Source organism: Calypte anna, chromosome 2, assembly GCF_003957555.1.
Source record: "Calypte anna isolate BGI_N300 chromosome 2, bCalAnn1_v1.p, whole genome shotgun sequence".
NCBI lineage: Eukaryota > Metazoa > Chordata > Aves > Apodiformes > Trochilidae > Calypte > Calypte anna.
Window position 1 is genome coordinate 19,922,526 of NC_044245.1, and position 237,543 is coordinate 20,160,068.

The 237,543-nt window shown below is 35.5% G+C and overlaps 1 protein-coding gene across 1 annotated transcript; it reads right to left on the reverse strand.

The window, feature by feature from the left end:
- Window positions 1–12,948: 12,948 nt before the first annotated feature.
- Window positions 12,949–237,213, reverse strand: MALRD1 (MAM and LDL receptor class A domain containing 1). The gene is made up of 41 exons (XM_008492748.2): window positions 237,193–237,213; window positions 236,345–236,450; window positions 232,297–232,437; window positions 228,147–228,241; window positions 227,907–228,068; window positions 223,864–223,957; window positions 219,575–219,718; window positions 214,647–214,804; window positions 209,037–209,129; window positions 207,530–207,737; window positions 199,059–199,205; window positions 196,053–196,162; window positions 191,958–192,125; window positions 190,851–190,971; window positions 183,363–183,515; window positions 183,107–183,212; window positions 181,531–181,898; window positions 179,721–180,133; window positions 169,282–169,369; window positions 166,367–166,543; window positions 163,796–163,973; window positions 148,411–148,567; window positions 145,457–145,567; window positions 144,374–144,587; window positions 139,605–139,852; window positions 135,975–136,278; window positions 120,637–120,882; window positions 117,630–117,787; window positions 101,247–101,427; window positions 88,203–88,331; window positions 85,211–85,372; window positions 80,825–80,982; window positions 74,249–74,450; window positions 60,275–60,547; window positions 57,858–57,983; window positions 55,179–55,245; window positions 25,239–25,321; window positions 25,056–25,146; window positions 15,561–15,636; window positions 13,777–13,833; window positions 12,949–13,077 (listed from the first exon to the last, which is right to left on the reverse strand). Exons 1-41 carry the CDS (start codon window positions 237,211–237,213, stop codon window positions 12,949–12,951), a joined length of 6,423 nt encoding a protein of 2,140 aa, XP_008490970.2.
- Between the last annotated feature and the right edge of the window lie 330 nt (window positions 237,214–237,543).

Below are 237,543 nucleotides of genomic sequence, written 5' to 3' on the forward strand. Positions count from 1 at the left end.
AGACAATGTAGGAAGGATGGAAGAAATTTACAGGTAATGCGATTCAGAACTATATTAACTGTTTTCCTCTTTTGCAATTAAGAACCTAAACCTTTTGCTTTTGATAGAATTTAGCTTCTGATTTTCTTAATTTGTTGTGGTGTTTAACATGAGCTTAAGGACTGATACATCAGAAGTTATTCTTCCTCTAGGAACCCAAACAAATTGCTATTGCTCACAAACCCTCTGGGTCCTTGACTTTGGGAATCTCAGAAGATTTACCTCATTCCATGTCAAATTGTGTCTGGATATTCCCTCCAGGAGCCAATTTTAAAAATAAAGCTCTGGGTGAATGTAAACTATTCTTACCTTGGGCAAAGGTGAGCAGCTGACATCTTGAGGAAAACCTGTATTATGGTATGTTTCTTTATTGTTGTTCCGTAGTGAATTTTCCAGGTTACAGTCTGCAAAAAAAATGAGGTTACTGTTGTCAAAATGTTGTCTTTGGTTTGATTCAGGAATGTTCTCTGGATGTGTCAACTTCTCTTTCTCCTATCATTATTTTGAACACTCTTAGATCAATATGCTGGTTAAAAACAATTTCAAAGTGGTAATTGTATGATGCCACCAAGTGACATCTCATTAAATCGGTGGGAGTTCTCATTTTTCAGGGAAAAAGTACAAAACTTCTGGATGTTTTTTAATGCTTCGTTACAGTTTCAGTTTGTTGCATTTATTTCATTCACAGAAGGCTGAAGTAGAGCTGAACAAAGTTGCCACTATGGTCGTGTCACCAATTCAAATTTGATTTCTAAAATAAAAAGGTAGTAAAAGCATACGAGTCATTTATATACACACAGTAAGCATAGGAATTGTTTGAGGTTATGGTCTCTCAGTTTTATGCTTCACTATACAGTCTATTTTGAGTTGCCCCACTGCAACCAAAGTTTCCCCACTAACATAAAGAAGAATTAGGACAAAGCATATGCATAAAAAAAAAATATAAAAAATTGAAAATTTAAAATCTTAAACTGGCAGTGTTCAAATCCTAGCAAACAAAAGGAAAAAGAAGGTGAGCCCTATCAATATGGAAGCACTTTGTGAATTTTTAGGGATGGAGGATGCATGAAAATGTTAACTGAAGTCTTTACATCCTGAAGCTATAATTCGCAGTTTCTCCTCAACCCAGGCTGTTGTGTTGGCAACAAGTAGCTGCTTAATAATATAAATGAAACAAGTTATGCAAAAGAAACTGGACTTCCCAACCCTTCTCCAGAACACCCCTCAGACGACTTACAGACTTGCCTGCAGCCTTTCTGCAGATGTAGGGCAGGCTATGCAGGTAAAAATTAGAAAGCAGCCATTCTCTGCTCTCCAGCCTTCACAAATGCATCATTTGTGTTTTCACAAAAGTATCTGAGCTAAGTCTAATATGTTGCATTACCTCTTCTTTCTTGGTAACAATCAGATGAAATGAAATGTAATTATGAGGTAGCACAAGTGCAACTTGGAGATTTTTGCAGAACTGACTTGGGAGGGAGAAGGCGAGGTTGGGAGCTATGAGGGGTGGGTGTACAGATGGTCACCTCTCCTGCTGGGACAGGTGAGACCAAGCTTCTCTGGTGATGAGAGAATTGTGAGTTAAATCTTTCTGCTTTGAACCTGGGACAAATTTTATTTAGCATATGATTATGTGATATTCCAAAGGGTCATTACATTATCACTGTTCCTTTTGATTTATTTCTTTCTTTTAAAATGTTATGAGGTAGCCACTGTGAAACTGTAAGCTCTTGGCAAGATCTTAAAGGCAGGTTATTCTCTTGGTTATGGGGAAATAAAACACTTCTTGTTTATAACCTTCTCTCTTCCTTTTTTGAAGTTTGCCAAATGGTTATTCCTGTCGGTAACTGACCGGTTATTGACCCTCTTGAGTGAAGTTCACTGTCTATGTGGGCAGACTTACATGAGTTGAACTCTTATTTCAGGAGTCACATGATAGAAGGTTAAAGAATGAAAAGCAGTTTCTAGAAATCACACATGGTAGCATGGATGTGATGTTTCTAAGTCCCTTTCCTGTGTTTTGACAACTGCTGTTTGTGGACATGTATCGATTTTCAAAGAGGAAGCTGTTCTAACATGCTGCCTTTCCTTCTTTTACCATCTGCTAAACTGCATTTTCAAGACATTAAATCTGCTTGAATCTTTCAAATTACAAAATATGAAAAAAATTGTTGAAATTTCATTATTCTTTCCAAAATGGCAGCTATTTTCCAAGCTTCAAAGTTTGATTTAAAAAAGTTTTAGTGTATAATAGTCACATTTTCCAGTTCAGTATATAAATTTCCTTTGTCTTACTTTTATCCAGAAAGATGTTTTCCCAATACAAACATTCACAGCTTCTCTAGTGCCTGAAAAATATGATGTACTTGTAATTGAAAGACAGCATATCTCATATGTGGGAAGATAAGACTATGTTCCCTAAGATTAATGGAAAGAGAAATAGTTAAAAGTGGTCTCTTTAGCCTGATTTATGAAAGTTCTCAAGCAGATATGAATTCTAAGTAAGAGAGAAAAAATAGAGACCTAGAAATTACAGCATGAGCTGGGCTCAGATCCTGCTTTATCACCGGGTTTTTACAAGCCAGCAGGAAGGCTGATCCCTAAATTAAGAAAATTTCATGCCCTTACCTTAGAAAGCTGTTGGGATGACCACACAGGAGAGGCTTGAGGTCTATCTCCACATTGGCAAGAGCAGCCATGCTATTCCCACACCGCAGAACCTGGAAGACCTGGTGTTGGTCAAGCTGCAGCTCATGCACCAAGGATGTCTTGCTTCTTTTACTATTTTTTTCCTCCATGACGTTCACGCAATGAGCAGGGTTATGAAACATTTCCCCCACCTTCCTTAAGTAATATTCAGCTTCCCTGCTTTGGTTTTATTTGTTCCCATAATATTGTAGTAAATCAGGTCATTATTCATCTCACTTTCCATACATTGCCCTTTCTCCCCAGAGCAAATAGAAGAGGCTCATTCATTCCATTCAAGAATGGAAAAAACATTTTCAAAATGCAAGTCCTTGCTGCTGTTTCTTGGAATCAGCTTAATAATTTGAATCAAATCCTTTGTTCAGAAGACAAAAGAACCAGCAAAGAGGATAATGGATTATCCACTGTCATGTCTCATCTAGAAGTTATCTAAAGGCTGCTTTGATAAGTAGAGTGAGAATGGGTGGTGTGACTAATGTGGCACCACTATATTGCTGTAACCTATAAAACACAGAGATACCAGGATCATAAGCAGCACTGTTACAGAGCATCCAAACTACTTAACAACAGCAAAGGAAGATATGGCATTTCATCCACTATAGATATATATTGCACTGATATAGAAAATGTTTTTTCTAGTAAGAGTGAGGTATTAGAAGTCTTACACAAAACAGCTATTTGTTGATGAGGAGAGTTACATGGGTTTTAGCATGGCATAAGAGAGTAATTAGGTAAATATAGACATACATATATTCAGACAAATGCTATTACTCACTTGTGGTAAATATAATAATATGTATATCTGTCAACAAATCTAGATACAGGCTTTTAACAATAGAGATAAGCAAGCTAATGTTCAGTCCTCAGCTCTGCTGATGACTACCTGTAAGGAAGCAATTCCTCTGGCCAGACATTTCCTGGGCAGTTACAACCTGAATCCTGGTTTGTCTCTAATGCTACTCTCCAATACACTTGCAATACTTTTAAGTAGCTCTTAAGGACCTCCCTGTACTTAAAAAGTTTTAATATTTCCAAGAATTTGTCAAAGAGTTTGCCAAAAGCTTAACAAGGGCTTTCGGCATTGTCCTACTGTTTCTCCTCCTGGTTGAAGAAGCCATGATATACAATAGCAGGTATTTCACTCAGAATTGCCCTCAGGACAAAATAATATTTGTTAATGTGTCCTCTCCTCACTAATGCACTGCATGTTTTCTTATCCCTTTGTACAGTGCTCCATCTGAAACATCCACATCTCTCACACCCCTCTCAAAATCTTTGCATTACAAAAAAGAGAATGTGGGTATTCATGAGAAACTTCTCACAGATTTTGTGTTCCTGCATATGGTAAGTTGTATTTGTCCTAAAATTACTGAATTACTGTTCTTGAAGACTCTGATAATGGTTACTTAAGAACAAGAAACGTTAGTTTATGTGTAAAAAACCAAAACAAAGCAATCAAGGAAATAGATTGTAGTAATAAACTCCAGGAAATATACATGGGCAAGAGGGTCAACAGAAGTTAAGCAGTGACCCTGAAGTAATAGTACATTACGGTTTTCAACTCCAATATACTGAGTACAAAGAAACAAATTGATTTTTTTTAAAGCTTAGAAAATTAAACCAACTGCAGTAAAAGTGTTTTATTACTCATCAGCAAAAAAAACGTAAACCCTGCTATAAAAGCTATTCAAGTAAAAGCAAATGTCACCACTGACACAGCAGGCAAGATTCTGGTCGTCTTACCTCAGGTGATGTCTCCCTAGAGCTTTCATTCCCTAATGGCTTCATTGCTATGACTGACAGTAGAATTTGGCCTTGCCCTGGGAACCAGTGCAGTGTGACAGGAAGGAATTGGCTTTTTTTTTAGTAAAGGAGTTGAGAAAGGATTCTGAGATGAAATTGAGGAAAAATTAACTGAACAATTGAACAGTTAAAACTTAAAAGCCCTATTTCAATCGAATCACACTTTTTTCTTCAGTCTCTGTATAGACTGCCAAAACCCAACATCCATGTCTAAGGTGTGCCCCATACTGTCTGCACAGCAGCCCCACACTACCTCTACATACAGCACAAATCACCCACCTCTGAGTAACAAATGAGAATTAATTAGTCCAGTACCATCAGTTTCCTCTTTTGCAGAGAAAAACAGACTCAAGCTCAGCCTCTTGCAGGCTGCAACCTGTGTTAGCTTTCTAGTGCCTCCTGCTATGGGCAAGGTCCCTCTCCCCACCAGGCTTCTCCAGCCACTCCAGAGGCACCTGCAATAACTTCATCCATCACTTTTACACGAGCTGGTTTGCAGTCTTTTATAGCAGCTGCCTCTCATTAGCTGCTTGGTGAAGGAGTAAGGGGGAAAAAGGGAGGAGAGCAGATTTGGGTTTTATTAACCCTTCCCAGGTGACCACTGTGATGTGAATTGTAAATTCTTAATCACAGTCTTTGGTACTTCCAGCTGGTGTGAGTGGGGAAAGGAGTTGCCAGTTGTCAAATAAAAACAGGCTGAAAAGTTATACCATCTCAATTATAATCTGTATAAAGACCTACCTGTGTCTGAAGTCATTAAGGAAGCAGGAATGGAGATTTTAAAGTGACACACTAGACCTACATTGGTAATAGTCTCAGTAACTATTTCTTGAAATCAGGTGTAACCATCTTCCTACATTTGCAGCTCACAAAGAAATGCTTGACTTCCAGAGAGAATGGTGTGGTAAAGATATTTTTTGAAGAAAATCTCAACTATATATTTTTTTTTTATTATTACTCAGAAACATCAATGCTAAAAGATCGAATCCTAGTTTTTGATTGACTGCTGTGATTATGGAAGCAAAAAAATTTCTTCAGATCTCAGATCTAAATTGATAATGTATTGAAAAAGCTGTCAGGAAAACAATTGCATTTTAAAATGTATAAAGCACATACAAATTTGTGTTCATCTGTATGGGTTCTTATGTGTGTGTATTCTAAGCTTAAAAACAGAATAAGAAAATACCTGCCAATGAGACAAAATCTTTATCCTGGGTAAATGGAGATGTATTTTGATTTGAGTAAAGACCCAAGATGTTCTCCATTTAGGGAGAACTACGTAATAGCAAAGATGTTTCTGAGGCCAGGAAGGGTGCGAAAGGAGTGGTTTAGAAGCTGGAGAGCAGCATTTCTTTTGTTAGATTTCACAAGGCATACTTAGGACACAGCTATCGTAGTCCCTGCTGACACCCATATGCAAGGAGCACATGGAGTGCACAGCAAGTGATAAGAGAGGCTGAAGGGAGGAGGCTTAGGTGTGTGAGACATGTGAAGGTAATTGCTATGAAAAAGGAAAAAAATCCTACTCAGTCTTTAAACATTAAAGCACTGCTACTTCTCCTGATCAGACCTTTAGTGCTTAAGGCACGGAAGAAGTAAATCACTGCAATGAAATTTAAAGATGTAAAGCTTAAGCAAGTACTTTCAGCAGATGCTTAAAAGTGAAATGCATGCTTAAAAACTTCACTGAAATTTCTCCTTGACTAAAACTCCCTCAGTTCATAACTACAGCTTAACTTATGCTTCCCACCATTTTATGAATAATAAGGAGAAGCTGATAGGTGCTCAAACTTCTAGGTGATTTAATTAGACTAGCCAGTATTTATCCATTAGTGTTAAGAAGAAGGTATTTTCATATAAGAATAATTCAGAATTTTGTATTTCTGAGACTATGTATTAATAATTTGGGAGGTTCACTACATTACACATTCTGATATAAAACTAGTGCCACCTAGGATTATCCATGATCATTTATATAATGTAATCATCAAATAGTATGTGATGTATTTTCTAAAGAGAGGCTTGACAGCTTATGATGACTATATTCACACAAAAAGCTATGTCCATGCTTGTCTCAAACCAGGTGTATAACTGTGATTTTGATGGGACTGCTCTGGGATTACTGATGTGTTTAAAATGAAGGGCAAACTATATACTTTGTTAGAATGTGATTGAGGGAAGTTTTGATAAGATAATTCATTAGTGTCTCCGTGTTAGCTCCAGAAATTGTATACCTCTACTGTTTTAATCAATCAGAAATGCATTTTGAAGAAGTACAGCACAAACTGTCTCACTGAATGTCTACTTATACATTGCACATAAATTCAGGACCTGTTTCTACCATTTGTTTTTTATTTTTTTAAGGGTATCATCAGTGTTTGTAAGCAACAATATGAAGTGTTAGTTTCCACTGAAAAGTTATATAGAAAATGTTTTGTCTTAATAAAAAGATTATAAGAACACAGCTCTAAATAAATATTAGTAGAAATTAATCTTTTTTGATTAGGCTACCATTTAAAATTAAACATATACCCCTAAATATAGTGTAAAGTACATATTTTATAAAACATGTCTATATAATATATAAAATGCATGAGTATGAACAGAAACAGAAGATCATAATATGCTATGCTTGTATGAGAATTAAAATCATTCTTTTTTATGATTTCGATTCTGAGGACATTGTTAAAGGAATTAATTTCACAGGGAACTGTGAAACATATTATAAACATATAAAGGTAGGATATATCCTATAAAGCATCACTGCCTAAATTTCCCTTCTGAAGAATTATCTTTAACAGCAGTGATGTGGTTTTTTCTCCTTTTTAAATTTAATAATGATTGATAAGGTTAAAAGTTCCCAATGTGCAATACACTGTCCTTCAGCATAACTCAGATGAAATATTTTTGGCATTTACTTTGGGCAGTTTGCCATTGTTCTATTGGGTTGGAAGTTACAGCAATTTGATTGGTATGTCTATTAATCTGTTTTTTCCCTTAGCTATTGAAAGCAAGTATTGTGTCTGTACTGCAGCTGAAGTGGTTTTGCAATTGAAAACTTGCACATTTGCTTTCCGCTTACCCAATAATCTATTTTGATACAGAGTTCTGTTGACTGCTGCATAAAGTAGCAAGTGCTGTCACCAAAAAGAAAAGGACAGCTTTGAGGGCATAGTAATATTTCTTTGTTAAATAGAAAAGGCTTTCTGTGGGATTTGCACTGCTGGCAGTGTATTAAATGTGTCACATGGGGTGTCAGAAAAAGACAAAATATCTTCTGATATACAGGCTCCTCATCTAAGTCCATTCTTGAGTCCTGCAGAACATGTTTATTATTTTAGCACAGAACTACTTTTTGGTAGAAAAGTTAAAGAGAAGTACAAAGGGATACAAATAGGACAATAAAAGCAGAGTAAATCTAAGAGTATTAATGCAGTCTCAAAATGTCATCTGTGAGAAATAGGTCTTCAAGAGGAGATTCATGAATCTAGTAAAATAGGCAGATTTTAGAGTGGCTTAAAGTAGCAGTAAGTGTTGCTAAAATGCAGCAACAGCAGTCCTTTAAAAGTTGTCTTGATGCTTAACAAACACAAAGTTATATCAGTTATCAGAACTTTTAAACTGAGCATCCTTTGGCCTCTGAATTTGCTCAAGGTTGTCCAGAGAAACCACCTGCAGAGTAAGACAATGAAACTGCAGAGTAATTTAATACTTTTTATCTTCCAGATATTCTAAATGGGTATAGGAATATATATCTAGGAGTATTCCTAGGTGTATACTTCTTTATCCTTTTGCTTTGCATCAGTAGCAATTTTGCTTATAAGCTCAGGGCATTGGCCTGAGAGCCCTACATACCTCCTTGAGTAATTACCTAATTAATCATCTTGTTACAATGATTACAGCCCCTTTTTACAAAAAGAAGCAAATCACTATTACCCCCCAGACAACACTATGCATGAATGATGTTCAACACTTTAACTACTAAGGTGTCTACAATGGACATGTTGGAATGGAGTCCAACTGTAATGTAGTGCTTATTGATGTCCACCTGCTGGCTACCATGTCCGTGTAAACATGAAACAGATTCCCAACGTTCATGCTTTTGACATTACATGTTTCTAACAACTATTTGTTAGTGCTCAGTCAATTGTATTCCAAGGCTTAGATATCAAAACCATGGTAATATTGACTTAAACTCCACAAACTCACATAATGTATGTATTATAAAATAAATTATATTGGTTTATGACTTGCACTAAGTGGCTGAAAAAAATAGAAAAAATGAGTGACTTGGAAAAGTAGGACAGAAAATTTAAGACTAAAATAAAGAACAAAATAAAAACAGCTTTATTTTGAGAAAAAAAATGATTAGTTAAAATTACCTTTAAATTATTTAGACTTAGCTTCCCAAACTTTCAAAATATGCAGAAAATATTAAAGCACTAGATTATCACTTCTTTTTTGTTGTTGTTGTTGTTCTCCACAGCTGTATGCTAATCATTGTGCTGAGTGCAAACTGACTTGTTCCTCCTGTTATGATCAATCAAAGTCTTTGTTCTGGGAATGATCACATAATTACACAGAAGATTAAAGAATTCCCATGAATAATTTGTGCTCATTTCTCCCTGTTAAACTCATTTAACCCAGCTGAGTGTGCCTTGCTGACTTGCCTCAGAGAGAGGCATTTTCACTGGAAAAGTAGAATACCTTCTCTCTTCTCCAGTTGTTAACTTTTAGTGGCTTCATCCTGTTGCCTAAACATTTCCCTGAACTTGCCCAACTTTTCTCCAAAGCATAATCATTTGACATTTTTCATAAATAAAAGGAAAAAATAACTCCTTTTATGAAGAAGGGGTCAAAAATCCATTGAACTATCAGAATGGGAAATACTTTCTAATAGTTGGAACCAATGTTGGTAGAAATAGTTTAGGTTGTGATCCACGGAGGGCCAGAGGACTACGAGAAATTCATTGTCACATCACAAGCAACTCCAGTTTAACTACTACACCCCATTCTCACTGCTTGAACATTCCTGGTGTGATTAAGTTTTCATGGATTAATAGAATCAATGGAAAAGACCCTTAAGATCACTGAGTCCAATCATAAGCCTAACACTTCCAAGTCCACCACTAAACCATGCCCCTGAGCACTGCATCTACACATCTTTTAAATACCTCTGGGAATGGTGACTCAACCACTTCCCTGGACAGCCTCTTTCAGGCTTGAAAAGCCTTTCAGTTAATAAATTTCTCCTAACATCCTTTCCTTACACATTTAATTTTGATTATTCTCATAAAAGTAAAATCCAAACCCAACAAGAGTAATATACTCTACCATTTACCATATCTTAGTTGTTACATATTAAGTATTCTGTGGAAAAGCACAATTTGGTTTTTTTTTTGATTTTTGATTATGGAATATGTCCCTACGAATGGTTATAGCTGCAGATGGTGAATTAAATCCAAATGAGAACATTAACTTGATTGGTGTTGTTGAAGATCTGTGGTTGGCTGTTGCAGGAATATGAAAGTTACTGCCATCCTTCCGGTCAGCTGCATCCTGCTTTTAAACAAAAAGGGTTTATGACACAAGAGCTACAGGCAATAAAGTGGTAATGGTGTAAGAACAGTTTGTAATAATGGGAATGATGTTAGTATACATGTTCTTACTAGTCTTTTCATTCCTTTGCTGCATTTTTTACTTTTTCATCCCCACAGAGTGGAGAACAATTTCCTACTAGCAAGTGAGAGTAACTGAATGGTACCTTGGAAAATAAATGACTGTTTTTAAATACTTAGAAGAATGCTGTTGCATGTCAAATGCCTGACTTTTCACATGCTGTAATCTACCTAGAGCAATACAATCAGCAGTTTTCTATCTAGGGGTCTATAAACTTCCATTTCTGTTAACTTATATATGAATTCTCACCACCTACTTCTCCCTCTCTTCCCACACACAAACTGAAAATGAAAGACACAAGATGTCAGGTTTCAACAGATACATTACATCATGTTATATGTACACATCAAGCTCTTTTTTGTCTGATTTGTATAGATAGAGGTCTGGAAAATGTGTGTCTAGGAGAGATCATTTGTCTGTACACTTGTAAGGAGGGTTATCCACTGAGACTCTCTGTATTGCATACATACATTAATGATTTTTTGAGTTAATAAGACAGTATGAATGGGATTCATATTATTAAAAAATGACATCTCCATTGCAAGCATCATGTCTAAACTGTCTTTACAGTCAACTGTAAGACTTAGAAGCTTCTAGAATTCTAGATACTACACTCCAGGGTAGGCATCTACTAGAGGACAAGATTAATTGAACTCTTGCTAACTTGATGGATGCTAAGAGTGGGCATTTTTAGGAGACTCTGGTGTTCATAGACCAATTAAGATGTAGCAGATCAGATCAAAGCCCTAACTAGTCCAAGAACCTATCTCTGACTGTGTCATATAGAGAAACAGGTTATGAAAAAAGTAAAAAGCTGTGTCTGAGGACTCAGAAACAGCTGAGCAAATAGTGAAGAAGCTTTAAGGGGGAACCGAGGGTACCTTTGGCTTCAGAATGATCTCAGCAAGCATAGCACAAGCTGGAGACAGAAATGAATGAAGACAATGTTGTCAAGGAAGAATTAGGTTAATCTGAATCATAGAGCTGTAAGATTACAATGTTTAGGTGAAAAGGACTTCTGGATGTCCTCTAACCCATCCTCCAGCTCAAAGCAGAGTAACTTCAAAATTAGATCATCTGATTGATAATTTTTAGTGTCTTCATGCTGTGAATTTTTTACCTGTGCTGCCAACCAGCCAAATGTACAGCAGCTGATCAGCCCGTGTGTAGCACTGGGCCAGACAACGACTGATGCTTCTTTTTTTCAGTTTTTAGTTAAGACACATAAGGGAAACAAGATCAAGATATAGTTTTTGGGTGGGCTGTGGCGTTTGGTAAACAAAACCAACTGAGGATAATTACAGGGGATTACAGAGGAGAGGGGAAAGAGAAATAAGTGGTTTTACAATGCAGCAGAGGTGCTGATGAGAATGTTGGCAAGAAATTGTGGAGAGAATGATGGACAAACACCAATGAGAGTCACGTCTTTTTAATTCTTCTACCCATGAAACAACATGCCTGTCAGATAAGAAAACCAAAGTCAAAAAGTATTGCTGTGGCCCCAGGTAGAGATATACAGACTACCGTTATGCTATTAAAAAAACAAGCAAACAAACAAACCCCACAAAAAAACAAACAAAAAAAAAACCAAACCAAAATTAAGCCCAAACCAATCAGTCTCGTGCATGATGAGGTGAAGCCAGACTTCAATGTGCATTTCTGACTGAAGTCTCCAAAACATATTTCAGCGTTCTCTGAATGAAGATATTAAAAGATATGCTGTCTACCATCCAGATGTCTGTTTTAATGAAATCTGAAGCAGCTTAGTATGTCTGAAACTTGCCAATGAGTTAAAAATTAAGTAGGCCGTAGAAATACAGTAAAGGAGGAAAACTCAAGCACCCCAGGAACACTTAAGCCTTCAAGCTAAAAGTAACCACCATATAATTCAAGTAGGCATATTGTCAGGTTATGGTATCACAGAGGATGACACTCAAAATTGGGAGGCAATCCAGAAATCCCCCTTCAGTATCTTTCTCACATAGGCATGCAAAGACATAAATTGCAGCTGTGTGGGAGGCCAACCTATTTGGCAGAAACATGGCTTCCTGAACATGCTAGTTTCCACTCTCTGTCAGCTGCTAAACTAAATATATCAGTAATTCTGTGGTTAGCACTGTAGAACTGACCAGAAATAAAATTGGTCAGGTTTGGCTAGCAAGCTTAATAACAAACATTTTTATTAAAAATAATTATACTTGCCAGTATGTCATGTTGATAAATAACATGCTGAGCTGATATGCAAATTTATGATTCATGACCATCTTTGATTTAGCTCGATATGTTTCTAATTACATGAAGACTTTTCTTTTTCTTCTGTCCCTTGGAACAGTAAAACAGCCATTTAAAATCCCTTTAAAATGCAAAATTGTAGAAATATTTAATTGATCAGTTATCAAATGATAGACATAAAACTACAATTCCCAAACCTCAAGAATCCAGATTTGATTACACATTTTAATAACATGCTGGAATTTGAACTGTACAAATGTAAAATGAATTCCTACTTACAGTTACCAATCTCTTTCTGCACCAACAGAAATAACAGAAGACTGTATATATGTTTTCCTTATATATAGATTCAATTTTAAGTAGAAATCTACTTTCTGAATATAATTATTTTTATAAATGTGTTATTATATGAAGTTATCGATTCATATTGTAAAGACTACAGTATCATGACATACTTTCATATTTTGTATCAAATCTTTAAGCAAAGAGTTACAAACAATATTCATTCTGTTTTATGTCTATTTTCAAGGAACTGCATAATTTCTCTATATCTTCTGAAGCTTCACCATAGACAGGATTTGGAAAAGAAGTAGCATTCACTTCTTCAATAAATGGATACTAAAAGAAAAACATAAAATGAAGTTTAAAACCTAAATCATTCAATTCATTTGCTAGAATGAACATATGAATGGCTGTAGACTCATTATGGAAGTAACATATGATGTGAAGTTGAAAGAAAATTATAACATCTCTAAACTTTCTAGACCAGGTTTTCAGCTGATGAAAATTGAAATATCAAAACTATTATTGGTCACATACACCAAATCAAGTAATTTAAACTTCTGAATCTGTCCCCAACTTTCTTTTACTTGTCTCCAAAGCTCTTGCTCTAACACACATATAGGATTCTTTTAGGAGAATCTGTGTACAAGAGTGTGACTGCAGTGGGTTACTATTTTTGGTACATGGTAATATAATTTAAATGACTAAGGAATCTTTGAGGAAAGAGAACTACAGAAGTCCTTCCCTGAAGATTTCATATTATCTAAATATTTTCTTCAGCATCTGGCAAGTGTTGAACTTCTGTATGATGTAACAAGTAGCTATAATAAGCCACAGTAATGGAATTGCTGTTATAAGGTCCTTGTCAGCCAATCCACTCCTGGTCATCTTTCTCAGATTTTTCAGAACTGCTTACACTGTGAGTAACAATATATCATTGACTTAAAATGATTTTTTCCCTCTCTGCTGCAAATAAATTTTATTTAATAACTCATCATAAATCTTGCTTTAGAAGAAAAACATGTTATTACATACCTCGTGCCATGGAGAAACACTGATTTGAACAGCAGGAGAGGTGGCATTCTCAGTAGACTATAAAAAATTTTTAAAAAATCCTTCAGAATATTTTTAGTGAGCTGTAAATAATATTTCAAACATATCCTTCCATGTGGCTGTCTGAATAATGCACTCTAAGGAGCTAAAACTACGAGGCAATATGATAAGCAAATGTTTGGCAACACTAGGCCCACATAGTTACAGTGTTCAGACAGGTCTGCAGAAAACTCTTCTTTCTTTATGGAACTTATGTAAACCCCCAAGTGTGTAATTTGTGGGTATTCAGCTGGAGATAAGAGCTATTGCTGGTGTTTTACCATATCTTTTGATTGGTGATACACCATTCAGATTCTCAGACTCAGAGAAAACTCGTTACTCTTGTTTTCCCTTTTAAAGGAAGAATTAATGAAAATATGCATCTTTCAGTCTTAAAGAAAATAGAAGAAAAGCTGGTACAGCACTGGACTTCAATCATAGTGCCTGGGGCTGTCTTCTATGGAAATGTCTCTCCTGACACTGTGCTTCTGTTTTTCAACTTGCTATTAAATGAAGCCTGTCAGGAATCTATCTTAACTAAAATAAAAATGTCCTGATAAATTGGACATGATTGTGATAGGAATGTTTCCAACTTGGAGTTCTCACAAACCCCAACCTGTAAGTGAATTAATCTGATCTAATGTCTTTAAAATCAGGTGTAAGGAACCTTTTATAGAAAGTAAATGGTGTGTCATAGTTAATCCTACTCAAAGCTGCAGTGGAATGTTATACTACTGACTGGAAAGTACAAGGAAATTTTCTATTTCAAACCAAGCCAGGTTCTTTCAATGCTAATAAGGGTAATATCAAAGTAAGGGCAGGAAGGATGTTTTAAACATTTTTTTTCTCTTTTTATTTCCAAGGTACTTCTGTAATATTTTCAATGAAAAATAGCAGAGAATTGCTTTTTCAGTCAAACATAATGCTCTTGTTAAATGTAAAACAGAATTTTAGCTATTATTTAAATGCCATAATTAAATCTTGCCTTGAAATCGTTTGTTGCAGTATGTTCACTTTCAGATGTATATTTTATTCACAAACATCTTTGTTACTCTAGCAGTCTCTCATTTATGATCATCTAATGGTAATTAGGGAAATGTGTGACCAAGTGTTTGCTTAGTGTCAAGGTGAATTTTGCAGTGCTGGGAATAGTAATGCATATTTAAGGTACTGGGAAGTGTATGAAGGATTTTATTAAAGTTAAGCGAGTCTGCAAAGGCAGCTTGTGTGCATTTTGTAGTTTTGCTGTAGTTTTGTTTTTTCAGTTTTTGGGTGTTTGCCTTGTAGTTCTGGGGGTTTGGTTGGGGGTTTTGGTTTTGATTTTTTTTGTCTGTTTTTTTGTTGTTGTTGTTGTTGTTGATTGGTTGGTTGGTTTTTTTGTTTGGTTTGTTTTTTCCCCCTAGGAAGTGAAAAGAGACAAGTTGAGGGACCTTTTACTTCTCTATGTCTGGCTAAATATTTTCCCCAAAATTCTTTTTATCAGATTCAGCAGTCCAGAGTCAGGACATCAAGATGTTCTCAAAACTCAGCTGATTGCAAATCTTCCTGTGTTTTGAAAGTGCACTGGAACTGATCTGAGTGATGCAGCAATTTTCAGTTCTTACTTCTTTTATTAAGCAGCATTCAGTGAGGGATTACACTGTCTTGGAGATTTACGGAAAACTTATTTGCTGAGGAGAGCAGCCCCATATTTTTCTGAATTTAGAGAAACAGCTGTTGTTACTTACCTTTACTTTCCCAGCTGAACTAAGGTCTTCATACAATGGGTTGGTAAATGAAGCAATAGCAGTTTCCTTCAGTTTCCTGGAAAAGACAAGAAAACTTAAACCACTCACATCATCACACAGGTTATCAAAAAAACAAAGTTTCAGGTTGAAGACTCCTGTCAAAAATATGGATGGATAAATATATTTCTGACTGAACTTTATTGAAATGAATGAAATTAAACCAATTTTCTGTGAAAATCATGAAGGTTAAAATAATTTTTCATTTGTTGCTTCTAATAATATATATTTTTCGAATAAGCTATTTGGTATTCATAAAATGCAGGTGCATTGCTATATTCAATAAAACGTAAGATTAGCTGAAATTTCATTACTATAATGTGTTTGCATGTGATGAGGTCATGTTCTTTTTGTGTTTTGCTACTATCATACAAGCAAATCAGTAATTAACATGGTCTTAGGCTCTGCATTCAAGGACACTTTATTTATTTGGCTGCTATAATTCTTTTCCCAAAGAATTAAGAAAAAGCTTGCATTTTAGTTCAAAATAATCAGAAGTAGTTTTAAAGTTGCAGAGGCTTCCCATACCTTTTGCTACCAAGTCAGAAATATTTAAAGCATCACTCCAGTTACTGGAATTCAAAGGGTTTACGAAAGAACACAAGAAGCAATTTATAAGAACACCTTAAGCAATTTATAATAGATAGATATGATAAATTGTATTAATTATGAGCCTTATATCTAGTACCTCAGCTAGAAGTCTAAAGACATGGTTTTCTGACAGAGGCATTCAAAAATTCTGGTTTTTGGAGGCACTTATGACCTGTGTAGTTAATCCTGTTAATTCTGTAAAAACAAAGGATATTTGGGGATGGAAATTTCTGACTACATGTAGGTTTTTATTTTTGTATGTAGATGACTGGATGTGAATACTTAACAGTACTAGAAATAATCAAAACTGTTTCAATGCCATATAAAAAGCAACAGCTGCATTAGTTAGAATGACTGAATAAGGAAGCAGGAGCAAACTTGCTTTTTTCTAATCTTTGCTTTTGAAGAGGTGGATTAAGTTAGGGAGCTTGGGGTTTTTTTGTTTTTTTTTTTTTTTCTTTTTTTGTTTTGTTTTATTTTTATTTGGTTTTGTTCAGAAATACTTTTATGAATAAGAGCAATCACATGCTTTTGTGTACATAGAAATCTGTATTTGTACAGTATTCTAAAATGAAAAGTTCTGTAAAGAAACTACTCGATCTCAATGATTGAGGGATGGATTTTCTCATTTTAAAAAGCGTTTATATTCCAAAGCTGCTCCTACAAGTGGTTTAAGCAATGTCTCCCTAGGAAATGAAAGACAGGCTCTTTGTTACCATGGCAGACAAGAATTAGGGGACAAGAGCAGTCGTGGAGACTTAGCCAATAGAGGTGTTGGGAAGGGAAGCTGTTGCTCCTTAGCAAGAGCCACAGGGAAGGCACACCATATGATTTATTTTGCAAAGAACTAACATTAGAATCGGTGCATGGGGGAAGGCATAGGTAGACTACAGGAATATATCACATTATAAATTAAATCAGTGGAAGAACCCAAGTCTGGATTTTAGTTAGTTCAGTGAAACTCTAATATATTCACTTATTTATAGGCCTCCAAAATGTATATTTGCACAATAATCCTCCTGAAAAGAAGTCCACAAAATGTACGAAGAATTGAATTTTTATGCTTAAAATCACACCATGGCTCACAAAATCTGAGGCTCAAAGCAAACTCATATAAGAAGTTTTCAAGGAACTTGACTCTGCTTCTAAACTAGTGCCTGAGGGTTCAGCTTTGCATGCCTTAATTTTCATGTCTTATTTAGATCTCCCAGACCAACTGTGTGGTCTAACAGTGTGGTATGGGATTAAGCACACTGATTCTGCTTAAAGTTGATGGAGACACTTCCAAAGCACAATGCAAGTCACACAATTCACTGAGGGAGCCACTTTTAATGTGCCAATAGGAGATGACAAAGTGAGGGATGAGTCTAATGCTTTTTCACTCCCTGCTCCCTGACTAAACTTATGCAATTTGTGTAAGACGTGTATTGCTTATTTGGGCAAAAACACACTAAAAACTTAGATCTTTCCTAAGAGCAGGATGGGCACTGAACACAGATCTCCAGCTTCCTCTACAAGGAGGATAACTAACCAGCAGGATACTCTGCCAAACTGTGAGCAGCAGAGAGTGCTGGCTGAGTCCTTCAAAAGCATTTCTGTGGTTTCTGTGTTAGTGCTAAAATTGGTTCTATGTGTGTAAAGTTTTCTCAAGCATAAAAATTAAGTCTTGCTCAGCTTGCCCAGCAGATTTCAGGTATTTCTCCACATTAGGTCTAAATCATGAAAGATCATAGGTAGCTGGGCACTTAATTTTAGGGATCATGGGAATTTTATAGCCCAAAATATGGGCACTGGTTGAATTTATGCACTACAGTTTCAGGTGAAACGGAGAATAAGGTTTCTTAAGTTCTCTCCTGCCTTTAGAAACCTTCTGCCAAAGCAGGGTTTTGGAATTTACTGTGAATATATTACCTTATGTATAGAATATGTTACACATATATGCCCACAGATGCATGTTTCTTATTTATAAATAAATTTATAAAAATGTATATGATTACACCCTGTTTGTGAATGTAGTGAACAATGTTTTCTAAAATTAATTACCCTTAAAAATTCTGAAATATTTTAAAATTACTTAGAAGACCTTAAAGAATATACAAGTGAAAATTTAATCACATGTTTACACAAGTTCTATAATTCATCAGATGGATGAGATGGTAACTGCCTGGAAAAATCTGTGCTTGGGAACTGAGATGACTAATTCACATTACTTTACATGTTGTGTATACATCCCTAGGAGTAAACACAACACATTAGATATCAGTTAAATAGAAATATGAAGCTTTCCTTATTAGAGGACAGCAATGGTATGCCCACTGCAGTACTCTGGCACCAATATAGATACTGCACAGGAGTGCAGTAATAGTCAGTGGGGTGATTGTTGCTATCCATTCATCAGTTTATTCTAATTTTGAACTGCCTGATTGGGCAGCTTAATTAAACATATTGCAGTGGCTTGAGTTATGTGCTTTCTTGAAGTGCTTGCTGTGGCTTGACATGTGTGAAACATTGCCCAAGTGGCAAGTAGTAGCATGAGACCCATGTAAGGTCTCATGATGGGAAGAAAGTTATTTATATGTTACCATTGTACAGTAAGGGCAAGGGTAATTCATCTCTCACAGAACTTATGATCCAGAATAATAAATCAATGTGAAATGTTTATAAATCTAATTTATGAGAAAACCCATACATTCCAAGTTCAGAAGATTGTACCAAGCAGGGCATAAATAGGTTTAAAGATGCCAAGCACAGGATGGTTTTGGATGAAAAAAAAGAGTAGACTCAAACTTGTGGGTAAGGCAGCTCAGAGAGAACTGGGTTTCCTAACATAACCAGAAATACCACAGTAGAAAATGAGAGGATTAATCATCTTGGGATGAGGTCACATGGGGCATATCTTTGCTAAGCTCATCTGCATTCTTTAGTAGCAAAATGTAGGTAGTAGCCCTGTCACACCTTTCTTCACAACTTCACAGAGATGGGAGAAGTTTGTATGCTCCATTAAATACCTCTCAGTATGTAAAAGTATTGCTGAGAAATATCAAAGTTTTAATGGAAAACTGAAGTATCTAAATTTTATTTGTTCAGATACCATGACTCAGAGTTTTGTACTTTTCAACGCACCTTTTAATGAAAAAATAAACTATTTCTTTTAGACAGTGGACAAATCTGTAGGAAACACAGTGCTAGAAGAATGTTTATCATGAGGTCTAAAACATAATGACAAAATCCTAGTGAGCCAAGGATTCAATTATAATTCAATTATTCATATAATAATTGCTTATTAAAATAAGCGCTTACAAGAATTTTTATGAATGTTCTAGAGCTTCTGTTTTAAACATAAACTATAACTCAATACCTCAGTTTCCATAGTATGCGTAAAACCTTTTATCTAAATTTAGATTTGCAAAAGGAGATTGTATTCTGCACATCCTGCAGAAGAAACAGGAGGCATGATCTGAGAAGGGTTTAGAATCATCTACAAGTAACTTGGATGCTCAATTAGGCTGTTAATATCTGGCCTAGGGTTCCTAGATCTTCACTTTGTACCTCTTAAGTCACTTTAGAGAATGTAATTTCTTAATTTTTTAAAAAACAGCCCTTTGCAACTTTCATGTTCACGATCTTAAAGACTGTACACCAAGACCTCTGCTCTGTTCTTTCAGCATATCACCTCTTGTTTCTTTGCTACCTTTTCTATGCATGATTGTTGTGAGATAGACTTTTCAGAAATAGTGAAGACTTCTGACTATAGCGCTGGGTTTCATCCTCGAGAGAAAAAAATATTCTGCAGAGGAAGGAAATAGATTTGAATAGCAGCATTAGAGTAATAAAATTATTCACAAACAGTAGTTTTGGTTGCTGCATCCCCGTTTTGTTTTTCTTTTTGTCATAAACCTGCACCTTTGTCTCTTATTCTACATGAACAGTTATCTGTCTCCATTTCAGTTCACAAGCTGGAACCAGTTAATAAATGTCATTTTATTGACATTCTGTTTATCACTTTGGGATATAGGAACAAAGGCATAGCCAACAATGACCTCTAGCAGTCCTTCAGATGCACTTGGAGATCCTTCCTTGGAGTACTCTGTATGTACCCCATGCCAGACATCCAAAGTCTGGTCTGACTGGAGAACATCATGACAAGAGCAACTGGGAATCACCAAAGTTGTAAAAAACTTTAGCAATGAAGAAAGGCACTGAGCTTGCTTAGCCTAGAGAAAGCAGCCTGGAAGGAGGCATGACAACTGCCTACGAGTACATAAAAAAGCTTTTTGCAAGGAATGATCTCTTCTTGTCCATGGTGAATAGGAATGAACTTAAATTGTGAACAGATATATTAGCAGTTAAAAAAAATCCAACAACTTTCTATCAGTAAACTTTTTTTCCACCTAGGGAACCAAGATTGCCTGAGGATACCATCAAATTCATGTTGCTAGAGGTCTTGAAGTGCAAACCCAGTAGTAATAAAATTGAATCTGTGGCAAGGTGAAAAATGGCCTCAACGGGTGCTGTTTTCATGGTCTTCTATAATTTTAAAATATTTTGTCAGGGCACTTCAGTTTTTCACTGTTGCCTGTGTGGTAAGATGCATTATTGATAACCTTTGGAAAATTTAATGCTCTGTGTTACTAATGGCTGACAGGACTGATAACAGCTGTGGTACATTAACGTGGCAGCTGATGGCACAGATCAAGAATAGAAAACAAAGAAGCTGAAAGAATCCAGGGACATTGACTACTTTGGAGGCAACAGCAAAGCAGCATAACTTAGCTGGGTGGAAAGTGTTTGATTCTCATTTTTTTGAAGTAAAATTAAACATGAGAATGCAGCTGCAATAATATGGAAGATAAAATGAAGCTCTGCTTTTCTTTGGTCAGTAAGGACAGATGTCACTGACAGAGTGGAGTAACTGGCAGCCTTCCCTTCTGGACTAGAAAATGTCATCTCTGGAGCATGAACAGGAATGTGAGAAACTTATAAGCTTCCTCTGCTTTGGAGTTTCTATACAAAAGTTTCACATACCCCCAGCTGGGAATTGGGAAGTAGTTTGCAGATTGGAATGCCATTGTGGTAATGAAGAACACTTCTGCCAAGCCATGTGGCAGGCTGCTTTTGTCCATTAAGAAATAAACATATATGATGCCTTCTGCTGAAGTTTTAACTCCTTCTGAAGAGTTTAAAGCCTGCAGATCAGAGATTCACAGATGGAATTCTTGCTGAGGAAGGAGGAGGAGAGAGCAAAGGGAAAGGTATTCTTTCGAAGGGGGAAGGAAGGGTTAAGGCACTATCAGTCTTTCCAGTGAAGAAAAAGAGGAGTAATGTTGGATTCTTACCAGTGTTAGTGACAACTTCTTACCCAGTAACTGTCTAAGGGGTCTTCAGCCTACTGTTACCTGGTTTGGGTTTGTTTTTTCTTTTTTCTGGAAAAAAAATACTTCTGTTGGACTCTAAAACTTCTCCTCCAGCTCCTGTGAATATTCTTGTGCTGTTTCCATTGAGGCATAGATGAAGTTGCACTCCTTTTTAAAATTTTAAAATCTCTGGGGAGCTGGCACCTACAACTGTGAATGTGCCTCCAGAGGACCATCTGCCAATGCCTTCACATGGGTTTCTATACCAGTGAGGAAAAAGGAGACACTAATAGAAATCATTAACAAGTAGCTAGCAAAATGATTTATGAAAAGGCAGTAAATATGTGCTCAAGCATGTGACAGCTTCCCTGTGAAAGAATGGGAAAGTAGAAATTTCTAAAGTGCCTCTACAGCCTCAAGATGTTTTGAAAAAAACAAGACGCAGGAAGGTTGAAAGTGGACACAAGCTTTGAAATGAAAATTAATTGTAGGGAAGTATCATTTATATGCACAGTTGAATTCCTCTAGTTCATCAAATACTCTTGAAAAAAAAATCAGGAGTAAAATCTCATGCCTCTGAGTGGTGCTGTCACATTGTACATATTACAGACTTTATGTAAACACAAGTCACTTATTCTAAAGCTTTATCTTAAAGATACAAACTTCAGTATGATAACTTTGTCTGCATTTTGTCTAGTCACTTCTGATTACTGGTTAAACAACTAAGGAATAACTTGCCTTCCTTTACTGTTATGTTTCCAGCTCTGATTTTTTATATCACTTACTGTTACGCACTAGGTGGCTGAAAAGAGATAGACAAACTGCCCAGATGGGCTTATTCTCTTAAATTAAGTTTCAGATTTCATTGTTCTCACAATTTCAGAATTTCAATCAAATTACTATTTAATAGGTAGATTATTTATTTATAAGGTTCCTACAAAATCAGTTTTAACTTATATGACAAATGTGACTAAAACAATGAAAATTTTATTTTTTAATTTATTTATTCTGTACCACTGGCAAAATGCTTTGAAAGTCTTAGTTAGCTCCTAAAGGACAACACTTGGAACTAAAAAAATTTACATCATCATAACTTACTTTTTTTCTGGCAGTTCCACTGAAAACAATAAAGACTAGAACAATCTTTGCTTTGTAAACTATCTAGTCCTCTGTTTCAACCATCTCTGATTCTCTTCATGTCAGGGTTATGGTAGTTTCTCAGTACACGGAAGATCATAATCTATCCCTATTTCTTTACATGCCTAATATGATATTCTTTGACATTATATAGCAGCAGGGTACCTTTACATGTATAAAAAAGACATTTTTTTAAAACATGTAATTAAAAGAAAGGGAAAAAAATTCTTGAATATAAAAATGTGGGCAGAAGAGAAGTAGATGGCTGTGAAGTTACCCTTAAGGAGACATTTGTGAAAGAAAAAGCTAAAAGGGAGGGTGCAGAGCACAAGAGAAATAGTGCTAAGTAAAATAATAAGTTTTTTGATTAAAACACTATCAAACACATTTTGGAAAAAAAACATTTAATTTTTTTCACAAAAATATTACTTAGAATTACAAAAAAAAAAAAAAAAATCAAGCAGCTCTTACAACTTATCTGCACTTTTGATGTGCCTTTCCTTATGTGTACCTAAGCAGGTGGCATAAATGTGAATGAATTAAGTATTAAAGGCCCTGTGAAGTTAGATAAGGAAACACTGTTATTCCTCCTTTACAGTAGAGGATGGACATAAAGAAAGTAGGTGAAGCTATGCACTCAGTTATCAGCAGCACAATCATTAAACATTCCTGCTTCTGTGTCCATAGACAACTCTACCTGTCAAGGGTAGCATGCAGTGTTTGGAGTTGTGTCAGCAGCAATAACATCAAGACAGGAGTCTGCACAGTTTAGTAAATAGTTTGGGAGAAAACAACATCCCCAAAGAGGGAAAAGTCTATAGCAGATGATAAGTTTTAAGGAAAAGAGACAGCTTTGAAGATTACTTCTGGAAAAGAAAACAAGGAAGATCTAACAATATGAAAATGTAGAGGTAATGCACAATAGGAATTGCTGAAAGGCAGGAAGGGACAGTGGCAGGTACTTGCTGACAAAGAGGGATTGAGCAGAGTAAGTCAACAGATAGAGAAGGAAAACAAGTGTTAGAGGAAAACAAAGAACAGCAAAATATCTTTTAAAAACATATTTGGGAGGAGAGAAAAAGCAGATATTATCAGAGGAATGACAGGAAGGGCTGGGAAACTTATCTGTGAAATAATGAAATGTCAGTTTAGGGCATATCTTAAAAAAACCTCTGAAATCAAGTGGTTAGATAAAGAGGTATCTCTAGGTACTACAGTTTAGGGCATATCTTAAAAAAACCTCTAAAATCAAGTGGTTAGATAAAGAGATATCTCTAGGTACTACTATTACAGTTATTCAAAGTATTTGTAATAAGTTTTTAAACAAACAACCAATATGTTTGCTTTAAATAATGCTTTAAATTTAAAATATCCTTTACTGAGGATGTACTTCATGGTGTAGGATGTCAAATGGTAACTTAGTTGCTTTTTGCACAGTGCTAATATCAAGCATACTATTGGGTGGAATAAATAAAGATTTTGAAAAGCATGATCTTGAGCACTCATTCATCATGAGTAAGACAGGTACCACAAGCCAAGAGGTGTGTACCGGGGTGATCCTAGTGCAAAATGGCAGTGTTGTATAATGGGTGTGAGAGCAAGTGGCAGGGGAAAAGGGTGAAAGGAACAGACAAGCTGACATTGGTGAGACATCTCCAAAGAATCACTTATTATGTGACTAATAAAACCTTACAACAGAAAGTCAGACTTTGAGTGTGTCTGCAGGAACTGAAAGAGAGGGGGCAAATACTGTGATCTGTAATAAAGTCACATAATTCTACAGTCTCACATCTTGCATTTTCTCCAACCTATTAAAGACTTTTATGAAAAAGTATTTTCAAGTAGAAAACTGCTACTTTCATTCTACCAAGTTATCACAGGGGAAGTTCTCAGATATGTGTAAAAACTGAAATATTTAGGGAAAAAAACGTCCCACCACAGGTGCCTGTGGTAGACAGTAGTTTCAAGGAGATCTGTGAATCTGCCTGTAAGAAACACATTTGGCCTCAGAAGTTTTGAGAAACCACAAATACCTTCTATTTTCACATTTATACTATCAGATACAGAAATTAGGGTTACTACTGTTAAGGTGGATAAATGGTGAATGTTATAATTTAGGAATCATAGAATATTGCAATAAAAACTTTCTGAGCAGTCAAGCTGTAACTTTCTGTTTTCAGCTGAGGACTGCTAAGCTGAGTTCCTGTAGCAAAGTTAGGGTTTGGGCTGAGTGCTGCATGTGAAGGCAAACAGACTGTAGGGAGATTTAAAAGTTGAAACCAAAGAGGCTGGGCAGTTAGCCATTGCTTTGTGCCACATTTGTGTCTGCTTTACACAAAATAAAAGTTTCACTTACGTTCCTGGCACTTTCTTCTTTGGAAGGAAATACAAGGCAGCAGCTGTAATTTTAATCAGCAAGAAGGCAATACCCAATCCAATCCAAATATCTGCAAAATCAGAGCAATCAAAGACTGAAATAAGTGACAAGAAACACTCAAAGAATAATTTGAAAGATATTTCTTTCTTTCTACAGTCCCACCATTTTGAAGGAGACTTGAAGTTGGAGGCTGAAGAGGCTTAGCACTTATGTGGCAACGGTTTCCTTTCCATTCTTTTCCACATCTGTGAATAAAAAAAAAAAATCACTGAAAAAGAGAGAAGCAAACAGTGACAAGCACACAAGAAATTAAAATTTTTTTAAACACTTTTGCCAGTGACTAAAGCTCACACATGAATCACAAAGAGCAGCATCAGTGTAAATGGAATGAAATGAAAGGGAGAAGTACACAAAACAAATCAAAGACCTAATAGTATTTTTTATCCCACTGCAACAGAAATTTGAATAATTTCCCTGTTACTCCCCATGGAAGGGTTAAATAAGTTTCTGAGCCAAGGATGTTGGACTCTAATATAGAGAAAGACACATGATGAGAGTTGAGTAGGATGTTTTTCTCCCCCCATCTAATCTATCTCTCTTTTGTTTTACCATTTTCTTGTAAAAATGATACCCCTTCAACAGATGTCTCTTCAGAACTGAAGCACTTCATTTGAGCTAACAACTGTAGCCATGTCAAATTATTCTTTTCTGTGTGGTTCAAATCCATTCTGATTGGAAACAATCTGACACAAGCTTTGCTGTTTTATTTTACACTTGACAGTTAACAGCTAATCACAGGCACACAAACACCCACAAAAGCGTGTATAATTTCTCACTTTAATTTGCCTGAGTTTAGGTCTTGGCTACCTGTTTTCATTGCAGCCTTCTCCATCAGAATGAAGGGACCTTTGAGAGCCAGATGAGGCTCAGCTGCCTCTGGTGAGACAGTCAGCAATTAGGACCACAATGCTGGATACAGCAGGGAGCCTCAAGATGTCTGTGGGCACCTTCATTTACAAACCCTAAATGAATGACTAGTATAAAGGGTTGGCTACATATTGACATGTAAGTTTCAGGAACCCCACTTGATGAGCTCAACCCTATCCTAAGTTCCCCACTGGAATGACTTTTACTGACCTTTCAATTCCCTGGATGGCTGTTGGTTTAAGACTGGTTGAAGGATTACCTTGCTTAAGGCTAGTAATTTGTATACTGATGACTTGTAATTTTAGAGACTGGATCCAATAGCATATTCTGACATGTTCCTTTTAAAGAAAGTACTGATCTACCTTGGCTTCTGCTCATCTACCTGGACCTGAGCAAAGCACTTGACACTGCCCCACATGACATTCTGATCTCTAAACTGGAACGATACAGATTTGATGGATGGACCACTCATTAGATAAGGACCTGGCTGGCTGGTTGCACCCAAAGGGTTGTGATCAGAGGCTCAGAGTCCAAATGAAGATGTGTGAGGAATGGTGTTCCTCAAGGGTTGGTACTCAGGCTGGTGCTGTTTAACATCTTTGGTGATATGGACAGTGGTACCAAGTGCACCTTCAGCAAGTCTGCAGATGACACCAAATTGTATGGTGAAGTCGACATGCTGGATGGAAGGGATGCCATCCAGAGGGACCTTGACAGGCTTGAAAAGTGGACTTGTGCAAAATGCCTGAAGTTCAACAAGGCCAAGTGCAAGGTTCTGCACCTGGATCGAGTTAATCTCATGCATGAATACAGACTGGAAGGAGAAAGGGTTTCAGACAGCCCAGAAGGACTTGGGTGTGGTGGTGGACCAGAAGCTCAACATGAGCCATCAGTGTTTGCTTGCAGCTCAGAAAGCCAGCTGGGTCCTGGGCTGCATCAAACGGAGCAGCATCAAATTCTCCCCCCCTCTGCTCTTTCAAGACCCCACCTGGAGTAGTGTGTCCAGTTCTGGAGTCCCCAACATAAGAAGGACACAGAGTTCCTGGAATGTGTCCAAAGGTGAGCCACGAAACTGATTAGAGGGATGGAACACCTCCCCTGTGAAGACCAGGCTAAAGAAGTTGGGATTGTTCAAACTGGAGGAAAGGAGTCTCTGAGGTGACCTTATAGCAACCTTCTAAATAGCTGAAGGGGGCCTACAGGAAAGCTGGGGTAGGGCTTTCTACACAGGTGTGTAGTGAGAGGAGAAGGGTTAATGGTTTCAAATTTGAAGAGGGGAGACTGAGCTTAGATATTAGGAAGAAATTCTTTAATTTGAGGGTGGTAAGACACTGAAACAGGTTGCCCAAGGAAGTTGTGGCTGCCCCCTCCCTGGAAGTGTTCAAGGCCAAGCTGGACGCAGCCTTGAGAAACCTGATCTAGTGGAAGGTGTCTCTGGCCATCCAGGGAGGTTGGAACCAAGATCTTTAAGGTTCCTTCCAACCCAAGCCATTCTGTGATTCTGTGATTCTATGAAAAATAGGCACAATTTGAGCTGACAGCTCTGTCTGAGCCGGAAAACCTTGTATTTGCTGACTGAAAATACCTGGTCCCTTCAGTCATCCTTCGTCAGTGCCCTACCAAAAATGATATAATTTCATAAGCTGTTCTTTTATATGGACTGCTGATTTTATACAAATGTCAAATTGCAACTGGGCTCATACCATGTGGAGCCATGCAGAAACATTGCAATCTGATGCTAATCACCCGTCAAAATAATTTTCTGATTGCTCTCAATCGTATAATTGCTTTTCTCCCTATTTTCCAGATTTTATGTTTCGCAAGATCTGCTTTTAACCAAAATTGCCCTCTTTCTTGTCACTGCAGAACCTACTTGGCTGTGAAAGACAAGATGAAGAAATAGATTTGCAGCTGCAGACAAGCACTAGTTAGGCATGGCAAGAGAAGTGCCATCTGCTGCTCTGGAGCCAGTGAGGGATGGGTCACCTCAGGGCTGGGAAGAGGTTGTTCCCATGAAGCAAGTGTGTGTGTTGGCAAAAGTATGGGAAAATCCTACAACCCAGTAATGAGGAAATACAGCTTCTTATGTTATGCCTCCATATATTGGTGACATTTTCCATGTAGTCATGTTGTGTTTGAATTATTGATAAAAAAGTGAAACAACTCTTAGTCTTGCAGATAACTAGTTTGTCTTCTTATACATACATACAGGTTTTATAATCCATGACTAATTACTTTGGGTTTGCCATTTAATCCCCTGCATATCTCTGAAGCACAACAGTATTGTCATATGTTGCATGATATATATGTGTTAGGAATCTGAAGTCAGACTATCAACATGAGATGATTTTCCACCGAGTGGAACTAGCTTGCTACCAGAAGTTTCACCTTATAATACTACTATTGCTTGTATATGTGTATAAAATATAAAAAGTGGATTAAAGTGAGTCAGAGCATCTCTGGAACTTGGTAACTAACTTAAGTGCTTAACTTGGTAACTTAAGAACAAATATGGATGAAAACTATTGGAAAATGTGAAACATGGGGACTGTTTCTAGGGAAAGGGAGGAGAAGGGCAAAAAAGACAAAGACATGAAAGACAGAATAGCTAACCCCCAAAGACTGGTTTAGAAAAGGAGTGCTAACCAATAAAAAACTTGGAGAGTGAGTGTATAAGCTGGATAAGAATTATGGCTTATAATCAGAAAATTCATTTAACCATTCCTAAAGTTTATCTATTACTTACATAATGCCAAAATGCCATCTTTTCAAGTAAAAAAAAAAAAATTAAGTAAAAGAACCCTGAAATAAACAAAAACCCAACCAACAAACAAAATAAAAACCAGACAAACAAATAAAAACAAACAAAAAGAAAATTACAAAACCAAGATTAAGAAGAGTTACAAGAAGCTGAAAAGCCTGCAACTTTCAGTGAGATCACAGGAAAAAATTTGGAAAATAGTTCAGTAATTGGCTCCCAGCTGATATAACCACTTCCTCTGGCTTTAACTGAAGCCAAGCATTTCTGTGCCCATACCAGAGGAGAACTTGTCTTAAATACCCTCAAAAAAAATCTTGTTTTATATAGGTTTTACAAGATTTCAATCCTCTGTAGAAACTTGACTACAGTGATAGCTGCGGTGGAGAAATTGCTCTCCAACTTCAGAGAATAGAATGAGAACTTTAGTGGCACCAATATCTTCCAATAACTCAGGTTAGAGAAGGTAAAAGTTCTAGACCATGAATTTAAGACAAAATGAAAATAATTCTAAACAAGCACTCCATTAGAAAGCTGAGGAATATTCTAAAGTAAAAAAGATTAGAGGCTCTTATTGCTGATAGGGGGTTTTGATAAGAAAAAAAGGATTGAGTCTGGTTTACTGATCAGAAAATAATATTCCTCTCTATATAAATTTATATTAACTAAAACCCAGAAACCATTTCAGGCTCTAACCAACCAATCAAACTACTTTGGAAGTTAACCAAAACTTATACATCAAAACATAGAATCTATTGGCTGGAATGAAATACAGAGATTCATAGAATGGTCCAGGCAGGAAGTGACCAGGTTGCTCAAAGCCCCATCCAAGCGGTCCCTGAACACTGCTAGGGAGGGGACATCCACAGCTTTCCCTGAGGAAAGAATTTTGTCCTAATATCTTATCTATATCTACCCTCTTCCAGTCTGAAACTGTTCCCCTGCATACTATCACTACATACATTTGCAAAAAGTACCTTTCTAGCTTTCTAGTAGTCCCCTTCAGGTACATTTACCCACTTCTCTGAGTCTGACTCTTTGCAGACCTCTCTGTAGCTGTGTGAGGTGGGTAATGCAACGGTGTTGTTCTCATCTGGTGCCTTTACATTCTGTAGCATTTACATTCTGCCCAGTGCATGCAAGACTGTGTGGTTGATAAAAGAACGGGTCTCCCTCTTTATATCAAGAAATAAAATTTTTAAAAAATCAGGAAAAAGGCAGAAAGGCAAGTTCCAAATGAAGTGTGGTATCAGGTCGTAGTGTTTTTGAGGATATGGAAGAGATTTCCTTAGCTGTTTGTACTGAAGGTACAGAATACATGTTCCTTTGTTTTTGCAACCACAAAAATACATTCTCATCCCTCAACCCCCCGACTTTGTCCTTTAGCTGTTACTGCAAAACTGTATCAGTTAATAAGAGTAATAATATCAGGCAGATGTATAGGGAATGAAGTCAAACTTCAACTTTCTACTGTGCAGTCCTTGACATGCAATTCTGAAGTGAACTTTAATGACTTTAATAGCTCCAGGCAGGTCAGAGTATCCTGTAGTATGCACCCAAGAGATGGCCCACTTGAAGTCCAGTTAATGAAGGAGAACACTCTTAATTACCTCCCCATTGCTGTTCATGGGCTGCACTTAGCAGCTCTTTCAGCTGGGAGGCAGATAAGTTGCTTCTTCAAAGTCACCATTAGCTTCCTCTCTGATGAGAGGAGTTGGGCATGTGCAAATGCTGATGTAGTGGAAGGACCTTGCAAAGTGCAGATCAACCATCTCTTCTGGCAACGTGTTAAATCTTCATTAAGAGGGTAGTAGAAATTGTGAAGGGCTTCCTTAATAATCCCTTTCTGCTATTTTGTTTTTAATACAGACAACTCTGAAAAGGCTATGAATTTATCTCTTGAGTCATGAAGCTGAAATTCCACATTATTTATGTACAATTAATTTCCTTGGACTAATTATATCTTGACTAATTAGCAGCAGCATATTTTACATGAGTCTTAAGCTTATCTGAAATACAAAGTTAGCCACTGCGATCTATTCAGACAGGAATCTCCTCATAGTTGAAACAGGAGGAGCAAGGGAGAAAGACAGATGAAATAGCACTTGAGTACTTCCATCCCAGTGCACATCCTAATCTATCCTGCCTGACAAAATGTCTTTTGCTATTAGCAAGTTCTTACGGGAAAGTCACCCTGGAGGGAAGAATGTTAACCCTCTAAATTTGCTTCTAAGATTTCTAACTCATTTCCTGATATAGATATTGGTTATGCAGAGGAATGACTTTAGCAATGCCTGTGTTGCTGCATCCTGTGCCTGAGGTTATGGATCATCTCACTCAGAATGAAAAATAAAAAGCAGACAAGATTTTTGTTGTTTTTGATATTCGTTCAGTGCAGGTTTAATTTACATGAATGTGCCTGACTGATACCCTGCTGCATCTCAGAATATGAAACTTCATGCTATAATAAAGGTAGCATATGCAAAACTCTAAATAAGTACAGATGTGTACTTGATTGCTCATTTTCCTTCTGGCATCTCATTCCTTGCTTGGGCAATTATTTTCTTCATTCTGGGACAGATAAATGCTATCAATATAATGCGTATGGTTATATTATTATGTATGGTTCTTGGGTAGGGGCAAATGACAAGAGCTTTGCAGTAGGGAATCAAGCCCGTGACTTCCAAGAATAAGCATGAAGATAACTCTATATTAACTTGGAAAGAGAAATTCCAACAAGCTCTATATTCAAGCAAGACTTTGATGCATATGGAAAACTGAGTGCTAAAGTTTGTTTGGTTTGTTTCTTTGTTGGGGGTTATTTTTTGTTTGGTTTTTTTTTTCTTCCTCAGCAACAGTAATTACTGATAGTTCAAAATTACTGATGTTCAGTATAAAGCAGTGTTCTGCATTTTACTTTTTGAAAGTTGTTAACTTTACTCAAAACACAGTATTGGTTTCCCTTTTTTAATAAGTCCTCTTGTTTTATGTTGTACCTGATTAAAAGCTAAAAATATTAAATCATAAATGGTGGTCTGTCCTGCGAGAGCCCTCTCCTGATCTCTCTGGCTGGGGTGCTGTCTGGGTTGGGGGTCTATTTGTTTGTCATCTCTCCCTCTGCTGCTACTGCTGGTGCTCCTGAATCCTGTTTTCTTTATAGATAAAACTTCCTTCATTTAGGCAGGTTGCCTTCTCATGTCTGAGCTGGGACCCTGAACTTGGGCACCTCCATGTGCTGCTGAGCCCAGCTTGGGACCATTCTCATTGGGAAGCAATCACCAATTAAGGAGCATGGGTTCCATATTTACATAGTTCTATATAAGTCACCATCATTATATTGTTATTTATTATTTCATTAAAACCACTCTAGGTTTTTTTTTTCCCAACCTTATTTCCCTTATTATTCCCAACTTATATTTCCCTTATTTTCCTTTTTATCTTCCACTGGGAGTGCAGTGGGGGAAAAACAGAGAGCATCTGTCACCTGGTTATTTGCTAAAATTATGACGATGGAAATGCCCACAGTATTTTTATTTCTACTAAATTGCTTAAATCTACCCAAGGTAAAATGAACTACTCAAATAATGGAGATAAAACAAAAAAAATAATTACTAGACAAATGACAGTGACTGCAGCTTCCTCTGCACACAGAAATTTCATAGGTAGATACGTGCAAAACCAGCACTAATTTCTATTTTTGTCTGCAACTGTCCATAACACAGATCACTCAGTCACTGGCAAAACAATTAACAAAAGATAAGTAGAGAGCTAGGTACCCCTATATGCAACAGCTCTCTTGTCATTCTCTCTGCCAAAGTGCACCTCTTCTCTGCTCAGAGACATATCTGCTTTCTTATTTTTCTCCAAAACATTTGTCACACAGAAAAACCTAGTATCCTCTGCCATTTTTACATTAAGAATAGCCAACAGTTAGCCATTTAGAGTGCATGGTATCATCAGTATGTAAATGAAGGTTGTGGTATGTATCAACGTATACAAACATCCAGGTAGTAAATTTGGTGTTAATGGGCTCAGAAGATATACTTATGATGAAGGTAAATTGTTGCCTGCTAACTTTAGCTGGAATTGGGAGTCTCATTATTTCATTTGTGATTAAGTACAGAGGAGAAACAAGGAGAAACCTCTCTTGGAACAGACAAGTGAAGAGGATGGTAAAATTGAATGTCAAGTGCTTCAGATCAAACATTCAAACATCACAGCTAGCAAGACATCCAGAGAATAATTAACTCAGGAATGAAAAGATGTAAAAACTTTGGTATTCTGCTTCTTAAAATCATGGAACCATCGGGTGAAGATGGCAGAGAAAGTAAAATACCTGGATACATCACCAGATGACTATGAGTTAGCAATGCTATGTAACCTTAGGGGGAAAAAGAGGAAACCTGAAGAGTGCAAGAAGCCGTAGCATGTAGATAAGGGCACATTAACCCACTGGGAGACAGATGTTTTCTGAAACACTGTACACTTATGGTCATACCTGTTCAAAAATATGAACTTGAAGATAAGGCAGAGACATCATACTATTAGGGTGAGCTGAAAAATACAGTCTGTCTTACAAGAGGGTTTCTAAAGAGTTCAGCTTGTTTAGTTTTCTGAAAGAAGAGCAAAAAGATATATCTCTAGAAACACTTAGAAGGATGAACATAGAGAGGTACTGAGGGTTTTTTGAGGTTATAGAGTGATACTGGCACAATTACAAATGGGTGTAAACTGTCTATGAATAAATTTATGAGAATATTATTTGAAAGTACCTAAAAAGAAGAGCAAGGCTCTTATCTTTCCTGTATTTCTCGTGATAAATTGCTTTAGAAGAGTCAGCTCTTACCTGTTGTACCTGGTACCATGGACTCCAAAGAACCTTAGACACTGGAAACTCCCATCAGTGCATCAAAGTAGAGAGCAATATGTAAGCCAAGAATTCCCCATAATAAAAGAAAGCTAACTAAACTCTGAATAGAATTGTATAATGTGACTGGATGTGATAACAAGGGCCTTGATTTGAGATAGAAACAGATATGCTTCTATATGGTTCTATTCTAGAAACTGCTAAAATTCATAACTGGCAAATACAAGAGTCAACATGAGGCAGAGTAATATGAGCTATAAACAGATTCTAAATGAAATGTAATCCTCATAGATTATTCAATTGCTCACTTTGTATCATAAAAAGCATGCACTATGCATAACAGGTAAGACAGAAGACATTAGAGATTATAGTGATTAAAATCATATGGCAGAGATTGAGAAGATCAGATTTAATTTACACAGAAGACGACTGGGAGAAGATATGATGAAGAAAAACTAAATGATATATGCTAAATGGAGGAAAAGTTGTTTGTTGCTGTCTATCCTCCAGAACATTCAATCAAACTGAAAGGAAATTCATCTTAAACTAATAATAAAGAAGCTATTTGTCAGATACTGCTTAACTGACCTGGGGGAGTCCCTGCCAGGATACATCTTAGAAGCCAAGAACTTAATGATACGTACTGGAAAGAGTTCCTTAAAAGAGTGAATGAAACTCTTTAGAGAATGCAGAGCTTAAAGTGCTAACAGATGGCAATTTGGAAGAAAATTCATATTGGCATCATAATTTTCTACATGCATTTTCTCATTTCTTTGCTCCCAGGGTGTGCTATCAGTTACTCCCAGGTCCCCACTGTGACACACTGTGATTACTCATTGCTCTTACAGCCACAAAGAGAGGTTCTAATTACAGCCTGTGTTGAAAAAGGAAAGGTAACTGTTAGAAAGACTCAGCTAGTGAATATAACTGCTTTTTGCACAGATACACAATGAAATTCTGGTGATCAGTTGTAAAGTTTACAGTGGGACATTAACCACCCAAAACAGGACACACCTACACACAATCCAGACTAGATTATACTATGTAAAATAGAGTATAGAGAGAATAAAGAATAATAGAGAATATTAATAGAGAATATTATTTTCACAATAACTAGTTCAAATTAGACAGGTGCATCTTGGTGTTGCACAGCTAAGTAGGAGGAACAACACCTTAATACTTTCTCTTAAATGTTTAAACAGAAAATAAGCAATGTCTGATGTTGAAATAAGAACACGAGGTTGAGCATTTTCTCACAGACAACTTGTGACGAGCCATTGGGTCCAGGCAAACCTTTTACTAAAGGGGGAAGGGTAAAGACCATCTCCAGCTTCAGTCACTTTAAATAGAGATGATTGGAACATTTGTCCAAAACAAGAGCAAATATTTTTTCACTGAAATTAGTTGACACATAAAATACCTCATGTTTCACAGAAAAATTGAAATTAAGTTTTAAAGAAATTCTGTCAGTGTCTGAAAATTGCCTGATCTCCTAGCTGATTTTTTTTGTCTGGATACTACTCTAAAAACTTCAGAACAAAAAGTTGCTTTGCCGAAAATTACACTGATTTGAAAAACAAGTCACTTTATAGCATCACTAATTTTTTTCCTGACTCAAACTCATATGATATTCTTCTACATGACTTTTTTTTTTGTTCCAAGTGTACTTTATTCTATCAAAAGGAATCACGGATCTATATGAAAAATATTTCCTGTTCATTTGCTTTTTTTCAATGAAACAGGCCCCAGATGAATTCACCAAGTGTTGGTATGTGGCGTGCACTCTATTTTATGGCACAGGTTCATTCAGCAGTAAAGTAGAAATATGTGCTCACAGCAGACAGACAGACCTCAAATTCAGTTTTTCAAACAATTATATGCTTTTTAATGCTACCTTTTTCCACCTTCTTAAAGAATAGCTTTCTGGTAACAGATTTTCCACAATCATAAAATAACATTGACAGATAAAAGCCCCAGTGGGACAAATGGGGAAGGTGCTCCTGGCACTGAAGAAAGGATTTGGTGCTAGATTGTAGACTATCAGGAAATAGCTATCCTGTTAGCGAGCCATTTTACAAAATGAAAGGCTTAAGATTTCTTCCATTAAAAAAAATAATTAATTTAAAAATAGAATTTTCTTTAGGACAAATTCCACTTTATTTGAAGAGCAACCCACCAGAAAGGCATATTGATTAATTCTAACTGATGCTTACACAAGATATTCACACAACAGAAAAGAAATAGCTCAAACCTATGTAGTGAATTTGATCACTGACCACATGGAGATCAGAACTCAAACTATGACTGAATCCTGAGTTTCAGCCCACTGCTTTTGAGCCTGGAGCTGTGCTTTGTAAAACATTACAGCCAGAAAAAATAACATGGTCCATAAAAAAACCTCTTGCTATTTTAGACTTGAATAAAGCAGTGAAAATTTGTAATATGGTGAACTAGAATTAAAAGACAGGATACTGTGAGTGCAGGGCTGGCAACTCAGAGGATTTGGGTGCAGGTGCTTCAAGTGATATGCCGAGTACAGAGATCATTGCACTAGTGAAAAAAGGGTCTTATCTATTTTCTCTTAAACCTAGGAGATTGAACTAATACAAATTACCACTTAAAAAATGAAGTGAACCTACTCAAAAGTCTGTATCAGTACAGCAGTATCTGAACTGCTGAAGCAAAGTAAAAAAAGCTCACTGAAGAGATACGCCTTGGTTTATATCAGCTTACAGTTAAGAACAAGTCCTTCATGCCAGTCTGTCTCTCCATCTTGGTTTCAATTCTTGTTTCCCACTTATTTTTTACTATTTTAAAATTTGCTCCAAACTTACATGCCTTTCTTTTTTTGCCTTGTGTTTCTCCTGTTCTTTTCCTCCTTCCCTTGTGCTGCTTGTGGAACATGAAGTTGAACCTCATATTTGATTTGCTCTTGAAGAAGATTACAAGGAGAAGAGCATAAAGAGAAAGGAGAGAAGGAGACAGAGAAAACATAAATCTCAAGAAACCACTTTTTGTGTGTTTCTGTCTCAGAGACAGCCCCTGGCTGCAACTTCTGAAAGAATGAATAAAGATTAAGGAATGACCTAACAGAAAGCCTGACTATGCAGCTGCATTGACAGCTGGTAGCAAAACTATTTTGCTTTCAGAAATGGTGCTGATTTCATATTCTTGACCAATGGCAGTGTTTTGTCTGTATTAAACTAGACATTTGGCACTAGTGATTAAAACTGTGTGATAAAAGTATTTTCTTTCCTTTGCCCTTGCCCCTTTTCAGCATTGGTCTAGTGTTTTATCAGCTGAAAGGGTCTGCTTTAACCAGAGTCTGCCAGCATAGGGGGTTGCTCCTGGCAGGTAGATTGCAGTATATGTTGGAGATCATAAATCATATTGTCATTGTCAGACAGTCATAAATTTACCTGCTTACATGGGAGACAACACTGGGCAATAACACCTAATGCTGCTTCCTCTCAACACTGTACAAGCTGGGTGCACAAATACAGGCTAAGATTACATCAAGAAAAACATATTCTGTCAAGCTTTTTGCTTGTACTTTAAAGGTCTGTCTATAGGAAACAAACAACTAAGCAAAAAGCCACAAAATTTCTCTTTTGCTTACTTTCCATGTACTAGAGACAGTGGGTTACACTTCATCTGAATTACCCATCTCTCAGCAAATGCAGTTAAGTTCAACATGTGCCAATGTGGTCCATGGAAAAGAATAATGCTGGGTTGTTTTCTCTGCATGAATTGTACAGTCATTTTCTGATCTTAGAGATGAATTTCACAGAAGTCTGGCAAATTTACTCTCTAGTTTCTTGCTAACAAGTTAAATTTATGAAACCTTCAGAGAAATGACCTTTAAACAATTTATGAGAACCTAAGACACTTCAAATGCAATAAAAATAATGTCATCACAACCTTTCTCCTAGCTCCAGATTCTGTTAGTGTTGTTATGGTTACAGAGTCAAGACTTCAGAATTTAAGAAAAAGTAGAATTAAGGATTCCCAGGCAATTTCAATTCAAACTCTCATATATGTGTGTTCAGGCACTGTAATTGGAAGACCACAAACTCCCCCTGCACCTCCCTCACAAATAAAAACCTTCAGTTCTGGTATTCAGTGTTTGACTTTCCAAGAAAATTATTATCATTGCATACAACAGAGGTAATTTACTATACCTAACACAAAACAGAAATCCCCCATTTTTGTTACGAGTAGCTAAATTGTCTCTTCTGTCATCAGTGTTCAGACCTTCTAACTTCAGCATTAATGCTGCCCTATTAGCTAGCAGGAAGAGAACCTTGAAATGTAAGTATTTTCTTGAATTTTTTTGAGAAGAATAGGTAACTCTAAACCTGGCTTGTGTGCCTAAATTTAAAAAAAAAAACAAAACAAAAAAGCAACAAAAAAACCCCAATGGTTTATTTCAACTGTTATGCTTGGCACTTTGCTAAAGTAAAATATTTTCCATGGTCTTTAGTATGCCATATATTGTTAATAACACATGGTGAGCTAAGGCTAATGATGGCAGAATTTCTAAAAGCATCCCAGCATCCATTCAACCTTTTTTCCTTTGTTGCAGCAAGGAATATGTGATACAGATGAAGAATGGCAAAATATTTCCCTGATTCTAATGCTGCTGTGCAATGAATCCCTGTACTTGTACAATTCAGAGCATCCCTCATGCTGCTTAACATGCACCACCAGGCAGAAAAAACCCCTAGTTAACCTGTGTTGTTCATCAACAGCACTAACAGACAGGTAGCATCCAAAAATCTCTGAGGTCAAAGAATCCTTGCTATGTTCTGTTTTTCTTATGATGATCTTATGTCAACTGTTGGGATAAAGTGGCAGGGAGCCACGACAAATATTCTGTATTAATAAGGAACAGATTTACATTTTGTAAAGGCACAGTGTCGGGAGAGAAAGGCACAGGACCAAGACTTCTGTATAAGCTGAAGTCAGCTTTTATATAGCTCAAAACCTGATTTCATTAACCGACTACTGTAAATGCAAGGACAAAGCAATTTTTCATCTGCCTGGGAAAAAAAAGTGTAAATTATTTCTTCATGGTTCCTTGCAGATGATTCTTTGACTATTCCAGTCTGTTACAAAGATCGTACAATGCTCTGTGTTTATTCTTCCACACCCAGTAACTTAAAATCAAGAAAATATATCTTAATTTCACAAATCTTTTCAAAGACTGAGTAATAAATGTATCATATTACAGCATATCAACTATTTTTTGTATTATAGTAAATAAATGTATGGTATATCAAAACATGACATATTCTGAAATGTGTTGACAATGTGGCCTGAGTTAGCCAGCTCTGTAATGTGTAAAATCATTAAAAGCAGACTTATTATTATTATTAATAATATTAAATAATATATATATATTAAATATATATATATTAAATATATATATATTAAAGCAGCTTATTATTATTTGCATATTACAGTTTTTCACCTTTTGAGATTACACATTGATAAGATGATTTCAAAAATTTTCCTTTTCTTTTTCCCAGAGCAGATCTTTTCAATGTTAATGTAAAAAAAAACCAGCCTACTATTTCACCCTTCTTTTCATTAGGTGCCTCATGAATACGTGATGACCTGCTTTACAGAGCTGCCCATTTTTTCATAAAAAAGTTTTCTGCCAGTTTTTTCTGTCCTTTTTCTTGTCTTGGGAAGTGCTCTTAATTTTAGAGCTTGGTAGTCCATAGCACCTTTCTTCTCTCTCCAATACTTGTACCATGGAAATTTCTTAGCTATATTGTGATTTTAAACAAAACTCACCATCAGAACTTATATCTGAATCTGGAACACTAAACCCCAGAAGTGGGCACCAAATATACCCACAAAACCACAAAAATAGTGACAATCATAATGCAAGGACTACACAATGGCAGTTTTTGCCATTTTATAAGAGAACAAGTGATGCTTGCTTTTCACATCGCATATTTGAGAATCTCTGTTTATTTACAAATGGAAACACACAGAAAGACTGCATGTTTGTTTTCAACTTTATGTTATATTTCTTTAATCACTGTCATTATCTTTCATTGAACCCTCTGATGCAGGAAGAAGATTCCTCTTTACCTGGGAAACTACTGAGCAGCTTTACAAAAGGAAGGGAGGAGAAAAGAGATCACAGAGCAAATGAGGCTGAGCAGGACAGGGAGACACAGCACAGAAAAACATGAAAAACACTGAGAAATGACAGGAAAGAGAGAGACAGTCCTACTGAGCCAAGGAGATGCTTCCTCAGGACCAGAGGAGGAGTAGAGCTTGAGGCCACTCAGAAAGTGTCTGAGTTAACTGCTAACTAGGTAAGGGGACAACTGTGAGTTAATCCTTTTAATTCTCTTCTAATGTTCCTACTCATACTGAAGTTACTGAATTTGAAAAGCATTCTAATTCAGATCCCAATAAAAGCTGGCTTTTAGTTTAAAAGCCTTTTTGTGTTTGATCTAAGCACACCTACTTTTAAGATAGAGCATGTTGCAGGTACACCTTAAGGGATCAAAATATAACACATCAATATTACTAGGGAAAAAAGAAGCCAAATGTTTTTCTCTTGGCATGGGCTTGACCTTAGGGCAGGTCAGAAAACATTGCAACCTTGGCAGCCACAGAACTAGAGCCTTCATTTAGGGTCCTCATTTTTGGAGGGTGATGATGTGGAAAAAGTTAAAACCACTGGCCAAGGTGGTAGCTGTGTCTGTAGGTGTTTTCCCCTGCACAAGCACAATAGAAGACTCAGCTGCTGGGAATTGGCAGGAGTTTGAGCCTGCCTCTGCATGGCTGAAAATTGTGCAGGCTGTATGAAAACATTCTTTACAATGGGTTTTGCCTTCCAGCCAATGGTTGGGACTTACTTTTGTAACTATTTGAAAAAAAATACATAGACACTCTTATGCTACAAACTACAGTACAAATGACACAAATTTGCATGTTCCTTATTCTCTCAGTTATCTCATTATTGAAGATTTTAATATAATGAAATATTAGATTGTGTAAGTGCTGACTCATAGCAATTTTAATAAAAATATGTCCTGCTAACAGTGGATTTAATAATGCCTAGTTTTCTATGTGTTCATGTCCATTCATACTCTCAATAACAACACTTTTCTCATGTCCTCATGATTTCTTCCATCTTTAGCCTCTTTCAGTTCTTCTCCAAATACTCTCAACTCTCTCATGAGCACATAGTTCTCGACAAGTTTCATGGTGCCATGAGACAAGTGTGTGTTGATTTGTTGGTTACCACATGCAGGTCAAGGAGAATAGATAACTATTGGGCTCAAACTGCCATTTTGTCCTTTTGTTTTTAGATATTAGTGGACTACGAATTAGGTTTTCATGTCTTTCTTTAGTAGATGTTTTTCAAAAAAATTCTAGGGCTATCACAGCTTGGACAACTCTGTCTCTCTTGTCAAGACTGGTAAAAAATGACTGACCACATAAATGTGAATTTGGGTAGAGACTGACAAATAGAGCAGCAATACAGTCATGCTAACTTTGTTTTCTTGGAATATCAGGATAAAAAGAAGTTTAAAAATAAAGAATTTCTCTGTTCTGTTTGCAACTGGATCCAAATTTCATGTCCCAATAACAATCTCTGTAAATCACTGTGCATGAGTAGACTAAGGGAAAGCTTACCAGTTATTTACGATAAATCTCAGAGAGCAGCTTAGTGCTACATCTGTGTCTAGATGAATGGCACAAGAGGAAATCTTGATGAATGGAGGCACTTCTAGTGTAGGCAGTAACAAGTATACACTGTGCTATGGACAAACAGTGCCCAGAATGAGAGAAACCAATATTTTCCCAGTATTTACACCTCTGTCAGCTTGTTGTCCTTACTGTGCTATCTTCAACTTGATATTTAACTCTTCAGAAGTTCTACCTCCTCCTCCATCATTGATGTTGTCCTATTTCAGCTCATAGCCAAACACATCCCTCTCTGAATTAAAGGCCTTAAAACTATTTTCAGTTAACTCAGAGCTCCACCAGTTTAGAAATACATCTATGTATCCCCAAAAGAGAGATTTCACTCCTACACCAACTGATTCTTGCATCTCCTTCAGATTCCTCATCTTAACTAAGCTTACCTGAGCAAGATGGGTACAGAGGACGTAGCTCTCTGCTCAAGCTCACCCGATGAAAGTTTAAACAGCCTGAATAATTCCAGTTTGACTGTGAAGGTTATTTGGAATTGATCAGAGAACAAATTCAGGTTCAGGCAACAAGTATACACATGGCTGATACACATACCCTTGCCACACCCTTCAACCCTCCAGCTTTTAATGAACTTGAAAATGACTTGACAGAACAGAAAGAAAAAAAAGCTCCAATTTAAAAAACACTAAAAGAAATTTAATTGAATTTTTGTTTCTCACCCTCTTAAATAAGTAAGAATTTTTAATGGCAGTACTTAAGAAACCACATTTTTGAGTGCTGTACACCCCATTCTCAAAATTTGATTCATAAATATGTTCGTAATACTTTATGGACATCTATTTTTTCAACTTTAAGCAGTGAAAGCAATGGCAGAGTTCTCTTACAAGAAATTCAATTCAGGATCTTTTGCTCAAATATCCAGGAGAGAAAGGAATGTTTATAATCCTCTTTCATGTTCAAAGACTTCCTTTGAAGGTCAGCAGTTAGCTGGGGATATAATCACAAACATTGCACCATTTCTGAATACGGAAGAATAATACTTCTGTCCACTTATAACAGGCTGAAGATTATAATCTCTTTCTGAGCCTCTTTGCTAGAATTCCAACAAAAAAAAGTATTTTTTCTGATATTTAAGATTTTGGACAGGTGGTAAATAGCACTCAACTAGTTTGTAAGATACTTCTACAGAATATCTTAATAAGAAAAAGAAGTGAGGAAGCAAAGCAAACTTAACAACCAAAACCAAAAAATAATTTGTTCTAAATAAAAATGAAAAATTGTATCTGTGTCACTGATTTCACATAAGCCACTTGGCTGGTATTACTTTAGAAAAAAAGACATTTTGTGCCAGATCTGAGAGCTAGATATCAGTTAAAGAAATTAAGATTATAACAAAGTAAGACTATAATAAAGAATAAAACCATATCAGTTATGTTAGGAGCAATGAGAAAAACCCTGGCATTTTAAATTTGGGAAATCCTTTCAAAAGATTCTAAGAGCTATTCTTTGAATACTGAAAAATGACAATTGCCAAACAAACCTGGAATGTGAACTTGAAGGATTGGGCTTTGTCACAAACTTGAAATCAGAGGATGAAAATAATCAAGGTCAAGTCTTGTCTTTTAGTAGTTTATATAGTTCAATACTGATGAAATTGTTTCATTGTACAGCATACCAGCTGTTAAGCGCTGACACGAGATCAATATTTTGTACTTTGTTCATGTACTTGGTGTTCTTGTGAAGAATCCTTTATATGAATTTATCTACCCTTAAGGTTAAAAATTTTTTCCTGGTCATTTAATGCTGCTTTCGTGTTTGTCTCTATGCAGTTCTCTTCTAGCTTTTCTTTTATTTCTTCCTCAAGAAAGAAACTCTGAGAACTTACTTTCCATGAAGATTCAATAAAAGTTGCCTTCCTGTTGCTCTGGTCACCCACACAGCAAAAAGGAAGTTAAACTGTTTGCTGACATATCTCTCATGGTTTGGGTCTGTGCCTTTGCTTGAGACTGCTGCCAGAAGTTTGTCTTGCACAGACAATACTTTGTGGTTGGTGACTTCACTGGGAAGAACGAGCCAGGAATTGGAGAAATGTCCTGTGTGCCATATCTGTGGTGATTAGGAAAGCATTACTGGATCCACACTTTTTAAACTACAGCAGATGTGCTTATTTTGTGGTAACCTTTCAGTGGAAGAAAGCCATTCCCTGGCCCCTAAACCCCATCTTAGCTAATCATAAGGGAGGATAGCAAATGCAGTATTTTTCTCATGACATTTCATAAACACAGGGTTTCAAGATGAAATGTGAATGGAAAGGCCAATAATCCTTCCATCCCTTGTGATCTGCACAGAATTGCGGTTTGCCTGGACTGGCTGGAAGCTCAGGGTAATTATTTGGAAAGATTGACACTGTTTAGAGAGCCAGCATATCTGGATCAATTCCTATCTTACTCCTGAATTATTTGGAAAATAGAGATGAATCTTGATACACTCATTGCTAGCAGATATATAAAGTCTATGCTACCACACTGAGATGTAGAATTTCTATTAATATAACCAATATTGTCCTACAAGGAAGTTAGCTCACAGTCAGCCCTAAGGAAGCAGAAATGTCTACATAAACCAATATTTACATAAAAGTGAGTAGAAATTAAAGATGTAGAGATATTGTTTGTTTAGTCTAAGGATATCCGATTTACTCCTGCATGTACTATGTGACATCATGAATACAAAGCTAAAAGCTCCAGTGACAGCTGACCAGAGCAGAATAAGCAGTTCCAGTTTTGCTTTGAGTACATTACTGAAAATAATCTTTACTGATTATTCTTAACTAGTCTGGTATTTCAGTACTAAAGTCGGGTAGGTATGATTAATCTGTTATGCACATCTATCATTGCTTTATTCTGACACTATCTTCCAAAAGCCTCAGCAACATTAAAAAAATAAATAGAAAAAGTGTACTTTTTATAAATTTTATTTTCAACTTTTTGAAATAAGCACACAATAAAATCCAAGTGTTCTGTGAGAACCTGCATTGTGCTTCCTCTTTTTTACAGCAGAACTTTCAGGAACTGCTTTTCTGGTTTCTCAGGGTACGTGGAAGTCTCAGAGAGCACATAGAACCTTAACATCTGTTTATGTACTTAGAATTTGCAATTGCAGTTCCTGTGTTTGTTATTATATCTGGGTCCCATTTCATCAAGGCAAACAAAACTCCAAAGAGTCCCTCTTATGATGAGCATGAAATAAACACACCCAAAGGGCTGGAGGAGAAGGAGCACTACTATAAACTCATTACTCACGACGTAGTTAAGTCAAAGAGAGGTAAAGAGTAAATTTTATTAAGCACTACTCAAGCACTATTGCATCAGAAAGCCTCTTGAAAGCAGACAGATATGGAATTGCTTGTGGGCTTTGGAAGACCTTATATTAGGGTAGCTGCACATGCAAAACTCAACAATCCTCAATTCCAGATTTGTAGTTTATTCTCAGGACTAGTTTTATACTAGTTTGTTGGTTCGTTTTTTTTTTTCCTTCAAAAATAATTTTTTTAAAGGTCCAGCCATCTTTCTACCTGACTCCATAAATCTGTGCCTGAAACAGCACAAAAATTTCTTTGTTGAAGAGTGAAATTAGTCAGGAGGAATGCTCACACTGGCACTGCTCTGAATACATATGTACAATAACTTTTTAAACCACTAAAAAATTGTGTCTTATCGTTTTCTTGTGCTTCCTGTTTCACTGATGATGCACTATAATATGAACCACAGATAGAAGAGTCCTCTGACAACTTTCTTATTTTGGTAACATTGGAAGAGAGACTGTTCTGGGTTCCAGAGTGGAAATACTTCATAATGAGGACATAGTTAATTCACAAGAAGCCTTGAACATTTCCAGGAATGGGGCATCCACAACTTCCCTGAGCAACCTGTTGCAGTGTCTCCTCACGCTCACAATAAAGAATTTCTTCCTAATATCTAATCTAAATCTACTCTCCTTCAGTTTAAAACCATTACCCCTGTCATACCACTACACATCATTGCAAAGTCCCTCCCCAGCTTTCCTGTAGCCCCTTCAGTTACTGGAAGCCCACCATAAGCTTTCCTTAGAACGTTCTCTTCTTTGAGGAGCCCCATTCCATTGTGTAATATTTAGTAAAGTCTACGAAAATTTGAATTTACAGAATTAGGGTAAAATCTCCCTGACTAATTAGGGAATAATATATCCCTTGTATCTTATAAATTGCATGAATTTGTATTGTCCTCGTTCCAGGTAAAAAGGAAGAAATTAATGTGGTTTGATTGTGGTTTTTTTAAGTTTTGCTGAGTTTGTTTGTTTGCTATTTTGTTTTGTTTTGCTTTTCCAAAGACCTTATGAACTCTAAATTACCTTCTTGAGCAAGTCTGAAAAAGGGGGAAGGTTTAATTTTGATCACTATTGCAGCACATGTGTGCTTCTGAAATGTCATCATCAGAGCTTTGACAGTAGTGGTCTAGCCTGTCTTTACCAAAGAATTTTACAGTTCACTCCTTTGCTTGTTTTGGGAATGCTTGTACATTCTTTGTAGTTATAAGGAAAAATATTCAAATAAAGATGGCCTTGAAAATTTACCAAAGTATTTGCTTCAGCTTTAGTATGCCAATATCAGCTGTGAGGATTTCATACTACTGGAACAAAATAGGTTATTAAAAAAGAGGGCTCAAGACTGAGTTTGAAAAAGTTGTAAAAGAAGCTCGAATGTCAAAGGCAAGATTATTTTTGTACTGTGCTTTGATTCTCTCAATTTATAGGGAAAGCATATGCCTCATTCCTTCCTGAGCTCAGTCCTTGTTTCATGCACATTTAGACTGAAGTTATTTTGAACGAGATACTTGCTTTCTGTTCAGTAAGTATAAAAGGTTTTACCAAATTGTGCTCTAAACTTTGACAAGAGTGCAGTAACCTGTTAAAATACAAAAAAATCTATTGCTACCCTTGTGTGCTGGGTAGGGAACAGGTCTGTATTAGACCCTGGATTAGCATCCAGGATTTTAAATGTATCTTGCTGTCTGTAGTAATAGCATGCTGAAACGTATGCTAAGGCATAGAATATTAGACAGATAGCTGTATAAGCATTATCTACATATCCATATCTATGCATAGATGTAAAAATGAAATTAAGTATATTTATTACACTGGTATAATCTAGTTTATTTTATTGGTTATACAGCTGCATGCACATTTTTAGCTTTCCTCTACTAGTTTACAGTCCATAAAAATATTCCCAGCTACTTATGCTAAGCAAAACATTCTCAATCTGTTTTTTTGCTCATCTTATTACAAAAAGCATACTGATAGCCTTTACTGATAGCATAAGGGAAGCCCTGACAACTGGAGAAAAATTTGGTCAAAAAACTATTAAAAATCTAGAACTATAATAATGAATAACCACTCTATAGCCTCAAAATGCATTCTGCCAATCACCTCACCTTCCCCTCCAGAAGCAAATATTATGGGAAGATAATCTGTGTGGCTTTATATGACTATGTGGCTTTCTATGACTACAATATTTCCCAAACACTAAAATATTTAACATGTTTTTGGGGATCTTTCTTCCATTTTCTCAAGTCTCAAACAATTCTCAAGTTTATAAAGTATTAATTTATAGAAGAGATAAAGAAAATAAATAAAAGCTTTTTTCCACCTATTGAAGTCTTTTAATAAAGGGTGGTTAAAAACCACCTGCTATCATAGTTTTAAATTTTTTATTAATACTTTAAATATTTGCATTATTATTGTATTAATTTGTATATATTTTATTTATTTGTATTACAATACAAATTAAACCATGTATTTTAATTTACCTGACAAAACCCAGTGGTTTGCAAACAGTACCAGACAAACAGTGGTTTGCAGTTTCCAGAGGAGAAATCACTATTTATAAGCTATAATTCTGTCTCATGAAAAAAAACATTAAAAAATTCAGCTTTATGTGGCAATGCTTAAAAATGATGAGTTCTGAGTCATGCAAAGCTGCATTATCAGTAACTTCTGTAGGAAACTCAAGCATGCAAGGACTGCATAATACAGGCTCCATTTAACTGTAGGTAGTCATCTTGTTAGCCTCATTTTACAACCCTAAGCAAAATTTTCTATTTGCACAACTTTTGCCACCAAACTCAGTTGAGCAGGCATTTCATCAGTGGAAAATACAATATCTGATAAGGATGAATGGCAAAAGGATTAAAATACATAATTGAAAAACTAAGTAGAAGCAAGGAAATGCATGAAGCAATAATTTTCTAATATACTAGGTTAATGACCCAGAGCTTAAGCTCATTTTATGTTAGAATTTAGACAATTCTTAGTGTGGAATCTCACCTAGCAGTTGCATTAAAGAAACCATCATCACATATTATTGGCTCCAATACTGTTTTCTTTTCTAACAAAGACACTTGTTGAGGGTTAGCCAGATGCAATACACATGTTTAGACACTTGACACCTGAAATCCACCCAAGGAATTTATACAGCTCAAAGTATGTACAGAACTAGAGATAAAAATGGAGAAGCCAGTTTGGGCTTGTTGACAGTCCTTTCTCACTGACTACAGAGATCATCACAGTTTTGTCTTCCATGTGGCTGCACAGAGGGTGAGTTAGGGCATGGTTTAGTTTATCTAGGGAGTTAAGAGCTAGGAAGCCATATGATTTGTCTGTTGATACAAAAGCACATGTCCTGCAAATAAATAAAGACTAGGATTAAATATCATACAACCTGGCAAGTTAGTTTTCTCATCCACAGGGAAATAATTCACTTTAATCCAAACCTTTCTCATCTTCACCATAAAAAAAACCCAAACCCAAACCAAAAAACAAACAAAAAAAACCCCAAACAAGTAAAACCTTAGCCTCCTGCAGTATACTGAATTCTGAATCCTAGCTGGCTGATATTTAGTCTTCCTGTAACTCTGGTGTTGACACTCATACAGTAAATCATGCATAAAACTACATTAACTTGACAGACTTTAAAAGATATTGCAAAGTTCACATATATCATACAATGCAATATATATATATTTAGGAGAAAACCCTTTCTGTACATTGAGAACATGACTTGCAGACCAGATGCACCTTAAGTGTATATGTGCTTTTTCCCTAAAGGACATATAAAAATATGTGTGGCAATAGTACATAGTTACTGCTTCCCTTTTAGAGATGTAGCCTAGTAGCTCATTAGAGCAATAGCAAACATAAAAAGATCCTTCAATGTGTTGAGAAAAATCCCCTATGCTTGCATGCGTGCTTAAAATTAAAACACATAGAGCTTCCAGATCAGCCAATACTGCAAAAGCTGTCCAGAAAGGTTCAAAAGTTCTTAATTTAGTAGAATTTCCTGCTTTTAGATCCCTTAGCCACCTAGCAACAGCACAAAAGGTAAAATTCTTGGAGACATAGTCACACTGGATGAACAAAAGGGAAAACTGAAAATGTGCAAGATAGCTTGAGGACACTGTGACACCATCTGTCCAGTGGGTCAGACTGAGTGGGCCACATATCAGTATATATCAGTATAGAGTTAATACAGAATAGGAGCTGTCTGCCTTTCCTACACAGCTTACACACTAACACATTCTCAGATGCAGATCACCACCATCCCCATCTTTCCTGATGTCTTCTGCACAGACCTGTCTGCATCACAGTCATCCTCACTTGTAGTGAAAGTCCAAAACATGCTGGATGGCATATATGTTTTCTAGAAGTCTCCCTTACAACTGCTATGATACATTTTGTATTGTATTAGATACACCCAACCAGTAGCCTCCAGGTAGCTCTTACAGAGAGGGCTCTAGTAGTGGGGTGATTCTAGGCAATGATGTTTTGCAATGCAAACAAGCAGAGGAGAATACAGGTTTTCACACCAAGAACCTCCTGCTTTCTGCTAAGCCAGGAAGAAGGAGTCTAAAAGAGACTGTTACTCAAGCTAAGTAGGACAATCTGAACCCAGAGTGAGTTAATTATTGTTGGATTTTTTATGCAATCCAAAAACTTATGTGCCTATAAATAGACATACTCAAAGATGTTTTAAAATTTCTGTGGACAAAAGGTAGCCACATAAATGTGAAGGAAAGGGGGTTTTAGGAGAAGAACTTATTTACAAATTCATTTTACAGTGATTCTTCCTGGTTTTGAACAAAGCAAATTGTGATTTAAAGCTTTTAATTTATATTTCCTAACCTCCAGCATTTGGAGTTTGTAGGAATACCCATCAGGGAACCCTCCATACTTTGGCAAGCATCCAGTATCCAATATTAATTAACATTTTCCCATATAAAAATATCTCATATCATTACTCAACATGCATAGTCTCTTTACAGATACACTTTCCAGATCCCAAGCCTGTCCCTACCATAGACAGATGTATATATTTCCTGATTTTTAAATGTAATAATGCTTGTAGGTCTGAGATATAAGTCATTCTGACCTAAAAGTGCACTATATTTAGTAAGTGTCCCTGTGGTTTCCTACACCTTGTAGCTACCTCATTTCACTTTGACCCTTTTTAAATAGTGAACTGAAGTTCAAAATATACATATAGGGTTATTATCAGGGAGGCTGAGTTTTAGCTTCTTAAACACTACTGATACTAAATTTTGTGAGGAGAGGAAATCCAGCTGAGGAGAAATATTTTCCCATAAGCACTCTTAACAGCCAAAGAAATTTTCACTGTATCTGCTAAATTATATTTATTTGCCTATACATTCCTCAGTAAGATTATAGCATCTTCATTTTTTATCAGACAAATACCATTCTCACTGATGTTGAAAGCTGCAGTGAGGTCGATGAGGTACTAGATTCATTTTCCAAAAAGAAACACACAGTTACTATTATTGCAAAAGGTAGGTGTTATCTCCTGTCAGCTACAAAATCTTGCAAGAAAAATACATGAATAATGTTCACCAGGCTCTTTGCTTTAGAAATTGTCCCAGAAATTCCCTGCTGATATTTTATACAGCTAAAAATCTCCCCACTCAGCGAAGATACCATAAAGACACCACTGGAAAACCACAGTTTGCTTTCCATCATGACCAATGGGGTTTATCTAAACTACCCCCTTCCTTTACTGGTGCTATTCAGATTTTCTAGCACTGCATCATTCAAGAGGGACTTTGTCCACTTGTCAGAGTAAATGACCTTAAGCTATATTGCTTGTTTAAAGTTTTACACACACCTTGAACTTTAGTTTTCCTTTAAAAAAAAAAAGGGTAAAACTCAAGAGTTAAATGACAAAGTCTAATTAACATTTGAGCCAGGTGCTAGAGCTATCTCAGCACCTGAGCAGAATGATGATCAGAAACCTTTGTTGTAAAACCAAGCTTTGGGTCTGTTCAGTCATCCATTTAATTGAGCAAAACTTCAAATTACATGGAAATAAACTTTAAGTTCCATAGAGACAACCTTGGTTTAGTTTTAGAATAAAGAAACTGAAAAAGATAAATTACTTCCAAAATCATTGGATTCAGCAATCATCTGGTTCAGACCACTCACAAGTGAACTTCACAAGATGTTCCTGGAGATGGTGGCAAAACTGCCCTATACATATGATAGCTTTGACTGAAATCAATGTTTGGGGGAGCTTTTTTTGGTTTGTGGGTTTTTTTGTTTTAGTTTGTTTTTTTTTGTCATTTCTTGAAGCTGCAAACTGCATGAAGCAGATTATTCCAATATAAGGAGCTGACCTCAGGATTATACTATTGTCTGCAAGGAGGAGGAAAAGAAGCAAAGGTTGAACTGCTTCTAAATAGAAAAAGCCAGTGTGTGTCCATTTGTAAAGAAATAATTGATATTTTGCTCGATGGAAAGATTCTTAATAAGTAAAGCCTACTTGAACAAATTAATTTACTTCTAAGTCTTTTAGTTCAAGAGGGAAAAATATAAAAAATTACAAAATTTTTTAAAAATTCTGGCTGATTTTTTCCTTTTTTCTTTTTGGTATTCATGTTTTTATCTGTTGTAATTTTTATTTTAATGTTTACTTATTATTTTTCTAATGTTCATCCTTTTATTACATTTTGCTTATTTATTTTTATTGCTATATCAGCAGTCCTCCTTGTAACTGAGGTGGGAATCTCTGAGAGCACCAGGATAAATATCTCAAATGGAATTTTTATCTTCTATTGTAAACTCCCTTTACTCATGAATTGGATGTGTCTATATTTCCAGTCTCTAGGCTTTGCATTTTCATCTTCTCACATGCTGTGTTCTTCCAACAACTTCATTTTCTTAGGTGGGAATACTAACATCACTCCATTTTCATGACAGATTATGGGATATTAAGACAATACCCTCACTTTGATTTTTTAGAGATCAATACCACCATCATTCCTCAAAAATCCAATGATGTACATGTAAGAGTACAACAAAGGCAAACATGTTCAGAAGAAATCCCCTTCACTCCTCATTGAAAGACATTACTCAGAGAGGATGTGGAATTTCCATCCTTTGGCACATAAGACACTTGGGTGGAAAAGGTACTGAGCTCGTCTTCTGTGGCATTATTTACAGCTGCATGCCACGTTACAGGGTTTCTCTTCAAAAACATACTGTGCTTACCAGAAGTTAATCTTTTGAAGACAAAATCAGATTTTGAGAAAATGGCTCAACTATGAAAAATGTAATTTTTTTCCCCTTTTTAATTTTTGTGGAATACTACTTGTTATTTTATCACTGTGAAGAAAATATTCTGCACATGAAAGAGAATATTTGTGGTTATAATGAGCTGATTTTAAAATGAGAAGTGGTACAAACCAGAGGACCAAATAGCCTGGAAGTTTTCTAAGCAGAGTAAGTAAAAATCTCCTCCTCTGAATAACTTACAACCCTGGAAAATTAATTATTTTCTAAAAGATAAAGGAGCAAGTAATATTTTTCACTTTCATTACATAAAGGAAGCAAATAAAATAACCCAGCTTCTATACTTTGGGCCAAATTATCATTTATATATACAGCTACAAAGATAACCTAAATTAGTTATCTATGTATAATGACTCATTGAACTTCTCATCTCCACAGCTCAGTAACCTATATGGTACAAATTCAATGTAATTTAAATAACTGCTTAATGAAGATGTATTGCTAATATATAATATGATTGTTTAATTACAGTCCAGTGAATGTAATTACATTTTCTGATTAAGGAGAGAGACTTCTTACAGCTCAGACAATAATAAAATCTCTCTCATTATGTTGCTTAGTATTTGCCAGTGTAACTGGTCTGAAATTCACTATGTTACACACAGATTGTATGTGTATTTATATAAAATAAAAGATAAGTACTGGATTATAGTTTGTTTTTTTCTCAAAATGTGATTTTAGGGCATTTAAAATGTGATTGTATTGTATTAATATTGTCTAGAGGGTATGAGAGTTAAAATTATATATTATCAGTCCAGTAAAATACTTTCTTTCCTTTTGTCAGGGTTGCCTTTTGGTCTGGGTTTTTTTTTTGGTTTTTTTTGCTTTTTTTCAGTACTAATACTGTCTTTGAAGCCTCACTCAAACACACACTTTGCAGCCTGCTTCTTTTCATCATTTCTTTCCTGTGTTTCCAGAGGTCTGTGGTCTTACTTAAAACCAAAACCTAAACAAAAGCAAGAAACAAAAACAACAACAAAAAAACCCAAACAATAAGCCCAAACAAAAAAAACCACAAAAAACCCCACTTGATGAACAACTGGGGAAAGTACACATATAATTTAAAGAGTAGTTTTGAAATCAGAATATTGAAATTGCAAGAATTTGAACCATTATCACTCAACTCATCATGATTTGCATGTGCAGCCACTGTAGCTGATCTCCAGCACAGACCACTTGGCTGCACATCTACTGGAGGAGAGAACCCAGTAAGGACAAACAGGAGCAGCATCCTGGGAAATGAGAGTGACTGGAGCATTTCAGACTCAAGTTCCACCTAGTCTGGCTAATAAAGAGGACAGCCAAGTAGTAAGAACATGATAATCATGCCTCAAGTACTCTTCTGACAAAATAGGAGAAGCAAGTGCAAGTGGCTTTTAAACCTAACTCAAGAGTCAAATACTAGAAAGGATCAGGGCAGGCATTAAGCTGTATTTCACTCAAGTAGGATGCTAACCACCACTCCCAGACACTGTTGCTCTGCATCTACTAACACTTGGTTTAGGATGAATGTTTTTGGAGAACATTCACCACCATATCATTAGTCACATTTTCAAATTCTGTGGCTCTCGCTGTTGTTACTACAATCACTATGCAACAACTAAGAAAAGCTCTTCTCAGTAGCATGAACAGTAACTATACCAACCTTATACACAAACCCTGTTACTTACTCTTATATATACTGAAACTTTATCTAGATTTCTAGCCACTTTTGTCTTTTCCATGTGTTGTACAGATATCTCTTCACAGTGGGATGTCAGAGCTCACCTTCTACCTCCTCAAAAGAAGGTATCTCCATTTAAGTCTATCATTTGTTTTGCAGGAAATTTACTTTTTTGAAAACAAGAAAGCATTGTCTTTTCCGTGATAATTTCTACAGTTTTAATTTTTTTTGCCCCTAGGAAATGTCAATTGGGATATTTGTACTTTCTTAACCCTTATGGTACATTTTTAATCTTTTCTTTCCTCTCATGATGTTGACTTGTGGGATTTGCAAATATCATGCAGAATCTTATCTCAGAATTTGTTAATTTCCCTGTTATTATTTGTACGAGCAATTCCTTCAATTCCTTATAAAGCCTTGGATGGTACTGATATCAGACTGTTCATCTGGCTATTCTTTTTCTTTTCTGTTTGCTATTCACCAGTCAAGTCCTTTACTGGCAGAGCTTTCAGAAAGCCTTCTAGTCTTGTAACATGCACAACTTTCCTAATTTTCTTGAACAGAAATTACTTATTTCCCTAACACAAACAGATACAGATCTTGCAGTTGTTAGTCCATCACTTAGGTCATTTTCATATCTGCCTTTGCTCTTATTACCTATATTTTGCATTAGAATTCACATCGCGTCCCTTGCTGAATGGTGAGGGAAAATATCCTATTTACTATTTTATTATTCCAACTATCTTTTATTTCTGTGGATAATGAACATTTACAAATTTGGTTTATTTTCATTTGCAAGTCCTAACATAAATTGAATTTTTATAATTCTCTTGTATCCTTAAAATCTCAGTTAATCCCCCCACGCCTTATGCCTACAAGTAATTTTCTTGTTGATTAATGGTTTAATCTACCACTCGTAAACTCCTGGCTATTCCCAATCCTTTTGTTTTCTGCTCACGATGCATTCCATTTCAATTGAACTGTTCCCCTATGTTTTTTGTTCCCTTTCTCTTTTTCTGTGTCTTGAGAAATTGTGAATCAGACAGCTTAATGAATCTCAAAGCTTCTTGCAGAGACCGTCTTCTATTCTACAACAGGAGAGATTTTTTGGCGAATGTACAGCTCATTAGCAGTGTTTTCTGAGACCTAAATCACAGTGTTCTATATGAAAGTACATATATTTTCTGAGTATGTTATTTATCACATTACTTCAACACCTGCTGCACATAAGGCATAATTTTTCATAGAAGCATGCATTGTTAAATATTGATTTGAAACACAAGATACAGAAAACTTAAGGTGTCATGCCAACAGGTTGTGTCATGTAATGACAGATTAAAGTTGGAGGAAATTTTGAGAAATAATATTCTTCTCAAAGTGTGGTTTAATTCAACAACTGTAAATAAAAGTAATGTAGACATGCAGAGACTTTTAAAAAATACACTTCTATTAAATGTCACTTTAGTCCCTGGAGGAAAAAACCATCTCTTTCCCAAATTCAAGCACAATGACATTCCCAGTGAAACTTACTGGCACAATGGAATATTGTCCTTGATTATGCATCGTCCTCCATTTTTGCAGTATTCTTCGGGACAAACTGCAAACATATAGGTAAAAATTATAATTTAAATTCCCCCCTTCTGCCTGCCTCCCATTATTATATTTATCACTGTCTGATTTTCAAAATGGCAGGATATTCAGAACAGTAATTTTGGGTGCTTAGCACTTCCAAAAGCTCTTCCTTTTGACTCGATATTTGGTGATACAAGTGTCAAGTCATAAATACATTGTAGTTAGTGTGCTCCTCTTGACCCTATAGAAATCCTGATGCTTCACTTGAACAGGCTTCTAATCTTTCTCAAGTCAGATTTTCAACTGACCCCAGAATTGAGCTTTTGCCACTTACTTGATATTCAAATAGGAATGGATAAAATAAGAGCTGAAGGACTTATATTTAATAAAGTACTTAAGTCAACTTCATTAATAATAGCTTTTATATAGGGGTGATGAATAGACACTTCTGTGTCACCAACCTTTATATTAAATATGTCCAGAGTTTTAACACTTAGAGTCATATTCTCATGAAGGCTAGATAAATCAGTCAAAAAGAGTAAAGGTATTTAAATAGAGTGGGACGTCAGTGATATATTACTATCACCTTTTGACATCCATTGACATGGATTTCCACATCATCAGATTTAATTTTACTGAAAGTTACTTTAACATCCTGAGAAAAACAAAAACTCAAACCCCAAACCAAATCCCCTCAGTCTTCTCTAGTAAGAAAATAATTGTTTGTCCTGGTTTGAGAGGGCCAGGATAAAAATTGCTTAAGGCTAAACTGACCCAAGACCTTCTACCCACCTTCAGGTGCTGCTGAACCAGGGCTATGGATATGGATATGGATATGGATATGGATGGGGATGGGGATGGGGATGTGAGGGAACAGCAGCACCTGTGGGGAGGAGAGGGTGGGTCAGGTGACCCACAGTGACCAATCACATTGCTCCTGCCTGTGGGGCTCAGTATAAAATGGCTCCCAAGAGAGCTCCTGGCCTCTTGGGCTGGGCTGAGGTCTATCTGTCTGTCATTTCTCCCTTTGTTGTCCCTGTATCCTGTTCTCTCAGTGGGGAAGAACACTGGTCACTGAGACAAGTCACCCTCCCCTTCCTCACTGAGCAGAACCAGCTTGGCCCCTCCAAGGCTGTTGCAGACTGGGCTTGGGCACCTCCGTCTGCTTCCAAGTCCAGTTTGAGACTTTTCTGAGCAGGAAGTAATTACCATGTGAGGAGTGTGGATTCTGTATTTACATCTTTGCATATATTTGTATGTTATCCATTATTCTTATTTCATATAAATCTATTCTAGAGGGTTTTTTCCCAGCTTTAAATTCTCTCTTCCTTATTCCTCTTTTTATTTTCCCCTGGGAGTGTAGTAGGGGAGTAACAGTCAGCTGGCTATTGCCTAAAACTGTACCTTTGGTCAAAGGCAAATCAGACCTAAAAAATTCTGGATGTATGACACAAAATTATTTGCTGAGGCAAATCAACAAGGTTATTTAGTGTGGACACATCTATTTTTAAGAAGAAATTCTGTGAATTGCTTACTTCAAATATCTGCTTTCTGACAGAATACTGGAAGACCTGTAATTTACTGTCATACAAGTCTACTAATTGATGTTCCATATTGAACTAATTTTTGAGTATATTCCTTTCCATTCAAAATAATTCTTACCAAATTTACCATCCTCTCTGTATTGTAGAACTGGTATTTTCTGATGCTCTCACATTAAAATAAGAAATAGAACAAACGAACATAATACACAAAGTATTTGTGAGAAAGTTTCACTCCCAGAGAAACCAGTGGGTACCTCCTACCAAGAAGTGAATGTAAAACTTTTTCTTTGTGAAAAAAAAAAACCTTTAAAATGAGTTTTATTATTACAATACATACTATATATTGTGAACATTATTACGTAACTCAAAATAAATATTTAAAACTGAGTTAAACTCTCAGTTAATGCAACTTCACTAAAGTCAGGAGATTAATGCAGAACTGGATGAGACCTTGTAACTGCCTTGGGGAAGAACTGCAGTAGCTTTTGTGTCACTGAATGGGATGCTTTGAATCTAAATTTAATTATTCATATATACTATTTTTTGTTTTATTTTTAAAAAAATCAGATTCAAACTGGATGTGCACTACTGGACTGGTATTACCTTAGCCCATCTTTTCCCTATTGCAAAACAAACTGAATATTGTGGGGAATGCACTCTGCTAAGAGAAATGCCATACAGTTTGTTTCATTTTCCAACCTGGATTGCTCTTACACTTTAAAAAAAAGAAAAAAAAAAAAAAAGAAAAGAAGAAAATCCCTTAACTCAGAAATATAGGTTAACTTGAGCAATTCAGTTAGCTAAAATCAAGAGAATGAGTTAATAGGATACTACAGAGGCTTTTTGAATGTTGTGTTTATATCTTACAAAACAACCCTAGTGAATATGTCAACTAAGCATATTATTTATATTCTTTTCCATCACTTTCTCACAGTTTTATCTGTGTCACTTTCATCAGAAAAATTCATGCCTGCTGGAATTCATTTAAGTTTTAGCACAGGAAAATCAGCCAGCTTTGAGGGCTGCCTAAAAATGTAGTGGGAAATGACTATACTTTTTGTTTCAAATGATATTTTTATGCAAAACTAAATACCTGAACAGCTGGACTCATCAAGGCTGAAATCAATGCAGTCTGCAATGCTGTCACAACGCTGGGAGGTTGCTATACATTGATTAGTTGGTGCACATAACAAAGAACCATCAAAACAGTCTTTAATGGCTGAAACAAAAGGTAACAGGGCAGTTACTACAGTGTATTTGTTTTTCTCAATGTTAAAAAACTACCGGAAAACTTGATTCATTCTACAGTATATCAACCTGCATCTGTGTGACTCCTACAACCTTTCATCTTCAAAGGCTTTCAACTTTATTACTGAGTAGATAAATAAATAAACAAACAAACACAGAGTACAGATGTTACAGAAGTTGAATTTTCCCATGTTGTCTTTGTGAAGAAGCAGAGGGCATATTTACTTGAAACACTGACAGAGTAAGCTGCAAAATTCCAATGAAAAATCCATAAAAAATATATCCAGCTACAAATTAAATCTGTAGAAACTATGAAAATATCACAGCTCCACTGAAAGCATACCATTTGTTCTGTTTACTAGGTATTTTAATCTTACCAGAACTACAACAGATTCATTTTGGCACACTACAGACAACTGAGTAATCATTTTTTATTCATTGCTATAAGCCTTTCACTCAGATGGTGCTGGGGTCTGTGGAAAAGTAACGTATACATCCCAGTGGTGTTAATGTTTCCTTTACACCCTCACTATTATAATCAAGAATTAAAAAATTAAATTAAAAACATTAGACTAAATATGTATGATAATGTGCCCATCACTAAAACTGAGAGCAAGAAGACGGATACCAAAGTACAACATCTGTAACTAGAAAGCAGTTCCAGTATTTTCTTGTAAAAAGGAGCAAGTAATAAAATCCACCACATTAGTAGGCATAAAACAATATTAACATAATACTGGACAACATAACTGCTGAGTGAACTCTACGGGAAATTCTGTCTGTGTAAATCTGAGTCATGAGGAAAAGCATTTCTGTGGTAGAAGTTGTGGTTTTAGTTGGGATCTGACTATTGCATTTTGTTTTGTTTTGTTTTGTTTTTTGTCCTGGCCTTCTTTTGGACTTCATACTTAATCTCCACAAGATGCATTTTTTTACAAATGGCCTTTATCCCAGAAGAATATTTTCTCTGATGATTTCTTGAATTCAAAAGCCAGTACATTTTTTGACTGTCTATTGTTCTACTTAAATAAACAAAATTGCTAAGGGAAAAGGCACACACAGAATGGAAGGTAATTGGAAGTAATTCCTAAACTGAATTCTTCTAAAACCAGCAGGAAGATTTGATCTGCACCAAACAAACAAACAAACAAAAAAAAACCAAAACACTTTGCTACTTAAATCTTACTCAGTTTTCATAACTGCTTAGGAAAAAAAAACAGTTAATATACTAGGATATAGCAGGGAAGTCTTTAGTAGCAAACAGATTGAGGAGTAAAAAGGGCTGAATGAAGATTAATGAGAAGCAGTTCATTTGGGACGCATGAAATTTCTACATTTCAATGGGCATATGGAATTTAAGATAAATACATCCAAAATTATGGATTTTGCCAACCAAGAGCCCAATTCTACACAAAAGTGCCTTGAAAGGCATGCACAGTTAGTCTGTAAAATCCATGCTAGTTTTGTAATTTGTTAAAATAAATGGCATGTAGAGTGGCCTACATGCATATTCAGTAATTTTGATGTCAAAATATTAAAGAACTTGAATTTCTAGCCCCCTCAAAACTGGTAATTTACTAATTGTTTTGATTTTTATGAGGATGGAAATAAAATGTTAAAAAACTTTTGCTGAATTAGAAGTTTAAGAAGAAATGTTTATATATATGAAAAACTTTTTTTTCTACATAGCTAATTATGAACTGTGGAATGAAATATTTGGCTTCAGTTAATCTACCAATAATAATATATTTTGAAATAGGCAGAAACTCACTTTTGTGTCTCTAAAACTTCATGATACCTCACAGAGGTTACAGTTCAAAGCCTGTTGTCTTTATGTTTTGCTGTGAGCCCTTTTCCTTGGTCAGGGTACAGATTGCTGCTTACTGCATGGACTTTTGACTTGATTTCAAAATCCTTGAAAGGTCAGGACTGCCATTAATGCTACTGAATTACAGAACTGTGAAATCTACTGTCATATTGTAGTCAGAGATGAGGCAATGCAAATGCAGGTGACTGATCTATGGAAAAAAATGGAAATGCTTCCAATTATTAACAGCAGTACAATATAAGAGATTTTAAGCATTTATCACAGTTAACAGCCAGAGAATAAGAAGGCATAAGCAAAATTATTTCTAAATGCATATTGTCTCTCCAGATAACATATTATATGTGATACAAATAATATTTCACTTCATTCTTTTTATCACTGCTTCCAGAAAGTAATTAGACATTGCCTTAACTATAGTAATGAAAAGAACTTACGGCACCCAACTTCATCTTCGTTAAGGTGGCAGTCAGGTACACCATCACATTTCAGGAGGGATGGGATGCAGCCTTTGGAAGGACACAGGAACTCAGTCAGCTTGCAGGAGTCCAGAGGCGTGGTGATGGTGGTGGTGGGACAGTTCATTTCATCACTTCCATCCATGCATTCCTCAGTCCCATTGCATTTTGCAGTGAGAGACAAACACTGCTGCACATATGAGCATGTGAACTGGTCACCACTGCATGCTGGAGGGTGTAGATCAGCTGATCCTACAAGAAAAGAAATAGTATTTATTGATCCTTTTCCTTCAGTAGTCATTTACACTTAGGAATTAATGGGAAAGAAGCTGACTGATTACAAAACTCTTAAAAAACCCCAAACAGCTTATATAAAAACAAGTTGTTGTTGGAGTACTTTGCTTCTAAAGTTCAAGTTTAGCTTTTTCTTTGATCCTATTACTGCTTGTGCCATGTCATATAGGCGGGTTAATGCCAAAGTATCAGTAAAACTTATCTTTTCCCTGTATTAAAAAAAGGGTTAAAATTCTTGCAAATGCAATGAGGAAAAATTAGAAGAGAAAAAAATTTGAGGCCAGGTGAGACACATAGTCAGTGATAATATGTCTGATTTTATTCATCAGCAGATCCTCTTTTATAGTGTACAGTAAACATGGCATCAGGATAAAGTGGATGGTTTCAAAAGCAAGATACAACAAAGACCATGCTAGCTACAGACATTGCTTACCAGACACCACACTTTCCCACAATGGAACATCCTGTGTAAAGCCAAAAGTTGAAAGAATACTTCATCCCTTTTTTCAGAGCAGGTGTCCTCCAAATTCTTTACTATCTTACCTGGCTATAAGCCTTGCCTCATCTTTATTTTTCTGGCAGCAGGCCTTCCCTCATTGCTATCTTTGGTCAGTGTTGCTTTGCAGCCTGGGACCCTGCCTTTTTGCTAGCTCTAAGGTCTCCCAAATCATTGAAGAGGCCCTCCACATAAAATAGCCCTGATGTTACAATCATCCTCTATTTTTATATTGAATAAGAGAACAAAAATCGAAGTCTATATGTAAAGCTGGATCAACAAGGAACTAGTTTTATAGAAGGCTATTAAACATAATAAGATCTGTACCTTCATAAGAGTAAGAAAAACATTTTCATAAAGTAATAAAAAAGATGTAATGACATAATTTATTAACACTTTTGATTCTGTAGTTTAGTTTGATGTCATAGAGAACTGAATCAAAGAAAATAAAATATCTAGGGTATAACTGAAAAAAATATTTATTAATTTCAGACTTTAATTCAGACAGCTGACAAAAGAAGAAATATCCCATGCTTACTTGCATTGCTGGAAAAAATACTGAAAAAGTTTCTTTAATCACTTATACAAATAAATGAGTCTCATATACTTAAGTTCCTCTTTCTTCCTACAAAAATCATTGCAACTGAATTTTACAGCAGAAACATCAGATCAATTTGTGGAAACGAAATTCAAAGAAGTTGGCTATGCTAACTGTGTTCTTACACCAAGAGTGCCTCTCATGGGAGCAATGTGATGGAATCCTGTCGTCTTTGTTTTATGTGCAGGGAAAAGAGAAATATCTCCAGAACTTTATGCATTTAATCTTTTCTAGGTCAATTTGCAGCAGGGGAGTAAAGCAAATAATATTATGATTCCTAGAGGAAACAAAAGACAAATTAATGTCTCCACCTCTGTAAAAGACAGGAGGGCTAAAGCAGAGCAGATCAAGTGCAAAAGTTCATGGGAGGGTTTTAATTTGTGTTTTGAAATGGTGCAAGCATTGGTCTCTGACCTCATAAGTTGACTGTTACTGCAATAAGACAAGAAATGATGTAAGAGACTATATGGATTTTGGCATTATTTTATTACTTTTAATCCACTGGGCATAGAAATATGTTTGTGTGTTCTCTGATATCAGACTGGGGATTTACAGTAGAACTTTGCTGAAACACTTTTCTAAAATAATGAGCAGCAATAGCATTTTATACAAAAAATGACCAGCTAATGCATTCAGATAAACATAATAATATTATTATTTAACCATGTGGTTGCTTGTGAAACACCTACAAGGAAAAAGATCTCAAACTTCTGAACTAACACTGACCCTTGCTAGCTTAGCAATTTTGGATTTTCATGTTGATTTTATTTCAGAAAATCATAATTGAAAAGCTTCATAAAATAGAAATTCCCTGACATCATTTATTACCTTGTTTTGTTAAATTCTATCATATTACTAGAAATGTATAATTTATGCACTGGGCATAATCAAAACATAAAAAAGTAATAGTGCATTTTGGCACAGTGAAAATAATAACCTTCTGAACTTATGCCTTGTTTGTAATCAGAATTTAATCATAAACCCCTGAGAGATATATACTTTTAAATGGGATTGGAAAGACTGCATTTTCACAATGTGTTTTATAGATGTGTTAGTCTTAAATACATTTTTGTTTATGCTACTTCAAAAGGCTTATGAAAGTTTTCTTTAGTTAGTTCATTATGGACTTTTAAACTTCAGTGCATTTGTTTTAACAAACTAAAATTGGTTTAGACTTTGCATTTTTTTCCACTTTGTTCCCTATTTTACCAGCTAATTAGTAACAGTAGCACATGAAGATGTTGCAATTGTGTCCATCTTGAAGAATTTGTATATAATGCCATGATTCTGCCAAGAAACCAATAAAATAGATGGAAAATCATGTTGGAGAACATACTTGTCTCTTTATTGGTATAAAATTGGCACTGCTAGAGTTAATCATATGCAAGGGATACTTAAAATATGAATTATTTTATATTTTTAGTTTGTACTTGCTCTGGAGAAAAAAAATAAGGTATCTTAGATAGATTTTTTTCCTCATGTTACTTCTGACCCTTTACCTAGAGGGTATTTTGGCAGTAAAAATTACTTAACCTGCAGACAGCTCTGCTTAGGCATAAACTTTTGTCATTGTGTAGTCCAGTTGTTTGTTTTGGTTTGTTTGGGGTTTTTTTGTTTTTCTATTACAGTGGAAACTAGTCCCACAGTTCAATATGTTTGACTTTCCTATTGTCACTTGTTTATGTTGCAGGAAAGATTGCTTTTATAGTACAAATGTAAGATTTTGGACCCAGTTCAATTCCCTGTGTCTGTCCTGTTCATGGGATGCTTATTAATAGGCTTCTACTATACTCTGTTTTGAAAATTGAAGCCCCCTATTAAACTCAATGATGCTTGAAAGCATTGCCTGTTATGTCTCTGGAATAGAATGTATCTTTAGGCTGTATTAGTACTGGTTCTTTTTAGCCTTATGGTCACAATCATATAAACCACTTATGCACATAAATGATCTCAGTTTAGTAGTTAAGCAAATGCTTGAACATTTATTTTTTAAATTTTATTTTAAATTTTTAAAATTTTTTTTATTTTTAATTTTTTTTTTCAAATCTTGATTTCATATTGTTGCTGAAAATACTATGGAGAAAGAAGTTCTTCCTTACTTGTGTACCAGTTATTTTAAAGTGTGCAGGATTTATTGAGAACAGTGAAGATGTCTCCAGTTTATACTACTGGTTGCATTAGGAGTAAGATTAACCAGGGGTCTTCTTGAGGTCTGTTTTATGTTTTCAGCACAATAATAAAAATCCAAAGGGATACTCTGGAATCATCAAAATAATTTTAGATCAGAAAAATAAATAAGATGAGAATATACCTCAAAGGCTGTAAGAATATCACCTTGCATATTAACTCACATTAGGTACTAATTAGTTCACATCTGTTTAGTTTCAGATGCAATAGGAAAATTGTGCACTGGATGACATTCTGTAAAACATCATGATTACTGGGATCTGCCACAACTCCCAGGTTCAATCTATTTATTTACATACAGTAGATTATAAATGCTTTTCTTAATTATAAATTAAATGTGCCTGGTAAAAAATTGGAAAATATATGAAACATCAATTCGTATATAGCTAACATTTAAAACTGACTAATTAGGAATATGCAAATCCAGAAAATCATTAACTAATTCCAACAGAAAAGAAGTCTCAAGCAACATATTAATGCAAAACTAATTACTTGCATTCAAAGCTAATATCTATGTAATTATTTATATTAAGCTCATCATTGCAGTATCTGCTACTGGCATGTCTCATTCAAAAGACAGGAAATATCCATTCTGTTTATTTGCCACTGGGAAAAAAAATGAACTAAAATGTTAACACTGCAATGTGGTTTGCAATAAAAAATGAGCTGGTGCTAATGAGACTCTTCACAAATACTCTCCATTGTGCTGAGTTATGTAGAGTTATAATCACCTGATTCAGCCATGGGAAGCTAACTTTAAACTCATGCATATGCATGAGTATGACATCCACTCTTGTATTTATACTTAATGGTTATTTAACCAGCAGAAGTGTGGTTTTTCAATGCAAATTGGACCATATGTTCATGGCCCACAGGCCATTTCAGTCACTTAAAATCATTAAATTCAACAATTGCCTAACACTGGCATCCCAAAAAAATATTTCCCTCACCTTTTGCCTAATGCAGAAAAGATGTTTTCTATCCAGCACTCACCTCTGGAGAGTTGTGTTGCTCTCATTTTCAGAGCACACTCAGAAGTGAGGGAAATATTGTACAGGTTGTGTTTACAAAAAGAAGTACCAATTTGAAGCTTTTTAAAGCTTTTGAGATAAACCCAATGAAAATTATGTTTTCTAAGGAACACAGAATAAAAGCTTAGCTTTCTGTATCCAAGTTACATGATCACTGGAAAGTGGGACTGGAGATACTCAGGAATACATTTAGTATTTGAACACAGATGAAAAGCAAGCTCATCAAAAACTATTTCAGAGCAAACCTCTGCCCTAGATTTAGACATGCCTGAAAAGCAGCAGCAACCTGTTGATGTTTTATTTCAACTACAGGAATAGTGATTTTTTTAAAGTAGCAGGGTGATGAAATGTCCTTATTTATTTTAGTTTGCACTCAGTGTTGCTTTTTACATTGATTTTTATCTTGTGTATGGCAAACAACCAAAAGTAAAGAAAGGGATTACAAAGTGGATAAAACATCTACTTATACATCACACAAAGACATTTTAATTAGGTCCTAAAAATAACATTTTAATTTAGTCCTAATGCTTTGTGAAATTTACCCATGAAGCTATGCAGTTATGACCTAAAGCCTCTACAAGCATCCTCATACTTTGAAGAGAAATTGGGTAGCTGACTTAGAAACAAACAAGCAAAAATCAAGCCAGCATGTCAAGAAAACTGAATTTTGTATGTATTGCTTCATGAACTGCAATAACTGCAGCTGAATATAGCTGTATTCCATTTCTGTCAGATAAAATGCATTATTTAAGATACTTCTTTTTTTCAATGGGCTATTACACAGACATCATTGTGTGTTGAACTAAACCGACCTCAGGAGCTTATGATTTGGGAGTAAGAAGCCTTTGGAGCATGAAAAGCGTAATGTAGATAAGTGCTCATCATCGAGGACATAATTACATATTTGTGGGATAGGGATTTATAAGATGCTTATGCCTGTTTGATGAACATTTTCTAAGCATGTATGCTTTGTTGTACTACTGCCTTTCTCATCCATGGAATGCACTGATCTTGTTTCCTGACTGTCGGCCAAACTTCCCAGGTTGGCACCGTAAGCCTTTTGCCCATCAGTCACAGGGATTCAGTTACAGCAAACCCTACAACTGTAGTTACCCAAATGCTAATGTAAAATAAATGTTTGTATTACACAGTCCTTAGCTCAGCCAGGAACAGGCTTAATTTGAATGAAACAACACCCCTGTGCTATCTGTATCTTTTCTGCCTTTCTTGTTCAGATATCTACATCTGCACAGCACAGATTTCAAGCACAGACCCTGTGAGGAGAGGCTGAGGGAGCTGGGGCTGTTCAGCCTAAAGAAGAGGCGGCTCAGAGGAGATCTCATTGCTCTCTACAACTACCTGAAAGGAGGCTGTAGCCGGGTGGGGATTGGCCTCTTTTCCCAGAAGACTTTCAACAAGACAAGAGGGCACGGTCTTAAGTTGTGCCAGGGGAAGTTTAGGTTAGATATTAGAAAGAATTTCTTTACGGAGAGGGTGATCAAGCATTGGAATGGGCTGCCCAGGGAAGTAGTGGATTCTCCATCCCTGGAGATATTTAAAAAGAGACTGGATGTGGCACTCAGTGCCATGGTCTAGCAACTGCAACGGTGGCTCAAGGGTTGGACTTGATGATCTCTGAGATCCCTTCCAACCCAGCCAATTTTATGATTCTATTATCTCTGTTGCACAGTAGTTTTCCATTTATATTTACATATTACCTGTAGTGGTGTATTCTAATTAAGACTAGTAGATGTTGGCATTAAAGTCAACACTAGGAAGCATGAAATAAAGTTACCACATACTATTATGCAGCATCAGCTCAGTTGTATCAGAGTTTGCCCTAAAGCCCATTTAGGTAAAGGGGAAGACTCATTGATTTTAGTGGGCCTTACATCAGACCCTGGAAAACTAACAATCTCTCTGATATATTTGCATAAGTAATTTGCCTACTAAATCTAATAAAAACACTGGACCTATTAACTGTGGCTAAAAGAGGCCAAAAATAACCCCATCCAACAGTTTTCATTAGAAAAGAGTATAAATTAAATAAAGGTCCAAAGCAGTGCATTAATTAAGTTGAAATAAGTGGCACTCCTTACTTTCACTTCAGTAAACACATGATCAGGGTATGAAATCAGCTAATTCAAAGTGGTTGCAAGGAAATAACCTTGTTAAAAAAATTAACCATACTAATGTTGTTGAAATACTTTAGCACTCTGTCTATGAGTCCTCATTGCTGGCAATAAAGCTTCTGCTAGAAAATAAAATGTTAATTTCAACACTTGTAAAAAAAGACCAAAAAAAGATAAATCGTGATTTGCCAGCTGAATTCTTAAATCAGTGGAAACACTGAAGTAAGGGACAGGGTAATCAAAATGATCCCAGAGGCACTGTTAAAATATCAGAACTAATGAAAACAGAACTTATTGGGTGAGTTCAGAGTTAGATCTATCTATGCAGAATTATGCAGAATTCATTTTAAATGATCAGCATTTGCTATAAACAAACATAATGGAAAACAGACAGGTTTACTGCCAGTAAAATCAAGCTATGATTTATAGTTTCTACTTGGAGAACTGCTGCTTCTGCCTGGAGCACACTACCTGTGGCAGAAATAGTTGCTGTATTTCTGCTACGGAGAGTGCAGGAATTGCTAGTTATGCCCATTACTGTGGTGGATTTACTTATTTGTTTATTAGGGGTAATGAAAAACTGAAGAAGATGTGAAGCTTTAGTTTTATAGTGGAGAAAAAACCAGCTTGTAATCCGCACATTTTTACAGATGGGGTGGGAAAAAAAAAATCTCTTATTTCTCAACTTCAAAAGGTAGCTTCTATAGGTACAGATTTTTCGTCTACTGAGAAAAGGTCAGAGGAAAATTATCTAAAATTCCATATAATTTCTGACATAAATCTGAGTTTGTGATATATTGTTCTTGAGAAGACAGGTAAGTTTTGCATAATGAACAGTACAAGAATTTTCTTCTCCTCAAGATGCTATCATGAAACTATTTAATTCAAAAAATTATTTCTCTCTGTCCCTTCAAGGAAATATGTTGATTTTTATGAACAAATTTAGCAAGGCTGAATATCACCTCTGTGATGGGAGGTTTGCTTAGGGTTTTTTTGATGCAAACAGATGGGGTTTTGTGGTTCAATATTACTGATACTATTTTAATATTTTTTAATAGATCAAAAGTATTTAATTTCCCAAAAAGTATTCAGCTTGAATCAGAAGATATCAGCATTCTGTACAGGTATAAGAAGGCAGAGATAAATAGAAAGACTTAGACTGATTATTATATTCACTGAAACATACATTACATCATTGCACTCAGGACTTGTCACTAATTATGCTAGTTTATTAAGTCTAACTATCTTATCCTAAAATTATTCCCTATTCCCCTTCCTTTGAAGTCCAGAAAAAAATGTATCTTCACCACAAGCTAGCTCTGTGCACTGGAAGATACTGAAATATCCTGAATAATCTCTCTAAGGTACTCTGCCCTGGATCATAATTTATACTCCTTAAAAATGCAGAAATGTCCTATCTCTGCCAAGCAATGAGGATCCAAATCTTATTCTGATTGGTCTCAGAGAGAAACTAATTAACTAAAGACACTATGCACATACATCCCCAGTGTTGCCAGTCCTCTATCACTGCTAACCTTGCTTTCCTCTTCCCCTCCTTTGTTTTCACAAGAGCATCCCCTAGCAGCTCCCCCACAAATCTTGCCCTTGAGGAAAGAAACTCCCTGAGTTCTCAACTTGAGAGAGATTTCTGCTTCACTTCAAGCATGAGAAGACAGGCTAGCAGTTATTCCCCTGGCTCTGCAATGTAAAGAAATCAAAAGTTAAGCTTCCTCTACAATGTTTTTCTCCATGATCTAATACTCTTGTATTAACAGCTCAGGCAGTTAACCATTCCAGTTACTGTCCGCAGGCTCTGGGAGTATCAAGGATGGATCATTGACTCTGCCTAAGCCTTTGTTAGATGAGTTTTGCTCTGCTGCAGAGTTTTTTCACTATTGTTTCACATGCACAAACACACACACACTCACACATGCACACTTTTCAGCAAGATTCTCTGCATCACTTGGCTAATTTTTTTACAGACACCCAAATACCCACTGTAGATCTAGGGTTGTACTTTAATTAGATAGAGGTGTTTATGGGTTTCTTATAAGATGAAGTGAAATGCAATCTACTAGAAGTGTTAGAGAGCATATAAAATTTAACTGTAAATGGATGGCTTTTAGAATGTTTGCTTATTTCCCTAGGTGGCTTGTAGTATTTTTTGCTGTACAGGAGAAACATTTTGGTAGTTTCATATTTTGCTTTTTGTTTTGATTCAGGTTGCTTTAATTTTATTACTGAAAAGAAGTGTTTTTGGAGCATTTCCAATCTTATACCTTGAATTATAGAAGCTATTTTAATTGTCTTTTTAGTTGCCAGATAGATAACATAATGTTATATGAAGGAAGTTATTAAATATTTTCAAAATATATGGACACCGTAGCTGTGTGGTATATAGAAAACCACTTCATAATTCTACATGCAGAGATTTGTCTGAATAATGTGCATGAAGAAGACAAACTATTCAGTTATATCTCATAGGGGTTTTCTCTGTGTTGGAAAAACTTGGAGTGAAACAGTAATCAATAATGTGATTAAAGATTAGGTCATTGTATATGAACACAAATCCTTTTGTGATGCAAATGGAAGTCTGCATCAGGAAGAGTAAGGAAGATTTAAAGACAATCAGGATTCAAAAAGTGTGTCCCATGAAGCAGAGATAAAGTAGGGAGAAAATGTCCTCATTATGTGCTATAGGAAAAACAAATAAAAAATAACTACCCAAGATTTTATGAAATTAGTATTTCCAGGCCTATTACCTTTGCTCTGTGGTTTCTAATCTGAAATCACAAGAGGATTGACTTCTGAAGAATGGCTACTGACAGGTTTCTGAAAACTAGATACCAAAATCGGCCAAGAAGGCCAATAGTGTCCTGGGCGCATTAAGAGTGTGTCCAGCAGATTGAAGGAGGTTCTCCTCCACCTCTACTCTGCTCTAGTGAGACCTCACCTGGAGTATTGCATACAGTTTTGGGCTCCCCAGTTCAAGAGGAACAGGGATTTACTTGAGAGAGTATGATGGAGGGCTATGAGGATGATCAAGGGGTTGGAATACCTGCCTTATGGAGAAAGGCTGAGAGACCTCAGGCTTTTTAGCCTACAGAGAAGACCGAGGGGATCCAATTGATGTGTATAAATACATGAGGGATGGGTGTCAAGAAGGAAGGGACAACCTCTTCTCATTTGTTCCCTGTGATGGGACAAGGGGCAATGGATTTAAGATAGACCACAGGAAGTTCCACCTCAACATGGGGACGAATTTCTTTACTGTAAGGCTTACAGAGCCTTGGAACAGGCTCCCCAGAGAGGTTGTGGAGTCTTCTTCTCTGGAGACTTTCAAGACCCAGATGCATTTCAAGATGCATTTCTGAGTGACTTGCTCTAGTTTTGGCCCTCCTCTGGCCAGGGGGTTGGACTTAATGTTCTTCAGAGGTCCCTCCCGACCTCTGACATTCTGTGACTCTGTGACATGATACCTAAAAAGAGCACCTGAAATTATAGCATGTCAGAGAAGGTTGATTTGACCAGCAACCACTAACTTGTTATCCACACAGATTTATTTATTTATTTATTACTCCTTTCTTTATACTTATCTGAGCATTAAAGACATTTTCTCCATATTCACAATTCTGGAAAATTAAAGGAAAAAGTCTTAGGAAATATTTTCCTTTTGCTATTTGTTAAGTACACTTATCTAAGACAGTTTGCATTAGAAGTCAGTGATAAAATCTATTTCCTTCCATCTTGAATGAAGAGAGAGTTCTGGCCCCTTTGGTACACTGTCCTTCTCAGCTTGGAGCCTGAATGTGCATCTTTCATACCTTTTTGATATGGTATTACATATAGATAGTAGACAAAGCCTAACTATGCTGTTGTATGGAAATCAATGGAAATTGTTTTGCTCTGAAAGAATTACAGGTTGGGATCCGTCATGCACACATATTTTGTGAGGTCTTAAACTGCAATATGAAGAAGTCTTTAAGAAACCCTACACACCAGACAGAAGAGTGAACTACCAAGATCTAAATAAATCTTTTATACTTTTCAAAACCTAAATAAGAAAGCACTAAACATCTTTTCTGTTCATGAAGACAAGCCTAAATTCAAACAAGCAACCTTATATAATTTAATTGCTGACAATTAAAATTTTTCCATATGCTCAAATGGGAACTTTTAAGTTAGAGAGAAAACCCCAAAGGGTCATTATGCTCATTCCATGTCAGGCTCAGGAAGACTGAATTACAAATGAATGGCAGTGGGAAAAGCATTGGGGGAAAATAATACATTTAGTTCCCCTTTTCTTATATTTTTTCTCTAGGCATTCATAACTATTGGAGAAGGTAATATTGCCAGATGGACCTTTTGCTTACTTTCTATGTCTAACTTGAACTTCTGAGTATACCTATGCTAAATTTTGTGATTGAAATATCATTTTCTTTGTCTAAGCACATTTTTGCAATATCAGCTCTTCCAGAAAGTTAGGACAAATCATCTACGTGAATTGGTCTGGCTATCTGTCATTACTATCTTATGATGACTCAAAGAAATTGAAGATTGAATTTCAGGAGGATATTAGGTTTTAGAGTAGAGGGAAGCTTCTGTGTGCATTTTGAAAAAAAAACAACTTTAAAATACGTGGTGGACTGGGCTTGAATATCGAGCCAAATACAGTTCTGTAATTCACAGATTCTTATTTTCTTCTTCTATTTGTTTCTTCACGACAAGTGAAAGCTTGCTCAGTGTAAGAATTGTATAAAACCTTACAGAGATCTAGTTTGTGTTTGGGTACAGAGCAATGGGAAGACTTGAATAAGAAGAATGGGAAGATTTGATACAGCATATCAAATCAAAGTTTTCACCTAAATGAAAGTTGTCAACAGTCACTGAAAATTTACTCTACTTCAGCACTGAAATGGCAAAAATGACCCTTCTACTAATAACCTGTGCAGTGAAGTCAAGAACTATGACAACATTAGGAAAAATCCCAAACCACAGTATGTTGGGAAATAGCATTTTTTTTTTCACAGTTCAACTAAAATCAGATGACACAGTGTTAGAGACAATATGTCCTGTCTGTGCTGAGAACTTTGCATTCTTTGGTTTGCCCTTTTACCTCTGCTTATTATGCTTACATAATGATATTTTCTACTGAAGACAAATGGTCCAGTGGAAATTGAAACTGCAGTAGGCTGGGGGAGAACTTTTGTAATACTGACTTTTTAAAAAATGCTTTTTAAATGAAGGAATGGATGAAAAAATGCAGGAAAGTAGGAAAGGCTTTAAAATAAAATATTCACAAAGCAGAAGAAAAGAATGAAAATACTCCAGATAGCACTGAGCAGCTATGGGAAGTAAACTATGAAAGCAAACATAGACTGAAAAATAAGAAATAAAAAAAAAAAGAGAATGATAAGAGAAGGTTGAGTAGAAGAGAAGATACAGAAGGACATTTGGATTAATTTATTTCCTTTGAATTTTTTATTATTTCACAAAGTACTCTTAATACTGAACTGCTGAAAGAGTGATTGGTGGAGGAAAAGCATATACTGGCTCCTCAAATGATGTCTGCACTCCTCTTTACACCCATGATACAGCCCAAATATTTATTTTAAAGTGTCAGCACAATTCTTACTGAATAAATCAAACAATAAGGCAATTACTTAAAATAATAATGTTTAGAAGTATAAGCTCACAAGAAGCTGTTGCTAAAATGGAGCCAACAGATAACTTAACTGCATGGAAGGGCTGGAGCAGCAGTGAGTACTCACCTTGTACTGCAATTTACACCCTTCCAGCAGAAAATCTCCACTATCATAAGTATTTTGCTTGGTTGATCTCCAGAAGAGATCACAAAACATATTTAGTATTTGTTTTTTAAGAATACTCTCCCAATACATAAATGTGCTATGCAATACCTCACTATTTATATAACACAGACTTTGTGCACCCAAATTCCCCAGTCATGACTGAGAAAACATAGTATTCTGATTTACATAAACAAAACAAATTTTGGTTGATAAGATTTCAGTTAAGAAGCAGAATTTTAAAGAATTTATGTAAACCTCTTATTTCAGTTAATTAGAAAATACTATGAAAAAGGTAGTAGTACAAAATCTGACTCTTCAGTATCCTTGGTCCATCTGAAACTAGAAATGGAGATGTGTTCTATAAGTTTTATTTGCAAAAATCAGATAATAATTAAAAATAAAGCATTTTTTAAAAATATCAAGTTATTATTACTACATTATAAGTATAATGAATTATATAACATTATACTTATAAGTATAATGAAGACTATTAGAGCTGAATAGTCTTTGGTCCCTAAAACGCACTAATTCCTTTAATATAAGATCCCCACACAACTTTATCAGCAGAAAATAATGGTTTTGAAAAGGGTTAAAAGTCCATCTAATTTACCAGTTAATTCTGAACAAAACTAGATCCTGTACCACTGACAGCTCACACTGCAGCTCTCTCTATGCATGACCATCAGCTAGAAGACACCTCTAAAAAAGGCCAGGAACTAGCTTGCCCACATGTTGTTTAAATGTGCAGACATATTCTTGGATGTGTAGAAACACTCTTGGCTAATAAGGGCTGAGTACTTTAAAACAAATAAAAAGCTCGGCTGAATTAGAGCTGCAGGTAATGCTTTATTGCTTAGAGCTCCCAACCAGCTAAATTGTGATTGCTTTTGTGTAGAACACGTTGCCTCAGGAAACCCAAAGTAATTAAAGACAAGCTGAAAAACAATAATACGGAGAGATGAAAAAGATCTGCAGTGTCAAAGCTATATTCTGAAAGAGAAAACATTATACAAAACCTGTACCGCAGGTAATACACTTATCTTTGAGCTACCTCCTTGAATAAACATGATGAGCAAAACGCAAAGCAGGGCTGGCAGTGGAGTAGGTAAATTTTCTCACAGTTTCTGTTAAAGGAATATGTTCTTGCTCAAAAATTGCCATGTGGATCCATGACAAATTTGATCTTTCCACATTTTTCTTTCTCTTGAAAAACATGAACTTTGCATGATTGTGCTGTGCTCGTTTCTGTTACACATTTTTTGAATGAAGTAAAAGCATAGATGTATTACAATAATATCTGGGAAAAAAAGTCCTTATTTTGTACCACTGATTTACATCAAAGTATAAGATGTCACAATTTTCCTAAAAAAACCCACATATTGTAAATATTTTTGTAGTGACATACCTCCATCAGTGCATTCTGGGGTAAAAGAAATATCATCAAGAGCAAATTCGATGGGTTTACTCCACCCCACTTCAGCTTCGAAGACAACTCTGAAAGGGCTGTTACTGGAGAGGACCACATTTGCATACATCCATTTGTTTTCTTCATTTCTACTAGAAGACCACATAAGAATATCCATCCCGTGTTCTTCAGCTGTGTATACCTGTTGACAATGAAACCCAAGAGCAGCAACTCAGTCAGCATTCAGCAACAGAGGAGCTGGGCTAGCCAGAGAAACAAAACTGAAGCCCAGTAGTACAGATTCTGGCCTGAGAAGAACCTGCCCTTTTATGTATGGTTAAACCCACAGCTTATTGGTGATGACCAATTGTTTATTGAATACTTTTTCTAATGTTAATTCAGCTGCAAATAAGTTAATACAAAACCCAAATGAAATAAAGATAACTGGTAATACTAATTGGAAAATCTGCAAACATTAGAAGCTAATGAGAAACAACCTAACCCCAAAGCACTCTAAACATTGAAGAAAGAACTGAGAAGGATCTTGAGCTATCCTTTCATCTCTGAAAGGTGAACTCCTTATAGCTGATAGACTGTGTGAAGGTTTTAGAGATATATTGTGTATTTAGGTCTGTCATCTGGTATAAGTAGTTTATAATACAATATTTCAGACAGTTGCAGTAAAGGAGCTCAAGCACATTTTGCAGTACCACAGGTTAAAGAAAAAAAAAAAAAAAGAAATAAACTCATCAAATAGTGAAAGCAATAATAATGACAGTTTATGAATTCACAGTTAAAACACAGCTGATGAATTAATGTCAAATACAGGAAATTCTGGCATTTATGCAGGTAGCTGCTCTTTCCATTCTGGTGCCCAAAATTCTTATACAGTCTAGAACAGGTCAGAAATAATGAGAAAGAACTGGAATAACAAACACAACCATAATAAAGCCATTCTAGATCATAACTATTTCTTACAGGGCCTGAATATTTTAACCTTTATCCTTTCCACATCTCTTTTAACACCATACCTCTCTTAAACCCATCAACTAATTTGCCAGTGACCCATGAGACCATGTTCTATGTTCCCAAGAAAGTTGTAAACTTACCCCATAGTATCAGTCTGTATAATTACATAACTTGCCTTTCTTACCCAACTTGGTGGGTCAAGGAAACTAAGAACTCGAATGGCACCATGAATCACACACTTAAGTGGTTGATGTATTGGTTAAAATACTTTTGATGCCTAAACACTCTTGCAAATTATTTCATTTTTTGGAGGAGAGGAGGATCAAGAAAACTCACATAGAGTAATCCAAATAAAGACCTAAGTTTTTCAAGATGGATGCTCAGTTACAGCAATATTCAGTGTCACTTTCTTCTTGAAAGTACACACCTTGCTGGGCTAAAAGGATAGCTGATTGAACCCTGTGTGTGTTATTAGAACCATTTACTATTTTACAAATCATGAAATACAAAGATCATCTCAGTGATTTAGAATTTTACAGCACACAATAATGTTAGTGTGGTCTCAGCTGTTACTGTAACCTATGGAAAGTGACAGCATTTAGTGTAAACCTCTAAACTGGTACAGAGAAAACCTCAGGAGAAATCCCATCTCTATTTCTCATGAAAAGTCCTGGGAAAATCCCATTTCATGCTGAAGTATTTCTGAAATTTTTGCTTTATTTCTCCATTTTTTTCTACCCATAACTATGCTAGGAAATTGCTAAAATAAACACACATAATCAAAAATATATACTAAGTCAAAGAAGATTAAAATGTAGTTCAGAAAAATGGGAAGCCCAAGGAATCTATTCTTTAGCATAGGAAACAGATCTTATTCTCTCAGAGACTGTACCCACAGAAGTAAGAGTTATAAGATGTAATACTGTATTCTTTGAGTTTACTCAGGTCACTGAGAATTGAATCATCTTCTGGGTCAGTAAATATGTTTTGCTAGCCTGTGTAAATATATATGGCATATGAAAGTTAGAGGAAATTCTCATGGATATGCTCTCCCTAGAGTCCTGGAGAACTGCAGCTGTGTGGTACTCAGTGCCTCCACAGCCTCCAACACCTCCCTAAATATCCTATGAAATGTGTACAAGCTGGCCTGGTAGTGGGTAAGATTTAACATGTGAAAGAGGAAAAAGCTAGCGAGATGAATCCCACTACATAGCACATATTGAAAAAAAATCCTTTAGTGGAGTCCCATTGAAAAATTTTGGATCTATCAGTCTGGGGAGATTGTGCTCCTGCTAATACCAACCTAGCTGTGAGTTAAATCTCATAATTTTAATTTAAAAGTGACAATCACATGTTGTACTAGCTAGTCACCATATCTTTCTATTCCTCATTCTGTGCAGATACCATTTCTAGACACTACCTAAATCACAGAGAATAGGAACTGACAGAAATAAAGCTATCGCTTCAGTCACTGCAGACTGAAAAGCTTAGGAGTGAAGATACCCGATACACACCTTATGGCAATTTAAAGAAGAATTTAGCATAAAATATGCATGAGATGAATGCATGAGTGAAGCTTTTATACTTGGTTCCTGGTCTTTCTCCAAGGTGCCTTTGCCAGCTAGTTCACTTGCAGTCTATGTGTGAGCTTTCAGTCTATTTGCCCGCCTTAAAATCCTGACTCAGTTCTAATTCTCCACAGCATGTCCTGTGTGTCAGAAACTCCTGAATTGTTTTTGCAACTTCTTTGCCATTTGGGGATTGGGAAAGTGTTTGTCACAAAAGACATGAAATGTAAACTGTTTTCTACTCAGTCACCAGCAGCTACAGCTCATGTGACCATCCTGTACCCTCCTGCTAACTTTTCAAGTCAACGTATTATCTTCCTGATCTTGCCTGACACTAACAGCTGTCATGCTGGAAGGTACTATGTTCCATCTGGAAAGTTAATAAACTAATAACCAGGAATAAAATGTAGTTCTGAAGGATGCACAATAAGAGGCATATTCACCCATCATTCCCAAAGGAAAAGGAAAAAATGGTGAAAGACAACCTGTATTTTCCTTTCACTGGGCACCAGAGGCTGAGCAAACTTACAGCTGACTCCAATGAATAAGGATATTAATTTTTCTGCTATACATCCTCAAGATCATGCCTTTCAGCTTCTCACATTCCTTGGCAGTCATCACTGAATGCCTTCTTGGGGCTGAAGCTACACCAGAGGCAGACTGAAATTGTTTCTCTAAAGCCCACAAATCAGAATAGCAAACCTGTATCACAATTCACTGTCACAGTAGAGAAGCACTTAAAAAAGTTATCTACTTCTTTTCTCTTTGTTTCTTTAAACATGATTTTGAAAATTTAGTAATTTTTTAAAAAACTGACCTGATATATAAAAATCAAACTATCTCAATAAATTAATTTTTTTTTTCATTTTCAATTGTATGACAAATTCTGTAGTAAACAAAGACAGAATGCTGAAGATTTATATCTGAATGCTTTCTATCTGACAGATGACCAAAAGAATCCCCACAGGTATGAGACAGATGTGAAAATCACTGCCATTTCTTGCTGAAACTTCTCCTCCATTAAATGCAACTAAACAGTCATAAAAATGTAAAGAGAAATGTATAAAATTCACATGTGCAGAATAATGAAGTAGACATGGTTTATATTCATATATACTATATATATATATATATATGAATATAGTTATTCTTGTTCTGAGCAGATTAATTGATATATTATTATATTACAAAGTCATGTATTTAATGTTGAATAAAAGTCCTCTCAAAGGCTTTTACCATACACTCCCAGGGAAACGTGGTGGTTTTGTACTTATTCATACTAAATATCTTTTTTTCTCCCGTTGGCTAATAGTTGACTTATGTCCTGAAGCAGCAGTATTCAGATCCCTTTTAAGCAGCATGAACTCTATGTCAATGCAAGAGCTGCTGTAAACATTGTGTCCTTTTTAAAGATAATAATAGCCTATGCTTCTGGTTTCCCTGTGAACAAATTACAGAATTTATGACAATAGAATTCTGCAATTAAAATGTGCATTGTGAATTCAGAAGAGAAACCCTTTTAATTCCCTTTTTCTCATTTCTCAGTTCCTTTTCTGGGTAAAAATAAGATTACTCTTATAATTTCACATTATTTTGTGTAGTTCTACCACATCTACTTCCTGTATCAAGACATCCAACATTTTTATCTTTCTTTTTTTTACAGATTCCCTGTATGTAAATTTAATCAAACATATCAGTATGTTCTCTCTCTTCAGTCCTTTTAATTCAGACTTGATCAGATGGCTGCATTTCAGAGCTTTTCAGCTTTTGTACAGATGTTACTCTATTTGAACACATTATGCAGACTATTAGAGTTTGACTTTTTTCACCACAAATGCTATAATCTTCACTGAACTGTTGATTTTGAAGTTTTGGGTTGCTGATTTTGTTATTAATTTCTTTCTTTTAGGATTTTTTTCATTTATAAGGTTATGGTACATTTATATTCTTGATTTAATAACAGCAAAAGTTGATGCTGAACTAGATTAGTAGTTTGGGAGAAAAAAGCAAAATATCCATAAGAGTAAATTGTCTGTGATAGAATGATAATTCCTTGCTGAGTACTTCAGTGTCTTATGAATATTGTTTTATATTTCTACATAAAGAGTACACGTTACAAAGACATAAACAGACAATGTTATTTGTATGTGGGCATAAGACATTTCTTTATGAATCTCTTCATGGAATTGCAGGTAATGAGAGTTAATTAAATTAGAGTTTGAAAAGCAAAATTTAAAAAAGCAGGCTCCATTTGGCTCTCTTCCTACTGACTCACAGTTAGAATTAATGGATAAGTAGATGCATGTGGCCTAAGTGTTCTATGATGCTTGAAAAACTGCAGAAGCTCCTTGAAAAATATTCAAATTAAATAAAATTAAATCTGCAATTTTGCATGCTGTAACATCCAGAATACTTGAATTTAAACAAATGGATAATCTCACTGTATTTCAGTTACCAGCAGGTACAAAAAGTTATTGCTCTTTATTTTAAAATTCAATTTAATTAGGAACTGACCTCAACCTTTATTTACTGTTTTGCTTTGTTAATCTGAATGTGCAAACTTTGTGTATGTGGAAGGATAAATAATGTAAGCTGGAAAGAATGGATTGAAGACGTTGTAGAGTATTTGAAAAGCTATATTCAGATAATAAAAATGCAAAATTGCAATTAAAAAAAAACTTAAAAATTTAACTTAATTAACTGAAATAACTTCGTGAAGAATACATTTTGATCATTTATATTCACTGAATAGAAAGAAATGTTGAAACAACATTATTCAAACTCATTTAAAGTCTGTTTGGAAACTGTCTGCTGCTCATACTATCTTCACTTATGAGAGGTTTTTTTCTCTTTACTATATTAATTAAGTTTATAGCAATACTCAGGGTATCCCTGAACTAAATGCTGGGAACAAAATTGAGATGCATACCCTATCCTGAAAAAAATTACTTAAAAGTAGATAAACAGATGTGTCATAAAAAGTAGCTTTATTCTTTTGCTTAATACAAGAAGAAGCCTTTGCTTTCTGGACAGCCAAGTAGTGGTACAAATTGCCCAGAGAGGTTGAGTAGTCTCCATTTGTGGAAGTTTTCAAGACCGGGTAAATTCCAAGCCACCAACTGTGATCTTGTAGCTGACTGCCTGGGGTAGGAGATTCAACTAGATACCTACTGAGTCCCTTCCAGCCTGAACTGCACCATAATCCTATACAACTGTGCTATCATTGCTCTTTACAGTGGAGAACCAGACCAAAGACAAACAGGATGAATTTAAAAAACAGTGGTATAAACTTTCTGACTTAATTCCTGGTCAAATAGTAAAAACAATATTCTTGCTCACTTTTAACATATTTAGTTCAGAAGATTGATAGTATATGCAAATTTTTATACTGTGTCACATGTAGTAAAACTGACATAACGTGTATTGTCAAAATTTAAAAAACTGCCACAGACAGGAGTCTTGCTCATACCTCTGAAAAAAGCACTGTGACATATTTATTAAGCCACGTGAAATAAATTGTTTGCCAAAGAGCAAGAAGGCATTTTCCTGGAAGTTTGAGCTATAAATAGTAACATAGTTAAATGCCTTATTTCCAGGTTGTTGTGCTTTGTTGTGTTTTTTTTTTTGGTTTGGTTTTGTTTTTAATCAAACCCCCTCTCTGCATGGTGACATCAACACATTTAAAACTTTTATTTTAAGCCACATCTTGTTTTTGCTCTAAACATTGGAAACTGCCTCTAGTTTATATTAAAGAGTGAAATGTGCAGAGCACAACTGTGTTGATATTTGGTAGGTTTAAGTACGGTAGTAATTCTTACATGTGTAGTAAAAGGACTTCAAGTGGAATTAAAGCTAAATCAGAAATGTCACTTGATCTTATCAGCAAAATTTTTGTATATAGGTGTAAATGAACTAAAGCTGTAATAAGGTACTGTTAATACAAGCTCTGAGTTTTTTATGATTCTAGATAAAGAAATGCAAATACTCCTAAAGCAGATATTACTATGTCATGATGTAGTAGAAGTGCTTTTTCTCTTACCTTTAAGACTCCTGTTTGCCTAGAAGCAAACATCCAGAACCAGAATCGAACCCTACAGACCCCAAGGCTAGCTGGGAAGAATTTCGTAGTAATTATCCTTGCTCTGTTTCCTTCTTTCTGGGCAGATGAGTTTACATACAAAAAATGCTGTCCTTTACCTTAATAGAAAGATTAAAAAAAATGCAGTTTTTCAATTTTAATTTATACTTCAGAGTAAAAAGATTTTTACACAGATATTGGTATCTTTTACCACATATATGCATACCCTACCTTGGTTAACAAAGACCTTTCATGTTAATACTTTGTGTATTTGTGCTTTTCTACAGAAAATATTAATGTAAGCTTCTTAAGAGTTCATTCATCTTTTTTATCTTATACTTCATTTTTATTTGAATAAAAATTTTAAAACATATTGCAGCCACAAATATTCACTCACAGATTCCAAGGATCAGACTAAAGGCTGACATTGCAAGAGTCAAAAGCATCTTTGCTAAGAGCTCTTACCCAGGAATATCTCTTGTCATGTAGCATGGCAATAGAGAAAACACTGAAGCCCTGAGGCTTGTTTGTGAGCCACAGTATCCACATTTCCTATTGTTCAGCTGCTGTTGAAAAACTCTAAGGTAGCATAAACAAGAACACATTGTTCAGTTCCAAGCAGAAAAAGCTGTCCCTCTCCAAAAGGGGTCTGTCACAACATACCACCAAAAACAAATGGCTGGATAAGGAAATAATGTTGCTGACTTTTAGGGTATTATTATTACTAGTAGTAATGCTATTACTACTAGTAATAATAGTAATTACAATAACAATAATAATATTCATAATATTAATTCTTCTCTGTATGTGGTTTTTGGGGTTTTTTTGGTTGGTAGGTTTTTTAGTGTTTTTTAAATGTTTTTATCTATTTATTTATTTTATTAAGTAGTAGTAGCCTCTTTGTCATCACTATAATTCCATCTACTATAAAAAAAATCAAGATTTTGTCCTACATGGAGAAAAGAGTATGACAAAACCTTCTGTGATTAAGAGATTTCTCACAGAGGAGGGGCACCTGTTGAGTCTGTCCCTAGCAGCAATACAGAGAAATCCTTAGCAGATGATTTCTTCCTAAATTCAGAAGAATCACCAACTGAAGATCAGAGTTAGTACCTGTTTTGGGGTAGCTGAACTAGTCCAAAGAAAGTTTCAGCCCCAGTTTGTCCTGTTGTAAAAGACTGAATTTCCCTTCATTATAACCAGATCAAGTGTTTGCAATTGTATTGCAGTGCTTTCTTCAGTTTTGACTGGGGATGTGGTTCTGTCATCTTTCCAGATTTGTTCTCTGTCTTTGAAGAATTCATATTTGAGAGGATATTTTCAGGTGATACCATGCTATGTGTCCAGGAATTCCAAGAAACATATAAATTTTCTCAGGAGAGAAAAAAAAGTATTTGAAATATTATGACAACACAGTTATACTGTATTCTGCATAAATAGAATGGTCCAATATGGTTGCATATTGACCAGGAAACTGGAAGAACAGGGTACCTGGCTCCTTGGTACATAATATAAGACATTTAGCAAAATGATATATCAAAAATCCCAAAAGTTAAACAAGTTTGTCTTTGAATTTGTCTCAAGTTTTTGAGTTTTATATGCTCTGGACTGGATCAGCTACATCATCTGGATATTTGAATACCTTATGGATGTAGTGGTGAGACCTTTAAAGTGCCCTGTTTTAGAGCAAGAGAGAACAACTTGAGGAGGATGTATAGAGGGAAGATATTAAAATTTGAGACTTGCATAAGCCACACACTGTTCAGATTGTAGAAAGTTAAACAGGTGAAACATAGCTGATATTTATCCTTAAAATGATTTGTTTCCAAATCACGAGCCTTATATTATCTCAGAGACTGTATCAATGCAATAAGTTAATTTAGTTGAACTGATGCAAATTTTTTTCAAATGAACATTTCTATCCATCTGAAATTGTAATGTCATTTTAAGTTATGCTAGATGAAACAAAATAAGGCATATTAACCAGTGTAGTTTCCCTCCACACAAAGTTGTGCCAATCTGCCTTTACAACATATTGCTGATGTACTACTGGAAGAATACTTGTTGATAATTAGGAAAATGAAATGTATTGATAGGCAATTACAGCTATCTGTATTATGCACACAGCAAACCATAATTATAAATTATATAATATAAATGTAAAAGGATATTTTTGTAAATTTGAATGGAATATTAATTCCCATCATAAATGTACCAATAGCTATTTGAGAAGTGCTTACTTTTCCCTTCCTGAAGATTTAATGGTTAGAAACCATGTTTTAATTTCTAGCCAATCAGCAAAGAATAATCAGTATTAAATGTAGAAATACCAAAATGTCCACTGTTCATCTCTCAGATTTGTTACCAATTCTCCAGGTTTTGACTCTTTTTTGGTGTTTTATCAGAGTCATTATTAGGTGGCTGTAACCATTTCTGTCCTACTCATTTATCTTCCCCTTTCCTTTAGATTATTCTGCAACTTCTGCAGGAATTGCTCAACAGATCAAGAAGGAACTACTTATCTGGCACAAATCACAGGTTTTATTTTTAGAGAAAGGAGACATCCATACTAGTTTATGTTGCTATTACAGACTGTAAATGTGGAAGTTCTCTCCTCTTGGAGCAGGACAGAACAGACAGGTAGAAGGAGAAACTATTGCAGTTGTCCCAGGCAAGCTGTTCCTTGCAAATCATCTCTAGCTTGTTTTCTTTCTGTTCCTTTGATGCAGTGTGATTACAAAACAATCAGTAGTCCTTGGCTGTCTAAAGAGACCTCGTGTGCTTTTGTATTTTAGTTTCTCTCATTTAGTTGTTTCTTTGCTTCTATGAAATTACCCAGCAATTTTAAGGAAAACAAAGTTAATAAAAAGTGAAGCAAAAGGAAAATAGAATCAGAGCAAATGTGTTTGGAAAATTACCCAGTTTTTTAACTACTTGCCAATTATCTGGGCAAGCACCTCTCAATTTTGTATCAGCAAGTTTGCTAATGGTGCCTTCAACTCATTCAGAAGATACAGCTGGTCCCTTACAATTTTAGTGACCACAAATGGAAAGTCACTGTTCCAACATTCAAGGTTCTCCAGCTCAGGAGACTGGGCAGGCCAAGTCCATCAAAAAACCACTGCTTTTTCTTCATCCCTATTAGTCAGATGACCACCTTCTACCAGCATTGGTACAATGTTTTCTATTCATACTTCAGTTACACTTAAAGAAACCACAGGTATTATGGCCTAACACACAACATACAGAGATTTCATTTGAATTCAAAGACTTCTGAGGAATGAAGAAAACACAGTGATTGGTGAGAAATATGCAGAGCTGGTGACTCAGTAACAGGCTGAGCTGGGTTCTCAGAAAAACATCAATTGGCTGATGGTTAGCAAGATATCCTAATGTTTTATCCAGGTGCAAAAACCAAAGCTGATGCCTTCATGGAATTGCCTATAAAAATATCTGCAACATAAAAAGATTTCCAGAGACTGACTAAGCACAGGCAGGGTGATCAGATGGTCTCAGTCAATGTGCTGCTTAATATAAGTCCTACACTTTGTGTTCAGGTGACCTGAAAGAAATGGATGGCTGAACTGCTATTTGTACCTTTGTATATTCAAAGGTTTTCAGACACTGAGCAGTGCATAGATTCACTGTTACAGCATTTTTTAGCAAGACTGATGGAGTATCTTAGCTACCCATCGTTACCAAATAAAATCTCTTTTATTGTATTAAAAAGTTTGTATCTATAATTTTTTAAAAGTTTTCAATAGACCCTTAATTTTTAATATCATTGTAGACTTGTACTTGCTGTACTCCTTTAGAAAGCAGTGTGTTGTGTCCCAGATCTGACGACTAATTAGTATCTTCACATTACATTTATCAGCTCATTGTCTAGGAAATTACAAAACAAATGCATCAAACTGAAGAGAAGTATAAAGAATGATATAATCAGGATCACTTTGAAACATAAAACTATAGTGTTGCTGAAAAGAATTATTTCAAAAGTTCTTAGTAGGCTACCATGCCAGACTGTTTTTTGTTCAGACAAAATTAGAAGTTAACAGATAGTAAAAATTACAAGATTTAGTATTTCAAAATATTTAATATATATTTTGGAATGGCCTTTTTTGTGATACATATTCTCTATTGTAATTTTAATATAAAAGCAAACATTTTAAATGCTTGTTGAAACTACTTTGTGAACTGTGTTAACTGCTTGCTATGATTTGTCTGCATCTACAGCTGATCACACCAAATTTTTCTGTTATCTTGCCCTAATTGACAGGATTTTTTTTTCTTTTTTTCAATTCAGTGAATATTTTTCCAAAAGTGATGTAGGACACATGCCAATACCTGGTGTATGGTCAGTACCAGGACCTGCTTGTCCGATGGCCGTGCTGTTGCTAATATTCCAGTCAAAATCATCACCTAGGTCTTGTGATAATCCACATACACTGGTCCATTCTTGGTCTTTTGTTTCAAAGTTACAGCTTCCAGGAGTACTTCTGTAGTAACCTGAAAGTAAAGCAGTTAGTGAATTATCAACCCAGCTCTTTTATGTAAAGGGCTATGATGAGCACATTGTACATTGTAATGGAAAGGATTCTCTTTGGCTAATGCTATAATTCCTTGTGTTCAGTGTACTGACATAAATAATAAGTTGTAGTTACAGGGCAAAGAAAAGAATCACCTTTTGCTTCCTAAGCAGGTATAAACAGCCTTAAACTTTAGTGCAGATATATTCCCATAAAGTTTCTTATGATAAGAAAGAAGTTCTAGTGCTTAGGACCCGGACTGAATTCAGATCTTTGGTAAACCTCTCATTTCTAGATCTACCTAGATACACCTAGGTGACTTTGGAAAGGTAATTAATCAACAAAATTATAGAAATACTATGGTGCAGATGAATCAAATACCATCAAACCCTCTTATCTGGCTTCTAGAGGTCTTTTCCTTAGCTATAAAGCAGAGACAGATACAGAATTGCTAAATGAGTGCAAGGACTACCCCTGTCAGAGGACTCTGGAAAAAGGTTCCAGATTATTAAACATCACATTCAGTTGTGCATTTTAGAAACAGACATGACTGACTATTTCAGAAGCTCAAATTGAAATGAGGATTTAAGGTATGTTTCTTGATTCCAGACGTGATCTGCAACATTAAAATATGATTATTCATCTAGGTGTTAAAGATATAGATAAAATTAATACATTTAATTACCTGCTAGTAATCTTTTTTTTTTCTTATTTTCTAGTTTGATGCTACAAGAACAACTGATGCCATTCTTTGTAAAAATAACATCATTAACATAAACCTGTTTTATATGACCAACGTCTGCACACTCACTGTAACCCTGTGGACTAGCTTTCCTTTTAAAATGTGTCACCTTGGTTAAATGTATGGGACAATTATCTCAAAAGAAGAATAATTTTTATCCAGTGAATAACCTCTATCACACTGAATGCAAGGAGGAGGATATAATATAACGTTTTGTCCTCTAACAAGGAATGGAAGCATCTCTCTTGAGGAGAGGCTGAGTTAGGACAATTCAGCCTGGAGATGAGAAGGCTCAGTGGGATTTTATCAGTGTATATTAATATTTGCTGGAAGGATGTAAAGAGAAAAAAACCAGGCAGACTGCCCACAGAAGTTGTGGAGAGATTCAAAACCTAACTGGAACAGCCCTTGGCAACTTATTGCAGTGGAGAGTCTCCAGCATGAGCCTGGACCAGGCTGCCTCCAGAGGTGCTTTCCCATGCTAACCATTCTGTGCTTGTGCTAGTGCTGTTCACTCCATGGCCTTCAGGAATCATAAAAGGAATACACAAATACACTAATGCACTGTGCATCCACATTGGCACTGCATTACAAGCATTATGTAAGCCTAATAAAGCCTGACTCCAACACCAAACACACCCCCAGGCAGGCAGGGCAAATGAGGGAATCCATTAATCAAAACAAGAAGCACAGTTTTCTTCTACAGTTCTAACAAGATCGAAGTAATTTAAATTAATTTAGAATTGGTATTATTCATAATGGATTATCTGACTCAGGAATTTTACCCTAACATTGTCACAGTGCACTCAGAAGGCAATTATCAATAAATATTTATGAAAAGTATTTATAGGGCTGATGGAGTAACTGGACATATCTGCACCTGCTGGTTTATTTCATGGGTAAGCAGAGACTATTTAGAAGCCAAATCTTCCATTTATCTGAGAAATGGCCTTTATTTCAATAATTCAAGCACCCTTCTAGTTGGTTCATCAACACCAAGCTTTGCTATTAATCAAATTTGAGTATATAATTGGCTGTAATTCATGAAAATTTAAACTGCTTTCATGTGTGTTTTTTTCACCTCAGTACTTCCAGTGGGTTACTGAAAGAGAATAAAAATTTTGCAAGACTGCCTAACTGGACTGAATGAAGCATAGTAATTTTTGTAAGTTCATTTAGTTAAAAAAAAACCAATTACACCAACCTACTTAGATACAATTAATTTCATTCAGATTCTGTTGTAGATCCTGCCCAGAGAAATTGCTGCTGAGTAGATTATGGTCCATTTACTTCTTTGGAGTTGCACTGGTATAAAACTGTAGTAGAATGTGAAATAAGCTCAGACTTTGAGCTCAGAGAAAAGGAGAAAATAGCAGACAAATAACCACTTGTGATGGGACAGGTTAAACTGAGAAGGGCTTTCTATGTGCTTCCTCTGCTCTCTTTTCTGATTAAGCAGCTCATATTTCCTTTTCACTAAAAAGCAGGATTTCTATGTCTGCAAAGTATTATGTGCCCATTAATGTATTTATCCCTACCTATAAGATATATGCTCAAGGAAAACGTGTTCATCCAAATGCAAGGCCTCATTTACATTATAGCAAATCTGGAAATATATCTATGTAATCTGTATGACAGATTACAGTGTCTCTCCTCTGTTTTTAACAATGTTTTGTCCATTTTGCAGCAACAGCAAGACTAAAGACTGATGAAAATATTTTGATGTAACTACAGGCTTTTCATCTACCAGAAATCACTCTCTCTTTTTAAAGTGAATATTAGGTTTTTTTATTTGTTTATTTGTGGGGTTTTTTTCCTTGCCTTGGAAAACCTTTTCAAGATCATTTATTTGCATCTATTACCTGACTAAGAAAAGAGATTTGATGCTATCACAGTCCTTCCAGACAGCACAGGACATGTTTCCCCACCCACCATCCCCTGCTCGCCCTTCAACATTGACAGCTCAACATGATTACAACTTGTTGCTGTGTGAATTCACCTAAATTGTGCTACAGCATCTCAAGTTATAGGTCAAGTGGAGATTACATCACTACACAGAGGTACTTACTGCAGTCAGCTTCATCTGTTAGGTCATCACAGTCTGGTTTATAGTCACAGACAAACCAAGTCTCGATGCAATTCTTATTCCTACACACAAAATCAGTGAGGGCAGGGCATTCCCGGGGATTCTCTCCAACTGAAACCAACAGAGATTAAAATCAATATTGTAATTAAATCAAAGACTGGTTTCTTTTTATTTATTTAGCCATTATACACCATTAATTCACTGATTTACTCCTTCTGACAGATGTCATTTGATCTCACTCTTTTAATGGTGCATTAGGCAAGTTAGACCATTGCCTTGGCCTTTCCTGAGGCTTCCAGGGTAGGAGATTTTGCCTGGAAGACTCAGTTCAGCAGAAATGTGACTTTCCCTACTGTATTTGTTGTGTACATTCCACAAAAAGAGGGGTTCTGTGAGCTGTTGAAAAGTAGAGAGGCTAAAGGCTTCATTCTACTATTACAGGACATCATTTAGAAAATAAGAATACTTTATACTGAGAAAAATCACTGTTACACAACATTCGTTTGATAAATAAGCTTTTAATGCCTTTATAGGACTTCTAATATTTTTTTTTAAGAGTTCAGAGGAACTTCTGTTCAGTATGTTGTCTGAATAGAATTTGCTCTTATGGCAATGTGAGGATCTGATTTACATCAATTTTTTATCATCTCTGAAAGTGAGTGAAAATTGTGTCATAAAATGAGAATAACTCAGTAACTCTCACATAAAGAGCTACAGCCAAAGAGTGTTGAGATTCAGCCACCTCTGAACTGTTAGACTACATGAATTATTTTTTAGTTCAGTGAACTGGATGCAAAATTTCAATTAGCACTAATAGAAACAGTTCTGATAATTTCAAATGCAACATTTAAGATGAACCCCTGTTAACCTAATATTTTTTTTTCTGTCTAGAGCTCCAAGTTGTGCAATAAGACATTTAGGAAAATGTATTTTGATTCTATTCATTGTAATAGGTTTCATCTTTTCCTTCAACCATGAATAACATGTGACATATCATTACACAAATTCTGGACAGAAGACCTTGATATTTATCCCTGTGCAGGCACATATTTTCAGTAGGGCAACTCACTGCTGTCATGGTATAATTCTCCTCAAATAGAAGTACTTACTGAATCTTACTGAGGAACTATAGTCTCATTGAAGAAAAATATGAAAGGAGAACAAATTTTCTTTTCTTAGATAAAAATATACTCAAGGTAATATGAAATAGAGCAACAATACAGCATTAAAATGTTTTTCAAATATTTAGAATGGATAGTTCAAAAAAATTATCTTTATGTTTTTTTCTCTGCAGGACATCACTGTTTCATGCATCATACATTTTCATATTTTGAAATACATACATCCGTGAGCATTTCTATGAATAAAATCTGGTTTCCAATTGATATTTGTCTTGTTTTAGTTTTTAATTTACACTGTCAACTTGATCTGATTATTTGCAAGGGAATCCACAGACACTGCCATGAATTCCTTAAATACAGGAATAGTTATGGCTCCTTTCACAGAGAATCCATGTGGCAGATACCCCTAGTTAAGTAGAGTTCCTGAGAAAAAACTGAAGAATTTGTGGCTGATAAGGGAGTTTTCACACCTCCCCCAAAATGATGTGATAACATTTGGTTGAAAATTCTACCAAAAATTCATTAAGATATCTTATACGAAATTATGGAAAACTACAGAATAATAGTTGAGGCTGTTAGGGATGTCTGAAGATTATGTAGTCAACCCACTACTCAAGAAGCCTCTGCTACAGTCGGTTGTTCAGGAACAAGTCCAGTTGGGTTTTGAATACACCCATAGATGGAGGCTCTAGACAACATCTCTGGACAACCTGTGCTTGTGTTTGACCACACCCACAATAAAAAAATACTGTTTTCTTGCATTCAGATGAAATTTCCCCCTCTTTTTTTTTTTCTAATGTTTTATTTATTGCCCTCTGTCTTGTCAGTGGGCAGTTATGAGAGGAATCTGAGTCCCTCATCTCTATTCTCTCCCACAAATTGGAAATGATGCATTGGAAAATAAAGTGATTTCCTTAAACTACTCAGTGGTTTGAAAAAAGACAGAAATTATTTAATGTCAGAGCTATTAGGGTACAAAAATTTTCACATCTTATTTCACTGCATATGAAGAGGTACTCTGTCACCATACAGGCAAACAACATTTGAAAATCCTTGGCTTTATGATTCCTCACCATTACATCCTTTCCCCTTTAATCAAGAGAATTTTATGGCACTTTATCTGTTATGCTTAGCACTTACTATTAATTACAGTATTTATTTTTTAATATGCTACTTTATAGGGCTTCAAGAATATCAGAAACCTGCATTTCAGAATTTTATTAATTTCTTAGCTTATCCTAAGGAAGCCATGTGATCTATACATTGTCATAATGAAAACTGATGTGAATGACATAAAGACCAAGAACAGAAAATTTTATCCTTTTGGATAAAGACCTTGTTTATATGCCATTTGTAGGGATAACAGGTTACATTTATCATGATGGAGATTTCGCCACATCGTTTGGCAGAGATGAAAATAAAATCCCTTTCAGAATTAATATCCCAGCATAAGCACAGCATAGTCAGACTGGATACTCTGTGCACTTATTCATAATTGTGGCATTAAAAATCGACTTTTCAAAGTACACATTCATTCTGACCAAAACACTTGCACCAACCAAAACCTAAATCAAAGCAAGAAATCTTTTGGGATTTTATCCATAAAACACAATGTCAGCATCAACAACCCCAATAAAAGAAGTTCATATGGAAGTTGCAACTTAGAAGTTTCATTTTTACACAATGTTCTTTGAATGTAATTTAAATTTCTGTTTAATCAGAAAAATGTACTGAAGAACATATTGGAAAATACGTTCTCAGTTCTGAGGGCTGAGCTACAAATTTACAAAAAAACCCAGCCAACCAAATAAAAAATACATGTTAAAAACTCCTTTGAACATAGAAAAAGAGAGGACATTCAGAATATTATCTTGCCCTTTCTATTTTATCATGAAAATTGCAGGGTACCAAACTATGAGTCTGAGACTATCAGTACAGAATTTGGAGAAGAATGTTTCTGACAACAGTATTCAAACCTGCCTCTAAGGATTTGCAGTTTAAAGAAAATTATATCTCCTTATGAACTGGTTAGGATATATTATATCTGACATTTCAGATAAAATAAAATTTTTTTATTACATCTTATTCCATCACATATGTAGGTAGCATGGGCACTCTTGTAAAAATATATAGCTTTTTGACTGATCATATTCCCCAGCTGTACTTTGATCAGCAGTAAGTAGAAAGATAACATGTACTGGACAGTGATTGATTATATTTAACAAATAATATCACTCATATGTTTTTTTCCCAATGCTCTAACTCACAACACTCTATGAAATTCCAAATATTCAGAAAAACTATTCTAAGAAGAAAAAAAATAAAAGGAAAATATGACAAATTTTCTTTTGGCCTCCTTGTTCTAACACCAGCTCAAGAAACCTATAAGGCAAAAAAGGTAACACACTGTTGAATACACTTCAAACATATTAGGAAAAAATAAAAATTAAAAACAAAACAAAACAAAAAAGCCTGCTCTTTACTTCACTCCCTGTGTTACTTCGAAGTTATCATTCAGAAGCTACAACACTAAAATGGATCAATGAGCCCTAAAAAGTAAAAGAATGAGCTGATTCCATGTCAGAAAATGTCAGAGGTGAAATACAGTGAAATATCCAATACACAGTTGTGGGTTTGTGGCAGAAGGGGAATGAGGAATTACAGCGAGATGAAATGGTTTTGACAAGTAATGAGCTTAGTTCTGAATATACTATGAAAATATTAAAGAGAGCTAAAGTAGCAAAAGAAAACATTTCATTTTAACTTAAGAAAAACATTGACCAGAAATAAACTTGCACTTAATGAAAAAAGCAAAAAATGTTGGATTTTGACCTATCTTCTTCAAGATCTTTGATTTAGACACTAAACTGCACAATCTTTTGTTTGCTCAGTTATACACCTGATTGTACATTGTGGAAAATATCCATACAGAGATGGAGTTTCAGTCTACAGGTGTAGCGTGAGCAATAAAGGAGTGGCACAGAGATATAAAAATTGAGGAGGAGTTGTGGTGTTTGTTGGTTTTGCATATATATGAAAAATAATCAAGACACATATTTTTACTCTACTGTGGATGCATCACAAGGTATATATTTATATCCATCTCTGGTATATGTTATCTGTTGAAGACTAGCCCATATGGTACTCATAGCATTTATGGACATGACAAGATTAATTTGGAGATAGCTGACAAATGCAACATAGACAATTTATTTCAATTACCAGGAAAAGATTGTCTATGAAAGAACCCATGAAATTTCAGATTGGCTATTAGAAAGAATTTTTTCACGGAAAGGGTGATCAGACATTGGAACGGGCTGCCTGGGGAGGTGGTGGACTCTTCGTCCCTGGAGACATTTAAAAAGCGACTCGATATGGCACTCAGTGCCATAGTCTAGTGACTGTGGCGGTAGTTGATCAAGGGTTGGACTCGATGATCTCTGAGGTCCCTTCCAACCCAATCTATTCTATGATTCTATGAAATGGTCTTCTTTAAGTTTGTTGCTAGAGGACAGCACCAGTCCAGTGACTGTTTCTCTGACTCTGTGAGTACAAGAGCTTTCTTTTATCAATGCTTTGTAAGATGAAAATAATCCTGTGATATTCACTACATCTAAAATCATGGAAGGGACCATGGAGGCCAAATATCAGCTCTATAAGCTGTGTGTCTTCATTGTCTGAAATGTATATCTACGAATTTTTTTTTTTTTAGTTTGGTAGATACAAGAAAATTTAGTAGAATAGGTGTTAGGCTGAAACAAGGAATGTTCTCCTATTTAAAATATTTGTCATGAAAGAAGTGATTGAACACAGAGCCAAAGAAAAGAGAGACTCTTTCCTCCTTGCATTACACTTAAGACTCACACATATTGTCAGAAGTCATGTTTTGCCAGCACTATACACTTGTGAAGGGCATAGGGTGAATACCAAGTTATGTATGTTAAGGGCTGCAGTGAACAAGACTTCAAACTGTTTTGAAAGGTAACATGTAAGTCAAGGTCAAATACACTGAGGTGCTTTTTACTAAGAGTAAAAAATTTTCAAGAGTAATGCATGCACTCAACAGTACACCACCACCATTTCAACAGTATGAAATGAAATATGTAATGTATATTCAAGAAAAATTAGAGGTCCCACTCCATTTGTCATTTTTAGAAATTAAAGTCCTCTCTGAATAGAAATTTTTTCATATTGCAGTGCAAAATTCACCTCTTTCTATTATTTGCTGTTTCAATTGTGTTGTATAATGAGAGTACATATATCACTTTCCTCCCCTCTTCCACAGTACTTAAGATCAACTGTTATATACAGTTTATTTGTACTGGAAGAATGCCTACCTTCTACAGTAATTTCATATGAAAATGAACTCATGCTAGTGAAATGTTCAGTTTTCTGGTACCAACTTTATGAACGATGATTGTAAGGCTAAAAAAAATAATAAAATCCAACCATTTCTACCTGGTATATTTTACTACTCATGAGAAGTTTTCTCTTGTGACTAATTTGAAATATGTGAAGTTAAGGAAACTACTATTAGATATACTACTAAGAATAACAAATATATGAAGTGAATGTCAAAATGATGAGATTTTAATTTTATGTTGAAAAGCTGCTTCTACAGCCACCTACTTCCAAACCAAAATCTCTGAAGTCAGTAACTTTTCTTCGAAGGTTTCACATGATAAACAGAAACCGAAAAGCCACCGACATCTCTTCATAAAGATAGTGAGATAAAAGCTATACATTTTTTCTAATATTAAAAAATCTCTATCAAATGACCTTGACTGTTTTCCAAATAGCAATCTGAGAGCTGCAAAAAGAAGGAAAGATGATGAAAAATCTTTTGGTTAGGATCTCTAAATCTTGGTTAAGACCATTTGGTTAAGATTAATTCTTTACATAATCTCAAACAACTAGCAGTCCTGGAGTATTTTGAGTGTCTATGTGACTTCTGAACCGTGCAATAAAAACTACAGTGTGATTTTGAACCTGGTGCCATATTTCTCTTCTTTCTCTTTTCAAAGATTGCCTGAAAACATACTATATAACACTTTCTTTTGAGTAAAAATGTATTTCTATTTAGTAAAACTTAATATAGAAAGAAAGAATTTATGTTTTTCATAGGCTTCTAGAAATCAATACACAATGCTGTTTAAGCAATTACCTTGAGCATAACATGACTCATGCAGGAGTTCATGTCCCCTCCAGTGTGACTCTGTCAGCCCTAGCAAGGTGGGCTGAGGAACCCTTTATTGTCCCCACCCTTCTGCCAAGCTCATTGCTTTCCCATCTGAGTCCTCTGTACTGGAGCATTCAGCGTGTCCTGTAGAAGGCAGCTGTGCTGACTTTCATATTTCCAGAAGGCAGAATTTTTTCTTGCCTAGAACCAAATTTATGTGTCATCTGTACCCTCTGCTGATTGCAATGAGATCTGTGTTCAGTAAAATTTTCACTCAAAAAGGATAAAACACATTCATGTTAATGTTGGTTACAAAAACACAAGTTAAAGCTGCCAAAAAAAAATTACTAGAATTCTCAAAATTAGCTTTCTTTCTCTACAATGGAACAGATTCAATTGATATCACCTGTATGGAAACTGACAGCTTACCATGAAATCAAAGAATAGTTTCCTTCTAAAGGCAAAATCCAAACATTAGACTAACAAAGTAGAATTTTACCATTAATTTCAGCACATATACTGCGAAATTTTAGACAGGTGATGCAATTCCAGTGTCCCATGTCAGAATACCCTGACACTGACCTGTTTATAAAAACAGGTGAAAAATATCGTAAAATATTAAAATACCTTGAAGAAGAAAAAAAGAAAAAGATCAAATAACTCAGCTGGACGTACATTCTGGCTGAATACAAATGTATAACCTGAGTGACTAAATCAGCTCCAGCAGCCTTTTTGGCTGAATTCCCTTCCTTTTCATTTCAGAGACAGGTTTGTACTGAATATTTCTGTTATTAGAGTTTGAACTTTTCTCAAGTGTCTGAGCAGAAGGAAGCACATTCTTCACTAAATGTAAAGCTTAGTATGACACATAAGTGAGGATTCAAAAAACACCCAAAACATTGGCTTACTTTAGAAATAAAAAGCTGGCCTCTGAAACTATATACTAGGATATTTTAGTCTTTTTCTCTCTGATCTGCAAAGTTAGGATGGAATTCTAATGAAAAAGTATTTCTCTGCTGACACTTTCAAAGCTTCTTGTTTATGTGAGCATAGAAGTGAAGTTGTTCAGACTTGCACAACCTCCACTTACGCTCTTTGCTATAAACAGTAGGTGAGGAGGAATACAAATATATGAGGAGAAAAGGAAAGAAAAAAAACTTTCAGGCAAAGCAAACTTTGTTCTGTTTCAAGGAATATTTCTGTCGAGCAAAATGTGTTAAATCTATTCCCTATTAAAAGTACTGTGGGATTTTGTTTTTTCTTTGAAAACTAAATATAATTTTAATACTACTTTAACTATGAGTGAATGTACATCCTATTTACCTTAAACATGAGAAAAGCTTGTGAAGGCTTATCCCAAGCAGGCAACCCCAAAAAAATCACTGGATCCGTATTTGGAGTAAATATTCCTTCTCTTTAAAATCAGAGTTGTACAGATGTAGACTGCTTCTAACAGCACATCTGATGAGTTGCACTCTTGATTCACTATGATAAGATAGTGAGCCATCATCTGGAAAAGCAAATCAGTATTTCTTGAGGCATTCTTTAAGGTTAACATACTACAGCTTAATTTTGACAGAATTTTTAGATGTGATCATGAAGATAAGTGTCAAAAAAGAGAAGCCTCAAAAAATTCATTAAGATTGTACTGTATAATATTCATAGGTTTTTTACCTTTTTATTAAGACAAAATTACAGGCATTTTTTTCTAGCCTGCAAAGGACCTCATTCTTGGTCAAAGTCAGTTGTTAAAATGTACAAGAGATGGCCACTCTAAACTCCATTATGGTCACATAGGTTAACCTGTCATTACAGTTGTATAAAGTATTATTGTAAGAGAAGGTGAAAAAAAATTGAAATTTAATTAATAAATAAATTAACTTAACATTATGAACAATCTTTGTATGTGATGTTACTCTACTATTTTTCACAATTTACAATTAAACCTGCAAAATAAAGCAATTTGGACTTTAGATTATTTTTGATACCACAACATAACTTACTTTCTCATAACCAATAGATAGGAATCTCTTATATCTGCTTAATTTCAATCTCTGGCAATATTTCCAAGACCTCTCAGATATCAAATAAATTCATAGTTGGTTTTCGACCTAAACTTCCATATTAATTAGTGAGACTGGAGAGAAATGAGCCTTGCAGGATAGGGCCTCAGAATCTTAGATCATAATAAAGTTGCCTGTATTATTGTACTGATATAGGAGCTTTTATCTAATTATTTCTTTTAAAGAAAATAGTGAAAACATTCTCCTATGTCAGTTGAAAATTCTCATAAAACATGAGCTTTGTAAATCACAGCTATGTAAGTGATGAGGAAAGAAGTCTGTAGAGTTAATCGACCTCCATGCAGATACACTTATGTGTACAGCTTCTTTATGCAACATACTATATGAGAACAATCTGAAGGAAAACAAATGTTCAATAAAACAAGTCTTTGTATATATTAAATTTCTCTATAACCATGGAATATTATCATACTGCATAGAAGCAGTTCTAATATTCACATCAAAAATCCTCACACAGATTGTTTCTCGCTTCCCTCTTCACTGCCTCCACTTGAGTAAGTAATTTCTGCAAAGAGGCAATTATTTTATTGGGTTGACTGCAAACCACCATCCAAGAACACCATTCATCAGCCTCCAAAAGGACAGTCCGTGAGAAGGCAGCTATTCAAAAATATCTGAAAGCCCTAGAATTTTTTCAACATTCATCTTCACCACCACATGTTTTATGCTGGGAAGCAACTCAACATTTTTTTACATGCAATTTAAGGCTTTCTCATTTCCATTCCTTTCTGTTGATTTCAAACCTGTTATTCAAGTCCTAATTATTTTCAATTATCATCTGTTTTTCTGTTCATGGTCTATTCCTCTGCTTACATAATGACCATGGCCTGAATATCCATAATTACAGAATTACAGAATTGTCACGGTTGGAAAAGACCTCTGAGACCTCTGCATCCAACTGTGAACCCCTCTCCTCCCCAAAGCTAAAACCAAATACCCCCAAAACAAACAAACAAAAACCCCAAAACCAAACCAAACTAAAACCACAAAACCCACACAACTAACAAAAAACCACACAAGTGCTCTGTTCCAGTAAAGCACGTCCTGAAGTGCCTCATCTACACAGTTTTTGATTTTGCCCTTGGTGCATCTTCAGCACCAAGTGAGAGAAGTGGCCAGCACCCACCTCTCTACAACCTTCTTTCAGGTAGCTGTAGAGACCCATCAGGTATTCTTTCAGCTTTCTCATCTTCAAATTAAAAAAAAATCCCAATTCCCTCAGACTCTCGTAACAGGACTTGTTTTCCAGACCCTTCACCAGCTTGGCTGCCCTTCTCTGAACTCACTTCAACAACTCAATGACCTGCTTGTAGTGAGAGGCCCAGAACTGAACACTGTACTTGAGGTGCCAAGTACAAAGCACAATCACTTCCCTACTCCTGCTGGCCACACTGTTTCTGGTACAGGCCAGGATGTTTGCCTTCTGGGCCACCTGCACCCACTGCTGGCTTGTGTTCAGCATTTCAGTCATTTAGATTTTAGTTAACCTTGTAAGTCTTGGTAGAAAATATAGATGTGGCCTGCAGTGCCATTAGAGGACTCTGACCATGTGTCTGGCTCAGCAATTCTACAGTCACATACATAAGTGTTGTAAATCAGGTCATTTTCATGAGAAGACACCCTTGATCCTTTCTGGTTTGTATGTTACTCTTCTCTTTCAGTTTGGCCACAGTAAGATTGTTTGTTGTCTTTCAGCTTTGATACAACAGACAATAAAACTATGAACCCTGCACTGCAGAAAAAACAATTTAGACATGACATGCTTTCTCCATCCTGAATGCCCCAGGCTTGGGTCAGACAGGAAATGCTATTTTTGTGAATCTGGCAAAATGTATTTTGTTTGTTCTATAAAGGTAAAGAATCAATAACAAGAATGAAAAAGGTGAGATCAGGCTTCTTGACATCATCATGCCAACAGGAAGGTCAGAGTACCAGAAGCCTTGAGAAAATTAAGCAAGCAGATCTCAACTTGTGGAGTAGAAGGCAAAAAATTCATGAACAGAACTGATGTGAAAGTCACTGAAGACAATGCAATGATTCCCTCTTGACTTTGGTTTGAAGCTAAATATCATTACAGAGACAGGAAAATTATGGAGGGCTTAGTTTAGGGTTTTTTGTTTGTTTGTTTTTTTTTTACACACCTGCATTTGCACACATGCACATACATTTAAAAAGCAGGCCTGTGCTGTGACAGGCCTCTGATTCTCCTGAAAAGCAAAGACACAACCATAAACACATTCCCATGGGATACAGACACCTCAGCATTAACTAAAACCCTAAACTTTTCTAATTCAGTCTAAAAAAGTTGAATTTGTATTGTATATTGACCTTCAATTCTTCATTTCAAATTTCTGAGAAAAGCCTCTGAAATCATCCATAAACAAATCATCATAAACAATTTTCTGCAAAATATACAGGAATATTAATATGCCAAATCTGTGAAGTATGTGAAAATAGTCGGAGTACATTGAGCAACTGCTTTCCCAGGTTTCTTGCTAAAGCAGTGCTGTAAAACAGAGTTGCTGTGTAGTAATAAACTCGTTACTTTCTGAACTGTTTCATTGCAAAGGAATTTTAATGCAAGACTGGTTATAAAGCACTATTAACATTCAGATTTGGAGGATCAGAGACCAAAACCAATGTAAATTTCAGCAATCTGAATGTTTTAAGAGATATAAGATTCTTCATATGATATCTTTCCAAATCCCTATTGAAACAGTTTCCTTCTTTGCAATGACAACTCTGTGTAGTATTTCCAGTTATTTCTGTGTAATGTCTATATTCACCTTGTTATTAAATAAGTGGACTTAAGAAAGAGCAGAAATATTTTTACATTATATGAAGAGATGTTGATATGATCTTCATAAACTTAACAGGGAGTTTTCTTCTTTAAAAAAATAAACCTGCTATTTTTATTTGCTGCATATCTTTATGAATCTGACTGCGAAGTGTTTAAATTGTTGTGGCCTCAAAATGGTACAGAATCACAGAAATGTAGTTTAACTAGAACCGACTATGTGATTTAATACAACTAAGTACAACTTGGCAATGAATTACAACAGAGATGAACATCATCTCTGTTATTCAAGATGACAGGAGAGTGCTGACCTCACATCTCCTTCCAGGGCATCCTTATCCATCCAACCTTTTCCTTTGGAGAATCATCAGATGCATAGCAATCGGGAAAATGATACCCTTGGGAAAAACCAGGGGAATCACTAGCATTTGTGTACCTGGAAGAGCTTTTAAGGCTACATCTGCCTTAAAGTTTTATTCAAGTGCAGTTCTGAAGCAGGTCCCAAGTCATGTCCAGTTTCCATCCTTTGGTTAACACCAGAGAGCAATTTCTGTATGCAAAAGATACAGTTTTCAGGTGAAATCAGGTCCAAAGATGCTTTCCAGAAGTGCACTTTCCATGCTCCAGCGGCTAATGTGTATCCAGACCATGGCAGGAGATTGAAGCTTGCCCACATAACCCCCAAAACTCACATGGTGTTGCTGTGTGGCATCAGTAATGATATCTTTTTTTTTTTTTTTTTTTTTAAGGAAAAACACTGTTTCTACTTTAACCTAAATAATGTTAGGGGTTGGAAGGGACCTCTAGAACTCATCTAGTCCAAACTCCCTGCCAAAGCAGGATAACCTAGGGCAGGCCACATAAGAATGCATCCAGGCAGGTTTTGAAAGTCTCCAGAGGAGGAGACTCCACAACCTCTCTGGGCATCCTGTTTCAGTGCTCCATCACTCTCCCAGTAAAGAAATTTCTCATGTTGAGGTGGAACTACCTATATTTTAGCTTAAAGCCACTAATCCTTGTCTTATTACTGGGCACAACTGTAAAAAGATTGGCCTTACCCTCTTGACTTCCACCCCTCAGATATTAATAGGCATTAATAAGATCCCCTTCTAGCTTTCTTTTGTCAAGGCTAAACAGCCCTAGTTGTGTCAGTCTTTCTTCATAGAAGAGATGCTCATGTCTCTTAATCATCCTTGTAGCTCTCTGTTGGACTCTTTCAGGTAGATCCCTGTCTCTCATGAACTAGGGATCCCAAAACTGGATATAGTATTCCAAGGGTGGTCTTACCAGGACAGAGTACAGGGGAGGAGATCCTCCCTAAAACTGCTGGACACTTTTCTTAATGCATCCTAGGATACCATTGGTCCTCTTGGCCTCAAGGGCACATGGTTGACACATGGAAAATTTACTGTTCACTAGGACTCCAAGGACTTTCTCCATGGAGCTGCTTTCCATCAGGACATCACTTAATCTGTACTGGTAGTTGTTATTATTCCTAACCAGATGCAACTGACATAAATCATATATAATTATGTACAACATCAAAGACTCGATAACTTACTAATGAATTAAAGGAAATTTCTTATTCAGAATCAGACAAAATAAGGAAACAAAGCCTCAAACATTTCTTGTATTTATCTGCAATAATTTGGTGTGAGAATATTCCACTAATGCAAGACTATGAGTAGAAAATGGTATTGAAGATATGAGTGAACACACAGTATTCATAACTGATTTTATCAAGTGACATTTTGATGAAAACAATAAAGCCATGATTTATTTTAAAATAAGCAAGAACATCCTGTCTTTCTTTCATCCCTCCAGAAACTTCCCTCTTGAACTTACCTGTAGTGCAGTTGTTGAACTGGATGTCATCTATTGCTGCTCCTCCTCCTAGGTCTCTGGTACGAATGCCTTCAAAGATAACTTCAAAGTTCCTCAGTTTCCCCAAGTGTAACTCAACTTTTTTCCATTTGTCATCATAATTTCCCGAGTCACTCCATATTTTCACAATCCCATTGTCAGTCTGAAGTTTAAATAATATATACACAGATATATGTATTAAGACCGTTGTATATATGGATTATCAAATACCAGTTTTGGAAAAAAAAAAACAAAACAAACAGAAATAAGGCTAGAAGACACCCCTTCAGTTTTGTCAATAGATGGTAAACATATACTTGCTAGAATACAGGAAAAGTAGTGAAATGAGATGATTACTATACAAATCATATGAGCATAAATAATAGATGAAGTCTCAGAACATTACAGAAATTATTCTGTGTATGACTGAACTCCCAAACTGTCCATTTCCACATTTCCACTGTGATTCATTCCTTTTCTTGGTTTTTTTGGTTTTTTTTTTCTTGGTTTTTTTTTTTCAGACTATATTACTGGGTAGTACAGATAGGTAGAATCTTTTAAAACTTCAGACAATGATAAAAAAGGGAGGAAAATCTAACAAATATAAGATTATAATATGTTTAAAACTGTTCATTTGAGGGCAAATAAGAGTGTTCTGATTTTCAAATATACCAATATACTTTAAAGCTTTTCTTAAAAAATGTCCAGTCATATCACCTGACAAGTCATCAGCAAACAATATGCTTCATTTTTTAATAGTAGTCTTAGAATTATAGAATTAGTATATATAATTTCAATTGTTGTGACTGGATGATACATATATAAGATGGCACTGAAAGTAAAGAGTTCCAAAAGTTTTGTATATGTCCAAATTTATTTTTCTTTATGATATAGTGACTAATCATTCAACTTGTAAATGGGAATTTTTTTCTAGCCTTTTCTTATAAAAGCTAATTAGTACTCCAGCTAGGATTAATAAAAACACCAAGCAATGCACCAATCAGCTAAATGTAATGCAGAGTAAAAGGTTCAAAGAAAGCAATGCATGAACATGAAAAATTTAAGGAAAATAGAGACAATGGTAAAATAGATGGGGAAGAAATTTAATTACATTTTTTTAATACATGGTGAACCTGTTAGGCCAGATTTATGTTTATATGATTGTCTTATGCATATTTATGCTGAAAAAAATAATCTTGGTGATTCACATATTGTATTCTGAATAGGTAAGTTCAGACAAGCATTCACTAAAACATTATGTTAGTTTTTTCTGAATAGGGAACGCAGAATTGTTGATATATTTTAGAAGGTTCTCAGACCTACCAAAACATACTGTAATGATGTGTGGCTTGAAAAAGATGTTCTGGAAAATCATAACTAACTGAAAAGCAGTTAGAGGAAAACAATGGCAACTTTACTTTAAATTGCTAAATAGGAAAGAAAACAAGAGAGAGTCTCCATAACTTCCTGTAAAGTTGTAGACATCCAGATGAACAACTCCAATTCTGCACATTACTAATGGTGATGGACCAGTGGTGATAGCAGCCATTTATAAGTCCCAGTGACTGAGCACATAGGCAGCTATGGAGGGAAGTTTAGGTACTGCTTCTTCAGTTATGTCTCATTGGTTTAAAGCCAATGACACAATCCATTAAAGAGGAAATAATGTAACACAACCTTGCTGGTGCTCTGCACCACTAATTTCAAAGTCATAATGATTTTCTCAATGTATTTCTCTCAGTGAGACTCCTGACTCTATGTGTATCATGTCAGTAACCAATTCATTTACTAGAATGACAGAATAGCTTCAGTTTGAACGGAACTCTGTGGATCATCAAATGTAACTCCCTGCACCTCTCAGCATGGCCTAAAACTAAACCATCTGACTAAGAGCATTGTCCAGATGTTCCTTGAACTCTGACAGGCTTGGTGCCCATGACCCCATCCCAGAGGAGTCTGTTCCAGTGACCGACCACCCTCCCAGTGAAAAAAGCTCCTTTCAGGCCCATAAGCAATGCACTTAGAGAGACCTGGAATCAGAACCAGTATGAGACTCTTTCTAAAAGTTCCACAAATATTACAATCTGGAAACACACTGAGATCAAAAAAAATAGATATGGTAACTGAAGATGCTAAGCAGTGGTAAACAGTTTGGCAAGTCTATCTTAACTTATATTTTTCTATTACTCTTATTCATCAAATATGCAGTCAACAATTTAACTTCATTATTTAAATATCTCAAAAATATCTATTCTATTGATTCAGATATTTTAGAATACTCTCCAAAAGAGTCCATCTATTCATGACATAAATAAAATAGACAGCTATGATGAGTTACATTTGGCTTTAAGGTCTCCAGTATTGAATGCAAAACTAAAACTTAAAAGAGAAGCTCTTTGTAACATTTAGTCCATTTCTTGTATCTGGAGTCTCTTCTGTCTGCCCTTGAAAACTCTGTGGAATGGGAAAATTTCCTCAGCATTGTTAATCAGAAATTACTGATTAATTTTACAAAAGTAGTTCAATGCCATATATTGGTGGTGAATCTAAGACACTCAAAATGAAATGGATAATAACACTAATAAAGGAATTCTTTTCCTTTCATGCATTTAGGTGAGAGAGAAAAATTCAAAACTTGTATCTATCCCAGCATTGAGACCCAAATCTTTAAAAAACTACATGTATTTAAGTTTGGATATATAGAGGCCAGTGGGGCTTCCTAAAATATATAGAGATTAATATTTATATAAAATCTGGACATATTAAATGTAATTCAGTTAGCTGGAACATAAGGCTCACATCTCCTGTTAGTCTGATTTTGATTGATGTCAATTGATTGATTTTGATTTTATTACAAGATATTCTGTCCGGACTTACATTACATTTATCATCTTGATTTTTGAGTAGAGGATGCTGCAAGCAATAAGTAATACTGCTCATTTGTTTCTTCAGGAATACTTACTTCAAATGTTGTAATAATCAATCTATATATGATATCATAGCTATAAAGTATCAAATCTTTATACAGGTACAGGAACTGGGGCATTTTTTTCCCACAGTGAGACTGAAATACTTTTTGCTTCAAAGGATTTTTTTCAGATAGAAATTATATCAGTAATGGCATTTTCATTGCACTTCACAAGTTTCTGAATACTAGTACACTTACAAAGTACAGAAGAGAGAGACATTTCTTTTCCTGTCTGAGTTCAATAGTAGCATTTCCTATACAACAGCAACACTTCATAAAGCATGAAAGGCTGATGTTTCACTTCTCTGCTACAGCTCTACACAACAAAATGAAAAGCAACCTCATGCATAACTTCATGAAGGCTGTTATAATCCAGAGTGAAACTTCCCTTCCAAAACAAAAGCCCTGTACATTGTCTGTATGAAACAGCCAACCAAAAGGAGGGAAAGGGAGAGAGATGCAGGAAACTTGGCTCTCCTCATCTCCCCAGGCTCAGACAGTAGAGCTGGCTTGGCTAAGGGATGCAAGCCATACACTTCGTCTGGATATGTACTTGGCATGACAGGATCATTGTTTGAATGCTTTATAGATCCCATCTCATGAATTATTGTTTTGTTTTCTACATTCTCCATCCATTTAAATTGTCCAGTACTTTGGCATCTCTTGAATATCTTTGGAATGTGTTTGCTGCTATAAGAAAGACAAATATGGCCTGGGGGTGGTGGTGAATCAGTCTCTGCTTTGACCAACCCATTGCATCCAGAAACAATTTCATCTTTTTGACTTTCACATATATGTATTAATGTAAAAGACAGATATATAAAAAAGGTTATGGCAATCAGAAGAAATGTGTCTCAGCATGGAGAATGTGGAAGGCCAGAGTGTCACCTTTCTTTCTGTTTTTCAGAAGCTACTTTTCTACTGACACACACTTAATGAATATCTAGATTGCTCTTCAGCTTGGGCTGGTTACAAAAGGCTCAGTCTAATTCAGTGCTCCAACGGACTGACAAAAGGTGGTTAAGATCTGTGGCTTGGCATTGGATGGTAGTATCACTGCTGCCTCTTAAATATGCTGACTGTTGGTCTGACCAAAAGTCCTGCTTTCCAGTTACCAAACAGGAGACTATGTGGTCCCTTACCCCTCTTCTGCACTGTAAGCATCATTGCTTAGGCTTCACCTGTCGCTCTTTGTCACCCTTCCTTGCATGTAATCCTACTCTCACTTTTCCTCACACCAACCCTTTAATGTCAAAGTCATAGTGTTATCTTCCTAATGTCTTTTCCTTGGCCTTTTTTCCAGGATTTGTCACCTTAGACTCTACCTGATATTCCTAAACCCATTCCCACTCATTTCCTATTTGCTTCCTATTGCTTGGGCATCTACTGCTGCTAAGAAAGATAGACCAGAGTCTTGCATCAATTAAACCACCAGCCTGCCATTCTCAGCCAAAGAAGGTATGCCAAAGTAATATGAAAAAATAATCTCCAGAAAACAGTGTACATGAAAGGAAAAATACTTAGCTTTCCAGAAAAAAGGCTAAATTGTACTTCTGAACTATGGAATGATTATAATTTTTGTCTATTACATACATGCAGCTCTTTGAAAGTGGAGAGAGGACAGGGTCTCAGATATCACTGACACAGAATGCACAAGTAAAATATTTTTACCCCCAAAAAATTTTACCGTATGTTGAAGTTTATTTTCTTAGCAAGATATCTTGCCTGACAGCAAATGCTGACAATGACACATCATTGCTAGCACATGACAATCACCAGAGTTTTTTCTGTTCAGAATAAAATCTCATACTATCTCTTCAATATCTCTCTGGGGATGTCTCCCTAAGCTGAAGGGAAACACGGCTGAAATAATTTAGTCTTTTTTCCTTATGTCTCTTTTTAGGACTTGTGAAAAGCTTTGTGATCTCCATACCATGCAAGACTGTAATTTTATCAGTGCTAAAATCCTTCTAATTTGTTATGAAGTCTACATAAGCAGTCTATATTAATATTATGTAAACTCTGCACAACATCTCAAAGAACATCTTAAGTTAAAATTCAGAAGTTCTCATCACTCATTGCTTGTTGACTGCTAAAGCTTTCCTCCAACTCTTGCTTTATGACCTACACAGCCCACTCTTTAGACTATTTTGCCCTTTGTAAACTGATTTCACCTTCTGTAGCTGAATTCCATCTCTAACACAAAAATAAAAAATTTCAAAGTGTTGTATGCCATAGTCCCAGCTTTATTTCCTTTTCACTATCATTTCCTTCCTATGCTGGTCTAACTCATGACACAGGAATCAACTCCCCATTGATTAGCTGTTCAGGTATACAAATAATGTTTCTGCCTGAACTTCATATCCCTCATCTGGGTATAGGACTCTAATATTTTTCTTTCTTCTGCAAGTGAGGTCTAGACAAAAATCTTCCATTAGGTAAGATTTGAATGCACTTCTGTGACTCTTAGCTATAACTGATAGCATTTCATAGTTTCTTTGAAAATGAGTTGAATCAGTATGTCCATATTTCTATATGCCTATCAATATTTCAATTACAGTACTTAACACTTAATAAATATTTCAATAATGATTATGTCAGAAGCAATAAAACACTGAGGTATCAATTAAAACTCCAAGTATAATAATAAGTCTTGTTCTTGGGGTCAGAAGCCCAATGTTATTGGCAGATTAGCTAACAAAATTTCATTTCTTCAAATAAAAATACACCAAGACAACAACAACAACGAAAAAAACAGATGTGAAAGATCATGATTTCATTTAAGGCTCTGAATAGTTATTATTGATTGCATGTCACTGCCCTCTATGGGCTGAACATAATTGAAGGCCAAGCTGAGGTGATGAGCCGTGGTTAAAAATTCTACAGTAAATGGCATGTTTTTTCCATTGGTATGTAGCAGTATGTCCTGGTATTCCACTATCCCATCATGCTGAGTGATGATGGGATGATGATCCCTCAGAAAATGACAGAATTACTTCTAAGAAGATCATAACCTGCTTAGATCTGTAGGCCTATCTGCCTGCTCATACTGGAAAATCCCTATTCCTATTCAGAGGATTTTTAATCTACTTTCTGATAGTCTGAGGGGAATTATTTCTTAATGATTTCATTATTTTGCAATTCAGAATCTTCTTCATGCTTGTCTTCTTCTGAAGAATGATCAAAAGTGTTTATAACTTCTCTTCTGAGAATTTTGGTGGCAAATTATATCTTACAGGTTCAATATCCTCATTAATTCACCTAGGGATACTAGGAATAAAGGAGAAGGAAGGATTTCTTTCTGTCTTAGAATTTTTTTTTTATTTTGTGGATGAGTTTAATATTTTTTCCTGCACAGCAGGGCCCACTGTTGTGGCTACATTTCTAACACAGACAGAAAGATATTAGGAACTGAATCCAAAGCATGCAGGAGGATTATGCTATTTTCAGTTACAAGGATATTGCAAAGAAACTTCTTATGAACTCACTCATTGTCAAAAGAATACACTAAGTATTCCAGATGCAATTATAAAGGTTCTGCTTTGAGACAATCTGACTTGCTATATCTGCAGTGAAACAGCAATGAAATCCATATTTTGTTCTTGATTTGCATCTTTCCTTCTCATGTTCTGAGATGGGTTTAAAATATTCTGCTGTTTCATTTGCATCTGCTATTTATTTCAGTAGAGCCAAGGGAAATGGAGCTGAGCTTACCAAATGGATGAAGGCAATGAAAACATTTCCTCAATATTTCTGAACTCTTCAAACCAAATATACTTGAGCACTTTTTAATCAGAGACAGAATATTTTCAAATGATTCATCAAAAAGCATTAACTGTTTATTATTAATACCATAAGAAGGCTTTCAAGATCCACTATATCAAAAGGTTTCTCTTTCTGTAGCACCCCTCAGACTTCAAGAGAAATAAAACTCTTCTTACATATTTTTTTAAAAATTAGGAAAAAGCTTTTCTCCTCTGCTTTCAGGTTCTTCTATAAACATTATCTTCCTGGAAAGATGTTACCATCCATAATTCTAAAAATAAGATATGTGTTATGCAAAGCACCAGAGCACAGTATAAAACAGGATTAATTTAACTTTAATTCTGAGTGCTCATTTCTTTATCTTTTGATGTACGGTAATCCTTCTGTTTTAAAGAGTATTTTAGGAGGCCATTTACTTTTCAGGTTATTTCTTCTTGGTTTAGAATCAAGCATAATTTTATGGTGTGCAAATGAAGTCAACTAATAAACTTTGTGTTAATGAAGTCTTACTTTCCTTGATGCAGTATCATCATTGAAATCTTTTGATGGCTGACCAAGTAGTTTAGTATCCCACAGTGAAGTATGCTCCTCCCTTGCTTTTTCCCTTTACTTAAAAATGTGTGGAGTGTCATCTTGCACTTTTACATGTACATCAAAGATACAGGAGGTGAAAGGAAGAAACATCACGGCTTTTCCTCACTTGTCCATATTTTAAAGACCTTTTCTGTGAATCTGTATTTCTCTAAAGCACAGAACAGAACAGTGTGCCTCTTGGCTGATATTTCTAATATAACTATCTACTTACTAAGGTTCCACTGCTTGAGAGTGAGATCTATTTCCAGAAGGTTCTGAGCATCTTCCTAACAGATTTGGGCTGCTGTTACCTCAATTCTGCAACACACAACGATACACATTTTTAAAGATCTGAATCTCTAGGAATAAGGATTTCATATATAGTTTGGAAAAAAATGTAAAAAGGCCTATTAAATATGAACTCATGCTGTATAGTGGAATCTCAAAAAAAAAAAAGAGATGTGATTATTGTGTGTTCTTCACCTAAAGTTATTCTCAAAGCACATGACAGATTCTATCTCTGGTTTTTTTTTTCATTTCTCAATGATTTTCTCTTAAGGCCTAACTTCCTAAAAGAATATTGCTTAGATTATTTGAAAACAGTAACTTAACCCTACAGAGTTTCATCTTACATTTCATTCCAGCAATAAAAGATCTACATCAGATAAATTCAGATACAGTATCAAATTATTACAATTATTCAAATGAGCCAAAGAATGAACTGTAGCCAAGATTCATTCACCCAAGATTTTAATTTTAAGCCCACTTTTCCTTTCCTTTCCTTTCCTTTCCTTTCCTTTCCTTTCCTTTCCTTTCCTTTCCTTTCCTTTCCTTTCCTTTCCTTTCCTTTCCTTTCCTTTCCTTTCCTTTCCTTTCCTTTCCTTTCCTTTCCTTTCCTTTCCTTTCCTTTCCTTTCCTTTCCTTTCCTTTCCTTTCCTTTCCTTTCCTTTCCTTTCCTTTCCTTTCCTTTCCTTTCCTTTCCTTTCCTTTCCTTTCCTTTCCCTCTTCTCTTTTTTTAATTTTTTTTTATATCCTCCTCTCTTTTCTTTGTGGTGACATAAAGAAAAATGAGATCAGACAATAAGGTCATGAAGATGTGATGAATGAACACGTGTGTCCTCTGGGACACTGTCAGTCATCAGGCTGATAACGAGTCAATACAAACGGTTCAGTTGCACTTCAGAACAGCACAAGTCAACTTTGCCAGGCTTCCTGAAGCCCTGCATTAAATGTATAGTTCCAAAATCTTTGAGTCCATCTAAAATTGCTCTGTGAGAGATATAGAATAAAGAAATATTTAAACTGAAAATTTACACTTCCCATCACTAAACTGGGGGAGGCTAAGGGCTGCATACTACCAGATTCTAAAATATTCAGTGAACTTAGCCTGTAAAATAAAGAAGAAACAACAAAAAGGAATATAATAGAATCTGCAATAATCTGCAGAGAGATTGTCCCAAAAAACAGGAAAGTGTTAGTGATGAGTATGCAACAGGATGAGTTTTACTTTAGGGATATGCTCCTGCAGCAAGTGATGAGCTTATGCAAGTTCCAGTGAATTAAGTGAAGATTTATGATCTTTATCACTGAAGAAAATACATTAAAAAAAAAAAAGTTTCTCTAATTTTTCATAGTTATAGTTTGACAAGGACTAGAACTGAAATTTAGCATGTCTCTACTTTCCATAAGAACACTTAGAAAAGAAAAGAAATATCAGCCTGATCAAATGGTATCTTTAAGAAAGAAAGAAGGAAAACTGTAGGATGAAGCACTGATTTTTCAGCCTTCAAGCCTTTTATTAGACAGCCTGCATGTCTTAGTCTCAGCAGGTTTTCAAAGTAAGAGTTAATTACAGAGCCTATCCATCCATCCCTTTCATTTCCTCCTTTGTGCAAAGTATTAAGATGGTTTTTGCTCTCTGAAATATCTTTTCCTTAATTTTAATTTTATTTCCAAAATTAACATCATTTGAATAAAAGAATATGCATTTCAACAATGAACTTGCATTTTGATGAACAAATGTAATAAATAAACTTATTCCACTGATGAACTTCCTTCTTTAAAACACACCAGTTTTGGAATTCTGGAATAGACAATTTCTTCCGAGCATCAGAAAGCAGTAACAACTCACCCTGTCATGAGTGCCAGCACTGGCAATATTTCTAGGAGCTAAATGGTAAGACTCTTGGTTCTTAGTGGCTGTAAGTGCTGAGTTGAAAAAAGCCAGTTTCAAAAAGACTTTGCTAACAGGGAACTGGTAATTCATCTTGAGACAGGATTTTATTTTAAGCAGATAGGCATTTCAAGTCATGACAATTAGTTTGCTCATCAGCAAAGCTGAAGTGATGATTAAAAACCTCTTATTTTGAAAAAGAAATCTAGACTGGGAAGGCAAGAATAATAAATTGGTTTTCTTTAAGTTGTTCTGTGAGTATCACATTCTTAAAACTTTGGGCTTTTGTGTCACAACTATTAAATACTAGATTTCAATATAATCAGCTTTTGCTTATAACCAAGCAAACTCTTCTGATTTTTTGTTTGCATATTTCTACATTCCCATCTTACTTTTCCCATCAAATAAACTTTTCTGTCCTTAGGCTCTTAAAATACATCTTCATTCCATATTCTATCCTCACTGATTACAGCAGAGAAATAAAACAACTCCTCTTATTAGGTACCTTGTATTATTTCAGCCTCTCTTCATTTCCTACCCTTCCCAGCACTCCTTTCTTCTCAAATAAAAAAATTTCTTTTCAAATTTCCTAGCACAATCTACTTTTGTTTATTTTTTTTTTTTAGGTATCTTAAGGGATACAATTGTAATTGTCTAACTAAACATCCTTTAAATGCTGAAAATAACAGTGAGCTCTTTATATAATCAAAGCTCTATAAAGTATTTTTAAGCTTCACTGGACTGATCCTGATCAAAGAGACAATTTAAGAGGAATTCTCAAGTCCTGTCTCTATAGTATCCTATAGATAAAACTATTTACTTTACTAGAGAATGCCAAGAAATCAGATATCTGATTTAAATTTTTAATCTGTAGCTATGAAAGATATTATTTACAAATTGAGAGCTCTCATAACAGACAGACCTTATTATATTAAAACACTTTCCCTACTTTTGTCTGCAGTTGTCACCACATTATACGTTACATGCCTACAGGAAACTATATAGAAAGCAACAGCCATCTTTCCTCTTACAGATGCTTAGTTTAGAAGGAGTTTAATTGTGCTCCCATCTCCTTTTGACACAGTGAGTAAAACCCCACCACAGCAGAGGGTAGGGTGACTGCTGCAGGGGCTGCCCTGGAGGCATCTATGACTTAAAGTAACAGAAATCCCATCCCCATTGACACAAATGTTAATTTAACAAGAGGCCCTGCAACCTTAATGTATTTCTAAGAAAAGACTTCTACATGCTGGATAAAGTGCAGATCTCCATCTCTATGAGATTGTTCCTGTGGTAAAATAGAAATAATCTGCCAACATGAAGGCAAAATGATAGGTCTGAAATTAGGCATGAAAACTAGCATTAGCCACACTTTAAATATAAAAAAAAAAAAAAAAAAAGATATTTTGTAATAACTTTCTATCTGTCAAACAAATACGAATAAAACTAAGGTAGAAAAGGAAGATCAGCATCATTTTTTTATCTTTCATTATTAATCAAACCATGCTATGGTTTTCAATGGAAATTTCTCAGATATCCTTGAATTTCTTCAGAGTGCAGCAACTATTACAGAATTCAGTTCCAGTTTATACCTATGGTAAACTTCCAGTTACTCAGTTTTTCTCCAGATATTGCAGACAGTGCAGAAGTTCTGTCTGTATTTCTAAATGAATTTATTCCCTGCAGTCAATAAGCACAGAACTAATTATCAGAATAATATAAACCTTTTTGTATGAAATAAGGAATCATTGCAACATTCAAAAATGCATATCAAAGGAAAAGTATAACCACTGAGTGACAGGAACAACTAAGTTAGAGAGGTTGAAGGGATCTGTGGAAGAACATGTTCCTCCCAGACCTCATGGCAGAAATTCAGTCTGATCATGTCCATGTGGAAAGAGATATTTAAGATGAAGCCTAGGAAGTTTCTATAGCAATGGCATCCTGTGAAATTCGTAGCCATTAGATTTGCATACTCTGAAAATAGGAACTAGATGGTATGTTTTAAGGTATTTTAGTATCATTTGCCATGACCTCAGGATCACAGAAAGTTAGAAGTTGAAAGGGACCTTGAAAGATCACCTAGTCCAACCCACCTGCCAGAGCCAGGGAACCTACAGCAGGTCACACAGGAATGTGTCCAGGTGGGTTTTGCATGTCTCCAGAGGACTCCACAACTGCCCTGGGTGGCCTGTGACAGAACTCTGTCACCCTCACAGTGAAAAAGTTTTTCCATATATTTATGTGGAATTTCTTATGCTCCAGCTCGTACTCCCTGCCCCTTGTCAGGTATTGGATATACCTAAGCAGAGCCTGGCTCCATCCTCCTGGCACCTTCTCTCTGTCTTGCTACATGGTCTCCTGTACCTTTCTGCCACATGTGACTACATCTCTGCTGATTATTAGATATTGTAAGACCATTCAGGTTCTTCAGCTAAACACAGTAAAATTTTCTTTTCAAGCTGAAGAGATTGTTCTAAAGAGGCCAGCAGCCTTGGAAAGTACAATCTGAAAGACTCAGTCTTACTACTTCACAGTTCTAAAGAGATTTCAAACCTTATCTAAAGAAACACTTCTGTACAACAAATCTTGGTACAACAAGGAAGGGACTGTAATTTGTATGTAGACTAAATTCCAGATGTGGGGACTAAAATAGACTACTATTGACTAAGACAAAGTCTAAAGTTTAAAATGTGAAATTTAAAATGTCAGGGGAAGATTTTCATTAGTTAAGAAATAATTAATAGCCCACGCACTCCTAAAATAACTATGCAGGAAAAAAAAACAAGCAAATAAGAAACGAAAAAGAACTCTAATTCTTTTAATTATACTTGAAAACACAGATGGCATATAAAGGATAGAAATGTACCTAACTAATTTTGTGACTAGGAAAAACTTTTTATGATGACATACTCCCATCTCCTGCTTGATGATCAATGAAATTAATTAGTTAGTTCATGTATAAAAAATTAAATGCCATTCCTGGATCACATTAGGTACCCTTGTTTAAAAAAAAAACTTTTCTCCCACACAGATCAAACCAAATCAATCTATAAAGTAGTGAGATAGTGAGTTGTGCTGTCCAGTGCAAGGAGTGGAAGGCAACAGTGAGCAGCTGAGAGGAAGACACAGAGACATCTAAAAATAGGCTGCAGAGTAGCTTTAGCATACACACCACTTAATAGAACAATTAATATTTTTATCTTCCTAAATGAGATGGTATAAACACGCAGAAAAAGCCTAAGCAAATTATTTAAATTTGAGAGATGCTTCACGTTCATGACGATTTATTGACTCATCCAAATAAAGATAGAGGGACTGGTTCATTACGCTGTAATTTCAAACAACAGAACACCATTTTCAATAAACTGATAAGTCAGCCATGTAAAATGAATGGCCTTGTACAATTACATTAACCTAAGTTTCCACTGTGGGTGGAACCTTTACACAACAGCTGCCTCTTACATTTAAAGGGGAAGCACAACTGATCAAAAAATATTCATCATTATTAATCATAAAATGGCACCTGTGGTGTCAAACGTTCCTCTACCTCTATAATAAGAAATGTGTGTTGACTTTCAATGGTTTACAGAGAACAGATGATTTTACAAACAAGTAAAAATAAGGTAATTTGCTCTCTTTTGTTCTTCATGCTTTAAATTTCCTGTTATGATATTAGAACTAAAACTAGTCTAAAATACTTCACTGTATTTTTATTCAACTATTTCTATCCAGCAACCAAAATTTGCACTAGGATGTTTTTCATTGAAAGAATTTGATTTCTTTCAATTGTATGATTTAAATTCAGAAAAAGGAAAAAAATCTTTTCACTTATGTTTAAAACCTGAAACATCCACGTGATTTTTTGATATAGTAACAAGGTTGCGTTTGGTTTTTAGGTTTTTCTGATTGGTAGGCTGGAGGATTTTTTTTTTTTTTTTGTCATCCTCACTCTCTTTAGCAAATAAGACCCCAACTGTGCTAAGAAGTTAGCATTACAGCTAAAGTTAAAAAGGTATCCTTGTTTGCCAGTTCCACAAGATCCACACTTACAACACAGGTAATTCTATTTTTCATTTGCATTAGCTTTGGAAATTTTTCCATTTCATCAAAAACTCCTGGAGCTAAATAAAAACTAGTATCACATCTAGATTAAGCATCTTGAATAATCTAATAAGTGGGCAAGGAGATAAGACATGCAAATTTTGGTGTTCCTTTCCTTTATTTCGTGCTGCTGCTGTTGGCAAAATAATATCTATTCTGCAGACCACACAGTTATACCTATGCAATTTAGGAATTTAATGTAAATGGTCTTTTAATTTCCAATTTCAGCAGTACTATGCTATAATCTCTCATTATTTATTAATTCAAACAGAAAATCACATTGGAATAGGTTTTGCAGTTTTTAGAGTAGTACTAAAATTCCTTATATTAGCCACTTGTGGTTTTGTTTTGTGTTGGTTTTTTTGTTTCTTTGTTTGTTTTGGGGGTTTTTGGTTTGGTTTTGGTTTGGTTTTGGGGTTTTTTTTATGGGGGTGGGATGGTTGTTTGTTTCTTTGTTTTCAGTTTTTCAGATATGGCCTGCCAAAAATTACAGGAAAAAATTACAAAAGAATGAGGCAAGGCAGAAAGCGTTGGACAACCTGAAGTGTGTGACTTAACATTGAATAGTCCTGTGGGTACAATAGGAGTCAAAAAACCGAGTTACAGAATGCCTATGAATGGACTACAGGGTTTCCATGGAAAAAAAATTCTATAGCTTCTACATTAATGTGAGGAGATGATTGTTTTTCATGCATCCAGTGAGAAGAATCAATGTAGAAATACAGTCTATTTTAAGCTGTGAAGCAGAATAAGTTGTTTCTTGAGACTTTATTCTTGAGTGACTTCCTATAGAAATAGGGTCAATGATAGGAATTCGTGAAAACTTCACTTTAAACTACTCAGTCTGGAAATAAAAACACACAGAGGAAATCAGCTGGCTATTTAAATCCAAAGTTCTTCTGGTAATATTCTGTTAGCCCAGTGAGCTTTTAACCTGCTGTTAAACACTTTTAAATTTCAGTGTAGATGGATGGTGAGTTGGATACTGCAGCTTCCATAAAGAGCTGTAATGTCAGCATCTTTCATTTCCATTAATGCTAAGGGGTTGATCTGAAGAATACTGTATTTTTGCAATTAGTTCAATAACCTGTTTGTACTGGATTATTAATCTCTATACCAAGAGATTTATACAAAGGATATGTAGTACAAGCTGAGGAGAAAAAACCCAAACACTAACTGCAGAGATATTCCTCTCATGAATGAGTTTGTTTTCTCTAACTGCAAACCTTAACGTAAAAGTTCATACTTGCCTAATAGCATCCCTTTTATGATCCTGCAGTTTAACTGGTTATACTATAATTTAAGATACTACTTTAGTAGTATAATCTTAAACCAAAGATGTGAATATGAAGTGGGAGACCTTCGAGTAAGTGAATGGCAGAATAGTTTGAATTGAAAGGGACCTTTAAAGGCCTTCTGTAAACTTTGATTTTTTGATTTGAAAAATAAATGCTTATTTTTCTATCTTAGTCACTGCAAGTAACTTTTGTTTTCATTTTTAAGTATGTTACCAAAGAAAACTTATTTTCAACCAAAAAAATTATTTTTAATCAATCTAACTCCCTTGTAAATCTGTGCTTTCCTAGGAAGGAAGAAAAAAAAAAAAAAAAAAAAAAAAAGCAGCAGCTATATAAATATATCTCATCATCTATATGGTTATTTGATGAGGGGGCTATTGTCATTTGTAGGTGTTTGGACTAAATCTACTAAGGGCTGTCAAAGGACTCATTGCTTTTCTATTTTAGATAGATAATTTTGGTTTTGTCTTCCGTTGTTGATGATAATTGATGTATATTATCTTCCATGCCTTTAAATTACTCTTATAACACACAGAATATTTGAGAAAAAAGAAATGAGCAATTAATTTTCAAGGACAACATATAAGTTATCACTTGAAGTAAGGCAGTCAACATTGGAAATAAAACAGAATTTTTAATGCACCAAAATAGTTTCTATCCCAGGATTTTATTACCAGTAATGAAGAAAGAGAACATAATGAACATTTGGCAAATAAACTGCACCATCATTTATACTTATCAGACAAGATTCTCTGCACAAAGAATCACAAGTACACAAACTCACTTGTAAAGGTTTCTTCTACATCTAAAAGCACTACATTTTGTCGATGTCATGAATCACCATTAAAAAGCCTGCACGGAGAGATTAAATACATGCTTCAGCTACACCCATCATTAATTTCTACATTTTACTAAGAATCATATGATGGTCTAATACTTGCTTTTGCAAGCATTTAGTGCCTTTTCTTTTTAATTAACAATAAATGGACCAGCCAGTTCTCAAAGAATGTATCAGTTCTAACTTGTAACTAAGTAACTTAAAATATCTTAATTTTTTTCCTTTTCTAAAGAAACTGGATTATATATTCTGCACCCATCTACAAAAAAGACAGAAAAATCAATACCATTATATTTTTGCATTTAATTCTCCTTTTCTGCAAGTTACTAATTATTTTTATTTTGTGGGATGTTATCCTACCACATCAAGACATCAAAGAGAAAAGTATTGTCTGCAAAGAGGGAAAATAGAAAGCGATTTTTTTAAAGGTTTTTGGTGGCTTTTCAGAGAAACATTTTGGAAGAAAAATGGTGAGAACATTTTTTAAAGAGTAGAATAATAACAACCAACAGTGAAGTAGGAAGTGTGAGGAGCTATTCCAGTTAACAAGCCAAGCAACAGAACATCAGAATGCCAAAGCACTGTGCTGGAGCACATACACCCTTACAGAGATCAGATATTAAAAAGAAAAAGATACTTTTATTACCTTAATCAGAACCTGAATATGTCCCGTGGCTTTTGATGACTTGAAGTACCAGAAGCTCATCACACAACTCCTGCTTGATTCTTTCCATCTAGAACTCTTCACATGGGCTTTTTCATTTTTTAGGGCTATTGCAGTGGTCTCAAGATATAGGAAGTGTCCTGAAATTAAATGATGTGTTACTGAAAAGTTGTTTAGGACTTTCAGATTAGATTCCAAAATTCAGGAAAGAAAATGGAGACATGTATGAAATATACTTCTTGTACATATCCTGTACTACTGAGCTTCTGCTTAGTTAAAAATGAACAGATCACATTCCTTGTGCGCTTTTTATATCAAACATTGACTGGGAATAGCTCACATTTTGCATGAATCTGCATAACAGAGAGAGAATACTTCTGTTTCTCACCTATTCTCAGTACATGTCCTTGACCAACACCATTTGGTTGATATTTTGACAGCACATCATACACTAGCCACACCATGGTAAATTTCAGGAAGTTTCCTGAAAGATGCTGTTCAAGCTGATACAGTCTTTGATTTTTCCATTTCTATTTTTTAATCAGTACAATAATATAATAAATTCTGAGAGTTTTCAAATTCAATTCTTTTACTTAGTACAAAAAAATAATGTGTAGTTCATATAAACATAAATGTAGTATAAATAGCGAGCTGTCAAATTATAATTGCACAGCTACTGAAGTTTGTATATGAACTAGATAAAAAACATTCCTTCATTAGAGAGAGTAAAATAAGTTTATTATAAGTTTGATACTTCTCTAGCAAATTTACAACCATAAGTGCTCATCATGATACTGATGGGATGAGAAAATTGTATCTTCTCTAAGGTCATACTTAACAAGTATATATATACTTAACACCTAAGCACTATTTTTTTTAAAAGTGATTGTTAAATATAAATGAAAACTTTTTCTACATCTGCTATTTTCTCTATTTAAAAAGTCACATGCATAAACACTATGAAATATCAAAAGCACATCATATATCATGGCATCAATGTCTTCTTGGAAGATGTGGCTAAGCTGGATTGAATGCTAGGAATGCTGAAGTTTGTTAACATCTGTTTTAAACTAGGCATGTAACATCTGTTTGGAGGAAAACAAAACAAAAGCTTTCACATTCTTCTTTGGAAAAAAAATGTGACTTATTGAGTTGAAAGACAGGACACTCTAAAACACAGCTTGGTCTGCATGACTGGGACCAGCACGGTGGGAAACTGGAATGAGCAGGGACAGTCAAGCTTAGCTAGGGATAATGATTTAAAGTTAAAAACTGAGGTGCTGCCAGTGGAATTAAAATTAGATGATCGCTAGATGCGATCTCAAGAGCTGTGGTTTTGGAAGTTAGTGCTGAAATTCCTCTATGTCTTTCTTTGTGCAAGAACTGATCACAGAACACTGCAGTATTCTCTTCTTCATATGACAAAATGTTAACATCTGAGCTCAATTTTGTTTTGGTTCTTTCATGAACACAATTGTTAAGTGCGATCAGTTCTGATTGTATGGCCAGATACCATCTTCATCTTTAATCAACTGGTCAAAGTACAATTGTGAAAAGTGAAATGAATTCTAAATATATTTATTATAGAGCAACTCTTGAGTAAAAAATAATTTATCCTCTTTCATCATTCATCACAAAAAACCCATTTAACTTTCAGACTTTAGTGTAAATGTCCTAGGTAGAGAATTAGATCAACAGTCATTTTATTTGGACGTTGCGTGGATCCAAGGTACATAATGTGAAGAAAAATCAATCTCTGTTCTAAACAGAAGTGGCTATTTTCAAAGCTAAATGTAAGAGAGGGACACATTGGAGAGCACTTCTCTTGTACTGTATCTTACTTGAAGATCAGCGAAACACAGCCAGACTGGGCTATCTCTAAATAAAAAAATGTACAGCTACATAATTCTTGTGTTAATTTGTCCCTGTTTCACCATCATTCACCTTGGCAAGCTTTCACTAGCTCATGAGTTTCTACATATCTTCAAGCAAACTTTGATTTTATTGGGTTTTGTACTTCAGCAGTTTATGCAGACTGAACAGCTGAGACAGCTACTGAATGCAGGTCCCTTTGCCTTTGTGCAGCTCTGCTGTGGAGTATTTCAATTTAAGATCTGTTCTGAGCTCAGTTTCATTTATGCCTTTGCTTGACCTATGAAAACTTCAAAGGCAGGGAATGAAGAACGAGAACAGATAATCGGGTGCTTTGGCCAAAACAAGGCAGGAGCAATACTCCCACTAACAGAAATTTATTTACTTAAATATATTTATTTAAAACTATCTAAAATTAAACTATGAATAGTCAATGTGGTTAACTTTAAAATTTCCAATTAGTTTGTTATCTCACAAATAGATTTTTCTCATCTTTCCTTAGGACGCACTTTAGATATGATTAAACAGACAAAAAAAGGATCTCCCTGAGGTACATAGACACTGGTACATCCCCTCTAATCAGTTCTCAGGAACACATTAAAATGTCTCATTGCCCTTCACAGAAATATATTTTTATTATGTTCTAGATAAGTCTGCTCACAGTCAGGACTATTTATACCCAGCATACAAAATCTTGGGTACCACTGTAGGTTTATTTTTTTTCTCCCATTCAGAACATTGTAGCATGAGCACATTCCAGCAAGGGCTGCAGCCTCCTGGAAATAAGCTCAGGCTCTGGAGGGGCAGGACCAAGTGGATATCAGAGCTGAACTAACTCACTCTTGCAGGCTGTATCCAGTCCACATGTGTCTCCCCTGACACAAATTATCTTGTTTGATTCAAACAGCAATACTTAAAGGAAAAACAACTGAGAATCAATTTTTCCTAATTGAAAGTAATTTTAAAACAGCAATTAGTATTTTTATATTGTTACACATTTAATTCATTAAAAATGACAACCTGAACAGACACGTTAGAACCCCCCTGTTGCCTCTGAAGGGAGGTATTAAAAGCTCCGTGAAGAAAATTCCATGTCATTTGTGAACTGACAACATACCAGTTTTGTTTCCAAGCGTGTGGTCCCTGGGGGGTCTAAGACTTTGAGGAGAGCTGACCCCTAGCACCCAGTTAAAATTGTCTGCCAGGGAATTTTTCCAGCCACATCTGCCGTTCTCAAAAGTGCAGGAAGTTCCACATTCATTCTCGTCTGTATTATCCCCACAGTTGTCTTCAAAATCACAGCTTTGTTCTGGTCTGTAACACTTGCCATTCTGACACTGCCAGTAGCCATGTGAGCAGGAGCCTGAAAAGAGACAAATGGGGTGCCGGTGAATCACACTGCCGTGCATCCCAGCAAGGTTACTGGAAGGTTACGTCTCAGAGAGCTTGATGTTTAGGAGGAGGAGGGTGGTCCAGAGCAGTTTTATTAAAAGCCTTTGGTTCCCGTGAAGTGCCAATCCATTATCAGTTTATTTCTTTTGTGTTTTGTCAAGTGATTGCCTAAATAAATGACTGTTTCCCTTGTAAAGCCTTTGAGGGCAAGTTTCAGCCAGGCATTCCTTCAATAACAAAGCTTTCTAGTCTGACTTAATTGCTGACATTCTCCTTTCATGTGGTATAGGATTAGACCATTTCATTTTAGCTGCAAACTTGAGCTCAGTTTAGCAGTCCCAATTTGGAAGAAAAAGCTTTTCTATTTTAACTTGCCTTTTAATGGGTTTCTTTTTTTTGTTTTTTTTTTTTCTCCTTTTTTTTTTTCAGATACGTTCAATGGGGTGATGCTGCCCTTTTTGTGCAGTATTTCTGGCATAATGGAGGGATAATTCTGCTATTGTACAGCCTAAAAATTGTAGGACTCATTTCACAGGATACATTTCCAAACTTCATCTTTTCCTTTCGGATCAGTTTCTACAGGGCTCCGGATAAAAGCAACCCCTTCAGAACATTCCAGGAAGGAAGACACAAAATTCTGAAATGGACCTTCCTTGTTTTCATTTTCCATTCTCCACTGCCAGAAATATATGCACAAATACAACTTCATTTAAAAATAAGATCACATCACTATATAAAGTATATAAATCACTATATAAACTCATCAGAAAAAAAATTATAACATGCAAATATATGAAAGTTATACAAGTATGGGAAGAATTTGAAATAATTTATACCAAAATCATATGGAGTTAAAAATTATTTATATATGCGTTCTCTGAATTTAAAGGAGAATCTAATGGAAGCAAATTAAATTCAGATAAGGCTGAATGTTATTAAGAAATTAGAATAACAGATTAATTAACAAAAAGAAAATGAGATGGGGTATGCAGTTGGTGTGCTGGCAGCCTCCATTCCTAGGACTTTAGGTAAGACTCAAAATTGCAAATGTCCCAAACTAAGTGAAAAAACATTGCCACACTACTTTGCTTTGAGCAAAGTGAAATCAAGCTTCTAATAGTTGCTCAGAGAAAGGAGAACAAAAAGGCCTAACCAGAAAGAAGGAAGCTAGAATACAACTGTGACAATGACTTAGAAAGACAAGAATTATCAGGCAAAGGACTTTAGAGCTGGAGATAAGGAAAATGGGCAGGCTCTGACTAGAAGAAAAAGACCTATTTGAAGTTCAGAATTACAAGTTTATGAATGCATCAGTATGATTTTTATTAGTACACAATCTCTGAAAATGGTCCTGGCTAAAAGAATGCATTAGTTGCATTGATGCAATCACTGCATATCAACTGCAACCTGCAAGACAGTGAAGAGTTTATCAGCAACCTCTCCACTCTATCAATTTCTCAATCAACTTCTGTGTTGTTTCCTGAAGTAAGATGCAGATTTTTTGTAAAATTTCTGCCTTTTTTTTTTTGTGTGTGCGTGTGTGTGTGTGTGTGTGAATAATGTAAGCAAAAAAGTTATTTTGCCAGCAAACTAAGAATTTAAATTCCAGGAACAAGTCCATGTTTGGAAATACTTTTCCTTACTGCTCATCATAATCAATACTTGCAATAACTATTGCATGGTGAGGCTCCTTTGTAGCATTGCTTCAAGTGTCAGGTTGAAAAAAGGGGGAATTGAGAGTGGAAGTCTTTCTTTTCTGACAAAAAACAAAAAAAATCCATTTTGAATCCTGGCATGAATGAATCTTTTGAAGCATGTGTAATGAATGATATCATACTGTCTAACTGAGCCTGTAACGTGACTTGTTTCTGTATGAACTTCCATAGTATGTTTTCTCCTTAAGTGACATATTTCTAAGGTTCTATAACTGTAAGAAACCACACACACACACCCACAAAAAGAAAAATAACCAAACACAACAAACTGTAAGAAAAGGGTTCCTTTCTGAGCTTTCTTCCTTTCCTCTTTATTTTTTCAAACTCCTAAAAAAACCAAACACTCTGATACATAGATGCTTGTGGGTACAAAAGGGGTTTTTAATTTAGAGGAACTTCTCCTTAGCAAGGTTCAGTAACTTTTTCCTCCAAGCAGTTTTCTGAAAGATTATTAGGAGGTAGACTTTTTGCCCTATGCATCAACACAGTAGGCTGCAGTAGACCCAGAGGAGATGTTTGTGCCTTTCAGATCAATAATCTCTGAACTGAGCAGGATCTACACAACAGAGGAAAACAGAAACCCCAGTCAATAATTGCCTTGTTTTATATACTCTAAGAAAAATCAGCAGATTGAATGTATTTATTTTAAAATATGTAATTAAAACAAAGATTAATCATGTTTCTTTTAGAAAGATATTTCTTTTAAATGCATTTTGAAGAAAAATTACCTGAAAACATCAAGAGAGAAAATAATCTTATCATCCTTCATCCTTCCCTTTATGAAGGTAATAGCTTTTTAAAAAAATACCACTTATTAATTTACCATAAAATTCATCACAAATTCTCACATGTTGTTTGGACTCATACCTAAGTATGCAATAATTTCATTTTCACTTTATATTGATGACAACTAGTTGTGTCATATTTGCTTGGATTGGCCATGAAAGTTTCCTAAAGGAATTGTCTGTTTAACCACTTACACTGAGTGACCAAATGGAGCCCAATCAGTATAATTTATCAGAGACAAGCTGAAGAGGTAGCTTGATCATGTTCTGCAATTACATGTAAGAAGACAAACACTCAGAAAGCGTGTCTTTCACTCTAGCAGAAAGCTCTAATTTAGAAGAAAAAAAAATTACATGCTGGAAAAGTGAAGTTAGTGAAATTCATATTAAATTAAAATGACTGAGTAATTAATCACTGAATAGATATCCACAGACTTTGATAAATTATCCATCAGTTAAGGGCTTTTAATAGTCTGAAGTTTTTCCCAGGAGATATGCTTTAGTTTAACATAAAATATTTAATAATTCAATGAAACTACGAAATAGAGGTGAAAATCTCAAATTTATCTGTTAGATATCAAGATTCATGGAGGTGACCCTTAGCATAGCTTTGCTTTTTGGAATTAACAATGATAAACTGAAAAAGGTAAATAAGATCTGAAGCTCTAGAAAACTTTAAAATATGGTTGTATATGAGATTGCACTAGTTATGACTGTAGTCATAAGCCTTTAATTCAATTCTCACCAGCAAGATAATTTGTATTTTAGAATGACAGGAAATAGATTGGTGGTAAGGACATTCCAAAAGTTTTTAAGTGAGTGCTTCTTAAACTTATTATATTTAATGATATCATTCTCTATGTTTTCCAAATCCGAACACAATCAAAGGAATGGGATAGTTTACAATTCCCAGAAGTATCAGAATAACACATCAGTAGGCTTGAAAAGATAGATTTGATTCAAAATATTTTCAAAATATTTTATTTACATTCACATAGCTGGAAGTATACTTTTTCCAACTAGGGCTAGAGTTCTTGTAGAACCATAATCTGCTAGAGAGGCCAGAGTAATTAATCAGCAGGCCAAGAGTATGACATCCCATTGATATGAGCTCTCTAGATATTTTAGATCTTTGAGTTTTTCCCTGCAACAATAGCTCCATTATCATTACCAGTCTGAGTTGACATTAGTGTATGACTGAATTGTATCCATTCTTTAAAGAAAGAAAAATTATCAAGAACATGTTTCCTCTAATATCTCACCCATATAACCCAAGGACATATAGTAAAGTGCTTTCATCACAGCTGATGATGCATAGTAATAATGACTTGTCAGCACAGGCATGTGAAAAATGCATCTCATTTCCAAAGCCAAGCCTGGGAAGTTACAAGAATTTTTAAAGACTTTCAGAAATTAAAATACTTAGAAAAAAAGAAGACTAAAAATGTACTACACCTTATGTGTTCTTTCTTTGTAAATAGTCTATTTTTTCTAGGTTAGAGAGCAAATATTTGAATTTTTGAGTTTTCAAACCAACCATTCAGGTACTTTGATATATTTATTCATACTCTGAGCAATGCAAAGTTTGAAAACAACATCCTTTGTTCATTTGTAAAGGGACTTTGGGAAGAAACTGCTAACTTTCCAAGTGTCTCCCATGACAAAGACCTCCAGCAAGAATTTCATCAGTTGATTTCTTGCCCATTTCCACATATAAACAGAAAAGGATTCCTTTCCAGCAATCCGTTGCAGTATATCCATCCTCAAAACCACTAAGAATCAAACATATATACAGAAAGGTAGCGTAGCACTGTTCAACATCACTGTCTCTATCCATGACAGAGCATGGAAGGATTCCTTTGTTCCATTTACTATTTCACATTAGAATACAATGGCTATTTGTCAGTCATTCTTATACATACCCAATGTATGACACATTCAGTGTGCCCTAACATTGTGCTTTGCTATTTTGAAGGTTAGCGTTGATTCTGGAGGATAAGAGAAGCTAAAGACAGGATAGGCACTCAATGCCTCTTCATACACAGGTCCGGGAAACTATAAAAACAGCATTATGAAGAATAATTCTCAGTCTCAGGTTCTTAGGTGCATGTGAATGTATTCACATTTTATGTAAATGTATGCATTCACTGAAAAGAAATACAAAAGTAAGTTTTGGCCAGAGAAGGTCTTTTTAACTTCTCCACTATTACAGTGCTGGTATACTAATACTGTTAGTAGTAGAAATAGCACATACTTTCCCATGCTCCTTGAGTAATTCTACACCTATTTAGTCTATGAAACACACTAGTAGGTCACCTGAAAAGGAGATTTTCAGCTAATCTTCAGTTGGGAAATCCCCATGGTGAATGAGAAAAGACCTAGGCGTGGACACATTGACAGAAACTCCTATTGCATTAGAATTAAGACTGTTCCTTGCCAGAAAACTGAAATGAGATACAAAACATGTTATAATGATTGTTCCAGTGCTAATCAGATGGTTTAAGTCTCTGACATAAGGCAATGGTCAGACAAGGAAAACTTCTGCAGCAGGATATATGGCTAATGAGAACGAATACATCAATTCTTAAATAAAAATTTCCTTTCCAAAAGCCAAGGTGAAATAGAGAACTTACATTCTTGAGGGTGAACAAAGAAATACTAAGACAAAAAGGAATCCATATCTAGTTTGTAAGCAAAGTTTTTTCAGAAACAATAGTATTCATGCATTTACCACAGTGAGAAAGATTATATATCAACCAACCTAAAAAGCTTAACTCTCTTACTTGAATTTACTCTTAGTAAATAATAATAAAAAAGAAACACAACAAAAATTTTGTTTGCCTTGTTTCTGCTAAAACAAATTAAATCTAAATATTATCTGCCTGAACTCATTACCAAAGATAGAGAAGGAATGTTTTAGGTTTAAAATCCATGATCCTAAAAATATGTGAAAAGTACTTTTTTCTTTCTTTAGTGACTTTCAGTAGTAATATGTATTTTTAAGTCAAAAGGTCTAGAGTCAGTTTTGCTACTCTAGCTTTCTCCACCACAGCAGATCTGGGAGGAAGACAGTCAATTTGATTTCTGAAAATCTCCAGAGTTAATTCCTAGTTGTAGCGTGCCCTTTGGAAATACAATTCAACTGCTAACCTTAAATGCTTTGTACTGCACATGGACATCTTTGCCTGAGCAGTGTGACCTCTACCTTAAAGGTCCTATTACGATCTGATTTTATGAAGAGTGGAAGAAGGCAGGGCATTTGCATTTCCTGGTCATTGGTTTCATCAGCTGTGTTTCTGATGGAACTAAAAAGCTGCAGATTGAGTCTAAATGATGGCTTGAAGTAAAACAGAAACCCATAAGTCAGAGCAGTTTGAGTGTGAGAAATGGGGTGTGTAAACACTGAGTAGACAAGATAGGTCAGGAAGAAATTTCTATTCTTCATCACACTCCAAATTGTTGCCCAGAGCATATAGTGGAAGGTAGAGCTGCAGTACAGTGATAAATCCCCTTTGAATACCTTGCCAGAGATGATGGACTGTGCTCAGTAAATGCGACAGAGGGGAAACGCTTCCCACCCAAAGCCTGATCAGCCAGCTTTCATGTACAATTACAGTCCTGTCTCTGAGACCAGAAGGTAGGACCCTCTCCTGGTCAGTTCTAACCTGATTGAGAGAGGGCAGTAGACATGGAAGCCCAGAATTTGAGAATAGCTGGTTCCTCAGCTGGAAGTAGAAACCAAATATTTTTAGAAAACCCTTCCCTGGCAAATAAAGGCATGAAAAAAAGATGTGACTTAAGCAGTAAAAGTAAAAAATAGTCACTGAGTGATCATATTATATGTCCACAAGACCTCAGAAGTCTCTTCCAGGAAATGCTTTGTTTTGTTTGTTTAGTTTTGGTTTTGACAAGTCAGACACTATGAGATGGTCCAGAACTAGCTTTAAATTGACATAACTGTTCACTATTCAAAAGGTAAAGAATTATGTATATCTATGTTCTGCTGGGGATTTCTACTATTTATGAACATTATTTTATGCTTTTTAATCAGTATTCATGTTCAAAAACGCAAATGTAAATTACAAAGGAAACTGTTCTGGAATATTCACAGTTTAGTGCAGATGAGATGAAAAGTGTGAAAGAGCTACAGCAGAAAGATATCAACAAACTCTGTAATCAATCAGCATCCCAAAGAAAAATGGCTTCTAATATGGTAATTTTTCCTCTGTGCTACAGTTATGTTTTTTCTCAGGCAATGGAAGAGAAAGATGAAAAATATACTTAGAAAGTCAACCTAAGTGGTTTGAGATGAGATTCTGCAAGTAACAGATGAATTTGGAACCTGCATGCTCTAATGTCAATAATGACATCGATGTCTCCGAGGGTGATCTAGTAGTTCTGTTTATTATTTTTTCAAGACATTACGAATAAGACAAAATAATTTTTTCATTTAATGGTAATATGAACCCAAACAATCCGAATTCCCCATAGCAATGATAGCTTTATTAACTATATCTCAATTCAGTATGTGTTCATGTTTAGCAGCACTCTTTGAGGTAAACAAATAGGAGCACATAAGCTTAGCAAGTGATTGAACAAGGAAACAGCAGAAAAGTTTCTCATTGGAAAGGGAGCCCTGATGAGATTATTTTATCCTATTCCATAGGAACTTTGGTTTTAACAGGAATTTCTCAAATCACTGGGTTTAGTTAACTTGTTTGAAAGTCAACAATATCAGGCAGTTCCTTTGCATTCAATGGAATCAGTGACTTCATTACTGCTACTTGAGGGCTATTTTTCAGTTTTCAGAAGAGGGTCTCACTTAGCATCTAGCCTGAATTTATTCATGACCCGTTCAGATACACTGATTTGTATGCATGCTCTGCCATTCAGCTCTTCCACAATACAGAATGGAAGGTAAGGGAAACACAAAAGAAAGTACAAACGGATTTGGAACCCAAAACCCAATCTTGCTGAAAAAACTGGACCCAAACCTTCATCGGTAAGTCCAACAGTATCTGAATATTTTCTTACACCAGTCTTCTTTCGAAGCCTAACTACAAAATACTCGACAACCTCAAAAAATAAATAATTTTATAACTATGGCTGTGCCAAAAATAGTTAGAAAGGCTTCTGTGACATTTCTGCTGTATGCCAAATTAGGTCTTATCAATTTGAAGCTGAGCATCCACATTTAAGATATATTTTTTTTTAAATCAAGAATATATCTACGAGTCTTTTGAAATTGACAAACCAGTAGAATATGTTTTGTATGCACTAGAATACTGACGAATTCTAGTGTCCTGGATAACCAAGCTCTAAACTTTCAGTGCTTACAGTTCTTTACCTCACAAAACTCAGAGCTAGGTATGCTAGAATAACTAGGTTATTCTTTGGGGACAGAGGAACAAATTGTACTCTTCCTGAGCTATGATGGTTTTACCAATTTAGCTTCACAACTGGAATATTTTTTTGACCAATATATAGCCAATATATGAAAGTCATTTACATTTGGTTGCACCTCTACATCTCCTAAAAGTCACTACACAGAATTATATAAGCATCCTTCACAGAAATTAATTCCAAAGGGAGTCAGTTGCAGGATGTATATGAAGTCATCCCTGTCCCTGCCTGGCACAACAGAACAGCAATAACTCTACTATAGACAGGATCTTTTCCTCCTTGTATGGAGATAGAGTCAAGATTTTTGCTTATGGTAGGATTTATTGAGGATTTGTTATCCTGCTGCAAAAAAGTTGAAGAATAACAATCAAGTTTCTTTCTTGGATAGTGAATCTTAATTTGCTGCATCAGCTACTTTTTATTCCTGATCACTTGAAAAAGTAACTTATCTATCGTGCTAGCTAGATTTTATATATCCCACTAGAACAATTATGTTAAGAATTATGAATAAGAAAGAAGTAGGCTTAGAAGCTTATGATCAAAATCATGCCTGGGTTTATCATCATGGGCTAATTATAATTTGCTATAAATATGGTCACTTGAAAGGGGATTGGTGTAGCTGTCACATTTTCTCAGTAGGGAAATACTTTCTTTAGAACAGATATTCTGCTTGCACAGAGTCTTTCCATGTATGCTGATATTTTTTTCAGAAGCATGAAGAACACCAACTTCTTATAAGAAGAGATATTTCAGCTATGTTTCTGAAGTTCATAGTTTCAAACAGTTTCAAAATCAGAAGTCAGTATTTTGTCTAAGACTGTGCAACTATGTATGTACTATTATGAAGGTTAATGTCCATATAACTCCAGGCTGTGTTCCTTCTAACTTCAAGAAATAGATAGTTAATTATTACTTGATAGCTGGCTATTAAAAACCCACGGTTCATTTCTGCTGATGAATACTACATTTCCATTAAAAAAAAAAAAAAAAACAAAAACCAAAGATAGAAATATTCAAAATTAAAATTATTCAGTAAAATGTTAGATACGGAATTATTGTTATAGATAAGGTCATTTCTCTGAAGCTTTCATAAATGTAACTTGTTACCAAGAAACTAGAGAGTGTATTCCCCAAGCTTCTGTGAAATTCATCTCTAATATCAGAACAGGAACGTGCAGTTTATGGAGAGACAGCTTCCCAGCATTGTTCTTTTCTAGGGACCACATTGGCACATGTTGGCAGCAGAGACAGTTGTCCTTCCCCCAGGTAACATAAATTGTTATTTCCAGTATGATCTTCAGAATACATGAAAAGAAAACCAACTAATTCTTACAAGTGAATGGTTTTAATTACCTCGTTAACTATATAAAGTATGTATAGTAATACTGACTGTGAATCTCAAAATATTTTAGCGAATGAACCTGGATTAATTAATGAGATTCAAAAATTAATCTTAGTCATTTTTGTTGTTCTTCATTCTATGATAATTTTTCACAGTGCAAAACTAGCATTTCAGCTTCATTCGGTTCTCTATCTATCTAGTTACCTATTACAAACCTGTCATAGAAGTATGTTATTAGAACTCTTCAGAAAACTAGGGTAATTCTTATGAAAAACAACAAAAAAAATAACATTAGCATTCTGGGTCTCATTCACTAAAAGTGAATTTTCTTCTGATGTAACACCTTGTCTTGCCATATCATACCCAAATTAATCACATAGAATAGGCTGCTTTCTTTTTTGTAGAAAATAATTTCTTGTCTGTTTTCATCATGATAATAAAAGAATTTTTTATATCATATCTTTAAATGCTTGTGCATTCTCTATCTAGTCACACAAAAAGCTCCAGATGGTGCCCAACAAAATTTATGCTCATAAATTATATTGTTCTACAAATGTAAGCACTCATTCTGTTAATGGGAAGATCTGGATTCAAAAAACAGTAGAATTTGAGCATTAGTATAATGGAATCTAATTCACCTATTTGGAAACAAGGCAGGTTGCTTTTTTTATGACCACACATAGTTGCAAATAACTCTGTCCAAGACAGATGATAAACAGAAAACTGGAAAATATAATATCCTACAAACTTCAAAGGCATCTGTTAGAAGACAGATATGTCTGGTTATTGTGCTAGTAGCAGATCTTGTAGCTTAATTCAGCCTTATGGAAGGACATGTAACACAAATACTATTTTGTAAATGTCTGCCAAACCAGGCATGGTTTAGTCTTTGACTTAATATGGAAACAACACTTTACATGTCCTCAAGATGAGTTGTAATAGCATCAGAAGTGTCTTACATAAAGCTTTATGCAGCCAATTCATAAACATTTTTATCAAGATAAAAATCTGGTACGTGGTGTCTGTGAACAACGGTAGTGCTGGATAAAACAGACTATTAAAATCTATCATCAGTTCAATTACACTAATGTCCTTAAAAGAAATAAAAGTAAACAGTGTTTGAACAAGAAAGTGTATCTGGAGGCTTTCTACTATAATAGCTATGAATTATATCTATTCTTAATTTTTAGCATTTTGAAGGCAGTATTTGACCCTGTAAATTTTCCTCTGAAGCCGACCACATGATGGTATCATCTTCAACATCTGTTGCAAAACCTTTGCACAGTACTATTGGAGGTGTTCGTTTCCATTCTACTACCTGTCAGACACCATTCAATGTGAATCTAATGTCTTAAATCTAAAGTGATTACTCCATAATGCCTGAGTCTTGAATATCTTTAGTATCCAGGTGTGCAAGAGTTCTACTCCAATTCATATGCAAAAATGGTAATGATCCAGTCTGAGTAGAGACAACAAAAGGAGAATCTGAGGCTCTAAGGTGACACATTATGAAAACAGGTGGAAGAAGCAAAAGATTTCTGAGGGAGGTTATTTAGAATAGACCATAAGGGTTTAATGAAGAAAAAATCTCATTCTCTAAAGAAAATGTGAGTGGGAAGCTCTATCAGAATCACACAGAGTGGCAAGTTGTAGCCACTGAACATGACTAGAAGCAGACATCATAGGAAGAAGACATCCTGCACTGCCATCTCACAGTAATTGTTTAGTCTCCAGTTAAATGAGTGTGTATCACATCCCATAGATGGGATACTGCACCAGTATTATGGGAAATGCTCCAGAATCAGCATTCTAAACTCATCAACCTAACTGCTCATCAATTGGCAGTAATTTCTGCTTAAGCTAGAAGAAAGGCAACTCAAAAAACAGGAGAAAAGGAAAAATTTATACATGTCAATTTTTTTTTTTTAATCCAGAGTATAACCATGAACTTTTTTTTTCACACTAATCTGTACATGAAAATGGAAATTGACACTTGCTTGGATTTTCCTTCCAGATACATTTAAGAACCTGATTCTGTTCAGGCATTAATTAGGAGGAAAAATATTTCACACCATGCTGTATGTTATTAGGCAACTATTTATGTATACTCCTCCAAAAGTTCAGGGGCACATCAGAAATTATAAGTACTCTTTATAGGTTTGGTACTTTTGTTGGATTTATTTTTCTTTGTTTTTACCAGAACTGGCTTTAAAGTGCTTTAGAGATTCTACTTTATGTGTTCCACATCCTGTTCTCTTAGACATTAGTTAATGCTGGTTGCTTCAAAGGAATATGTAAATGCTTTGTTATTCAATCAATTGTGCATAAGGAGACATAAAGCTGATTGCTCTCATAATCTTGTAATTATATATTGGTTAAAATAACTGCCAAGGTTATTTGTATTTAAGTGTCTATAAATTTTTATAAATCTAATTATATCTGCAAAAGAGCGATACAAGCAATATCTTGTGGTCTTTAGAATACACTTTAAAGCTCTGGGTCATTTTGGAAAATGTGTTGTCCTAACTATTTTCTTCCTTTTTACTTATTTTTTTTCATTTTAGCTCTGTTGCTGAATTCTACATTTATTTATTTATTTGATTGTGAATTATACATTTGTGCTAAAATGAATTAAAAAATGGTCCAGGGAAAAACAAATAAAAACCCAACAAAAACAAATCAAAAAAGTCACCACTCACCAAAGGCCACCAAAACTTAGCCAGGTTGTATTTTTTAATGCTTACTCATAAGTGACCATGGAAGTTAATGACTGTTCAGTTAAGTAACTCTGCTAGTGCTATGAAGTTATTTTGAGTGCTGTGAGCTAGGAATAACTATGAATAACAGGAAAAATGTTTTGTGAAAATGAAATTGCTTAAAGTGACATTATCCAGTGCTTGCTATGCACTTGGCAGCCTTCCCAACATCAGCCAACATTGCTGGGCATTGGGTTTTCCTAAGATCTCTGTAACACAGCTGCCAGCCCCAAGCAGGTGTGCCAGGTATCCTATACAACTCCAACTGAGCCACACAGCTGGAGATAAGCAAATAAATTACATCTTAAGTGACTGAAAATGAAATAAAGTATTGAGTTATTCAGAATAGCAAACTCCATTGTCACATATAGCTGATGAGCTCAAATCATTCCCATTACTAAGGAGTGACATAGCAGAGGACTGCAGATAGTTCCTAGAACATATTGACCTAATGCTCAGAAAGGTCAAAGCAAATAAAATTTTAGGATCTATCAGGAAAGAGTGCAAAGAGAAAAATAATCCTCTTGCTACAGTATCATTCCACTGCTTACTCATTTCCTAAGTGCTTTACAAAGACCTGATTTTATAATCTCAAAAATTTATAGCAGATTTTTTTTAAAAGGCAGTGAAAGGAAAACACATGGAATGTCTTCCATGTAGGAAACTGGAACTCCTGATGTCTAATGCTGCGTAAGGACAATTGCATAGAGATCAATAGAAAGGAGATGATTTTTTCTATTATTAACCAACATTTTCAGCAAAGGCATTTGTGAAAACAGAGTTGCTTGCTCAGCAAGTGGCAGATCTGTACGACTTGCTGCAGAAATGGAGAGGGGTCTAAACTACTGAACAAGTTCCCAGGGAAATTAGATTCTACATAGAAGGCAAGTAAATTAAGGTTCATGCCCTAGGCAAAGCCATGTTCAATTCAAAAGGTCTCCTAGAAAAGAAATATTAGGGACATTAGGAGGAAGTGTCTTATATGCCTGTCATTTTTATGGTTCTTGCTCAATTTCTCATTGACAGTGCTGTAGACAGTAAACAGTGATCTCCTGTGAATATTTCTGTGTTCTTAAAGACATGTGTAACACTTCAGTGAATCTCGTTTAATTTGCTGGAAAGAACAACTTGTTTTCTCTACAAAACTGAAGTCAACAACCACCAGTGCTCTTGTCTTTGGGAATACCTTTTCTCCCCTGTAGCCTGCTAATCTGATCAGGCAGCCGTCGGCTTATCCCAGATAAGTGGTGTGGAGACATGAGCAGAATAGAAGGAAGGATCTGCCCTTTTTATAGCCAGTGGTAATGCCACAGGAGGGATGGGAGAGAGATGACAACCAAATTTGGAGGTCATGGAAGTTGTCAAATCCACGTCTCTTTTGTAAAAAAATATAAAATAAGACTCATATCAACGCTTTTATGTTTTGTGGGCATAGTTAGTATCTTAATCTAAGAACATTCTTGGGGTGATTGTATAATTAGCTCCCTTTGAAAGTATCATTTCTAATCCCACATTTCAAGCAATGTTCCAAACAGATAGCACTGCTAAATAGTAATCGCAAGTTGGAACCCTCAGTTGTTTATAAACTCTTACCCAGCACAAATTAAAACTTGATATAGAAAAGACTGTTCACTATAGGAATGAATTTACACCACCACCTCAAAGTGTTGTGAATCTGCAAAATTCACAAAGTATATTTCAGATGATTTAAACCAAGAAATCAGTCTCTTTTTCCAGAGATTTTAGTAGCTCTTTTACTATATACATCATATAAATGTTTCTGAGTATTCTTTACTATCAAAACCAAAGCTTTTTAAGTTTCTAACATTACCATAGGGACTCACATCTACCATTCAGAGAAGAGAATCTGAAAACATAAAAAATGAAGAATCAGAAATCTCAGCTAGTGTTCCTCTCGGGGTAATAATGATATAAAGTTGAACTTTAAAATATCAATCTCATTTGCAATAAATTTCTATGATTGTTTTGATAGAAGTAGGAAGCCAATATTAGGTACTGGTAACTAATCAGACATTTATCTGGAAAACACTGCCCCTATCTTTCCTGCTTCTTTTTTGTGCACAAAATAAAATTTAATTTCTTAGGTTTGATATAGTCTCACCAGTGTTAACTCCCAGTGCCTAAGAAATACTTAATGATATCCTTAAGGGAAGGCTCCTCATTAGCAGTAGTAACAAAGCAAATCAACTCACATAAATTAATGATTCTCCTTGTAGTCCTTGACACTGTGAAAAATTAACTCTGTTTATTGATCAGAAATACAGGGAAGTGAGTTAAAATGACTTGCCATGGCCATGCTGGAAAACTGTAGTAGGCCCAGGGAAAAAATTAATCTCCTAAATTCCACTTTGAGGGGCTATATTTCAGTAGCTGCAGCAATAAATCTGGAAGGAGCAGAGAAATTTGTCCTGTTCTGACATAGTTGCTCCTTTATCATTTGTGTCCAAACAAGTATTAGTAATCAACATCAGTGATTTCAGGAGCAGCTCTTACCTTGGAATTCATCCGCAGCAGAATTTTATTTTTGATAAAGTTTTTCTGAGTCTTATTTCTCTTGTGCAGTAAGTGGGGGATGGTGCAAATAATTAAACCAATGCTGGCACCATACCAGACAGAAAGAGAATGGATAAGGTGCTTAAGCAGTATGGGTATGATTTCTCACTGACCAAACACCAGTAAGGCCTGCCAGCATTATTGCAATCTATTCATATTGGCTCTATCTCAATCTTAGGTCTTTATTTTACAGTAAAATATTTTACAATTATTGGTAAACAAACCTCACTGAATTAAGCAGGTTATTGTCTAAGTACACACAGTTGGACAATAAATCTTGCAGATTGGCAAGTTGACTCAGTACTCAAACAATAAACCTATAAAGGATTTCAAAGAGCTACTTAAAAGAGTGTCAGCTTCAATATGACTTTAGAAAGCTATGTATTCTATTTCTCTTTTGAAGGACAGACATTGAAATGAAAACAATGCTGCTATTCATTCTTTCCAGTCTTACACACATAGACTGTTTGTCCCTAACAGGAACATACCTATTGGAGGCAGTGTAGTGGGTTCTTCTGGTAAAAACTCCTGGGACGGTACGCACTCCCTGGAAAATGTCAAGTCATCAAGTGCTATGCCATCTTTAGGACCATTTCCAGCTACCCCTTCAAAGACAATTTGGAAATCTTCATCTATATCTCCGTCTCCAGCCACAGTCAGTGCCTTGCGCTGCCAGAAATTGCCCTGGTTTCCAGTAAGATTAAGAAGAATTTGTTCCTGTTTCACTGTAGTCCTCTGATAGATAATCAATGATCCAATGTGAGCTCCATATATGTGATAGTAGAAAATTATCTGTAAATAAGAACAGTAGCATCAACTATACAATATGTTGCTTCAGACACATTCTGCCATTGTATCTACCCTAACAATTAAATGCCACAATTAGTGGCAATCAGAACAGCCCTTAATTTTACTGACTTAAATAAATAAATAAAAATTAGAAGAAACCACAAAAAGACTTACTAGTGAACATTTTTTAATGATTCCATAAACCAAACTTGTAAGCCAGAATTATAATACTGCAACAGCTGATCTTTTTAGTAGCTCTTGCATGTAAATGTAAAAGAATAAAGATATTTAATAAGAAAAAGGAGGAATAGAGCAGTGCCATTTAGAGTATGCGAAGTAACTTCAGTTACTGCACACTTCTCTGGTTCTAAATGTGTTTGTGCTAGATTACAGAGTGTGTAATCAGAAAATAGTCTAGTCTAATATGGGACCAGAACTATACGGACTGGAGAAATCAGAAGAATAGCTAAAATTAAACATAAGAGCTCCTTGGATTAGAAAATAGTGATTTCTGGTTTTGTTTTATTTTTTGTTTTGCTTTGATTTTTTTGCAAAAATGGGGAAAACAAATCGTGGAGTACAAAAGTTAGATCAACTACACAGAGAGCATCTTAAAAATCATAATCGAAGAGTTGTTATCGTTAACTGCTCTCTCAGTTAATTTCAAGAGCAACAAAGCAATACTTTTATTTGATCAAATTCATACTTCATCTAGTTCAACATCTTGTTTCTGAAAAAGAACAGATTTCCAATAATTATGTAGGGCCCCAAAAGAAAGCAGTTCACGCTATAACAAGTGAGATCGTAAGAATAGTTCAGACTTCTCCCTAATGCATAGCACAGTCCCCTAAAGAATGAAGTCTCCTATTTATTATAGATATGAAAATTAATAGAAAATATTGTGATACCCATATAAATGTAAAGTTATGTTCCCTGGTTTCACCTGCTGCTAAAAGACTTCAGAGGCTTCTCCTGTCTATTGCATGGCATAAACATACTATTAAAAAAACAAAACTCATTTCTATTGAACTGATTTTCTCTAATTACAGATCAGTAAATCCACTAAGGGCTATGTGGTATAGTGATTTTCAAAGTTTTTATATCCTCACTTTCAGAATGTCTCATGTGCAATGTCGAGTATAGTTTATAAGTCAGTTTTCTTGCATGGAAATATTTCTATTCACCTGCTCATTTCCCATCCTGCAATTACAGTTTCTCTTAAATTTGTCTTTAAATGAGGTTTGTCTATTCATTTCCATCTTCAGCCACGGTCAGTGTCTCGTGTATATCTTTAAACTATAACATGATTTTCACACTTTTAGGATTAATCTGTATCTCTTTACTAGTGATGAAATTTGACTGATTTTCTGATTGTCATGAAATTGTAGCAGATACTTTCACAGAGCTGCCTACCCACCCCACTGCTCTTGATTGACTACAGTTCTTTTCAAAACTACCAGACTGCATTTTGTACATTTGCCTTTCTTTTATGGTGATTGAATTCATATCTGCCCCCCTCACGTGACCTTCAATGTTACTTTTCCATCTTCACATTTATCTGCAATGCCCTTATCTTAACTACACAGAATAGTTTTCTATATTGGAATCAACATACAGTTCTTCTGTTCTATTACATAATTTCTAGATGCATTGTGTAGCAGTAATGTCATCTTGATAACAGCTATGGGCAAATTTAGTTTAAGCATGTATCCAAATCCTTTCAGGACTGGGGCCCAACATCACCAGGTTTGAATTACAGTGCATGAGAAATACTCATTTCCATGCTTCATTTGCTGTGAATCAGAACATAGGCAAACTTGCTAGTCTTGTTTAAAAAGGTCCTCTGGATGTTGTCATTCATCTGTTGGCTATTTAATCTTTTCAGGTCTATCCTGAGAAATTTATGAGAGCTTTTTTTTGAAAAGTAAAAGAATTATAACAACTATAGTGCTGTTATTCATTTCTTAGCATGTACGTTTTACGTATCAAAGGTAAAACTTAAAAGGAGAAAAGTTATTTTTAAAGCATAGAACTAGATAAAGTTGCGAAAGAGACGTTTTCAAACGAACATACAAGATGTTTTCATGCAAACCTCTCCAAGCTTGTGCGAACAGATTTTTTTCAAAATACATATATATTTTTGGCAAAATAGAAAATTCACTTGGATCATATGAGATGATGGCTTAACTTTTGAAGATATATTATAATGGCTAGATTTGTTACTGAATGTTTGATACTGTTAATTGTTAAACCATTCCTATGTTCCTATTTTTCTAGTCTTTATAAATATTCTTTGCTAGTTTTCCAAAGGCATAAAGTATTGCTTGCCCTATCAAAGCAGCTCCATTTATGGACAGTATTCCTCCTCATATAAATATACATACATACATATAAATATATGAATACACTTAGCTATATTTCTAATGACTTTTTAAAAATTATTTCTAATTTTATTGATAATTAGAACTATTTTATCAGTGATTAGAAAATATTAATGTTTAAATTTCCATTTTATATTTGACACTGATGTTAGAAACTGAGATACCACTCATTTTTGCCTCGACACAAAGACTTTATGAATTTGTAAAAACACCATTTCAAAGCAATACATAATTCAGCTTTCTAGAAAATTCACAATGTAAGCATCTTGTTTCTAGCATCTCTAGCAGGTTCTGATAGGTACGTTCTGAAAGAATTCTTATGAAACTAAAAGTTAACATTTTATCAAAGACTGTCAAAAGCTATATCAAAACCAGAAAATATTTAAATTTGGGTTTGCAGAGAAATGATCAAGTGTAACTCACTGTACTGTAATGTTTTGGAAAATAAAATGTTTATTTTTGTTTTATGCTTATTTTATGTATTTATGTTTATTTTACTTTGGAAAATAAAAGTTTATTTATCTCCATTCTCTAGAGGAGAATCTGTGACAAAATCTTCTGTTATAAATCCTTCCTTTGCAGTTGTACTCTTTGAAAGCACATTGTTACTTTATAAACATTTTCTCTATAAAGTCACCAACCATTACATAGTCTTATGCTACTTAGGGCCAGTGTCACATAAAACATTCTAAATCAGACACTCTGCTCACTGTCAACTTCATCTGAATCTCCCAGAGTACATACTTAGACAAATCATTCTTCTCCTGCAACATGATATATTTGTTATGATTTCAGAGAAATAGAATCAGGCCCTGGTTCTTCTCCAATATGATTATTTTTTCCTCAAGAAATATTTAAGTGATCATATTTATTCATTTAGGGAATATTATCTTGGTGCAATCCAGAAATCAATTTCTGCATTCCTGTTAGTACCACACCTCCACATACCTTGCAGTCTTTATTCCTTCTGCTTAGGACAGGACTAGAAATCCTAGCTTTCTGTCCAGACAGGTGAAGAAATGAACTCTTTATGAAAATGTAGTGGCCAGATGGCTCTTGTAATGTGTGATCAGTAGATGGTCCAGTGCCCATTTTTGCAGTAGTGCTAGTTCTGAGGTTCCAGTCAAAATCATCATTTTCATCTTGCTTCCACCCACAAAGATCAAATTCAAAATTGCAATGCCCAATAGATGTACCTAAAAGACATTTGCACATAAACAAAAGAGATTTTTTTTTCCAAGTGGTTAATTAGGTACTTATTCTATAACCAAGTACTCACATCCATAAAACTAAAAAAAATGCATCAATAGAAAAAAAATATTTATGTATCTTATTAAAAAGAACCTTTTATAAAACTGCAAATCTATGAGGCAGGTGTCTGTGCTCTCATTACAGTCAACTGACTTCTTTGTATAAAAGTAACCAAATACAGCAACCTAGTTGGTCAAGTTGAAGAGCTCTTTAGGGTCTTCTTGATGAAGGTCAACTGGTGTGCTCCACAGGACATCCAAGACACCTGCAGAAACCTAGTCTCTTTGGAGGAACATGTTAAGGTCAGGGTGAAAACAATAACAAATGCTAATATTTAAGGAACAGAAACCAATGCAAATTAATGTATTGAACACCATAAAGACAGAGTCCATACAGACACATGCAGGGAAAAGATAGATGCAGATGTGTTAACTTTGAGCTGATTGACACCTATAGTTTAGTTTGGCAGTTTTTCAGAAAAATTCACATATGTATTTTTTTAGCCAATACACAAACATAGATGATTGTCTGCATTTCTCATTGAAATTGTATTTAATGCATAGAGAGAGCTGTCATAATTTATGTTTATTTTTATATGATAAAACATCCATGCTCTTTTCCAATCTTGAACTTCAAAACACCCAGCATGGTAAGTCAGTTGTCCATGTAAATTAAAGATAGGACAATTGCGGCACTCAAGAAGTTTAGGCTGCACTTATTTTTCTCCTTTATGCGTCTATAACATCTTTATGATGATTACAAAGTAAGACCAAACTTACTGAAATAATCTGGAATTTCAGCAGAACCTTCAAGAGGCTTTCAACCGCATCCTGAATATTCTTATTATTAATGCTAGTGAGGAAAGTGCTTTGAAGGTAAATTAGGAAACTACGGACTGTTTGGTCTGACAATATTAGAAATTACAAAAGCCATCTCATAAAACGTGAACAGAATCTGAGCCTCTTCTAGGATCTGATAAAGTTCAGCCACTTAAAAGTAGCTTTGTTTAGTTTGCAGCTGCTTGGAAGCCTCAGTAATGAGCCCAAGGAGCTAAAATCCAGAGTCTACATGTGGACCAAAGCAGTTCAGCCAGCTATCTATGAAATTTCAGACTGTAATGAAAGGAAAGATTTCTTCATCATATGTTTCTTTGTGCAGGCCATACAGGTGAAAAAGAAACTAGAAATTTTGTTCTTAAAACATGGACTCTTTAGTACTATCTTTCACCTTGGTGTACAAATATGACGCCATCTGAAAAAATAATCGAAACAACTTAAAATCTGAAGTTCTAAGTGCAAAAAATTGTAGTTTGCCTCAACTAAATGTAGCTACTCATTAAATTTGCCATTGCTTACAGTTTGCTGAATGAACTTGCAGTTAACTTCACATTTCATTATCTTAGTTAAATATTCCCTTCAATTGCTTACAAATTCCATCTCAATTCCATATAATTCATGCAGGCAATGGGCCACTTTTTTAAAGGAAAGATTTAAAGAAGGCATGAGCACAGAATATTTGTGTTAATGCTGGATATATTGCACCTTACCTAATCTAAATTTAGATGTCCTTGCAGGATCTCTCTAGTCAACTAAGAAAAACAGTCATATCTATAAAATGATTTATCTAATCTAATTCAAACAACCAATTTTAAATTACATGAACTTCAACTTCTCCACTGATGAAAAAGAGAACTTTGCCTGCTCAAGTTAAAGCAGATGACTGTGCACTTGCATATCAAATCTCTGGTACTAGACACTTCTATAAAAATTGTGAACTCTTAGTAGTGAAGTACAAAAACAAAGCCAATCCTTTTGTCTGTGGAAAAGTGGCACAGGGTTGCTGATTTAGTCTGCTGGATCAGAGCATAACAATTTAAGAAAACCACTTATGAGTAGGCATATGAATCGTATTATTTTGATCACAAAAAAATCTAATGAATCTTTGTAATAAACCAAGTAATCAAACAGAGCAATATTTAAACTATTTTAAGTCATATCACTCCCAGTAGCTATGCCTAGATGAGCAAGAAGTAGAGAGCTGTAGGAACAGATCCCTGCGCTAAAAGTCCCGCTGCTAAAGATCTGATGGTATTTTGTGGGGTGGCAGAGGAAAGAGTTGAGGTGGTAGAGACTGATACTGATGGCTGCATGATCACTAGTGGTTACAATACAATTGATGCCCTGGATTTCATCTTTCAATTTATTTTCCAATGAAAGGAGTCCAGCTCATATGCTTGAGTGCACTCTGCAATGCAAACCAAATTGTAATTGACTTGCAGAAAACAGCACTACAACCTGGAAAGTTGTAGAGAGGGGTATGTTTATTCAACTCTGGGAGCACGAGGGGATAATTCCTCCAAAATCTGTGTGCACCAACCTCACAATGAGGCTTTTGTAATATACAATGAAGTTTTACATCTTCATTAGATCTCATAATATGCCTATACATATGCATCACCTACTCCTTCTTTGTATTCAAATTAGTCCCAATAGGTAATTTTCATAATCTCCTCCCTCCTACGCTTGCGTAGTGTCTCTTGGTGGTGGTCATGGGGATAAAGTAAAAATGAAGACAAGGTCTTTCTCTGGGTAAACTTTTTTAATAGAAGTTAAGAAATTGCTTAGATAGTCATCATCTTATAAGGAAAATATACGTGCTAAACTGATAACTAGAGCAACCTTGAGATAAGAAACAGAACATGTTGTCGACTTGGCTGAAGACTGAAGAAATGCACGTGCCCAGAGAAGAAGAGGGGAAAAGTTTACCCAGAGAAAGATCTTTACTTCACAGATCTCTAAATAGTGATTTAACAGTTTTATGAGGCATAGCTTCTATCTAAGCAACACTGGTTTTGCCTAGACATTGCTAAGTAGACTTGGTGAGTGTCATCCTCTGATATAGTCCTGTCACCATTCTGGCATCTCAGGAATACTACAGAGATTAGGCATTATTTTCTTTCAGTGTGGTGTTGAAAGTTTTCATTGACTAATATCTGATGATGACTGTGCATGTAACAAAGAACAGCTATGGCTAGAGGTAGTGAGCCAGGAAGGCCTACTGCTAAAAGTTACTATGGAGACATCTTCAAGTGGCACAGTTTTCATGTTTTCATAAGTAAAAAAAAATCCAGACCTAACAAAGAAAGTCATAATTGGTCACGGAGCGCTTTATAGAACAATTATACATTATGAAGTGGGATTGCTTTTTATCTGAGTCGAAATCCATGTTGATACTGAAGTTTCACCCCAGTGATGACCCCTGTGAGCTTAAGCATCCATAATACTTCACTGTAAAGCACCCTGTTAAAATGCAGTCAGGAAAGCTCTTAATTTTTTAAAAAAGGATTTTTAACTTCTTTTTTAACTTAAAAATAATAAGTAAAAAAGCACTTCACAGGAAAGCACTTTATTAGTTGCGACTGTTTTAATTCTTCTCTTTTCCACTGGCGAATCAGAATGAAACACTTCAGGGCATTGCAAAACTAAATCCCACCAGCATGTTTGAAACATCTTGCCCCTAATGCTTCATTCTTTGGCTGATGGTGTTTCATAGGATATACAGACAATTCAGAAAACTCAAAGTCACAGATGAACAGCTTTTAAATGTTTCAGAAAATGAAAGGCAAAATATGAGAACCTTTTTCAGTAGGCTAATTCCAACTTGATTTACTCCTCATTTCTTGTGGAAAATCTGAACTGCTCCTCGTACAGCTTAGCAACATGTTATTCTTGGTTTGGAAATCAGTGAGAAGTTTAAAGAAGAAAATTAGTGTGAAAATATTTTGCACAACATAGTTCTTTGGTTGTGTAACTTAGCTTCATAGGATATCAACATACCTTTCCTTCACTGAATCATAATCACCGAGAATCTGATAATCTAATAAAAATGGTACTGTACCAAACGCTGTATATTTGATTGTGTAAGCATTTCCCAAGACTGTACTAGACAAAAGAAGTGTTAGTGCTACGTATTGTGATCCACTTCTCCAAAGGAGACACCACTTGATTTGAAACATTATTCTTTGAGTCTGATACTTCAGATGCTGTTTCTTGATATTGCTTGTAAGACCATCAATATACAGTTCTCAGATTAAAATTATTTGCTAAAAGACCAGACAATCCTTGAAATACCAAAGGAAGTAGGTCCCTCATATCCCAAAGGTATTACGCTTGAAGTATTTTTCTCAGCCTTAATACATTCTTTTCATATGGAAAGCAGAATTTCATTCTGTTTTTAAAGATAGCTGCTCTTAGCGTTATTTTAGGAAATTAACTAACATTTCCTTTTATTTTCTACCACGGGATTTAAAATTAAATAGTAGTAATTTAAAATCCTTAAAAGGCAAAGAAGAGAATTAAATTATGACCTTTTTGTTTGCTTTCTCAGCTGATGAGCAACAAAAAGTATTCAAGTATTACAATTCACAGTAGGCACAGTTATTATATTTAAAAACCTACAATACTTACTGCAGATAGTGGGGCTCTCATCTGAGTTATCTGCACAGTCATTTACAAAATCACACAGATTGTCCTTTGGGATGCAGTGCTTGTTGGCACATGTGAATTCCTCTGATGTGCAAGGTCTGCCTGGGATGAGCAGAGGGGAACAGTCTTCAAAGGTAATATCATCCACTGCCACATCTCCCATGTAACTGACACCACGTTTTGCTCTGAAAACAATCTAAAAAAAATTACAGAGATATTACAGCAAGACACTGTTAAGGTATACAAAATCTTATGTATGAAACATGAATAGAACAGAGACTATGACAGTCCTTGAAAATTTTGGAATATGACATTATTGGTTCTCACTGACTGTAGCAGTCTCGCTGTCATAGCAAAGTCCTAGGAAAGTTTGTACTACTGCTTGTGCAGATCTTTCACTGTAGTTACCTTCTAAAATTATCCAAGTGCCAAAAAACTGGGAAAAGAAATGAGGAACATGAACAGATACTTGTCCCCACTTCTCCTTAATTAATAGAAATGGTTCCACCTACTTCTGTAAAGGATGAAAAAGTCTAATTTTGGTAATTCATCAGTTATTCCCACAAATGTAAAACCAATGCTATAGTTTCATTAAAATCTATCCAAGACACAAGTACCAGGGAACGTAGCATATTTTAAAATGCATTCCTGCCTCTCTTTTTTTTTTTTTTTTAATAAGGGTACAACTAAGCATGGCATAGCCATGATTAAGTATATAATAGGCTTAGGAATCAGCTTGTATTTCAAAGTGGACATCATGCTCAAAACTATTTTATCATAAACCAGATGTTATACTACTACACACTAAGAAGAAAGATGTAGAATAGTTTAATAACATCAATTGGATTCAAGGATAGAAGGAACTGAGATTGAAGGGAAGCGAGAAATTTCAAAAAAATTGTGTCCACCTCAGATAACCAATCAGAAAAAAGATTACTTTTGCTATTCAGAAGGGGAGGTACAGTATGTATATGGAGGAAAAGGGAAATGAGGAGGTGAAGAATGCATAGTATAAAAGTACTTAAAACCAGATGTTTAGAGAGCACATAAAATAGGAATCCATACCTGAAAATTTGAACGAATCCCTAAGAACACTTCTGCTCTGTTCCACTGCGGACCTTGGCTGCCACTTTGAGTCCACAGTTTAGAAGTCCTGTTATCAGTTTTGCAAAGCACCTAAAAAGGGAATAATTCCAAGACACAAAAAAAATTTGCCACCAGCTCACTTTAGATTCCTTAATTGTACCCAAGAGCACAAGAGTATCTTGTACAACTTATCTCCATACCACCATTAAATATAATATAATCATAAAAACAGATTTCTGAAATTCGAAGGGACCCATAAGGATCATCAGGTACAACTCTTCACAAAACTACCTAAAACTAAACCATATGACTAAGAGCATTGTGCAGATGCTCCTTGAACACTGTCAGGCTTGATGCCTCAACCACTTCACTGGGGGACCTGTTCCTGTTCCTGATCACCCTCTCAGTGAAGATCCTTTTCCTAATGTCCTGTCTGAAGCAGAGCAATTTTCCAGTGTAAACAACTATTCTAAGGAAAAATGCTTTCCGACTTTCTGATCTCATAAACCTCGTCAGTCCAGAGCCTTAGCTGGACAAACTTATCCCATTGATTTATATGGAATGGCTATCCACAAATAAAAATTGCTCATTAATGGGTGGGGATCAATTTGTAAAATATGGAAACAGCATTTAAAACAAGAAGTACTGAAAAATATTTTAACTTTTCCTTATCTAAATATAAACTTGTCCTTTTCTCCTAAAGACCAAATTTGATCTGTTTGGACAATGGAAGACTTATAGATACCCTTATGTCTGTGAACAGTCATTGAACTGAGGAAAGCTGATATTTTTGGCATGAGCACAGACTCATAAATGTGCTTTTCACCAACCTCTTGGGCATCCAAATTCAACTGAGATAACAATAACAACAAGATGGGTATTTGATGAAGTGTGTCCATCTATGTCTCCAGCCAGTACTCACAGAGCTAAATATGAGTTCAGCAGTTGCCTGAACCATTTCGGCTTTCAAGGATTTATTACTACTCTGTGTAATTTACTTAGGGCAGTCCAGACATTTTTCATCATAATGAAAAAAAGAGTTTTTCTTGAAAATGTATGCAGCCCCATGAGAATATATGATACTGTTTAACGGGTAAGTTCTGCCAAGCAAATAGCAAATCCTCACAATGAAGAGCTTTCATTCTAGAAGAACAAAAGAAACAGGTGTAATATATTAAATTGAATAGAAAAACAAAGCAATGCCTGGCTTTATAGAAAAGAACTGCACATAAAAGGCATGAATTTCAAAGGGAAAAACATAAATTGGAGAAAAACAGGAATTACAGATATTATTTGAGAGAATAAAGGGTACTGAATAAGAAAAGGTTTTTCTTATGTTCTCATACAAACTATATATTCCTATGAATATAGATGTGCGTGACTATGTATACACATGATTTTACACGTACTTCAAGTAATTTTCTTGATTATCAATCCAACTCCTAAATAAAAAAAAAATTGTATTTTCTATCATATCATGCTAGAGGTTTGGTTTTTTTCATTACAAGGAGATATTACCTAAATAATTTTATATTAATTGTTTAATTATGCAACCAAAACCAGGTAATTCTTCATAATGTTTTAATTGCAAATGGTTTGTCATTTTTCCTATAGTAAATCTTAAAATTAATGACTGGGGGAAGACAGAAATCAGCTAAGGAGCAGAAAGAAATTGTAGTCTCCTGTGTTGTAACAGAAAAAAATACAGTCTGTATACATTTGCCTTTTGTAATAGTGGGCATGGCTCTGCAGAATATCCTATTGATTTGTATAAAACATTATGTGGATTTAATTCCATCTAATACTGTTTTCTGCACTCTAATGAAAACCTTGGCTCAGGAGTAAATGCAAAGAAATGTCAAAGCAAATTGTCCCAAGTTTCAAAACAGAAGACAAACCATGTTTATGTTCTGATTTCTCACTTATTCTGAAGAATTGAAATTCAACTACTTGACAAGCAGCCTGGAAAGATCTTTACTTACTTGAAAGAGATTCACTGTAATTAAAAAAATGCTTAAGAAAACCATAATACACAAAACTTGCCCCCTCCCCTGAACATCTAACTAGCCATATAGATGGGGCAAAGGACACCATATCTTAGATTTCAGTTACACTTTAGTTTAATCTTCAAAATAGCTGAATTCTACCAGCTTCTTATTACAATTGTCTTTTGTTACTCAGAGTAACCAAGATAGTGTCAATTTATTTGTAAATCTAAATTTTCACACACTGGTCACACACAATTTGATACAGAATTTTTTTGATTGATTTCTGATGCTGTAGCTATTGTGTAACATTTCATAGGAAATCCCATTACACTTATATATGAGTCAAAAATATTGTTGAGAACAATGTTACTTTTCTATTCATTCACTTTACAGTGACTCATTTGATCTATAAGCAGGTGAATGAATTACGTTTCCTTTATAGAATTTATTTTATTTTAGCAACATTGTTAGTGTTATATCTTAGAAATAGTTCTATGTAGCTTAACTTAACATAATTCAGCTCTGAAGATGTATGTTAACACCTTCTGAGGAATAAGTTGTTTCTATAAAATTTTGTAGCAAATTTTAATACACTTTTTTTTTTTTCCTCCATGCTCCCACATTCAGTAACAGACCTGGATGTCCAGATATCTACTAACGCTTTTCAGTGTCAAAGGGTGTTGAGTAGTACAAGGCTTTTTCTTGTATGGAAGTTCCAATGATGGTATGTCTAAAAAAGGTCATAATTTTTTATTGTTGTAGAAAGCAACATTTTTCCCAGCTTACTCAAGTTAATGCTTTCTTCAGATCATTACATGTTAGCAGTCGTTCATTTTAATTTATTAGCAGACTAGGCTTAATGAAACTAAATGACACGGCATGCATTTTCTCAGAGCAATTTCAGGCAGTAAAAAACACAGCCCAAAAGAAATAATATCTCCATACCTCCAAGGAACCTATTGTTGAACCATTCATATGGTTCCAGAATTTGATTTTGCATTTTGGCCCTGTAAAGGAGATGACTGGAGTAGTAATGTCAGCTGTGTGGCCAAATTCTCCATTCGAGCTGTCTGCAAACAGATACCAGCCTTCTTCAGTACACCTGCTCAGAAAGAAATGTTTTTCTCTATTAAAACAAAACATTTATTCATAATTAACTTCTATTTAAAGTTAAAATATTTTCTTATACTGATGTAGCATATTCAGTCTGGGTACCTCTAAGCCTTTCATTTTACCTGTTTGTAGGCCCTTGAAAAAGCAGCTGGTATTTTTATATGAAGAGGTCAGCAAAATAATATACAGAGCTGAAGTCACCCCTTACCCACAGGGGTGTACAGATGAGGGCTGGAGTTTCTCCACCACCCTCTGTCCACAGGAAAACCAGAGGGTTTGATCCTGACTTTAAGTGTAGAAAATCCAAGATGCTTTTACCTAAGCTGCAGGGAAAGATGAGGCCGGTTTGCAGTAAGCACCAGACTACAGAGAGTAGATCAGTACAGAGAAAGAAGTGTCATTTTAGTGGTTTGAGATTGAAGATCTGCACTGTCTTGTGTTAGTGCAGTGGTGTTTTGGAAACAGGGGGATGAGAGGGAGGACACAGCTGTCAGAAGGTGACGGAAGGTCCCCTGCTTCCAGTCCCTGCCCCACCTATGCCCACGACTGAGCAGATATGGGACGCTGTACACACCTCTGCAAGTTTCATATTCAAGAAACGGGAAACAAAACTGCAAAGAAGAGACAGGCAAAGCAGAGGAGGGAAGGAAGTGAGAGAGCAATGCCAGCTCAAAGACACTCAGGTCAGTGAAGAAGGAGGTGGAAAGGTGCCTGGGCAGAGATTTCCCCACAGCCTATGTTGAGATGGGCGGCTGTGGATGAGCAAGGTGGAGCAGTCTGTGAAGAAGCAATGTAGAGCATTCCTTGAAGGGCCACGGTGGGCTAAGTGTGGGTTTGTAGCCCCTAAAGAGTCACAGGTGGTCAGACATGAAATGGCAGCCTGTGCAGGGTCACAGAGAAGGGCAGATGTGGATCTGCAGCTGTGGAGGACGCTGTGTCAGAGGAGGCGACTGCTCCAGCAGCAGCCGTGACTCTGTGTGCAGCCTGGGCTGGAGCAGTTCCTGAGGGACTGCACCTGTGGGAGGGACTCATGTCAGAGGGGGTTTTGAAGAATTCTCTCTCTCCCACAGGAAGGGACCTCTTGTTGGAGCAGGGGAAGAATGTGAGGAGCAGAAAGTGTGTGGTGAACTGACCCTAAACACCCACTGCCTGTCCCCTGTGCCCTGAGGGGAGGAAGCAGTGAAGCAATCCAGACCTGGGAAGAAGAGAGGGAGGGGGCTGAGGGAAGGTATTAAGATCTGGCCATGTTTTCTTTTTCTCCTTGAAGATTAAATTAGGGGGTTTTCCTTCCCAAGATGAACCTGTCTAGCTTTGCCTGTAGGGAATGCAAACCTCCCTGTCCTCGTCTCGAATAATGAGCCTTTGGGTGGATATTCTCCTTCCTGTCCCACAGTGAGTGTGAGCAAACAGAGGCCTGGCTTATACCAGCTGGGTCTAAACCATGACAGGCACACCTAAAAGCCTTGATTTTCAAAATAAAAAGCAGCGGTTGACTAAATATCAGATTTTGTTCTCTTCTGTGGAGCTGCCACACACATTCAGTGCTTCTCAAAATAAAGCAGCTTTCCAACAAGGGCTTACAAACCTGCTGATGGGACATATGTTTTTAAAAAGGTCCTAGTATTAGGCTTTCCTTGCTTTTCAGCTTTCCTTTCTTTTCAGCTTTCCTGTGAAGCCATGTTCTGAGCAACCACTCTGTAAAGTTGAACCACTGACTGTGAGCAGGCAGTGACCAGGTCCAGCAAGCACTGCCAAGAGCAATGCAGCAGCTCACAGGGTGTTCACAGCCTGAAAGTTCTGCTGAACTGGTGGTACAGAAACAGGCAAGTTTTCTATCTATACACACACAGCAATTTCTTCTTAGAATCTGAAGTCTTTTAATTAATTCACTCATGCTTAGCATCATGTATGCAGAAACTTGTTTCTAGTGTGACCATTGACAGATAGGTAGACTGCCCACAGCCTGGTTTTCTTTTGCCCAGTGAAAAGAATTTCATAAAAGTATCTCCTTATCCTTCATATAAGATGTGGTTGATGTTAAGAATAAATTTAAACAAAAATAACTTTCCATCTATTTCTGAATGTGTAAGACTGTTAAAACTTTAACTGAGTAATAGCCATTGACCCAAAAGAGCCCTTCAAAATTTCTTGCAAATCAGTTGCTGGATCATTGCTTGTTAAACAAAGTCCTGCTTCTGCCTCCTGTGGTCTCATGCTACGAAAAAAATTAATTAATTAAAAATGCAATTGCTATGGCCACTGGAAACTACACAAAATATTTTGGTAAGTGAACGTAAGAAACAGTTATGGTAATTATAAAACATTTTGCTGCAGAATTTCCAGGCTGCTTTCCTTTAGCAAAGCTAGGTGTAATTTTAATGCTCCTTTGGGTCAGAAATAGGTAAAGCACTTCTAGTAGTTAATCAGCCACACTTCTGTCCAGTAGCCACTACACACTACTCAGAGGTTTCCCCAAAACTTATCTAGCATGCAAGAATGAGAGAATAACTGTATTTCTAAATACTGGTAAGGATTTGTCTATCAATGTCAAAAGGCAAGGAAGTGAATTATTCCCATTAGTTCTCTTTAGCTAGGAAAGATGGTCATCTCTAAACTATTAATACTTTTGGGGTGTTTTAAAGTCAAGTAGTAACAGATTCTGTAAAATGAATGAACTTTCGCAGGAAAAGATAGCATTCCACAGAGAGATTTTTACATCTTTGTTGGAGAACATGAAGTACATATGAAAAATTAAAATTATGAAAAATTAAAACACACATAAAAAATCAGTGGTGTGTGGAATGGGCTGCCTATGCACATAGTTCTATGTAGAAATCAAATACATACAGGAAAGTAGTGGCCATGATCAGAGTTAACATTTCTGGTACCACCTATAAAGTAGAATCAACTATTCAGTAGAACTTTAACCTTCCTTTCCTATAAAATAAATACCCAATACTTCATAATAAAATTTTCTTCTTCTAAGCCACATACAAGTAAATACGTATTTGAAGGAGAATAATACATTTTAAAAATACATCTTCCAATATATGTGGCAGACCTTCCATTGATGTTGGTCAGACATGTCACAGGTGAAATCACTGGGGACTGCTGATGAAGCCAAGAGGAACCAAAGTCAGTATGGTAGGATTCTAGAGGAAGGAGTAATGATCTCAGGAAATCTGCATCTTCTCCACTAACTTATTTTTCTTTTTATTCAGTAGCATATGAGAGAAGTGACACTGAATCTTTTATCACTGTATCCTGGCAATACAGATATCTTTATAATCACTCCATGCATTTACATCATCCTTGAGAGAGTAGTTTTAATACTTGAAAGTTAACTATTGCAGAAAATAAACACAAAATAGAGTAAGATATATGCGAGCTTTGGGTCAAGTACGTAAAAGTAAACCTCCCCTCCAAAAAAAGTAATGAAACATTTTTGTTAAAACAGCCCCTCCTAAAAAACTGCAAGTACTGTAAGTGATAATTGAAATTTTGTAAACTATATACGTTACAGATCTTATAAGTTAGTCTACATTTGTAATATTAATTTACTTCCCTCCTTTCTGGTGAATAAAGCTGTTTTTTTCCAGTGTAGTAAATTTTGATTTCTTTTTTTCATTGGTACTAACTGTTCTAGGAGGAGGTAAAAGAATATCCAGCTGTCTTAAGGTTTGCAAAAAACATTTAAAAGTTAAAGATTTTTCTCTGCTCCTGGGAACTCATACCTGCAGTGGTCCAAAAGTGTCATCATCATATTTAAAATAGCATTCAAGAAGATTGTAAAAACCAGAATGATAAAAACCTCTGAAAAGCTGTATCAGTTACAGCCCTCATACTTCCCAGAGTATTCAGTATTATGCCCAGGCCCCACAGTGAGATTAGTTTGAAACAGTGGTAGAATGCAATCAGTACAACGGTGAATTTCAAACATCAGTCTTGTATTTGGTGTCTTCTGCCAAATATGTCTCTGTCCTGAAGGCAGACCAAAATCGTTTCTGCCTAGATATTACCAGTTCCACAGCACATCCTAAGAAAGCAGGAATCATTGAAATTTTTTTTTGTCTTTGTTTCAGTGTTTGCTGAAATGTTACATTACAAATTAGTAAATCAGATCAAAGTCCCCTGTATGATATAATCCACAAAGTGCAAGCCATTAAACAACTCTTGTAACAGGGACAGTTAACACTCATGTAATCCACTGTTACGTTTGCCAAGCTGTGACTTTTGAAATAAAAGATTTTTTAGCTGGCCTACACTTATTTTAAGCCAGTAAGAAATATAGTCATGAGGTATTCCAGAACACTCCATAAACTTAAATTATCAGTCTCTCATCTCTTTATCCCCTCAGCCCCATCTGTGTTTGAGTGATCTTCAGCAATGGGAGCAATCCCCACCCCCTTTTTTTTTTTTCCTCCCCCAAATAAGACTCCAAGAAGTAAATGGTAATAAATATAAAACAATATATTCATGTTCAACTTGTATGAGTGAATAAATCTGGCTTTCAATATAGATCTTATGTAAGTGCTGAAATTCAGCAGAACAGACGCAGGCTCCCCTGCCAGCAGCTGTAAAATCTCATGCTCATTTGGAAAATTATCTTATGGCAAACCTCTTAGTTGGCAGCTGAAATCTGTGTCATAAAAAAATCTTAAAATCTTGATATTTACTCTTTGAATATAATTAATTTTACCTCTGTACCACAAGCATTCCCTATATAAAGACATTCTTGTGCCAGTGCAATACTAATTAATTTCAGAGGGAAATTCACAACATTTTAATGGATATAAAAATTTTTAACATAAATAACTGAACTACATTTCCATACTTGACTGTGTTAACAGCTTAATATTTCAAGTCTCTTATAAAGTATATTTAGCAAAGAACAGGCATGCATAAAAGAATTTTCACTGTATTTCTCCCTTCAAAGTATTTGGAAGAACATAGGGAAATGAATATATGATATGGGTATTAATGTTGAGGGAAAGATTAAATGTGTTAAAAATAGCTGGATGCCTATTGAAAAAAATTAGATACAGCTTAAATCTGGTAAAGTGATCAAGTAGTTTCATGTTGTGAAAGATGTACTGAAATATACTGTAATATATAATGACAATAATACTGTCACTCTTTATGAAAGAGTTTCAATTTCCTTCCAAATCTCAGCAATAATGAGAAAGAAACCAGATAAAAAGGGAAATTCCAGTTTCCCTAGAGGAATAAGCATCTCAACAGTTAGCAAACTGTACAGAAAGAAATCTCAAACTAGTGGCCAAAAAAATCAAAAGGGATGTAGATGACATCCAAATGAAGCATTTTCTTAACCAAAGAAGGACTGTGGGGTACAAGACATATCAAGAAAATGTCAGCCATCAAAACTGAAGCTAATGGTTTGAATTGGACAAGGTAACAGCTCCAGTTTGAAATTATCACACCCTATGCATTTTTTATGGTAATGAGTCTGGGGGACATCAGTCTCTTTTCTATCTATTCCTTTTCCTCCAAGAGCATAGGAAACCAGCTGAAATTTTTTTCCAAATTTCAGATATATGTAATAGAATTCTAGTTTTAGATTAGCTAAGAGTTCCTGGTCAGAAAATATTACATCAAAAGATTTCTGAAAAGAAAACGAAAACCAACTTGGATTACTGCTTCACTACCTAAGAGGGGGTTAAATTCTCCCATATGTCTTCCTAAGAACCATTTTTATGAGGAAAAAAAAATCATATTGGTGTCATTTTTTCTTGTACTATGTCACAGTGCTGGTATTTTAGTGCCATACATTTGACACAAGAGGGTTGTTAACTATGATACTTTGACCTTTCCATCACACTAGCTTCATTTTATGTTTATTCCTATTGTTTCTTGTTTATATTGTCAGAAACCAGATAACATGAAAGTTCTGGTAAAAATCTAAGTTGTATAAAAATAAAAGTCTCTACTAAAATTTTTAATCTAACATTTTATATTTTCTAGCATTGGCAACAAAGAGAGCATTAGAAATATAAAGCAAAAAACCAGTCGTTATTATTACAGTATTCCTAAGGAAACAGGCAAAGATACAAGGAAGGCTTAATCTTAATCTTCATCTTTATCTTTGTATTTGTCTACATAGTGTCCAATGCAACTTCAGTATATTAAACATTAAATGGGAAAGCCAAGTAAACATTGTACCTATAGCATAGTTTATCTGAAATTTGGCTTTAAGATGGGAAACCACTGAAGGGTGGGTAGAAGCAATAGAGAAATATCACAGAAAATATTATACAGATATACAGAAAGGGTAAGACTCCTGTGGAAAAAAAAAAATAAGAAAAAAAAGAAACCAAACCTTAACAGTTCCCTCAGCACTGCATCTGCCTGTAGAAATCACAAAAAGATGCTAAAAAATTTCAGAAGTGAAAGAGACCTTATTATCAAGCACTCATTGAAGAAGAAATTTATCACCTCCATTATGCTCTGGGTGAGAGCTCCTCTCTGCTCTGCCCATTATTTTAACCAGAAGGCAACACAAGATGTGGGAAGGAGAGGGTAACCTGCAGGCAGTTGTTAAGGTTATTCTCAAAATATATAATGACTGTGAATCTGAAAGAAATGTGCTAGAGCACATTTCTCTGGGAAGCATGAGAAGTTTTATGAAGAGATAGTGAAAAATATTCTCGCTTCTTTACTATCTATATTTGGAAGATATGCACTGTCTGCACCAGTAATAGTCTGACTACTTACCCTTCTGTAGATGATATGGGATAGCCTATTATAGATCATAACACGTGAACAGATTTTTACAGCTCCTGTCTTGCAGTGACTTACACATAATATATTCATTGTTTTTAACAGGGTTCTTTGCTGAATAAAGGATTGCAGCTGTGAGGATATTATTGCAGAAAAAGAATCTCTATGCAAAATTAAAATGTTATAAAATGTGTATAATTCAGTAATCTTAAAGGACAATAAGAACACAAATAACTTAATTACTCTTACGAGATATCAAAGCAAAATTTTTCTCCAATAAACACTTTTAGCCACTCAACTATTAATAGGGTATAAATAGTCAGTAAGTCAAATCTGTATTTGACAGTATACCTAAATTTTTTGGAAGACTACTTTCCAAAAGGACATAATAGAACTATTTCCTATTGTAGAAACCATACTTTTGCTGTGTTTACAGAAAACTGTCTGTAAATCACTGGATGACAACAGGAACTTGTTCTTTACACAGTGCTAGAGATAAAATTTTCTATCTCGATCACCTAAACTTTTGTACAAAAATAAAGGATTGAGGTCCAATGGTTGATTCAAACTGAACAGAAACAAAAGTGCTTAACACAAGAAAGGACAAGCAACATACTGAGACTTGTAGTTGGAAACAGAGAATAAAAGGTGATCCAAAACAGGTAGTAAAGGCTTCCACACACACATTGGTTAAGTTCTTCATATTGAATCTATATTTCTTATGAAATTAAGCCCAAGATCCTACTATACAGAGCTAAAAATTCTTTCAACATATATTCTCTTTCTTGGTATAAAGTCAGAGTTTTAAAAATTAATATTACTTAAAATAGACTACTTATTTGCATAGCCTACCAAATAATTTCTGGCCATTAGCTTATTCTTAAAAGTAACTAGTATTCCACAACTACATATTTAAGCTGGACACACATTCAACATGAACACTTTTGTTTCTGAGGTGGATGGTGCAAATCTTAGAAGGCTGCCACTAACAACATAAGCAGACACTAAAAATAGATCAGGACAATGTCAAAAGATAATATTACCCTGAAGTCTAATGGGACTCCAAACTTCATTAATGAAGTTGGCTCATTTCTTACAAATGCTGCTTGGAGTCACTGTATCTTCAAAGTTGAATTTGTGGTCTCAGTTCTACAAAGGAGAAGATGAAGGTGGAGAAACCTTGTGCACAATGTTACAGTGGGATTCTTCTCGTACTGTAATGCAACCACACATAACCTTCACATTTTGTACTGAGTGTAACAAGAAGAAATACCAGCTAGTCTCAGAAAGTACTTTTAAAGTTGGGGGAAATTAAAGTATGTGAATTATTAATTCTATAAGTATAAAAAAAATAATTACTGTGCTTTTTTGTTACCTTATTTCTCTAGATGCCCTCAAGTCTTTATTCCCTTTCAACGAATTGCACATAGATAAGCACAATATCCATCAGAGCCTGTGATCCACTGCAACATGCTAAATAAACTGCTGTTTGCAAGGCTGAAGTATTTTCTTCCATTTTCCATTGTCTTTAAGAGTATTATAGGCATCTTCTTAGAGAAAGCTCTGGAGCCTACAAAGCTAAATGCCATGTCTTTCACTTCACTGTGAATAAAGTTCTCAAGCAAGATCTGTAGATATACACAAACATTTGTCTAAATCAAATAATACCACTGAGAAGAGACTTATAGAGTGTAAAAGCATCACACAAAGCTCATTCTTTTCCCTCAGTGTAACTAACTACAATACTCTCAGGCATCATTTATAATCTCCCTGCCTAAAAGGACCATTTAAAGGCATTTTCAAAGAATATTAGTCACCACAGCCTAAATAGAATGAAACAGCAAGTCCAGCCTAGTGAAATATGTTGAACTCTTCAGGCACCTATCCATATAAAATGACAAACAGAATGCTTTATTAAGGATTTCTTTTGATTTATTGCAATGAGGCTTGGTTTCTGCCTTTATCTCAGGAGGCTGGGTTTTTTTAATCCTTTTGATTGCAGCAGTGTAGACAAGTATTTGTCCATTGATACTTTAAAATAATTCTATACATTATAAACACATTTAAACTACTTTTGGGATTACCTCTACAAATCAGAGGTTCTGATTACATGATAAAAATTACAGAATTTTTCTTAAGGAAGTTCAAGGAAAAAAATGCAGATGGTAATTCCTTTGTTCCATGAATTTATAAATTACTTGCTAAAAGCTCAAGAGAAGCAGAAATCTCCTTTAAGAGAATTTTGAATTTTAAAACTTTCAAACAGAAAGCACATATGAAATGTCCAGAGTATGTTCTGGACAGGGATTTATAGGAGAAACAGGAATTTTATAAATGAATCTTAATTACTTCTTGTAGATTCATCTGGCAGTAATATTGGGAAAAGCATACACATGGATATAAAGGATTGGTTGGAGAACACACTGGAAAATTGGCACATCAGCATAAATCCAGTGCTTTAGAGATATGTTATAATCACAGAAGAGATGAGTGAGGTGTAACCACCCAGGCCATAGCTTGGCACTCCAGAACAATTTTGTGTACTGTGCTGGGTGCAGTGCACTCTCCCATACCAGGGGAGTCGGAACCAGTGTAGCTAAAACTGGGCTGGAGCAGGCATATCCACATCAGCTCTAATCATGCCTGACCTGCAGGACTGACACACAGTTTATAATCAGAGGAAAGTGCACAATGCTAATAATCCACAAATCTAGTGAAGCACTTCAAATCCGTGTTCCTTCTCTCACTGTCTGAGAAGAACACTTTGGAAGCAGTAACAACTTATAAAACTGCATTTCTTGCTCAGACAAAACATCACATCTACACAATCCTGTAAGTACAGTTATGCTTCTTTGTATGACTCATGCATTTGCCAATATTACAGACCTCTAAGCCTCTGAGCTGCAGGTATGTCTTTAAAAATTGTTTTAGTCTTCAGAACTGTAGAAAGTACTGGGTTCTTTTAGAGCAGCAAGTGTGTCATCTTAAGATAGCAGAAGGCTAAAATAACAATGGCTGATAGCAAATGTAAACCCCAATAAACTTGACTGCAAATAAATAAAGTTTTATGGCTAAACAGTAGAACACAGATTAGTATTTTAATAACCACTCTGATCCCCTTTTCTTTTTTATTGGTTCTGTCAGCATCACTATTCTCAGAGAAGCCATTCAAACTCTCTCAATGTTTACCAATGGCACATAAAAGCATTGCAGCATACCCACCGCCACACAATGCAAATGTCATCAGAGATGAAAGATTGCCTGGTTTGATCATAACACAACAGTCAGTGGCTGTCAGCTGTATTTTCTCCATTGGAGATTTTAGTCTGATGGCTTCTGACTGACACAGGGCTGAGATTAAATCATGATGTTTCCATGGTTTATCTGAACCTGACACATCGCATTAACAATCTGTCATATCTCCGTAGATTCTGGGAGGTTGAAGGAAACAAGGAATGAGTTTCCTTCTCATATATCCAAGCTCAAGTTGTAAAAGCCACCAACATTTCTAACCTCTATGGGCATTAGTTTTAATTAGCAGTTTTATGCATTTCAGTTTAGTATAAAATTGTATGTTACTGTAGAAAAGTCCTCACTAACTCCATTTTTACTTAGCATGAAATGACTATTATTTATGTCTTTGTTTCTTGCCTTATCATTACACTGGATATTTAATAGCATGCACAATAAGCATTTGATTACTTGTGATGCTTTGTTGAACCTCCCCTGCTGCAACTTCAGGCCAAATGAAGTCCTAACACAAATTAGTCCATATTTCACAAACACTTAGAGAACAAGCATATAATACCCTGCACCTTGCTCAAAAACTACTGCAGAGGAAAACCTGTCTTCTGAACCTTGACTGTCTAAACTCTTATTATCTGAAAAATTCATTAGTAATAAAAAAAAATAGTAGGGAGTAAATTGTCACAGACATTTTTAATTTTTATGAATGACCTAGTCACAACACATCAAATCTTTAATTATTTGTAGTATCACAGTAACACAGAGTGTCAAGGGTTGGAAGAGATCTCCAGAGATCATCAAGTCCAAAACCCTTGGCAGAGCAGGACTACCTAGTGTAGGTCACACAAGGACATGTCCAGGGTGGGTTCTGAATGTCTCCAGACTCCACAACCCCCCTGGGCAGCCTGTTCTAGTCCTGTCACTCTCACAGTGAAAAAGCTTTCTTATGTTTACACAGAATCTCCTATGCTCAAACTTTTGCATTCATTACTCCTTGTCCTATCATTGGTCAACACTGAGAAGAGCAAGTAATATATATGTAGATTTATAAATATAATAAATATAAAATATCATCAAAATATATTTGATCTTCCTGGGTAGATAGAAAGGCAGCATTTCTGGTTTTAGTAAAATATTTGACTTAATTACTTTTATAAGAGAATATGTGTTTAAAATATTTTGCTGGGCTAATGAGAAGCATCTTCCTGTGACTTCTGCATTGCAAGTCATTCTAGAGAAAATATTGTCTCCATATGAGAAAAAGTGTTTTTTTGAGACACACATAGAATAATCCAAGTAAGGAAGTTACCTTCCAGTTTTTGAATGAGATTTCTGCATATAGCACACAAGTGTCTCAAGGGCTACAGCTGAACATCACATGGACATATCCATTCCAATATTGGGAAAAAAAATTAAAAGTTTTGCTTTTGGGTATTGAGCATTTCCAAAATCAAGAAGGTGGTTGAAATGAAGTACTAGTATGAGAGCAGTAGTAAGGCAAACTTCAAAAAAGCTCTCCTGCAATGGGCAACGAAGTAGCTGCCTGTGCTGAGAGACAGTGTTGGGAGGACTGAGAGCTCCATCTGCCTTTCTGGTAGCACAAGACAGTGACTGCAGTGACTGGAGGAGGGATGCCCTTGGCTCCCCTCTTCCTCTGATTTGCAACTTAACTTTTTGCCTTTGACTTTTAACCCTTCCACCCAGGTATTAAGAGGCTTCTGTAGTAATGAACAACTTTGTTGTTCTTTAAGGTTTCTTCATGCCTTTGCCCCTCATAAATCCAGAGGCAGTTCAGTCCTAATGAAAACTACATAGGTGCTATGAAAAAAGAATTATAGGGGAAATACGCTGCACTGGTAAGGACCTTCATCTGTGAAACACTGTTGCTTGTCCTCCTGCCTGGACACTCAGACAGTTTTCCCTCTCTCTCTTTTGGTTTTTTTACAAAGAGAAAATCTCACTTTTAGAGCCAATGTCAAACAAGATTGATTTATGCCTGCAATGTATTAGAAATGGTTTGGGGTTTTGGTTACATCAGCTAAGTGAGATGCAATATGAAAAATTACCTTTAGCTGGTTAAACTCAGCTTGCTCCTTGACTGTGTTTCCCAAACAGGGTCCTTTGGGATTATAATTTTTTTCACCTATTTTGAAAGTCATAGAATATTTACTTTTAAACATTCCTTGCTCCAGAAGAAGCTGCTTGTTTAAGTGTATTTCATCAAATCTTTAATTTTTGTTGATTTTTTCCTGTATTAAATTTGTATTATTGTCTGAAAAGCAGACAAAAAATACGGTTGTGCTAAGCATATGGTTACTAAGGAAACTACCTGCACAGCAATAATTATCATACGGTCTTAGAAGTTTAGTTCCACATGCTTTTTCATTTTGATTCATTAATTTTGATGATGAATTTGGGTATGAATTATCCTGTCAATTAAATACCTGTAACAAATAATGGTTGTGTTCAAGTATCATTAATAACACCAGAGATTTTGCTACCTCACTAACTAGTTTCTCTAAAATGGAAATGAATATATGGAGTTATCCATTTGCTGGTGGTCTATTCTAGTAACTTGTTTGCACTTATACAAATTGATACTTTCATTATTACAGCATTTAGAAACTGAGCTGCACTAGAGAATTCCCATTTGTTAAGTGCAGAGACACACCATTAGAGCGCTACATTCATAGGCTCAGAGTGGTCTTTTCAGTGCACAACACCTATGTCACCAAGCTCTTTGGTGACAGTCTCCTTCCAGCTAAAGCCAAGGACTGTCAGGATGCCACAGCAGGCTTCCATTTTGGCTTCTCTTCCTCCATCCCTGTGCTTAGATACACTCATATGAGCTGTTGTCCTCCATTCTACAGTCACTTAATGTAATCACAGCTCCAAAGACTCAGACCTTCACCTTACAATTCATCAGCCTGCATGTGGTTAGTCCAAATACAAATTCAGTGGGAAGCTGATGGTTTTAATCTCCAACTGTCCACAGGTATTTCTGCTGAAGGAATTAATTGCAAACTGGACAGTCAGCCACACTCTTTCATCACGGTAATTCTAAACAATTCTATAAGTAATCCTGTTTGGTTTATTTCAGTAAGTATTACAGCTTTTAGCATTTCATAGATGAGAAAATAAAGCTAAAAATTGCAGGGTTTTAATTCAACAAAACTGCTGCTCTGCATCTACTGCTGTAATTTTGAAGCATGGTGTTCATTTTCCCTTCTATAGGCCAATAAACAAAGGGAATGGGGAAACAGCAATACATTCCGGTTTTGCCTGAAAACTGCATTCTCTATGGATCACTAACTTCCTCTTCTAATCAGTCCTTTGCAATATACTGTTGGTAGCATTCAACCCTGAAAATATGTTGAAAAACTATAAAACAATTTCATGTATCACTGTGCCAATGCAAATTTGCAGTGGAAAGACTGTGAGAAGATTTACTAAATACAGATACAATTCTGGTATCTACTAATGTATAAGAATTAAACAGGAGTCAGTGAAACATTTGACAGCCAATATTTCACAAATAGTTGCTTTTTTTACCAAATACACTTCCTATATATGTAGAATGTATAGACCTCAAAACAGGTAGCATCTGTAATTGGTTTTTTCTGCTGTTGAACAAGGATTTCTTGTAGGTTTTCTATATGTATACATAAACACACAGAGATCTGAATGAACTACACAGTGAAACTTAGGTTCTTTTTAATGATTCTCTTACAGTGACAGAAATACTCTCAGGCTGAGTAAATGCATTAGAATAATTTTAAACTAGTAGAAATAGAAAAAATAAAAAGAACTGTTGGAGTGCTTTAATTTAAAGTATATGTTTATTTTGTGTGGGCCATTGTCACAGAAAGTTAACATGCCTGTCACTAGAACTAGGCAAGAATTTTTCTGTTCAGAAAAATGATGCTGCAAAGAAATTTCCTTATTAGATGAACTGAATTTGCATGACACTGAAAGCTATTTGAATTTAACACGTTAGTTAGTCACCTGTAGGGACTTTGCTTCAATAAATCTTAAATGTTTCTTTTACTGGAATACAAATTGCATTAATGCATTTTTAATCACCCTTCTCACTGAACAAAAACCAAAAACCAAAAAACCCACCAAACCAGAACAGATAAACCCCCCCTCAAAAAAATATCTGATTTTTGCTACTTGACAAATCAAAGGAAGATCTCTGGGAAGAATTATAATAAGCTATCTAACTACAATCCAAAATTAATTTAGAAATTCTCACTGAGAGAACAAAAATATTTTTCCTTTTAAAATGAAGTTATATAATTTATCAGAAAAATGGTAAAATACCAACTAATCTGAATTTAACTCTAATTGCAGGTGGTTTTAACTGCATTAGTTAGTTATTAATTTATGGCAAAATTCACAAAACCCATTGCTGGAGTAACTTTAACTGTCCACCCTTGTGTAAAACTGCCAGCACAGCAATAGCTAGCGAGGTAAAAAAGAGAGCACATATTGTGTGGATAAAACCAGTGAGAAGGTATCCACCCAAAACTGATCAAGATGATGGCCACCACAGTTAAACAGTAGGCTAGTGAATTGTGAAGATAGCTTTCATAAAAAAGAAGTCAGCATGAAAAGAAGTATAGAAGGATGAAATTTTAAAATAGTGGGGGGAGATTATGGAGTGGAAAGAGAAGCAGCCCAAAACTGCTTTTGTCATGCTAGAGGTCATCTAGACATAACCATACACCTGACAGAGCATCATCCCCACTTGATGCTGCAAATAGTCTGTGTACAGCTGGTGATCTAGATTGTTAGAGGTGCTAGAAGGAGAGCTGATTTCTCATGGCAGACATATCTACAGATTATTGGAAGTGTCAAGGGTGAAGCATCCATGTCTCCAAACTTGCTTTCCCATAAGGGGTAACATGCTTGTACCCCACCTGTCCTCTGGGGAAGCAAGTGCACATATTTGTCTTGCAGGGAAGGTACTGAGAATTTTTGCAATTACTAATAGAAGAGTATATAGAAATTTATACCTGTTTATTAACATTTTGATTTGTATTTTGATTTGTTATATTGTTGTATTTGTTGTACTGATCCTGCATATCAACTTCACTAATTAAAAGTTAATTACATGCTGTTTATAACTCAGTACTTTAATACTGTGAACCAGCAGTTTTTTGCCCTGAAAATCCATACATGGCTAAACTCAGTTCAAGAAAGGTTCAAGTACCTGAAAAATTGTACTCACGTAGTATGATCATTTAATGGGCAGTGTTCTTCTTGCCCAGGATAGAGATTTGCCCCTCTTCCAAGTTCCCACTTGAATATGTTTGTGTTATGGATAGAATTATTTCCTGACATCTGTTCCAAGGCTGGCTGATACCATCCACACTTGTTTTTATCTTCAAAGTCGCAGACTTCCTTAACTTTAGAGATGAACAGTAAATACTTGATTTTTACATAAAAATTGAAAATCATTAATTGATGTTGTGATAAAGTATTCAAGATATCAATTAAAAAAGATGAAATTTGTAGTATCCATGAATACTTATGCGTAGTTTTTCCTCTATAGATAACAATTATTTTTGTTCTTTTCCATTAGGCATATTATAATTTTGTGAATATACCAATTCTTTTGCACTTCAGTATCTACTTTCATATTTACTCTGACCAGCTCTCACACCATTCTAATAATCTATCATGTGACATACACTGAAACATATGTAAAATTCATCATCTATGAATCTGCCAGCTGCTGAATTGTTCTTGCTTCCATCCTGTAGACTGACATTAGCAGCCCATTGCATATTGTGTACCAAGTCCATGATTAAAACTCCAGCCAACCAAATCCATATCTGAAGCAGTGCCCACAGTACCTGAAAGACTCATAATAATGCAGCTTTTTTGAATTACTGCCAAATATTGAATTTTTATCTTACTAAATAAACATGCAGCTGCTTGAGCCTCAGTTTTTCCTTCCTGAGCAATTCCACAAGAAAAGGGAGCTCACTGCCATCCCTCCCTCACAATTAATCCCCCTGTAAGAATATTTAAGAGGAAAAATCCCAATTATTTTCCATTTCTGTTATGAATATTTACTGTCTAGTACATCTTCCTCAATGCTTTGCAGAAACTTTTCCTAGGTGATCCAAGATAAATGTTGTCACTCTCCAGAACTTGTAAAAAGGTTATTGTACCCAAGTCTAAGTCTGTGCTGTGAGAAATGTGCACAGAAATTATATTTTCTTTTAACCTATGAAGCTGAAATCCTAGCATAGCTGAGGTAACTTCTTTGTCAAAACCCCATAGTGCATCCCAGGACTGTGCCTGATGCTTCCTTTCTTGAAGTGTAAAAATACTGGACTAAGTAGTGAGTTTTAATTTAAAGCATGTATATCTGTAATAAAGAGGAAAACCACAGCCACAGTGATCTCATTAGTTACCCATATAAAGATTTGTGAATTTTTTCCTGAGAATTATGAGAGGCATTGTACTCAGTGTTTATCCCCCCTTTTAAATGTGTTTGTAAACAACATGTTTCAAATGCCTATAAGAAAGATAACACCTTCCAGAGAATATATTTCTGCCCTCAATCTGGATATACTTAACTCCTATTCCAGCACCGTTACTTCAGTGATAAATTGTCATCATTTCTGTAGTGACAGGAGACTTCAGACAGAGCAAATAGGGAAAGGTATGTTCTCCATATAGCTGTATATCTCTCAGAATGAAAAAATGTTTGAGACAACATAAATATCTGAGGAGGAAAAAAAAAATTCTATCCAAAGGGCTCTGCAATTATTTTTCAGTGCAGTATTTGAATGGTTGGTGTTTTTTCACAATATAGGAAATTACCCAGTGATATTTATATATTGTATTCATTTCTCTCAGAGTATTTCCCACATAAGAAAATGAGGGAGTTTAATGTTCTACTTCCTCAGACTTGAGAGAGGTGATTATGTTCCCTACACAATATGTAATGAATGCAGAGTTTTGATCTTCAGTGAGAAGAGTTTAGCGTGCAAAGGCTGATGAGGTCACTGTCTTTAGATGTCTGTCACCTCCATTAATCAACTTCAGTACAGCAGTATTTTCAAGTACTGTTCTCTAAGGCAAAAGAAAGTAATTGATAGTTTCTTCTAAAATGCCATAGTGTGAACCGGTGAAACTGAGAATCGATCAACAAATGTCTTAGACTTCTGTGGACAATATGTGGTGACCCTGTCTATTGTCGCAGTGTTTCCATCTCACAATCAGAGCTATAGGAATTTGTAGGCTGGAACTCACTTCTGTGTGGAGTATGCTGAATTTCACGACTATTGCTGCTGAAAATACTCTCTATTAAAAAGAAACCCCAAACTCATAATCATTGATGTAGGTTTAAGATGCAGACCCAGGTGTCCCAGATATACACCCCAAATGTGATGCTATAAAGTTATTCTCTCTCCCAATCTGGACTAGTGAATATTTGAAACACTTAAAGATGTCATAGGTCAGTTAATTTGAGAAACCATGATCACTTTAAAAGATTGTCATGTACAGTACCAGTCATTGAGGAACTGAGGATTCCTCCTCTCTCTAGCAATACTTTGAATCAGAGTGACAAGTCTAAAGTGGACTATTAGATGACAGAAGATGTATAACATCTAAGATTCCAAAATTAAGAGCAAATCTTTTTTTTTTTTTTTCTGAGGGAAAATGACATTAGAAATAGCATGTATGTGCCAATATCAAATTGCAAAGGTAAATATTGAGTTGTTAAATTGTTTAACAGTTTCAAACTTATGTGGCAGTAAAGTATGAGATTTAGTACACTCACCACAGTCTGATTCATCAGATTTATCAGAGCAATCAGGTCTGAAATCACACTTCTGGGTCATCTGGATGCAATGGCCAGAGTCTCTACAGACAAATTCCTTCTCTGTGCAGTTGTTCACGGGGAGCGTGGCAGGAACTGAAGTTCCTGATGTAGTTGTGGAGATTGTGGGCAAGTTTCCTTTGGGGAAAAAAAAAATGTTGAGCAATGGGACAAAGTGCTCTAGCTTTGTAATAATTCCTGCCTTTGCCACTCCTGTCCTTTGTGAAGTGTATAGCTTTACTGGAAGCGTGCCTGGGCAGCCAAGTTGAAAGACAAAAATGCTGCCCAGAGACAACCAAATTGAACATTTCCGCAGTGGAAAGCAGTAGGTTGGTCATGCAGGCCAGGCAGAATTCATACAATCTTTGACACTTGCAGAAATTATACCTTTTATGTGCCTTTCAAATATGGATTAAGTCAGTGAGCAATTTCAAAAAAACTAATGCTATGAAGACTGACAGAACAATCCCAAAAAATTAATTTCCCTGCAAACCAAGGGAAACAGATTATTCTGGTGATAATGGCTTTTTTAACAAGTTGATTACTGCAAGTAACTGTGGAAATTGCTATGTAACCTTCTTACATTGTAATTTCATCACTGAAAAAATATTTTTTTCTCATTAGAGAAATTATTCTGAGGTCATCATCTTGTTCCACCACTTCCCTTGTGTTTCATTTGACCTCCTAATCACTTCTTTCAAATCAACCATCTTCGCCTTTTCTCCTATTTATTAAGCATTTTTTTTCAGGCCCACTGTCATTTCTTGAAAATCCTTACTATTATTGTCCCTAAAAGGAATTTTCAGTTCATATCTCCTTCTTTAAATTTAATCATTAATGAAATTATTAGCTGTAATGCACAATGCATTTGAGCAATACACCTTAGTTAATTAAAAAGAATATTTCAAGAATTTTAATATCAAATTTGTCTGGCAAAGCAAGGAATTATTTTTTCCCCCTGAGGCCTGGAGCACTAAGACCAATAATAAATTCCCTAAAATAGGAAGCATTTATATTTTGTAAAGTAGAAAGCACATCTATGACATCAAATTAATTATACTTTAATCAAATGATTAATCCCATAATAACATAAAAAAAAAAAAAAAACTTAGGGAAAATAGCCTTAGAAGAAATAATTGCATGATATATTAAATGTCTCTACAGTTCATAATTGTAGGGAGGATCACATTGGTCAGAATTTTTAAATATAAATGTCACATTCAATTCTCTGTTCCTAGTCCACTGGAACAGGAGAAGAAATTTTGCAGCACTATAACCTCCACAACAACTGAAAAGGAAGAAGAATATACACCTTTCTCTCTTTTGAAAGAACAATTTTTCTATATTTTATATTTTAACCCAGCTCAAGCATCATTGAATAACATTTTTTTAGGGCATTCAACTGGTCCATCAAAGTATTATGCTCAAGTTTTGACATCTTTAGTATTACTTATGAGGAACTTTACCATCAGACCTATTTCTTCCTGATCAATAATTATCTATTGGAAGTGGAACAAGAGCAACCAGGTGCCTAGGGCTTAATTCTACGCTGTAGGGACATGGGAGTCCCATTTACATTTAATATGGTAGAAGATGCCATAGCTATTGGATATTTTATGGACTACTGCCACAGCCTCTCTTTTTTGTTGTTGAGATGTTTTTCATGGTGTGGAGGAAGTAAAATAGAGGCAAAAGGACCCTGGAGTGCCTCGAAAGTTGCTTTTAATACTAAAAGTGTTTTTAAAATGTACAACACACAAAAACTTCCTTTGCAACACTATCCACCATTATACTTGTATATTTTGTTTTATCTTTCCACATCATATGAACTTTTTTTCCTTAGTTTTGAACTTTGAAACCTTGACCCTATGTACTTTTCCAACTTTATTCTTTTTTATTTTTAAAACTGTTTTCATATCTCATTTAAAAACATGTAGACTTTCTGATTAGTCTTTTTCAGGTTTTGTTTTGGGTTTTTTTTTTTTTTTCTTCCTTGAATATAATGTATTGTACACTGAGAATTTACAAAAAAACTTTAATTCAAATAGGATATTCTAGAGTTAGTGCTAGAGTACTAATATTCAGACACTGTTCTAAATTGTTTGCTGTTCTACAGCCCTTTTATGACTGTACATCAACTGTCACACCCAATACAACACTGTAATGCCTCCTGCAGCTAACACCAGTCCTCTTAAAATTTTTCCTGTCCTGTGGAACAGGTGTGGAATCTGGTGTCTTGAAATACATGTATTTCAGGATATGATATTTTACAATTCTGTAGACATTGTACTGCCTTAGGTAGCAATGACTTTTGAGGACGGATACTCAATCATCTGAACTGCTTGTGAGCTGTAACATGGGAGCAACTGGTACAGTAAAAACTTGCAGAATTATTGGGGGAAGGCAGAAGGCAACATCAAACTGAGTTTGCCAAACAAAAGGTCAATTTGTTTACACAAAGTTAAATTTATTTTTCCTTCTGGGAATCAAGACCTCGAAGAGTTTGGAAAATGTATTCTTCTTACTGAGGGTCCCTTTTGGACCTTTTGTGCACAGCACTTGTGTGCCGATGCCTAGGTATGAAGATCTCAGAAGAAAGGAAACAAGTGTGGATTTCCTTGGCTCTTCTGAGTCTCAGTTTGTTACGATCTGACCTATTATTTTATATTTTGATTGTGAGGAAAAAACAGCCACTAGATAGAAGTTGCACAAGTTTACAAAAATAGCAGGCTTTATGATTTAAGCAAATTACAAATATTTTTTTTATCTAGTTTTTGCTTTTTTTAATATTACAAATGTAATATTTTTTTGAATATTACAAATGGCAGCAAATAATCAGCTGACAGATAGATGTTACACTTTAATTTTGTTCTTACCTTTGTAAAGAGTACAGCCTAGAAAAGACACATCATCAAGGCCAATGTCTCCAGTGAAGCCATCTCCTACAATACCTTTCACCAAGATCTAGAGAAAAAAGAAATACAAAAGCATTTTTCGCTGTATAGTAGACTTCCATTTCTCAATAAATATTTCATATCGATTGATAGAGAAGTCATTTACCACATTTCACACTCAAAATGAGATTAAATTTGTTCTAGGATATATACTTAGTAACACATTATGAAAGAGACTAATTACTGTCAGCTTTCACTGGTGGTCACATTAATCATAGTGAAACATAACAGAATGGTTGGTTTCACAATTGTGTAAATCCACTGAAATATCATAGTGATACAAATGATGGCAAGACATTATCATAAGTGGCATATTATTATTAGGTCCTTTGGTGATTATTGTAATTCCATTAATCATGATTATTTATAATAATATTCATGTGAATAAATTATATACCCTTGCACAGATCCCACTGTGATGCAAGTTAGAGATTGATATAGAACCTTTTAAAGAAAAATCTTTGATGTTATTAGAGGTTCCAATGCTGTATAAGCTAGCTTCCTCATTATTTTCTACTGCCAGGGAATGGAAGAGGTTAATGTTTGTGAAACTCCCTGGATGACAGAATATGCCCCTTTGGTGTCTTACTGAATGGTAAAAATCCGAGCAACCAAATCAACACAAAAAAACCCAAACCAAAATCTCTCATCAAGCAATACATGGGGAAAAAAAAAAAAAAAAAATTAAAAAAATAAGTGTTTTTGCTGATCCAGTAGCATTCAAATGTTAAAGGTATTTATTTGGCATTTTAAAAAATTACTTATATCACATTTTACACACATATGTTCAGGCTTCCATATTATTCTGGAATGCTGCATAACACATTTTTCATTTCCTACAAAAGATTGATATGTAAATAACGGCAAGTGTATTGCAATGCTGCTACATAGTACACTTGTTTCTAGTATTGTTGCAATTTACTAATTTACAATTTTATTTGCAAATAAATCATATTTTAAATAATAAAACACTCCGTAAGACTCAAAATTCAAGGCTCTTCTAAAAGAAGATGGTAGGTGCCTTAATTATTTTCATCAAATATTACTAACATTTTGAAATATCCTCACATCAAATGTCCTTTTCCAAAAAGATACGCTTGCATTTTACCTTTCAGTGTTTCTTTGTCCTATAGTAAATAGGAATCCTGTAAAGAATTTCCAGTTTCAGAAATCATCACTGCCTATAAAACAAGTTTCTCAGTAACTGAAGGAAATAAAATAATTCATGTACACACTAAGAACCTGGTACATATGCAGATCTCTTAGAAGTCACAATTAACATGTAACAGGAAGAAAAATCACATGCAAGAAATGCCCTTAATACTGTAAAAGTAAGAGAATGATATCAGTCTTAATATATCAGTCATATGAATAAGTCAAATTTGACACAAGTCAGTCTTAAAATGACAAATTTGTTTCTGCTATTCTGAAGTTGCATGTGAATAGCAGATTTAATACTGATGCTGTCATTACCAGGCTAAATAAAAATAACTGAGTTTCATTTATAGACTTTATCCATTTGAAAAAATAAATAAATGAACATGCTAAAAGAAGATGATTATATGTCCCTTGCTATGCATTTACGGAAGTTGGATTATTTTGGCATAAAATATACCTAATGTGAATAACAGTAAATTACAACATTGCTTCTTACTGCTGTCATCTCTGTATGAGATTCTTATTTTTCCCACAGATTACCCACAAGTATTCTTTACAATATTATGTTAGTCTTTTGTTTCCTGTTCAGGTTAAAACGGGGGCAATGCTACAGTATCAGCACTTATAGCATAAAAATACTTAGAAACATGACAAATCAAGACATCTATTATTGGAAATGCCATGCAAGAAAATTTATTATTCCAAAACAACAGACCTCCTTTCAGTATAATTTTGAGTAGGAAATACACAGACGTTTAAATGAAATTTTTACTTTGTTTTCAAAGTAATAATGATTAAATACTCATAATTAATTACTCATAAATTAGCTGAAATTCAGGTAAAAAGGCAGAGGGTTTTTTAAGTCAACTTACATGATTATTACTGAGACAGACATAAGCCCCCTTGAAATTGGATTATTTTTTGTTGGATTTGTTGGATTATTTGTTGTTGGATTTTGTTGGATTATTTGTTGTTGGATTATTTGTTGTTGTATTCTGCCAACCTCTCACAGATCTTAGACCCTTGATCAAGGTGTTTCTATCCCCATCTCTCCCTGAACCCATCTCCCCAGCCACAGCATTCACATGGTCTGAGGCCATCCTTATGTATCATCTTCTACCATCTTTTCCCTGGAGGAGGCTGCACTCCTGCACCTCAAGAAGAAACACTTTTATAAGGTGTATGAAAATATTCAAAGACAGAAGGGGCAGGACATAGCCCTGCAGTGGCAATTCCATTCCATTTTTATTGTTATGATGATTGTGACCATTTTGCTTAAAACCTACCAACCCAACAAAAAACATAGGATTGATTTTATTTATGTGCTTGGTGAGTTTGATACTTAGGCATATATCATGAACTCAGTAACAACACAGAAGAGGTAAGAGATGTGTAGGTGTATGTTCTGATGGGCTTAAAAATGAAAACAGGACCAGTTTATTAATTAATGCTGCAGTATAAAGCTTAGCCTCTCTGCAGCTATGGTTAAACACTGACCATTTTAATTAATTTGACAGCTTAAATTCTGCAAACTTCATAAATTATTATTAAACAGACTCCAGGGAACTCATCTACCATGAAGCTCATTTCACATTTGACTTATTATTTGAGTAAGGATAACTAGTTCTCAATTTCTCCAGTTTTAAGAACTCTAGAGATTAAGTCTGAATGAAATCTATAAAAGCAACAAAGGTATGTTACTCTATAAAGCTAGGAAAAGGAGAAAAAAACCTCCAGGACTATGAAAATTTATTAGAACGACACTCTTATGTACTGAAAAGGATTGATCCCTTAAGATTTTGAGCAAAATAGGTTCTGAAGGATGAAGGAACATTATGACAAGTGTTAATAGAGAAATTACAATGAGTAATAATGTTCTGTACGAATGATCCAGTTTTGCAATAATGTACATTTTTGTCACTAACCAATTCCCTCTGAAGGTTAGCAAAATAAAATCTTAATATCTATGCAAGTATAGATTAAACTAGAGTTGAATTCCAAAAACTCTGAGATATCTAAAATTCTGTATTTCAGAATGTCTGGGGAGTAGTTAAATCAGTTATAATGTATTTACACAGTAATATAGCCAAACAATATCTCAACTGTGTCACAGGAAATGTCAAATATGTTGCTTAGTGATTTTATTAGTAGTTAAGCATGCTAATTTTGACTAGGTTTGCTATAATTATATGTGGTAAGAAATTTCTGGTGCTTTGGTTTGAATAGAAAAATGCAACATGAATAACCAAAAGATCACTTGGTCATTGAAAATTTTTGTTATAACTTACTGAAAGCAAATGCAGGACTGAAACTCATACATTTCAACACATATCTCTGAAGTAAACTATTCAGGTTTTAACATTATAAATAAATAAAGGAAAATACATTATTTATATGAAATCTATATCAAAATTTCTTGTTTCAAACCTCTCTTTTGCAAAGATATCTTCAGTCTACAATCATGCCACAGTAAGGCTTCACCATAGGATGATTTTTCAAAAACACAAATATATTCCTATAATGATAGGTACATTAAATGAAAGAAACTAACAAGAGAACATTTAACTTTTTTTTTTTTAAGAAAAAAAGATTCTTAAAAAAATGTGAGAGAATTAGATTTAATTTTGAATTCTCAAGTTCAGAGTTGATGTCAAATAAGACATATTGGCTTCTTGAATAAGTGAATCCAAACATGGTCATTTTATTCCTCCTGGCTTTGTTTCTCTGCATCCTCAGCTGCCATCACAGACGTAGGCACTGTGGGACCTGAGACCATTTTCCAAATATCTCATCTAGACATTGACTACTTTCATCCGAACTATGTGGCCCTGAGCTTTTCCTCTCTTCTTCCTAATGCACTGTTCCTCTTTGGAAAACAAAACAAAAAACTAAAACAAAAAAACAAACAAACAGAAAAACACAAAAAACCCAACCAACCCAAACAAAAAAAAAACCAACCAAAAAACCCAAACCAAGTGCACCAGCAAGAAAAGTGCCAGAGCATGTTTCATCTTTACCCCTCTTGAGGTGCATGACTAGGCAATCAGGGCTACTAGACACAGAGTGGAGCCCTTCTGCTCCCAAAGGCAAGCTCAAGCAGATGCAACCTGTCAGCTGCTGGAAAGATTATCAACTCTGGGTCACCACAACATTATAATGATACATGCAGAAGAGCTTGAGATTCCACTGTCCCTCTTTGAAGTCCAGCGACCCCTTTGTGTCCATCAAGAATACATTACAATTTTGTCTCTAGATGACAGAAGTTGAAATAAAGTCCTTCCACATAAGAGGCCAAATGAATTGTAACCAATGATTTTAGGGACAGACACATAAAATATAAAAAAAATTGTATTTGATGTTTTAGAGTGTTTGATTTTAAAAGATACTAGAAAACCATTAGTTCAGTAAAGCACTTTATAATACTTCACTATAAGCTTGTGACGCCTCATGCTGATTTGGGATGTTTTTCCAAGCATTTCTTTAAAGTCCAGGGAAGAAGCACATTTCTATCCTGTTTCAGACTCTTTTCTGATGTTGGTAGGACTGCTGACAAGCATAATATTAATAAATGTTTACATATACTGGGAACCAGTACTTGGCTGTATTAAGGCCACAAAACTTCACTCAAGAGAAAATTGCCTTTTTTATAATCCGTAGCATTAACTCTGGAAGAATTATTGCGGAAGTAGAATAGAGTCAGGGCCTAGAAATTTCTGAGATTCTCACTTTATTAAAAAGCCTGCCCAATTGGGAAACATCTGTCTAGCAATTATAGTGACAAAGATATATTTAATCCAATTTTAAGTCATGGTTAGTTTTGACTTATCTACAAAGGTTTAGAGAAGTCTCCATATTAATCATTATGGTGGTTTAAGAAGATTTTCAAAAGCAACCTAGATTGTAAATAAGTAGTGTTAAAATAAAGCTCATAACAAAATACATAGAAAAAGTGGCAAAATCCCCCTTAAGTATGAAGATAAAAACTAATTTATGTTCAGTTTGTTATAGGGGTAGAAAATGCATATATATATTTCAGCAGCTCTACTTTTTGTATTAGTAAAAATATGTTTTCTTTTCCTTAAGAGGCTGAATGATGATTGCTGGCTTTAATTACTTAAAAATCACTAACCAATGCAAATAGTTTGCAGATAAATGTATATTCAGAGACAATAATAAAAGATCTATGGTTAAACAAGCAAAGCTAAATTAAGTCCAAAAAAACCACTCCAAAGGATACTGAAAGTTTTCTCCCGCATCCTACATACAAGATCTTTTTAGTGTTCCTGTATGAAACTACAATTTTTTTTTTTTTTTTTTTGAGCATCATTTGTTTCTGATAGCAACATTGACAGGAGCAGCAGAACAAATTGTCAAGATATGTAGGGGGTACCCCATCATTAATAGTGTTCAAGGTCAGGATTGATGGGGCTTTGAATAACCTTGTATCTAGTGCAAAATGTCCTTGTTCATGTCAGTGGGGTTGGACTGGATGGTCTTCAAAGATCCCTTCCAACCCTATTCTATGATTCTACATTCTATGATTCTATTTAACATTCTATTATATTCTATGATCGATGAGGATTAAAAAATATGGGTAGCACTTCCTTGCCAATATAAATCTATTAGACAGTTGATAAAGAATTGTTCCAGAAGCAGCTGCATATGAAACTATACAGCTCAGGTAATCACAGGCTTTACATTGCCACAGTGAAAATAAAACTGAGAATTATGATTATGAACAGGTTAGAAACCAACAGCACAATTTGAATCTGAAAACCAGAGTCGGGTGCAAATTGCAGTCAGTTAATCAGGCTTGAAAAAAGCCAACAGATCAGAGAAAATTATCTAGCCCCCAGAAAGAGAGCTACCAAGCTGCAGCAACTTTGTCCTGTCTCCCTTTTTACTTTAGTGGTAAGAGCCTGGATGCAAATAATTTAGGTTTACTAGATGTGTATTTGTCAGGAAACTGATCTTATACCAAGAGCATAGCAAAACTTTAATGCAAGAAGTAGCTGGCCATAACTAAGGAAAACCTAACACTACCTTATAATCAACATTAAAATCTGATTGGTACCTACACACCTGCAAAACTGATTCTATGGCTAAAAGAAGAGTTACTGAAAAAAATTTTTCAGAATAAAGTATTTTTCCTTTGAATCTGGGAATCTTTGTAAGAACAGATATAATATGCCCAATCTCCATAAGAGAAGTGAAAAGATAAACAATTAAAATTTAAATTAATGTATTAAAAGATAATAACTTTAATCTACTGTCTCAGAAATAAAGAAAACTTCCCTCAGTCTTAACTGTCCATAGTTGAACTTCATTCATGAAGTATACTTGAGAATTTGTGTTGAAACTAATCATGACTGACTTACACGAATCAAGGGGAAGAGAACCCCTGTGCTTCAGCTGTCTTCCCATGTTTGTTTGTATTCCAAACCATTATACCTGATTTAAAACAATTCTCAGGAGCCTGAGAAATCTAACTAAAACCAAGGTTGGCTTGTATTTGTGTTTTTAGAACACAATGCTATTCTATATTCATGGTAAATGAATCATTCCAATTGTCAATCAATATTACATTACTTTCTAAACCAACACTTAATTGATAATAAGAGCAAAATTATTACTGTGGGTTTGGTTGCTCACTTTTCTTTACCACTTGTAAAATAGGAAAATACCAAATACATTTATAACTATGTAATTGTAATTTTATTTTGCATATAGGCTTTCTTAAGCCAGTATTTTTTAATAAATATTCATTATTTATCTTCTGATTTTGTTCCTCACTTTTCATACTTACAGTGAAAAAGTTTAATGTATGGAGATGTAACTTTATATATGATACTAAAAATACTAAAATATTTAGTAATTATACCCAGTATATATAATATACCCAGTATATATAATAACTAACAATGCACTTAACCGATGTATTTGCATTTTTATGTTTCAAAATGTTCAAATTATGCGTTGGAGTATCAAAGACCTATAACCACCTTTGTTTACAGAGATACACATATATATTGCAGAAGAGCAGAAGGTGAATCAGTGTAATTTTAATTTTTTTTAAGTAATGCAGTTGGCACTATAGAAAAGTTGCTCCAGGTACCCTATGATGTACATGGTAGATAGTACACTCCCCAAAAGGACTGAAATAAAGAGTTATGCCATTGTTTGTGTAATATCACCACTTTCTATTTCTGTATCCACAGAAATCTGAATGAATAGAGTCTGCTAAGAAAGCTACATTGATGTACGATGTCAAAATAGAATCTTTGTACTTTCTTCTGAGCACAAACTATTCCAGGTATCATGATTATTCCAGGAAGATAAAAGTAAAAATTCTTCATGATCAAGGTAAGTAGGATACCATAGGCATATTGCTATTATAATACCTTTTCAATTGTACTTTCAAGGAAAAGTCATGTAATGAACTTCTCAGGGAGATTAAAATAAATGTAGACCAACTAAAGAGACAAGAACATTCAACAATCTATTATTTTTCATGTTCTGTACAGTAAAAAGGAATATCATCAAAGGGAATATATTCTTAACCTGAAATTTTCACCCCCCAAAAAAGAGTTTGTATAATTTCTTGCAGGTTATTAAATCTTTTGCAGATATGTGTGTAATAACAGTTCTGTACTCGAAGGGAAACTCTAGCTGCAAAATGTCTATAAATGTGTTTTGAACTGGTTTTGTTACTTGTCCATAAAAGTATTTGAGAGAAATATTTGATTTTGGCTCAGAGTTTGCACGCCTTCCATTTAAACATGTTACCTCTACACTTGCCTTTTCACTCATCCAGCTGTTCTGTTCTGCTTATTGCTGTCAAATTTAACATTCTGATGTAAAACATCTGATGGAAAAGCAGCAATCCTCAGCCATGGTTTGATGGCAGATAGAACAAAGGCTTCCTGAGAAATGTAAGATTCTGAGCCGTAGTGGAAGGTGGTGTGAGGAAACAAAGTCCTCATGTGTTGCTCCCTTTGGGCTTCTGCCAAAACACTCAGCTTAAAGCCCTGCAGTTTCAGATCTATAGAATTCCAAACTTTCAAAAGGGCATCTGGTTTTCAAGATGTCCTCAGGTATCTTTCTTTGCTGCTCTGAATTTTTGGCTGAAAAGTCCTCTTTTTCCTAACAGTTAGTATATAGGCACAATTGGTTTTATACTCCCAAAAATGGCCTCCCATGCTTGTAAATAAACAAAAAATGCAATTTGAGAGATTTACTATTCGTAGGGATTCTTTCCTAGAATATGGTAAACAAATAACAGACTTACATAGAGATGAGAAAGAGGTGGTATCAGCTATCTCAGTTATATGACCGTCTCTTACATTCAGAAGAGCAGAGAAAAAAATGGATATCTGTGTTACAAACACTGAGGCCATATTTAGTCTTAGCCTAAAGCTTCTATTTACTGGGAATCTCTGAAAATCCTAAGGCAGCTGACAAGAAGCTCTGTCTAGAGATGGAGAAGATAAGGGTATGAAGACATATTTTGATCAGAAATTTGTGAAAAAGTTACATTTGTAGACTGGTTATCAAAATTTATTAAAAATAACAAAAAAAAAAACAAAACCCTATCAAAATTTTAAACTTCAAAGGGGAAAAAATCCATTCTCAAGTGAACCTAAACATTCTCTTTGAGGCATGGAGCTGGCCTAAAAGAATTTAAACATGTGGTATGGAAACACTGAGCCAGTAACCACTAATAAAGTGTGGCTTACACAACATAGCAAACATAGAGGCTACAGCTTTAATTCTGTTACCCAGTCAGCAGATGGTCCAAAACTAACAGACAGTCTCTTCTAATACACATCTCAGTAGAAATACAGCTCCAGAGAAAAAGTGGTAACAGAGTATGAAGACCTTTCCTCACACGTCTGTACCTCTGGAAATATCCTAATACAATGCACTTAAAAAGAACACTGGAAAGAGGTCATAACTTGACAACTTACTAGCAACAGAATGCCTTGTTATCTTCAAAATTTCTCAGTTCTGAAGGGTTTTGAGTTGTGAGACATCCAGAGATATGACATCCACAATAATAAACATTAGATCTTGAACTTTGTTTTCAGAATAAAATATCAAATTATACTTTACACCTCATACCACTCAAAAATTACTATAAAAATAGAACTACATCAAAAGAATACATGATCTTTGCATTCCTGGCACAAAACAGGGCAAGTGCAATAGAAAGCCCTACGACATTAATGCACTAAAAATATTTTCAGTTACTGAACAGATCATCTAAATCCTCAGAAGATCAAATGTAGGAACATGCAGGTTTATAGTTCTTTGGATGAACTACCAAATGTAGGGATTTTATTTATTTCTAAAGAAAGAAAACAAGTCTTGACAATAAGTGAGTACTCCCCTTCCAGGTGCCTCTTTACAATCACAGTAATATTACAGTATTTTTCTCCAAAGAGGACAGAAGTACTCTCAAACCAAAAATAATCTTTTGGGAAATAAATGTGGGATTGTCTACAGCAAATATTGCATTATATCAGATTTAAAAACAGGATATTTCTTTTATAGTATGCTTTTGTCTTTTCTGTAAAATTAATTTTAAGACTAAATGGCAGCCAAGTGACCTAGTGTCTGTTCTAATAAACCTGCAACCACAAAAAACAGTTCACACACACTGAAACATAAATAACATGCAAAATCTTCCAAGGTGAGAAAACATATCAAGATTTTTAACCATAACTTAGAATTACTATACATTTCTCTAACTTATATTTGATTGCTAGCCTCACCTTGCACCTAAGTATTTTGACTGATATTTTTTCTGATGTTATATAAGGAAAGATTGACATGTAGCTCTGGAAAAGTAAGTCATAGAGAAAAAAATTCCTTTTCATACTCCTTTTTTCATGATTGGATAAAATTTTTTCAGGCTATTTTGTTTCAGATTCAGATAGGTTTGTTTCACTAAATGCTTGAAACCCCAAAAATAGTAAATACACAATGTTCTTATTCAAAATGTTAAAACCATGTGTTTTAAGGGGAAAAGATAATTACAAAAAAACACAAATATGTTTTCTAAAAAAATATATTTCAAAATCAATTGATCAGACAGTTAAGTAGCGTTGAAATCACATGGTTGTTAATAAACTTGGTTTATTGTTCTACAAGAAACAATAAGTTCAAGCAAATAAGTACTTCATAACCTAGAAGGATCATACCTGAAATGGCTTAGAGCTGCTGATGTGGAGTGTCTGTCTGATCCATCTGTTTCCTTGATTTCCAAACTTGTACCACAGCAGCCATCCCTTGGTGTTACTCACATTTCTCTGGAAGACTGACAGCTCATGAACCTCTTTTCCAAACATGTGATAATGAAAGCGGAAAATGCAGCCTCCGTTGCCAGAAGGATTGAAGGGAGGACTAAGCAAAACTGCTTTATCTTGGAATTTTTGTGGTTCAGAGGATTCCATGTAGAGGTAATGTCCCCTGTTTGTGCCTGTTGTGTGATCCTTCAATGGGCCTGTATTAACTGTTGGGGTTGTACCCCGTATTCTGATCCAGTCAAAGTCATCCTCAGTGTCCTGTTCCCAGTTGCACAGACCATTTTCAAAGTTACACTGAAGGTCAGGGTCTGAAAGGTAAACAGAGCAGACTGTGAAGTGGAAGCAGCATTAGAAGTCATCATGCTTTAATACATTTTCATTAACTTTCTAACATAATGAAAAAAAGTCTTTGTCTCCTCACAAAAATTTCTAGTATAGAGAAAACCACATTTTTCTTCTCCTTGCAAAAACCTCAGCTCTGGAGAATGTACACTTGCCCAGACAGAAAAAGATTTCCTTTTTCAATATATAATTGGCAAGATCTACAGAATTAATTTATTGAAAAAACAGAAGAGTGAAGAACATTTATTGGTCTTTTTATAGTTAAAGTACACAGAGATTTTTAAACTGAAACTTAACTGAGTAAAGGTTTTAAAACTTAGGTTAGTCAGATGAAATAAACATCAAGATATAATCTTATGGGCATGTACAATAAATGACCTAACATGCTTTTGCCTGGCAGGAGTCCTAAAATTTAGTTGAATTTTAATGACAGGCAATAATAATTTTATTAATTTTTAATTTAGTTTTTTAACAATATTTAATATTTAAAGCCTGAAAAGCATGTAATATGTAGACCTCAAAATGGGTTACAAAGAAGCTAGATATTTTATAAGTGTGAAAGCTGAGACTGGAAACCCTTCACTTTCTTTTCAATTCAGATCAGTTTTAAGTCAATACTTGACAAATATCAGTGTAGGCATGTAAGATGTCCCCTGTTTCTCAAACTCATTGTAATCTGTATAATTTGGTTACCTCAAGATGTGATAAAGCAAGTGCTAGATAATCTTATTTTATCTTAAGGTTCTTGAATTCCTAAAGCTGATGAATGCACACTTTGGGGAGAAATTTTTCAACGACATCCTTCAGGACTGCAAGGTGGCAGTCAAATATCTGAATGGCCCACACCTTTCCTGAGATCTTACAAATGCTTTCTTTGAAAGAGACAATTCTGGGCAATGTGATTAATATCTTCTAGTACAGATATTTTAATGTTTTCTAGAAAACATTAAAAAACATTAAAAACATTAAAAAAAAAACAAGAGATAAGACATATACCCCTTTCAGTCCATATACAACCTCTGCTGTACTTCCATCAGCATAATCAGAGAGCATGTTAGCTCCAGTCAGCTGGCAAGCTGTGAGTTCTCTCTTTCAAAATAAACTTACAATGCATGTGTGTTTCATAAAGAGAAAGAAATTTGACTCATTTGACTAAAGGAGACTGCATGCATTCACCTTCAGTTGTAACTCATTTAAGTCAAAAATTTTTAGAGTCTGCTTCATCAGTAACTGTATTCAGTTGAACTATCACTGGCTGTGACACAGATAGGCTTTAGCAACACTGTGTTATTTTACTCCAGAGATTAATTTGTCAAGCCAAGTTTTGTTTGATGTAAAGTAAGCAAGAATGCAAAGTACTTACTACAGTTGTCCTCATCTGATCCATCCCCACAGTTATCCACAAGATCACAGACCAATAAACTGTCAATACATGCTTTTGTGTCTCTGCACCAGAAATTATTAGGACCTTCACAACTTAATGCTGGAGGTGGAAGAGCACAGTTTTCAAATGTAATATCATCAATTGCTGAGACACCATCATAAAAACCCAGACTGATTTTATCTAGTGATAATTGGAAAGGATGTTGAAGGCGTCCAAGCTGAATGACTGCCTGCAACCACTGGTTTCCCTCGTTGTAATATGCCCTCCAGAGGACAGTAGGATATTTTAGCCCATCCACAAACAACTGCATCTCTGCTGCTCCAACTGACTGTCCATAATTGTAATACCTAAAATAACAAAAAAGATGATTGCAAATGATGAGAAATGACCACATCAAGTATAATGGCTTATATAATTTCTATCAAAGCTCTGTGAAATATAGGAATTCCAGGATTACTATTTCCAGTTTATCTGTAATTCAATCCACTTTCTGTGTGATGGTAGCCTGCTCTATCTCTCTAGTGAAGATTACGACAGAAGAAACATACTTCATTATATTATAGCCCACAACTTTAGAGGCACATTTGCTTTCATACTGAAGAACAACCATTGCTCACTCAGATGCCTAATACGCTTTTATAAATTTAATTTAATACATAATTGTAAAGTTAAAACCAGAACACTTACTGAATATAAAAGCACACCTTCCATTTGTGCTAGTTCATGCTAACATACTGCATTTTTACAGCACTTTTAGAGGATCTCAAAGCAGGAAAAAACAAGGTATACATGTTTAAACAATCATAAAACAAAACTGGAACCAGAACTAACAGGCAATAATTTCCAGACCTATCCTACTAGTGCAGGTCTTGAGTCTTTGATAAAAAGGCATCTCATGTGGAAAAGGTACTTGACATTATTGAGAAAAACTGCACTTAAAGGCAGGCCAGATATGTATGTAAATAGTATCACCACTTTTGAGCTTAGAACATAGATTATCACAGTTAACTTTTTCAGTCCCCCTTTGACAAAATTGCACATGGACTGAGACAAGACAATAACTGAAAGTGTGTTTAACTTTTAGCTATATATTTACATATATATATAAACCAGATTGGAAGTAAAGCTCCAATTTTTGCTCTGGAGCTTTTGCTTAAAGGTTATAAAATCTAATTTTGGGTACTATAAGAGACTCTCTTGAGCTTCTGGATTTTTGGATGCTTTCTTGGTTTTGAAAAAAAATCTGTAACATTTTCAAATTCACTTAAGCGAAGTAGAAATGTTAACAAACTGACTATGGTATTTCTGTATGTATATGCAGACACAGTTCTTTGATATAATTTTGCTCAAAGCCCAACAAAAAAGTCTTGCCATACTTCAGCTCTGTTCTCCAAGTGCTTCAGCTTGTTTATGAATTTGCTTACAGTGAAGACTATGTGAATAAAGAAAAATCCTGCAGAGGAACGTGTGTCTGTTGTAAACTATAACCTCAATATCAGTCCAATAGAAACAACATGAGATGATCCATGAATTTTAAGTCTAAATTATTTCATACCAGAAGGACAAGGTGCAATTTGATCCACTTTGCCTGAACTTTGGGCTTTGTAACCGAGCTATTTGTGAAATGCTGCTGCTGTTTTTCAGAATGAACATAAAATGACCTATGGAAATAAAACAGAAAACAACTATTCAGGGTGAAAAAAGGCAATGTTCCTAAAGCTTTTAAAAAGTTTTGTCCCCCCACTTTCAATCTAATTAGAGAACAGGTGTATCTGTGCTGCTTATCTCTTCCTAGGCCTGGCTTGTCTTACCTTCAGATTTGTTATAGGTGTGATCCTGTGGAGGAGCTTGCTTCTGAAAAGCAGGTGCAAGAGCACTACTGGAACTTCTTACCCAGTCAAACTCATCTCCATTTGCAGTTTCAATCCAGCCACAGCTCTCTGTTTCAAAGTCACATACAGCAGCTGAAACATGGAAGGAATCGTCTCTTAATCTCTGTACATGGCATTACTAAACAAACTTTGCAGTATGAAAGGGAAATAAATCATCTGTAATATGTTGTAGATATTCTAGGAAAAATTCCAGGAAAGAAGCATGGGGGGACAGTTTACAAGGTGGGATATTGGTTTCATTACTGTTTGGTAAGCCAGAATTCCCACAGGAACAACCAAGCCATTGCTATATGAAATGCATTCAGTAAAAGTCTTTCCCTCTGAAGGCACTGCAGCCAAAACACATGCAGCAGGCAACTGGCACTGACAACAGGCCTCAGAATTCTTGTGTTACAGATCAGAAATACAGAGAACATAATGAAATAAAAAGTCTTCTGCAAGATATTTTAGGGAATAGATGCTGGAGCCAGAAATCAAATCCCTTATTTCCTGAATCTTAGTTAGTCTGCTAGTGATAACAAAACTCTTCCTCTAGTTATATTAGGAATCATCTTAAATATTACACATTACTGAGACACTGTGATATTGGTAGGAGGAAATCTCTGAAACACAAACTGTTGTAGTGAAAAAGATTTAGGAAAACATTAATTTGCATTCTGAAATTCTTAAAAATATTTTAAAATGTGTATAATATATAAAAAGGAAATAAAATAGTAGAAGGGTGTCATGTATGAATGAAAATAAACTGACAAATATTTATTACATTATTATGAAGAGAGAGCAGGTTTCCATCTTCTGTGCTTAAAAAAAGTCCTCATTAAATCACATGGGGTTTTCTTTTTGCTTCCCATGGGGTTTGAGGAACTTATTGTTAGGTTTTCTTGAACAATTTTTTTTTCCCATCAGCTTTACTGTATCAAGTGTTTGGCTTTCTATGTCCATTAGGATGGTCCTGAAGGGGAAGGTTCCTGTTTTCATTGAATTAAATGAAAGTAAGGTCTGATTTTCATTATTCAGGCCATCTAGGTTTTTTAGTAGATCATTGCCACTGGAATTCATGCAGTAGTTGTCACGGTGCATAATTTGCAAGAAAATGGATGAGAGTAGCTATACAAGAATGAGAAATACTTTTTTTGTCATAAAATATTACATAGATATTTTCTGGCAAAAGTAGAAAAGTTAGATTCATGATTTCTTGGTTCTATGGATATTCTTCAAGTGTGTGTGGTCTCCTGCAGAAAAATGTTCTTGCATTTATCCCAGCAGTTTTCCTTTCCCCTTTTTTACCTATTCCACATCAGCTCTTCTTTGACCCAACATCTCAGCTCACTGAGCTCACTAGTCTCACTGAAAAGGTAGAAATCCTCAGTGTCTTTTCTCATCCAGTCTTCATCTCTTTGTCTGGCCATTTCCCTATACACCTTCTTGTTCCAGGTCCTCTCACATGGTCTCAGTACTTTGCTACTTACTGCCATAAATTATACTGATCTCTGACAAAGCCACACTGTTCCACACCCATATTCCTCATTCCCATTCTCTCCTTGTTTTATTCTCTCACAAAACGTATTATCTTCCATTATTGTTCTCTCTCCTTACATTGTGAACTTTAATCAACAGGTTGGTCTTAATCCTTTCCCCATAGCAGCCTGGGTCCTTCCTGCCCTGGCTTCCTCCATCCCCCTGCTTACTTCTTTTCCACAGCAACACAATGCAATTAAGAATTGTAAGTTTGAAAGCTCAGGCAATACAGCCTTCATAGCCATTCCTGGTTCTTCAAAGTCAAAGGTGGTTTTCTGTCACTATAGGTAGAATTTTAGAATCATAGAATGGTTTGGGTTGGAAGGGACCTTGGGATGAACTTTAGGTCGTCTGGTTCCAACCCCTTACCTGGGCTGGGATGCCTTCTGCTAGACCAGGTTGCTCAAAGCCCCTTCCAACATGGCCTTGAAGTCTTCTAGGGATGGGGCATCCAAAACTTCCCTGAGCAGCCTGTTTCGGTGTCTCATAGTGAAGAATTTCTTCCTAATGTCTAACCCAAATAAACCCTTTTCCATTTGTGCCACCACTTTCCCATTTAACTTCCACAAACTGATCCTCACGTTGTCTATGTAATTTCGGTTTCAAGTTCTTTCTCCAATTTACAATATGACAATCATCTCACTTCTTGAACTTAACCCCCATGAGTTGGCTGTTGTTCCTGGCCTCACCTTTGAAAACAACTGATTTGTCTGCATGAAATGCAGAAGTAGAAAGCATGAGACAGACATATTAACTTGCAAGGTTTTCTCTCCAAAAACTATTTTGGAAGAGTTACTTTATAACCACAGCTGAAGTTCTATTCTTTGGCAAGATTTGTAATGGCAATATGGGAAATATTTTTATAATACTAAGGAGATTATTATTACTTATACAAAACTAGCTATTAAAAACCCAGTAATCCTTACAGATAAACAGTTATGCCACAAAATAGTTAAGAAACAATATATGCAGCATTCCCTTTATTTGCCTTCTAAGCCAAATTAAGCTACATAAAACTGGATTAATAAATAGATTGTGTAATTTTTTAATTACGTAAGACTACTCTGTTTATCCTCCACCAGACTGATCATAGAAATATAAACTATTAAATGCGTATTTCATTTCTAAGTACATACAGAATAGTATTCTGTGAACGTTGTATTTTTATTAAAATTTAATTTTTTATATAATACCATATAATTATTCCTGATAATCCACACCATACATAGGCAGAAAAAAATCTCACAAAAGACAGATAGTGAGGCAAGATTGCAAAGGTCAGACAGAATACCAGATTACTTTCCACTATGTTACTCCCTAATCCATCATCATCATCATTCCTAGGTTGGAAAAGTAAGCACTTAGACTCCACCAAATGCACAGGACATTGACCATAGAATTTATACTGCACATTTGCATTTGCTTTGCAAGGCAAGGTTTTGGTAGCAGGGGGCTACAGATCTGACATCTGTCAGAAAATGCTAGAAGCTGCCTCCAGGGGTGGGAGGAAGATGTTTTCAGTTTTTTTCTTTTTATTTCTCATTACCCTGCTCTATTTGATTGGCAGTATATTAAATTAATTTCCCCAAGTCAAGTCTGGTTTGTCCACAACAGTAACTGCTGACTGATCTCTCCCTGTCCTAATCTTGACCTATGAGCCTTTTGTTCTATTTCCTCTCCCCTGTTCAGCTGATGAGAGGAGTGATAAAATGACTTTGGTGGGCACCTGGCATCCAGCCAAGGTCAACCAACCACAACATCTATCTTCCAGAGAACAAACACACGATGTGATTGGTATATTAGGTCACTGATGTAAATCTCCAGCTTGAAAAAGGCAATCAATTTTCTCTTCTGCTTTAATGCATGGAAGTCATGTATAACAGCCTTATAGCCATAGTAAATCCTTCAGCTGTAGAAGAAAAGCTGTGAACTGATTGTCAGGAGTACCAGCACTTAAGGGAATATTTAATATCTTATATTTTATATTTTATACTTTTCTCAGTGGATCAGAATAAGTTTAAATTATTTTGTCAGCCCTGGACATTTACTTTAGTAAAATGCGACTAGAAACCTGGAAGAAAGAATTATCTCATCATACATCAAGAACATGAATGTGGTTCTAAGATCAAAGAGGACACCAGTGGAACAAACAAATTCTCTACCAGTATGAAGAGAATAAAGCCAGTTTCCTGCAAGAGCTGGGAACTTAGAATTCTAAACTGAGATGAGAAAAACACTCTGAGAAGTTCTTCAAGTGAATTGTTCTTGTGCTGTTGGGAAGAAAAAGTCAACTGACAGCAAAAATCAAGAGATGATTCAGGGACTGATGCTGTGAGACAAGAAAATTGCACAGAGACCCTGCCTGTTCAGTGAATTTGGTGGACCAAATTCATCTAGGGAAATCCTCTTGTTGGACTTCAAGAGAAAAGAATTTAAATTAAAAATATTTAGAAATATATCTTCAGTCCATATACTATTCTTGCCTGATTGTCATACCAAGAGCTAAAACTTACATTGGCAAGGCTAAGGAGCATACAGCCACCAGTAGATGGAGCATAATGGAAAAAAATATTAATATTTATGAAAGGAACAAAGCATTTAAAGGTGATAAAAATCAATAAAACATCTGTGCTTAGCCAACATAATAAATTAGCAAGAGTCACCGAGAAAAAATGAAATGTTTGCATCCAGTTGAATGAAGACAGATAACAAAATGTAGAAAGTAATTGTACAAGAACGTACAAGAATGGATTTGACGCTGCTTCCACCACATATCTTCCATCCTGTCATGACCAGAACATCATGATGCATGATAGGAAAGAATTAAGCAAAAAGATAGAAAAATACAATTTCTAGAAGACTTCTGAGAGATACTCTAGTGGTGTAGACTACCAGACTAGCTTACTGAAAGGCAATGGGCCAAATTATTTGCAAAGACATTTGCCTACTACATACTGTTCCCCATGCAACAAGCTGCAGCACTAACACACACTGAGCCCACTCAGCAGTACAATGATTTGTAAGTAAGCAATATATTTCTAGAAAAGGTCACCATAAATATTACAGCTCCATAGATTAGCCTTTAGCATGGCACTGTTAATGTATACTCTAGGCAGGTGAGACTTGTATAAAATAAAACTATCTTCAGTAATGTAATCAGAGAAAAAAAGAAAACGAGCTGCCATATAGGAAGCTTGTGATTAAGGATAATCTTGGCTGGTTAAACACCTAAATGGACATTTGTCTTTGCTTTTAGATATAATTTTGAAATGGAAATACAGGCTAAATAGCTAAAAGGAAGTGTGTTTGGAAATACAGTCATATTTGAAGTAAATCCAGTAGATCCTAGTTCTGTTGATTAAAAGCTAACTGCTATATCACAGGGAGTGAAAGAATGTATTTCTTTCTGTATTTCTGAGAAACAATGTATTTAGAATGTTTTTCAATTAAACTATTGATCTAGTAGTGTTACTATTATCAGAGAACACAATCCCAGCACTCCAGTTTAAAGGTAAAGGGAGACCAATTCCAATTACCACAACCCAATAATACATTGGATGTTTAAGCACATTTTTAAGAAAAGTACAAAAACATGAAGCAAATCACTCATGTATTATTGGGTTACTACCTCTCTCTATTTTCTCACGTTAGTTTCCATGCAGAGAAAACCCAGGCATGTAGCCCAGACAAAAGTCAGACCAGATCTGAACAGAAAATGTTGACACAGCCTTAATTGTATCTTTGACCATGTCTGTGTACAGCCGTTTTATTTACCAGTCCATGTCTGGTATCTTCACATCAAAATTAAATATACAACACACACAATTTGAACATGTCTATGACCACCACCTTTTTAATGTTTTCTATCTCACGTTTCTCAGCTCAAATTGCAGGCACAGTGGTTCCACAGAATTTCTACATTTGTACAAGTGTAACATTTTATTGTAATTTTGTATGTGTGAGAGCATGTGTGCCAAAGTTTGTGCATGAATTCTATTTGGTTTATTTTACAATGGCCTCTTGAATCAGCCTCCAGTATTTTAAGATTAAGACTTTATTAACTACAACACTGTACCTCATATTTAGCATCTCAAGGGTTATAAAATGACATACAGAATTTCAAGTAATATTTACTACTAAAGAATTGATCAAATACCTTTATTTCTGGTTTTAATGCTTAGGTAAGTAGTTGCTATAGAAATTAAAAGGGAAAAAATCAGACTAGAATCAAAACGAAGTAACTGTTTCCCAAGAGCTTTTACTGTTAATAAAATTATATCAATGAAGTCATGAAATTCGGGTTAATAGGACAAGCAAATATAGTCACAGGAGCCTAAGAACCTAAATCTTTAAAGTTTTCACTTACGGCACTTGACTTCATCATGGTTATTTGAACAGTCAGATGTAAAGTCACAAAATTTGTCAGATGAAATACATTGTCCATCCCCACATGAAAAGTGTCCTGGTGGACAGTGAGAAGATGAAGAAACAGCATCCACAAATTCTGTTTCCCCTTAAAAATCAGAAAGGAAAATATTAGTAAAAACACATATATAAAATTCTAAAAAAATTTGCCTGTGAATATAGTAATGTACACAACATATGAAACAGAGTATGACCTATGAAGTGAGGTAGATTGTAAAAAACCTATAAGAAACACAGGTGCTAATCATGCCTGATGCTTTTAAATTATACATTATTGTCCACAATATTCAAACACTGGTAAGAAAATGAGGAAAATCCCCTTAAAGCCACATGTCGACACTGCAGTTCAGAGTTGAGGTGTTATGTACAGCATCCTGCTATTTGCTCTACAGCTGGGAGCAGGTCTGTTTCAAAAAACTTTTCCTGTTGTGGTACATTTTCTGTATTCAGATCATAATAAAAAAACTCTAAGAAGCCAAGAGTTTGATATTGTACCACAACTGCCGTGCATCTCAAAATATACATCAGAAAAAAAAAAAAACCACCCAAATTTCAATGAACGAGGAAACAAAAAGCCAAGGCCTACCTTTTTCTTTATATATATATATACATATATAATTTTTTTTAGTGCTCAAGTGAGAGGAATGACCTAGCTTCTCTTTTTTTCTGTGTTTAACTTAGCTTATTTTGATACCCATAATTCTACCCAGACAGACCCCTCTTTTGAAAAGCACTCCCCTTTAAAACTAATATCTTCATGATTGATGGTTGAGTAGGAGTGTTATAGGTAAAATAATTAAAGCAATTTAATGTTTCTTCAAATACCTTACTATCCTCAGTCAGATTGTATATAGCGATCAGAGAAAACTTAAAAACACAACAATGAAGTTTTCTATTATGCCTTTAAATTTTTCAATAAAGAAGAAGCAACCCATCAGTATCGTCAGTGGCTGTGTACGTGGCCACACCATTTTAGAAAAATAAGCATTAATATTCAAAGGCACCAGAAGAAGCATGTTGATGGATTACTGTTACTTCATATTTCCATCCATTTTCAATTTAAAATTACAGTGTACAGGTATGCAGACAAGTTTAGTGGGCATGTTAGATACTTGACAGCAAGGATGGAAGCACCCTCTTGCCATCAAGATAATGCAGTCAATTTTGGTCTTCAATGGAAGCTGTAAGACGTTTTGCTTCTGTCTCTGCATCCAAGTGTGAATCTGGGCAGGTACTACTAGTAAGTGGTACTTGGAAATTCCCACCATAGCTTAATTTACAGAACTGCTTAATTTACAGAAAAATCTGCTCATAGCAGCTAGTGTGCAAAACAGTGTATGAGTCTTCATTATACATGACTGATTACAGCAGAAAGACTTTTTCCTTGGTGTTCTCTTCATGTTAGTCTGTCATAGTCATATACAACAGCAATTGGGGAAAATGTATTGAAACCACAGAACTTGCCTTCACTTTCTTGGCTGACACCTGGAAATGATTCATTCAGAAGTCCACACTCCTCTGTTATACTGATGTCATCAACAGCAACAGTAGCATTTTTTGTAAGAATGGTAGCTTGTAAGATAATCTGTAAAGACAAAATAAATTAGCTTAATAAAGGTGAACTGATAAAAAGACTTTTATATATAATGCACTGCATCTGCTCAGGAAGTAAGTACTGCCTACAACCAACACTGAATACCAGCAAGTAAAAGCTACAGTTTGATCACTGCCAGAAATTTAGTCTTTAACTGTCAAAGGCAAAACTACTTTTACTTGAAGACATTTGAGCAACTCAGATGACCTTGTTTCAATCTCAGATGACCTTGTTTCCATCTAAACTGGAAAAAGCCATCACCACTTGAATGAACTGACTTCCTGCTGGAACTGGTAAAAGTTACACACCCCTTTAAATGAGCTGTTCATGGTTACCAAATATGATGGTTTATAACTCCATTTAATTGTGTTCCCCTATACTAAGCCTGGGGAAGTCACCATGTAATAAATGTAGAAACTTTACAGATGCATTGGTAAATATGAAGAAATATTCAGGAGATCATAAAAGAAATTATAGTTCATTTGCATCTCACCAACAATGAGATTTGATTGCACTTTCCTTTTTAGACCATTTTCCCAATTAGAGTTATATTTGTTTTGCTGGTTCCCCTAACAGTTCCTTTTTAAGTTGTAGTAAAGTGTAGCAGTCTGAGATTATGTAAAAACAAAATGAACCTCAGAAACTGTTAATTTTTAATGTGAGCATTGTTACAAAATTGAAGTACCTGCAACTCTCCTTCTCACCCTGATCAGGAGTTCTTATAGCAAATTCAGTTTTTAAAAACCACTGTTCTATTGCTTTTGTTATGAAAAGGTGACTCTGATATATTGGATACTGAAATAATGGTGATATTCTTTGACAGCTGTATCTGTTGAAAGAGCTGAACAGAACTGGGTTTTATATAAGCATTAAAGAATAGAAGTTATCTTTTTATATTTCATTATGAATGTAAATTAATTCTAAAGGCCAAATTAGAGTAACCTTTTGAAAGCAGTGTAAATGTAATTTTTAATTACCTGAAATGGTAAGTCCTCAGCTGCACTTTCTACAGCTATTTTCACTTTTGTCCAGTGCATATCAGGCAATCCTGAAATATCATGCAATTTTTCCAAACTTCCACCCCATGCATTTCTCTTAAAGACAGAAAGCTGGGAGTCCTGAGATAACCGGTACCAAAATCTTACCTGTTAAAAGAGTTTTCAATGAAATGCTTCAAAAACTACATCATCAATCTGCAATAAATTAAATATCACTTCACATACATACATTATAACACATAACAACATGACAGGTCTAAATACAGCTTTGGCATAAAAGAAAGAGATGTATGAAACTGGCATGTTGAGAAGCAGCATTATGTCCAAAGATAAAAGCATAATTAAGAGTAAAGTTTATTTTTAAAGCTTACTTTTAAATTGTGTACGTCAACTGATGCAGGCCAACTGGCATGACCTCCCTTAATTCCTTTTAGCTTTGTAAGTATGTAAAAAATTCTCAAATTCCTTCAAAAATGCTGAATATAGGATAGCTTCCTAAGTATGCTAATCTCACAAGTGCAACATCCCAGGTGCTGGTATGGAAGAAAATTATGATCTTGCATTTGCACAAACTACACAAGTGAAAATTATCAGAAGACAGATGTTTAAAATTATCTATTGATCTCCTCAGACTAATGGATGGACCAATATATAGGAAGAAAGTAAAAAATTGGTGGACGAGGGTACAAAAACCAGCTTGTCAAGCAGGAGGAAAGGTCAGAAAACAGTGAGAATACCATTCACTGTGCCTCCCCTGCAATACAGCAGAAACTTCAGCCGTTGAATTTTATCTTTTAAAATACTACCCAGACAAAAATTCATCTGAGAACTGCAAGGAGGAAATATATATTTTCAAATAATTTTTTTTTTTTTTTTTTTTACCTTGAGACCTGTCTCTTCACAGGATGAAAGACTGCACTTTCTTTAACTGCAGACTCTACTTCATGGCAAAAGCCTTGAATAATACTTGAATCTTTTTGAAGATAAAACAAGACCTGTAAAGTGGGTGCTTTGCACTCACTTGTCTGCCTATCTTCATATAAGCTTACACTGAGAATCTTGACTCACGACACTATAGAGAAAAAATTTCCTTTTATTTTTTCACATTATATCAGCTTTTAAAGTAGTAGTTTAAGAGTAACCAGAGTCTGAGAGGAGTCTTTTCTTCAATAAATTATTGGATTAGCCTCTGTTAGATCTGTAGACATTTAGCATGCTAAAGAAGCTGAAAAACTGATTTGATGACTTTGAGAGGTCTTTACATGAAAATCATTGACTGATAGTCTGAACATCATCTCACATGGAGATTCACTACCTTTCACTTCTGGCCCTCGATTTAATCCATAAAATTGGCAAATACACCAAAGACACAAAATCTTCTGTGTATGAAGGGAGAGTTTCTTTTTGCTTGTCTTACCTATCACAAGGGAGATCAATTACTGGCTACTGGCTAAATATTTTTACAACACACTGAAACTTTATAATGCATGACTGGTTTCTTGGTGTCTCAATGTCATCAAAAGCTAGTATTATATAAAGTACCCTCAAGACTTAAAAATAAATTGAAATATTTCTGTGTAATTTTATTTCTCCCAACAAAAAAATTTAAGAAATACAATGTAGCATGTACATAAACACATTTCAGTGTGATCTGTTTGAAGAAGTATAACCTAAACTTTCCAGATGCAAGGTTTCTGTTTATGAAACAGCTTTTTTTTAAAAAAAATAAGAAATAAAATTACACTCCCCTCTCTCTCAACTCCAGTTTTCTTTCTCTCTTTCTTCTCTCTTTCTTCTCTCTTTTTTTTCTTTTTTTCTTTTAGTTTTGAATAATTGGAGCCAAGAACTTGTAAAGCTATTAATAAACATAGATCTCTTTATGTAGATCCTTTTATCCTCTCCGTGGGACATCCAACAGAGGGCAACATCTCAATTTATACGCAGAGAGCATAACAAACCAATACACATCTTAATGAGCAAGCCCTACTCCTTGCTCTTTCCCAGAAATAAGTCTGCAGGGAAAATGTGGCAGAAAGCCAGGATTCCAGTCTTCAAACCCACTCTATTTTCAGACATGTATAGCTGGATAAGAACTTGCCCTAGTTTTTCTTGAATCCAAGAACTTTAAATATATTCAATACGTGCATACTCAAAATTAAAACTGGTTTCTGACTTTGAACTGGAGAAATGTGTGTGCATTCCTGATGCATTTGTATTAATTTTGAATGCAGAGCAAACTCTGCAATAGTTCTAACTGGAATAATTCATTGATTAACATACCAGTCCTGCTCAGTTCACCTTAAGGGATTCTAAAATAAGTTAATCTGAACTTGAAAGGTTGCTCATCTACTCAGTCTCAAAGACTGCAAAAGAGATATGGAACCATTTCATTGAATGCACTGTGCATTCAGTACTAAATGTACTAAAGGTTGTTAGTATCCCAGGAGTAACGCAAGACACAGGGATCCTGTGGGATTCTGAGAGGCCTTCTGCCTTCCCTGCAGCAGCATTTTGCTAGATTTCAATCTGTATCTATTTTATTTCTGCTTCTTTCCAGGACTAAGATGCAATGTGAAGATTAAACACTGAGAGACTTGATTAAATGACAGCAAGGTGTCATTAACTGTTTAATGGGTTTCTACTCCTCAGCTGCAAGTTGCAACTATTCAGCTGAAATCTGGTAATTCATTGATTTGAACAGTCCAAGACAGCTACAGTCTCAAGTGAAACAGAATTATCTAAGCCAACACTTGTTTCAGGTTCCTTAAACTAGGGCGGGGGGGGGAAAGCACATGGATCCTGCTGCCTTAAAATTATTCTACTTGTTGGGCTAAGTGCAATTCTTCCATGAAATATTTTCCAACATTTTCTTTTTTGAAAAGAATTTTCCTAAGACAATTTACAGTTTCTATTCTGCATCGTGTCTGAAAAGTTAAAAAACAAATCTGAATTTTATTTTGTTTCTTTTAAGCCGCTTTTTGCCACTGAACACAATAAAATTATTTTGGCAAGCTCCCACTATCATTTCCTTTTCTTCCACGTGACTTTTTAAATCAGGAGGCCAGATTACACAGTAGTAGGAAAAACATAACTACACAGACTAGTTTCTCCCCAGTAGGGCATAAGCCTTGAAAAGTTACAGAACAGAAAATCAAAAAAAGCCTCTGAAAAAATTTAAAAATGCATAAAACTTCACAGCATTTATTCACTCCATTCAGTGGTCAAAAGGATAAACAAAAATATAGTTGCAAATGTTGTCTTGTATTTTGTTCTTAAAATTATCAATATATGATTTTCAAGTTCTGATTTAAAATACATATTTTGTTGAAAGTTCCAACCTTCTATCTATTAGACTGCATTTTCATTTTTCATCTGAGACTTTTCTGTTTTTTAGCCTTCCTAATTTATTTTTTCCAGGCACCTTTCTAGTTTCTCAGACCAACCAACCTCCTTGACTGATTGTTTTGCATTCCTCTACAGAGCCACAAAACATTTGACGAAAGAAAAAAACCCAAAAATCCCAAAAAACCCCACCCCTCAAGTACTGTGCTGATCAGCTTAAAAAGCATACTCTTGAAACCATCAAATAAGGCTTAGCATGTGTCTAAGAGCATGGTTGCTAATTCTCTCCAGTCATACAAACATGGTTAAGTATGTAGTGACTTCAGACCACAAGGCTCCTGTTATGGGACACTGGATGTGTATTTCCCACCTACAGGTGACAGTGTGAATCTTTGCCAACTGTTTCTCAAAAGGCAGGATGTGAGCTGATATGGCCCTGCTGTTGTTGTCCAGCTGTTTGTCACACCTTACAAAAACCTGAAGCACAGAACTAAAACCAAGTTGCCCGGCCGATGCTTTAGAAAGAAGAATAATCCATTAAAAAAATTATGCAGTAAAGAAGTAAGAAAACTGCCCATCTCGCTCCTCCCAAAGAATTATTCTGTAACTTCTTCTACTCTTATTGCAATGGAGCCTGTTTTTCTGCACTGAAACAGCATGAAGAATACCATATCTGCACATCAGGTGAGTAATAGCTTACAAAAGTGGGGACATTTAATGTCAAACTGCTACCTGACAGCAGGAAAACCCAGGGGATTGCTTCAGAAGGAAAGGACTCCCCAGGTGAGACACAGACATCTCTGTGTTCATCTGATGTGATCCACTGAAGTAAATGAAGGTTCCTGGAAACAAAAATCAAAGAATTATAAGAAATATGTCATACTACAATGGCAAAAGGCTACCTCAGAGAGCTTACTATGTGCTCCACGAGGCACAGAAAACTTATTCAGAAGTGCAAACAAATGAAGCAGCTTTGTTGTCAGTTCTCAGTGAATAAAGAGGAGGAGGTGTATCAGGCTGTGAAAATAGTGTCTACGTAGGCAGAGATGAAATAGAATTGCTAAACACTCCTCCCCCTTTCCTCCACTGTAAAATTAACATAACTGAGTCTGAAGATGAGGAAAGAGGAGGAAGAATAAAGGGACATCTGGCCAGCCATTGCAAAAGCCACCCTGTCATCTTGCTTGCAAGCACTTAAACCTGGGAAAGTAAACACAGAGCACAGCAAAGGGCACACAGATTCTGCTTCTGTAAGGCCTTCTTTGTGCAGATCAACTGGATTTTTTTTTTTATCTGCCCCCTTTAGGCAAAAACTAAGACCTCCATCCTCCAAACACTATGACTTCCCATCTCCTTCACACATAGCTCTTCTGCACAGGCTGCAGAGTGAAGGGATTGCAGGAGCTGCAAAGAGGAGCACACGAGATGAAACAGTATAGACCTCAGCTGGTATCCCTAAAGGACACATTTTAATTGGCTTAAATAATGTTTCAAATAGAATTTAGAACAAAAAATCATTTCCTTTAGGGTACAGTATTCACTGTCAGCATAGCCCAGTCAGTTTCAAGCATGCTAACAATGTTGCAGACCATGGGAGCCAATGGAGGAAGCTATATTTTCTCATGGGGCCCACAGACTTGACATTGTTGTCTGTGCTATTGGGGATGAAAGCTTAATTAAAGATCTAATCTGAACTCTGGCAAACGAACTGCCTTTGGATTTGAACTACAGCAGATGTGCTTCAGACAAAGGTAGGGAAGGATAAACATCTTCAAGGGGCTCTAAAGCAGCATATTTTGAATGCTGTGAGTGCTGCCTTTGCTGAATACTGAGACTTTTTCATGAAAGTCTATGCAAAACAACACTAGAGGCTCAGTCTTGTTTGTGCATTGATATTACACATATTGTCTTGCATCTTGGAAAATCAGCTATTGTGCTGCCCCAGTCATACTTCTTAGCCATTTATTTCCCATGGATACATAATGAAGCAGAGAGTTAAGCCCAGCCCCACGTGAATAATCGCGTCGCTTTCGCAAGGGTGGCACAAAGAGGTGCCCGTTCCGGCTCCCAGTACACACAGGCACCAGGGAAGCTCTGCTCATTGGAATGCGAGGGTACTTCAAAGGATCCTCTCCTCATTTGCAGCTTAGGCTCTACAGTAGCCTTGTTAAGATTAATCAAAATTTGCTGCTGCCCTCCCCAGGAGAGAATAGAGATGAACACTCTGTAGTGTCACAAGCAACTGTTGCAACTTGAAAGACCTTGATTTTGGCAAAAACTTGCTCGATTTTGGGAGGTTCATTAAAAAGCCATGGTGTGGCTGTAGGAGGCATGATGATAGATGGGTATGAAACCACCTCAGAAAGACCTCTGCACTAACTCATATGGGTAATGCATCAATACTGGAGGTGCTGCATGGTAGCTCAAGGCTTAAACCTGAGGCAACATATAAAAATGCAAATCTTACTTGCAGTAATTCTTTCAGGTATCGAAGCAGCTTAAGTGCAGCAGCACACAGTTCCTTATGGGATAATTTAACATGCTGCTTAGGCTGAAGAGCAGATGTTTCCACCAGCAGCCTTCATTATGACCACATTACACCTCAGATCTCAGAAGTACCTAGAATAACTCACATGGGAAAAACATAGGCACATCAGTGCCCTTCTTTGGGAAGTGAAAGTTGAGTAGCTGTGACAGAGGAATGCTGGCAAACAATGCAGTAACGCAGATCCAGTGCCACTCCAGAGAGACAATGAAATTAAGTGTCAAATAGCTACTGAGAAAATGAACAATTACTTTGTGCACTTCATCTTGAGAACCAATGGGAAAAAGGGCAAATGATTGTGCAGTTGTTATATAGCATACATACACATACTTGCTTTCCACTAGGTTTTGCTCAGATTAATTTTAAAACCTGGAATTCCTCTACCTTTGAATGCTCAAGGTGGAACACTTAGTATTTCACATTCCTTTAACGTGAACAGTGGACAGAAATGTGGGACTCTGGCTTCATCATTAAAAAATTACACTTAAAGAGGTATTGGACTGTAATCCACATTTTAAAGTCAACTAATCTCAACTGAAAGCAGCATAAGAGGTGTACTTTAATAAAATGAAAGTAATAGAATACTTGCCAATGTTATTTAACAATGGCAAACATGGTAGGAGGTTTTAATTTTATACAGTACACTATATTAATATTTTCCTTTTGGAAAAATTGTTGAAAACAACTCTCTACTGGAATAAAATTTTCCAGTTGAATGCATTATATAACAACTATGGGCTGCAGAACAACAGCTGGCTAAAGGGCACTGTTTTTTTTTCCAGACAAAACTCATTAATTTAGCTGCACTCTACAAAAACCTACAGTGATATTTTTTCCAAATAATATTATTAGGAATGGCCCTGCATGAATATTTGGTATGAATATACTTGTGATAAATGTCAACAAAGTTAGCTACATCAGTCCAAGTCAGTATCTCAAAAAATTGAAGCCTGCATCAAATCTCATAGCTCATTTCTTGTCCCAGCAGAAAACTACTAGAAAAGCATAATAAACAAGCATAACATCCAAGAAAGTGCATTGCCCAAAGACCAGCATTCTGTAAAACTACCTATGTTATGTATGTTCTATATAGCACTTATTTAAAATAAATATTTATTATCGGCTTGTCACCATTTCCAATTAAAATACTAATCAAGAAAGGAGGAAAAGAATAATAAAAAAAGACATCTCACCATGTCCAGTATTATTTGTATGACCTCTGCCAGAGAGTCTCCTATCATGGGGAGCCTGTTCTTTCATCACGTTCCAGTCAGCATCACGTGGGCTTAGTGGCTTCCATCCACAGAGGTCACTCTCAAAATCACATATAATGTAATTAGCTGTTATACAAACAATGAAAAAGGATCATTAAGTTGAATTTAATGCAACACTCTAATGCCAGAACAATGACAGGCCAACCATACCCTGAGCTGCAGCAAAGGAAGCAAAACCAGCAGGTCAAAGGAGGTGATTCTTTGTCTACTAGTAGTAGATTCTAGTCTACTCTCATGAGACCCACCTGGGGTACTGTGTTCAGTTTTGGAGTCTCCAACAAAAAAAGGACACAAAGCTGTTGAAGCAAGTCTAGAGGAGGGCCACAAAGATGATTAGAGACACGGGGTACCTCTCCTATGAGGACAGGATGAAAGAGTTGGGTTTGCACAGCCAGGAGAAGAGAAGGCTCTGGGGAGACCTTTCCAGTACATGAAAGTGGTCTGCAGGAAAGCTGGAGAGAGACTTCTCACAAGAGCATGTAGTGATAGGACAAGGGGTAGTAGCTTTAAAATAGGAGAGGGTAAATTCAGGTTAGACATTGGAAAGAAATTCCTTAGTGTGAAAAGAGTGAGGCACTGGTGCAGGTTGCCCAGAGAGGCTGTGGATGCCCCATCCCTGGGAGTGTTTAAATCCAGACAGGATTTGGCTTATAGCAGATTGGTATAGTGGAAATGTCCCTGCTCATGCAGGGGGATTGGAACTAGAGGATCTTTAAGGTTCCTTCCAACCCAAACTATTCTATGAATATTTTGCATTTGGACACACAAATAGTCTTAAAGAAGTGCTGGTATCTTTCACTGAAATCCACATCACGAGAAGTTTTATAATACAGGAGAGAGGTCAGACAGGCACTTCTCTTCCTAATCAGACACAGAGACATGAAGGAAACCACCTATAAGAGGATACACTATGCAATGTTAAAAATGAGAATTCTATAGGCTGATGATAGATTATGAAAAAAAAATATATTTTAAAAGAGGAATTTTAATGGAAAATTAATTATAATTATGGCAAAAAATTTAGTGCTTTAAATGCTTTACTGAAAGTAAAGGTGAATTAAGATTCCACTTAATTTATTTTTGAAAATGAGATTTAAATGTATTCATTATTAAGGTCTCCTTGAAATTTTTATAGTAAATTAAAATACAATTTTCTCAACTTGTATGGATTAGACCAATTTAAACTGACCTAAATTAAATAGAAAAACTAGTATGATCTAAGAGTTTACTTCCCTAAGCCAGAACAGCATCACCAAGTGCTACACTTAAATCTTTGCATCACTTATCTCAATGGTAAAAATTGCTTTTGAACTATAATCGGCATTTTCCAAACCTCATCGCACATTTATCCTATTTTATCAGCCCTAGAAGTGATTACACAGAGTACTTCAGTTTTCAGATTGTACAAAACCAAAATTAAATACATTTTTGTTGAAGCACTATGGTGGTAAAACTCCAAAGAAAAGATCTTCCTGGTATAAAGAGATTATTTGAGCAGTTAAACCCAAAGTATGAAACAAATCACCAATATCAGTATTTCTTATTTGGATTCACTATATAGATTAAATTCAGTGGAACATGCTTATCTGTTCAAGGCAATAATTACAGAATTCTCATGCTGTTGACAAAGTACCTTGTTAGTTAGTCTTCAGTTCTAATACATTAAGGTGTAATATGCAGTTTGACATCCCAGATTAAGTATTCATTAGTGTACAGCAAACCAGCAATTTCTAGGCACTGTGTTTTCCTTAAGTCTTAAAGAAAACCAATGTAACACGAAAAGGCAAACATTGTTTGCTTAAACATCTCTTCCCTCAGGCCACCCTAAGCCCTGCAAAAGGTCTTTTTGCATAAGAAGCTGCCTGCACTGGCTGCAAAGTATATTCAAAAAGACATCAATGAACAACCATGTTGACACAAAGAAATTACTCTCTTGGGTACTAAGCAACAAAAAGCCTATTCCTGAAAAGAAAATATCAGGCCAAAGTTAAAATATGGTTTAAGTATGAAAGAGAAATCAATGTGGTACTAATATTTATTATTTTACAGGCCAATAAGGTATTTACTGCAGGATCTTAAAATATTTTTTTTAGTTATTATTTTCACTTAATAGAAGTACTTAGGACCACAAGAGTTGTTATCACAATACGAAAAACAACATTTGCATGTGCTGATGACACCAGCTCCGTTGTCCTTTAATGTGAAAGAAAGAGCAAAAGAATGAACAAAAAAAGATTTTTTTTTCTTTAACTTGCTTACTCTACTTATCCCAACCCTTCTTGATCGTCCTGGAGGAAAAACAAAGCATTCTTGTCAGCCAGGCTGAGCTGCCAGCCAATTAATATTGCTTTAAACTTTACTACTTTGCAAATGCATTAAGCTACTGCATTCCTACTCCAGCAGCTCAATCAAATGAACACAACTGGGAACACACAGCTTGTCTCTCCAGCAGCTTGGTGTTTCCTTGACTAATAACACTGAATGAGGAGAGCTGCTACCCTTGCCCAGTGTGGCAGAAACAAGGCTCCTATGGAATTTGGGGTATAAATTCTCTGTATGATCTGTACCCAAAGCACCTCTGTATGATTAATTTGTCTTTAATATTTTGTCATTTCTGGTTAACATTTACCGTCATTTTGACAAAGGGAAGAACTATGTAAATATCTTCTTACTGACTGTGCAGGTTCCCTACCTGTTCTCCTTTAGTTATATTTACCTATCATCTCTTAAAGGATTCATGCAGAAAGATCACAGATGGCCAGAGGTGATCTAGCCTGAACTCCCATCTATTGTAACTCATTAGACAGATCTCTCATAACACCCTAGTCCCTCAGATGAAATGGCCTCATCTCCTTCTGACACTACTCAATTACCTTGCTTAGGATCAGGAGACTGGTGCCAGGCTGGCACGGTGCATGGAGAATTTCAAATAAACCCTGGGTCTGCAAAGAGTATGCTTATTTTAAGTGTTCTGGTATAACACAAAGACTACACAGTGCTCATAACCAATGAAGCCTGTGAAAATAATATAGGTGCATCCTTTTTTCTCCACATGTACTTACAAAACTGATGGACAAATCCTGACAATTACAGACAATAATTGTCACATAAAATATATAAATATGTAGTAAACCAGGTATTCAGACTTAAAAATTCTTTGTACTTTGAAGCTGGATGGTAAGAAAAAGGATTTGCATGCAAATTCATCTGCTGCAGAAGGTTTCAAGGATTTGCAAGTGTAAATTGCTGCACTGTAAATGAAATGTAATAAAAGGTACATGTCTTTAAAATTATACAGGTTCCCTTTATTCTACGTATTTTCTATTACTAAATTATACAAATCTCATGAAATACAGTCAAGCTAATACTACAGATGAAAAATTAAAACTAGCAGAGTTAAAGACGGGTGCTTTAAGGGAGCTAAATTAGGCTAAATGCCAGGTGATATTTTTTTCAGAAAAAACTGTAGGATGTTCCAGCACATGATCATTTTGAATCTATGTGAATGTTGATAAGGCAATTTCCAGAAACACTGCTGTATCAAAGTGTGACATCATTTGAAAATAGCAAGTGCTTCCAAGGCTTCTTGCTAAACTGCTGGGATTTGTAATGTTTTTATACATATTGTGTACGTTGTATATAAATAATGTATAATAATAGCATGCATAGTGACTGAAATATTCATTATTTATTATGGTATTTAGGGCAAAACTTCCCTTCTTTTTGGTGCAAAATAATGAAAAGGCATCAGCATGAAAGGAGTCTTTTTAATCTCTTTTTAAAATATATTACATAGGTTTTGATCATTTATCATCATTCACTGTGAAATCAGAAATTTAGAAGTGATCTCAAATAACAGAAAATGGAAATGTGTATTTTAATACTAAAACCATTCATTTCATAATTTGTCTCTTCCTTAGATTCACTGATTTCAAGAAAACTACTCAAATGAAGGTGGTTACTTGTGTATGTTTCCTAGACAAGTTTCCTAAATTTTTGAGATTTTTAAGTCTCATATACTTAAATATATATTCATATAAATGGAGAGCAATTAAACACAAAGTATTAGAAGCACTGTAAAATATATAGTTGTTCTAAAATCCTAATAATAGTAATGACATTATTATAAGACCATTCATGCCATATTAACATGAGCAAAGAGAAACATCATTTTTCTTTCTCCATTATAATAAAGCAAACAAAATCCTCAAAGAAGAGGGAAATCCTTCATATTGCTAAGTAACAGCTGTCTGCCTTTTTTTTCACTCAGCATGCAGATTCGTCATCTCTATTAGTACATGAGAGTACTTCATCAAAGGAAAGTACTGAGGATGTGTCCAACAACAGAGGCTAAAATACCTAAAATAATAGAGGCTAAAATATGCACAATGTAGCAGGTAGGAACTGATTACTGAAAATTAATGTGAATAAATGTAGCACACTCTGAATGTCATGAAAGACAATTTCAAGATCATGTGGAAAATGTACACAATGAGAGGAAAAGAACAAAAGACAGAACTAAAGGTTGATTTTTCTTAGGTTTCTCTTGTTCAAGACTGCAGAAAGTGCCAGAAAGATGAATTTTCTAAGCTGAGCAAACTGCTGAGAGCTAAATTCCACTTTTAGGGTCATCTTTCCTGAAAAGGAATGCATGAACTACCCAAGAAAATATTAGCCATTAAAATTGGCCATCTTAAGAAAGCATTTTTTTTTTTCCTTTCTTTCTTGCTTCTCAGGCAGTAGGAAGAACAACACTCAATTTTCATGAGTTACTAATGTTTTAGAAAAGCGACTTTTTCCATCCTATTTTGAGAGTATACATTTTTGCACTGCTCCAACAAAAAGATCATAGAATCATAGAACTGGCTGAGTTGGAAGGGACCTCAGAGATCATCGAGTCCAACCCTTGAACCACCATTGCGGTTGCTAGACTATGGCACTGAGTGCCACATCCAGTCTCTTTTTAAATATCTCCAGGGATGAAGAATCCACTATTTCCCTGGGCAGCCCATTCCAATGCTTGATCACCCTCTCCGTAAAGAAATTTTTTCTAATATATAGCCTAAACTTCCCCTGGCACAACTTGAGACCATGTCCTCTTGTCTTGTTGAAAGTCGTCTGGCAAAAGAGACCAACCCCCACCTGGCTACACCCTCCTTTCAGGTAGTTGTAGGCAGCAATGAGGTCTCCCCAGAGCCACCTCTTCTTTAGGCTGAACAGCCCCAGCTCCCTCAGCCTCTCCTCATAGGGTCTGTGCTTGAGTCCTTTCACCAGCCTGGTTGCCCTCCTTTGGACCTGCTCCAGGACCTCAATATCCTTCCTAAACTGAGGGGCCCAGAACTGGACACAGTACTCGAGGTGTGGCCTCACCAGCGCTGAGTACAGGGGCAGAATCACTTCCTTGGACCTGTTGGCGACGCTGTTCCGGATACAGGCCAGGATGCCATTGGCCTTCTTGGCCACCTGGGCACACTGCTGGCTCATGTTCAGCTTCCTGTCAGTCCAGACTCCCAGGTTCCTTTCTGCCTGGCTGCTCTCCAGCCACTCTGTCCCCAGCTTGTGGCGCTGCATGGGGTTGTTGTGGCCAAAGTGCAGGACCCGGCACTTGGCATTGTTGAACCTCATCCCGTTGGAATCAGCCCAACTCTCCAGTCTGTCCAGGTCCCTCTGCAGAGCCCTCCTGCCTTCCAGTTGATCGACACTTCCCCCCAGCTTAGTGTCATCTGCGAATTTGCTGATGACGGACTCAATCCTCTCATCTAAATCATCAATGAAGATATTGAACAGAACTGGGCCCATCACTGATCCCTGGGGGACACCACTAGTGACTGGCTGCCAACTGGATGCAGCCCTGTTCAGCACCACTCTCTGGGCCCAGCCCTCCAGCCAGTTCCTAACCCAGCACAGGGTGCTCCTGTCCAAGCTGCGGGCTGCCAGCTTTTTCATGAGGATGCTGTGGGAAACGGTGTCAAACACTTTGCTGAAGTCCAGGTAGACCACATTCACAGCCTTCCCCTCATCCACCAGGCGGGTCACCTGATCATAAAAGGAGATCAGGTTGGTCAGGCATGACCTGCCCTTCCTAAACCCGTGCTGGCTGGGTCTGATCCCTTGCCCATCCTGCAGGTGCTGTGTGATTGCACTGAGGATGATCTGCTCCATGACCCTGCCAGGCACTGAGGTCAGGCTGATGGGCCTGTAGTTTCCTGGTCCTCTTTCCAGCCCTTTTTGTGGATAGCGTGGCATTCGCCAACTTCCAGTCATCTGGAATGTCCCCGGTGAGCCAGGAAAGATACCTCTTTAAACTGCCTCAACACAAAGTGAAGTACATAATCCTCATGTCTCAGATCCAACTGAGTGTGGTATTTTCTTTAAATTAAAATACACAAAGTGAGTGGAGAATCACTGCCATGTGGTAGACAAAAGGCAAGTAACTGTGAAGGCAGCAACAGACAGGTCAGCTCAAGGCCAAGCTATTGAAGTGGGTTTTGCATTAGTTGGGTCTCCTGTGCCCTTGCACCAGCACCCTGATTCTAGAGGTGCCACAAAGGACAGTGTTGGGATCCCTGACTTTGTTATCTTTTACCCACTCTCTAGTTTTTCTGATCCGTTCATATGAGCATGATGAAATTACTGTCCCATGATGATTTTTCTTTAAAACACTGACTAAACCTAGGTTATTTCATGTCAGCTACACATTGACAGTGTCCAATATATGAGGTACAGGAGAGAAATAAGTATAATGCATTGCATGCAAAATATATTTGCTTGAAAATATTTAGTTATCTTTATTTTAATTTTGTGCAATACTATTAACAGCTACCCTTGAACTGGGACAATTATTTTTCATCCTTCTTTAAATTTTAAAATTATTCTTCCATATTTCCAGTCATTATTTAACACAATTCTCTGAGACTGTTACCGAAGAGGGAACGCTACCTTGCTGAGATACAGAGTCTATTTTATAAAGTACTATTTGCTTTTGTTCCAGCCCTCTTGAGCATGAGAGGAGTCTGAAGTCCCATCAACACATACACAGAGCTAGCAGCACAGGGTCAAGTCTTGTAAAAAACAGTAAACAGATGTACACAGTAACAGTAAACAGATCCCCTCCAGACTTTAATGTTGGATTAGATTCCACCCAGAGACAAAACTGTAGTGAAATGAGGCAACCAGGTGTCACTAATTGCCAGGGAGTGGCATGAGCTTGTGTCAAGCCCACCTGTGCCTAATTAGGGTGGACCCCCACTGCGCATGAGCAGGATTAGGGGGCCAATAAAAGGTGAGTCCTGAAGCCCAAGCTCATGCTCACTCACTGGCAATTAGTGGCACCTGGTTGCCTCATTTCACTACAAAACAGTATAAGCCTTCCTATTTAAAAGGTAATTCCAACATTTGTAAATGTTACTGGTTGGATCCTGCAGGGCTTTCTGAAAAAAATCAAAGGGTCAGATTATGAGTTAAAAAAACCTTCAAAGTCACAAACAGTTCCTAAAATCTTCTCATGAAATCTGAAAATAAAACATTATCTGTGTCCTTCACTTGACATCCTGAGGGATACTACAAATTTTAATTTTCATCATCCAGCAGCAATGTATATCATTACCAATATCTGAAATATATGGACAATTTTAATCTAAAATAGAATTAAGTGTTAGTACCACAAAGAAAAGTATATATAGATGCATGTCCTATAATATTAATTTTAGGAGAAATGCAGCTTCTAAAGCGACTTTCACATGAAGCTTTAAAATGGTTCAGAATTATTGAAGACATCTTCCAGTAATTTTATTTTTTCTCTCAATTGTATAGTAGAAACTGTGACTTCTAAGCAAAGTTACATTCAGTTGAAAATATTATGATGAAAATATAGCTCCTGAACTGTAGCTTATTTGTATGGTGATTTGAATAACCGTGAAAATATCATGTTACCTAACAAATTTTCTGAAAAGAACTCATAGCCAATTAGAAAATATTCTTTGTTCCTTCACAAATTAGAAAAGTGTTCAAACAACAAACACCAAGGCAGATTTCAATCCCTCTCAAACTAGCTAAGTGGAGGTTAAAAAAGTTGTGTGTATGGAACATGTATGTATGTGTGTATGTCAAGTATGCAAAATCTTGCTTTTCTGCAGATACTTAACAAATTTTTTAAATTCAAAACATATTGATGAGGCCAGACAGATAAACTGAAAGCAATGGGAAGAAGAATACTGCGTGACAAAAAATGCTATAAATACTGTCTCTAACATGTACATTATTAAATATTCTGGTTAACAGAAGCCATATAAGCAATAACTAAGTTTTTTAGCCATGTCTTGGATAGATCCACGTAGATTTCACAATACTTTTCAGTACAAAAATGCTGTAAAACAATGCAATTTACTTACAGCAGGTTGCTGGATCCTCATCACTGCCCTCAGAACAATCTGGGTGAGAGTCACAGGTGGATCCAGGGTGTGTGGGCTCCCTATCCATGCGGGTGAATCCTTCTAATGAGCTGAAACTGGGTGGCTCTGGTGGTGCAGTATCCAAAAGCTGGATGCTTTTCAGACAGATGAAACCTGCCCTGTTCTGGAGAGTTCCTTTAAACATAAGCTGTGGATTTTTACAGTTGAAATATTAGCATTGACAGACAACAGAGAGAAATACATTTTTATTTCCATTAAACAGTAATGCTCTATGTGTAAAAAGCACTGGATAGTTTCCATTTCAAAACTATGATGAATTTCAAATCGGAAACTGATTTTTTTTATTACTTCCTCACACTGAATTTCTTTAAAATTTTCATCTAAAAAGGCTTCACAAATTCCAAGAATGAAGTTACAACGGAGCCTTATTAAAAAAAAAAAATAAAACAAAACAACAAAAACAAGAGTTTGCAACAAAAGAGAAAGGAAGGACAAAGGGATAAGCAGAAGTCTCTGACATGCTACCTGAAGCCTGGATTGAAATCTCAAGAGGCATTTTTCTTCCTAAAATTTATGTGTGCCATTGGCTTCCGCTAGACACAATTTCTACAAAATTATAAAACCCTTTTAATGATATCCATTCTTGACTAGTTCAAATAACAGAATGCTATGCTGAAAACATTACATTGCCACGTAATTAAAGATAGTATCTTTCCTTCCCTAAGCACAAGAGTTCCTTTCCCTCTTTGTACAAAGTATGCATAGGGTTGTTTTTTTATATGTATACATACAACGTCAGTATCCTTTTTTAAAATCTATCTTTAAATACTATAAGTCTTATTATACATCTGGTTTTTTCATTCAGACTTGTTCTTGTGGGAAAAGTAGACACAGCCAACAACAGGCACTTGGAACTTACAAGCTTGTTGAAATGCATTCATTCTAACATATATGAAAATGTCAAGGACTTCAGAGGGCAGACTTTGTTCCTTCACAAAGATTACATTTTCAGCTGATTGCTGAGATGGTAAAATATGTTACTATAAAGAACTATTGCAATAATTTAAAATGTAAAATTACTTAAACCACAAACTTTTAATTAATTTTAGACAGAAATTTGAATTCCTCTCTATGCCTTCAAATTCAAGGGAAAGATATTTTCACACAATTATTAATTTACATCATTCCACTGAAATTCCACAGATGTCATTCACAACATCTCACTAAATGAATTGGTAATACCTGAGATGGACTCAGATAACTGAACTCTTAAAATATGTTGAGATTTGTATTCATTTTCTTGCATACTCAAAGACCAGGTGCTTCAACACATGATGTTTCTTTTGATGTTTTGTTGAGCTACTGCCAGAGCTTTACCCACACTGAAGCAGAGAAGAGCAAGCCCTTCAGGGTACATCTCATGCTAACAAGTTGTTAAGTTTTCTAGAAGTTCTATAAACTATAAGATTCTCAAAAATGATCATACCTTTACTTTTTCTAGTCCTGCTGGTAGCTGTATATCCACTTTGACCCATTCCTTATTAGTTGTGATGGTTTTTTCCCACAGGATATGTTCAGCCTGTAAAATGTAGAGTACAATGTTATACACCCAGTTTTTACTCCCCTCTTCATTATCAAGGACACTTTTTGCCCTTCTTTTCATATCCTACCCAAAAGAGCACTATATTCTAATTTGCTCCATGTGAGGGAATACAGCTTTACATTCATTTACAATCTCTGCAGACAGATTCCATAGGTGAGAGGAGAAAAAATACATGTTTACTGTGATAGAACAGGTTAATCATAAAATTATCAGGAGTCAGCTTGAAAGAACTAAAGTGAATTAATATGTATAATAAGATTGTGCTATTGCTAAGTTCAACAACATGTTTCCATGTTTACATTAATTTATTTTTCGGAAATAACTGTTTATGGTATAATTACATTTAATTTTTCCTAGAACTTAACTCGACAACCCAATGAAATCAACTGTGCTAATTTATTTTTTTTTCTCTAATTTGTAAAGGAAGCAAGTAAAGTACTAATAAGTCCTAGTGATGTTCTGTGTTACCTCAATCCCCATGTTCACTCTATCTCTTGAAGATAACAGCAAGAGAGCCAAGTATGGTAAGGCTCCCTTTATGCAACCACTCCAAGTCCTTTTGATTTAATAATCTCACCAAAAAACCCTCATACTCATTCTGCTTCTGGTCATGATCCCAACTGGAACATGCTGAGGCCAGTGTAAAGAAAAGAAATGTAGCAATGTGAACTTCATATTCATAAATAAAATCTCTTCAAGAGACAGCTCCAAAATAAAGAAAAATAGGAAAGAAAAAAAATGTAGGAAAATTAATTTAGGTTATGCATACAAAGTTAATTGAGACTCTACATACAATCAGACTAACAAGTATCAATAGTGAGAAGTCTTGCAGGACACAGTGCAAGGTACCTGTCATGCCTTTCCATAAAGGATATTACTGAAAAAGATGCAGTTCAGAAAAAGATGCAAATTAGAATAAGAGAAATGGAAAGTCCAGGGCATGGAGGAATTGAAAGGATTAAAATAATACCTTCTAGGAGATTAATAAAAGGGAATATGATAGCTATGTTAAAGGTTATCAAAACTATAGACAAGGACAGTTCCCTTTTTTTCCTGTTCTGAAATATAAAAAAGAGGAGGTAAGTGCTGCCTACTACTTGGTAGACTAAGAGGCTGAGCAAACCAAACACTGATATGACTTTTGACAAGTAGCCAATTACTTATGCTCATTTCCTACTAAAACTTCAACTGTAATGGCACATTGACAAAGCTAGAGGACTAAATCTCTATTGAATATGTGTTTAAAAATCAGGTTTGGAAAACTGCAAGACATGGCTAAGCCAATACTTTTACTCCAAACACTGAGTAACATCAAATATCAAATCTGATATATGCTTGATTTCAGAAAAAAAAGTCAGCTGTGAGTTTCCACATCAGTATAGGATGTAAGTACTTGTTAATTTGTTCATGTGCTAGAAATTCAGCAAAAATTCTTTCATTGCCAAGGACACTTCATTCTGCATAAAAATTGCTTCATTTTGCTAATTCATCTTCCATAAGAAACCTATTAATGTTATTATCCTACAATTGCCACACATAAGACACAGAAAAGGATGATGTGCAAGGAGCCATAGTGCATAGCAGGTTAAAACCACAGCCTGTGGTTAAACTGGCTTTTAGAAATGTTTAAGTTAATGTATCTGGGGGTGAACACATTCCCCCCACCAGTATGTATGTGAACCCTCCAAATAAATTTCTGTAGCTTGTGGGAACACTCCATATGTAGTTTTTTTGGATGCATATGGATCCTATAATTTAGTTCATAGTCAATAACAGCTTAGGCACCCATCCCCATGACCATCTTTCTCCACAGCTCTGCTCGTAGCAATAAATTTGAGTTTTCTCTGCATGTGCCCAAACACAGACAGGGCTGTTTTTTACACTGGAAGATTTCAGTCATCCCAGGTGCAAAAGCTTTTTAAACTGGCTATTGTTCCATGCAGCAGACATTATTCTCTGATTTCATGCAGCTCTAATAAGACAATGGTGTTATTTCCCTTTCTTGCAAGGTTTTCTGTATAGCACCCTTCCTGCTTGCCAGATTCTTTCACCTCTTTCACAGAAATGGTTTAACCCTCTAGCACCTTCCTTGTGTCTCTTGTCTTCTTTAAAATGTTGAATGAATTGCTTTTCCATTACTTTCTTTCAAGATTTACTTTGGTGATACAGGGGAACAGTTCCTCAAAATACTTTCACTCTATCCTCTTATTGTGATATATTACTATCTATAAACATTTTTTGTAAAGCTAAATTGGGAAAGAATATTTTCTTTTCCCTGCAATGCTTTTTTGAGATAATGTTTCTCAGCTTTGCAGGATGGAAGAGAATCATGACTTTTTCTTATCAACACCATTTATAAACTACGACTTTTTATTTTCTGACAGTTCTCTACATAAATATTAATTGCCGTGCAACCACATTTAATTTTGTACCTTCATTAGTTTCAGAGAGTAATTTAGAAAATAAACTTACTTGTCCCTTTCACAATGATTAATGGATCACCTTTGACATCTGCAGAGGTGTGTACTTTAATGGTTTTTGCAAGTGTTGCTGAACACTTAAAGAAAAGTTAGTGCATCAGGGTAAAAATGTGCTTGCACATAGAAACATCACTTAAAATTATATGTTATTGCTTCATTTTTGTCTGATTTGTAAGCCATACATGGTGTAAGGATTAAGAAGATAAAAGGAAGATACATCAACCCATTGTTTAATGGGAGGAATGAGCAAGTAATGAAGGGCAAATGAGAGACTAAAGTCAACATTCTCTTCTTCAGTTTCAGTTTTCAGAGAAGTATAAAATTTGTCCAACAGTCAATAAAAATCTAATATTGTTAATATTTTATGTTAGTAGAAACAGTTAATATTGCCAAATTTAAAGGCAAACATGAACCAGACAGACAATATTAAATATACATATGTATATACATACAAGCTAGAATTCCTGAAATTGGAAGAGAATCAGAAAGTTTTAGCCAAAAGTGACATAATGGGAGGGGTATCTGACTATTAACAAATAACTGAGAACCTGGGGAGAATATGTGGAGAAGTAGAGAACCAAAAGAACAAAGGAGATATAATATATTACAGTCAAGGGGGGAAAAAAAAAAAACAGTCTATGAGATTATAGCCAATCAGCTGAAAGCTAACTCATTAAGACACTGGAACACATTGCTAACAATAATTTTGTAAGCAGCTAGAGAATTAGAAAGGCAGAAACTTAGATTAGCTGCTTCTGACAAGGAGCAATTTCAGTCAATGTGCTATTTTTTTTTCATAGTAAACAGCCTTTAAAAAATAGACATTATTTTATTAAAGCTTTTAGCATAATTTCATAGGATGTTTTTGAAGCAAATTTAAGAGATTCAATATTGATAGAATTACTGTAAAATGGATGTACAAAGAGGATGTACAAAGAGGAGTGTAACCTTATTTAAAATAGATGTCAATAGTTTTCTATAAAACTAAAAGAAACTTAAAAAACCACTCTGCATCTGTCTGTTCCAGGGAGTGACATAATTATAGAGCTGACCACCTATTTCAACAGTGGAATAAAATTGAAAATTTAAAAAAAAAAACTGGATAACGTTACACTGGGAGAACTAACAAGCACTCTGAAGGACATAATTATAATTTAAGATCATGTCTGTATGCAAAAAACAGTTTCAAACCACTAAGGCAAAATTCAAAGACAAATGAATCACTGTCAGGAAAGAAAAACCGAATTAACAAATGCAGTAGTCTTTAATGAAGGTCAGCTTTGCTAGCCCATCAATTAAGCAGGAAAACCTGCAGATTACCATGCACTGCAAGTTAAATATAAGTCAATAACAGGTTGCTGTTGATGAACACAGTCCATTTTCCTTATCCTTCTTCAAACCCAAGAACATTTTGAATTTCTTCTCTTCCAATTTATGTCAAACCCTCTATATTAGAAAATATGATCACTCATCTTTTATGTCTTCTGAAATGGTGAGAAAAGTAGGGATACATTTGCAACATCTGTGCTTCTAGTTCTCTAAGAACAGTACTGAAAATGTACATTAAATATATTTCAGTCCCCATTTGTGTCAGGCCTGTCAGCATGGGGACATAGTGAGGGTTAAGTGTAATAAGAAGTTCTGACCATAAAAAATAGGAAAAAGCATGAAGGGAACCTGCAATGTGCCAGACCTTACAATTAAGACCTTATTTTGAACAGCAGCCTCCAGGAGAGCAACCCTTACATTTTCCAGGGTCAGAATCAGTACCTGCCTTTCATTCCTATGTATCAATATTTGACTTGTTTTGAAGATTCATTTGCTTTTCAGAGACAACCTAATGATTCAGTAGCAAAATGTGTAAAAGGTACCCCTCCCTTCATTTCATTTTAAGAAGTCTTAAATATGGCTTGAAGGGATTTATTTTTGTCACAAGGTTGCCATGGGAGTTGTACATGGGAATTTATTGGCAAGCACTGTAGTGCAGATCTCCACACATTCTGGTCAGAACACTGATTATGTTACATTTCCCTGATACAGTAATGGGTCAAAGAAAAATACTATTCCCTTTTATAAATGAACAATGAGAAAGAGCCTGGAATTGTTTACATGAATACTTGAAGACACAGTGGGAATGAAAAAAGGTATTTCCATTACCATTTCCTACATTTAGACCACTTCGTAGTGTTACAATTCAGGAACGTTTTTTTGCATCTTATCTTTGTGAATGAAGTGAATCTGTCTTTTTAAATACCTGTATTGTTGGGTGAGAGTAATTCAACTCCAAGATCAAGATAAGAGAGCCATTAACTTAATAAGACGAGCTGTACTGCTGCTCTTGAGTTCATTAAGTAGCAGTACAATAGCTTCAATATTAAGTTATTAAACAAGACTTTCAAAAGGGAACATTCTAAAAGCAGAAAGCCTCCACAAGGAAAGGGAGGTAAGAAAGATGGAAGCAGTTATCATTGTTCAGCTGGCATTTGTGCTTCAGTTTAATATGGCTATTTTATCTATTAATAGGTGGAATAATAGGAAAAATATTGCTCTAAATCATAGGCAAACCAAGACAGGTTTGCAAGAAGTTTGCAAGAAGCAAGAAGGAAAGCAAGAGCTTTCCAAACATCCTGAGCCATAAACTTACCTTTTTTCTGTGTCTCCATAGAGAAAAGCACTTATTTTCTCATTTCCAAAACATGAAGAAAGCTAGACAAGCTATTAGTATAGATTTTCCCCCTGAAATCCCCAAATTATTTAATACTGTAACAGCTGAGGTCTGTCCTTGAAGTCTTATTGCAGAACATTCACCCACCAAATTAGTTTATAGCTGAGATGGCAAATACCCAGGTTTTACAATTGCACAGATCAGTGAAAGAACACCAAGTTATTGTTTTGCACAAACTACCTTAGGGGGCAGGCAGGTGTTATCAGGCACATTTCTTTGCATTTTGGCTGGTAACACCTGGGCTGCTGTATCTTTACCCTTTGATAATGAATGCAGGTTTCTTCTTACCTGATTAGTAAATAGTACTGCCTTGAGAATGCTGCTATCTGCCATGGAGTAATGAAACTGAAAATAGCAATTCTTGCTGGAGCAATGACACATGGAGCTGTTAAGATAAGTGCTTCTATATAATGCATTGTTGTCAGCATCTAACCACTCAAAATGGCCTGGAAAGCAAAAACAAAAATAAACCAAACAAAAAAGTGTACTTTTTCACAAAATACTATTTTTTGTTGTTGTTTTCCTGATTAAACCATGGACCCATCCCAGCAACAACAGAATATGATCATATTTGGGTATCATGAAATTGTTTCCTATTACAAAGATATAAATCTTATCTTGACTCTGAGGTAGTCCCACTAATCAAGAGTTACATAAGTTCTTAATATCTTGAAGTTGTTACCTTTCACATAAAAAGCTGTAAGCAGTCCCAAATTCAGCACAGCCTCCTTGCATTTAAAGCCATACCTAAGCAATGGTACCAAATCACAAAAATATTTGGAATCTGGGGTTAACTACTTCTTTCTTTATGGTTCAAATAAATGTGCTTTTTACAGCAAGAGTTCTGTAGGCTCTTCCAAAATTAAAAAAAACAATTCTAGCCTTCACTGCTACAGGAGGCAATAGCACCTTTACTGTGTAATCAAGGTCTTTCTTCTCATCCAGAATTTCTACATTAAAATGTTAAAAGTATATTGTGTTTCCATCTGAAACAGAAAAGCAATTTGTGCTCTTCTTCACCTACTGCCCCTTATAAAAGCATTCCTACAGAGATCCACAAGAATATTCTATTCTCTCAACAGTATCTTATTTGTCAGGAATAAAAAGGCTAAATACTTTTCATCAAACATATCGGTCTTTTTGTCCCTCCTGAATAACTGAATATTTTTCTGTTTTCTGGAGCAGTTGTTAAAATAATAAACAAGGAATGATTAGAGGTCTTAAGTCCACTATTTCTTTGTTCATGCCTGTAAATACAACTTATCTCAAATGCAGCTGCTAAATTGTTTCAAGCTGAAGGGATAAAGTCCCATTTCACAACGAAAACTTTCACTTTTTCTTCATGTTCACATCCTTTTCCTTTTGTTGCCAATTTACTCTGCATTGCAACTTAATTCCAATGAAGTTTGTAATTTCATGCCACAGCAGCTAACCTTCTTATAAGGAAATATTACAGATTTAACCCAGGATTCCCTTTGACAGAGACCAACAAAGAACATACACGCTTATGGTTACTTCCTGTGTAGAAGAGAAATATGAAACAACATTAGAATTTATGCTGTCTGTTCTTTAACTTCAGAATTCTCTGGTTATAAACCCAACTAATTTTCTTTTCTGAACTTAGTAATAATTAACCTTCCTTTCCCTCTTTCAAATTAAGCTCTGAAACTTTAAAAACAAAGTGGAGCTGACATGATTTCTTAGATAAGAAAGCAAGTAAACAACAGTAGATGAACAAAAGTTCTATGAAATACATAGAAAAATCATTAGTCCACAAAGGGACATATTTCTTTAGGAAATATGTTTTATGCAAGTATTTTGAATGCTTCTGAGACACATGGAGGCTTACTTTTGGAAATGAAAACTTCAGAAACTCTTGTCCTGAAAATACTGATTTTTATCACTATTAATATTCCCTCCTTATAGCCTGTAAAAGTAGAACTATGTCAGTTTAACTGGACAAGCAATAAACTATGCTAATCTACTCAGCTCTTTTCCCTCTCCCAGTGATTTTTTTATTATTATTACCTTTAGCCAATATCTATTACATAGTTTTCTAAAGATTAATGGTATTAAGAACATTTTTCTTTAATTTGTTATAAATTTTGCAGCTGTTCTCTAAGGTTTGAATTTCCCTCAGCCCAAGAACTGCATAGCATGTTATAGCGTTTATGCTCTGACTTTTACTTCTTGTTCTCCCAAATTTTCATGGCTTTCTGCTTCTGAAGAGTTAAAATTCCCCATTGTTTTAAAAGTAGAACAGGAAACCCAGAAAAGCCCCTTAATTTCTGCCAATGTGGTAGTAGGGCTATCAAGGCAAGAGATGCATGTGTTTCTGGCAAGAGATTCTGGGATTGCTGCCAGGACAAAAGTGTAGATTCTAATATCTTTCCATAAATCCTTTTACTTTTTCCCATGTGACCGCTTAATCAGATTTTAGACAGACGTTGTTTCTTTCAGTTCTGAACAAAAATTTTGACTGTTGTAAGCAAAGGCTTGAAGTCCAGTGGAAAGATCAGCCAGTGGCAGCAATACAGCTTAACCAGAAGCTTCTGAATTCTGAGGTGACCCAGTCTCATTCTACAGTTGGGGTGAAATAGTGAACCTGCCTGTACCCTTTTACAAAGAAAATTCAACGTCTATTAATATTTAACTTTTTGGCTCTACACTAATAATTTTTAGACTCAAATATTTTGCTACTCCTGCTTTAATTCACGAGTTTCGTATTTCACAGAATACATGACTTTGAATCTATGCTAATGATTTTAAAGTAAAACTGAGCCTTCAATTAAACTGAGTCACAAAGGAGACATTTTTGTTTTAAAAAAGTCCTCTTTCCAGTCATTCAGTCTCTAAATAGTACCCTACAACCTTCCCAACTCAGCCATTTTGAGGAAAGAAGAGGTCAAAATGAATGACCATCGCCTTCATTCTATGCAGTTTTAATGAACTCAACTCACACAATTTAATGATTTTGTTGTTTTTCCGTGTTTTGACTTGAGAGATTTTTACCATTACTTATCTGAAATGTTGGTGCTTCTTTCAATTACTTTTTGCATCTCATAATCTTTGTTTTTATTATGCAGAGAAATAGTTTAATTAATTTTGTAATTAAAGAATTGTTACTCCAGATGTAGGAAACTAGATTAATCAAGTGTAAGGAGAGTGAGCTATGGAAACCACATAGCATGCTGGAAATATCAATTAAGAATAAAACAACAAAATATTTCCTGAACAGTGTTGCAGGAGAATGTCAAACCTTTATAAGAAGGTTTCAACACTAGAGAAATAAAGAGAAAAATTTATCAATATAACACAAGAGAAAAGAAGCAATAAGAGAAAGAACAAAGAAAAAAAAAGTGTGCCAAGGACAGAAAATATTTTATTAAATTTAAGAATGCCAGGAAAGGAGGATTATTCAAAGCCTATAAGCAATCCTTTCTTTAAAAATATAATTGTCTAGACTTCTGAGATATAATTTAGTTCCTTACACCTCTTCTATTTTGTAGTGAAAGCTTTGATCAAAATCAGAAACTTAAGCTTAGTGAAGCTGTATTTGCATTGCAAATTTGCTCTCTCAAGCATGGTATTAGTGCAGCTTGCATACCATTTCTTTAGTTTTTCAGAATTTCATTTAATATTCAGCCCCTTCATTTATGCCTCCACAAATCTGCATGAATAGAAATGCTGAATGCATTGAGGTGAGCAGTCACAGTTCAGATTCTTCAATACTTTCCTATAGTAAACATGAAATTCTCTGTTGTTTTGATGCTTATTAATTCCCACAGGTTTTGGTTTTTTTCTTTATGATACGGAAGCACAGGGAATGCCTGTTATCAGTTGTTGGTGTTATGTGTTCAACCTGTGCATATCTATACAATAATGGCCAAGCACCTATGCAGTAGACGTGTCGAATCCTTCTGCTTCAGTAAACATGGCTGTACATCCTGTACAAGCCACTTACAGAATTTCAGTATTTTTTCTGATAGGACAACATTGTCATAAAAGGGAAATCCATACCCACTATTAGCCTTTGAGGTATGATCGTAATGTATGACACTGATACCACACTTTTCAGGAAGGTGTTTAAAATAAAATAAAATGAAAAAAATCTCATTTTATTACATATTTAATTGGAATTTGAAAGATGTTGTGGCTTTTTGTTTTCTTTACTTTTTAAACTAAAAAGTAAAATTTCTAAAGCTTTTCTAAATCTTCATTTGTTTATGTGTCTGTTGTACATGGATGTTAACATGTAAAAATTTCTCTTGAGTGTATACACTGAAGCACTTCTGCTTGCTATTCCATTGTAATTTGATTTACAGTTAATTCGAGTGTGTTGAAATGCACACTAAAGTTAAAAACCTTTCTAAAATGTAAACAATATCTAAGCATTCATTCTGCTGCTAACAATGAGATGTACTCCATCTCTCTGTGGGGTCAGAGTTCAAGCAGTAAGCTCCACAATATCAGTTCTTCAAAGATACATCACAAATTAAAGCATTACAACTAGTGCTACTTAACCCCTGTGAAGGAAACCTCAGTAGACAAGCCAAACACTTAGCTCACAAGATGATTCCATTTCACATTACTACACTTAGACCATTATATCCATTAAGGTTCCTTTACCATAAACCTTTACCATAAGGGTAAAGGTTTATCCTTTACCATAAACCCATAGACAAGCATTACACACAAAAACAGATGCTTCTCAATTCTTCTGAAAATTGCAACTAGATTAATTTTGTTTCTAAGAGTAATAAGATATTTTAAATAACAAATGTTTCTCTACAGGTCTTCTAATTAAAGATCAGAAATTAAATTCCTGACTAATCTCAAATATAGTAAATTTACAGAAATAAATCTGCTAACCATCAAAATTAAAACAAACCAGAAAAAACACATACAAGAATATGATGGACTAAATATAATTTCACCAAACTGTCACATAGATCTCATATGAAGAATTAATAGGAGAATAAACCAATTATTAGTTTAGATCAGAATTCTTACATGAAAATCTTTCATGTTTTACCAGTGTATATATTCAAAATGCCCCTACTAAATGGTCACAGCAAAAGCTAATTTAAGAACAAAATACATAAAATTACTTTTTATGTTTTTGTGCTGTTTCTGCATTGGTTCACCAGCTTCTGCTAAAAAGCACTATATTCTTCACAACAGCAAGTAACTGTGTATTAACTTCAATTGCTCACCTTCAGTATTGTTGCTCCAGTCTTTCAGAAAGGAACAGGAAGCAATCCTGTGCCCAGCTTGCAGCTGTGCCCACGGAGAAGGCTCAGCCAGTTGACCTGAATGCCACTCACACATGCCAAGCTCAAAATTGGAAGTCTGTGGTGCTAAAAGACAAACAATAACTGAACTTCTTAAGAAGTCATGAATTATGAGACTACTTCCCATTAGAAGCATTTGCTTATTAAACTACTTGACAACCCCTCTGCCTATGGTTACTTCAAAAGCATTGTGCATCACAGAATGCCGTCTAGTATTTCAGGCTCCCAATCCTTAATGGCAGCATTTTAAAAAATCATTCCCTTAAGATAGATGCCTCTTTCAGAGCAGTTGAGTGCTATTTATGTTAGCCAGTCATTGCAACCTTCATGAATTTGCTTCTGCAGAGAAAGTTGCCAGGAAACGTAAAAAATGACATGTCATGGCAAAAAATACCTATTTACTTTTCTGGATGATAGCTACAGAAAAATCACTTCTTACTGAGACCTTAAACTCAGCAGCATCTCCATAATATTTGCAACAGAATGCTTCATTTTAGAATCAAACAGTTTCATACATGACCATGTATTTTCAAAACCTTTTCCAGGGCAAATCAAGCTGGACTAACCTAGTGTTCTACAATGGAGTGACTGCATCCGTAGACAAGAAAAGAGCTATGAATGATTAGAACTGATTAGAACTAACTGAGGAATTAAGATTTTTTCAGTTTAAGTATTTACATTGCATTTTTCTTAAAATTTATATATAAGTAATACATAATTACTCCAGTTTTCCAGAAAAAAAAAACAACTAGACTTGCAGAGAGGGTACACCAATTCTACATTACAAGTGACTTGAGGAGGACCAAAAATTCATTCTGCTTAACACCATTTCACTTTCACGCCTTGGACCATTTCCCTTTCACCCCTATGGCAAGATCTGAATGACATTCGTAGTCAAGTTCTTCACATACATAATTTATCAAGAGAGGGACTTCTGTAAGGCAATCCAACACTCGGACAAGAATATGAAGCCTTTGAATAGAAGATCTTCTAAAGGTACAATTAAAGGAGACTTTGAGGTGAGTTTTAGAGGATAGCTTTCAGTATTTTCTAGTGACAGCTAAAAAAAAAGGTTTTCTGCAGTATATATGCAGTTGTATAATAAAAAACTGGTGGTTTTGATTGCTAACGGAAGCAATTTGGCAGCTTTTGGGAAAATTACACAATGCAGAATATCTTAAATTACAATAATGAAGGTAAAGTTCTGATTGTTTTTTCAAAATGCATGAAGCTTACTATTCAGCAGGACAGAACAAAAGCCTTGAGAGGGACAGTTTTGGAGACTGGGTAAGGGGTAAAAGGACAAAAACCTGAAAAACTTACTGAAATTACATTTATATTTAGCCATCACAGTTTGTATCAACAAAATCCTGAAAGCTCAAATACTTGATCTATTTTATTCATTATTCCAAAAGAACAGTCATACTAATGAATACAAAAGCCCTAGTCATTTCTTATGTCTTTTAATACTGGGAATGTAGATCATGAAAGGATATATCAAAAATGCAAATTTTAACTAGCCATTTCATGCCATTAAAGCAGTCTTCCTTTAAATTCTTCTTATCCAGACATTTCATAAGGACTAGAGAAAAAAATATTTCAACTTCAAACAACAATTAATCTGACCTTTTGTTTAAATTATTGGAAAATCTTCAGTAGTAAAATTCTCCTTCCAGGGAGAAAATTAAGATCTTTTAACCCTGGTTTTGGCTGGTCTAAGCAATTCAGATATTACCTAATGAAGCTGACTTTTGCTAATGGGGAAGCACAGGATAAGAACTAGCACTTATTAGAATATTCCTAAGGTATTTAGCAGTGCAGCTGCTCAGTCTGTATGCCACATTATATACTTGACAGCAGCCATGTAAGGTAAGGTTAAGAGCTAGATTCTGGTGAATATGCCCTCTTAATGTTTCAATTTCTGTTTTTTTCATCTAAGACAATGTTTCATGGTTGTAGCTGATACATACTTTTAAATTTTTCTTTGCATTAGAAGCACTTTTATAATAATAATAAAAAAACTGGTATATTTGTACAAAGATCTTGCAGAAAATGGGTAAAAAATTATATGGGCTGCTAGAATCTAGCAATACATTTTTTTTATTTCTTCCATTTTAGACCTGCCCTTACATCTGCACAAATCCTCCAAGGAAAAGTTGGAAGAATCACACATCTGTCCCATTTTCAGTTTCAAATTAATTTTTTTAAAGAACTCACTTTGTAGACTTACCTGATTTCATTGACAAGCATGCCCAAGAAGTTTTAAAATATCATCCATTCTGATTTAAACAGTACTACTAGAAAACCTCTATCCAACAGAAAACAAGTATCAGCCCTGGCATGCAAATATTTATATAATACATCCTTCTGTGTTTCTCCATTTTGAGAAAGTTAAAAAATGAGAGACTTACTGGAGCAAGCTTAGTTACCTGAAACTTCATTTCCCCAGTATAGGTCCCCTTTGAAATAAATAAGCACACCTGCCTGAATTGTTACAACAGGATTTATGTCTTGCTCTATGATCTGTCTACAATTGCACATCACTGTAATTAGTTAATAACCATGTGCATCTACTGTCAACAGTTTTCCCTACTGGGAAATCTAGAGAGCTTTACTTTGTACCACAGTACACAAAACCATGTAACCTGGCTTGCTCTGAGTCAAATACTCAAGTTAAATTTAAGACCAAATCATCAGTGCCTGTGCTAGGGCTCAGAAGCAGGAAGACAAAGGAGGTGCTTTGGATCAGGACTGTGCTCATTTGAGTACTTGACAGGTAGCACAGTGTAGTCTTGAGTAATAAAAAGTAGCAAGTAATCTAATTTCTGCTAGCATGAGTAGTATGACTTTCCCATGAAAATACATTGGGTTGAAAAGAGAAATGGGAGATATTTTACTAAAGAATCCCAAAATTGAGAGAGAGTCTGGCATTGAGACTGGTCTGACATTTCAGCAGAGCTGAAAAAAAAAAAAAAAAAAAAAAAGTCTCACCATGCAGCTGAGTATTAGAACATTCACACATTTAAAAATACACACAGGTACACACAATATCCCTAAACTCAGCTCCAAAGCTTTTCATGAGTTGGCTAGACACACCAATTCTTTGGCTAAAAACTGTAAGTTTTTTTCTGCCTTAAAGACTAAAGCATTTGTGATGCGTTAGTGCTTTCCTGGCTGCAGGAAGGTACATTTGTAATGTGTCAGATTTCTTAAGGTACTCATTGCCATTCTGTGTTAAGATGCAATATGACAAATATGGAGAGTTGGGCTGATTCCAATGGGATGAGGTTTAACACGGCCAAGTGCCAGGTCCTGCACTTTGGCCACAACAACCCCATGCAGCGCTACAGGCTGGGGACAGAGTGGCTGGAGAGCAGCCAGGCAGAAAGGGACCTGGGAGTCTGGATTGACAGGAAGCTGAACATGAGCCAGCAGTGTGCCCAGGTGGCCAAGAAGGCCAATGGCATCCTGGCCTGTATCCAGAACAGCGTGGCCAGCAGGTCCAAGGAAGTGATTCTGCCCCTGTACTCAGCCCTGGTGAGGCCACACCTCGAGTACTGTGTCCAGTTCTGGGCCCCCCAGTTCAGGAAGGATATCGAGGTCCTGGAGCAGGTCCAAAGGAGGGCAACCAGGCTGGTGAAGGGACTCGAGCACAGACCCTATGAGGAGAGGCTGAGGGAGCTGGGGCTGTTCAGCCTAAAGAAGAAGCGGCTCTGGGGAGACCTCATCGCTCTCTACAACTACCTGAAAGGAGGCTGTAGCCAGGTGGGGGTTGGTCTCTTTTCCCAGGCAACTCTCAGCCAGACAAGAGGGCACGGTCTCAAGTTGTGCCAGGGGAGGTTTAGGTTGGACATTAGAAAGAATTTCTTTACTGAGAGGGTGATCAGGCATTGGAATGGGCTGCCCAGGGAAATAGTGGATTCTCCATCCCTGGAGATATTTAAAAAGAGACTGGATGTGGCACTCAGTGCCATGGTCTAGCAACCGCAACAGTGGTTCAAGGGTTGGACTCGATGATCTCTGAGGTCCCTTCCAAACCAGCCAATTTTGTGATTTTGAGAAATGGTGTTTTAGAGGAATGAAAGTGAACTAGATGACAACATGCAATTAAGAAGCTCTTTAAATAGCAAAAGGCTTTCTCTTTTTTGTCTTCTAATCCAAGGGAAAGATAAAACAAAAGTATCTGTCTCCTGAAAAACAGGTAGTCTTACCACATTCCAGAGAACATCCTTCACTGAAAGTAATATCATCAATGGCAACAGTTTCATATTGTCTCTGGGTTTCCACCATTCCCAAAAAGATAACCTGCAGAGATTAATAGCAAAGCACAATAAATGGGATTGGCCAGTGTCATAGACCAAAGTCTAGTACAAAGAGTTTCTGTCTAGTATAGAGAAACATGAGAACTCAAATTATGTACTTAATAATTCTGGAGGATTACCGTGCTGGGTTTTTTTTTCACATATCAGCACAGATATATTTTAGACAATTATTAGATTATTAGGAAATAATAGAATTTAAGAATAAGGCAGTGTCTAACAGGAAAGATCTGAAACCCACAATAAAATACATAAAAATCTAAGCAAGAATCACAACAGCTAAGAAATACAAAAAATGTTTTATTGAGCTATTATTCCACCAGAGAATGGAAATAAGAACCTTCTCTGGCTGTTTTCAGAATTTATCAGAGACCTGGAGCAAAGTCAGAGCAATAAAGACCAGGAGTCAGAAACCTTTCATCATGTTTTTAGCCAAAACAAACTTTGAGGAGTACTTGGTCAAGTGTTATTCTGCTGTAATGTTACAACAATGATTTTTCTTTCCCTAACAAAGTCTTCCAGACATAGGAAGTTGCAAATATTTTACATTTCCATCTTAAGAGCGTATTTCAATCAACATTCATAAATGTGGTGACTACCACAGTTTTTCTGCAGTGATATAAAAATATGTTTTTGTTTAAAATTCTTTTGATATAATGATGCTTATTTCATTTCACATGGATATTTACTTGGAAAGAATAACTATGTCACACTACATATTAACAGCATCTTAACACATTCAAGAATATGTGAATTAAGTATAGTACCTTGGGAATTTATTTTGTTTCAGAAAATTATGTTTTTGAGTTGTTGAATGTTGCTGCAACAACACATATAGTTACTGTGTACTTTGGTGACATCACCAGTAGAAAGACAAGTAGTATATTCACATCACAGGGTTTCAGATAAGGTTTTTAAAACAATCCAGTGCACTGCTTTGTAATTAGAAACACAAGAAATATTATTCAGTATCAAGGATTTGACAGGTATTTGACTTTTTCATGGATTTTTCATTGTGAAGACAAAATCTAGATATTCATAACTTCATTTATTATATATGTTTATATATTGTTTGCAGTTATGTCTTAACAGTCTGATTTAATTTTAAGTGAGAAAAAGTGATTTAGACAATGCTGTCTCAATTCAATGGTGAAAAATCAGAGGTGGCTCTAAGTTCATGGTCCATGTATCTAACTTGTGTTTCCTCAAACATCATGAATAATCTTTGTGCGGTCAATATAATAAAAACCATAAACTTAAAACACTTGCTTTAAGTTTATGTGTTATGTCTCTACACAAAGCTCTCCAGTGACTGAGGTTTTTTTAAACATTCAGCACATTCTGGTATTCTGAACACCTGGGAAAGTTTCTCCAATGGTAAATGGAAACCTTTTTCTATGTAGAAGTGTTTGCCCATAGGAGGGGACTCAGAAGCCCTGAAGTCTATGAAGGGTTTCTTCTGAATGAACTAGAAGGTAAGTCAGTCAGTGCTACAACTGTGAACATCCCTCTAGAGAAATGTCAGTTCAATGTTTTTCTTAATTGTGTTTAAACTTCCCCACTTCCAGATGAGAGAAAACTGTGCTAGATGCCTCCAGCTGCTCTGGAGTCTTAAAAAAGATTACTTGGTCTTTATCCAGCACAGATACACATCAGTCCCACAATAACTACACTGACTCCTATCCACATTTATTTGAGCAAGAAATTTTTCAGTTTTCCCTTTCACATAAAGTCTAGAGTCCAAAAATCTGTGACAAAAATGTCTACATAAGGACACAATCTCCTTATAACAGTAATTAACAAATGCTGCCTAGTATGCAATCTCTACAGCCATCAGATTTAACATTGCAGCTATGTTAGTGTCAAGGAAAGCTGTAGTGGAGATCAAGGTGGGATCCAACACAGTATGGGCTTCCCCCACCAGTTCAGCCACAGGGACAGATTCCCAATACAGCAGCAAAGCCCTACATAAAAACACATGAACACATGAAGACAAAATGGACCTCAAGCCTAGAACCATCTTCCTTAATGAACTCTGAGAAACAGAACTTTGTTGTCAACAGAACAAAGGGGAGAAGTAGTTTAGGACAACAAACCACAATACAGTTCTACAAAATCCATCCAAAACAGACATACTGAGCTTGGCACATGTTGAGTAATTAAAGCAGTGAAAATCTTCATATTTCAGAATTCCCTACACGTGAAGATAGACAAAAGCAAATCGCATAAAGATAATCAAGACTGCTTTTATTTTTCCCTTTTTTTTTAACTCTGAAGATACAGAAGTACTAAGTAGCCAACATCAAAATGAGCAAGGAAAATAAGCAATGGAAATTAAATTTTATTAAAATTTCACTTCAAGTGTGTTTACAAAATTGATAAAAATACTCAGGCACTCCAGTTCAAAGAGTTTTTTAAACCTTCCCCCCAAAAATATTTCCTTTTTCCCCCCTCTTTTTTTTTTTTTTTTTTTCATAGAAACTTTAAACATCAAAGTTTTATCTGGAAAAATGCCACAGGTAGCCCTGTAGGCTGATCTTGTCATATCAGAAGAACAAGTGCAAAAGGGTATGACCAGCATCTTGCAAATTGTTACTGGAGGAAAAATTAAGTAATCAAAGAAAGTTTACTTTGCCTCAGGCTCTAGGTTTGGCCAGATGCCCAGATATGTTTCTTCAGTCAACTCTAATGATTACTGCAGTGAGTTTGACACATGCCTCTTTAAAGCTGGACTGTGCCCATCACTTCACTTTATAGAGACCAAAGGATAAAAGGGTCTGCAAGCAACAATTTAATTAGGATTTGATTCAGCAATTTATAGAAAGAAGATGTCATATTATACTGACCATTCCCAGAGTCACTCAATTTTCAAAACAATATGAAGGATGAAAAAGTAAATCTAAAAGTAAATTATTCTGGTACCATCTCAGATTGCTATACATGCACTCTGATCAGGTGGAAGCAAGTTATTGATAACTAACAGCATTTATTCTTGTGAATACTGACTCAGCACTCAGATACAGGTATTTCATTTTTCAGTCAGGGTTGAGCAGGGAAGTATTAAAAAAATCCAGAACTTATTGGATGCTTTAGCACAATGTTACCTGTGCAAGTCAAGTAATTTTTTTTCTCCTATGGTTAATTGAAATGAGTTTATGCTCTCATGCCTTCAGGTCTATATGCTAGCCAACTCTTCACAGGAACTATTGTAGGACAAAATGTCTCTAATTTCTTCTCTCCCTCCAGTATTATTCATAGAAGTGATTACACAGACTATGATATTATAGCCCTCAGTTACATTTCTTGTGCTAATGTTTTGTGTAAATGCACATGTAAAAACATTTACATAGCCTGCAACTTGCATTGTTTTTCATCAGCTTGGAGGAAAAAAAATAACATATGCATGTGTGTTGTGGAAAAGGCTCAAAGCTATAATAAATATTTATATACGGTATTTGTCACCTGAAGCATCCCAATAGAACAGTTTCTCATAGTATACAATGGTAGCTCCTATATAAATCAAACCTTAAGTGTGTTGGTACAGTTAGACTGAGGCTAAAAGAATACTGTGTTAAAAGGTAAGAACCGAAGTCTATAACCTCTATGATCAGGTAGATAATTTGTGATACAATGAGATATATTTTTTTATTTATGATACATGCACAACTTAATTAATGTTTTTCATTAGTTTTAACACCACCAAGAGAAAAAAAAAAAGAGCAGTATTTTTTAATACCATTTATGATCTGCTAAATGTCTTCTTTCTTTTTTACCTCATGATAATAAGGTAAAATAAGGATAATGATAATAATAATAATGATAAAATGTAATGAAATGAGGATACTTTGCAAAATGTACAGGTCGTACTTATTAAAAAACCTGTAATTTATCAAATATTTAACAAGTCCAATTTAAAGCCAACTCAATTTACTAACCTCATACTTTTCAGTGCTGTTTACTGTGATAGTATGTTCTTTCCACTGATCTTGCAGTTCTCCTGAAACTTGCCAGATGTTTGTAATAGTATCTTCAGGGAGCTTTTGAAGCCCCACGCTCAATGTTCCGCTCATTTGACTGATCCAATAATGAAATGTAATCTAGGACAAAAAAGGTCTGATTATTCCAGGAAAGTACTGTGACAAACCATGAAATACAAGAAGTATGTATCAAAATACCTGGCAAGTGTGTTCTTCAGCAGTTGGAAGGAAAACATTGGTCTTTAAAGCTGCAGAAGATGACCATGTTTCAGAGGACAAAGAGAGGAAATAAGCTATTAAAAGGAATAAAAACCAAACCTTAGAATCTTGAGGAAAAGCTCTGTAAAACAGTAACAGGAAAACAAAAAGAGGCATACATATTGGTATGAATTACAAATCAAAAAGCCAACTAGAAGTTTTCCCCAGAAAAGGTCCATATCCTGACATTGTCTGCCAAGTTTTTGTTCAGATTAAATATTGATACATTGCTCCATGCTCCTGCTAAAATTTCAAGTAGGTTTCCAAAATGTTTCATGTGCTGAGGGCTTGAATACTCAATTAACATGTGCAAAATTTTATGACAAAATAAGACTAATTCAGTAAACTGGTCAAAGAGCTTCAACCCCAGTTATCAAATAGATTACATTTTATACCTAAACAAGAAACTAGTGTGACTAACAATACAGATTTATTGAAAGGTCTTTAAATTGGATCGGGATGGTGTTCCTCTGGTCTACAGGACATAGTTCTGTTTCTTGGCCACTCAGAAAATTGTCTTATTGCAGAGCAAATTGTGGAATCCCTGTACACACTCTCAATACAAAAGGGTTGTCTTCTGGATCTGAACACCATTATCTTTTCTTTTATTAAAAAGTTCTAATTAAAGCTTTGCTTCTCCTGAAAGTGTAACAGGTCAACAAGAGTCAGTGAAATACCGCTGTTTCTACACCTTTTGACTAATTATGTCTCTTCCTGACAACCCTGATTCAAAACTTTTAAAAGATGGAACGTGACCAGCCTATTTCAGAATATCAAATACTGTTAGTCAAAATTTAGTTCTTCCTGAAGACTTCAACAATTTTAGTTGTTAAAGGATGCAAGGGAAAAAAAGAAATTAACCTATAGACGTATTTTTTTCTTCCCTTCTCTCTTTCCCAAACTCCAAGCAATGTCAGGCTAATTGTTGCCCTCTGACATTAACAATTAAATGAGAGAGACAAAGGAGAAAAAAGCCAAGAGGGACTGAAGGAATTTAAATAGGTCATAAATCTTAAGACTACCACAGAAACCAAATATCAAAGAATAAGTAGGAACATCATTTATTCTTAAAAAATACTCACCCTAACTTCCCATCCCTATGTGCAAATGGAAAATCACAGACAACAGACAACAAGGCTATCTCAGTGCTGAAGCCAGCTGAACACTCATCCCCTGGGAAGCATTTTGTATCCTGGTACCAGAGCAGTGGCAAAGCTCCCTCTAGGTTCTGTAGTCCTTTCATGACTGTACAAGCAGCACTTTCAGAGCCTGCCAGCTGCAAGGATATTCTTCCTACCCACAACAGATGGCTTGGTGCCTCAGCAGAGTCCTATCCCTGACTCCAATCTGTTTCATTGGCTTTTAATTTCTCCAGAATTCTGAACTCTTTTCTTTTAGTTCCCTAAAGATAAATGTATCTAAGATTCATAAACCTGGTTATGTTTCATCTGCTACAGGAATTTTAAGTCTTATACAGATGGGGTAGAAATAGTAATATTAAAAAATGATTAACAGTGATTTTACATGAAACCTCTGCATAAATAACAGGTTTCAATTGTTATAGACAGGTTGTGTTTTATGGATTTTTTTGAAGTGGTTGTCACTGGTCTGTTCAACTACATTTTGAGTGAAAGCAAGAACCATGAGAAAAAGAAAAAAGTGTTGGATTCTAGTAAATGATTACATAAATCTTCAAAGGAGTTACACGTACTGAGTGATCTTTGCTCTTCTGCTAATGTGCAATTACTTATTCTGATGGCAGAAACTCTGCCCTTTAATACTCTGCCACAGAGCATAATCTGTTCAATTGTCACCATACAATATAATTTCTGGTATTCAAGCAGGATACAACATAAAATTGATTACAGTCTGTTGAGTCACAAGCAGCGGGAAAACTTGAATAGCTGCCATAAAGAGATAAATATTTCCTAGGCAATTGGAACCAATATTCTGAAAACAAAAGTACAGTTTAGCTATTCTCCAGTTTCCAGGTAGAAAACCTGGAGAACATACATAAATATATAAATTTATATATACATATATAGACACAGACTGAATAAAATACATTTATATCTCCTTAGTCACTCAGTTCACAGAGCTGAGTACACAGCCTCTCAGAAATCAGAATAGGTACAAGTATTCAAGCTTTCTGTCATCTGATCAAAATAACAGACTAATAAGTCTCCTGCACAGTTCAGACCTGGCAGGTACAATGGTGGCTGAGCACCCAAAACAAGTCAGAGGGAATATACAAGTGACTGAACAGCATGCTTGCTCTGAAGCAAATAATTGCAGATAATGGTTCTCAATCTTCTGCTTGTTTGAGTGCACAGGTTAAATTTTCCCCTCCACATCAGTTTTCCACAAGATAAGGGTAATGTTTTATAGTCATTATAAGCAGGAATATCTTTTAGGTCTTTGCTGTATCCTTAGGCAGTATACACTCCCTAGAAACTTCAACTAGAGAAAGATGGCTGTCTAGTCAGTTAATTTTAGCCAATAGTTTTCTATATTTTTATTCCTTATTTTTTGTCTTTTATCTGCTTCCTGAAATGTTCTTACTTTAAAATGCTTCACAACTCACATAATTGAAAAAAGTTTAGTTTATGAAAAAGATTTGGTATTTGCTAAAAACTTATGTGCAAACATCAGTTCAAATCAACATTTACTGAAGAGCAACCTTAATTTCAGAAGCACAGCACATGCAGCAAGATGTGCTTGTATGCTGCACACAAGCAGAAAACAACCTTGTTAGAAGCACATAGCATAGAAAAAGTTTCTTAGTTACAGAAAATCATGAAAATTGTCAACTGTGGAATGAGAGATTGCAGGAAAATGTAAAACAGACTTGTTTCATTTTTTTCTGTGGAAAAAAAAAAATAAATTGTGTCATTTTAATTTTGCTGATTTCTAAGCAAGTTTTCCGTTCATTCACCTTTAGACCACCAATTTACATTACTCATTATATGGAGTTTCTACCTGGTTGGTAGCTTATGTAGTATGTAGGAGGTGCTGCTGATTTCAGAACACTTCAGATTTCCACACTCCCAGATAATTACAGTTTGGCAACAAGGTGAAAAACATCTAAGCTAATTAGAGTCACAACTACACTTTAATTGCACATAAAGATGGATTCTTGTGCACTCTCTAAGATTGTCTGTCTGGCTGCTGCAGCACTGCTTGTGCATAGGAGAAGTGAGAGGGGGTGGGTGGAGAGAAAGATAAAGAAAATGATGGAAAATGTGAAAAAGCGAATTAAACAGTTTGGGGTGATAGTTTTGACATCTTCACTGTGAGATCAGGCAACAACACCAAATTCTTTCCCTCCTTCCTTGCTTTCTTATAGGTCTTCTAATAGCTTTGGAAAGCAGGAGAAGGTTTACTGCAGCTAAAAATGTTGGCTCAACCTAAGCTAAAAGGTTATGAAGAAAATCATGTATGATTCATGAAGAAGCCAAGTTTTGGAAAGTAGAGTTAACTTGAAAATTGGACAGTTACAAAGGACATTTTTTTTCTGAGGACAGGGAAAATTAATTGCTTATTTGAGCGACAGTCTTTGATGTAAAGTGGAATTGTAATATGATTTAGAGAGGAGTTGGCTCAAACAGGCTATCAAATCTCTTCCTGTCTCCAGATCCAAAGTCATCTTCTCTCAAAATATTTGAAGCAGTCATATTAGCCACAGATAATATATACACACACTCCGGCCCTTCAGTAATTCAAGAAGAGATGAAAATATACCTGAAAATGGGGGATACAATATTAATTTCCAGACTTTGTAACCATTAAGACTGAAAACACTGCCTGATATCTCCAAAACAGGTAAAGGTCATCCAGGTAGACAAACAAGACTCTCAATGACTGATTACTTGCCCCTCTATGATAATAAGAATTGTTTTCTGGAATATTGTCATTGTTACTGGAATTCAGGATTATTATAAGTACAATTACCTAAAACCTGGCCAAATGATCGGTAGCCATGTGGCAGCATACAACTGAACTTTCAAGAAAGAAGTAAAATTGAGCAAATAAATGAACTACATAATCTGGGGGAGCTCATGGTTTCTTCAATGAGCATGAGGATTCTCACCACTCTCATTCCCACTGTGGTCAGAGTACGGTGGTCCCATGCCGGATCTACCATTTCTTCTTATCCATCCAGACTGTAAACTCAATTCCTGAAGAGCTTTGCATGGGTCAGTTTCAAAATCACACTTTTCATGGAAGGACCCTGAATTGAAGCAAGGAACAAAAAAAATTAAAAACTCAAATAGAAAGGCAAAGGGATATTTTCCCACCATTTCTTGCTATTTAATTAACATAGAAACATGCTGAATGGCCTCCCAAAAATGTAAGAAACACCATGATCTTTATATCATAAACAAAGAGAGCAAAGAGAAATAAGAGAGAATGAAAACCAAACAAACCCAACAAACCAACCATCAAACCCATCTCCCACCAAACCAAACTAAGACCAGTCTGTTCATATTAAATCACTATAATGTGCTTTTTCTAAACAAATTTGTGTATAGCTATCTACTTGTAGAAGAACTGTCTAATTTATCATAGTTTATATGCAGAGGCTGTTCTTAAAATATACTGCAACTATAGGCTGAGGAATTTCATTATGTCCCCTGTTTATCCAGTGTTCTTTCATAAAAAGGCAAAATTTTACACCACAAAATTACAAGATAGCAAAATTTTTTTAGTCCATTGTTCTTTTGTTGGTTTTTTGGGGAGGTTTTCCGCCTTCAACATTTTTCAACCTGCCTTTTTAAAAAGGTATTTGAAGTAAAAGCCCATTCTCAGGAACACCTCAGTAAATACCAACATGGTGGTGAAGGAATGTACTTCTTCCTCTTCCACACTCAACTGTAGGGCAGTGTAGGTTAGAAAAGGGAGGTAGAATCTGCCCTTCTGGCACAGGATCCAGTTCAGTGTACTAGTTCATTCAGGGAATTCAAGGTAGTTATGTGACCAGATAAATAATTGCTTACTAGGAGGGATGGAAAGAAGGGCTTTTTTCTGCTCTGGTGTCACATAACCCTTTTTTGCATTGCATGCAAGCTGAATGAAAGATCTTGGATGTGCCTGACAGGCTGGACAGCCCCATCTCATGAATCACTTATTGCAGTGGTGGAAGGACTTAAAAAGAAACCAAAAGCCTAATCAGATGGGTCTTAATAGACAAGCTCATCAAGCTTATTGCAATGCTACTGCAGAGTGGCTTTATTCACTGTCCTTTCTCCTGTATTTCACCTGTATTTTCTCTTACAAGACAGAGGAAGTTAGATTAAGACTGACTTCTAATCAAGCTTCTGGTTAGATAGAAGTACCATGCCTTCATAGTCCCCAAATTGGTGTTTACCCCAAGTTCCTGATAGTGTTTCTGGTCTATTCTATGTTAACACAGTTCACTAATAATTTAAAACACAGTTGCAACAGCTTTGTTTATAATCACACTTCTATGTCAAATTTCACAGCTTTCACATTTGGATCAACATGCTGTAACAATTAATTAATTGTGAGAGGGGAAAACCTATATAGTTCACATAAGCATTCCAGACTCAAATTAATATGCAGACTGGTTGATTTATCAACCAACTTTTTATTTCTGTTTTTATTCTTTAGCTCTTTAAATGGCTGAAAAGCACATCAGTGGTTTGTCGAAAGTACAAGCACATCTGAGGCATATCTGCTTCACATCACATGAATGCACAAAATCAGGTTCATTTTTTCCTCAAAAAACTTTTCTTTTCCCTTTCTCATAGATGAGAAAGCAATTTGAAATCAAGATGCTCAAAACAGGAAGAACAGTACTTTTTTAATTTTAAAAAAATAACCGTTCATGGTTATTTTCTAAGGCAATCTTCATTTTCACAGAAAATATAACTTGAGGGCAAGCCAACTTAAATTTTCTGGTAGATAGTTTTACAAAGATTAAATCACTGCTTAGAGACCAAATGACCAGAAGGAAATGCGTGGGATATTCCAAGTGTATATATATATATATACTTATGTGTACCTTTTTTTTTTTTTTTTTTTTTGAGAATTTCCTGTGAACAAACCAAATATTTAAAATAAACTCTAAGGAAAAATTCCAAATCTCAGAGAAACACATTACAGTCTAAGGTTGTATTTCAAATGTGCATGTGTAAAAAATGTCAGGTTGGGATATTCTGGAAGGAAAATATTTTTAAGAGTCCTCTAGTATAGTAGCTCAGAGATAAAAAGTGACCCTAGGGTTTATTGTTTCTTTCTCAATACTGTAACAAAACACAAACTAACCAAGTGTGAAGTCCAGAATGACAAAAGACACCATCTGAAACTTCAGTTCTGGTATATTTTCTGTACAGAAACATTCTCAAACCTGAGTAGAGCCCATAGAAAATAGCAGGGACCAGTTACAACCATGAGATCACAGAGCTGAAAGTAGAAAAATAATTTTGCAGTAAGACCAAACAAGAAGAGTGGGTGGCAGCAAGATCAATCTTCAACTGAAGCCTGGGTTTGTATCTTTATGACTGACAACAAAGTCCTCTCCTGCAGTGATCCAGAGCATTATCCAAGCAGGCCTAGCATCCACAGGCTGTAACACAGAGCCTACCTAGTTCCACATCTTTTGCTCATCATTAAATACACCATTATCCAGTATTTAGATCTCTCACAGAGCCTCTAGGCTGTTTTTTCTAAATTAGTCCTGGGAGCAAATTTAATTTCTTTCATATAAGCATCTGCATATAGCAGTATTCACTCAACAAACAAGTGTAAAAACTTCTATAAAAATTAATGGGAGAATACATCTCTTGCTTCATACTCTGCAGTCATAACAGAACGTTCTGCCTGCAGGAAATATTCCTTTCTAGGGAAACCAAGACCAAGCACAATGATGATTTCAAAGCTCTGTGGTGAAATGTAGCATAACCATCTCTTGCGTGAGTGATAAAAAAATATGCTAAGCCCAGATGCATTAGTCACACATCGGGGGATTCAACAGGATTAATTTCCAGCCACTGGCATTTAATACAGAGTACAACCCAAAGAATAAAGCCCAAAGAAACTTTAAAAATGTACTGGTATCCAATACAGTCTTAACAATTGTCTCACTTTCAGAGGGACAAAAATTACATCTGCTAGAGCTGTTCCAGATACACACCTGTGTTTTGTTCGGGGTAAACAGGCAGTTATGTTGAAAGAAGAAAGTCCATGTATCTGGGCACACAGATTTGAGGAATCTGGATTTAAGGTGCTACTCTTTCTCCCTAATTTCATCTGGATGCTATGTTCACTAATGTGCTCAATTAGCATTTTTCAGTGCTCACAGAAACCTATGGACTCATCTATCAACTATCTTCTTCACAGTAAAGCTAAACATCCCAAAACTAACACGTATAGCAACCTCTTTTGTTGCACAATGAGTGGAAGAACTTAGATAAGCTTTTACTTAAAATTAGAAGGTTTTAAAAATCCAAGCTCTTCTTTGCAATCCAGACCAAAGTTCCTCAAAGAAACAGGACTATATCATGTATCATATAAATTGCATCATGGTTTTGTGTTACAGTATTCTGGCCTCAGTAGATTTCTGGTGCAAATTTAGGTAGAAATCAAGTTAAAATTCACTCTCACTTCTTAGATCCTTTTTTTAAGGGAAATAGCAGTGACAGTATGCATAGCCTCTGAATGTGACAAAGATTAAGCTAGGATTATCAGTTAATGAATTCAAGAAAATAGTCCTCCTTTCCTAGACTGAAAATAAATTAAAAACCTGTTGTCTTCTATGTAATTTATACATACAGGCATTTTGGATTCAACCTGAATTTCAGCAAATGATTTTTCCACTAAATAAGGAAAAAAGTAACAATTGCTAAACCTCCATTGAATTTATGTGGATGAGGAAGCACTTTCTTAGCTACACAATATCCATATGAAGATTAATGAAAGAGGTTGAAAATTACATTGGGAAATCAAGCTGAAACAGGAAGAAACTGTGCTTAGAAAATCAAATGAAAAAGAAGGTAGGAAAAAACAACTACCCAAAGTTTTTTTGTAAACATAAAAAATTCACCTCCCCTTAGTTCTCTCTACTGCCACTTTTAATTACACACTCATATCATACTCTGAAGCCCACCAAGACTTACCTTGTTTCTCATCACTGCTGTCTCCACATTGGTTGGTGAAAACACACAGGTCCCCAGATGAAGCAGAGAAGCCATCACCACACTGGCATTCATTTTCCCTAGATGACTGAACATATACCAGAGCAAGGCAACATAAGGCACATAAGCACATGAAATTGTTCATGGGCTGTGTTACTGTCCAAGATTTCACTTGGACAAGAATTACTTAAGCTGTCTAGTATTGGTCATGAAGTGTTATTTAAAAAGGCTGTGTTTACATACATTTCTCTCAAAGACAGTTTTAGAGCCTTACTTTCTGAATCTATAGCTTAAGTGAAATATGGCTTCTAGGAAGCAGACTTTCAACCCAGTGTGACTTTGGATAATATTTAACAGAATTATAATGTTGGTTTATGACTAAAAATTTTGGTGCATGCTGTACAAGTCAAGTGTATATCATTAACTTACTGAATGGATTTATTGCCCAATAGTATGCAAATGTATTAGATAAGAAAATAACAGAACAATAGACTAAAATTGCTAATGACCAACATAAATAACAATTTCTCTTTTCTCAGAGGGTGTCAGCAAATGCTTACAAAACGTATCAAGACTTTGTCTCAAATGTAAAAAAAAACATTCAAGGATGGTTTTATATCAAAGGAATTATGAGTGACCAATCTAGGGAAACAATTTTCAGCGCCTGTAGACATATGATGCCAGTAGTATAGTGGTATCTATTATTTACTTGGGCTACAACTGGAGATAATGACTAAATAACTCTAGGGGACCCAGTTGTTAATGGAACGATATCTGCAATCACAATTTACATAACTGCATGAAGGGACTGGCTATTAATGAATACATACCAATTTACTAGATTCCTGCATTTTCTGGAAAAATCATATTTTCTGTGATACTACTAGTAGTTTCCCAAGGTTACGAAAAACTTAGATACCTAGGATTCCATATCTGAATTCTTATTTACAATGAACAGTATTATCATACAAACAAGAACAGTCATATTTTGTCATACTAATAACTTGCCACCCATTGCAGGAATCCATCATTAAGGGAAACTACCATCAATATCTATCCAAAATACAATACCCTGCCAATATATTCAGTCTCAGTCCAGGGTTGTTTAGTGGTAGAAATAATCCCCACCTCTGTAATTTGCATAATGACTAGTTCTGAAATAGTGCAGTTAGAAGAAAAAA

Excerpts from the sequence above, each read along its gene's own strand:
- MALRD1 (XM_008492748.2), bottom strand. The coding sequence starts at position 237,213 with ATGCAGGAATCTAGTAAATTG. Across the intron at positions 180,134-181,530 it reads ATCAGATGAGGACAACTGTA|ACCCTGACCTTCAGTGTAAC; the intron begins GTAAGTACTTTG and ends TTTACCTTTCAG. Across the intron at positions 25,147-25,238 it reads TTCAAGTCTCCTTCAAAATG|ATATTTGGATTGGATTGGGT; the intron begins GTGGGACTGTAG and ends CTGATTTTGCAG.